The sequence below is a fragment of the Lepidochelys olivacea genome, assembly GCF_965140295.1.
Source record: "Lepidochelys olivacea isolate rLepOli2 genome assembly, chromosome: 6".
Lineage (NCBI taxonomy): Eukaryota > Metazoa > Chordata > Testudines > Cheloniidae > Lepidochelys > Lepidochelys olivacea.
Window position 1 is genome coordinate 110080846 of NC_140416.1, and position 288358 is coordinate 110369203.

At 43.0% G+C, this 288358-nt stretch overlaps 1 protein-coding gene across 3 annotated transcripts; it reads left to right on the forward strand.

Moving 5' to 3' along the window:
- Positions 1 to 34415: 34415 nt before the first annotated feature.
- Positions 34416 to 167475, forward strand: KIF26A (kinesin family member 26A). Of its 3 annotated transcripts, none has more exons than XM_084630183.1 (16): positions 34417 to 34667; positions 38445 to 38711; positions 80687 to 81187; positions 103096 to 103262; positions 132119 to 132302; positions 149587 to 149796; positions 151724 to 151817; positions 152295 to 152557; positions 152797 to 152980; positions 153297 to 153456; positions 155851 to 156013; positions 156633 to 160020; positions 164253 to 164443; positions 164920 to 164940; positions 165309 to 165459; positions 166083 to 167474. In XM_084630183.1, the coding sequence occupies exons 1-16, from the start codon at positions 34533 to 34535 to the stop codon at positions 166259 to 166261; spliced, it is 6258 nt and encodes a 2085-aa protein (XP_084486309.1). In that variant the 5' UTR covers positions 34417 to 34532; the 3' UTR covers positions 166262 to 167474. The 3 variants fall into 3 exon arrangements, with proteins under 3 accessions (XP_084486310.1, XP_084486309.1, XP_084486311.1); XM_084630185.1 differs by lacking the exon at positions 34417 to 34667 and adding an exon at positions 37688 to 38092; XM_084630184.1 differs by lacking the exon at positions 164920 to 164940 and having other exon boundaries at positions 34416 to 34667; positions 166083 to 167475.
- Positions 167476 to 288358: the final 120883 nt, after the last annotated feature.

The window sequence follows — 288358 nt, forward strand, 5'->3', positions numbered from 1 at the left end:
AGGTTGGTTATTTGCATAACTAGATTTCAAATCATTTAAATTATGTATATGTAAGCAAAATGATGATCCTGTGAGTTCAATAACCAAATAGCGTATCATGTACCTTACCAAAGCAGTCCAGGCTAAACTGAGAAGTAACAGCGATAATTACTTGCCTCTTGGTAAAAGACTATCAAAAGTGATTGTAATAAAGCCAGTCTAGGGAGAGCTTTAAATAGCAAGTCAGAGACTTGGACATGGAGTCTGTATTCACAGGGGAGCCAGTGCAGAGACTGGGTGCTGGGCTGATGTGTTACAGGGACTCACTGGGCACAGGCTGCTGTGCTTTGTACCAGTTGGAATATTTTTCAGGGTGTGTGACTTCATTCCTAGACATGAGTTGCAATAATCAAATCTAGAGGTCCCACATGGATCACTGGGGCCAGGTCTGTTTGATAAGATGTAATGCAATCTTCTGGCCAGATAGAAGTGGAGTCTGGACATGTGTCAGAGTGTTTGTGCAGCCTGTCTAAACTTTCAATTCCCATGTTGTAAATCTGTAAGATTAGCTTCTAACATAAAAGTTCCAGCCATTCATATAGTTGCTTTGGCGGCTTCCCATCTTTGCTGGCCACTGTGGGTATGGCTACACTGCAGTTAACAACCTGTGGCTGGCCTGTGCCAGCTGACGCAGCCTAAGGGGCTGTTTCATCACAGTGTAGATGTTCAGGCAGCCCAGGTTCTAGGACCCTGAGCATGGGCCAGCTGCAGGTGTCTAATTGCAGTGTAGACATACCCTGAGGGTGAGGTAAAATAGGTCAGTTTATTCATTAAGAGCATCCTGGACAAATTCTCCACCTGTAAGCTGGTCCCCAATTACACTCATGCGCTTTGACTTGAAAAATTCCACCACAAAAGCCATGAAACCTGAAGAATCTGATGTCACGACAGCAGAGGTGGTGAAAAATGGTTTGTCATGCAAACTCGCCCCCCTGCCATTGTATTCTCTATGGCTTGAGCTAACAATCAGATACCAAATCTAAGGAGATGATCAAATTGCTAAAGAATAATGGCTTTTTGTCTAGGGACATTACCCAATAACAAAACATGCTGACTCTTCAGAATCAGCTGTGTGGGTGAATGTGAACAATAAGATTGGAATAAGGTTGGTAATAATTGTTGCATTTCAGAGTGTAATTAAAAATGTATTTTGTGCTTGGCAGCTAACTTTTAAATGTACATTTCTTGGCTAAGATTTTTCAGACGTGACTAGTGATTTTGGGTGCCTCAGTTTCCAGTCCCAACTTGAGACACCTTAAAGGGAGCTGATTTGCAGTGGGCAGGTGATCACTAATACTGGAAAAATCTTGTCCCCTGGCTATTTCATTGGTATTTTCTATTTCAAAATATCACAAGTTTACAAAATAGCTGAGTGTGTGGGACATGGGGGAGTCTTGGGCCCAATTTCTCTGACATAGGATTGGGTGTCCAGGATGAACTTCAGAACTGACTCAACAGATTCCATTTCTTTTACAATTCTGCACCTCTCAGGCTGACATCCTAAATGTTTGCAGCTTGCTGAAGTTTGAAAGAACTACCCTGAATGCTGGGGATACAATGGAAAGGTCACAGATCACCAATGTACAATGGGACTACTGGAAGTGGAAAAATATCCACGGATGATTTGAAATGTGCTTTTTCTAACGTTAGTGTCTTTGCTGCTTTGAGATGCATGTAAATCTTCATCAGTGTCAAGATCTCAAAGAAAAGGATAATTACTCCCAGAGGATAGATCATGCAGATCAGTTTGACAGTTCTCAAGCTAACCCTGAATTGCAAGGATTGTCTTTAGCCCTGTTTTATAATTACTGATGCAAGAGCATAAGTAATTGTTGCAACTATTGATGAAACCTGTGTGCATGCAAAGTCTAGATGGCTCTTTCTTATTCTATACCAGATACCAAAAGAACGGACTTGTGTAACAATGAACTAGAAGGCATCCCTGTTTGTTTACTGCTAGCAGTCATGTTTCTGTACGTTTGATCCTGTGCTGTGTATTTTGTATTAGGTAATTCATACTATTTGGACTACTGGAATGAACAAGGCGTTAAACCAGAAACATACAGTATGTATCCTCTAGGGACTATATTCTGCATTGCCAGGGGATGAACTATACAACTAAGCAGGTCTTTTATATCACTATTGTCTATGTTTAACATACTAGATACAGATCCATCTTCCATTACACTAATTTCTGCGTCTGAGAAATGTCATACACACAGTGGCAATGTTTTCCAAACTAAACAGTGAATGTTTAACATCACATGAAGCTACTGGTTATTCATATTTTTATTTGTAGTTTGAGCTATAATTTATTTATATAAAAGTAGCAGCTGAAAATTCCATATAATCTTTACAAAAGTTCATAGTTCTCCAAAGTATGGCCACCCCTTATTTCTCTGTATGTCACTTCATTATAATAATTATTTAGGCAATCGTTTGCAGATGTTTCCTATCTGAAGTTATCAGTAAGTTTGGAACTGTAAATCCAGGTTTTTATTACCAGAAGATAGGTTACTACCATTGTATTGTTATACTGGCATGTGATACTCAACAGGTTGTTATACTGACAAATCAGATTACACTAACTAATGTAAACAAGAAGTGGTAGCATCAACATTTGTTATGATTATATGGAATGGTAAGTTCTAGGGGGAACAGCTAATCAATATGCAGCAATCTGCATATTATTTTATTATTTTTACAGCACTTAAGATTGTGCTCGTTGCTTTCCAAACAACTAGAACTCAAGATCCCAGCCCCAAGGAATTTACAATCTAATTTCAGGTGACAGTGAATGAGGATGGGCAAGCAAACAGAAGTGGGGAAATGATACGGAAAGTCAAAGGTTACAATAATAGGATCATGTGATTACATACTTAAGGCATGAACGCATCTTAATGGTTCAGACACACACACACACAGAACGTTGAACAAACTCACCCTTTGTATATGACTGAGCCTGCAAAAATGACGCTTTTAGGAAGGATCTGAATGGGGGACCGAGGTGGCTTGGTGAGCTCTGGAAGGGCGTTCTATCCATAGGAGTGGTGGTGAATGGACACAACTGGAAGTGGGAAAAGGAAACAAAGGGGATGTCAGTGCTGCCACATTTGACAGTGAGATTGGAAAACATTGAAAGAAAACCAAGCAAGAGATGTGGAATAAGGCTAAAGCTTGGCTACACTTGAAAGTTAACAGGGATTAAGGTAGGATATGAATTTAAAACATGATAGGTCAAGCTAAACAGGAACAAGGCACTTGTTTTCCAAAATAAGTGTGTTCATGCATGGAGTTAATCAGGAACTGCTGTATGTGTAGACAAGCCCTAAGCGTTGAAGGCCTTAAAAGAAAGGACAAGAGATTTGAATTGAATATGCAGTGCAATGGGAAGCCAATGGTGGAGTTCAAAGAGGCTTGATGTGGTCTGAACTATAAATATTGTATGGTTACTGAAAGCAACTGGGACCACCACACAAGTCAGGTATCCCCATCCTCTGGCTTGCTGAGAGCGTTTCATTTTGGCTTATAATTGATACTATGCGGTTTCATAATGTAAACCACGAAACTTTGATTACACAAGTACCCACTATAACTCCATTTTACTGCAGGAATAGAAAGTGGGTTCAGTTTGTTTTGACAGCAGAGCTCCCACTTGTGGATAACACACACAATAAATATGCAAATTTGGACAGTCAGGATGCCCGTGCCCTGAGTTGCTCCTGTTGCATCCCAATGTAGTAAAACTGCTCAGACTAAAAAAACAAACAAAAAAACCCAAACCCACTTTCAGTTTATAAGAAAACAAATTGAGGATTAACTGAGACTCCTCATGAATCTAATCAGAATCTTATCATTACAGTAAATACTATGCAAACAAAAATAATAGTATCAAACATACAGATTTCTTCAGTACAAAAGGTCACAGGCCACGAATCCTATGCATTTAAAACATGCACTGCTGATTTGCCATTTATGCCACCACTTTGTCCTAAACTGAACAAACAGCAAGTGCCCGGCTCTCTGACTAGGCTGTTAGCCTTCTCTTTGTGGTTATCTTCTTGCTGCAATTAGTAAAAGTAGGCCTGTGAGCATCAGCCTTCAGGACAGAGATCTTCACCTCCCAGCTGTTACTGCCATCTCCCTTGGAGTCCAACCCGCCCTTTTTTTTTAAACTTGGGAGTGGAATTGTCCCCCACCCTTGGAGATGCATGAGCATGCTCTATGGGTTTGTGAATGTTTTTCCCCCTGCTAGTCCCAGACTAGTTGGAGTCAGTGGACACCTGCTCCACTCTTCTGGCAAAAAAACGCGCCCAACCACTGCTGTTTAAAGGAAGTATGGGTTACAATAACACACTTGGAAAATGCTTGTCTGTGATCATTTATCACACCCTTCTCCTAACTCTGAACATATCTCCCACTTTTACTGAATCTCTCTCTCTCTTTCTCTATCTCTTAGTGGGCTTCTCCTTTTCCTTCTGCATTAGTGTGTGCTTATGGTAAGAAAAATGGCTATGCAAAATGGCACTTTCTTACTCAGCAGATCTGCTCCCTCTGTGTTCCTGAGGCCTACTTGCTTGCTTTGATGACAAAATAAGGCTTAACTGTGTTTGGTCCTGTTAGTACTACTAACCCTAACCCCCTAAGGCAGAGAGCTGGATTTTACTCCTTTTGCACATCATCGTCGGCAATCTATGGGATAAGAGAACAAACCACATGTGAGTCCTGTCTCTTAGCGCACTACTAGCGTGCAGATGCGATAGTGAGGAGCAAGGCATACGACCCTACATAAAATAGACTTAGAAGGTGTATATCTCCCTTACTCTTTAGTTACATTGAAAAACGGCCTCTGTATAAAGGAGGGCTACAAACTCTGCCTGCGTCTTTTCTATGCTTTTCTACCTTTAAAGCCTTCAGCCTCTTCTGTGAGACTGTTTCTTCTAACTAACAGAAATAAAAGGACATTAGGTAAGGTCACGGTTTTATAAAGGAAAAAAACCTGAGGCATTTCAATAAGAACAAGTAACTGAAGTTGTACTGTTTTGTTCAATGTAGCTGCAGACATTATTTATAAGGAGAACTGGGGTTTTCCTATAATTATAGAATTTGTATTAATTATCTAAAAGAGCATATTTGTCCAGGTATTGAAGGGAAGGTTTATGCACCTGCTGCATGGATTGGGCCCTAGTTGTTTGCCTGAAAGTAATTTTAAATAAACTATCACCTTAGAGTATAGCCAATAGCTCTTAGCTGTCTTTCATTATCCTCTTTCCTGAAAATAATTACCTTAAAATTAAGTCAGTAAAAGGCACCAGCACGCACTAAAAACTACACAGTGCATGAAGTTTATATGCCTATCTGACACGGTAGCAGCGGGGTCAGAGTTTATATACCTGACTAGTTATGGTAAGTATATGTGTGTTATGTACCTGACTTGTATGGTAGTGTGGCTTATACTTGACTAGTACAGTAGCAGTGGAGGAGAGGGGTAATATACCTCACTGGTATCAGTGGGATATTTATGTTAATACTCCATAAAAACCTGTGACAGGGATTAAGGCCTAATCCTTCAAAGAGATCAGTGTGGGAACAGCCTGGCTCCCACAGTGTCCCATTGGGTAAAGGGGGTGTGTCCTTTACTGACCTCTTTGTTTGCAACATATCAATAATGCACCTCCCACTGTTAGTTGGGGACTGTAGGAGGACTCACTCAGGGATCAGGTTTGCCAGGAGACATGGCATAGATCTCAGAGCAGTGTCTCTGCTCAGGCATGTTCAGATGACTGATGCACAGACACTGGATTGGGTCACGCCTCTCCTAGTCACATGATACCTACTCCAGTAGGGCATTTCTCCTGGTCTTGACCTTATTGTCTATATATATTTTAACATGACAGTCGTCATAGTATCTAGGTGCCAAAATAACAATATTTAGGTAGTGCTTTAAATGTTCAAAGCTTTCTACAAACATTAACAAAGACTCATAACATGCTGGGAGATAGGAATACATTTCCCCCATTTTATAGGTAGGAAAACTGTGGCAGAGAGGTGCGGTGAAATGACATGGCCAAGCCACGCGGTGAGTCATTGGCAGAGTAGGGTTTAGCATCCTTGCTCCCCACCTGTTGGTCCTTTCTCCACATCACAATCATACTGTGAGGTAGGAACAGAAGAGTCACCTCTGCACTGGCTAGAGGGACTGCTGTTGAGCACCACCAGGACCTCCCTGCCTGCCGGGGTTCAGCACTAATAACTGGGAGTGACAGACTCTAATGAGATTCCTGGGCAGCCCATTTGACACAAGTGCACTGGCTACTATGAATCCCATGCCAGATGCTGGTGGGTGTAGGTCTCTAAAGCATCCCCTTGGCTCTAATGTTGTGGACCCTGGGGATTTTCCCTGCTTTGCACAGACTGAGGCTCAGCAACAAGACATTAGCATATTGTGTATTTCTGATGAGTTGCCAAACCATTTAGAAACCCAAACTTTCTTAGGAAACATCAATGCCTTTTTGCATGAAAGGAAAGTAGAAGTCTTACAGGGATAAGACTTCCCTTTCTAATGGCACCTTCCATCCCAGCATAACAAAATACTTTGCAAATATTAATAAATATCTACAACAATTCTGTGAGAAGTATCCCCATTATTGTTCTTTTGCACATGAGAAAGCTGAGATTCAAAGAAGTTAAGGCCAACATTTTCAAATTTATTTGTTTCACGTTGGACTCCTAAATCCAAGGTTTGGGACCTAATTAAAAAGGCCCCCATTTGCTGAGGTACAGAGTGTCCTCCACTACTACTGAAGGCAATGCAAGCTGTTGAGTGCTCAGGACCTTTGCAAATAAGGCCAGTTACAGAGGTTTCTTGAGCCTAATTTAGGGGCCCAAGTGGCCTGATTTGTAGGCGGTTGAGCACCCACAACTCTTTTGAAAGTCAGTGGAATCTAATGGTGCTCAGCCCCTCTGAAAATCAAGCCACCAAGTTTCTGAAGCCTAGCCTAAGTGACTTACTCAAGGACTCACAGGAAATCAGCCCCAATGCTGGGTGTCGAACTCAACTCTCCTGACTCTCAGTAACTCTACCTTAGTCATAGGCCCCTGCCTTCAATACAGTCCAGCACAATGGATAGACTCTTTCATAAGTTGTCCAAAACCACTTTGTGGAGATAAACTATAGGGCCAACGGTTTCAGACTTTGGTATCATAACCTGAGCATCTAAACCCATAGTTAGGCACCTAAATATGCCACTTGATTTTTCAAAAGTGCTGAGCAACCCTTAGCTCCCATTGACTTAAATACGGAGGTAGGAGCCTAAACCACAGAGCCTCAGGTTTAGGCATGTGAGTTTGAAAATGCTGGTGAGGAATGTATGCAGAGGGGTAAAAAAATGATGAGACCAAGACCCAAATGTTCAGAGCTGAATGTTTACAGTTGGGCAGCCACATCTAAATGGCCTGACTTTCAAAGGTGCAGCTCCCATTCATTTCAGTGATGTTTGTGGGTGTCCAGCCATTCTGCAAAGCAGGGTCTTTTATACCTAGGGGCATTACTTTAGGTAGCCTAGTTACTCTAGTCCCTACAGTGAAAGAGGCGTTTTCAGCTGATGTTTGTAAATAGATGCCTAGACACAAGCAGGTGTTTATAGATGGCAGGAGTTTTACTGGGGCATCAGAAAACCCTCCAAGAACATTAAAGACTAGCCTGGTGTCAAGCCAGGAAAGCAAAGGAAGCTGCCGGGGGAGGCTGCCAGCCAGTGGGACTTTTTTGTGGCAGGAGGCTGCCGGGTGGAGTTTCTTACTCACCTTTCTGAGCTACCTCCAGCTTCGGTGAAACCTGCAGGGCGGGGTGGGGGGGAAACGCGCCTCTTGGAACAGGTTTGTCTTTTCCCTGCTGACGTGTTACTGCCCCAGATGAGCGTTTGAAACAAAACCACCCTGTCCGCGCAACGGCAGCCTGGAAAAACTGGTCACGTCAGGGGCGAGGGCTGCATTCCTGGCGGCGGCGGCTGCAGGGGACGGCAGGGAGTTGGGCAGGTATATAAGGGGCCAGCTCAGAGAGCCTGAGCAGAGAACGGAGCCTGGGGAGTGCGATGGGCGCCGGAGGAAGAGCCAAGCCAGCCCGAGGAGCAGGGGGGCTGCCCGGCTACCTGCCTTCCTCCCTCCGGGCGGCTTGGCGCGTGGGGAGAGCTGGGATCCCCGCGCTGCCTCCTGCACCCGCTCTAAGGGCCCAGCTGGCTGCAGCCAAGCTGGAAAACCCCAGTGCAAAGGGGGGTGGGAGGAGGGATCCTCCCTGGACCGTGGCACCAGTAAGTGGCCAGCTGCGTGGGGCAGGCCGGGGCGGCGCGGGTGTGTCTCTCTCTTGTTTGTTTTGTCTCGCACGTAGGTCTGTGCGGCGGAGCCAGTGCAAGCCCCGGCGGGCGGCGGGCGGCCTCCTTGGTGCAGTGGTTCTTAACAGTTCAACAGTTCTCTAGCATAATTGTGAAATGTTTAGGACCACTTGACCCGGGAGGCCCGGGCATCCGGCGAGGAGGAGAGAGAGAGCAGCGGACGGCGGAGCCCTCGGCGGCCCAGGTGGGAGGGCAGCCGCCCCCTGCCAGGGGGTAGTCTGCGCCTGGGACGGGCCAGGCTGGGGTGGGGGGCCCTGGTGCGCAGGGAAAGGGATCGCGGCTCGAACTGGATCGCTGAGAAAGGGCTGCCCATGCCCCGCTCTTAACCGAGCAAGTGACCTGCTGGGGGCTGCCTCGGAAAGGAGCTGGAGTCGGAGCCCGAGAAGCTGGGCTGGACGCTGACCCCCCAACCGGAGCCGGGGCACTGCAGGGTGGGAGTGGGAAAATCCGAGAGACTTTCTCCAGGATCCCAAGTGGGAGCCTCCCGAGGCCCCTCCGGCCTGTGGGTCACTCCAGCCCCAGAGCGGGGAGGGATGCAGCCAGCCGGCTGCCCAAGCGCGACTTTCCTTTGTTCTGCAGTTTATTCGAACGCCCTCCTTTAACCGAGTTCTCCGCAGGCGGGGGTGGGAGTCCGCCCGTTCCCCCCGCCGCGGCGCTGCGGCGGGCGGGGGCGGGGACTGGGCTGCACAGGGACCCTGGTTCACTTGGCAGTTCTTTCGCAGCTTGCCTGGGCTGCTTCCCAGCGGCGCTGTGCACAGTACTGACAGGTGCTGGGTGGCTGGGAGGGAGGGTACCTGGCGCATGCAGAGTGAAGCTATAGGCAAATGGACTAGCTTTAATTGCAGAAAGAAGAGCGCACACACAAAATAGGCTGCAAGACCAGCTTATATGCCTATATTTCCCCCTCTGTACATGCCAGATATTCATACATTCTAATATATAGTTATGGATAATGCCCAGTGAAAATGAGAGTGACAATACCAATGGAAATGTTTTTAAAACGTTATTGTACCGTGTGTTGTAAGAACTGAAATGTGGCTAATCGATAAGGAACAATTGGGGTACATGCAGAAACGAAAGGGTTTCTGTTGTCTTTCTGTTCTCTCTTAATTCATATCCATGTTCTGTTTCACAACCATTACGTGATTAAAAAAAAAATTAAATGAATGTACTGCCTATGGAGGGTCTGTCTTCAGAAGTCTGATCTTTACATGCATGTTGGTGTTGGAGATCTGCCAGTCCACCTGTTGGTTCTTTAGCAATCTTAATGTTGTTTTGGACTCTAGCGTCACCTTTCTACTGCTGTACTTCATGTGGTCTTATTTTCAATATATACTGTTGTTTTAGAAATTTAGGGCCCAATCCAACTTTAGTCACAACTCAGGCAAATGACTTCAGTGGGAGTTTTGCTTGAATTAAGACTGCGGCACTGGGAACCCGATCCAAAGCCCATTGAAGACAATGTGTTTCATTGACCTTGTCTGCCTTTGGATCAGGCCCTGTATTCTTAGAATTTAGCTGCAGATTTCTCGGAGTGGAAAATCTGGCAAAGTTTCAAGACAATTATTTCTGTCATAATTAAATTCTAAGGTTACTCCTCCATATCTCCCCCCACCCTCCTTTGTTCATATACATCTAAACAAAACAAAAAGAGGAGACTTTTATTTAAAATGCAATGTTACCATTTCTAAGTCTTTAATGGGAAGGGATATCTGCCTGTGGTTTTTAAAACCAAACCAAACACACACCTGCATCTGTGGCACTCTGCTTGCTTAAAAAGTTGCCACTGTTTTATAGCAAGCACGCTAGGTGCACATGTTCTATTGCTGGGGGTGAAACTCTGGCCCCATTGAAGTCAATGAGAGTTTTGACATTGATTTCAATGGGGCCAGGATTTCACCCCTGTGTTGTTTCGGTGGGACAACATCCAGGGGAAACAAGATATCTGAATGCGGATAGGCAAAAGTGCCACGAATGTGCTGCTCCGGGACAGTTTAGAGCAGTAGGTAAAAATCATACCATCTCTTACTCAGAACAGGTTGGGCAGGGTTAATTATGACATAATGGGGTTTAATATAGCTGGAAGTCAGGGAACGGTGGCCCTCTAGCAGTGTTTCTCAAACTGTGGGGCTGGCCTCCTTAGGCAGGCTTAAACAAGCCCAGGTAAAATGGAAAAACAAATTCTGTACAGGACTTGGCAAAGATTGAGCTCCATATTCATTAATCAGGATGATTCCTCGTTCACAGAGACAAAAATTGAAATGGTCTAGCAAGGAAAAGATTAGCAGCCTATCCCATTTAAAGGTCTGATGATTCAATGCTATTCTATCTAGGTTCTTTTATATGGCACCCATCATCACAGTCTCCAAGCACCTGCCAAATATTGAAAAAGAAACAATAGTATGATTCTGTGCACCCAGTTCTCTTTAACTTCAGTGGGTGTTGTGAATGTTTAAGTAGTGCAGGGCTGAGCCTTGAAGTGGTGAAATTATACTTGCAAAACATCGTGGGCCAGGTTCCCTGGTTGGTGGAAATCAGTGTAACTCTGTTCATTTCAGTGGAGCTACACTGATTTACATCAGCTGGGAAATCTGGCTCAATGTGTTTCCTCACCACCACAAACAATGGACCTGATTCTGTCATCCTTCCACATCCAGCCTGCCCGCTGAAGTCAATAGGAGTATTGAGTGCACAAAAATGTGGGATGAGACCTCTTGATATCAATGAAGATGCTTCCCTCTTGCTCCATTTAAAAAATATTACCATACAGGTCCAGATGAGTATATTTTTTCTCTGCCTGAGCGCAGAATGCTCTGAGACAGCTTGAAAAAAACCCCTGCTGCCTGGTAGAAAAGTGGGTGTTTTGTTTTAAAAGAAAATCTCTGTAACAATGGCAGAGTGAACCTGGGGGAGTTTGTACACACAGAAAGAAAGAGAAAACTTAATGTCCTGTTTTGCTTTGTCAAACTAATGTCAAGACAAAGCTTTCCTGATTACTCATGGGAACTGATGCTTTACTCTAACCCTTTCAGTGGAATCTGGGAGGGTCACTGCTTTATTGGAATGTCTTCTCCATGCATGTTTTACCGTGCATGACATTTTAAATGTTCTGAATTGGATTGATGCTAACCATTGTTCTTTTTCTGTCAGACTTGTTGAGCTCCTGATGACAGGCTTGTAGTTTTCATAAACTGGGCAACAAGCCATTTGGATAAACAAACAAACAAAGCTATGCAATGAAATATTAAAATATGCTGGCAACTAGCTCTTCCTTGTGATACATTGCCTGAGCTAAGTGAAAACTTGAGGGGCATAAGCGAGGGAAATCAGACAGCTACTGCTCTTTTCTGCCTAAACTAGTAAAATGTTGCCGCACAGCATGTCTTCAGCTCGAGCCATTAACATGTAATGTTTGAGACTTTAGGGCAAAACGTAAGCTCACCCTACTCTGTAGCCAACATTTTGGCTTCATTTAATGACATCTGATATTAAGCACCTGGCTGAAATGAATAGTGAAGATATTAAAAGGCTGGTTATGGCCAGGATAGAAGCAGTGGTAGAGTAAACCTTGGTGCTACCCTGGACTTGGACTAAAGATGCATTTCTCCTAGCCTGCTGTGCCAAAGAGCAGGAAGTAAAAAACATTCCTCCTTTCCTCCTCCCCCTTTGTGTGGGCTGCTTTTGCTATTGGTGCCTAATATTTTCAGTATGCACAATAATGCATTGGACATGATAGCTAAGTGGTCAGAGATCCAGCTGGCAGCCCATAGCAAAGCTCGCCAAGCCAAGCCAAATAAAAATAGAATGCCTGAATGAAGAAATCTATGTATTCTCTCTCTCTCTTTCAATTTCTGGATGCTACCCCATGTATGTGGATGACCTAGGCCTTGTCCCACTCTGCTCATTGATTAACATTTTGTTGAATGCAAGGCATCCTTGATAGCATCACACTTAAGTTCTTAACTAAGACATAGTCACACCTCTTCAAGCCCTTGAAGTAATCGCATAAAACCATTTTGTTGTTGTTAAAGCTAATAAAAATATTTTTACTTCAAAGCTTCTATGAGCAAAATTTTCAAAGGGGACTCAGCGTGGCTGCTAACTCACACCTGCGGTTTTGTGTATGCAATCATTTGCAGGAATAATGATAAAACTTTCATTGTTTTATTGCCTGTTAGTGGCATGAATTGTTAGGCCCAATCCAGTTCCTGTTTTCTCACTGGCTGCAAGAAGAGCAGGATTTGACCCATAGGTGCAAAGTCAGTAGGTAGTTATTGATGGCCAGATCCTCAGCTGGTATAACTTGGCCTGTCTCCTTTGACTTCAGTGTAGCTACATTGATGTACACCAGCTGAGGATCTTGCCCTGAAATTCTTTCTCTACACAAATTATTACAAACACAAAATTATAGATGCAAATGGTCCAAGTGTATTCCATTTAAAATACATGAGAGTGGATGCTGACAATTGAGAGCAATGGGGCGGCCAAGGCCTGTCAGCATGACGATAACGAGAGAATGCACAGTCAATCTGTGGAACTCTTTGCCAGGGGATGTTGTGAAGGTCAAAACTATAATGATGTTCAAAAAAGAACTAGATAAATTCATGGAGAATAGGTCCATCAGTGGCTATTAGCCAGGATGGGCCGGGACGCAACACCATGATCTGAGTGTTCCTAGCATCTGTTTGCCAAATGCTGGGAGTGGACGACAGGGGATGGATCGCTTGATGATTATCTGTTCTGTTCATTCCCTCTGAAGCATCTGGCATTGGCCATTGTTGGAAGACTGGATACTGGTCTGACACAGTATGGCCGTTCTTATGAATGATGTGCTGATGAAGTGGGCTGTAGCCCACGAAAGCTTATGCTCTAATAAATTTGTTCGTCTCTAAGGTGCCACAAGTACTCCTGTTCTTTTTGCGGATACAGACTAACACGGCTGCTACTCTGAAACCTGAGGGTTAATATGTTTAGTCAGGAATGTGGCAATTCCCTGCGTTGGCATCAAGTCATACAAAAATCCAGCCATTCAGAATTCATATGAGTCTCATTTCAAATGTGCTTATGATTTTTAGACACTATTAATGGCAGCCAATGTGGCAGTGCCCAGATTAAGCATGACCCCCAATGCTATCTGGCCTGCCTCCCTCCATCCCTGCCTGGCAGTTAGACACCCCTTAGTCACTTCTATCCTCCTGCCATTCTGGCTTCTCTTCATCTATATAGTCCCACAGGTTGCAGCTTGCTCCTTGATGGTGGGTATCAGAGTCTGTGTTGGACACCTGCGAGCGCCAATAGCTAGTATGTATGCAGCTAAATCCCAAATAATTTGATTCTTCCTTACTCCAGTTTTCAGTCTGATTTCTTTTCCCTGTTCTTTAATGTCAGACTAGTGACTCCATCTTTCCGCAAGGTACAGAAAGCTGGAATGGAAATGTTCTGCACACTGTATAGTATAATGTATTTTATAAGACAGTTGGTTAGAGTCCCCATGTGATGACTCTTAACCTGAGATGAGCATATCTGGCCAGAGCCGTAACTCTTTAGTCTCCTTTATGGTAAACATCACTTGTTCCTCATGTGCTGGAGTTACTTGAATTACCTTTGTCTTTCTTCCTGGAGTGCAACAGGAAGCAATTTTAAGAACATGAAGCACTAAAATTAGAAATACTTCAATGACATTTTTATGGTAGCCACATGCAGGGAATTCATTTTCCTACCTTGTTTAACCTTCACAATATCATAAAGTAGCTCTAAAGTCTTTTTGATGTCAAGATGAAATATGTTTAAAATAATGTTTAGTTCCTGCACTTCATTAATCATGCAGCAAGCTACATTTCCAGTATTTTTATTTCTGAATTCATAAGGAAGCTGGGGGAGGAAAAAATGAACCAATACATAGCCCATATACTGTGAGACTGTCAGGAAATGCTGCAGGTAAATGATCTAAGATATCTACTAATACACAGCACTCTACTGTCTCTTATTCCATTCTTTTCCTTTATGCTACTCTGGCAAATGTTTCAACTTTTCCCACTGTGATAGAACAGTAGTTAGAATTACTTCATCAAGCTGGTTAGTGTCCATGGTACATTGTGCTGCAAATTCTTGCAAGTTTATGGTGAGTCTTGTGATAGCAGGTGTTTTTCCTAAAGCCCTGGTTCTTGGATTCATGTGAATAGTGGAGAATTTCCGCTGTCTTTTGTCACAAGTGCACCCTAAAATCTCAGTGACCAGAAGGTAAATAGGAAGAATTCAAATTGCATTTTATTTTTTTAATCTAATGATTTTTAAGTCAATCTCATGATTTGGGGAGGGGTCCTGCCTCATGATTTTTGAATGTTTGGATTTGGCAATACCAAATTATAAAAAATCTGGCAAAATGTAGCTCATTAATGTTAGGAAATCAAGACATTAGGTCAGTTCTTTTTTCATTTACACAGGTGTAATTCCAGAATGACTCTAATGGCTTGTGTGCACTGGTGTGACAGAACCAGAATAGAAAGACATTGATTTTGTAGCAGTGATCCATGTCTTTGCCATCTAGACTATTGCAATGTGCTGTATGTGGGGATGTAGCTTAACTCTTTTTAGAAATCTCAAGCTAGTGGAAAATACGGCTGCCCATTTATTAGATGCTGTTTCATGCAGACAGCATGTCATGCTGGTACTTTGGGGTGTGCACTAGATTCCAGTTAGTTTCCAAACTGAGTTGATTCATAGATTTTAAGGTCAGATGGGGCCCTTATGATAATCTAGTCTGACCTCTTCCACAACATAGGCAGGCTATAGAATTTCACCCAGTGGTTCCTACACTGAACCTAATAACTTGTGTTTGAGCTGGAGCATCTGTTTTAGAAAGACCGGCAGTCTTGATTGAAAGACTCCAAGTGAGGGGGTTACAAACATTAGGTTTACCATGGAAATTCCAAATGGTTTGGGATCCAGTTGCCTTAGAGACTCTCTCTACCAGCCCCAAGTGAGATCAGCAGGAGTAGTGGAGCTAACAGAGCCCAGGTTTAAAAGAAAGGGAGCACTTGGTGGGGGTTTTCTCTAAAGAATCTTTCGTCTGGAATTCATGCCCTACGTGGTCCACCAGTGTCAGACTTTGTTGATCTTCAGGTCAAAGTGCCAGGCTTATCCATTTGCCCATGCTTTCTGAGTAGGCTTGGTAAGTAGGGGAGGCTACTCCTTTCTGTAGGTTGATTAGAGAGGCAATTTGTATTCTGGAAGATGAAATTAGTTTTGACAGGGATGGCTAGGTCTTCTGTGTTGGATATTTAACCTTTTGGTTCTATGTTTTGAATATGTACGAGTACCTACAACTCTGGCTAAACTTACATTGCCTCATCTCTGTAGTAACGGAGCATCTCCCACATATTGATGCATTTATTCACACAACAACCCTGTGAGGAAGGAAATTATTACCTCTCTTTCACAGATGGGGAATAAAGGTAGTGAGAAGATAATACCTAGCATTACACATAAAATCTGTGGCAGAGCTGGGAATTGAATCCAGGTGTTCTGAGATCCAGTCCAGTACATTAGCCATAAGAGCATTCTTCCTGACTTTTAAACATATATGAGAAATACTGAGAATAGTGGGTTTCTCTAAAATGCTTTAATGAGTTTAATCTTTCTACTTGCCAGAATAATATTAATTATAGATTAGGGATCTGAGCCCATGGTCCTTACCAGGCAAAACTCCCATTGATTTTAGTAATGTAACAAGCTAGAATAGAAAAACATTGACCATGAGCCAAATGTAAATGGTTAAATAATTATTGTAATTAAAACAATACAGGCTGTCTGATGTCTTTACTATCAGTATGCTCTTTCCAGTATCAATGTGACCCATCTGCGTACTCTGTGCTGACAATTCTAGGAGACAATTGGCCACATTCCCCTCTGTCACAGCTTTGCAACACACGTTGAGTTCAGTGGAATTGTGCAGATGTGACTGAGAGCAGATGTGACTGTGTGCACTGAAGATTCACATCCCAGCTTGCTGTGCACTAACTCACCATGTAGACAAGCCCTTAGGAACTCTCCAAAATCCCACCCATTGAAACCAAGCTTTTCAAATCTAAGTGCTTAAAATTAGGTTCCTAAACCCATATTTAGATGCCTAAATATAAGTGGCCTGATTTTTAGAATCACCGAGTACCAAAAATCCAACTGAAGTCAATGGGGTGTTCTTAGAAATATCGGATCATATGAGTGCTGAAATATGGATTTAGGAGCCTCACATTAGGGACACAGATTTGGAAAGTTTGGCTTGGTCCAGTAGAATCTTCAGGTAAAACGTCAAACTCTACTTTGCATCCTTCCAGACTTACAGGCCAAAACTCTTTCACACATTCTTTGGAATAACATATTCCTTATATGTTCTATCTAACCTTGTACACACTCCTGTGTCTCCAGTGTGTGACTGAACCCGTGAATTCTTAACAAATAAAGTCAACATATGAGACCATTAACAAACAAAAGAATTATATAAGTTCATGGAGGATAGGTCCAATCAATGACTATTAGCCAAGATGGTCAGGGATACAACCCCATGCTCTGAGTGTTCCTAAACCTCTGACTGCCAGAAGTTGGGACTGGGTGACAGGGGATGGCTCACTCAATCTTTGCCCTGTTCTATTCATGCCTTCTGAAGCATCTGGCACCCACCGCTTTTAGAAGACAGGATACTAGGCTAGATGGACCATTGGTCTGACCCAGAATGGCCATTCTTATGTTCTTACCATATTTTAAAGAGTGTCAGCATTCACTCATGTAGGCACCTATTATTCACCCCTTGTTCAATAACCAGCACACATCTGACCTGGTGTGAGCTTGAGCACTGACACATGACTGTAATTGTAGATGCTAAATATTATAGTGCTCAATACATTTTGTTTTCTATTATGCCAAGTTTATCCTATGAATTTCACTCCAAGGCGCTGTAAAGAATTATTCTTCACTACTTGTTGATCCATAAACGTACCACAGAAAGAGTTTGTATCACAGCATATATCTCTGGCAAGATATTTCACAGAGAAAATAAGTAATTTGATGGGTTGCTTAACACTTTGCAGTTGAGTAAATTGATAATCTATAGGAGTTCATTTACAGATTAATCCCAGAGATTATATGTAGTAATATGACAATTGCAGGGTCTAAATAGTGTCTTCTGAGATGCACTTTAAAGCTAAATTTAAAAAAAGTTGTAATCTACATTCCTGCATGAGGTGACTTTGCAGAAATTTTAGATGCTGCATAAAATATGTCCCCATCAGATTGGCTCTCACTGTGCTGTCTAACATCCCAAGGCAGAAAGGCCAACATTTTCAGGTATCTACATTTAGGCTTCTAAATCCACATTTAGGCTTTGTCTACCCTTGGGCCTTGTCTGGCTTTAAAAGATTTGCCACTTTATGCCAGCATAGTTAAAGTGGTAAAGCCACCTTAAGGTGGCTGTAGTTAAACCAATATACAAGTGCTTATGTCAGCATGACTTATTCTAGTTTGGTGAAGCAAAATAAACTATACTGACATAAATTGCCTTACTTGTATAACTATGTCTACACTAGGACTTTTACTGGTATAACACTGTTGTTAAAATAATTTTACCCCAAGAAACATAGTTATATTGGTAAAACTTAAGTGTAGACTAAGCAATAGGTACCTGAATGAATGCCTCTATTTTCACTCATGGGTATTTGGGTGATAAGTAAAAACCAGGCCATTTATTTAGGGCCTTTGGAACCCACCAGTAAAGTTCAGTAGGTAATTGTTACTCTCTGTGTCCAGGCCACAGAGGATGTGCGTCATTACACCCCAGATATGGAGGGTGGCTCTTGAGCTCGGTTTGTGCACACTCATGTCTTTGGTTCCCTGGTTCAATCCCTGGTGTTGGACAAGTCAGAGGCCATCACACCTATGTGTGGATATAAGTGCTTAACTTTAGAAACACAAATTTGAACAACTGGACTTAACCTTTTCTACAGTCACCAGCCCTGCCTGGGCCTTAAAGCCAGAGCTCCGTGGACCTTAACCTGGGTGTAAATTTGACCTCTGCACCCTCTGTGTTGCCTGACAACCCATGGCCCTGCAGGAGCTGATGTTGCCTCTCCCTTCCTTGGCTTGTGTAGTGGGACTAGGGAAAAAAATATCAAGGAGCACAAGTGGTGAAAGCAAAAAATACAACACTAGAGGGGGCAGGGAAAGCCCACCCACAGATCAGATCAACTCCCACTGTGCCATGGATTAGGGAAAGTGGTGGGTGGTTCCTTTTGCTCCCCTCAGCAGCCAGGGAAATTTCTGGAGCAGCTTGCTGCAGGATCAGCAGAGGATGGGGAGGTAGCTAACACCCTACCTGGGGATGTAGCATATGGTGACAGCAGACTGTTTGGCCCACAACCAGCAGAGGGGTAAATGGGAAGGACCACTGGATATGAGTCTGTAGCTCACGAAAGCTCATGCTCAAATAAATTGGTTAGTCTCTAAGGTGCCACAAGTACTCCTTTTCTTTTTGCGAATACAGACTAACACGGCTGTTACTCTGAAGTCTGAGGAGAGGGACTGAACCAAAATTAATGGGGAGTTTGGTTAAGAGGGACATGTTAGGGAATGGGAAGTGGCATAAAGCCCTTCTGTGGCGACAGTGTTAAGCTATCATTAATTTAGGGTACCATTCATGAAGGTACTTAAGTGCCTAAGGCCCATTCTTAGGCGCCATTGTGATCCACAAAACTCATGCTCAGCTGCCACCTAAACCTTGTAGGTGCCTATGTTTCTGCCTCTAGTGCCTAGCTCTGGCCTAAACCCCAGAGTGATTCACAAACTGGTGAAGTTAGGCCTAAGTCATGTGTTGGGGCCCATCCGTGGGTGGGCTCAGAGGGTGCCTACTGGATCAGGCCTCTCAGGCAAGTTCATGCAAAGCAGCTGGTGGGGTGAGGCAGGAATAGGGCATCCTTTATAAGCTTTAGCCTAATGGACAGGGTATTCATCCCAGAGGTAAAAGACCCTCAGTTCAACCCCCATCCTCCTCCTGAGAGGGAGAAGAGATTTGAAGGAGCACTGACCACCTCTCAGGTGAGTGCTCTAACCATTGGACCATGGGACAGCCTGATGTAGGGTTCCCTCAATCCCTTCTGTTGATATTGTTCCACTTTAATTAAATGATGGTGTAATTGAACATTAATCAGGCAACAGAGTGAACTCTATAGACCAATGCTACATCACTCACCTGAGAAGTACCCAAGTGCTGTTCAGATCACTTCTTCCTCTCAGGCAGTGTGAGTGTTGTGGGAATGGGGACCTGAATCTGGAGGATCTATGTGCTAGGTGAGTACCCTATGCACTAGGCTGAAGGTTACAAGGGAAGGCTTTTTTTCTCCCTCTGCCCAGCTACTTTGTTTTGGGAACCGCAAGTGACTTAGGTGGCTGAACACCTATCTTCCCTTGATTGGTGGAGCTCAGGTACAAATAGGCACCTCCCTGCAGCCTAGACTTAGGCATCTCTTATCAGTGGCTCCCATTGGCTAGCTAATGCGCTGGTTTTGTGGATTGCCATCTAAAGTGCCCAGCTCTCCCCATTCATTACCTAGGTACTTAACTGATACCATCCACTCAGAGTTTGTGGACTGTAGTGTTGTGCTGGTGATTGTCTAGGTGCCACAATGCCTTAGTGCCTTGTTGTCATATACTGAGGGGAACCCATTCCCTGCTAGGAACGCTGCTGTTTCTCTCCTTTGTTGTTATTTCCTTGTATCCCTTTCTCTGTTTCTCTCCCTCTTCCTGTCATTGTCTCTCTCCTTTCTTTCGTATGCATCTTCTTCCCACCTACAACTTGGAAATCTCACCTGTGAGCTTCACTCCGACCTCTTACTCAAGCCTATCTGGAGCATGAATGAAATAGTTAATGCTGACATTAAAAAAGTAATTGTGAGGCTTTAGAGTTAAAACCTCGCTAAAATGAATAGGGTAGAATTAGGGGGAGTTCACCTCTCTGAGACACTGTTTGAGTCTGTGAGCAGACTTAGGTAGCCATCATTGTATCAGTTCATGCTCATTTCCTGTTAAGAAGGCTTTTCTTCACAACCACTGGAGCTTACTTTTATTTTGAATAAAAATTGAAATTCTGATGAATGTGTCATGTGTGCCACAAAAATACACCACATGGGTTAGATCTGAAAAGCAAGTAGGTGTTTGACACATCTAACCTAAAATGTTTTAACTCTCTGCATTAGATGCTAGATTAGATTATGTAACTGTCCATAGGCAGAGGTGCAAGAACATAGGAAGCCATGCTGTTTCCAAGTGCACATGTCTGTAAACATTGACACAAATAAGCATTTGCAGCCTGAAAATATCTGGGCAAAAGTGGGTGCAGAGTGAGTGGATCTTCCAGTTTAATTGACCATTTGTATGTTTCAATGGTAATATTAAGCAAGAAACTCTAATTTATGCTTGTTCATGTCATAGATTCTCTTTCTGTGTTTTACCATGCTCCACTGATACCATCAGTCCATATTTCTCCTTTATGGGTTTCATGGAATATTATATTCATTATACTTTGTCTTTCTTTCAGACTGTCAAAGCATCATTCACTGATTCATCCTTTGTCTCATAGGGAAGAGTAGCAGGTATGAGGAAATGGAGTGAATAATGTACACCTGAACTTCAATGTAAAAAGTTAGTAACCCTGAAAAGAGAATTTATTGCTACTGATGCCGTTAGAATGAATTCTGTCTATTAGAGTTAAAAAACATACTTTGTAAAGCCTCTTGGCAGACTTCAATAAAAAGCCACTACATAAATACAAACTATTATTAATGTTACTGTTATTTCATTTGTTTATTTTATTTTGTATTTTATCTGGACTTTTTCTTTCAAATTCTGATATTTTGGTAGCAAAATATATGATTAAGCAGTATTATATATTCATACGAAGATCCTCTTGCCCATTAAATGATATGGCTTAGGGTGACCAGTCGGCAAGTGTGAAAAATCGGGACAAGGGGTGGGGAGTAATAGGGGCCTATATAAGACAAAGTCCCGAATATTACGACTGTCTCTATAACATGTATGGATGATTTAGTTGGTGTTGGTCCTGCTTTCAGCAGGGGGTTGGACGGGATGACCTCCTGAGGTCTCTTCCAACCCTAATCTTCTATGATTCTATGAAAATCCGGACATCTGCTCACCCTAAATTGGCTTAGAGGCAAATATCTTACTTTCCTTTTGTGTCTAACTATTCTCAGATAGAAAAGGAGGACTTGTGGCACCTTAGAGACTAACCAATTTATTTGAGCATGAGCTTTCCTGAGCTACAGCTCACTTCATCGGATGCATCCGAGTCTCTAAGGTGCCACAAGTCCTCCTTTTCTTTTTGCAGATACAGACTAACACGGCTGCTCCTCTGAAACCTATTCTCAGAAATTATTTTTAAAAGCTTTTTGCAGCCCTACAGTCTAAATCGTTAATAGTTTCCGTGACAGTAATTGATGGTGCAGCGCCACCTGCTGACAAATGCGAAGTGTAAATAGTAACTCAATACAATAGCACCTCAGATTAGCAACACATGGGGGAACTGAGATTGTTAGCAACTCTGAAATGTTTGTAACTCTGAACAAAACATTTTTGTTGTTCTTTTAAAAGTTTACAACTGAACATTGACTTAATACAGCTTTGAAACTTTACCATACAGAAGAAAAAAATGCTGTTTGTAACCATCTTATTTTAAATGAAACAAACACAGAAACAGTTTCCTTAACTTGTCAAATCCTTTTTTTAACTTTCCCTTTACTTTTTAGTAGTAGTACCTTTAACACAGCACTGTACTGTATTAGTTTCTCTCTCTCTCTCTCTCTGCTGCTGCTGCCTAACTGTGTGCTCCTAGCTCCAAATGAGGTGAGTGGTTGACCAGTCAGTTGGTAACTCTGGTGTTCCTTTCAGAGTAGCAGCCCTGTTAGTCTGTATTTGCAAAAAGAAAAGGAGGACTTGTGGCACCTTAGAGACTAACCAATTTATTTGAGCATGAGCTGCTGAGTTTCTACTGTATATACATTAAACAGAGAGCTGTCATAAAACTATGGTGATTGGATGTTGATCAATAACCTTAGTTCTAAATTGAGTAGCAAATTGAGATTCAAGTTTCTCTTTCAAAATTAACAACATTGCTGTGATAAAAAGACCAGTCAAAAATCCCTGTCCCTTGCTGGGAGTCAAAGCCACTTGTCTCATATAACTGGTTCTTTTCAGAGGGATAATTTGCTGTTAAAAAGTAAAAACCTGCTCTATTCTTTACCTCTTTATGACAAAGCAACATAATTTTAGTGGAATTGTACACTTTTCTCATTCCAATCAAGTATGTTTAAATATTGAATTAAGAAAATGGAATAGTTCTGTTTGTTCAAGGGATTAACAATGTACACTGATATGGACAGAACAGCAAATAATGCACGTTCATGTTCAGATGCAGTAAAAAGAATTGGCCAGTCCCTCAAGGGGGACAATGCATCGGATGAGCAAGACAGACATTTCTTGAGAGGACCGTCTGCGAGATCTTTCTGGGAGGTGTCTGATGACTTCGTCCCGTACAATACAATCTTGATTGTAAAAAGTATGTGGACAACGTAGTCTCTCTCGCTGAGCCTTCCCAGGATCTCACATTCTGTGTTACGAGGTCACGAAGAATAGGAAATGTTTCCTTTATGTGTGACTGGCAAATCTGCCTCCTTCTGTTATAACTTTTTAGAGCATCTCATTTGATAAAGACTCTTTTGTGAAATATCTGTAGTAATCGTTTAATAACAGACCTCAGGGAATGCCCTCCGGTCTGACCGGTGTTATAGGGAAAAGGGAACTATTTGATTAAGCCCGAGTAAAGAACATCATGTCTCATCCCTATGAATACAGTCTACGCTTACCCCATCTGCTACATATGCCTATGCTTTCCTAGTGAGAGGATCTCATTCAGCTCTCAGTTAAAAAACGGGATCATCCTAGGGCTGTGATTAGGAGTTACTCCTGATTTACACCTTTGTAACTGAAAGCAGAATTTGGCCCCGGTGACATCTGACATCACAGCCCCCCTTTTAGCTCTACCGCTTTAAACAGTGGGCTTCACAAGCATGTAGGGACCATTCAGAAAGGAAGTAGATTGCAAATCAATTTGCATTTGCCACATCCAGTTCCGAACCAGATTGTCCTCTAGTTTAAACTTGGACTCGTTGGCAGAGCAAGAACATCAACACCGCGATTGCCGCAGCCCACAGAGGAGAGTTGTGGTCTGGTTCTACGGGCAAAAGAGCTCTTTTAAAATACCGCATGACCTAAAGCCTCCTGCCAGGCTAGCTGGCACCATCTTAACATTCATTGTGTAATATAGAAGTGATTTTGACGTCAACCATTTTTTTCGTGGATACAGTTGTTAAAAAATAAAGGGGGAAGAGCAAAAGCTTCCCCCGAGCTCAGTAAGAAGCTGGCTTTATTACCACGTCAAATTAGGAGGTGGGCTCTCTTTGGCCGTTGCTGACTGGATGCATGGGGAACGGAAAGTCCCTCTTTCATAACTATTGTATTCTTGGGGCTACGTTGTGCCCTCGGTTACAGTCAGACGTGGGTACAGAGTAGGCACTGTTCATTTCTACCGGCTTGGTCACAACTACCCCTCAGAGAAAGTCACCTGGAGAATATTAGAACTGCCAAAATCTCCTCAGCTCCTGAAAGAGGCTGTTCACTGAATAAATCCCACTGAAGTAGGAGGGTGCATTGTACTGAGCTAATGTTTTTCTACAGGGCATGAAAAAGGGCTACGGAATATCCCAAGAGGATATCCCCACTTTGCCTAGAATGTATTACATGAACTCTCTCCCTAAGAGGCAGATAAGTACCTGCGATCAAATTTATACCGTGATTTCCTTTTCTGCCCAGAGGTTAGCTGCCCGTCTATAGCAATACGGAGATAAAGGCAGATGTTTCCTGCGCCAGGGGCCACCTGTTTCCATCCCAGCTACAAGAAAAGGCACCTTCCGGCGGGGCTGTAGGTGCTCTGATGAATTCTCGCCTGGCCAGTCATGTAAACGCCCACGAATGTGAGGTGGGAGGCAGTAATTGATTGTTCCCACCATTCTGATCTGGTCGGATCGTTCCGGGTTACAGGGCCGAGCGCGGTGTCATTAAATGCTCCAGCTGACTCTGGGCAGCGGGAATCCCCCCGGGTCCTACAACCAAGCGCGAAGCAGCAGCTGTGGCCGCAGCGCTGGGACCTGTGGCGCTGGCCCAGGTGCTGAAAGATCATCAGGGCTGCTCCCAGCTCCAATTAGAGTAACTCTCTGCCCCCCCCCCGCCCCCGCTCACACGTACACTCTGACGCTCTCTTCCACACCAGGCACACGCTCGCACTTCTTGACTCTCCCTTCCTCCCTGAGAAAATGAGATCAGATTAACAGGAACCCTTCCTGGAGATAAATATGAGAATCCTGTCCCATGCGCCTTAAATCCCGCAATGATCCCCTGAGCTGCGGATAATCTTTGCTGTCGGAATCTCTTGAGGCGTGCGGAACCCAGCCCCAGAGCAGGCAGCAAGGCAGAGGGTGTATCCAGGCACCGCAATACTTCTGACCAGTGCAGCGCTCAGGGAAACCTATAGAAGTAACACAATTGAAACAAAGGGACCTTCGGACAACACTGGAGAAACCCGTGGGATCTTTACCTCTTTTATTTCCCCCAGTTTCCTGATGCTCAAAAGCCATTTGGTCAGAGGTCATTTAACTGTTAATAAAACTCAGCCTCTTTAATGGTGGGCGCGGTGAGAGACAGAGACTAACACCGTTTGAGTAAGTAGCGTTTAGCTGCCCAAGCGTGAGAGGCATCCAGGCAAGCAAGTGAGGGTTAAACTGGCACGATTAGGGTGACAAGAAATTGACTGGAAGAGCGTGGATTACAAACTGTCTCTCTTTATGACTTGCAAATTAGAATGGAAATTAAAAAGCTCGAACACAGCGATCCCCACGCCTCTCTGACACGGCCAACTGAGCAAAGGATGGCCCACAACTGTCTTACATTAGGAGATGTCAGCCTTTCCTAACCCTGACCTTCACCAGTTGTTTACAGTAGGAATTTCAATCGCTTTCCTAGTAGATCAGGGCTGGCGACGACATGGACTGAAGCGAGGACTTGCTTAGGAATCTACTTTGGCAAAACAAGATGTGGTGAGATTGGAGTTAGGGATCAATGCTGGATGCCAATTTTAAAAAGAGCCCCTTGAAACTGATAATTGAAACAGACGCTCTTTGAAGTCATATGCACTGAAACCCTGAGAGGATTGATGGTCCAGGGGTTAGGGCACTAAAATGGGATTTGGGCAACCGGGCCACACACTCCCTGTGCGCCCTTGGGAAAATCACCTAGTCTCTCCGTTCCCCATCTGCAAAATGGGGATAATAGCACTGCCTTACCTCAAAGGAGGGATGTGAGGTGCTCGGAAGGGGTCATAAAGGTATCTAAGATATTCAGAGGGGCCCGCTTTCATGATGGGTGTAAACTCTAACACGAGGATTGAATCCCATTCACAGCCATGAACGACTGGCTTGCAAACAGTAAGCGCAGGAGAGGAGCGGGAAAGTGAGGTAACGGCCATATTTCCAAGTGGAAAGGGGAAGTGGGGAGGTTAACAGGCTAACCCCAGAATTAAATGAAAGGATAGAGCAGAATAACAGCACGCTTCTCTCCAGACTCGCTGACGGATAGTGGTGGTGGTGATGAGTAGTTTACTGTTAATATAATCCTTCACTTTTATTTTTATTTTTACATATTTTGTCAGTGCTAGAGATCCTTGGGTGACACCAGAAGAGATTTTTTTCCCTCCTGGGAGGCAGTTACAGAGAACTTCTTCAGGAGACCCCCCCAAGGAGCTCCTTCTGCCCCTACTGGAGTCAGGGAGAGCTTTGCCTCTGATTTCAGCTGGCGCAGAATCCTGAGCCATGAGATTAAACCACCTCTCAGCCATTTTTGCCCTCACAGATTGTCCTCTTACATACAGTCCAGCCATTATCCTTGAACGACTTACTGCCAAAAAAGTCTGCAGCTTGAAACTTCAGAGCGTGCGTTATTGAAAATTAAAGGCTAGCTAGTTCATCCTCTTACCGGCCTGTCTGCTACTATACGGTAGGCTATTTTCGGTACCTATGTGGAGTGGAGTTTTGGTGGGCTAGGTTCAAACATACCCGGAACAGTTAGGTTTTTGAAGCCCCCAGGAGGAGGAAGATGATATGGCAGGAAGGTTATAGTTGTGTACATACATCTTAATGCCTGATACTAACTACAGATCACACTGCTGCTCGCCAGTGATTTCTGGCATAAGGGGTGGTACAAAAGTGCCAAATACCTTCACAATCTGAGGGGGAGGGATAGCTCAGTGGTTTGAGCATTGGCCTGCTAAACCCAGGGCTGTGAGTTCAATCCTTGAGGGGGCCATTTAGGGATCTGGGGCAAAAATTGGGGGATCGGTCCTGCTTTGAGCAGGGGTTGGACTAGATGACCTCCTGAGGTCCTTTCCAACCTTGATATTCTATGATTCTATGACTTACTCTGAGAGGAATCCAAGCAACACGTGGTGTGGGAGTTTCTAGCTCTAAAAGTTGTGTATTGTCTCTCAGATGTGGTGAGCTTCCCTCCCACCCCCTTCAGTGTCCCTGCAGGAACTTTATTTCTCTCAGGGCCTAACAATCGCTGAAGGCTTACTTTTTTGTCTCAGCAGTTGTAGCATTACAGGTAAATGTTTTTTTTTTAAAAAATCGAGCATAGACTCGAGGACAAGCTAAAAAGCAGACAGATTGTGTGATTCAGACTTACTGGCTCTTTTCTTACACTCCAGGAAAGCTGCAGTCCCTCATTATTAAACAAAACATTTATAAACAGTGGAAACAAGCAATGAGAACTGACTGGTCTGTTCTAGATTCCAGTTTTTTTGGGGGGAAAAAACCAACAAACCAGTAGTTTATTGATGAGGAGCCATCTGAGACATTACATCCTGGATCAATAGCTCTTGCTCCATTACACCACGTCTGTGTATTATGTAGATGTTTGTGGTGGTGCGTGCATGTTTGGGCTATATTTGATTAGAGAGAGAGATTAAAATACTGGAGGATAATCTCCTCTAGGAATATATGTTAAATTTTCTGGTTCTGTTGTAGTCGTTAGTAATACTGCCATATGTCACCGATAAATTGAAGCCTATGGTGGCTATAGAATTCTATTCGACCATTGAATTTTGGGAACATTTTGGTATGCTTAGAAAGAAGAGTTGCCTGTATCCTAAGGCAGTGCTTCCAACCTGCTCCGCTTCCTGTAACTTCCATTTCAGTATCTATTTTTGTATTTTTCACTCCATGCATCTGATGAAGTGGGTTCTAGCCCAGGAAAGCTTATGCCCAAATAAATTTGTTAGTCTCTAAGGTGCCACAAGGACTCCTGGTTATTTTTAAGGGATTTGCTGAGTTATTTTCCTAATCTTGCTTTATTTAACTATGTATGAGTTATAAGTGTCTAGGACTAGTCTTGTTTTGCTTTCCTTTCTTTCCACTTGCTCTGATGTCCTTTTGAATAGCATGGGAACAAGATCAAAGGATACTTTTAGCACCTCCATCCGCCCCATGCAGCATTTGCTACAGGGAAAAAGGTGATTCATTTTAAAAACTCTAACAGAGAGAGAAAGACAGAACATTCCCTCTGATTGAAAACAAAACAAAACAAAAACAAAGACAAAAAAAACCCAACAAACCCCGCAAACACCCTACGTGAACTTTAAAGTGAGCCCTATTATCACGTTATTTAAAGGTCTGATAGTGTCAGGTATCATACCGGAGAAAAATATTATGTCTGACAAAATGCTTATATTTTCCTGTGGTATTAATGAGAAGCTTGCCCTGGGCTATTTCCCCATCTCAGAGGGCAGCAGATGCGGAAAGTCCTTAGGGATCAGATCTTTGAAATTTCATCAGCATTCATGGGTGACCTAGCCTTTTGAAGCACAATGATAGACATGATAAATCATCTTTACAACGAATTCTAATTATCCTTTATGCGGCCTGGGTGCCTCTTGAAAAGCAGAAATCTAACACTTTTCCTTCATTGCTTCCAGATTTCTATGTGGGTGTCAAACGTGGTTTGTTCTCCTCCTTCCCCTCTGTGGATTGCATGAGTCCCAAACCGGTAAGTGTGCAGGAGTCAAACTACTCTATTAAGTTACACGATTGCCTGTATTGAACTAAATTTAATTCTCTCCCCACTCCCAATGAAATTACGTGGCGCGGTGTAAAATAAGATTAGAAGTATACCATTATAGCAATTAATACTATAATGCCTCCATGATTAGTGTGCTACATTGAATTTCATGGATTTTTGCTCACTGTTGGCTAGATTTCCCTTGGGTCCTCTAGGCCAAACCATTGTATTCTTAGTAAATTAAATGTGAAATCACAGCGATATACTTTAAAAAATCCACTATAACCTGTATATCATATTAATAAATAAATCCAATATAATCTGTATGGCATAACATTATAGCCCTATATGATCGGGGGAGGGGGGTGCCTTTTCTATAAGGACCACTCTTAGGTTATGGAAGTCCTGAGTGTCATGTGCCATAAATGGCTTGCTGGGTTTATAAGGAAAGTGTGTGCTCAGTGAATGGACCTTACAGCCATTTAGCGAGAGACAGCACTTTGCAAGGCCAGCCTTTCAGAGTCCCCTGCGGTGCAGTGCTGGTGGGGGGTGGCAGGCGCTGCCCGGCTGGGATGGGGGCTGTCTGTGCCCCGAGATTCCAGCGCTGCCCACCCATATGTGCCGAGCAGAGGAGACCCCCAGGGGGCTGCCCTGAGAGGAGCGCGGCTGGAGAACAGGCTGATGGGGCCGCACAGTGCGGAGAACAGTCAAAGCGCTACGTGCCCAGCGCAGCATTTTGTACCCAAGGGCCGGTCCAGATTCTTTCTACCGACCGGCTCTGGCTCCAGCGGGCCTTGGATCGGGCCACGGCTGCCTTGCGTTTTGCCAGAGCTCTCTGGCACCCCAGTTCTTGTAGCAGGGACACGTTGCTGCAGGGTCATTCTGCACGCGCCCTTCCGGACGGCGCCTCACCCCTCCCAGCAGCGCAGCGCCCGCCTCCCGGGGATGGAGCTGGATTGCAGCCAAGCTACATAGCCTAGGGGGCGGGGCGGGGCGGCGGAGCAGAGCCCCAGCCCGCAGCCTTGCCCGCCGAAGCATAACGGGGGCACAAAGCGGAGGGAATGGCAAGCATGGGCCAGGCCTGTTCCTGCTACACACCGGAGTCACGGACTGGGGGTGGGGGGGTCCCGCACATAGGGCCCCCTGCTGCTCTCTCCTACTAACGCGGCCACCTCTTAGGTGTCACCTGTGTAACGCGGGCACCCGCCTCTGGCGTTGTGCAGGGGCTCTGGGGGCCTGCATCCGTGCGAAGGTGCCAGGGGATGTCACGCCCCCCGCCCCAGCTGGGCGAGTGCTGGGCTTTCTGCGCCATCCAGGCTCGCTCGCGCGTCCCCTCTCCGCGCGGCCTTTGATCCAGAACTATTCACGATGCGGGGCCCGCGCGCCTGTGGGAAAGGGGGGCTGGGCTCCTGGCCCTATAAACCACACCGTGGTAACGGGGGTCACGTGGGGGTGCTCCCACTCCTCCGTTCCACCGGGACCGGGCGCTTCCCGGGCTCCAATAGTCTTGCAGACGGAGCGGAGTTTACCCGAGGCTGCAAAACTTGAAAGGCGCCACCGCAGTGGCAAGGTGCTAATCGGTGGGAAGCAGCGTCTGCGGGGCTCTGCTTTGGCTACAGAGCTGAAGGGGAGAATTCCTCTGTTCTGTTCCCTCCTAACACTTGCCAGCCCGCAGATGCTCTCCCCCTCCGCCCCCCGGAGTGCCTTTAAAGAGGAGCATGTTTGAAGTGGCCCGGCCCCTGATGGAAATGCGGTTATTGCCGAGGTACGGTAATGGCTGTCTGGTTATCTGGAGCCAGGACTCTGTGGCGAGGAGATAAGATGGTTATTAAGAGACCCGTTTTAATGCTCGGGGATCGCTTTCAGAGCGCCCAAGAAAAATGGACTTTATCTAGTCTATTATTATATACAATCGCGCCGCTGATGTTTCTCTTCAGTTTAGAGCCCATGAATAAAAGCTAATAACTTTCCCTTCTGCCTGTTTATCGCCTGGACACCTGGGGGATTTTTCACTTTGTCAGAGCTTATTAAAGGGATACTTTTAGGGGTTAGAGCTGGGGGTATTGGGGCTCTCGCCTCCTCGGGGCTCACTTAATACCCGCCATTAATTACTGATGTCGCACACAGGACTTTTAGAGAGCGGCTGGCTAAGCCAAGCCTGGGAGAAGGGCTCGTGGTTACTGCGGGTGTAGGGATGGGGGTGGAATTAATTCCTGCTGGGGCTGAGGTTTTCGCTGGCAAAGGGGGTGAGGCTGAACTCCGGTAGGATTGAAGACATGGGGGATTGGGCGGTGGGAGGGAAGCGCATTGCCGGTGGGACTCAGGACATGGAGAAAAGGAGGACTTGTGGCACCTTAGAGACTAACCAATTTATTTGAGCATACGCTTTCGTGAGCTACAGCTCACTTCATCGGATGCATACTGCACTGTTAGCCCATAACTGGAACTCAGGTTCAAGCCTACCCCCCCCTTCTGTCTACACACAGAACCTCACAGGGTGGAGGGTCTGAGCCTAGGTCCCACGGCTCAAACCCTATCGCTTTGCACTATCTATACTTTGCAGCCCCGCTGGACTCATGCTCTGGGAGTCCCCCCAAAGCATTTCACAATCCCACAGGATGACTTTCTTTGTCCTATGGACAGTCAAGTTTCCCCACACTGCACCATGAACAAAGGGCTAGAAGGCCACATTTTGGAAGGCGCTGGGAAGTCTGGGGTATGGGTGGTTGGACTTGGGCCTGACGAATGTAGCATAGATGATGGAGCCACAGGTTGTGACCTAGGATTCAACAATGGATTGCAAGTGAGTGTAGCCTGCCTTAGCAAACCCAGGCTCTGCTAACTTTAGTTCTACCAGCTCCCGGCTTACATTGCAGTGTAGACATACCGGGAGAGGCCAATGGAAGGAGACCTAGGGTGAAATCCTGGCCCTTTTGAAGTCAACAGCATAACTCCTATAGACTTCAATAGGGCTAGGAATTCATCTCTGTTTCCCTGTGGCAGTGAGGACGTGGGGATTGTGGTTATGGCAGTAGGCAAGGGACAGGGGCATGACTCTGGATGGAGGGTGTGGGGCACTGGAGCAGTAGAACTTTGGAAAATTCACTACCCTGCCCCCTAATAAATGTCCAGCAACATTTGTTACCCTTTCAGGGGGTTTAAACTCCCTCCTTCTGCCCTCAATTTACTTAGATTGTAAGATCTTTGGGAGCAGGGACTGTCTCTTTATTTGAGTGTACAGTACCTAATACAGTTGGGGCTGGGACCTCTAGGTGCTAAGCAATACCAACAATTATAAGGTTTATTTATTTATTTCACCCTTCTCATGAAATTGCTTCTCTCTCTTCCCCCATGGAAAACTAGCAATATTGCCCATGCTCATGTTCCCAACAGGAACTTCATCTTCCTTGGGGAATGGGCCCATGTGTTCCTTCCAGACATTTCCCACCAAAACGGGTCCCTAAAAGCATTTGTAAGGAGAGCCAAGGAACCTTGACTGGTGAGAAGTTTGGAATTTCAGGAGGAGTATTTCACAGGGAGAAGGGACCTGAGCCTGGTAGGTCTGAGGACCTGGGGGGATAGGATGGGCTTGGCAGGGGGCTGATTCTGGGTGAGATTGTGGAGGTTGAGAGAGAGGCTAGACTTGGCCTAAGGGCAAGGGATTGATTCTGGGTGGGAGGACTGAGGACGTGTTCTGGGCTGGAGGGGGGGCTTAAGGCTCTGACTCCGGGAGGACTGGCTTGGAATTAATAGTTTCGGAGCCCATTGAACCACCTCAGTGCAACTCTGGAGTCAAACGCCTCCCTGAGGAGGAGAGGCGGTAGGAAACCCCACATGGTGGGTTTTTCCTTTCCCCAGACACGTTTGACTATTTTGTCCTCATTCAAATTTCCATCCCGCGCCTGCCTCTGGATCCCAGATTCCATAGCCATTATACAAGCCGCTGCATTCATTGGCTGCTGCTGCTGTCTAAAACAGTGATTTTCAAGCTATGGTCTGGGGGGGTCCGCAGACTATGTCTAAGATTCCCAAAGGCGCCCCCCATTCGAAATATTTTAGGGTTCCACAAATGGAAAAAAAATTGAAAACCATTGGTCTAAAATATATGCTTTTTAATCAGCTGGAAGCCTGAAATGGGAGACCCTGTATATTTTGGGGGTAACCAAGAGCCAGGATGCTTTTTAGTGCCATTTCCTTTGGCAAAACTTTTGTTTATACTAGCAATTGATTAAACCCGGCAGGACCCAGGGTAGATCCGGTGTCCTATGGCTTGGCAGATGTGTGAGCTCTTACACAAGGAATCACTTTAGGCAGGCGCAGCTCAGTGTAAACAGGGCATCACTGGACTGGAGACTGGTTCTAGCATTCATAGGAAGGTGTCAAGAGTGTAATTTTTTTTCGGGGGGGGGGGAGAGAAAAGCAGAGGGGTGGCAGTTTGGATCCCTTACGGAATCCCGCCTCTGCGAAGGCGTGAATCTCAGGACTGCGCTGCTGCTCCTAAATACTAGAAATTAAAGGCGCGTAGACAAGGCTGAGCTCGGCGACTGTGGTCCCCCTGCATAGTTTATTCTGCTCACTCGCGCTGGAGACACGCCGAAGCGGGGACAACGCTTTGGGAGTTGTTTGCTTAGGAGAAGTACAGGGAAGGGGATTAATGCGCTGCCTAGCGCCCCTGCCCCCTTGGCCGCTCGCTCTCGCCGCCGCGCGCCGCGGCGCTGCCTGTCCGCCCGGCACCGCAGGCTGATGTCACCGTGGCTGCGAGCCCCGGCGGGATTGGCTCGGGCAAGGCGTGGAGGGGGCGCGGGGCTCCTGCAGCGCCAGGCAGCGGCGGCAGCAGCCCGCGCAGCTCCGGCAGGCAGGGGAGCTAGGCTGGCTCTCGGTGAGACCCACCCCGCCGGCAATTAGCCTCACTTTTTATACGGCTCCCATGTAGGCAGGGCACCCAGGCAGCCGTGCCAAGGCAGCTCTAGGCCGGCCTCCCGCCCTCCTCCCTTCCCTCCCTGCAGGCGACGTTTCAGGAGGAAGCCACCAAATGCAAAAGCTCTGCCTCCAACTTTCCTCGTTAGCAGCAAAGCCGGGGGGTGGCGGTGCGGGGAGCTGCGGGGAGTACCCTGGCTGCACCCCCGGAGTCAGATTTAGGGGCGGGCGGGGGGAGCCTGCAGGGTTTCCACGTGTCCTCTGGGTCTGCTGGACAGGGCTTCGGAGAGCCAGAGAGGCCGAGGGGGGATGCATCTGCCACCGCTTGCCACTGAAGTCGCTCTGAAGGCAGCAGGCACGCGTCTGTGGCGGAGGAGAGGCGCTCGCCCCTTCAGCCCAGCCATTAGAGACCCGTTCCTCGCCCCCGATGAGGAGCGGAGCCAGCTGCTTGTGTGTCTCGGGCTCTCTGGTTAATAACAAGCTTTTAGGGGAGCGGTAGCCCCGGCTGGAAAAGTATTTCCTCGGGCGTTTCCCTTCATCCCTTGCTAACTGTCATCACAGACTTCACAGGCAGCCCTGCCTTCCTGGCACTCCCCCGGTGAAATCACCAGTGCATGGGGGAGGCAGGAGAGAGGCGCTCCGGGTCAACGGCAAGGGCATCCTCAGACGAGCCCGATGCGGGCTGGGCGCTGATGGCCGGCAGGAGCGAAGCAGGGGACAGAGGGGAAGAGGCTGCGGCTCTGATGGGACGCTGAGCGGAGCTGCTGCTGCTCGCCCGCGGGAGGAGCCCAGCAGACCAGGTGCGCTAGAGGGGGAAATAAAAAGGAGCGAGAGATATTGGTGGGTTTGCTGCCTGGCTACTGGCTCCCTAACCCCCAGCCCTGCGCAGCGTGCCAGTATGAAGGAGTAACTCGCACTCAGCGTGGTTCTTGGCCATCGCTCAGGGAGCCGGATATTTCAAACCAAACGATGGCTTTTCAAAAATCACCCGATCCCTCCAGCGCCACCAGGAAAAACCCCAGCCTGCTGGAGATAGGCGCTCTCTGCCTGGACTCGGACATCATCTTCGGCTTCACCAGCCACCTGCTGCGGAGGAAAGGCAAGGTAAGAGAGACCACCGCGGCTGGGGGTTGTTGGGACAGGAAAGCGCTCGGGGCCAGGGGCAGCAGTGGGCGAGTTGGGTTTGGCTGCAAGCACCGATTTCCGCCCCGTTGTAGACCGAAGCTAAAAGAAAACTTGGTAGGGTTTAAGTGTCTCCTAGTTCCTACGTATAAAGTAAATTCCGAAACGTGCAACGAGCCCACGTGCAGTTTCAGCACCACGAACAGTCCAGGCTGCACAATAAAAGTCCAGCAATTAAATCCGGGAAAGACACCGCTGCTTAGAAACACCCTTCCCAGGGCTCCTCTATGACCGTCTCAATGGCAAACGCGCGGAATACAGCAAAGCCACTGAATGATCCTTTCTGAAAGGGATCCGGGCGGCTCCCTCGGATCACCTTGCTTAAAGCGTGGAGCGGTTGGCTTCAATCTACAGGAAACCTTCGAAATGGGGGTGTCTTAGAAATACCTGTGTCTATCCAAAGTGTTTTTAAAAAAGCACCTGATTAGTTCTAGCAGCATGACTCGAAGCGCAGAACCGGAGCTGGAACCAGGGCCCACTCCCCCTTTCCAGCTGCAATCCAGCCCGACACTGTGAGTCGAAGGAGGCTTTTGCAGCCATTACTCAGACGCATGAAATATTTAAGCAAGTTTCTGAAGACCTGCAGAGCGCATTGAGTAGACACGGTAAGGAGACCGGGCACAGCACTCAGAATCATGCGTGTGTCTTTGTCTCCTCTGCCCCCAGGTTAATGCCAGGGACAAGGTACTAATGAAGCGTTCCCAGCTGTGCACAGTGCAGCGCCCCGGCAGCAGGGCAGCTAAAGGTTCGCAAGGGCGGGCTGCTTGGGGGCCAAAGGCATTGAAGTTTGCCATGGGCATCCCTGAGGCTGTGAGTGGCCAGATGGGCTAGTTACAGTGGAGGGTCTCCGGCCAGGATCTTTAACGGCTGCTGTAAATTAGGCCTGGAGAGTCACATTTTCCGATTTCACCAGCCTCCCCTGATGGATGCATTGTTTGGCTTGTGCGCGTTTGCGATTTGCGCGCATAAACTCCGCGGGGGACCTCGCCTGCAGCAGGAGATGATGGGGAATGGCGGTCATCAGAGGCACATGGAGAGATGCTGGGCTCCCACCGGGAACAAGAGCTTTGCAGAGCTGCCTAGTGCACGCGTGAGCCAGCTGGGGCGCCGGAGCTCGCAGGGGAACCGCTGCCGCCCAAGAGAGTCTGGGGAGGTGGCGCATCAAGCGGAGCGTAAGGGAGCTAGCGCGCAGTCGACAGAGTTCAGAGCCATTAAGCGTGCATTTAATAGCTTTCATTACGGATTAAGCGTCTGGGATAAGTCTGCCTGGTAAAGGCAGTCTCCCTGATGAGGCGACACGCATTATAGCGCACCCTGATCATTGCTTGAGCGCCTGAAAATCCAGGTGCAAATCTCCGGGAGCTAAAGAGCGATTAAAGTCACGCGGCCAAAGAGACTTTCCATTTAAAGACCTTTTATCGGCAGCCCGCATTTCGGGCTGTGGCTCTTCACTCACCTGTGTCCAAAAGTGAGCTGCAAGAGGCGCAGCGCGTTATTATTATAACCATACTGAGTCAAACACAAATCGCGCGAGTGTAATGCTGGTACATATCGTTGTCCTGTATTTAATGGGGATTATGTGTGCGCAGAGGGGAACCGAAGGTTTCCAACCTGCCTGCCCAAAGTCAAATGCACGCATGCGAGGCAGTCTAGCGGCTCTGCAATGAGGCACACTAAAGAAACCACTTGTGGCTGTGTGTTTCCGGAGTGAACCCCCTCCGCCCCTTCTAAGTGGGTCTGGGGAGCGCAGAGTGAGAGCGTGTAGACTGAATTCGCGGGGGACCTGTGCAAGCACATGGCCAAGTCTCTGCCACCAAAGTGCGGAGTAGCACGGGGCCAGCAGATGGCGCTCCAATCACAGGGACCGCTCTGAGCCTGCAACCAGAGACCAGAGTATATTGCCCCAGCCCTCGCGGTTGCTTCATTCAGGTACTTATGCACTGGAAGGGCTCAGACTATCCGGTGCGAGAGCAGTAGCTGGACAGGGCAAGCAGGTCTCAGACACATAAATAGCAAAGACCCAAGCCACGCAACTACCCTGCCTGCGAGAGTGAAGTCACTGCCCGTCACACTCTTGCAGGTGTAAAACGCATCCAGATCCTCTCCGCGGGTCAGAACAGAACCGGCGGGATCTTTGTTGTCGGGGGGGGGGGGAGCGTAGCAATCAGGGGCAAGGAAGGGTTCCACCCGTCTGCCTGCAACACAAGTGCTAAGGCCAGGAGGCGGAACGGCAGCCAGGGAGACAATTAGCTGAGGAACGGGGATTTCTCCACCTGTCGGGTCAGCTGTCACATGCACATTCCTAAAGAGCTGATGGGAGCGGGCGGAGCGGTACACAGACTCCAGCGTGTGTGTGTGAGGGGCGAGAGCGCGGAGAGTCACCTGTGCAAGGTGCGCGAGGCTCTCAAACGCCACCCGAGCACACGTGGCTGGGGCCAGGCACCGAGCTGCATCGGGAGAGATTCCTCGAGCGAGCGAGCTCTCCAGGCACGTGGCATAAAACAAACGGCGAGAGTAACTCAAAGGACGAGCGGTGCCTCCTTTCTTGCTAGTTTGAAGTGCAGAGCCCAGGGTTCAACCCCATTTCCTTCGCAGGCACCCTTCCCCCCTCCCATGATGTAGCAGTTTAAAAACCTGATCCTGAGAGCTGTTTGGAAAGTTTGGCTCGGGCTGCCCCATGCACACTCCCAACAAGCAACCCCCTTGTCACTGTTGGGGAAATTTTTATTTGAAGGGGCTCGCGCGGCAGGCACCCCACGAACGCTCCGGAGAGTTTGGAGCCGAACGGAGCCTGCAGGGTCAATGTGGCAAAGAAACGCTCAGACTCTAGCGGCTCCCACCTCGTTCACCCCACCCCACGCGGAGCCCCTCCTCCTCTCGGAGCAGTTTTTCCTAACGCGCTCCAGTGCGCTCGGTCCCTTTCTGCCCCGAGGTGGGGAGCTCACTCCTCCTCCGCCTTCTCCTCCCGCCTGCTCCGCCCGCTGGCTCAGTCCGGGGCTTCTCTCGCGAACTTGCAACCCAAACTTTACTCCTTTGAGTTCCAACAACATGGGAGGAAATATTACGTAGCTCCAGGCCGCCGCCCGCCGCCGCAGCCGCCCTTGCAAGTGGAAACCAAGGAGCCGGACTTTGCAGCCCCCGGTCCCTGGACTTGGCAATGGGCAGGAAGGTCTTTCAGGACAGCTCGGGACTGCGCAGCCCAGTGTAGCTGCAAAGAGCTGGGATCTGGGCGCGCGGGTGGGTCAGGGTCCAGGTGACAAAAACCTGCCTGGTCCGGAACCATGATCCGGGCTGCAGAGAACCCAGGTGGGAGAAGGTGTCTGGGCTCTGAACACCGGGCTGCGGGGGTAAGTTGGGGCGGAACTTTTCAGGGAAGGCCAATGGAGCCTGGTGCAGCGCGCGAGAGGTTTCACCCCTGCCCTGCGCGCGCGGATCCCCCAGGTGCTCGGAGTTTGTTGCTCCTGTGCGCTTGGGAGGCGCGAGGGGACTTTGCACGGGAGGCTGTGCGAGCAGCGTGCGCGGGAGCCGGTCGGTGCACCCGGCCGTGGGTGACAGAGTTGACTTTTTGCACCGGTCCGGCCCGGAGGCTGCTCTTTGCAGGGTTCCCCTCCCAGGCGCAGGGGCCCCTCTTTGCAGGCTGCCCCAGATAACGGGAGCTGCTGGCTCCTTGCACCGTCCTGAGTCCTTCTCTCTTTGCAGATCGCGGAGGGAAGCTCTGGGCGAGAGCCGGCCCCGCTGTCTCTGGAGCTCGCCCCTAGGAAGAGGCTGCCCCCTGCCGCCGATGAGGACCGTTGCGGCAGCCGCCCCGCTCCGGAGGGAGCTGGGGCCGTCTCGCTGGCCGAGCTGGGGCACTTCGAGAGAACCGGGAAAGGAGGATGGTGCAAGAACTGCCAGGTCAAACTGGCCGAACTCAAGAAGCAAGCCGTGAAACTGGCCGCCAGCAGCAGCCCAGCTAACTCCCTGCCGGTAAGCCGGGCCCTTGCCCCCTGCCCGGGCACAGGCTCACGCGGAATGGGGTTGCGCAATCGCATCTGGAGCGCACACAGCTGGAGAGCTGTGGGGCCCTTACCTAGAGCTCTACACTGTGGCCACCCAGTACCTGGCTACAGCTAGATCTTTGTATACTACACAAATCTGCGTGAGGAGGGCTGTCTAACACATAGCATGTGTAGAGCTGTGCAGCCAAGGTTCCTGGTACCTGTCTAGAGCTCAGCATCTGCAACTCAGTGCTACTGCTATCTAGCTTTCTGCATAGTACTTTTCTGGGTCTCTGCGCTGTTTTAGAGTAATAGATCTAGCTGCTAGGCTGCAGAGCTAGATCTCTGCATAGTAAATACCTGTGTCTATACATAGTGCAAGTCTAGATCTTTGCATAGTGCTGATCCAGAGCTGCAAGGGGAGTAGAGGGGGCAAAAAACCCTAACTAGTTTTAAGACTGAGTTTGATAAGTATATGGAAGGGATGGTATGGTAGGATTGCTTTACAGCAGCACGTGGCCCATCTGAGACTGCTAGTGGCAAATATCCCTAACAGCTGGAGATGAGACTCTAGATGGAGAAGGCTCTGAGTTACTACAATGAATTCTTTCCCAGCTGTCAGGCTGGTGGGTCTAATATATTTGGGGTCAGGAAGGAATTTCCCCTCAGGTCAGATTGGCAGAGACCCTGCAGGTTTTCACCTTCCTCTGCTGTGTGGGGCACTGGTTGCTTGCTGATTTAAACTAGAGTAAATGGTGGATTCTCTGTAACTTGAAGTCTGTAAATCATGATTTGAGGACTTCAATAACTCAGCTGGAGGTTATGGGTCTATTACAGGAGTGTGTGTGGGGGGGAGGAGGTTCTGTGGTCTGCAATGTGCAGGAGGTCAGACTAGATGATCACAATGTTTCCTACTGGCCTCAAAGTCTACAAGTCTATGAGTACAGATCTAGGGCTCTATATAGTATACATCTAGATCACTCTATGTCTGTACTATTTTGCATGTGATTTGATTATAACATGAGTGATTTCAGTACTAAAAATGGTTAAAAACATTTCAAAGACTTCAGATTTCAAACTCTTCTTTAGCACAATGAAATTGCAGCCATTGTAAACTCACCCAGTACATACAAATAGCTGATTGCCAACATTACTTTTTGCTGACAGTGTGAGCTGGAAAGTAGATTAAACATTGTGTGGCATGCAGTCAGGAACACACACTGTATCAGAGATCAAAGTCAGTCCAGACTGTGCAGTCTTTCCTCACACTAAGAACATGAAGTGCCAAAAGTGCCCTTTGTCAAACTTGGTAGAAGTTGGTGTAAGTGGCCTGTGTCTCAGAGCCCCAGTCACATAGTTCTGGAGATAGTCTGAGCTGAAACGGCAACTGTGCTTTACAGGACATTAATTTGTTCTATTGCAAGATCACTAACAATTGGCAGTAGCACTAAAGTGGCACTAACAATTGCTCATTTCATGGAGGCCATAAAATGCTACCGAATGTTAAACTGTGATGTTCCCGATGTGCCTACATATTTCATTCACATAATTTGGAAAGAAAGTTTATGAAGGATGGTTTTGCTGGGCCCTAAATGTCTGGATGCTTGAATACACATCTCTGCTTGGTGGGTTGACTCCTGTTCTTAATCTCACCAGGGCAAATCTTGGTCACATCATATTCTCATGCATTTATGCCTTCTACTAGACATTGATGAATATCTGATAATGAATGAGTGTATAATGCATGAGTTTCTGGGGCTTTCATTTGCCATATGCATTGCTTTACCTATGGGTAGTGTGTTTATCTGCACAGTCGTCGTCTTCCTCTGTGTATATGATATGCATATGTTAGTTGCATTATATTATTAATATGTTCTTCTAGCAAAAGTATGTGAAACATCACTCTTAAAAGCCATTATAAGTAAAAAGCATATACAATCATGACTAGACACATTAACAGATCACAAAGATTAGGTAGTGGGACAACATAGAACAGAAAACCCTAGTAGTTCATTTACAAGGCAGACAAAATGTGTATTACATTTTTGATAGCATTGGAAGTAACATTGTTTTCCAAACAATGCTTATCTGGATGTTTGCAAGAAGGAGGGGAGAGGTCTGCAGAGGAAGCCAAACCCTCTTGACCTTCATTTTCATTCAAAGAGTTCCTGTATGATCTGCAGAATTCCCATTGAATCTAAATATAGTTTTGTTTGGAGGTGCATTGTACTGCAGTGTCAGTATGCAAAGTTCAGATTATAGTACCTTAGGGCTTGATCTAAAGTCCTGTGAAATCAATAGGAGTCTTTCCATTGACTTCAGTGGGCTTTGGATCAAGTCCTTATTTCTTTAGTGTAAAATGTCATGTGCTTTATCTCAACTGAAGGCAGCACTATTGGACCTCCTGTTGTCTGGATCCCCATGAATGGTGAATAGAAGTTTAATTTCCTATTGTTAAGTGTATGTGATATACTGGCTTTAAACGAAGCATACAATGCCTGAATCCTTATTATTCTTATAGGAGTTTCTGCCTTTATTGGAAAGTAATGGGGTCCTATATTTAGATAGAAAAGTGAATGGATCTTTGTCATGGGAAAAAATACATATGCTGGAAAGTCAATGGGTCTTGCCCAGGTGTTCAGGTGAAGAGACCTGTCTCCAAAGGCCTGTTTGTGTGGTCTCATTTGTGTAAGTCTCCGGGGAACCTCCCTGATAAGTACTTGATGATGGGTAAATTAATCCCCCTTTTCTTCAGGGTTCAAAGCATGCACAGGAAAGTAATAATTTAATAGCTGTCGCAGTGTTAAAACCTTGACAAACTTGTTCTTAGAGTAATAGATACAAAGAGTGGTTAGTTTATTGAGTAGAGTATGATAATCTCAAAGAGCTGAAGCTGTAGAGTTACAGGATATTTAATGGTTGAAATTGTATTTTCAAATGCCCACAATACATTTAGTTCAGCAAATAAACTACTTAGTACAGAGGAAGACAACACAATCAACAGCAAGAGTCCCTATTAATTTACTGTACACCAGTGCACTTTGAAGGCAACAGGAGATAATGGTCAATGGTCCCGATCCTCAGCTGGTGTAATCTGGCATTACTCTGAAGTCGGTGGAGCTATGTTGATTTACAACAGTTGAGGATCTGAACCAGTGTGTTGGCAGGTTGAGCATTTTATAATGTTTCATAATGTGCTAGCAAGGCAGCTTTTATTTTGCTTTCTTGTTTAATTACATAACAATATTTGAAAAAGCAGCTTCTCTTTCAGACAGTGGCAAGTCCATACATTGAAAATAAAGATAGAACTAATGACAAGGAATTAACATACTATGGGATGAGTAAACACAAGAAGGCTACTTCTTTGAACTTGCTATGTGCTCAAAGGATTTGTGGCCTTTGCCATGATAATTAAGGAATCTTTCAGCACAGATTCAGAAAGGTCTCTATACCTGGTACAGAGGCTCTTTGGGAAGGTGGGTGGGTGGTTTATAGATGAAAGAAGGACATAATTATTGATGAAAGAGGGAAGTTGCATTCTCATACATGGTGCAGCTGATAAGGGTTTGAATTCAAATTAGAGTAAAAAGTCAAAATATTGTTTGCTGTCCAAAGGATGAGTTTCTGTAACCTGCCTTAAAGGATAATAATTGCTTGAGAATACTATGATTAATTTAACTTTGTGCTGCTGCCCTTTGAGTAAAAGGTAACTTAAAATGAGGTTTCAGTGCTAGAGAGATATTCAGTGTCTACTGGTACACATTTGTTGTGTTATCTTTTTAAAGTCCTGAAAGTCCATATATGGACAACTGATAAGAAAAATATTAATCTTAGCCTCAGTTAAAACTCCAGAACCAAGTTCTTAAACAAGAAATTTACTACACTCTACACTATCAATTCCCTTCTTTCTGTGTTTTCTTTACTATTTGATGTCACAATGATACCTGAAAGTGAACTAAGATGTAGTTTTAATCAAGCATGTGTAGAAGCAAGCAAAGTTTAATGTGGAAGTAACACAGATTAGCATTAAATATTGCAGTATCAGTGTCCGTTTACTGGGCCATGTACTTATTCTGTGTAAAAAAAATAAAAAAGAATGAGTCTTGGTTTATCTCTAATAAAAAGTTTTGTATTTGTCTGGCAGACTGGATGCCTCAGGGAATTGGTAATGGGATACAGAGTCTTTTACTAATGGCGTTCTGGTTTGAATTGAGACCCGGTTGGTAATGACTGAAAGTTGTTATAATTTGACAGCTGTTTGGTGACCTATAGGAAAATACTTGGTGGTCACAGTCTCATTCCCATTTGGCAGATATCCTCATCACAAACCACAGCACAACAATTAGCACTAATTGGCATAGTTGTTGGCAGTCACACAAGAGAGGCCAAGGATTGAATGGGCATGTAGATTTAAATAATAATAATAATAATAATAATGCTTAGTGTTTAAAATCTTCACAGCACTTGACAAATGTTAATTAATTAATCCATTCAATGCCCCTGTGAGGTAAGTAAGTCTCATTTCTAAAGAGATGTCAAAGCAGCATATGGACCTCAGAAAGGAGGGAAACAGGCAGAGAGGTTAGTGTTGGCCTACACACAACAGTTATACCTCCTTACTTATACTGGTATAGTTAGAGCAGTACAGTCCCCAAATGTGGATGCAGCTATATAGATGTAAAGGTGCTTTATTCTGTCTGTCTGTCTGTCCATCCATCCATCTCCATTCCTGTATGGGAAGAGGGATAAGCTATACTGGGTTAAGACACCATTATGCCAGTATAACTATGTTCACAATAGGCCCGTAGTTATACTGGTATAGTTAACTCTTTCAGTAAAAAATCACTTCCCTAGCCCAAATAGTTATATTGGTACAAACTATGTGTTTAGACCAAGCTTAAGTGAGGCCAAGAGCACAGGAAGTGCCAGTTTCAGAGCTGGGATTGAAACTGAGGCATCCTTAGCTCCTTTAATGGTAAGAGTGAGTCACTGGAGAGAGCTGAGTACCAGCTTCTTGTATTCAGCCTCTTGTATTCTCAAGAGGTGGGCTAGCTATATGTTGCACAAGTTACAGTCTGAGTGGCCATGACTGCTCTCTCTAGAGGCGGGAAATATAGTAGTCCAGTATTGAGTTGATGAACATTTGTATCGTGGTTGGTAGGTCCTTGTCTGAAAAGAAAGGCTATAGTCTCCTGACAAGCAGGAGGTGAAGCACATTATCCTGATTACTGTTGATATCTAGTTATCAAGGAACGGTGATGAAACTAAAAATACTCCAAGGCCTCACACTAATTCAGCAAACAGAAGGAGATCCCTTCCACAGAGAGTGTTGTCAGGGTCTTGGCTAGTTCCTCAAAGTTTGTTTTCCCCTTCCTGCTAGTAACTCTTTGGATCTTGCCTGGACTGAGCTCCAGCCAGCTTGGTTTTCATCCAAGTGATTATTTCATGCAGGTATTGTGACACCTTTGTGATAGCATTAGTCATAGAGATGCTGATGACACTCTATTCTTCATATTGGTGACACTAGAACCTGGGGCATCACATGACCTTTCCCAGGGGTTTCACATGTATGCTAAAAAAATAGAGAGGGTACAGGTTTGAAGCTTGGGGGGCTCAGTATGTGAGGGCGCTTGATGACCAGTTGCCCATCATCACTTTGGGTGCTATCAGAGTATGGTCACAACCACTTAATTCAGTCAGTTTGCCAGGGACAGGAAGCTTGGAGATGGGGTAGTCGTTTGTGAGATCTCTGGCTTCTAGTGTTAGTTTCTGAAATATTGGTTGGACTATTGCATGCTTCAGGGATGTAGGTTAATAGTCTTCTCTGAAGAAGGTTTAAAGGAGGTCATCAGTAGTGGATCCAGGTGAGCTTCCTTGGATTTCACTCATACAATTGAGCTTACCTGGATAAGCAAGGATCCAATTCACATGTGAATGACCCTCACAACTTCTAGTGCCTCTGAGTATGTAAGAGATCTGAACTTCTTAAGGAGGGTGAGGTAGCCCTTGTTCTCTGTTGTGAGTTGGCTTTCTTTCCCTCCATATTCAGTTTATCTTTTGAGCTCTTTAGAATGTGGGGCAGTTGGGTCTGGAATTTGGTGAAGTCAGCTGATCGTTTGGAATGACTTACCAGGCCTTGACTAACCTGTGATTCATCTTTATTTTGCTGTGGGACTATTTTAACCCCGCAAACTGTCCCCGCTGTAATAGTGTTACCACACATTGGGGGAATGGTATGGGGGAAGCTTGTGCTAACACTCTGTACTTACCCGGTGGAGAATAGGGAACTCCAGTTTTGATGTTCCAGTTTTCAGTGCCTTTTATGAGCACTAAATTCCCTTTAAAATGTTTCATATTTAACATTTCAAAAGATGCCTCAGTGTAGAAGGTGCATCTTTGTTAGTAAATATGAGCTACAGGGCATTTTTTGGATGCATCTTTAATATTTAATTCTGCAACACGGAATCTTGCATAGACTTGGCTGTCGAGTGCTTCAGGCTATGAGATCAGATGCGGTTTTCAGGTACATGTGGAGCCTAATAAAGGGGATAGTGACAATGTCAGATCAAACGTACTGAAATGAGCTACCAGGTAAGCTAGTGTGTCCTCAGCCCTGCAGTAGTCCCCATGCTGTGTAAAAGGCTATGAAAGCTCATGGGACTGAAGCAGGGTTGTAATCAGCTTGCCTAAAACATTTTGGATTGTCAGGCATGCCCTTCTAAAACACAGGTGAGCAGGATTATCATGCAGCGCTGATGCCTGAGGCAATTGGTCGTCTCACAGGGGGATCTGAAATGGGGGAAGTTATGATTCCACAATTAGCTCCTGAGATTGCAGCCTCCTGGGCTGGTGGAGGGTCATTAGTATTGCTCTTGCTCTTTCTTGAGCTAATTTCTTCAACACCCTGGCCTATTAGACAGAAAGGGAGGAAACACATAAACCAGTTAAAAATTGCAGGGGTGTGAAAGAGCATCTGCTCCTAACATCTGAGGTTACTTTGAACCTGTTGAAATATGTAGTATTGTTTTATTGTTTTTGCCAAGAGTTCCACCTACGTGATCCCAACCAACTTCTGACATGTTAATAGCAAGACTGTGGGAGGCAGTGCTCATCTCTCCTGCTGCTGCAGATTGTGACTGATTCTCTTGACTTGACAGTTCAAGACTCTTGGAATGTGGGCTGACAAAATCACCAAGAGATTTTTCTCTACCCAGAGTAGGATCCTCCTCACTTCTTTCTCCATACCCTTGATACACGGACCTCCAACCCCATGGAAATGGCATTATCTGAGTCCAAATCACTCTACCTACTGAGAACACACTGAAACAGGGGAGGGCAAGCTTAAACTGGCCTGCTCTTGAACAGATTTTTCCTATGAAGAGACCACTATTTTACACCATCCTTTCTAGAAGGAAGAAACTTTCTACCTGGATTTGTATACATTTCCTGCATGGAATAATATTTTAGAAAGGCTCTGTTTTCCTTCTTTGAACTGAATTACCTTCATGAGCTAGATCTGGTTGGATGTTACTCAGGTTAAGAGTGAGGGAGGTCTGTGTAATTAAGGTTACCAGGCTCTCTTTTTTTAGTATAGGTGAAAATCTGTGGAACCCAACTTATCATACATACTATCCCCATCCTCTGACCTGGAACCCCTAGTCCTAGAAGGAGTATTCCCTACTTACATTGCCAATGTAGTCGAGAAAAGAATGTACTGATCAAGAAACTTGAGTTCTGTTCCTGCCTCTGCCACACTCTGTCATCTTTGGGAAGTCACTTAAGTCAGAGTTTTCATATGTGTCTGCTAATTTTATGTGTCTGTTTTTGTGTGCCCAACGTGAGAAAACTAGGACTTTATTTTCAGAGCTTCTAAGCATCCACAGCTCCCACTGAGTTCAAATGAAGGAAGAATGGTCTATGGTTAAGGCACTGGACTGTGACTCAAGAGATCTGGCCTTAATTCTCAGATCTGCCACAGACTTCCTGTGTGAACTTGGGCAAGTCATTTAATCTCTCTGTGCTTCCATTTTCCATCTGTAAAATGGGGGCAATAGTCTCTTTTCCTTCCCTTTGTCTGTATTGTCTTTGGGGCAGAAACTGTCTCTTACTATTTTTTGTTTTCAGTGCTTAGCACAAAGGGATCTGATATTAGTTGGGGTATCTAGGTGTATCATAATAAAAATAGTAATTAATAATAAAAACTGGCACCGACAGTGACAATTGGATGCTGCAATAGGGAATTTCTCACTTGCAACTGGGTTGCCAAGTCTGGTAGTTTTAAACTGGGGGTGAGGGTGGGGGCTGTCTAGCTGGGGTCACTGGTTGCAAGTGGGTCACTATCATTTGAAGAGAAAAAATGCTTTAGGAACCGGAAACAAAGCCAGGAACCTTAGGAAATAATCCATTAGAATTGTAAAAATGAGTCTGACTTAAAATAGCTCTGAAACTTGACAGCTAACTAGCAGGGACCCGGCGAATCTGTGGAACAGGAAGTATGGGGTGGTGCAGAGTGTGTCAGGGCCAAGTGGAGCGTGTTTAGGGAACAGATAAGAGCTCAGAAGCATGAGAATGGATTAGAGGTTTAATGATGACATGGTAGTACCTAGAAGATGCTTATCTGCATATTGCAATGGGCTCTTACTCTTGTATCGTTAGATTACTGTATTGATGAACTATGGTGGATCCTTGCCAGATTGCAGAAACTATTGTACTGTTGTATTCATCCAGTAGCAAAGTGATGCTGTTATGGAAATGTACTAAAAACGGGTTATCTTGTTTTTTCTTAATAAAAATGTATTATTAAAAACATGAAAAGAAGAAAATGTTTGTAGAGATGCACAAAATATTGTTTTCAAATGAATATTACCAGCAAGGGGTGTATGTAACTTTGCATAATAACTGATTTTTCTTCTAAGTAAATTAAAATGAATATAAACCGTTGGTGTAAATGTTATTTTAAAAGATGCTCTGGGTGATGCAGTAGCATAAGTGGAATAGTCTGTATTGCAGGGGCTTGTGTTTGAAGGTATAATGCATGCTTTTATTGAACAGCACACACATCAAACTTGTTTAACTTTATGGTTCATACTTAATTATTGTTGACCCAAGACTATAAAACCTTGGACACCATCCTTTCTTTAAAACACATCTGTATCTACACACACACAGACAAGTAGTCCATTTTGACTGACTTTTCTCTAATGTTGAAGTTGCACAAGCTTTAAGGCAGGGGTAGTCAATTATTTTTTGTCAAGATCCAAATTTCTTGGTCAAGGTATACTCAAGGTCCAGACTCTAGAGAAAATAATTAAAACATTACAATAATGATAACAAGTAAATAAAAAGATTTCAGGGTCCGTTCAAAAGCATCTAGCGGTCTGGATTTGTCCCGCAGTCTGCTTATTGACTACCCCTGCTTTAATGTAATAATTAAGAGATGTTCATTTGCATGTAGGAAAAAATGTTTAAATGATATAAACAAAACCATTCATTTTAAACAGCCACATGTTCATGTTCATTTTTGCGTGTTTACTTTTAGCACTTAGAATCAGGCTTTGTTGCTTACATATTGTGCTAATGCAAATTGCATTAATGCTTATGGCAGGATCTGAAGATGTGCCAACACTAAAGGTTAAATATACAGAACTATTCCTCTCCCCATGAATCATGCCTTAAATTCAGGCTTTATTCAGTATTCTTGGAATTTAGTAAACTGATCTGAATTTCTCATTGAGATGGAGGCCAGTATTACCATATGTCGTCAGTACTTGTACAGAATTGATTAGAACACGAGATGGGAGTGGGAAAATGATCAATTTTCATTTAGCTCTTAGCAAATCTTCTGCTAACGTTGTTGGGGGATTTTACACTACTCAGTGACTATGACATGAAAGCATTCTGAACAAAACTGAAACTTGATACCTGTATTTAGGGTGAACATTGAAAGGCTCTCAGCATTAACTGTGGAAGCAAAGCATTAGTTCTAGTTTTCACAGCATTCAAAGGATTATGTTTAAAGTGTATCCGATTTTACCACAACATACAAATGTTGAAATGTATTTTGTGCTACCATTAAGGCCAGGTAGAAGACTTGTAGAGTTAATATATTGATCAATACTGATCTCACTGAGAATGGACTGATTTTGCTGGAGTGTTTTAATAGGCATATTCAGTTCATTTTACCCTCTCTTTTTAAGCGTAGAATCATAGAATTATAGCAATAGAAGAGATCTTGAGAAGTCATCTAGTCCAGACCCTTGTGCTGAGGCAGGACTATGTAAACCTAGACCATCCATTGCAGGTGTTTGTCCAACCTAATTCTTAAAAACCTCCAGTGAGGGGGATTCCACAACCTCTCTTGGAAGCCCATTTCAGAGCTTATCTATGCTTATAGTTAGAAAGTTTTTATTAATATCTAACCTAAATTTCCATTGCTGCAGTTTAACCTGATTACGCCCTTATGCTACTTTCAGTGGACTTGGAGAACAATTGGTCACCATCCTCTTTATAACAGCCCTTTACATATTTGAAGACTGTTATCAGGTTCCCCCCTCAGTCTTCTTTTCTGAAGACTAAACATGCCCAGTTTTTTAAACTTTTCCTCATAGGTCAGATTTTCTATATATTTTATCATTTTTATTGCTGTCCTCTGGACTCTCTTCAATTTGTCTGCATCTTCCTTAAAGTGTGGTGCCTAGAACCGGACGCAGTATACCAGGTGAGACCTTGCTAGTGCAGAGTAGAGTGGGACAATTGCCTCTCATTTCTTACATACAATGCTCTTGTTAATACCCCCCAGAATCGTATTAGCAATTTTCTGCAACTATATCACATTATTGATTCATACTCAGTTTGTGATCCACTATAACCCCCAGATCCTCTTCTGCAGTACTACAGTCTAACCAGCTATTCCCCATTTTGTAGCTGCACATTTGATTTTTTCTTCCTAAGTGTGGCACTTTGTACTTCTCTTTATTGAATTTCATCTTGTTGATTTCAGACCAATTCTCCAATTTCTCAAGGATACAGTTTGTCTGATGATGCCCTAGCTTGTGATATTTTATTTACTTGTTATTGATTTTGGGTCTGGATTACACTCCCAATGAGAATTGGAGGGCAATCAGCGTTTCTCATTGTAGGAAACAAGGGTGATGTCATGGTAGGGGGTCTACTACAGACTATCTATCCATGAAGAAGAGGTGGAAGAGTCTTTTTTTTAAACAACTAACAAAATCATCCAAAGCATAGGACTTGGTGGCGGTGGGGGACCTCAACTACTCAGACATCTGTTGGGAAAATAACACAGCAGGGCACAGATTATCCAACAAGTTCTTGGAATGCATTGGAGACAATTTTTTATTTCAGAAGGTGGAGAAAGCTAATAGGGGAGAGGCTGTTCTAGATTTGATTTTGACAAATAGGGAGGAACTGGTCGAGAATTTGAAAGTGGAAGGCAGCTTGAGTGAAAGTGATCATGAAATGGTAGGAGGAAAAACAGCACAATAAAGATAATGGATTTCAAGAAGTCAGACTAGCGTATTCAGGAAGTTGGCTGGTAAGATCCCATAAGAAGCAAGTCTAAAGGAAAAAGCAGTTCAAGAGCGCTGGCAGTTTTTTATTAAGACATTATTAAGGGCACAAGAGCAAACTATCCCACTGCATAGGAAAGATAGGAAGTATGGCAAGAGACCACTTTGGCTTAACCCGAAGATCTTCAATGATCTGAAACTCAAAAAAGAGTCCTACAAAAAGTGGAAACTAGGTTAAATTACAAAGGATGAATATAAACAAATAACACAAGTATGTAGGGACAAAATTAGAAAGGCCAAGGCACAAAATGAGATTAAACTAGCTAGAGGCTTAGGGTTAGTGCGTCTGGTGAAGACATGCTATACCAACGGGAGAGCATCTCCTGTTGACATAGTGCAGTGTAGACACTGCTTTAAGTCGATGTAACTTATGTTGCTCAGGTGGGATGACTTTTACACACCCCTGAGCAACGTAAGTTACATCGACGTAAGTGGTACTGGAGACAAGCCCATAAAGGGTAACAAGAAAATATTCTACAAATACATTAGAAGCAAGAGGAAGACCAAGGACAGGGCCCACTATTCAATGGGGTGGGGGTGACAATAATAAAAAATGTGGAAATGGCAGAAGTGCCAAATGACTCTCTTGTTTCAGTTTTCACCAAAAAGATAAGTAGCGACTGGACGTCCAACATAGTGAATGCCACTGAAAATGAGGTAGGATCAGAGGCTAAAATAGGGAAGGAACAAGTTCAAAATTACTTAGACAAGTTAGATGTCTTCAAGTCACCAGGGTCTGATGAAGTACCTCCTAGAATATTCAAGGAGCTGACTGAGGAGCCATTAGCGATAATCATTGAGAAGTCTTAGAAAACAGGAGAGATTCCAGAGGACTGGAAAAGGGTAAATACAGTGCCAATCTATAAAAAGGGAAATAAGGACAACCCAGGGAATTACAGACAATCATCTTAACTTCAGTACCCAGAAAGATAATGGAACAAATAATTAAGTAATCAATTTGCAAACATCCAGAAGATAATAAGGTGATAAGTAACAGTCAGCTTGGGTTTGTCAAGATCAACCTAATAGCTTTCTTTGACAGGGTAACAAGCCTTGTGGATGGGGGGAAGCAGTAGATGTGGTATAGCTTGGCTTTAGTAAGTCTTTTGGTACTGTCTTGCATGACCTTCTCATAAACAAACTGGGAAAATACAGCCTAGATGGAGCTAGTATAAGGTGGGTGCATAACTGTTTAGAAAACCATTCCCAGAGAGTAGGTGTCAGTGGTTCACAGTGAAGCTGGAAGAGCATATCAAGTGGGGTCCCACAGGGATCAGTTATGGGTCTGGTTCTGTTCAACATTTTCATCAGTGGTTTAGATAATGGCATAGAGAGTACACTTATAAAGTTTGCAGACGATACCAAGCTGGGAGGAGTTGCAAATGCTTTGGAGGATCGGATTATAATTCAAAATGATCTAGACAAACTGGAGAAATGATCTGAAGTAAATAGGATGAAATTCAGTAAGAACAAATGCAAAGTACTCCACTTAGGAAGGAACAATCAGTTGCATACATACAATATGGGAAATGACTGCCCAGGAAGGAGTACTGGGGAAGGGGATCTGGGGGTCATAGTGGATCACAAGCTAAATAGGAGTCAACAGTGTAACACTGTTGCAAAAAAAGAGAACATCATTCTGGGATGTAATAACAGGAGTGTTGTAAGCAAGACATGAGAAGTAATTCTTCCGCTCTACTCTGCGCTTATACGACCTCAACTGGAGTATTGTATCCAGATCCGGGCACCACATTTCAGGAAAGATGTGGACAAGTTGGAGAAAGTCCAGAGAAGAGCAACAAAAATGATTAAAGGTCTAGAAAACACGACCTATGAGAGAATATTGAAAAAATTGGGTTTGTTTTGAGAAGACTGAGTTTTCAAGTATATAAAAGGTTGTTACAAGGAGGAAGGAGAAAAATTGTTCTTCTTAACGTCTGAGGATAGGACAATAAGCAATGGGCTTAAATTGCAGCAAAAACTTCCTCACTGTTAGTGTGGTTAAGCACTAGGATAAGTTGCCTAGAGAGGTTGTGGAATCTCCATCATTGCAGATTTTTAAGAGCAGGTTAGACAAAACATCTGTCAGGGATGGTCTAGATAATACTAAGTCCTGCCATGATTGCAGGGCACTGGACTAGATGACCTCTCAAGGTCCTTTCCAGTCCTATGATTCTGTGATTAGGCCCTTTCTGAGTACCTGCTACCAGAGCTTTTAGGTACTATGACAGAACATATCAATGAAAAGCATAAAAACTACTACCCATGCTGCAGCTACTGCATAACAGAAGCCAAACTACTATGAACATCAAGCACAACAGCCAGAAAAAAAATAGCCAGGCTAAACCAAATACACGTGCCTGTCGTGATGTTCACATGGGCTTTGGTAGACTTCCAGAGCTAGTTCCAAAGGTGAAGACCTTCTACTGTGAAAGTGCTATTGCTTGTGCTGGGGAATTCACTTACAAATGGAAACCAGAGCATCCCAGATGACCTTAACTGTTATGACGAGGTATAGGCTGAGAGGCAGTCACTTGTAGCTGGATTCCCAAATTGGCCTATTAAATACCTTCCAGCGTCTGTCTAAAAAACTCTCCTTTATAAGGCTTAATGATGTGGGGTCAGATCCTCAGCTGGTATAAATGGCCATTGAAGTCAACTGAACTTATCTCATTTATTTGGGAATAATGTGTTACTGCCCTTTGTATCCTAACTATAAGAAATTGTTGTATGGAAGCCAGTAAGTGAGCTATTTCCATGTGGTTCATGGTAATGGCTATCTAGTATCTCACACATACTACATTCAAAATTATTTTAAGAAACATACTGACTTCTTCCTGTATTATGCTGTCTTCTATTACTGTTTTTAGAGCATCAGAGCTGAGTTTAGTTTCTAGGCTGAAATTGGGAAGAAGAAATGCTGAGCAATAGAAATATAGGATGCTCCTCAGGATGACTTTATTTTAAAAGTACTAGCAATGCCACCCATTTTGTGAGCCTTGTGTTAAACGCATACACCGGTTGCAGCAGGGTGTTGACTGCTTGGAGTATAAAAACTATGATTCCAATAAAAGAGAAGGGGCTGAAGACAATTTAGCTTCTGATGAGAAAGACAAGTAATCCAAATTGAAGGCCAAATTCTGCATGCACCGGTAAGAGGAGCAAAAGTCCCATACTGTCTTGTAAGCCTGTTCTGCACTGAGCCAACTGGTCCTGAGACTGGTAGGAGCTAGTCAGTAGAGTGGAGAGAGGGATTTGCTCCTGATCCATGTTAGGGAACCACAGCGTGGTTTGAAGGATTGGGAGAGAAGATGTTATACAAATGTGCTTCCTGCCTCTCTCTGCAGGCCCCCACAGATCCTGACCCTATGCCTTCGTTGCTGGGGCCATAGAGTTTACTACTAGGCCTGTATTAACCCATGTGGATCTTGTGCTGGGGGAGAAGGTAAGGAAGTGTCTGGATTAGGATCCCGGCAATCTCCTTGCACAAGGGCTGGGGGTTCACTGGAGGACTCAATGCTACCCTCCCATCCCATCACCATGGACTGGGAATTTTCAGATCAAAAGATCCATCTTCTGGCTGAAAATCCAGGTTTAGAATGATCACCTAGGAGTTTGCTGTCTGGGCCAGTAGACGCATTTGGTGTCCAAGATGTATTACTCACTCATGGAGCAATCCACCTTCATTGGGACATCAGGTAAGCACTGCTTTTCCTGATATGACTTCCAGTGCCCCAACTACCATATATGATTGTTGGCGACAGGGAGTAGACTCCATTTCTTGAGACATGGAGGAGTTGTCTGGCTCCAGATGTGCTATACGCCCATCCACCTCCAAGGGGAGACCTCTCTCAAGATCCACATTAATCTCTGGTGAAGTGGCACATCCATTGGCTGTGAAGATCTGGAAAACTCCATGCTGCAGATGGACCATGGGCTAGGATCTTGCCCATAACTTGCGGTTAAAGGTTGGCTCACAACCTCCAGTTAAAATGTTGAGAATGGTGGTGCAGTTTGCATGATTGTGATCAGAGCAAGCAGTTTTTCTGTTTTGTTGTAATAAAGGTTTTGTTGCAAAGAAAGAAGAGTGTATTTGACATTCCTCAAACAAGCTTTCAGAAGGGGAATTTTGTTTGTATGACTGAGTAGCACTGAAATGCTGTAAGATATTGTCCTTTTGTGGGTTTTGTAAAGAGGAGACATAGTTGGAGTAATTGATAATATGCCCAAGGTCTCTCAGTCTGTAGAGAGAGCTTCCTCCAGCAATTATCTCTAAAAATAAAATAAAACCCATTTATTATTGATAACCCATGTTCCACATAAAGAAATACTTCTTTTGATAATGTTAATTTTTTATTTGTAGGCTCAAAAAGAGTCTAGAGTAAGCCAAATGTGGAGGATGAAAAGAATATATATGAGTTAATGTATTAAGTTTACATATTTTTGGTTTGATGGATTTATGGCTTTTAATTACATCTTTATGCCTAGTCACTTGAATTGGGATCCCTTGGGGGTCTTTCTGTAGAATTTCATGCTTATATTCTTACATCTACAAGATTCTTTAACCTATAACCTTGTGTATTCTGAAAGCCACTTGACCAGCCTTTGCTGAAGTTGCCTTTTAGTCACTAGTTTTAGGTTTCAAAACGTTAACCAAGAGTAAAATAGGTGGAAAATGCTTTTGTGATTGAAAGGTTGCTCAATATGCATGACGCTGAAGCAGTTTGATGTACTATAGCTATGAAATATAGGCGGTAAGTTGCAGCTCTTCCATCGGGGGGAAGGGAGGGGTTTGTGTTTCCCATATTCTCAGGCTATTCAGGGGGTCTTTGTAAATCGGAGCAGCCCCAGGCTGCTCTTAGCTTATGCACTGGTTACAATAGCTCCCATTGGCCTTCTGCTTGCAGAGAATAGCCAGAACACGATGTACCCACCACTTCTCTGACATGCCCTTCCTGGGCTGTGAGTGGGACTGGGTAAGAGCCTCTAAGTTTCACAGGTCTATAGTTCTGAATCTTGCAGTGTACATGCTATTACTTCCAGCTGCTGTCAGATATAGGGCCAGGCCTCATCTCTTGAAAAAGTAAATCAGGAGTGATTCCACTGAAATTGGAGTATAAAACCAAAGTAAAATGAAGAGAAAATCAGGCCCATTGACTTCAGTAGAGTTACTATTGATTTACACCAGTGTAACTGTGACATGGCGGCCCATTGGTAGGTCACTATTCTGTGTCAGCAATTCCTGTGAGGTTTGACATACTGGTTTCAAGTTAGGTATTTAAAAAGTGGCATGTAATATATCATTTGATATCTGATAACACACTGGTCATTAATGTCACTGTGAAATGTTTGTAACAGGATGGTAGGTGAAGTTATGGATACTCTCTGATATTATGTTTTGGAGACTGAACAGATAAAGGAGGCAAAACAGGGTTTTTCCATATAAAGGGGAAATAATACGGTGGCAGATGCTCTGCCCAGGAAAGAGGGTTCTGACCTGCTGCCCCCAGGTCAGTCAGTGACTAACCCTCCTGCAGTTTTGTAATGAGGGCAGTGTGATCCTAAGAGCACCCCATGCCATCTGGCAAGGGATTCCCATATGTAGCAGAGTTTCAGTGGGCTGACCAGCTCAGTGTAACCCAACTCACTGTTGTCTTAATCTGTATCTAAAATGTGTTCATGTAAGGTATCATACACAAACTGGTGACACACAGGTGAATAGTATCATTGTGAAATATATGTATTAACACTATGTGAGGCATTAAAGGTACTCACTAATATTATGCTTTAAAGTCTGTGACCAAACAAAGGGAGCGAAAAAGGTTTTATCCCAGACAGGAGGGAAGGCAGCTGTCTACTTGTCTTCTCTGTAAATTAAGCAATGGGGAATCAAAACAATGGGAGCCCCATTGACATAGAAATCAGTAGGGGGATGGAAAGTCCACAGGAACAGAAGAACAGCAGAGGTCACCCTGCCTCTAGAAACGGGGGTCAATGAACTTTGGGAGATATAAACAGAGATAGAAAGCCATTTTGGCATCTTTCACCTAGGAAGAAAGGGAACCAACACCTTGTACTTCTGTGGAAAGTCCTGACTGAGAGAAAGTCAGCCATGGCTATAAAGAAGAATGATTGATAAGAAATCGACCTTGAACAAAGACTGTAGCTTGCTAAGTTAAGTCTTACCCAATAGAAAGCGCATTTGTACTTTTTATTTGCTTGTAACCATTTTTGTCTTTATCCCTTTTACTTGCGCTCACTTAAAACCTCTCTTTTTAATTTTGTTTGATTAAATAAACTTGTTTTATTTTTAACCCAAACCAACCCAGGGCTATGTTTGAATTGAAGTGATGGTTAACTCCAGTTAAAGTAGTAAGCTGTGCTTTTGTCTCTTTAAAGGAGCAATGACCCTTTTGAACAAAGTTCTCTGAGTGTTCCTGAAGAGGGCTGGACACTTGAGGGGCAGACAGCTTTGTAGAAATTTGGGCCTGGGATCATGTTGGGGTCACTCTTCAAGTAGTAACCAAGGCTGGTGGAGACCAGGGGCTGTTGTGTGGTAGGCAGGCTGCTGGGGTCAGAGTGCTGATCCTGGGTGGCACAGCACACAGACCCTCAGGAAACTGCAGGCTTGTTTGCTGGCTGTTGGTGTCCGGGCTGGGAGCCCTAGCAGGAGAGCATTTGAGGCACCTATAGGGCAGGTGGTGACACAACCTCTTACTGGACTGGGTTGAGCCCCAAAATGTTACCGTAACTGATGGGGAAATCAGACCCATAGAACTGAATCTGTACCTATATTCCATATTGGTCTCTCCTTATGTGGGGGGTTTGTGTGATCTATATGCCTCATTTTGGCTAATCCAGAATGATTTTCATATTATTTTTTTCACTGGATGAGGAGCATGGTAAGTATGATTAGTTGTATGCAAAGAATAAAAAATGGAGGGTCTATTAGATGTATAGCTGTGAAACAGCTGATCCAACAGGTGTACAACCCAGAAATGTAAAGTACAAACCTTCTGAAAAAAGTTAACCTTTGGACTGACACTAGGCATGTGAAGTTTCAGCCCCCATGAGGCATTTTAAAAGAAGCTGGAATGAATGAATATGGGTTCCTAATGAAAGTGGAATGTCTCTCTTAACCATAGAATCTGTAACTGTGAATGTTATAAAAATTCTCTCTGTCTGTCAACTAGACTGAGTGAATAAGTGATATTTTTGGTTCAGTGGCTGAATGAAAATATCTGATATCTCTGTGGGAAGACATGGCTTTTCTGACTTGAAAAGTCTTTAGTGAGCAACATATTACTACAAAAAGGCTTGATATCAGTGGAGAGTCTGCCTTGGCAATAAATGCAGAATATGTAGAAGAGACCCTTAATGTAGAGCCGAGATTAGTATTTGGTCCTTAAAAATGAATACAAATCAAAATATCAAAGAGTTGTTTGCAGAGTGTGGGCTTTCAGATATCTATCATTTCCAGTGTTTTTCTGTTATACTGTGATTTCCATTTTAATTCTTTTGTTGGTCCAAGTTTCATCTGACTTACTTTCTTCTTCACTACTGCAGTGGTACTCCTATTTGCCAGTGTGGGAAACTAGCCCAGCGCATCTCCTCTACTTATAAAGGCTGTACTCCTGCTTTCTTTGATTCTGAGTAGTGAGAGGTGTGGAATAGATCATTATCTCATTAAGTGTAATGGTACAGAAGCCACTAATCCACATCGAAGTGAAGTGAGCTGAAAAATGACTATGACTGTGCAGAAAAAAAAAATGCAAACCGGCTAACTGGACAGTCAGCTTTTTTCATCCTGGTTAACAAGACCCTTTAAGCCTATGCTGGAACAAGGAAAAGAGGCGGAGTCTGATCTTGGACTGGTGTAAGCCAAGAGTGCAGTAGCTCATCTGAAGGCAATGGAGTTACAGAGGAGTGAAATCAGTGTGTGATCAGAATCAGCGTCAACATAGTCAAAGCATGATGAAAGTCTTTAGAAGGTCGTGAGGGTTGCCTAATGGGTCAGGAGTTGCTGTGTTTGCAGCCAGGTCTAGAGAATGATCTCAGGCAAGCAGAAGTGGTTAGCATTAAGGAGATCATCCGTGTTTCAGGTGGAGTATTGTATACATTTTCAATGTGATTCTCTGTCAGTTACGCTCTTTGGCCAGATCAACCCCCTTGCTTTTATGTATATAGGGTATAGAAACAGCAGAGGATATGCAGAAATTGTCTATATGATTTTGGAGGGAAAGGACTGACCTTAAGCAGCATCGTTCTCTTCTCTTGCCAACTTTGAAGAAGCCATTGCATCTCCTTCATGCTTCTGTTCAGTATTATCTTGTGTCCTGCCTGGCACTTTCAGCCCCTGAGGGTGAGAAGGAAGTACTTGCCAGGTGAACAGGCAGGCGTCCAAAGGAAGCATGACTTCTGAGGGAGACATATTGCCATGGGGGATGGGCACCTCAGGAAGTAGCATGAAGGTGAATACCCTGATATCACAAAATTTTCCTCTTGCTCTTGGGATATTCATTCCGTGCATTAGCAATGCCACTCCCTGACAGAATGAAGCCTACCACCTATGAAGTTTTCTGTCTCCATTTTGTGCTTCCATGTTTTTTACCTCAGGAGGACATAATTTAGCCCTAAATTCCTGATAATTTTCAGGGAGCTATGAAGGGTAGCTCATGAAGGGTAGCTCATGCTACTGAAAATATACCCCTAAAGCTTAATGTCCTCTAGTGGGTGATTCAACACAATGACATAGATATAAAGGGAGAATGAAACTGGGCATCCTACTTTTCTGGCTATCTGGTTAGTACTGCAGGGCTGGGCAGAGTATAAAGTATGGTCCTCAGATGTGTGACAGGAGAAGAGAGACTTTGTCACCATATGCTCCATCTCCACTATGAGGTAGATCCTTGAGGGGGAAGAGTCAATGCTCATGTCTGAAATTTAATGGGCGATGGAGAACCCGAGGAATCCAGGTTCTTGAAGTCCACTCCTACTTACAGATCTTGGGACAGTATCATTTATATTTTTCCTACCTTTTAAGAACTTGGTTTGATAAACTTCAAATGTGCTCAATCGCAGACAAGTTAGGTAGGTTTAAAATCACAGGGATAAGTGAATACTATCCATACCAAAATGTTGTAGCTATCACCCTCTGTTGGAAGACCCTATAACATTGATTTGGACTGTCAAGAGCTCCTCATATAGGGCTTGATTCTTCTGTCACTTTTTACATTTATATAATTCTGTTTGACTGCAGTGGAGTTACTCCTGATTTACACCAGTGTAAATGAGAGGAGAATCAGTGTATAAAATGCTGTGTAAAAGACTCAGTTAATTTAAATGTAAATCTGTCACAGTCTAAAAACACATTCTACAAGAAAATGTATAGCTCTTCGGTTTTCCTTGCTTCTATAAAAAATACTCTTGAAAGCAAATTTATGTCTCCTCAGCACTTTTGTTTAAAGACAGGGAATAGAGATATGGAGTCCCAGACAGACATATTTTTGTTATGGGTTGTTTTTGAGCACTCATTTGATGGTAAGTCTTTGTTCAGTCCAGTGCTTTGTCATTAATGACTGTAGAGTAACTAGATATGCAGAGCTAGAGGAAATCCTGTCTTATATGTTCCTATTCTAAGGGAGCCTTAGAAAGGATAACAATAATGCCACTTAGGTTTACTTAGTGAGGTAATGTGTAAACATAGTTACAAATAAAAACTTGCATGATCTCTACAGAAATAGAAAAATAGCTTATGAAGCATAATGTTGCCCCTGCTACATGTAGCTAATCAGGCCTGTTAGTGCATGTGGAATAAAATACAAGCTAAAGGAGCTGAAACAATTTATTGCAAGTTACCTGTCTCTGTGGGTGTAGGATTTAGGAAGTTGGCAGCAAATGTTAATGTCAACTGAAAAGGTGCAGGGGCCTGACCTAAAGCCCATTGAAGTCAATGGACAGACTCACAGTGACTTCAGCGGGCAGCTCATTGCTGTTTGGATTGTCTAGGTTCCTGTAGCATGCTATCAGGATTCAGCCAGCTCACCAGATCCTGTGAAAGGGATAGCACATTGGAAAATGTTGTTGGGGCACTCTAGATTCAGGCCCATCCTCAGTCAGAATCTCATTGAGTCCCTCCCAAGATTCTCTGGGAAAGGGAAAATAGAACTGTCTCCGGCTTATTTTCACTTGCTGAAAGAATGGAATTTAGTAATAACTTTTAATGAGAGGAAGAACCTAATGATTTTTAAAGGACTGTGGGGTGTTTCGAAAGGGTCAAACCTGAAGTTCTTACTCAGCTCTTACTGCAGTCAATGAGATTTTTGACTGAATAGTGGGCTTTAGGTCTTGGCCAATAGGTGGGGAACTGACAGGTGGAAAAATAGGATGAATTTTTGCAACAAATTTGTCCCTGTTATTCGTTAAACATTTTTGAAATTTGAATTGTTTTGACCAGCTCAATCAGCAGCATGGTCGAGAGGAATGAGTGGGGCGTGAGAGTTAAAACTCCAGTGTATTAGTACCAGTTCTGCCACAGATTTCTTGGGGGGCCTTGGGCAGGTAAAATAGACTGACATTTTTAAAAGCATCCACTTACTTTTGCATGTGCACACTACTCAGTGTGCACATGCAAGTCAGTGAATTGCATGTGCATATACCTTAGCTCACATATAGCCCCTACATACATGTGCTCATTGGCTTTTTGTGTGCTCAACTTGGATGTGTGCTCTTAAAAGCTGGGGCATTTATCTCTCTGTGCTTCAGTATCCTTGATGGTAAAATGGGAATGATAAACTACTGTACGGAGATGTTGTGAAGATCATGTGTTAAAAGTATTCGAAGATATAACGCTCTATATAATGCTTATTATTTATCTTGTTTTATTTTACTCGCATCTCTAAATGGCACTTTAAACTATCTCCCTAAGGATTGTACCTTTTCTTTGGGAGTGAGACCGATGGAGAGAAGTCTCTGTGATTTTCTTTCCTGGGTCCAGGATTTGTAAAGAGATAATCCATCAAAATAGATCACTTAACTCAGTACATTAAAAAAAGAATATAAAGGAAATTATTAACTTGCTCTTGCTATATGCAAACTTTGGATCTGTTTGCCCTGTGCTGAAAGCATCACTCACTTAAGAATTTTGTTTGTAGCAATTTTGACTGGGAAACGAGTGTGTGGCAAGAGTTGCGCTTGGTTTTCTTTTTGCAACATTAGCTTGTCGCCAGGCTCTGTCAGTTAGAGGAATGAAGAATGCTCTTATATGCTTTTCAGAGAGAAATAGTAGCAATTCTGAGGAGGGTGGAGAAGTGTCATTTGTGCAGGGTAGACCGCCCAGGAATGAGGGAGATTCCATGTGCATGATGGGCTAGTGATGCGTCAGTAGAACAGTTGTTAGACCTGTGTACTATCTTGATCCAATTGATATTTTTCCATCTGTGTGTGCCCAGTATTATCAATCAGTCACTGAAGAGAGGGCTGGGCTGGGAGAGGCTTTTGAAAGAAGATCTGGGGTAGAAGACTGTACTCCCTGTTGTCTCCCTTCTGTGTTTGTGTGTGTATGTGTGAAAGGTCAGGCTCTGATAAGCCCCACTTCTCATTTTCTCTTGTGAGGATGGGGTTACACCCATTTCTTTCCTTCATTGTGTTGTGGGAAGGGGGTCTGCCTGGGGAAGGTTATCCCACAAGGGGCAGGAAGAGTGATGGGTGTGAGGTTGTCTGGGATGGGGTTAACATGGGGAATTGGGTGTAACATGGATGGGAGGCAGCCTAGGGAAAGAGGTTGTATGGGTTTTTTTGGAGTGTGGGGGAGTGCTCATGCTGGGATATGTCTAGAGAGAGCAGGCATATGAGGGATGAGCATGTGTCCGTATGCCAAGCACATGATTGCATGGGGTTGATTGCAAAGGGAAGATATAATTTTGCGTTAGTGTAGCATATCAGCTTCTTCTCCTCCGACCTGCTAATAGTTATGCTGTTTCCAGTCATATGGAGGAGAGGGAAGCTGTCCATCAACAGCCACCCTTCAAAAAGCCCTCAGATAGGCCCTATTTGTGTGTAGCACCTTTTGTATATCTTGTTCATTTCATGTTATGTTATGATGGAAATCCTGATTATTTATCTTTAATATTTTCAAGAGCATGATGTCTGTAGGTGCACCTACTGCACTCTGAGATTTGTCATCAAGATAAGAGATGTGTTTAGGAAATTTGTAATGAGAGAAAAATGCTTAATTAAAAATTTCACTTTGGAAGGTAATCCATCTTCAGTTAGTTTGCTGCAAATTGAAAGGAGTCTTACACAATGGCAAGTGGTGGGAAAATATACTTGGCTTTCTACTTTTTAAACAGGAAGGAACTTTTTAAATGCTAGACTCACAATAGTAATCAGGGCAGTTATTTGGGAACATTATATTGCATATTGTGGCTGCAGAGTGTTGGGGGTGTATGCTTAGTCTATATAAGATGGTATTCTGCATTCTGTAATGAATATTTTTAAAACAAAAGAAAAGAGGCTTAGTTGTGACTTTTTGGATCTACAGCAAAAAAATTGATTTCTTTTACACTGAACAAGACTTCCAAATGTAACAGCTAATATATTCTGAGGTCATGGCAGTCACACAGTTAACAAATTCTTCGTTTCCTGAGAGGCACAGCTTTATATGAAAAGTCTTAAATTCAGAGTCTGCAATAGAATTTTAGCTCTTCATCCCCAATGACCATTATAAAATTGCCATATGCCTAAAAATATGCTCAGCACAACTGTGATTGTTCAAACTCTGAATTCACTCTCATTTTATGACATGATCCTTAGTTTAAAATAAAATTATTCTTCTTCAATAGAGGATGAAAGCCATTTGGTTATATATGGTTCATTATAAAATGCAGTAACTGTAAGTATTTTGAACAGTACACATGCTTTATTTGAGTTTTTATACCACTTTTGGTGAACAGTAAACTATAACATGTTGTCATTTTTGTCATGATCAGTCCATAAAATCAGTTATCTTTCTCTTTGGTCCAACTTATAAACACATATAAAACTGAAGCAGATGTCAGAGCGATAACCAGGTGTACATTGTAGTGCTTTGCAAAGTTTTAATTGCAGCATGCACTCGTTAACATGTTTAATGGTTTTGGTTAGTAAGTGTTTCTGTCAGTTGTGTCTTTACAGGTTGTTTAATTATACTCAATATTTTTCAGACTGAATCTTACTATTTCATTCAGACAGTTTCTGAATAAGCTTTCTCTCTGTGAAGTATTTTTTTTGTCATCATGCGTACAGCACTGTGGACTTCAGAGTTGCCATAGCTCTATATGGTACATTGGGGTGAAATCAAAATGTTTTAGATTGTAAATCCCCTGGGACAGATATTTTCTCTTTTCTAGGTTTGTATAGTTCCCAGCACAATGAAGCTCCACTCCCAGTTGGGCCTATGGACAGTACCATAGTATAAATATTTACTACTACTGCCAGGTTAGTATAAGCCCCAGCACAGACAGTGTGCTGCTCCCCTATGTGGTAGGGGAGCAGAGCCAAATTGCTGGTGGAGCCGTGGAGGAAACAGAAGCTCATGCCCCTCCATTGGGCCTCTGGTGATCCTGGCCCTTGTCTCTCCCCTTGTAGGGACATGGAGGCAACTGTTGCATGGGAGAAAGGAGGCTCTGCGGGGAATGTGTGTCTGGAGAGGGGTCTGGGATTTGAGAGGGGCTCAGTCACAGAGCTCAAAAACATTACCGTTGGGTGGGGTGGGGAGCTCTTTGGGATAATGAAGGTGCTGACAGTATGAGACCTCCATGTCAGAGCTGTCAGTCAGCTGCAGCTTAAACTGCACTGAGTGGGGGCACCCACAGCTTCCATGTTGTCTCTTCGGTTTTCACTTTTTGCTGGAGACCCCACCTCCAATGCTTAATTTGTAAGGGAAGCGGTGCCAGGGCTCAAGAAATTAGGTGCCAGGGCTCAAGCCATTTTTTAACATTTGTAACTGATGTAGCAAGCCCAGAGGTGCTGGGGCTATGAACTGCTAAGCCCAGAGGTGCTGGGGCTCAGCCCTGGCAAGGTCTGGCACAAAATAAGCCTCTGTGGCCACTCCCTGGAGACCCCACTGCCACACACGGCATTGGAGAGACAGATTCATGGACTCTGCCTCTAAAGGCAGGTGACCTGGCTGGGAGGTCTCCAAGTGGCTCTGTGGCCACTGCCCAGAATAGTGACATGGCAAGGAGCGGGGTGCCCATACCTCAGGATCTCATGACTGTGCCAAGGGCATGGTGCCTTGCTTTTCTACCAAACACACCATGTGTTGTAGAAATGCCTGTTTGCCTCTGTTCCCTGCACTTACAGTAACTACATTAATTTTTAAGGTTTTTGTAAGTCAGTGGAAAACTGCATATCAATCTGTCTGTATGTGCTCAATTGTATTTAACTCTTTATAAGCCCAGTACCCAGTAATGGTGTTTTGGTGCTTTCAGCGAAGCCATTCCAACAGCAGTTAGTATACAGCACAGATTTGGATTTTGTATAGTGGGGCCTTTGTTAGTTAAATAAAATAAAATAAATAATGGATAAACATCCAGCCTGTCTTTTCTATCAGTACATTTTCTCACCATACAGGTGCCCAAATATACTGCTCAGCTGCTTTCTGGAGCTCTGAGATGTGAGTGCCTGCGACTGATTGGGTTGTGATTAAAAAGCAGTGACTTTTAATATGCGATGCTTCAGGGTGAAAAGGAGTCACTTTCATTAATGGTTTCTGGTGTGGGAGAGCAGAAAAGCATTAAAGCAGGGTTTTCAAGGACAGTGAATTGGCTGAGGTGTTAGTGCATAAAGATGTTTTGATCCAGTTGTAACTAGTAGCTGCTAGTTCCTGTTGTTGTTTCTGTTTTGATCAAGAGCCACTTTGTGTGTGGCAGGGGTAGGAGGTGAAGGCAAGGAAAGGAAGTAACTGTTCAAAGTGCATCTCCTGTGGGAAGACAAAAACATGAGTAGCGTGGTGGAATCAAGGTTAAAAAAATTACTTACTTTCCTTTGGTCTGCATAGTGCATCCATCATGTACAGTTTTCCACATGTTGGGTAATGGAAAGTTGAGCCCCAAAGGAAGTTCTCTTTGTAAGTCAAGATGGGATCATAAAATTAATCATTGTTGGGTCACTAATTGGTGTGCAAGATAGGAATTTCCTAAACTGTATGATAAGTTCATTGGCTTTTTGGCAGGGAGCTCTTTAGCGAATGATATTCTTTCCTGGTTCTGTTGTTAACGCAGGAAAAGCATCAGGTCATTTATAGTTACACCCAGATCACCGCTTGTTTTTAAATAGAAGGGAGAAAAAAAGAAGTTGGCTGTCAAAGAGAATCAAAATGTTTCTGACGAAGTTTGTTTTCATGTCTCTGTGGCATAGTAGTAAAGCTTGGCAGCCACATGATAATCGTGAAGATTGATTGCTCTCTCTCTCTGTTAAGCATCTCACATCTCTGAATTTATGTTAACACAAGCATTATTCCAGCGGCAGCATCTGGCTCATTGGCAGGTTCCACAGACAGTTGTTCTGATGGCTCTGGAGATGCCTTTGGGCTGTCATGTAGTTAGGTGGCTGAGTGGGCTGGCTGTGCTGCTTTGTCATTCCCTTTTTTATTTGTTTGACTTGCCTTTGTTTGTGCTGAATGGCTCTTCAGAATATGGGCTTTCGCCACTCTTGCCTAACTTGTACATGCAGGAGCTTTTATGAAATACCCAGGTTAATTTATATACCCGTGCTTCTTTGCTGATCAGAGCTGGAGTTACAACGTCCCAGTCCATAGCTTCCATGCAAGTTTTCCCCGTGAATCATGGCCTCAGTCTTGTGCAATAAAATGCACATTTTTGAGCATAGTGCTGCATAATGAGTTTCTCTGAGAACAGAACTACAAGGATAAATCAAATATTACCATTATACAGTCAGTGTCCTGAGGGGGCTATGTTGGGAGCTGGGAATTCAGGAAGTCGTTCAGATTTCTCAAGATGACAATATTTGTGTCTTAGGTAGTAAAGTTTTGGGGTCAGAGCCACAGCTCATGTAAATTGGCATGGGACCATTGACTCCAGTGGAGCTATGACAGTTTACACCAGTCGCGGATCTACCCAGACATGTTTTTATTGTACAGCGTTCACATTCGCTGTAAAAACACCACTCCTTTAAATGCACTTTGTTTTTTGAGGGTATGCAGGTGTGAATACAAGTGCAATTTTAAGAGATAGTGAAGTGTCCTTTTTATTAAGTAGGATCATTGGGGTCACTGGTTCTTCTGGATGAAGTTCTTTGGCCAGACTAGATGATCATAATGGTTCCTTCTGGCCTTAAACTCTGTGGATCCATGGAACAGCTACACCAAAGTCACAACTGGAGCTGTCTTAGCGATGTCTACATAGCAGCTGAATGGCGTAATTCCCATTGTGGGTAGACATACACTCACTAGCTCTGCTTGAGCTAGCATGCTAAAAATAGAAGTGTGAATGCAGTGGCATGGGTGGTGGCTTGAGCTGGCTGCCTGAGTACAGATGCTCCCCAGGTTACGCAAACCTGACTTACGCAAATCTGAGCGTACGGAAAAACTTCTGTAAGATAGAAATAGGAGGGTTTTTTTTTTTTTTTGGCGTAATGGCTGGAGATACGTTTCTGACTTACACAAATTTCAACTTACGCAAGGTGTTCTGAAACGGAACGCTTGCATAAGTCAGGGACTGTCTGTATATACCCAGGAGTTGGGTAGGATTGTACTTGGGCAGGTAGTAGGGTTGCCACCTTTCTAATTGCTGATAACCAGGCCCCCACGGTGATGCTCCTGCTCCGCCTTTTCCGCCCCGGGCCCCTGTTACTCGCTCCTCTCCTTCTCCCCTCCCGTCGCTTGCTGGATAGTCTCAAGGAGCCTGCCTGCAGGTAAGAGGTGGCCCCGCCTGAGCAGGGGCTGTCGCGAGTTAATGACCTGGCGCCTCCCTCCACCCTGTGGGACCTGGACTTTTAGTTTGGGTGCCATTTAGAGTTGCCAGGTTCCCTTTTTGACTGGACTTTCCAGTCGAAAACTGGGCACCTAGCAACCCTAAATGGCAGCTGGACACAGACACCAAAAACTGACTTTCGGGGTAAAACCTGGATGGGTAGCAACCCTTGCTGGTAGCTTGAGCTGCTGCATTTGCTGCTGTGGCCATACTGCTATTTTTAGCACGCTAGCTTGAGGAGAGCAAGCATATGTAAGTCGATCTGCGTGGGGAAGCCCACCTCCTAGCTCCTGTGTAGACACACCCTGGCTTTCAAGTTTTATCATAACCATATTAGCAAGACATATATATACACAGATTTTCTTTTTTCAATGTATATTTCCTTTTTATAATAGCAATAAAACATAGATCATTGAGTTTTTTATTGAAAAATTGAGACAATAAAATCTAGTGCCACAGTATTTCAGTTTTAAAGTGGGAGGAATTTTCCATATTAATTCAACTCATCATCCAAAAACTCTGCATACATTTGTTGCATGAACCTCCACCGAAATAAATAGACAGCTCAATGAAATAAAAATGTTCATAGCTGATTTTGGGTTAGGCTAGGGATGCTTGTCTCCTTTGTAGTCGAAGGAGTTTTGCCTTTGTCTTTAGTGGGACCAGGATTTCACTCTGAGGCTGTAATTTCTCTTCTTAAAGAAACCCTCCATTCAGTAATACCGACTATTTCTTCCTAACATGTGTTGAGTTAGGTTTCTTTCTTCCAGAAGGGCCTAGAAAACAAATGACAATAAAAACATTCCACTGTAATTCAGGGGTTCCCAAACTTGGTTCGTGGCTTGTTCAGGGGAAGCTACTGGCGGGCAGCGCCACTTCCCACAGCTCCCATTGGCCGGGAACGGCAAACCACGGCCACTGAGAGCTGTGAGCGGCCGTACCTGTGGACGCTCAGGTAAACAAAGCATCTTGTGGCCCGTCAGGGGATTACCCTGGACAAGCCGCAAACCAAGTTTGGGAACTCCTAAACTATATGATAAATTCAGGCTTTGAGTAACACAATTCTGCACTATGGTATCAGGCTATAAGGTCTCCATGCCCCATCCTATGTATTTATTTTGTGTAACGTCTATAAAAGCTACATTCGATAACAGAATTGTTTAAAAATCCTGTAAGGGTGACTAGATGGCTCAGGAGAATGGTAATTCTCATTCTCTGGTTTTAATATGACCCGGGTCAGTTTGGATTGAAAGTAGTTACCAGTTGTTTGGTTGCCTATGTGAAATGTTGGAAGTCTTCGTGGGATTCTTTGTAGTCAAATGTCCATGTCACAATAACAGGTTTCAGAGTAACAGCTGTGTTAGTCTGTCTTCGCAAAAAGAAAAGGAGTACTTGTGGCACCTTAGAGACTAACCAATTTATTTGAGCATGAGCTTTCGTGAGCTACAGCATCCGATGAAGTGAGCTGTAGCTCACGAAAGCTCATGCTCAAATAAATTGGTTAGTCTCTAAGGTGCCACAAGTACTCCTTTTCTTCATGTCACAATAGGCACACCCATTTCAACAATACACATCCTGAAGTGGCCTATATTACTTTATTCTTTTCCCTCTCTAGCTTACTTTATTGTTGGTTTAAGCAGTCACTGTCACATTTGGTTGTGGCCGTCTTTTCTTTTTCAGGAAGGCTCTCAACAGTGGGTTAAATGTTAGTTCCCATAAAGATTGGGTAGCAGCCCTCAGTAGTGTACACTTTGTCTCAGTTCCTTTTTGGAGTTGTTTATCCCTAGATGGTGTGGGGTATTTTAGAGCAGCTAACAACGAAATCACAGAAATGTAGGGCTGGAAGGGATCTCAAGTGGTCAACTAGTTCACCCCCTACGCTGGGATAGGATTAAGTATCCCTAAAACAATCCCTGATATGTTGCTTCCATTGGAAGAACTCCTGTGCCTGGTAACTCTTTCTGGTTCTGCAAGACTTGATGGATCAGCTTTTGAGCCTTAGAGAGGTTCTTATTTTAAAGCCAATGGGTGAGAGCCTCAGCTGGTGTAAACTGCATAGCTCCTTTACTCCAGCAGAGGATCTGGCTCTGTGTTGTGAATGGGTTCTTCCTTTGGGAGAAGTGTAGAGGAGTTGTATGGGATCCTTATTTCACTTTTCATGAAGACCAAGTCTTATCTAGGGCACTTCGTTTTTTCTCCCTAGAACGCCCAAAGATGCTGTGTGCCCACAACTGCTCCCATTAAACTCAGTGGGAGTTGTGGGTGCTCAGTTCCTCTCAGGACTACACCCTCTGTATGGCAGTCCTGAAAAGATCCTGGTGGAGTTCTAAAGGATGCTCTACTGTTGGCTCATGTGTGGCATCAGGGAGACTTTGCAAAGGGGAGTCACTCTGCTTTGTGTGGGACTAGATTCCGTTCCACATAGACTGTGCAGGGTAAGAACTTGAGCTTCTCTACAAACTTTGAATCAGCATTAGTGATAGCTGTTATCCACAAAGGTATTGCAGGTTGCCACTCCATGATAATCCCACCTATATATTTTTGATTTACTTCGGCTGGCATAGGAGAACAGCCAATAAGATAGTTTTTTGTCTCTTAGGTAGGTAGGTTCCTCAAAATAGTCCAGACAGACCAGACACCTCAGTCAGTAATTTGAAGGGGTTAAAGCTGAAGTTTGGTTTATTGCCCATAGTTATTGTAGTTAGTATAATTGCGCCTAGACTATTCAGCTGGAGATTAGCAGCCAATAAGCTTCTTATGTAAGGACAGTGTTTTCTTTTTTCTCCTGCCTTCACCTGCTGGAAGGGAGAAGCAAACAGCCTGTCTGACCTGGCATAGGATAGAAGTACTAGAAACAACTTTATTTAATAGGTAAGAAATTATCCTGTGCTGTTCAGTTAAGTGCGGATATGTAAATAAACAATGATAATAATTCTTTATTATTTTATTACCATAGCACCTGGGATCCCTAGTCATGGGTCAGGACTCCGTTGTGCTAGGAGCTGTACAAACACAGAAAAAAAAAGAAGAGTTAACAATCTAAGTAAATAGTAATATAACAATCTGGGATTTTTTTATTTTTTGGGGGGCAATCCTAAAATGATAATCTCATTATCCCTTGTTTTCATCTTAAATGAGAGATCTTCTGATACCTCTGTCTACCCATCCTATATGTATGATGGAAAACTTACTTTTGTTACATGGTATCTGTTCCTCCTGAAAACATGGAAGAAATGTCTCTGGGTCTGCTGAGCAATGTGTTTACCTAGTAAACTTTTCATGAAGATGTGATAAAATCCACAGTAGGGAGAGACAGATGGGTGTCATGCCACCCTGTTGTCACCATAACTGGTGCTTCATCAGCTCTCTTGTGGATGTCTTTCCATTTATAATCAAATACTGCTGGTTTACTTTCTCTCACAGAGCATCTACTTGGCTTTTGAATGAGCCCCCTACAATTAGCTATTCTAGCTGAAGGTACTGAAGTTGGCGCACTTTTATCAATTCTGGTGCCTGGTTATTTGTAACTTGGAATATTGTGTTCAGTTCCAGCTAGTTCCAGACAAACTGGAGAGAATGAAGAGAAGAGCAACAGATTTGAATAGGTGGCTGGAAGGATTCATTTGTCTACATGTGTACATCTTGGCTAGGCAACTGCTAAGGAGTGTGGGGGATTGTGATAATAGACTATGTAAATATGTAGGAGATGAGGAATTATTTAGGGTGTACAACTAGGAGTAAAAGCAGAAACTTAAGGCAAGAAAAATGCAGGCTGAAAAACTTGCTGACATTGAATTGCATGGGTTGTGAATAGCCTCCAAAGGGAAGTAGGGCATTTAAAATCTATCCTGTTGGCGCCTCTGTCTTCCCACCCATGGCACCTGAGCACAAATAGCAGGTCAGTCTGCAAGACTGTAGTCTTCCCCTGGCATGGTGCTGTGCATAGAAAGTATGTGTGGTCAAAAGAAAAGGAGTACTTGTGGCACCTTAGAGACTAACAAATTTATTTGAGCATAAGCTTTCGTGAGCTACAGCTCACTTCATCAGATGCATCCGATGAAGTGAGCTGTAATTCACGAAAGCTTATGCTCAAATAAATTGGTTAGTCTCTAAGGTGCCACAAGTACTCCTTTTCTTTTTGCAAATACAGACTAACACGGCTGTTACTCTGAAACCTGTCATTATGTGTGGTCAGTATCCTGCTTAATGAAACTGTAGAGAACAGTCCTGCTCTGAGAGGGGAGAAACTGGGTTGTTTAATAAGTCTTTTTCAGCTCCCATTTGTGTGACTGAGATCATTATCTCCTGGCCAAGGGATTTTCTTAGAAAGGTTCTTTGATTCTTTGGGGGATGATCCCGCATGATCTATTTGCATATTTTCCCTTTGCCACACGGGAGGGGGAGTCAGCTACCTGTATGGCGCCAGAGGCATCTGGAGAAGGATTTGGCCCTGGCAGTGTGACTGTAATGCCTCTCCACATCACTTAAGACCCGCTGTGGGGCTGTGATGGAAAGGGGTAAGTGGAGTGGCTGCAAAAGGGGTGTCTGAACCACCTCTGAAAAGTGCAGAGCTGTCTTCAGGGGGCGGGCAGGTGGAAAGGTCATGGAATCTATGCTTATGCAGTGGCTCAAAGGAGGAGTGGAGAGGTAGGGTATGTCTACACTGGAAACTTCAAAGCACTGCCACAGGAACTCTGTGCCAGTCAAGGGACTGGGAGAGATGGTCTTGAAGCCACACATGGGTTGTCTGTAGGTTTGGGGAGTTAGGATTCCATCTCCTCCTCTTTCGCCCCCTCCCCTCCTGCTTAGTTTTCTGAACAAAGTCCAAGTGGGAGGGAGGGGGAAAAGTCTCACCCCACAGAGAGGATGTGATCCCCACCACTGTAAATTTAAAGTCAAGTCAAGCCAGCAAGTCAGTTTTTGCTGAAGCAGTGACACTTTAATTATCGTGTGAGATAGATAGACCTCCTGCTGTGCTAACTAGCCATCTGCATATGGCAATTTGTAGCTTCTAGGAGGAATACACAATAGGCAGCCCTGGCTATTCTGAAAGCTTGAACCATTCCCTTATATTCCTCAAGTGTTCATTCACTAAAAAAGTAATTCATAAAATGAGCAAGTGAAAGATACATTAAATGGGTATGATGTTATGCCATGTGCTGGCCTTTTAAGGTGAAATTAAATGTATGAGGAATTGTTTTATGAAAAAATTAGGAAAAATGTCAACTTCCTAACTTTTGGTGTTAAGCATCCGTTTAGTTGGATTGAGATGGCTTGACTGGAACAACACGAGAGTCTGTATACTGCTGTCCTGTGTACTCCAAGCATTTTTTCCAGAGAGTCATGTCCAGGTTTTCCAAGTTGACATTTTCACTGAGGTAGGAATCCAGAAGCTTTGAGCTGTACAAATAGAAAAGTCCAGATGTCAAGCCGATATAAATGAACATAGCTCTGTTGAAATATGCATCCTTTATACCAGCTGAAGATCTGTCCCAAATTGTTGTTCATCTCCTACCTCTCCAGTGCCTGTATGAAATGGGATGTTGGTCTCAATCCTGTTTCTTGTCAGAGATGACAAGAAAAACTTCTCAAAACTGACCATCACAATCATCGCTTTCAGCAGAGTCCAAGGACTGAATGGGTAGAGACTAAAATATCCTTTTCTCCCTGACAAGGTGGTTCCTCTGAAGCACATTTTGACAGAGCAGTGTGAATTGTGTACACTGTACAGATTCTAGATCCCTTACTTGCATTCAGTAGTACCTTACTACTCAAACAGTCCCATTGAAATCATTGAGACTACTCATGGATTAAGGCACTACTTTGCCATGTGTAAGGGCATCAGACTCTGGACTTCTGTGGTTCATAGAGGACAGTCTTTAGAGATGTCAATCTAGCACGTTTCACAAGTACTACATTTTCTTTAAGCAAAAAGAAAAGTTTTGTTCTTCCATGCAGTTCAATAGATTATCAAAGTTAAAGCACTAATACACCAGTGAGAATTCACTCCCCAGCCTCAAAGAGGAAAATAATTAAAAATAGAAAACCGATCAAGCTTCATTTAAGATATCCAATTTCCCTTAAAGGTTTTTGTCTAAACATTTTTTTTAAAATTAAGATTCAAAGGAGAGCTTTTGAAACACAGCGGATTAGCTATAAGTGCAGTGATGGCTTTATAACTATTTTCCAAAACGTTTATATTGTAAAAGATGTTACTATGATAGAGAAAAAGTAGCGAATGGATGTTGCAAGAGCACATTTTCATCTGAACAAAATCAGTGCTGAATTTGCATTGTGAAGTTACAGTAAGTCACAGAATAGAGAGAGAGAAAAAAAATTAAAGGTTTACTTAAAACCAACAATAAATGTACAAATTAAAAGTCATCATTTTAAACTGAAGTTGTACTCTATTAAAATAAGCATAAAATTGCATACTTGTTTGGATGTGTAGTTTATAGAATACACAGAATACTAAAATTGACTCAAATGCAAGTAAAATATCTGTTTAATTAGATCGTAAAGAAAGGAGATTAAAAGTAATATTTTGTAAGATAGTAATTACTGTTTCCAAAGTAGTCTGGTTCCTGTGTATTGACTTAAATTTAATTGTGATAGGGGATCTCTTTGGGGTTCTACATTTTGTTTGTGTCTTTTAATTACTTTAAATCACAACCATTACCTTTATTTTGTTTTCTTTCAACTAAATACACTGCAGGGCTTTTTGCTTCAATAGCCTGCCTGTTCACAAACACAGATCTCTGAGCCATCAGCCTCTACCTTTTCATTGTGAGAGGTTACAAGTCAAATCCTTGCAGGGACCTATGCAACAAGATAACAGGAAAGGACCTTGTAACCAATGGGGAGTAGGCTGAGGTGCTGATGGGCGTCTGAGATGTAAATAAACCAGATTGCTCTCATTTCCTGTTTCCACTGTATTATGCATTCCAATAGCACAATTCATCTTTATGACACACACCTATGGCTTTAACTTTACTGCAGGCCACTAAAGTACATTAAAGTGGGCAGGAAATGGAATTAAAAAGAGCTCAGTTGAGTGTTTAGAATAACTAAACACATTGCAATCGTTTTTAGTGTAAGATGACAACTCTTTTCAAGAAGATTTAACATAGCGCTTCACTTTGCTTATACAAATGAATGTCAGTGTAAAGGAATGCAATATATTTATAAATTAGGTATTCAAATATGCTCAAATCAATTTTCAAAATTCTCTGGGTTAGCTACAGTTAAAACACAAGATCGAGGGCCAGGCCTTCAGCTGGCTGAAGTCAGCGGAGCTATGCTGAGGTACATCAGCTGAGGATTTGGCCCCCACACGGAATATGAAATGAATGTTTAAATAAAATTTGCAGACTTTTACTACTGACAGCTGCACAGGGAGGACCAAATTCTCCTGCCTTAAATGAATAGTCCCATTAAAGGTAGTGTGGTACTCATGTGGGGAGAGCAGGCAAGATTTGGCCTTAAAAAGGCATGTAGTTGTTTTCAAACTTAGGCACATTTTAGTAGCTCTGAAGATGTGGTGCACAAGCCTCCCTATTCAGAGAGATATTTTCAAGTACATTTACAATTTTCAGATACATTTAGCTTTTTTAAAAAATGGTGACATCTAGTCAATACTTTTCTTGTGAGGGTTTTTGCAAGTTTTTTTCTTTACTGCATATATACTACGAAGATATATGGCAGGAGGATTGTCAGTTTACAGCATGGGTTACTTGAACAAACATAACTCATATTCTCCCTTCCATAGGATAATTAGTGCCTGCCCTATGATGTCACTTACATGATACTTGTGGTTGAGGTTTTTCAAAATGAATCATTCATCCTGCTCTTTCTCTGATTACACTGAATGGCCTCTGGTTTTGCTGAGCACTGTGTTCTTTTTTTCTATCAGTGAATAGATAATTGAACACAATCCTCAACCTTCAAACTGTTTATCAATATAGAAGATATTAGTGGATATTGCACAATGTCATGTAAGGTAAAAACTAATTTGTAAGCAACACAGCAGAAAGCTGGAAAGGCAATTAAGTTAAAAAGTCATTAACATTGATCCTTTTGCACTGAGAAAGTACATTCACATTCCTTTCTCAGAAAGCATCTTTGAAAAATGTCTTGCACCTCGGTCTATCTTTAAGGTAATAATGACATTTAGTTTTCTTCAAATATTTTGCTTTTAAAACAAAGAATTTAGTTTAATGCAGCATATTGTTCAAGATTCACTTGAATTATATGAACAAGGAGAAACCTGTAGGTAATTAGTAAGGATGGTTGCTGGCTGTTTCTCTCATCATTTGTTCACACTACAGGTATAAATGCTCACTGAAAGGATAAGGTTACAAGATGGGTGGGTATTACTTCAACGATTGCAGCTTCTTAAGTGAAAATCCAGATGCTTTTCTTCTTTCTCTCCTGTTGGTTAGCGTGGGCATATGAAGTAAATAGCTGAAGGTAAGATTTAAAGATTAAACTTTTTCTGTTTTGCAGTGGCAGAATAGCCAGTACTGCTTCTTGGGGTTGCCTAGACAAAAGTACCCATCTGCAGACTTTAAGTAAGTAAATGCACATATGGGGCCAAAATTTCAAAAGAATTCAGAGCCAGATTGTCAAGGGCTCAGCACCCACAAGTGGGGTCAGATTTTCAAAAGAGCTCTGCTCCTATCAAGGCATATAGGGTACTGACCTTTTTTACAATTGGCCGCTTATTTTGATGCCTAGATGGAAGTTTAGGTTCTTCTGAAAATTCTGGACTTGGGGCCTGATCCAATTACCATTACAGTGGATAGGACTATTCCTATCAGCTTCAATGGGAATTGAGTCAGCCCCTTGTATTTTACAGTTGTGAGGTATGCTTTGAAACCTTTATTTAAAAAATATTAACTAAAGAAAACACATGCTTTCTTTTTTGTAGCAAATGGAATATATTGCAGCCTTATAGTCTGCAAATTCATTGGTCCTTGTCAAATTTGATTAGGCAGAAATGCAATAGCTGAGACAGAAATCAGAGAAGTGTGAATTTAAAATTACCGATCTCTCCTCTCTTTCTCTCTCTCTCTCTCTCTTTTTAAGCTACCTTTTCATTACTTGTGCTTGTTGTGAAATTATTTTTATTACTGTCATCAAAGATAAAACCTTAAGGGAAACTTTGGGTCCAGTCCTGCTCATGTTGAAGTAGATGAGAGATTTACCCATAGATTTACTGGGAACAGAATCAGGGTATTTAAAATCTACCTCCTTACTCTTCAATCCTGCAGCTGTTGCTTGTGTGAGTAATCCTCACTCAGGTGAGTAGTCTCACTGAAGTGAGCGAGATTACTCATGTGAGCAGGGACATCTCACTTAAAGGTTGGCAGGACCAAGCCATGGATCTTATTCATGTGAATAGTGCTTACTTCCTGGGACTTTATGGAGCGTTGGATTGGGCTCTCTCTCAGTGCAATTGGCTCTAATAGGACCACCTGTGTTTGCTGGATTGTGCCTTTACTACAGGTTGATTATGCCCTTCCAGATTTCACATACAGTAGCAAACAAGCTTAAAAGTGAAATTAGGTTTTCAGAAACAGGGGAAACTATCAGTGTAAACTGCACTGTACCATTCAACTCATTCAAGCATTCTGCAGATAATTACTAATGGTGTACACAAAGTAGCTATAGAGAGGTAGCATGATAGGTGTGACAAGTACTGTGTGGTTTGTTAATGTGCTTTGAGTGAAAGATCAACATATCAGTCTACAGCGTAAAAGACAACTGCTCCATCCTTTGTAGTGTAACAGATTAAAATGTTGTTGGAGCACTGCTTCGTCTTAAATGTTGAGGTCCTTATCATACCACATAACCTTCCTTGTCTGGCTCTTTTCCTTCTGTCTGTGAGGCAGTAATTGTGGTTGGAATTCTCATTCCCCTTCCCCCCCTCTTGCTTGCAGTGCACAGAGCACATTTGGTCACTTTAATTTCTTCCCTCTGTAAAACATGTGAGTGTAACTTCCCCATAAGGCTTATTAGAGCTGAGGCTATTGAAGTGGAGATTCACTAGGACTCAGGATTGTCACAGGGTAGTGAAATCCCTTTCATTGGGCTGGCTTAATTTTTAAGTTACGTTTAATGTTTTTAACAGTAACTTGTGTTTCCTTTACCCTTCACACCCATCCGTGAGCCAGGTGTTCTTGTCACACTGAGTGGAAAAATAAAAGTAATCCAACTGTGCACAGCTGGTACCTCAGTGAGAAGCTGGAGGAGGATGGGCTGAGCTTCAAGAAGTGATTAGAGAAACTGCTTGAGTAGTTTAAACGGCCTCCTGCAACTGCTTGATAAAATCCAACCACTGGAAAGGGGAGACTGTTTTTATAGTGAATTAAGATATTTAAATCTACACTACAATACACTTACATGAGCGGTGTAGTGTAATTTCCTAAAGAAGTTGTTTTCTCAAAACATTTTTGTATCACCTTGATTTTGTAACTTTGCACATTTGATTGAACGGGTGTTATTCACTTCACATATCCATGTGTGATGGGCTTCATTCTGTTCTCTCTTACACTGGTTTAAATCAGGAGTAAGTCTATTGAGGTCAATAGTTACCCTGCTGGAAACTAGGCGTAAGGAGGAACAGAATTAGGCTTACTGATTTCTTTACATCAGAAGCACATTTTTGATCAGAAAACATTTTCATGTAGTAATTTGCTTATTTTAAATATTTAATAGCATTTTAGCATTGCCCTATTAGTCACATAATGCCAGAGCTTGGAAACACTGATGCTTGGGCTTAACTTTAGTCACATGATTAGTCCCACTGACGTAAGAGAACTAAATAGCACTATACCTTGAAAGTATGTGTTTCTTGTGGGACGACTCAAGTGAGTAAAGCTAATCAGGTGTGTCATTGTTCACGGGGTTTGGCCCAGAGAGTTCTATCCTGGAAACACTTGCTACTGAGCTTAGTGCCATTTAGTTTTCTTAGTAGACAGTGAGAGTATGTTCAGTATTTATTTACAGTGCTCAGTAGTGTGTGCAGGATTGTCCCGAGAAAAACTAGACTTTTCTTTTTCTATTTGTCAAGGTTCATTTCTGCTTAGGGGTGGGTTAGAAGATCCTAAAATATTAGGTTTCAGAGTAACAGCCGTGTTAGTCTGTATTCGCAAAAAGAAAAGGAGTACTTGTGGCATCTTAGAGACTAACCAGTTTATTTGAGCATAAGCTTTCGTGAGCTACATCTGATGAAGTGAGCTGTAGCTCACGAAAGCTTATGCTCAAATAAATTGGTTAGTCTCTAAGGTGCCACAAGTCCTCCTTTTCTTTTTCCTAAAATATTAATTGCTCCTTCCTGCCTGATCGGGGGTTCTTTATTTATGTGTTATCTCTCAGTAGATTGGGGAGGGGAAGGGCTTCCTCTGTCATGACTGTGAGCAACTCCTGTAACTTCAAAGATCATTTTACTAGGGTCAAGCTTCATAAAAGGAGCAAAGCCAAAGTAAAACCAGCACCTTTATTTGAGTCCATAAATCAGTTTAGTCATACAATGTGCTGGGGACATAATTGTCCAAGCATAGCAACAGAGCTTCTTTTCATTCTAATGGTGTAGTGCTGTCGGCACGAATACTTTATAATTCCCAAGGCTTAGACATATCCGTGTTTAGATATTCATTTAAGGGGCAATAATTTAGGAACATAATGAAAAGAAGTACAATAGTTAATGATATTAGCTAATGAATGGTGTGATGCTAAATACTCTCTTAACAGCTTCTATCAACAGCAGTGTTGTATTTTGTGAGATACGTTTAAGAAAACATTGCAAGAGTACTCCAGCAGCTGATGATGAAATCAAGTCCAAGATTCTGCCTGAGTTGTTAAATAGTGTTTTTGGACTTTTTACATTCAAACTGCAGGGAAATAGCTCCCTTGGAAGAGAATAATAAGCAAAGCAAAAATATCAATGTCAGGATTTTTAAAAACAATTTTTACTGATGTATATTATAATTAAAAATCAGATATGTTGGTCTTCCAGTAAGCTGCTCATTTCCTTGAGAGCAATCACAGCTTAGCATAAAGTAGCACATTTTTTTAAAAAAAGGGTACTAATCTGGTTACACTCTAAGCGCACACACGATAGGACTATGTTACTAGCTTTGTCTGCCCTCATCATTAACAATCAAATTAAACATTTTTTCACTTTTTTTTTAATTAAACAAATAAACCTTGGGCTGCTCTGTGATCTTTCATTAAACCCTTAATTGTCTGGAGAACTCAACATGAGTGCTTGGAGTTGGTCAGTTTTGTTGCACAGCATTAGGTATTCGGTAGCGGATTAACAGAGCTGGATTTACTCTCTTCACTAATCCTTAGAATAGTCTGTTGGGGAGGAGAGGCAGTTGCGTGTTTTAGGAGATAGGTTACTGTATCTCTGAACTGGAAGCACAGCGATGGGTTTTAAAGTGTCTGGACAGGCATGAAATGACTTTGAAAGAGAGAAGCTTATTTAGTGGAAACAAAATAGGTGTTGCTTTCAAATCAGCTTCTTGGCATGCCCACCTCTGAAGGTTGCGGTAGGCTCCAAATGTATTTTTCATCAAAGCAGTTGTAGCGTAAGGAAATATTGCCATCGCCTAGATCACAATTTTGAGAAATGACAGGTTTCAGAGTAACAGCTGTGTTAGTCTGTATTCGCAAAAAGAAAAGGAGGACTTGTGGCACCTTAGAGACTAACCAATTTATTTGAGCATGAGCTTTCGTGAGCTACAGTTGCATCCGATGAAGTGAGCTGTAGCTCACGAAAGCTCATGCTCAAATAAATTGGTTAGTCTCTAAGGTGCCACAAGTCCTCCTTTTAATTTTCAGAAATGTAGTTCCCAACTAACGGAGGAGCCAACTGCGGTCAGTATCTGGTAAACTAATTCTGATGCTGCTTGATTATTCAACACTGAGGGCAAGGACCACAAAATATTTACCAGGTCACGCTTTAATCTGTTTAGTGCTCTGCGGTCTAATTTTCATGGGTTTAAGATGATTGCATGCCTTTGAAGTGCATTACGATATTAGTAGGGTCTGCACCATAAACATTGTTGCAGAGCGTGAAAAACATGGGCACATTTCAAAAGGAGAGTTAATTAGAAGGGTAAGTAAATGAGTAGTTATCAAGTGCACCACGAGTTCCACTGTTAAACTCTGATAATAATTTTCATGCTGGGCATTATACAAATGAAGCTCCTTAACACTGATTAATCAGTTATGGGCTGCGAGTCTGCCAGGATACTCAGCTGAAGCCTAAGAGTTAGCAAGATACCTTCACTACAAGTACCACTAAGGATGAAGAGTGAGTTGTAGACTGTATTTCCTTTTTTCTGTACTTGTCTTGGACTGATTTTCTTTTTTCTACTTTTTTTTCCCTTTAGGACCCAAGATTATCAGCTTTAATTTTTGACAAGCTTCAAGTGCCTGACTATTTACAGAAAAACAGGAATGAAGGAGAGAGCAGATGTGAAATTTGCGCCACCCACCTGAATCAGCTGAAGCAGGAAGCCATTCAAATGATCCACACCCTTAATCAAGCCAGCTATCAAGAAGTACCTGGCCTCCCTCAAAGTTCTGGAGCATTGACAGGTGTTTTACCAAGGATGGTGACTGTGTCATCCCAAAGGGATTTGCCGCTTGTTTCTGGGCAGGTGGGTAGACAGTCCGGAAAATCAACAAATCTTTTCTCTGGGACAGAGAGAAAGAAGGGACTTGGATGGCCTCAAGGCACAAGCAGTTTTCCAAACTCCAGTGTTCAAGTAACTGTGGCTCCCAGCGGCCTCAGTGGTGCTTTGAGCTCCGTGACTATCCAGGCTCAGCAATACCTTGAGGGGATGTGGAGTATCTCCAGGGTGAACAGCTTTCTTCCGCAAGCTTGTCTAGTAAGTACTGGCAACTCTGATAAAAAGATTATTAGTTTTTTGGGGAATCAGCTCAAATTGCTTTGAACCATGTCTTGAGAAATTAAGAGTTGAAAGGAGCTTTAAAATGATGATTTTTTCCAGCATATAACACTGTTAATTTGCTTCTGATCTCAGGTGATAGAACAACCTTTTTACAAATCTCTTTGCACACTTTTCAGCTTTGCCTATAACAGATGGTGATCTTAACTTTCACACACGAGGTGTCTGGGTTTAAAATCACCAGTGGCTAAATTCATCCATGGCGTAACTCCATAAACATCAGGGGAGTTATACCAAGGATGAATTTGACTCATGATTCTGAGTATGATGCTGAACTTCTGGAGCCCTGTTGACTGCAGTGGAAGTTATTCATATACGGTAGGGGAGAAATAGGAACTCTGAAGTTTAATTTAATGTAGGACAGTTACTACTACAGAAGAAGGCTGTTCAGAATGTTCATATATTGCTCTGTGCCCATTAAGGTCGTATTTTTGACTCTGAATTCCAGTGATGTCTGTTTTTAAACAACTCCTGTATTATATGCATCTCTCTATAACATGGAAAATCTGTCTTTGGAAAAAAGCCATATAGAGAAGTTTGTTACCTTGAAAAGCGTGTCCATTACTGTCAAGGTTCCTTCCCCACTCTGAACTCTAGGGTACAGATGTGGGGACCTGCATGAAAACCTCCTAAGCTTACTTTTACCAGCTTAGGTTAAAACTTCCCCAAGGTACAAACTATTTTACCCTTTGCCCTTGGACTTCCACTGCCACCACCAAACGTTTATATGGGTTTATTTTTATTAGGAAAGCATTGTTTGGAAACGTCTTTCCCCCCAAAATCCTCCCAACCCTTGCACCCCATTTCCTGGGGAAGTTTTGATTAAAAATCCTCACCAATTTGCATAGGTGACCACAGACCCAAACCCTTGGATCTTAAGAACAATGAAAAAACATTGTTTCTTAAAAGAAGAATTTTAATAGAAGTAAAAAGAATCACCTCTGTAAAATCAGGATGGTAAATACCTTACAGGGTAATTAGATTCAAAACCTAGAGACAGGTTTCAGAGTAGCAGCCGTGTTAGTCTGTATTTGCAAAAAGAAAAGGAGTACTAGTGGCACCTTAGAGACTAACCAATTTATTTGAGCATAAGCTTTCGTGAGCTATAGCTCACTTCATTGGATGCATAGAGAATCTCTCTAGGCAAAACCGTAAGTTACAAAAAGATACAAAGACAAGAATATCCATTCTATTCAGCACAGCTTATTTTCTCAGCCATTTAAACAAACAGAATCTAATGCATATCTAGCTAGATTACTTACTAAGTTCTAAGACTCCATTCCTGTTCTGTCCCCAGCAAAAGCATCACACAGACAGACCCTTTGCTTTTCCCTCCCCCCAGCTTTTGAAATTATCTTGTCTCCTCATTGGTCATTTTGGTCAGGTGCCAGCGAGGTTATCCTAGCTTCTTAACCCTTTACAGATGAGAGGATTTTTCCTCTGGCCAGGAGGGATTTTAAAGGGGTTTACCCTTCCCCTTATATTTATGACAGTTACTAATTTTGTATGATCTGTATTGGTCATTAAAAGACCTTCAAGAGAACAGACCAAAAGTTGTTTGCTATGTAGGAGACACGCTTCTTTAAAAAAAAAAAAAAAAAAAAAAAAAAAAAGTAAAATTTCATACTGACCGAATACCCCATCATTGTGCTGCTGGAGGTGCCCCCATTCAGATGAGATCTAGACAAATTGAAGTCTACTGGTGGCCATTTTAATATCCTGAAGCAGATTTTGCAAGACTGGAGCTGTTGGCTCTGGACAGATTTCAGATTGGCATACTACTGTATATCAGTCTACATCCTTGTACATAATCACTGCCTAAGGTTGTTTGGTAGTTTCAGCTGATTGAGCTCCAAGTTCAGCAGAACACTGCCTTCTAAAAACACTGCTGTGTAATATTGCAGTTACAGAAAGAGTACTGTGTTTGCATCCTAGAGGGGGTGACTTTCAGTGGTGGGTGAAACAATCGAACACACACCTGTTACCCTGATGTAAATCTGCAGTATCGCCATGGAAGTCAGATGGATTTACCCACTGATGAGCTGCCAAAATCTTAACAAGCAGTTCCCTCCTCACCCCATGAGGGGGTTGTGGCCTGCCCCGCCCCCCTGGACCCCTGCCCCGTCCACCCCCCTCTCCTGTCCCCTGACTGCCCCCGGAACCAGGCAGGAGGGTCTCGTGGGCCACCGTAGTGGGTACCCACCCTACCCCGCCCTGTCCCTAAGAGCCACAGGGACCTGCCGGGGGGCAAGGTGGGGAGTCCCAGCGGTGTTTACCTGGGGCGGCTCCCGGGAAGCATCCGGTAGGTCCCTCTGGCTCCTAGGGGCGGGGTAGCAAAGCTAGGGGGCAGCAGGGGGAATGGTCGCTCCCCCACTGATCACATCAAAAGTGGCGCCTTAGGCGCCGATTCCGTGGGTACTCTGGGGCTGGAGCACCCACGGGGAAAATTTGGTGGGTGCAGAGCACCCACCGGCAGCTCCCTGCCCCGTGCCTGGCCCCAGCCCCAGCTCACCTCCCCGCCGCCTCCTCCCCTGAACGCGCTGCCCCGCTCTGCTTCTCTGCCCTCCCCCCCGGCTTCCCGCGAATCAGGTGTTCGCGCGGGAAGCCTGGGAGGGTTGAGAAGCAGGCGCGGCTTCGCGCTCAGTCCCAGGGAGGCAGAGGTGAGCTGGGGCGGGCAGCGGTTCCCCTGAGTGCTCCCCCCCCACCCGGGTTACCTGCTGCAGCGCGGGTGGCCCTCCTTGCGCCCCCCGCCCCAGCTCACCTCCACTTCCCTGGGCCTGAGCGCGAAGCCGCCGCTTGCTTCTCAGCCCCCCAGCTTCCCGCGCAAACAGCTGATTCGTGGGAAGGCGGGGATGTGGAGAAGCAGAGCAGGGTGGAGCGTAACTTGGGGGCGGAGCCGGAGCGGAGGCGAGCTGGGGCCAGGGGCGGAATTTTCCCCGTGGGTGCTCCAGCTCCGGAGCACCCACGGGGTCGGAGCCTAAGGCGCTGCTTTTGGCCAGTTGATAATTTAGAAACCCTTTTAGAACCTGTTGTCCTGTGGGACAACCGGTTGGCCTACCCATGTGCAAAGTACAGAGCTGCGTAGGGCACCAGGAAATTGGGGCACCAAATTTCCTGGTGCCCAACGCAGCTGCGTGCTGCTCCAGCCCCCGCTCCGCCTCTTCTCCATGGCCTCCGCCCCATCCCCTGCCCCCACTCTACCGCTTCCACAGAGCCCCCTCCCCTGCTCTGCCCCAGCCCTGCCCCCACTCTCCTGAGGACTGCAGCAGGGGTCGGGCCTCCTGCACTCACCGGCAGCGGTAAGTGGAGCGACCTGGCCCCAGCCTGCTCCGCGTTGCTGGTGAGTGTTGGGGGGTGGTTCCCCCCTGCCCCCCAAGGCTGGGAGCCAGGGAAGCGGAGCGGAGCAGGCTGGGCCTGGATAGGGCACCAAAATGGGTAGGGACGGCCCTGCACACTTTGTTTGAAAGCACCATGTATTGGTGTTTTGGAAATGAAACTTCTGCAAGATTTACGGTTTGTGAGAAGTTTTGAAAAATGTGGATTCATAGAGTTTAAGACCAGAAAGGACCATTAGATGTTTTGGAGTGAAACCAAATTTTGAAACGCTAAAATTCTGGAAATTCTGACTTTTGGCCAGCTCTAGTTCATATACAGGATGTGTAAGAGAGGATCCTTCTTGAAATAATGTGTTTACTACACTAAGTGGTAGCTTTCTATCCAAGGAGCTCAATGTGCTTTACATGTATTAATGAATTAACACTCACTACAGCATGTGAATTAGGTATTATCCCCATTTTAAAGACTGGGCAATGGAAAGACTAAGTGACTAGCTCAGCAAGTCTGTGGCAGAGGTGTAACCCTTCAAGGTTACAGATAAAAGAGCCTCAGAGTGTATGTTCATAGAGTTCCATTATGTTCATGAGTTCATGAGATCCATTATGTACGAACATATTTTCTGTATGTTAATAATTTTCACGCATGACCAATTTCAAGGACAATATAGTAAAAATATTATCTGGGAGACAGAACAACTATGAATATTTTACAATAATCTTCAAATCAAAGTGTTCCCTCCTAAATACCCCTCTCAAACAATAATGCCCACCTGTGAGCTGCAGTGTTTAGTGAATTGCTGCAGTTCTTATATGGGTTTGGAACTCAGATTGTAAACTTTTGGGACAGGGATGCATCTTTAAAGCATCTAGTAGACTTTGGGTGCTGTATAAATTATAGTGTTATGTGTTGCAGGATCAACTATTGGGGAAAAACGGTTTGGGAACCAGGACAGAATAAAATGTAGGGGGAAAAACATAGGGAATAAGGTTCAAAAGAGAGTCTTGTGATCAGTTGCTTCAATTGATTGCTCTCTGGTCAACAGTTTAAAAAAAACTACTGACCAGCTAGAGATGTTCCTTTTGGGGTGATATAACTCTGTCTAAGACAATTGATTTGTGTCTGGCTGTTGAAGAGTGTGAATATTATTTTTAATAGCCCTTTTTGTCTCAAAGCTAACAAATTGAATACAATTTCACCTCTGGGGTGAAACGTGACAAAGGTCCAACAATGCATAGCATCACTACACAAAAGTTTAGAATAGGAATGAAGAACTGCACGGGGAAGCTCAGGCATGCCAAATGTGATTTACCTATGCTGGAATTTGGTCAGGATGCTAATAAATCAATGTAAATATATATAAACCTTTTAGAAACGTGCAAATATATGGACTCAGGAAAAGTTATGTCTTTCTGTACATTTTCAGGTAAATATATTTATATACTACATTAACCAGTTTAATGTAGCTATCCCCAGTGCAGTAAAAACATTACAGCAAATTGTTTTCCCTTGCATTTTATGCCAAAACATAAACAATGTGACATGGGATTTGAATAGAAACAAATGGTACCGGTTATATTGCAAAAATATTGCAGCTTCTTAAATCTTCTAGTTCAGGGGTTCTCAACCTTTTTCTTTCTGAGGTCCCACTCGATATGCTATAAAACTCCAGGCCTAGTGGGGGTGGGGAGGCCTCGGGGCAGGGAGGGGGTAGCTGGGGCTGTGTGCAGATGGGGGTAGCTCAGGGCTCAGGGAGGAGGGGTAGCTGGGTGGTGTGCTGGCAGAGGATAGCTCAGGGTGCAGGGAGGGGGGTACTAGGGGCTGTGCGCTGGGAGGATTCCCCTGCGGTCCCTGTTCCCGAAGGGGTCTGCCAGCCACAGAGCTGGGCCTCCCCACTCGGGGGGGGCTCTTACAGGCTGCCGCTGCAGGAACAAAAGGGGCTGGGAGCTGAGGAGCAGCTTCAGCCTGGGGTATGAGCAGGCAACAAGGGAATGCTGCCGCTGCCTGCTCCATGGCACCAGCCAAAGCAGCAGCTGCCCTGCACTGCCCAGCTCTGGCTTCTTGCCTCCAACCTGGCCAGGGGGTGAGAAGGGGGGCGGGGAGGAGAGGTATGGAGCTGCCACCGGGACTGCCAAGCTCTTGTGCTGCAGTTTGGAAGGTGGGGGATTGCCCTCCATGTTGCCAACTCTACCCATCATGAGCTCAGGGTTTCTGCTCCACAGGGAGCACCAGGGCTCGGGGCTCTGGCTTCAACCCTGCTGGGGTGCGGTGCCAGGGATCGGGGCTTGAGTCACAGGGTCTTGCGGCCCCCTTGAAACGGCTTGCAGATCCCCCGGTTGAGAACTGCTGTTCTTGTTTGCTTTAAAAAATTCAGTGGGAGAACTGGAAAATTGGATTATTAGAAAAATAGAAGTAACATGCAGAATAAGATGACCAAATATATGCCCCTGTTCAGCAAGGTGCTTAAGCACACAACTGCCAGTAAACACATGATTAGTCCAGTTGAAGTCTGTGGAATTATTCATATGTCTTAAGTTATGCATGTGTTTAAGTACCTTGCTAGATCAGCCAGATACGGCCAGATCCTCAGCTCGTGTAAATCAGTATAGGTCTACTGAAGTCAAAGAAACTATGCTGATTTACCCCATCTGAGAATCTGGCCCGGTTATTTTAATCACAATTCAAAGTCTGTCCTTGAATTCTCAGGCAAGAGTCTCCTATTTACTTGAATGGGATTTAGGTGAATACATATGAAGGCAGAATTTCCCACTCAACAAGTGTATCCTAAAATGTACATCCCGATGGAGAATCTTCCTCTTCTCACCCAAGAGGTTTTAACCATGTACTTCCTTTGCTGAACTGATTTTGACAGGGACCTTCCCTGTTCCTATTCATCCAGCCAGTTTCCATTTCTTCTGCTTTGTCATAAGTCACTTGCACTATTTATGTGCTCCTTTATGATCCCCGGATCAACTAATCATTGCATTTGATCAGAACATCCCACTCCCTTTTTTACAATCTTCCCCATGAGAAAGAAATCCAGCTTCAGTCTGGACCTCAGAAAGGTCATCAAATATCACATTTTTTAGATCAGAATCTGTCTAAAACCCAAAACTTTTTTCATCCCATAAGGTGTGAAGGTCACTGTTTTACATGACTTAATTTGGATATGAAGGAGTTTTACATTGGCTCTAACAGAGTGACGCCTCAAAGCATTTAAGCCCATTCCACTAAGATCGTAGTGGTATTTCCAGTAGGACTATAGTAACAGTATTGTCAGAAATAGAATTTCTTATTGAAATTTGCAAAGCTGTTACTTTGTTCATATTTTGGTTATTCAGCAAGCATTACAACAACATTTCATTGTCTGAATATTCTACTTTTGGATACTGTGAACTGCAGGCTACCAGTGTTAGCTTTTTGTTCTCTTAATTTTGGTTTACTTACCTATTTTTGTTCCTACCACTCATGTCCCAGTGGTAGTAAGGCTTTTGATAGGTGGATATGTGGACCTTACAAATAGGACAGTTTTATCTTGGCTGTTTATTGGTCTTATGTCTAGGTCATCCACCAGTTAGAGGCCCCTTCACCTCTCTTCTCCTTTGTCCTCTCCCTCTAATTGGTGCACTTGTAACTATTTATATACTTACTATTTATATGCTTTGTGGATATTTGGAAGTTGTCTCCTAGGGTCAGTCTCCAATAGGCACCCTTCTTCAGAGGTGGGTGCAGTATAATAAGCTACCTGGCTTGACAGGGTCATCTGGAACTCATCGGCTTCTACCTGAGCGCTTGGTGCAAATATAACTCACACACCTGAGTCTGGTGTTCTGTCCCATTTAGTGGCACTGAGACCACTTAGAGAGAGAGATTAATGAGTTTGCTCTACAACCTTAGGTAAGAGCTGTATGGCTTTTAGCTCATGCAGTAGAGCAGAGGTGGGCAAACGTTTTGGCCTGAGGGCCACATGGAAGTTCCAAAACTGTATGGAGGGCTGGGTAGGGAAGGCTGTGCCTCTCCAAACAGCCTGGCCTCTGCCCCCATCCGCCCCCTCCCACTTCCCGCCCCCATCCTGGGACCCGACCCCTATCCAACCCCCCTTGCTCCCTTTCCCTTGACTGCCCCCCGCATCCACATCCCGGCCCCCTGACAGGCCCCCCAGGACTCCCACGCTTATCTAACCGCTCCCTGTCCCGTGACTGTCCCCTTGCCCCTTATCCAACCCCCCCTGCTCCCTTCCCATGCCACTCAGAGCACCAGGACTGGCATGTGCTGCCTGGCTGGAGCCAGCCATGCCTCCACACAGTCTAGAGCACCGGGGCAGGCCGGCGGCTCTCGCAGCTGCGCTGCTCAGTAGGAGCTCACAGCCCCACTGCCCAGAGTGCTGGCGGCATGGCGAGCGAAGGCTGCGGGGGATGGGAGACAGCAGGCGAGGGGCCGGGGGGCTAGCCTCCCCGGCCGGGAGCTCAAGGGCCGGGCAGGACAGTCCTGTAGGCTATAGCGGGGAGGGATAGCTCAGTGGTTTGAGCATTGGCCTGCTAAACCCAGGGTTGTGAGTTCAGTCCTTGAGGGGACCACTTAGAGATCTAGGGCAACAATAAGGGATGGTACTTGGTCCTGCTGTGAAGGCAGGGGACTGGACTCAATGACCTTTCAAGGTCCCTTCCAGTTCTGTGAGATAGGTATATCTCCATATTAAAAGTTTGCCCACCTCTGCAGTAGATGCTCATGCACCAAGTTCCAAAGGTCCCAGTTCAGTATCCCCCTCTGACAACTGGGGTCTGTCGGTGTTACACAAGAGAGAATCTTTCAGACCTGTGAGGACTTGACACAAGTAGTCTTGGGCCTGGACTGGTGGATGCACTTGATGGGAGAAAAATAATTTTATAGATGGGACAAAATTTTCTCATTTGTCTAATCATAGAACTGGAAGAGACCTCGAGAGGTCATCTAGTTCAGTCCCCTGCACTCAAGGCAGGACTAAGTATTATCTAGACTATCCCTGACAGGCGTTTGTCCAACCTGCTCTTAAAAATCCCCAATGATGGAGATTCCACAACCTCCCTAGGCAATTTATTCCAGTGCTCAACCACCCTGACAGTTAGGAAATTTTTCCTAATGTCCAACCTAAACCACTGTTGTTGCAATTTAAGCCCGTTGCTTCTTCTCCTATCTTCAGAGATTAAGAAGAACAATTTTTCTCCCTCCTCCTTGTAACAACCTTTTATGTACTTGAAAACTGTTATCATGTCTCCTCTCTCTTCTCTTCTCCAGACTAAACAAATCCAGTTTTTTCAGTCTTTCCTCATAGGTCGTGTTTTCTAGACCTTAAATCATTTTTGTTGCTCTTCTTTGGACTTTCTCCGATTTGTCCACATCTTTCCTGAAATGTGGCGTCCAGAACTGGACACACTACTCCAGTTGAGGGGCTTGAATCCTCGACATACTCTTTAAAAGGCCGGTGAAATACACCATTGCCCCAGCACCTAAGCACCAGAATCATGACATTCCTGAGTGGTGGAATGCTATGATACATATGAGGGTCATGTAACATGGACAAAAACACCGTGGTAGTAGATGCTTTTCCCTTTTTTTGGTTTAGTTATTGAAACTCAGACATAAAAAGCCATTACAAAACAACTGTTCCATTAAATTAAAAAAAATAGAGAGAGAATTTATAGTATGTAGCTAGAATGCCTAGACTTCTCATGCATTTCATATATGTATATTTAATGGAATTTATTGCCGGTCTACAGAACATGGTGTCAAACCAACTATGTTAATTGAAAAAGATTTATTGTATTGTTAATGTTGTAGCATGGTTCTAGATGGTGTATAAAATAATGCTCGTTGAAATGGCATTAATGTATGCATTTAAGTTCCTTTTTCATTTATGTGCATTATTGATCTTACTTCATTGTTGGGGAGGTAATGGATATATAATTAGAATACACTCACAGTAATCAATGATGAGATTATTAGGCTTATAAATAGAATTTTAAGACTAAGATGAGGTAATTTCCCAGTGTAACTAAGAATCAATAATTAGAGGCTTGCCTTGAATCTTAAAGTAGTACTTGTAAGATTAAAAATATAACACTTTTAGAGAAGTAAATCTATGTATATTTCTTAACTGTGTTACACAAAGATATGGTTTATACAGAGTTTATATTTAGTTCTTCTGCAAAGTTAGCCCTTCTTTTAAGTTTGACTCTCTAACGCTCTCCCCAGCTGTGCAGTCATGAAGGTTGGCTGCCCAAATTTGACCTTGTTCTAGGGGCTGGAGTCATCCTGCCTTGCCCAGTTGCCATATGTTTGCAATCAGGCTTGAGGGAGTGACATCAGAAGATTCACTGAGCAAATCCCTTGTCCTAACACAGGGTAGTAGGTTCTTTCCTGTCTGACTTCATGCTCTTATTTCAGGGCAGAATTTGAAAGAGGCCACATGATGACTGGGAAGGCTACTGACTGACAGCTCAGTGCTGTTGGACAAAGAGAGAGGCTCAGCACCCATTCTGTCACGTCTCTCAAACTAAAAGTGATGTATCAGGGTAGGAACTCAGATGGGATGGTGGTGAGGGCCATGTAAATAGCTGGATGGATAGATAGGGGAAGGGACTCTTCCTCTGATGACTGGGTGGGGAAGGGGCAGTTTGTCCATCCATGCATTGGCGATGATCCCTTGCATCACTTTTGATACCCTCCCCTTCTGATCCTCTCCAGTGATCGGAGGTGGCATGTGTGAGTTCCCGCACCTCCTGCTAACATACCAAGGTTAGAAAGACTCTGGTCTGGTTTCAAAAAGAACCAACACAACCCCGATCAAGAACTGTTAAGTCGCTGTGCATCTGTGTTAATCGAGCTCTCGGGCTGTAATAAATTCCACAAGCTGCTTGACTCTAGAGGAGTAAATAAAGAGGGCACTGACGATAAAGGAGTTGCACTGCACGCATATGAACTGTCCATCCCCTGCCTTGGAACTCCAGTGTTCTTTCTCTTTGATGGCTTTGCCTACTGACCAAACTCTCTTGGGGTGGGCTGACTTAGTGAGGAGTCAGCATGCATGTAGCCCAGAGGGCAGCATAAATTTTAGGCCTGTCACAGAGCCTTGTTTAGTAGCTTTGTGTGTGCTAAGGGCCCAATTCTCCCCTCAGATGGCCAGAGCTTGTACATTTTTAAGCAAGATACTAGCTGCACAGTGACATGTACTCTGGTACCTGACAGGAAGGTTGGTCCCTAAAATTGTTTTCTTTAAAGTAGTTTAAATTTAACACACAGGCCCAAGCATGATCAAAATAGAAATTAGGAATGAGTGTCTCCCATTTTTGCCTTTTATTTTCTTTATTGGGATTTCTCTGCTGCTCATGATCAGAATATCTGAGCACCTCACAATATTAATGAGGATGTTCTCGGGTAGGAAAGTATTGTAGTCTCCATTTTACAGATGGAGTGAGGCACTATGAGATTAAGTGACTTGCCTAGAATCCCATGGGAAGTCTGTGGCAGAGCCAGGGGCAGGCCACCCCAGGTCTCGTGATTCAAAGTCCTGTGCCTTGCATACATGACCATCTTTCTTCTCTTCCCTTAAAGAAATATCGGGCTATTGGAAGTTTGCACTAATGGAAAGGCCTTTGCTCTGATTTGTCTTATGTGAGGAAAACAAATCCTAAGCTGATGTAAATGTATATTATTTCAAGCTTGGAAGTGCCTCCCTTTGCTTTCAACTACCGACTTCTGTCAGTGTAGTCAGGGGAGTCAACCAAGAAACCATGGGCTGCAGATTTGGGCAAACAGTCCATTTTTAATTGTGACCAAAGTGGTAGTTTAAAACATTTTGGCTTTGGGAAGCTGCATTCATTTCTAATGTGTGTTGATAAAACATGTCAGGTGAGGTTTTCTTGTGGCAGACAGATCCCAGTTATTCAAGCATAGGCTTTGTTTACTCCACTGAGACTGTTTGGAATCCATCCCCCACAAAGTAGTGATTTGAAAATGAGGAATATCCAGCAGGAGACTCCTTTCATTTGGGGCTGCCTTTTCCTCTGTGATCCTAAATCTGAGGGTGCCAGGTTTATACAGGGCATCTAGGAGGGCACACAGGTTTCTCAGAGTTTATTTGACAATGTGTTAATCAGCTGGTAGAGGTAAGAAAGAGATTCCGCTGGATACTGAGTGGCACAGAGCTGATTTTGCACTGCCTGGGACTGGGTGTGGCCATTTACCCCGGTGTGAAGTGGCTGTAGAATGCTGCTAAATGAGAATGGTCGCATTTTACACCCACTTTGTATGAGTGCAAATGACCACACAAATGGCTAGATTTCTCAATGCCTGACGGTCTGTTTGCACTAGCTTCAGTGCTGTAGAACAGGCATAGCCATTCCTCCCCAAGGAATGCCCTGGAGGGGAGCCTCTGCAGCAGCTCTGGCCTCAGCGGCATTCCAAAGCAGGGACCTGGGCAGCCTAGAGGAGAAGCTGGCATTTCAGGGGGTGGACGAGAAGTAGTGACTGTGGTGGCCCCACACTCCTGCCATAGGCATAGTTTGACCTCTATATTGGTGGGGATGGGGGGAAGTGGGCATACACATACGGACACACCCATGTGCATGCTGATACTCCTGGGGGAATTCTGCACTATCGCTCCATGCAGAATTTTGCAGAAATTAATGGTTTTTGCATATAATTTCCTTTCCCGCACAGAAACGAGCTGCAGTGCTGCTGGCTGCCACTACAGGCTGCTGAACCTGGCAGAGACTAGCTTGCAGATAGAATACACTGCAGGGGGTTGGGGCGGGGGGGGGGGGAGTAGAGAGTTCCTAGCAGCTGCAGCTTCCAGCATGCCCTGAGGGAAGGAGACGATGGTGCGAAGGAAACTCCACACAAGCCTGGGGCCCCGTAACAGGCTGTTTCTCCCTTTGGATCCCTGGGTGGCAGGGAGAGGGTGTCTGGGCTGGGGGCGGGGGGGGGCACGGTTGGGCTCTGGGCAATAGGGGGAGGGTGTCTGGGCTGGAGAGGGGGGCACAGCTGGGCTCTGGGCAATAGGGGGAGGGGCATGGCTGGACTCTGGGCAGTAGCGGGAGGGTGACTGAGCTGGGGGGCATGGCTGGGCTCTGGGAGGGAGGGGGTGCAGGTAGGTGGGCTGGGCATCCCCCATGGCTGGGCTCAGGAGGGAGGGAGTTCAGGCGTATTGAGTGGGGGTGTGGCGCCATGGCTGCTCTCTGGGGGAGGGGTTGTGCATGTCTGGCCCCCTGGCTGGGCTCTGGGGGGAGGGAGGGGGGCAGAGAAACAGGAACTGGGTTGTCATAGGGCTTTCTTTAACGCTCTATTCCTGGGGGAATTTTTGTGTTTGTTTGTATTGTTACAGACATACTTGCTGACAGGTATTTTGAAAGAAGGCATGATTATATAGTATTATTTTGACAAATAAAATTTGCAGAACTTAAAAATATTGTGTGCAGAATTTTTAATTTTTTGGCACAGAATTCCTCCAGGAGTAATACTGAAGCCAGTTTCCTTGGCTCACGGGCTCTTTCCCCTGCCTAGAGTGGTATCTGGGCTGCTAGTGCTCGGAGGGGGAGGGAATTTTCCGACTTAACAGGGGAGCCCCAGCTGCTGCTGGCGGCCACCCCAGCACCGGCTGCTGCAGCCATGTCACTGCTGTGGTACAGCTGTGACCACTTCCCTGCTGGGGTGGCTGCTGCTGCTAAGGGGACTTCACATGCCTGCTCCTGCTCCCCCCCACATTCCTGTATCCCCTTCTCTTCCCCATCCTCTCCCCACGTTCCCCTGCCCCATACCATCTCCTATCCCACCTGCTTCCCCACTCTCGCTTCTCCCTGTCCCCCTGTAGGCATTCACCTTTGTACAGTAGAGCGGCGGGCACTAGGACCCAGGAGGTGGCATCCAGCTGCCAAGACAGGGACCCAGAGCACAGGAGAACAGATGCTCTGCCCCGCCCCCTCTGCTCCCTGCCAGCCGAAACATGCTGGGGCAGGAGGAGGGGGCAGTATGGGAAGCACAGAGCCCCTCTCCCTCACCTATCTCACTCAGGTAGAGCAGAGCAGGCCCTCCAGGGCAGGTCGGCTAGGGTTGCCAGGCACTGGTTTTCGACCGGAATGCCCAGTTGGAAAGGGACCCTGCTGGCTGTGGTCAGCAATGCTGGCCAGGCTGCTAAAAGTCTGGTTAGTGGCGCAGGGCTGCCAGAAGTGGCTGTCATGTCCAGCTCCTAGGGATAGAGGTGGCCACAGGGGCTCTATACAGTGCCGCCACCCTGAGCACTGACTCTGCATCACTCATTGGCTGGGAACTGCGGCTGATGGGAGCTGCGGGGGCGGCACCTGCGAGCGCAGGCAGCGTGCAGAGCCCCCCGGCCCCTCTGCCTAGGAGCTGGACATGCTGGCCGCTTCTGGGAGCTGCGCTTCTGGGAGCTGCAGGGTAGGCAGGGAGCCTGCCTTAGCCCCACTGCGCTGCTGACTGGGAGCTGCCCGAAGTAAGCGCCACCTGGCTGGAGCCTGTGCCACGACCCCCCTCCCATAGCCCAACTCCCTCCCACATGTCTGAACCCCCTCCCAGACCCTAACTCCCTCCTGGAGCCTGCAGCCTTCACCCCTGCCCCAGCCCTGAGCTTGTTCCTGCACTCTGAACCTCTCATTTCTGGCCCCACCCCAGAGCCTGCAGCTCCAGCCGGAGCTCTCACCCCAACCTCCTGCCCCAGCCCAATGAAAGTGAGTGAGGATGGGGGAGAGTGAGCGATGGTGGGAGTGGGGATGGAGTGCGTGGGAGGTGGGGCAGGGATGGGGCTTTGGGGAAGGGGCAGGGCAAGGGTGTTCAATTTTGTGCAATTAGAAAGTTGGCAACCCTAAGCTCTGCACTCACAGAAATGGGGGGGAGGGAATGGCACATGACCCCCCCCCCCCACACCTTTCCTCTCTTTGGGGGAGCAATGTCTCCCTGCACCCCCCAAAAACTACACCTATGACCTCATTGGGATCTCTGAAGCAGAGGCACAAGCCCTAATAGCTGCCCTTAGCCTGTGCCAGGGGCAGGAATAGCCCCCATAGACCCTAAGCAAAGGCAGACACAAGCTGTGTCCTCTCCATCCTTGCACCGGCACAGGCATGAATCTGGCCCAAAGTGCATGACCGTGAAGAATCAGGCCCCACTTCTGTGCTCTCAGCATCTGATTCTGGACATATGGAATTCAGTTACAACATTCCCAGTGACTTCAGTGGGTGCAAGGACTGAGCCCTCAATCTCAAACATTAATCCAAATTCTGAGGGCCCTGAGTTTGCTCATTATTTTGAATCTCCTATGAGGTAGCTTGCTGCACTGCTGTGTGAGATGGTGGACAGACCCTCCTATTTCTACTAAATTCTACCTCTGCTTTTTTTTTCTGATGTAATTTTCAGGATGAAACAATAGTGAGGTGTTATAAACTCCCATTTGTAGCTGGCAGTGGTGCCTTTTTTGGGATAACTCTGTATTTGATTCACAGAGAGAGTGTGATGCACATAAAAGGCCGACACTGCAGGTTTAGGTACAAATTACGGGAGACGGTATTCTTGTTAGCACAGCACAGCTGCAGGTTGTAAAACAGCTACAGTAGTGTATTTTAGTTATAAACTGCCCTACTAGTTTATAACAAGTCCCAGTGGAAACACACTCGTAAAAAGTTTATCCCAAACATGTTTCAGTTCAAATGGGCATTTACTTCATGATACCTTTACATGAGTCTGAAAGGGAGAAATTTCACTTCCAAGATATGTGCACCCTGTCATCCATGCTTGGGGGAAAGGAGGGTTTACAGTCTGAGAATTACCCAGATAGTGATTTACATCAGATTTGTTCCAGTTAATGGTAGTAGGTCATAGAGTTTTAGCATGAATTGCTTTTGGGTAAAATTATTTATCATTATTTCATGTACAAACAGTAGCTTATATAAGATGCAAACTTGTTAGGCCAAGCAATTTCGACAATTTAATTAGCTGTTACCACTGTAGTTTTAAAGTGGAACTTATTGGATTAAAGGGAACCCCCCTGAACCTCCCCCCCGCAAACTCCAGTGCAAAACCACAGGCCCAATCCTGCAAGAGCACCACATACAAAATCCGCATTGTCTTCTGTTGGAATTCTGCATGCAGAATTCTTGCAAGATTGGCCCAGTGTTTGGAAAGGAAACTGTGTCCAATTCTGATCTCACTTATGCTGGTGTAAATCAGGAATAACTCCATTAATATGAGTAGAGTTACATATATGTAAAACTGCATTAAGTGAGAGGACAATTGGACCCGTCCACTTTAATTTGTGTCCTTTTTATACTTCTCTCCTAAATGAAGCTACCTTTGGTTTTTATGTTTAGAAATCCTATCTGTTTCCTTTCTCTTACACCTCCACCCATTTTTCTTGGGATTTTCCTTTCTGGTTTTCTTCTACCTTCATTTTATTGTCCACAAATTTATTTGTCCTTCTCTCTGCATCTGTGTAAGCTTTTATATCTCAACGTTTGTTTCTTCTCTGTCCCCAGTGCCAGTTTATGCACATGATTTTACAGTTACTATTCCACTGGAGCACAGCAACAGCGGGCTGGCTTTTTGGGTATTTCTGGGAAATTCTGTGGCCTGTGTTATCCTGGAGGTCAGACTGAATGATCTCAATGGTCCCTTCTGGCCTTGGCATCTGTGAAACAATGGACAAAGGCCAGTGTCCAGAGACTGGAAACATTCTGGATGAATTTTTGGCTTTGGACCTCAAACTTTTATTAATAAGTTAAGAGCTTGTTAGTTACTTTGTTACTTACTTTGGTTATAGGTAGACAAAATCTTATGAACCTGGATATCTGATATATTGTATTGTGAAATTATCTACAATATAATTTTGGAAAAGTCTGATGTATTTGAAACTAGGCAGATGTTTCCTGAGCTCCTGCCATACGGTCGCAATAGAGAGCACTGATCCATGTATGAGTATACAGAGAAAGGCCTCCGTTCCCTGGTGCTCCTGAACCCTAGTGAATGTACCTGCAGAGTGAGGGAACATGTGACACCATCTTTGGCTTGTTCTGCCCCTTGAAGCAAATTGGATCAGCCGCTCCCTCCCTACCCCCTCACTTGCTAATCCCTCCCCACTTGATTCTGGTTGACTCCCTGCCTGCCCATTTAGACATCTCCTTGCTAGTTCTTTCCCCATCTATGTTGGATGGACTCATGCTCCTGCCTGCCCCATCTTCCATCTGCTTCAACAGACCTGCTGCAATACCTTTACCTCTGCCTCAGTGGAACTGCCTGTTATGCCCTTAAACCAGCCTGCTCCCTGGTGTCGTGTAAAGAATTACAAGGACTTTTTTCAAACATATTAAAGAAGACAAGTAGCTGGAGTTTGAGCCACCAATTCTGAATTCGTCTTTTTAAACCTCCTTATGGTAGTGATTGATATCTGGCTATTACTATGATTGGCACCCTATGAATACCTAAGATATAAACCCGCACAGCAGCTCCATCCCAACTCTCCTCTGCTGCTAACTGGGGTGAGAGATGGGGTGGGATGTGTAGGATTGTACCAGCCCAACACTGAGAGGCTATGCAAGAATTGCTAGGGTGCTCAGTTTCTTCACCTTTCCAGGCCCCCAGGTTCCTGGTGCTCACCCTATGCTCTCTTTAAGACTCCCATCCCTGTCGTATTTCAATCTTCTAATTTAAAAAACAAAATGTATGGCCACTATTCGCAGCTCAGATAATTTGACTTCCAACAGGAGCACCATGGCCAAAGAGCAGTGCTTGTGACTCTGGTGTGTGCATGTCCTCATGACTGGCCCTGGGACCTAGCAGGTCTTGCACAGGCCAAGAGAGGTTCCCCACAGTGAGAGGGCAGATTAGGTCAGGAGTCCCGACCTGGTTGCTCCAGCCACTGGCCAGCTTTCTCCCCTGCCACAGCACCTTCTAGAGACGCCTACAAAATCCCAGGCAGCCAGTCCTGAAATGTAAAACACATGGGGTAAGATTTTCAGAAGTGTCGGCCTACTTCTGCTTTCATTGAAGTCAATGGGTGTGTGACTTATAGAGGGAGTGGAGTTAAATCCAATGCTGAGCAGTTGTGGAAATCTCTCCCTTGAGGATTATTCAGTTTCCAAAGGGTTAAGGTTTTTATTTTATTTTTATAAGGAACCATTAATCTTGTGGAGCAGAAGCCTATGGCAGTTAAAATATTCAGTGCAGTCAGTAACACATTATAATGACAAGGTTGTGATTTCTGCACTTGATCATGAATGATTTATGAAAATTTAGTAAACAGCGAAGGCACAGTTCCCTTTCAGCAGCCTATTGAAGTCATCTCCTTGTGCAGACTTGTGTAGTTTAAAAAAATGCCCCAACAATCAACAAACCTGCTCCCATTCCCCTGGAAAATGATTTTTTCAAAATACATCCTTCAGAAGAGCACTATGGATGAGGTAATTCTCACGATTTAAAAGCAACACCTCCTTTCATTATCTTGCTTTAATCCTTCAGGGCCCATAGTTGAAATTATCCTGAAATGGTTATTTGTGACAAATTGCAGTGAATGGGAGGTTCTCCAAGTTTTTTGTTTTTAGTTTTCATACCTCACGGCAAGTGACTCGGACCTGCTCGATTTTCTAATGCCTGAACTGGCATTTCTTGAATCAGCAACACTTCTTTTCTCTGATGGCTGGCACTGGCAGAACTTACTTGTGCATTAGTCCACCTTCCCTCGTACTTTGTTTCTTTTCTGCTTTTCTCTCCTTCCTCTTTCATCTCTGGCTTCTCTCTCCTCCCACGCTCCATTTTTGCCTCTCTACTTGCTTATCAGAGAATGCTCTAGAGAATTTCTTTGCTAACAGGACCGGTAGACACCATACACACTCTTGTTCTCTGCCTTCCCTAACCCCTCCTCCCCCTTACCTCTCTCTCCATCTTTCTCCCAATCATATCCCCACCATCCCTTTCTGTATCTTCCCTCCCCTCCCTCTTTGCTTCACACTTAGTTAGAAAACATTCTCTCTAAAAAAAAAAAAAAAGGAGGACTTGTGGCACCTTAGAGACTAACCAATTTATTAGAGCATAAGCTTTCGTGAGCTACAGCTCACTTCCTCAGATGCATATCGTGGCAGTTTCCACGATATGCATCTGAGGAAGTGAGCTGTAGCTCACGAAAGCTTATGCTCTAATAAATTGGTTAGTCTCTAAGGTGCCACAAGTCCTCCTTTTCTTTTTGCGAATACAGACTAACACGGCTGCTACTCTGAATTCTCTCTAAAAGGCTCCCTGGGCTGGTTGTGAGTGTCCATCTTTGGGAGCATTCCCTGCTGTGTGGATGCTGAGCCTGCCCCTGTGTGAAGCACTTATTACAATCAGTTCTGGTCTCCTGTGACCCATCAGCAGAGCCAAGGAATGGGAAGTCAGTCCCTGATTAGAATCAACACTTCAGGAGCAGACCACTTCTCGTGCCAAACACTAGTAGTGCTTACTGTTCTCTAACACTAATGCACTTTTAGGGCCTGATCCAATGCCTGTTAATTTAGGTGGGAGTCTTTTCACAGATATCAATGAACAGTGAATCTGGCTCTTAAGGCAACATTTTGAAAGAGCCTAAGGCCCAAATTTCTAAAGGTATTTAGGCATTGTTGTGCTCAGCGTCACAGTGTCTATCATTTTTCAAAAGGGGTTTAGGCACTTAGGCTGGGATTTAGTCTCAAACTGACTTAGGGACTTAGGCTCCTAAGTCTAACTGAAAGTCAATGGCATTTAGGCTCCTAAGCCACTTGGGTATGTCTATACTGCAGTTAAACATCTGTAGCTGGTCTGTCTCAGCTGGCTTGGGCTTGGGCTACAGGGCTGTAAAACTGCAGTATAGACATTCTGACTTGGGCTGGAGCCCGAGTTCTGGGACCCCACAAGGGGGCATGCTGGCTCAGGATGGTGCAAACACTATTTGAAATGAATCCTAAGCTTTGAAGAACCTTTTTGTTTTTCTCTGTCAATATATGGCAAAACTGATGTTACCTCTGAGTTTAAGAATACTAATTGAGTAATTAAAGACTTAATGGAAAGGTATGGATTCTCTTTAAATACATTATTTCACTGATTAATTTATCGTGCATGCCTCGTTCTCATTTTTTTTTCCTTTCCAAGAATCATTGCACTCTCCTTTGGGTCCCACCTGTCGTTCGTTGATATAAATCTCTCTCTAAGAGGCAAAGAGTAAAATCATTTCACTTACTAGGCAACTGCAGGCTAAATTTTCAAAGCGACCTTTTGGGCACTGCAACTTTTGTGTGCTGAACTGGAGACCCCTTGCAGGGGACTGATGTTCAGCAAGTATAGAGCATTTGCCTTCTGAAAATCAGGCCCCATTAAGGCCTCTCAAGTTAAGGACTCAAAAAATTGAAGTGTCCAGAATCACTAGGCAGTTTTGGAAGTTTAGGCCTGTGGATTTTGAAAGGGGTAAGAGCTGGTGGGTATATATCTACATTGTTATCCATTATCTGTATAGGGCCACATGCTATAATAGCTTCAAAAAAGGTGTGATAAATCCACTTTCATTATATGCATACTAGACATAAAAATATCTCATTCAGCAATAGAGCTGTATTAAATGAATAGCTGTTAAGAGATGTAACCTACTGTAAGACTAGAAGTGTGGTGCAAAAAACGGTTATCCACTCAACAGGTTCTACTGAGTCATCATAAATCTCTGATATCTGTCGCCTTGAAATTCCATGAAGTATCATGTTAGCTGTGCACATTTTACTTTTAGCTTTAGATTAAGAAGCGTCTGCCCAGAAAAACCAGTAGTTCATAAATCTTTGCTTCTTCTGTAATACTTTGTAACTTAAATGTATGATTCTCCTGCTAGCCACAAAACACTGTTGCGTAAATTCCAGTGCTATAGAACTCCATGAAGAAATTTTTGTGAAATTCAATGGGGACCAGACTTTGGCCCTATAGTTTTAATTTGTAGTAACAAAAGGTGTACATGGAATTTATGGATTGCCTTCTGGAAGATTCTTTCTTGGAGTCAAGTTTCCTAAATCAGTCTGTAAAAATGTTTTTAGTGAATTGCTATGGGGAAAAGCACCAACCACTTAACAAACCCCACCACCCAAACTCTGTAAGCATCCGATCCTTAGACTTCAATGGGAATAGCGGGTGCCCAGAACCTGTCAAGATGCACTTAGCACTTTTTGAAAATTGGGCCCGCAATGAAACTCCATGCAGCACTTCAGGTGTGAAGTGACTGACTAGAAAGGAGTTGCTTGACATCTGAAGAATTTTGCCACTCCCACTCTGATGAGAGAAGCTCAGTTTGGATTTTTCAGAGTGTGACAAAGCTGAGGTATTGACTGTAAGTGTGGATGCACTATGATGTCTGTGTAGCAGATAGTTCTTTAAAACTTGATCTGTGGTGGCCTAGAATTTAACATTTGGTGGCATCCCAGGGAGTATTTAACTGCATTTGTGCTGCATTACAAGGCTGTCTCCTTTTCCTGAATTTGTTTTAGTTAATTAGTTGTAAATGTCAGAGGAGTATTTCAAATGACAGAAAGATCCTATATTATCATACATGAAGCAATTAACTCTTCTGACAAATATTTATTGTGGTGTCGTCTTTAATTAAGCTTTTTGTACTCTTGGAAATACAGCGTGTTCTCCCCAAAAGGACACTTTTCCAGCTCTGTGGTTGTGTATTTTTGCAGACTGCCATGGACATCACAACTAGCTTAATGAAACTTGGCAATGGAAGAGTTAATAGGCCTACACCTCAGATACTTACATGACACTGTCTGTTTCAGAATACTGATTTCCGTGCTATTTTGGCCAAAAACCAACCAAACAAAACCCCAAACAAACCAAAACCTCCCCCAAACACCACTGATTTGGGTCTTTACACTGAAAATGATTAATCCCCAGGCACTCTTGTTCTTTGCACAGATACCATTTGCAGGAGAAATGTAACATACTTGTGCCGTTGAGACCGATGATGTTGGAAAAACAGCAGAGCAGAGGCTTATAGGTTTTTTGTTTAAAAAATTGATGTTTTTACTTGTTTCTCGTTGCTGCTCATATGAATACAAGTTACAAATATGACTGTTTGTTTGTTTAGCTCCTTTTAAACAGATAGGTCTCGTAGTTGATGTGCCACTGAGAAATAATTCCTGACAGTTATAACTGAACCAGATAAACAGTTCTGCCATCCGCAAAATAACACGGTAAAACAAAAGGGTTCTGCTTATCGTTTTCCATTTCTTCATGCTTGTCAAACTGTTTAACTGTGCATTACCCAGAACAAAGGGTCTCCGTATTACTCTGCTTGTCTGCTGTGGTCATGGTTTTAACCTTCTCCACTGCAGGGTCCTTTATGGCATGCTTGTCCACATTCATTACTTTTTCCTTGCTGTGGCTATGTTTTAAGCACAGGCTGTCATACATTTAATCTATGTTCATATGTATACATCCGCATATGTATCTTTAAAATTTTTCTTCAGGCAGAAACGGCAACAGAGGGTGGACGGGAAGGTCCTAACGTTCACGTCGCCTCAGGGCTGAACAACTGTGACCAAACTGGAACAGGCGGCTCACTGACCTCGCAGAGTTTGGTTGCTCCTGCTGGGGCCTCTGCTGGTACTTCAGCTGCGGCTTCATTCTTCATAAGGTAGTGTTCATCTTTACAATTTACATAATTGCTAATGGATATTACGTGGTTATATATTGAAGGTTCCACTGTGAATAACAGTTCATGTTAGTGTATGGTGGCAATTGCTGAGAAGGGAGGTAACCATCCTCTCCGGACACTGGCCTTGCACTATTGCTGAGGTCATGTTTTTATTTCTGGAGACCTAATGGGTATAGTTACATATAACAAATCCACCACATGATAGGCTTCCTCTGAGCAGGGGTTTTGCTGCTTTGTACTGGCAGAACTGAGAAGAGATGCTTGAACATCATCTACATCTATTATAATTTGTACAGTCATCAATGTTATGCACACAATTGACATACATTTTCAGAAACTCCTCAAAAGAAGTACTAAAACTTTGTGGATTATTAATGAGACTGAAGCCAAGGCTGTCCCTCTTTATGCCAATCCAGCTTTTGTACGAGTGCATGAAGAACTCAGTTGTGTTATCCGAAATGCTGACATGTACCATAGTATAACTTGTAAAATCAGATGTTGTTCTTGTTCATGCACGTCCAGCTGCTGATCTAAGAATTATTTTGGGGTAGTTCTCTGGCCTGTGCCATACAGGGAGTCAAACTAAATGATCATATTGGTCCCTTATGGCCTTATAAGCTACATATCTACAAGATGGTATGTGTGTGTATAACCAAAGGAGCAAACCCTTCATTCCACATGCTAATATTGCTTATCAAAAATTTGCTCATAGTGGTACCATATTGACATGCATCCATGTTTGAGCTATTTTTTCTTCCCATCTACCCCAAAGGGTAAGTCTATATTTTGACATTTGAGATTATTTGAGAAAAATGAAAAACACTTTTTATTTAGGTTGTTGTACAGTAACACAGGGTTTCTCAAACTTCATTGCACCACGACCCCCTTCTGACAACGAAAATTACCACACGACCCCGGAAAGGGGGATTGAAGCATGGCAGCGGGGCCGAAGCCCGAGCCCTGACTCCCAGAACAGAGGCCAAACCTGAAGCTTGAGGGCTTCAGCCCTGGGATTGGGGGGCTTTAACCTGAGCCTTGCTGCCCATGGCTGAAGCCAAAGTCTGAGCCCTGCCACCTAGGGTTGAAGCCCTCGGGCTTCAGCTTCATCCCTGGAGGGCAGGGCTTGGACTTTGGCTTCAGCCCCGGGCCCCAGCATGTCTAATGCCAGTCCTGGCGACCCCATTAAAACAGGGTCGTGACCCACTTTAGGGTCCCGACCCACAGTTTGAGAACTGCTGCAGTAACATAACATACGCCTGTAAATAGCATTTCCCCCCCTGTAAATGGTAACAAAAAATAGGCTCTCTGGCTAAAAGCTTGAATTTCAAGGTATAGCCTGTAATAAATTGTTAGGACCAACTGGCAGAGTTTTCACAGTAGGGGTTCATTGTGAAAATGGTTACTGAACTATATTGGTGAAAATGCTGGTGCTCTAATTGCTAATGTTGCTTAAATGGAAAACTGTTGAGCAGATAGTAAGTAAGTTCTAAAAAAAACCCCAGAACAAACTTTCAGGGTCTCCTTCGTGCTTTTCAGTTTCTTTTCTATACAAAACTCAATTTGTAACATTCTGTTGGGAAAGTTCAGTGTGTTCAAATGTTCAAGTTTTCAAATAGTATTAAGAAATTTTCATGCTGGGAAAACTCGCTAATATAATGCACACAGAACATCCTTTCTTTTCTCCTTTCAATATCTTTTTGCCAGATTTTCTGATGTATTTGAGTTTAAATTAAGCCTTTGCTTCTTCCCAGGCCAACTTCTCGTGACATTATGCCTCATATTCTTCATAGAAATATCGCTATGATAGGAAAAAGGTATAACTAAGATATGTTTTATGGAAGATGGGTCATGTGAGATATCATTGGAAAGGTTATGATTTTCTGAATGTGATGATCCTATTTGTATGCATGTACCATTTCTGTATCTGAAGTTAGGAATATTGACTATGTAACAATTACAACTGTGTTTTCATCTGGGGAATGCCCACCCGACAGTATGCAGTCAGCCTGGAATGGGCCATTAGGGAGATTAGTATCTTCAAAGTCCTATTGATGTCCCTCCTTCCTGGGATGCTGCTTTGACACTGCAGGGTCATGTGATCATGTCACCTGGTACTGGACACCATCTTGGACTTCTAATGTTTTCCCTTAAGAGGGGGCGGTGGTCAAACTGAGTAACAAAGGATTCCCGCTATATGCAAATCTTATTTAAGGCTGGGGAGTGAGTTAATCTAGGTTCTTCTCCGCTGCCTCCCCGCCCAAGCAGGAAGACTGCTGAAAACACCTAAAGAAACAAAGGAGCTAAACTGGGGGAGGCCAGGGGTTGAGCCCTGGTGATCAAGGTCTAGCCTGTGAAAGGAATACCTGGAGATTTAAGCTGCAAGCAGTGCAGTTTACCTTCAAGAAACTCTGCAACCTGCATAAAACAAAATTTAGGTGAGAATTTGCTACTATTAATCAGTTAATTTAATGTATTAAGTTTAGGTTTCATGTTTTGTTTTATTTGCTCAGTAATCTGCTTTGTTCTGCTTGCTGTCCCTTATAATCACTTAAAATCGACCTTTTGTAGTTAATAAACTTGTTTTTTGTTTATTCCAAAACCAGTTTGTGCAATTCATAACTGGAGGGGCCGGGACGACAGGAAAAGCTGTGCATATCTTCCTCCACATTGAGAAAGGGAGTGGATTTCATGAGCCTACGCTGTATAGATCTGTATCCAGTGCAAGACAATATATTTTTGGGTTTGCACCCCGAAGGAGGTGTGCACTTCAGTGCTAGGCAATCCCTTATTTGAGTCTTCCCACACAGAGCTGATCTCAGTGTCTGTATGCCTTTGCAGCTGGGTGTGTCCCTACCTGTGTGTGTGCTAGAGGAGGCTTGAGGGCCTGGCACAACAGGACAGGGTGAGAGAGCCCAGGGTGGTGGAATGGGCGGGCTCAGTGGGACTCCAGTACATCAGGTATGGGCGAGCAACTCCTCACACTTCTCTTCTTCCATGATCCTATTTAAAGACAAATACTAGTCTGAATTTGTGTCCTGCTATGACTGCTGCTCTACACACAAAATAACTATATTAGAGGGTAATTCACACCCTTCGTTGTGCAAATTCTGTGTGTGGGCACTCTTACTTTGATTTAGTTCAAGTTGTTTTGGATTTATTTCAGTGCAAGTTTGTATGTACACAATCTTATGCAAGTACAATGTGATAACTTCACTGCAAACTCCAGAAGACAGAGAAGTAGGACTTAAGGGAGGAAAAAATTCTTACTCAATCTCAGATATCTGAAATCATGGGGCGCAACTGTCCAGATAAATTGCCTTCTCTTTAAGAGTGTAGTTTTGGGTTTTTTTTAACCCTGGTTTCTTCTTTAATGATTTTTATTGGCATGATGCAAAATAAATTGAAGTCAATGGAAAAACTCCCATTGACCTCACTGGGTTTTGGATCAAGCTCTAAATGCTTTCTATAAATCCATCTTTGTTTCCACTGAATCAAAATTTTACCGATTTAGCGCTTAAATTCTGGCTAAAACATTTAAAATCCATTAGTTATGCTGCTTGTTACCTATCATTATTCCTTAGGAGAATGTCTTTTGTTCAACTGTTAACTAAATAACAGAGTGAGTTGAAATTTTTTTGCAGAATTTTCTTTTTTAATGACTTTTATCAAAAATGAAACTTCTTGAAAAATGATCAGTTATCAAAATTTGCTATGATGTTTTATTGAAATTATTTTAGGATTTTTTCATATACAAAAACTTTCATTCTCTTACTGAAAACCAGGTTTTCAGCAAACAAAAATGTTTAAAAACAACTTGAAATATGATTTTTATAAAAATTTAGGCTAAAATATTGTAGAAAATTTCCCCCAAAATGGAAAATAGGTTAATTTCAAACCCTGTGAATCAGAAACAACTTCAGAAGCAGTTAAAGCAGATACTGCTGCCCAGGGCCGCACCTTCCTTCCAGCACTCCTTGGTCCCAGAACTGGGCAAGGAGATCCCCCATTTGGGGGCTAGGACTCATGCAGCACCAGCCTCAAATCCCCCAGCCACGTAATATTTAGGAAAAAAAGCCAGGCAGAGATTGAAGCTGACCTGAGCACCTGCAGAAACAGCTTAATCAGGGACTACTGGCTATTGATGTCATTGGAGTATTTTTTTATACTTTTGGTCGGACACCTGGTGCTGATTGGCTGTTTGCTCTAACCGCCACCCACCTCCTCCCTCAATCTTTTTGCCTCATTCTATTCTTGCCTTTCATACCCTCCAGCTTCCTCCCCTTCCTCTTCTTCCCTGCCCTATTCCCTTCACTCCCTTCCTTTTATGTCCCCCCTCCCTTCTGTTGTCTTTGTGTTTAGCTAATCTGCCTCTCAACTAAACACCATTCTCCCCTCAATAAAACAGAGAGGAATAATGGCATCAACATGTTGTTTGCTGCCATCGCATTGTTCACTCTGCTTGTATGTTCTACTTCTTTCGCCTATCTTGTCTGTCTTGCCTATTTAGATTGTAAGCATTTTAGGGCAGGGACTGTCTACTACCCTGTGTTTGAATAGTGCCTCATGCAATTGAGCCCTGTTCATGGTTGGTTCCTAGAAATGACTGTAATAAATATGATTATTAATAATAATTTGTCGGTTTGTGCAAAATCATTTTCCTTCTTTTTGACCAGCTCTCCTGACAGTTGGAATTTTTCACTCACGTCCTTTTTGTTTAGTTTTGGGAAAAGACCTATTCTATTAGTCATAGAAATAAAGTAGATCAATAAAAGTATGCCTGTAAGCTAAATTTTAGCATATTGCAGATGTAGTTTAAATTACTTTGAAATACAATAAAGCCCAAATAATGAGTCTACCTTTACCGAGGTGAGTAGTACCATTCACTTTAATGGGATTTCTCACATGAACAAATATTTCCAGGCTCAGGCTCAGTATTATTGTTCTTAGGGAAACAACATTTATATCAGTCAGGAAGGCCAACTAGAGGTATGCAGGCATGTTTGGGCAGCCTCTGGTTGGTTCATGGCTTTACAGCCCGCTCCAACCTTCTGGCATCTCTGCTGACATTAAAATCTGCATCTTTACTGAGTGTTGCTCTCTCCCCTTTTCATTATTGTATGCTTAGCCATGCCTGGGGGGAGGGGAGAGTTATCTGTACTGTGTTTATTTGCTTATGTTTGTTTCTTACCCCAAATTATAACCCTATATTTGTAAGTTCACAATTAGTTGCTCTGAAGATAGTAAACAGGAGAACATGGCTTCAGGTGGGTAAATATAATTTAAGTTCTGCAGCAAAATATTTTTCTGGGTCTATAATATATGCATGATTCCAAATGAAGATAATTTAAGTAGCCCTTGTACAGAATGCATTTCTTTGGTTAATAAATATGCAATCTGAATCTGCATATTGAGTAAAGAGCTCTTTTTCATTTTACCTGCTTGCTCAACTTCTTCAAGCTTAATTATGTGTTTTGCTTTTTTATTTATTTTGTTATTTTATTCATCAGCTTGAAATGCAAAAATCTCTGAAGTGGAGGTGCTGAGCATCCAAAATCAAAACCAAATAATTAAAACCATGGATGCAAGTGTGTCAGCAGAATAAAATCAGTTTTAATCTTCCCTCATCCCTTGCTGTATTACAAGAAAAACGTTTTGACCAATATTGGACTCTGTCACATTCAGACCTGAAGAGCTCTCTGTAAGCTCGAAAGCTTGTCTCTCGAAGCTGGTCCAAAAAAAGATATTACCTCCCCCACCTTGTCTTTCTAATATAAACAAACTGTCAGAACCTGCAGTCTGTAATCAGTGCGAGTGTTACCTCAGTAAGGACTACAAGGTTTGGCAGAAATAACAGATTTCCAGCAAGAAACTGGCAGAGTAAGAAGGCTTTCCTCTAATAAAACAAAATAAAAAGGACAGATACAGAGCCAACTTCTGTTCTCACTTCAGAGAAGAGGCTCCTTGTATAAGAGGAGTAGAACTGTGTCCCATACTGATCAGATTTAAGAAAAGTACAGTGGAACAGATCTGAAGTCTAGTATTTGTAGAACTGTCAGGGAATGAACTCTGCCTAGCTTTAGCAATCTGAATTTTATAACCATTGTTTTTTTTCCTAAAGAAAGTGGTATGAAAAGCTTTGTTCTTACTAAATGAAACTCTTTATAGTTACAGTACTACTAAGTGGGCCCAGTCCTGTTGTCACTGTTTCTTATGGGGGTACCATATAAGGCTGTTATAAGATGTAAAACTTTTGTTGACTGAACACCTCAGAGAGAGGGAGCACTGTAATTTCCAAGAGCAGGAAGGAGAAAGGGAGAGAGGAAGAGGTTAGGAATGAGAGTGCACTGGGGGAGAGGTTAATTGCCTAGTTACCAAAAGGGAAAACACCACTCCCCTGAGAGAGAAAAATCAAGCCCCCTAAAAACTGAAGCAATCACCATTAGTCTGTGACTTCGGCCTGTTTGTGACTTGTGACAGTTGTGGTGATTTCTGTGTTCCTCGATAGGAGTTCTACTTCAATGAAGCCATCTGTGGCTGGCCCTGACACAGAAAGACAAGACTGAAGTAAGATTTGAGCAGTGGCAGGATGTTTATTGAAGAATCAGAGGGATTTAAACCCCTATTGTAAAAGGCTGGATCACATGATGGGAGGAGGAACAACAATATATAAAGGTTTCAGAGTAACAGCCGTGTTAGTCTGTATTCGCAAAAAGAAAAGGAGTACTTGTGGCACCTTAGAGACTAACCAATTTATTTGAGCATGAGCTTTCGTGAGCTACAGCTCACTTCATCGGATGCATGCCGTCACGGCATGCATCCGATGAAGTGAGCTGTAGCTCACGAAAGCTCATGCTCAAATAAATTGGTTAGTCTCTAAGGTGCCACAAGTACTCCTTTTCTTTTAACAATATATAAAGTAATTCTTCCTAAATCTTTATCTTGGTAGATTTTTGGAATAGCCCATCTTCTTTTCTTCCTCCCAAATTAGCTTATGAGGGATGTTATTTCTTGCATACTATATGTCTCTTACACTGCTAAGAGCTTTTGCAAGGTATTTGTGTATGTGCCAATTAATCACGTTTGCGTTTGCAAAATGACTTCCATCGAAAGTAGGATAATTAACTGTAGTTGCAGTGTCTTAATACCCGTGCTACCATTTTTGTTTTATCAAATATCTTTTTAATTACTGTGTTTACTTGGGTTACTGAATCACTCCATTGTGATATAGGGTAAAATTCTAGGCTCCTAAATAATTTATGCACTTTTTGAGAGTTTTGCCTATAGGGCCCAATTCACCAATATATTCTAATTTTATTCTGGGGTAACTCCATTTAAGTTAATAAAAATGGAGTAAGCCAGCATTGAATCAGACTCATTATTTTTCTGTTGCCTGCCTACTCTTGAGTGTGCAAGAAAACTCTCCATTTATATGCATAGTGTTTTTTGCTGTTCACCAGGAAAAATTCTATTCATCAGTCCATTTGCTTATCAAGGTCATAAAATATCCAGACAGTGAATAGTATGCATTATATTTAGAAACTTAGTAGGCTTTTTGTAGATTCAGGATAGTCAATCATATTTTAATTCATGTGAGTCGTGGATTAAAGAATCTAATTATTCACTAATGAGCAATAATGGTACATATAAACTAAGGGTCACTATCCTATTACAGGCACCTGATGGTTCACTGATAACCATTTGGTCGTTAGATTGACCATAAAATACAGTCAATAATTGAGGTTACTCACAGAGCAGACACCTTATCAGCTTTAGGCATGGTGGGACAGCTTGTCGTACTCAGTATACTGATTGTGCTGTGACTGAGCATATGATTAGGGTATTGAAGCAGTGTGTATCTAATGAAACTTCAGGAAAGGCATAGCAATATTACCACAACCATTAAATGACTAATGTGTTATTGTTCCAAGCCTCAGATGCTTCAATTAGTTCCAATAAACTGTATCTTGAATATTTATTTTAATGTGATCTAGTGTAGCGGTAGGCTCAGGACTTCAAAAATTGTGTTTACAGGCTTTACACTAGTCAAATTTGGAATGTTTGGGGGATAGATAACAATGGTTATGAAATCTGTATGGCTTTGAATGAAAACCTAATGGAAGGAATAAAGGCTATCATGCCGGTTCCACATTTTGCTGTTTATTTTTGCATTTTTATATTTAAAATACTTTCTGAAAAAGTCAGGCATCACCTATTGCATAAGATTAAAGCTATCTGTGGCAAAATTTTATAGCCCTATATTCTGCTCTTAGATTCATCCATGCAGCTCCCATAGACTTGCATGTGTGGATCTGAATTCAGAATTTTTTCCTTAGTATATTTTGCCATATGAACAGTCAAAATGTTCTAATTCATGAAGCCTTCTAGGGAGACTTCATACTGTATCACAATGCTTTATACTATCTATGAGAAATCAGACCTAAGATCCATTTTTTTTTTACTATTATATTTTTTCCATGACAATACCTTAACTTTCATAAATTATTTAATACAGCAAAGGATGCAAACTGCCTTTTGTCTTTCTGAACTGCTATTCAAACTTCTGTGATGTGACCTTGGAAAGTAACCATAGAAACGTGTTAAAAGCGTTAACCTAAAATCTGTAGTTCACTATGACAGTGATGCAAATTCCGTGAAAGAAGATTATGATGTATTAAGAATACTAGTGGCATATTACCTGTAACCTATTAATATTACCTGTAACCTATTAAACCTGATTATACCATGACTATCAGTACTTTCAGAATTTAATGGAGGGGGAAAAAAGCACAAAACTCTAACATTTTTAAAGTTGCTATATTAAAAAACTGTAGCTAAATCAATCTAATATGTCAGTCTAACTTGCAATCCTATTAAATACAGGCATTATTTTTCTACTGAGTTCATAATACAGTTCACCAGTTCTCTATATTTAATAGCTGTAAACTTTTACTCTCTACCTGGCTGGGGTTGACTGGCATCATAGCTTTGTGCAGAGTTGGTATAATTTAAATCTTCTTGACAGATAAAGTGGATAACTGGGTTAAAAGTTATGTAGTTCACTAGAAGGTAAAGGGAATTTTTGACTCATCAGATACTGAATTAGACCTTTTAGTGCTGGCTTGCTGTGGTGAAGACTAATTTGTAAGTCTGAAACAGAAGTCAAAAGTAGTCCTTGATATTGCTAAGAATAACAGCAATGGAAGTCCAGCTGAATGAGGGGGAGAATGAAGCTAAGTCACTTATTATTAATTTCCTCATTAAGCACAATCCACACCCAAGAAATCCTGAGCTTTCTCTTGGTATGATAGAAAAAAATAAAATTTGAATTAATTAGCTAGAAAAGCCCAGTACCAGCACATCCCAATTAAAGCTACCCTACTGATAAATATATCCCTATCCCCATGTATATTTCATCTTCAGATTGCCATTTAATAGCAATAATGAGCTAGGTACAGGGCCATTCCTGGGGAGCAGTGACTGACTAGTATTAATGGTCCTTGATTACTACTTGGAACATTAACCCTTTCTCTTTAATCCCCCTGCAATGCCCCGGTCTCTATTGTTGCTGTTTAATTTTTGTTTGGAAGGACATCTTCTTCCTTAAGTTTAATAAACCACAACATTTACACCTGCACTGGAAACTGTAGCACATGCACCAATTTGGCTGTGTGTGTGTATTTTAAGCCACATCCCTGTGGTGTTTAGCACAGTGTTATGCCATCATGGAGAAGTGACAATAGGAAGAGCAGGGACTATAGAATTGTACGATATCTTGTAACATTTTAGGGCAATTTATGAGTTCCTATTTGCGGTGGCAGCATAATACTGTCTATAAATAAGAGCAACAATGGATGTGTAGGTTGCATCCTGTTTCATGTTAACACAGGAGGGGGATTCTGTGATGAATCCGAACTAGACAGTCATGTTTGAATCAAGCAGGCTTTGCTCTTTAAGGCAGAAATGACTCTCAGAACACCAGACCAAAGAGGGAGGGAAGATCAGAAGCACATTACTGATAATATCACTAATATAGCACCATACATTTACACAGTAAGCCAGGTTTCCTGCCGTGAAGAGCTTGCAGTCTGAGTTTAACAAGGCAAACAAAGAAAATACACAGAACAATAGTTCAGGAAAGGGAGAGTGTAGAGGAGTTGCAGCAGTCAGGAGAAGAGGTAAGGTAGATTCCAAGGCATCAACAGACTGAAGCTGAGACAAAGAGAGCAGTAGAAAAGTCAGAGAGGTTAATGGACTAGAGATCAGAAAAGGACAGTGATTAGACAGGGGTGGGGGAGACTATGCAATGCTGGCAGAGAGCAAATGGTGATCAGAGAGGGGGGCTTTAGAGAGATGAGAAAGAGAACAATCAAGAGAGTGACTGTCATGGAGAATGGGGGAATCAGTCCTCAGCTGCAGATCAGGGTTAACAAGAGGCATATAGAGCCAGGGGATTAGAAGGGTCATCAGCATAGAAAATGAAGTCAGTGAGGATGAGGGAAGGGGATCATAGCAAGAGCCAGGGAGAGAGCGTGCCAGGCATCCAAATCAGGGAAATAGGAAGGAAGAGCAGTTAGGATGGAGATAGGAGAGAGGGGTAGCTAGCCAGAAGGCATGGACCGCAAACAAGAAGAAGTGGGATGGGAAGGAGGGTCAGGCTGGAAATGGGAAAATGGAGAGAAAGAGGAGGCCAGTGCAGCAAGAGAAGGAGGGGGCACTCAAAGAAATGGAAACAGCAGAGACTACGTTGGAGTGAAAGAGCCAGGTTTTGGTGAGGTGAAGTAGGTGGAGGTCAAGAAACCATGGAGGAGGTGACCAGATTCTCAAAACAAAAAAAAAAAAATGGGGCACTTTTCACACTGGGGCTGTGTGAGAGAAGGAGGGCATATGGATGGGAACAGGCCCCGCTTCTGGTGGTGGTGCAGGTGCCATCTATCTGTCCCTCATTTTTTGGTGAGTGTGGGGGGTGGCCCCTCGGTGTCTCTGGCCTGGAAACGTTGCGATGTCTGTGCCCCTGGGTGATATGACTGGGTGGGCGGGGGGAACGGTTTCCCAGACTGTCCACCATGCCCCCAACTGGGACGGAAGAGTCAGAGGGAGTTGCTGATTATAAAATGAGACACTTAGATGACCTGTTGTAAGGCTCCTGGGACTTCTGGGACTGACTGTTGACTAGTCCTGTCCTGGGTTGGGGGTGGGGGGGAAGAAATGAGACATTGGGTCACTTTAATCATTCATAGGGATGGAATAGGGACTCCAAAGGGAGCAGGAGGCTGAAAGGGAAAGGGCAGAGGAAGAAGAAGAACCAGGCTGGTAAATATTAGAGTCATTATACCTGGTAGAATGCTTTAAAAATCATTTGCAAAGTGTACAGCTCACCCATCCAGGCTGGATAAATACCTTGGAATGTGTTCGCTGCACACTTGCTAGTAGCTTCCTAGTAACAATAAATGTCCTGTGTCTTTTTATTCAGTTTTGTGACACAATAAATACAGAATTAGTACTCAACAAAACACATCCAGTCTCTACAGCTATCCATCCAGTTACCTTATAGATCCTTGTACCTTGAGGCTAATCCCTCAGGAGATGAGGGCTGACTTTCATCAGCACTAAACACAGAGCAGCCTAGCTAAACAAAAATGAGATTCTGGAGCACAGGATGCAGCCTCCGGGGCTTGCTGAGCTGGTTCAGCCTAACGCCTATTATCTATAGGAGCTGATGCCGGCATTGCTGCTGGGAATACATTTTAAACCACTTGTGACATGTGGGAGAGCTAGATAAAATCAGTTGAAACCAAATGTCTCATAAATATGTGGAAGGGGAAAATCTAGTATCAGAACTCCACGAATTTGAACTTCTAGAGAATGACAGAACGGGCCAGAACAGGGTGGGTGTAGTGGAGTCAATGGAAGGGATTAGCAGTGTTGCAGAGAGGGTGGCGCTTATGGCTTTTTAATTGGGCAGAGCCTGATATATTCAGGAGGAACCTTGAGTCCTATCCTGTGGATATTTGCATTTATTCGCTTTCTGTTCCCTTAACACTAGATTTATTTATCTAAGTATATTTCCCTTTCCCTCTGTTCCCATATTTCTCCCCTTCCTAACTTCTTTCTTTCTTCCCTTTTTTTTTCTGCATTTTTGGTCTTTCCAATCTGCCTTTGCTTTTTTTTATTGTGTTGCCTTTTTAACTCCCAAACTTCAGCCCTCGTTTTGTTTCCTATATTTAGGTTTTTCCACCCTTGGCTCAGCAGCAGTGGCAGCTGCACTGATGATTTTGCTTCAGTAGGGATGCAGCGTTCCATAGGTAAAATGATAACCGTGACTTTCCAGCAGGGCTGTAATTTGACAGTTTGCACCTGTTTCTTTTAACTTTATTGGTGACTTTTACATTCTTATATGCAATATATATTTTAACTAATGTAATGCTTCGTTATAACTGACAGACTCGACAGTCGTAATGATAAAAGCTGCCTGCTGCTTACTTGAATATTTTATTCTCATTGTTGAGTTGCAGCATGCATTACTGGATAGCTTATCATGTACACTATGCAATCTTCAAGGCAGACTTTTAAGTAACGTGGATTGTATTCTAGATTGCTTTGCCCCTGTTAATGTTTTCAAAAAGGATGCAGTGTATGTTTTCAAATATCTTTAATCACAACATAGTTGATAGACATCACATATAAGTGGCAATGTAACCTTACCCAAAAGGAATACTCCAGCGGTATCATTTCAGTGCTGTTCACTTCATATGCGAGCTGTTCGTCCTACAGAATTCTCTTAATTTCAGTGGGAATTCTGTACCGGGAACATCCCTGAATTTTTGGGCCCTACAGCTCTTGCCTGTGTTTATCTAAAGCTGTGAGGAAGTCTAAGACAAACTCATTGGAGGGAAACAACAAAATGAAAGTTCTTGTGAAAACAACTTGAGTAGCATGAAATCAACCCAGTTTCAATACTATTAATGAATCTAGCTACAAGGAGATTGTCCAGCTACAAGTCCCAAAATGTTCTTTCATAGTGTAGAACATGCAGTATCTCTTTTTAGAAGAAAAAGAAAAGGAGGACTTGTGCTACCTTAGAGACTAACCAATTTATTTGAGCATGAGCTTCTGTGAGCTACAGCTCACTTCATCGGATGCAGATGAAGTGATGCATCCGATGAAGTGAGCTGTAGCTCACGAAAGCTTATGCTCAAATAAATTGGTTAGACTCTAAGGTGCCACAAGTCCTCCTTTTCTTTTTGCGAATACAGACTAACACGGCTGCTACTCTGAAACCTGTCTTTTTAGAAGATTTTCCTTGTGAAAGGAATTGGTGAGTTCTTTTGCAGTTCAGTAGTGGTCCATACTGCAGAAGCAACTACATCTCTTCAATTGGTTAAGTGCTTTTTCAGTGGGAAAGTTGTCTGTCTTTGCTGGAATTTGAACCTAGGATCCTTGGATCCAAAAAGCTTCAGTGCCTCTCAGCCATAATAATAAAGATACACACTTCACAGGCCTATATATAATCACAAGAGGGGAAGGCTATTTCATTTCTCTGCTAGGTAATATTTTAAATTTGAGCAATACAATTTCAATCCATTATATGTCCGAGAAGATCCGTTTTAGAACTACTTTGAATTAAGTAAATCACAGCAACTTCATATCCTAAGAAGCATCCAAGTCCCTCGTCCATTTAAAAATAGTTCATTGTGTGGGCCTGGAGCTCCTGCCTTTCTATGATTTCCACTGAATCATTTAATACTGTCGGTGCCTATTAAACCTGATCAAACTAGGGATAACAAATGTCCCCCTAAGTAAGTTATTTTGCTTGGCAGTATAGATAGTGTCAATGCCCTGACTAGAACTTCGCTGATGCTAGGAAGGGCCCATCACTGTATTCTCAGATGTGAAGTAATCATGGATCTGGTACAACTTACGGAGAAGAGAAATACAAAGGGTTTAAGGATAAATATCACTGGGTTTTGTATGCTAAAATAGGCTCTGCATTAATACACGTTGACTCGTATCCATACTATGGGTGGCTTAGGATCATGGAAACACTGGATCAGACTGGTCCATCAAGTCCATTTTCCTAACTGACAGTGGCCAGTAGCAGATGCTTCAGATGCACCCATCTTAGCCGTATCTTACTCTTCACCTCCTATCACTTCCCCCGCAACAAATGCCTCTGCTCCTCCCCCTGGTCCGGGTGAGTCAACATCAGCCAGTCAGAATGCCTTTGCCCTATACACCTGATGTGTGTTTGATAAATATCATAGAACATAATACACTATAACAAGTAATTTATTGCCTGAAAAGTCATTTTAGTATTGGCTCTTTTTTTTTGTTTTGTTTACTACGACTGGTATTGCAGGGCAAAATGCTAAGTGCTCTGTGTATATAATTACTTTAATAATGAATGGTTAGTTAATACAGTTGTTTCTGTTTCATTACTTTTGAGCTTTAAAATGGCTTTATTGCTTTTCCTGATTGAATAAAAATGAAGCTAAAGTTCTATTTTCTGAACCATACCATCTGTGCAGGAGGCGCCGTTTAAAGGCTGGGAAATAAAGTCCAACTTTTTGTCTAGGAAGAATGCTGGGATTGGATTGATGTAATTCTGCCTGCGTTAGCTTGGTTTGTTTATGAAATAGGGGGATATGAAAACATGGTTGGCTTTGAGGTAGCTAAATTTTCTATATGTAGTTATGTGCTCTACACAAGTTAGGAATTGACATATATTTTTATATTCAATATTGACAGTTTTGCTTACATAAAGATTAACCTACACAGGTTTCAACAGTTTGTCGTATGGAGCAGCAATAAATAGTGAGTATAGAAGTACAGCCATGTGTACATCTGTGCTTATTTCATTTTACAGCATTTGTGAGCAGAGCTAGACTGGTAGAAGCAGGGCATAGTTACTGGCTGCTACCATGGAGTATAAATTAGCCAGTTTCTCAGTCTTAGCTCTGGCTGTGGAGGTCCAGAAAGCTTGGACCCTACGCTCACTGCAGTTGAGTATCTGGCCCATAATTCTTGGTGTGGAAAAAGTATAGATCCTAAGAATAATACTGTGATGATTCCTTAGATCACAATAATCAATGAGAATTTTTCCGTTCACTTCACTGTGAGCAGAATTGGGCCTTTACTGTGTTAACTTAGTTGATTTCTCTGCCATTCTGATTTAGTAGCTGATAGCCCCAGCTCCAAGTGAGAGAGCTAAATTTAAACCTGGAAGGCAGGGTTATCCTACCTCATGGAGCAATTGTAAGAGGCAAGGCAGGAACTTAACCTTAAACTGACATCTTATAAATCTCTATCAAACTGCATTAAAGGCAGCCCTTCTAAAAAAGCCACCCTTTGATGCCTTACATTGTGATCCAAATACAGAATTGTCCCCTGAGCAAGGTGACCGATGGAAATAGCTGGCACTAACGGCTTGTTCATTGCTTGACTAACTGGCTAAATAAACGTTTGGTAGCCATGCCTGCCTGAAGATTCTAATATGAGAAAAGTCTTATTGCCAGTGATTGACTGTGTAAACAAGCAGTCATATTAAGCATGTTTTAGTGGGAAGAGCATAAAACCATAATCCAGGAACTCTGTATCCCTCTGTACCAGTGACTCACTGTTCATCTGTAGACCAGATTGCTCTTAGATTAAGCCTTCTATATGAACACTAGTTCACAGCAAGCTAGGGTGTAAATCTATCTCTCACAATCTTGCCACACACTAAGGGTATGTTTACAATGCAACTATAACCCCTCTGCTGGCCCGTGCAAGCTGACTTGGGCTGGCTATGTAACTGCAGTGTAGACATTCAGGCTTGGCTGGAGCCCAGGCTCTAGGCCCTGTGAGGTGGGAGGGTCTCAGAGTTCAGGCTGCAGCCTGGGTCTGAACATCTACTCTTCAATTAAACAGCCACTTAGCTTGAGTGCGAGTCAGTTGGCATGGGCCAGTCGTGGGTTTTTAATTGCAGCGTAGACATACTATAAATAGGGTTGCCAGGCATCTAGTTTTCAACCGGAATGCGCAGTCGAAAAGGGACTTTGGTGGCTCTGGTCAGCACTGCTGACTGGGCAGTTAAAAGTCTGGTTGGCTGCCTGTATTGGGGCAGGCAGGGTGCCTGCCTGGCTCCGCGCGATTCCAGGGAAGCTGCCAGCATCTCCCTCTGGCCCTTAGGCATAGGGGCGGCCATGGGGGCTCCACGCGCTGCCCCGTCCCGAGTGCCGGCTCCGCAGCTTCCAGTGTCTGGGAGCTGCGGGGGTGGTGCCTGCAGGCTGGGGCAGTGCATGGAGCCACCTGGCCACACCTCCACCGCGCCAGAGAGACATGCCACCACTTCCCGGGAGCTGCCTGAGGTAAGTGCTGGCTGTAGCCTGCACCCCCAACTCCCGCTCGTGCCCCAACTGCTTGCCCCAATGCTGAGCCCCCTCCCGCACCCAAACTCCCTCCCAGGGCCCGTACCCCCTCCAACCCTCTGTCCCACCCCAGAGGCCCCTCCCTGCACCTTGAACCCCTCATTTCTGGCCCCACTTCAGAGCCCGCCCCCCAGCCCAGAGCCCATACTCCCTCCACACCCCAACCTCCTGTCCCAGCCTGGAGCTCCCTCCCACACTCTGAAGCTCTCGATCCCAACCCCCAGCCCGGAACCTCCTCCTGCACCCCAAATCCCTCATCTCCGGCCCACCCCAGAGCCCGCACCTCCAGCCCCGTGAAAGTGAGCGAGGGCGGGGGAGAGCTAGCGATGGAGGGAAAGGGGATGGAGTGAGCGGGGGCAGGGCCTCAGAGAAGTGGTGGGGCAGGGCAAGGGTGTTCGGTTTTCTGCAGATAGAGAGTTGGCAGCCCTAACGGTAAGTGTCCATGTGACCTTGCTGTCATACGCTAAAAGTTCCATGGTGTACTTTAATGTGCCTTGCTTTGGGCGAGGAGTAGATCAAAGTGCACTAAGGAACTCTTACTACATGGCAACAGGGTTCACTTTGTGCACGGCAGCCTAGTGCAGGTATATTTACACCCCAGCTTGCTGTGAACTAAGGGTTTGTACAGACAAACCTACCGAATACTTATCAGGATTAACTCATGAATGTTCATACAGTACTTCGAATATGTAAAATGCTGTATAAGTGCTAAGTAGTGAGCATTATCATTATTATTAAGCAAGGATCATTTGGATTCAGGCCCCCCAGCTAGAGGGAATTGGGATGGACTAGCGAGTACAAGCCCTAATGTCTGTATGATTGCTAATGGCCAGCTGGCTGGAATGCGCTGTCTCATTAGGGAGCAATATCCTAGGGGTAAAGCTCAGAGGTCCACTGAAATAAATACAGCTCTGCTGATTTTTTTTCCTCCATCTGTGAATTTGGCCCAGAGATTGTGGAAGAAATCAATTGTTCATGGAAAGGATGAGAAAAGAGGTTGGGAGGACAGGAAGAGCAAGATCCTGAAGTTTTTTTGGAGGATCCAAGTCTTACTGAGCTCTAACATGCAGTATCCCTTAATCTTAATATATCTCATTTATCCTTAATCTAGTCTTGTGTAGACACAGCCTGCTGTCAGCCAAGAAATGAACTGAATATAGAAATCTATGCCACTCAAGGGGTCATTGTGGACAGTTCTCTGAAAACGTTCACTCAATGTCAAAAAAAAGTTAGGAACCATTAGGAAAGGGATAGATAGTATGACAATAAATATCATAAGGCCACTATATAAATCCATGGTGTAACAATCTTTGGGTTCATTAAATAACAAACCAGTGAATGAGAGAGGAATAAATCTTTAATAAAACAAATTGGAGAGTGTTTCTGGTGAACTGCTGCACAAACCAAGTGGAGTTTCCAACCCCAGGGCACATCTCCAAATTGCCACACTCACAACACAGTTCCTTATGAGGGAATGTCTCCATATCACAATCTTTCATAAACATGTCTCTACATCTTAAAGAAAAATTAATTCACTCTTATCTACATATATAAAAGCAGTTAACTATCTAATAACACATACATTAAATTCTCAACCCATCTAGTACATTTCTATAAACCCAATGTGTCAGCTACCTATAGAGGAGAGGTTACCAGCATATCTTTCTGGAGTGAGTATTTACCACTCACTTTCCCCAAATACCCCTTCTCCAGGCAGGCTAGCAAATCATTTTCCCGCTCTGATCCTCTCAGTATACACCTTTCATTAGAGTCTGAGTTGTTCTCTTGTTCCTTGACCGTTTCTCCTTCGTGTGTTGATGATAAAGGATCAGTCAGATGGGAAATGCCAGAATCCACATCAGCTGTCAATGTGTTGGATCTTTCTGGGATTACTCGTAGATCCCTTCGATTACGTCGAAATGTGCCCCCTCTTCCCAGCCCCCCCGGTCTATATAAGACCTTGGATGCAGCTGTTCTTTAATGGTACTCTTTGGCCCCAAGTATTAGAGGTGTGAGTCCTCAGGCCCACTCTGTCACCTGCGTTCAGAGATGGGAGCTCACACGCCCTTTTGCCAAAATAATATTTCTGCTTCCACTTCTGATTTTCTTTTCATCTTCTGTATGGCTTCATTGTGATGAGATTTCAGCAAGTTCTCAGTAATTGGTAAATTAGATCTGATCCTTCTTCCCATTAACAGCTGAGGTGGGGAAAAGCCATTCTCCAGAGGTGTACTTCCGTAAATTAATAAAGCTTTATACAAACCATCCCCACTGTCAAAAGTTTTTTGCATAAGATTCTTTACTATCTGTAGACCTTTCCACAAGCCCATTTGATTGGGGGTAATTTGGACTTGATGTTTTGTGATGAAAATCCCAATCTATGGCAAATTGCCTAAAATCTGCACTGGAAAATTGTGGCCCATTATCACTAAAGACTTTATCTGGAATTCCCTGTCTGGAGAAGATTCCCTTCATGCCGACTATCACTGACTTACTGTTAGTACTGTGCAGTGTGCATGATTCTTCCTCTTCTGCACCCCAATACCATTCATTTTTATTCCCTAGGAGTTTTCTCAAAGCTGCTGCTTTGTGGATAGATTAGGTATGAATTTCCTGAGGTAATTAACCATTCCCAGGAACCGTTGGACAACTTTCTTTGACTGGGGATGTGGCATCATTTCAATGGCTGAAATCTTCATCTTATCAGTTTTTACATCTTTGCTGGAAATAGTATCCGCAACAAAAGTCAGTGCTGTAACCCCTAAAACACACTTCTCCCTATTTAGTTTGAGGTTTGCAGCTCTAGTTGCATCCAGGACTTTCCAAATTCTACGATCATGCTCCTCTTTCGTTGAGCCCCAGACGATGATGTCATTAATATATCCATAAATCTTCTGTCTGGTTTTGTGGTACATTTCTGGTGCTGAAGCTATGCCGAAGGGGAAGTGAGAGGAGCTGTATCTTACAAATGTGCATAGTTTTGAACTTTCTTCAGTTAATTGTCAAAAGTGCCAAAAGTGTGGGGACGCATCCAATGTATTGAAATACTGAGCATTTGAAAATTGAGCCATAATCTCTTCTCTGCTTGGTAGTTTGAAATGTTCCCTTTTTATAGCCCTGTTGAAGTCTTGGGGATCTAAGCGTATGTGTAGCAGCTGGCCATTACCTTTCTCCACAGTGACGAGGGAGCTCACCCATTCAGTTGGCTCCTCAATTTTTTGTATTACTTGCATTGCTTCCATGCTTGCAAGCTCAGCCTTGAATTTATCATGGAGTGCAAATGGCACCTTTCTAAATGGATAGATAACTGAAGGCACCTGCCAGATTGTATGTTCACCTTGCAAGCAACCCAAATCTTGAAACAGATAATGATATTCCTGAAAAGAGTGCCTCATAGCAAAGTTCAGTGTGATCTTGTAGTGAGAGCACGCATTTTACCAGATTGAGTATCTCACATGCGTCCGGGCCTAAATTTGGTGTCACCCCTTGGCACTACAATGAAAGGGAGCCTATACATGGTGTCTTTATGGTTGATGCTAACGACACACCTTCCCTTCATTGGCATATTTGTTCCAGAATAACCAGTTACTTCTATTTCTTTTGGTCCCATTTTTGGTGTTATTTTCAGTCTCTCATAATCTTGTTCAGACAGAATATTAACCTGAGCTCCTGTGTCCAATTTCAGTAGAATGATTGTTCCATTCACTGTTACAGGCATATCCAGTTCCTCTCGTCAGGCTTGCTAGAGCCCAGTAAGTCTATGAAAAACTCCTCAACCAGATTGTCTTTACTGAATATACTTGATTTTTCTGCATTTGGCATCTGCAGCCTTTTGCATAATGATTATTTTTCCCACATTTATGACAGTTTCCCAAAGCCAACACACTGTTTGGGGCCAGGCTATGATCATACCTTCCACATGACTGTCTGTACCCAGTCTTCCCCCAGCAGTGGTTTTCATAGCGAGTGGTTCTACTCTTTGGTTGGACCTATTCTGGCTATATTCTTTTGTAGTTAGTACACTGATAACCCCTTCTGGTGAATTCAGCTCTTTGGCTTGTGCTTTCACAGTTGCTGCTGCCCTGCATATTTGAGGAGCTTTTTCTAAAGTTAAGTCTTCTTCACTGAGCAGTCTCTCTCTTAACATGTTGTCTTTAATGCCACAAATGATTCTATCTCTGACCAGAGACTCTGCCAGCTCATCAAAATCACAGGTTTTACAGAGTTTCCTTAATTCTGTGACACACTGCTCTGTGGTGTCATAAGTTTTTTGCATGCATGTAAAAAATGTATGTCTCAAAGGTTTCATTTCTTTTTGGCAGTCTCAAATTTAGTCAGCATTTTACTTCATGCTTTCACCTTCTTCAAACTGAAAGCTGTAAATATCCAATGCTTCCTCCCTAACAACATGCAAAGAGATTGATGTTTTCACTTTATCATTTTTCTCCTCTGCCTCATGACTGCTAAATACAATTCAAATCTCTGAATTTTTTCCAGTTCTCTGCAATGTTGCTTGACAGTTGCAGACTGGAAGGAGGTTGCAACACATCCACTTTTGGCTTTTCCCCCTTCGTAAACTAGTCAAGCTACTATTGTGCTCCCCAATACATGCAAAAATCTCTGTGCCTGCTGCTCCATGTGCTTCTCTGGTACCTCCCTTTGTCTCTGCTTTCAGTTGCAAACACAGGAATTAACTTCAAAATGACTGCAGTTTCCTTCTCATTCAGCACTTCTGATGCCATGTAACGATCTTAGGGTTCATTAAATAACAAACCAGTGAATGAGAAAGGAATAAAATGTTAATAAAACAAACTGGAGAGCATCTCTGGTGAACTGCTACACACAGCCATGTGGTGTTCCCAACCCTCGCCTCCAGGGCACATCTCCAAATTCCCAAACTCAGAACACAGTCCCTTATGAGGGAGCGTCTCCAAATCAATCTTTCATAAATAATCTCTACACATAGTACGCCCATACCTTGAATACTGCATGCAATTCTGGTCACCCCTTCTCAAAAAAGATATTTTAAAACTAGAAGAGGTACACAGAAGGGCAACAAAAATGATTAGAGTATGGAACGGCTTTTATATGAGGAGAGATTAAAAAAAGACTGAGACCGTTCATCTTAGAAAAGAGCCAATAAAGGGGGATATGAGAGAGGTCTATACAATCATAAAGGGTGAGAAGAAAGTGAATAAGGAAGTGTTTTTTAACCCCTTCACGTAAGACAAGAACAAGGAGTTACCCAATGAAATTGATAGGCAGCGGGTTTAAAACAAACAAAAGGAGGTACTTTTCACATAACTCACAGTCAATCTTTGGAACTAATTGCCAGAGAATGTTGTGAAGGCCAAAAGTATAATTGGGTTCAGAAAAAGAATTTAGATAAATTAATGGAATTTGATAAATTCATCAATGGCTATTAGCCAAAATGGCCAGGGCTGCAACCCCATACTATGGGTGTCCCTAAGCCTCTGACTGCCAGATGCTGGGACTGGGTGACAGGGGGTGGATCACTTGACGATTGCCTTGCTCTGTTGATTTCCTCTGAAGCGTCTGGCATTGGCCACTGTCAGAAGGCAGGATACTGGTCTAGATGGACCATTGGTCTGACCCAGTATGGCCACTCTTATGTTCTTATGGATGTCTGGGATTGCAAATCTTTCATTTAACTTGTAGACATTCTCCGAGTTTTGTTAAAGTTATTCTAGGAAGACCAGGCCAATGTTGTTTGGGATTTTTTTTTTTAGCAAGTTTTCTGTGCTACATTTCCAATTTTAGAAGCACAGATCAAATATGAATAGCAATAATATTAGTAATAATGCCAACAAAGTTTATCTGTTTGCTGCGGAAGGCTCAGGATAGACTGCTAGAGGGTGTATTGTAAGGACATCCGTCTATTTATTGTCAGTATTGACGAGTAATTAAGGAAACAATAACTGGAACTGCAGATACAAAGACGGGCTCTGTTACTTTTCCTGGTGCTTCCTTTCAAGTTGCTTTGCAGTGGAAAGCAGGTAAAAGAATAGCTGTTAAACAACACAGTAGTAATTGCTAAATTTGTTCTGGCATTGTTAGATGGGAATTGGGGAAGAACAAATGAGTATGGTTTTTGAATAGAGAGTAGAAATGGTAAAGAGTAACCCAGATCCAAAACTCCAAAACCTTTTTTTTATGGGGGGGATTAAGGGGGTTTCAGAATCCAGATTAAAAATTTCTCTATAAATATCTGTAATGTGCCAAACTGAAACACTGCATGTGAACACTTCAAAATGAAGGATGTTTAGTATATGGACTGAAATTGTATGGCTCCAGCTGCTCCCTACCCTTGATCCACATTGAAGCCTCCAGGAACCACTGCTATGCAAATAATAAAAATTATCTCTGAGAGATATGGATAAATAATATAGATTTGAAAACAGAGTGCTAAAGCTCTGTTAAAAATCTAAGTAATTACTGGTACTGAATTGTATCTTCTGTAGTTTATTTTTGGCAGTGTGGCTTAAGAGCTAGAATCAGGACTCATGGGTTCTATTCCTGACTGCCAGCGGTTTGCTCTGTTTCCATGGGCATGTCACTTAAACTGTCTATACCTCAATTAACCCATCTACATAATGTATAAAATGGTAAGTTTAAGAATACTGCTGTGAGGAAATGTTTGTAAAATGCTTTGGAATCTTCTGATGAAAGGCATTACATATGCACATAGTTTTAATAAAGCCTCTATTCTAGCTTTTTTTTTTTTATGGTATAGATATACATCACAAGGGAGTGCAATTACGGCACTTACTCTCACAGCTATAATGTCCATAGCTTGTCTAGTGAACTTAAGCTTTAAGAATCAGTACAGAGCAGGGTTCGGCAACCTTTGGCACGCGGTCCGTCAGGGAAATCTGTGGGCCGGCTGGGATGATTTGTTTTCCTGCAGCGTCTGCGGGTTCAGTCGATCGCAGCTCCCATTGGCCGCGGTTCGCCATTCCAGGCCAATGGGGGCTGTGGGAAGTGGCGCGGGCCGAGGGATGTGCTGTCTGCTGCTTCCCGCAGCCCCCATTGGCCTAGAACGGTGAACCGCGGCCAGTGGGATCTGTGATCTGCAGAAGCTGCAGCTAAACAAACTGTCCTGGCCTGCCAGCGGATTTCCCTGACGGGCCACATGCCAAAGGTTGCTGATTCCTGGTATAGAGCCTTTACTGTACAATTAAATGTCTGAAATGTCACATTAACTTTTAAAAATGTGTATTTCTTTAGTGGGTAGGGTTTGTAGCTGCGTTTATTCTACAGCCTTGCTCCCTTTGTGCTAAACATTACCTAATTGATCTTCTCATCCTTTGCCTTGTTGCCTCATCCATGCACAGCGGAAAACCTTATATTCTGTAAATTGTGTGGAGGAAGGAGTAGGTTAGAGACTGTCCCTTGTCACTGATATTTGAGTGCTCCTTCATGTGCCATATATTAGTTTTATTTTCTTCCATGACACATAGCTATGAGGAAAGAACTCTCCAGAGTGTCTTAAAAGACAACTTCTATTAAAGATGAAAAGAGTTAAGCAAAATGCAGCCAGTAGATCTCACAGCTAGAAGGAAAAATAATATACACCAGTGTCTCAGTAGCTTTAATTGGAAAGGGAGAGAGGCATGAGCGTGCGGAGTCCAAGGCTTAGTTCCATTGCAAGGATTTTTGATAGAGGATTAGATAAACAACATAAGTTAGATGGGGAAAAGGAAAAGGAAAAGGCTGGGGTGGGAGAGGGAAGCGTGAGAGTATGTGTTTGTAGTAAAGCTGCTCAATGCTTGGAAAACCATCATAGATAGATGATCATAATACTTAACTTTTACGTAACGATTTTCTCCATAGATCTCAAAGTACTTTATAAAGAAGGGTAAGTATTGTTAGCCCCATTTTGTAGGTTGGTAAATTGAGGTTCAGAGAGGCTCAGGGGGTCACCAAAGGTCACCCAACAATGTGGTGGTAGAACTGAGAACAGAATTCAACTCTCCTAATGCCTGCCCCTCTGCTTTAACCAGTCGACTGTGCTGCCTTCCAAGCTACAAAAGGACAGAATTTTCAAAAGCTAAATTTTCCCTTTTGCAGTAGCAATTTTGTGGGCACAAATTAGACCTGGAAAAAGGAATGCTGGGCTAGGGTTTGGCTGAAACTTTAAGCCAGATGTTCTGTACTGGTTAGTTGGGTACAAGTTATGGAATATCCAGCATTTTTAAACATTTCAAAAGTAGTTTCTTATGAATATATACGCTGTTATGAATTTTCCTCAAGAAGAAGTGTTGGTGAAGTCTGATGGGGTTTTGCTATTTATCCAGGCCTACAGCCATACCATTTGTGGGCTGTGTTTTGGACTAGTTGGGATTTGGATGGGGGACCACTAAGCAGAATGCTGGTGCTGCAAGAAGTGATGTTGGGGACTCAGTATGTGGCACTGCTCCCCTCAGGTTTGTTGTTGAAGTCCAAGTATGGTATTAAGTGTACTGCACTGCTGGCTTTGGACTGAGATATAAATTACTAAGATTCTGACCACTTGTGCTCTTTAATGGACGGATGGCACTCATTGCAAGAGCTAAGGACAAGGAAAAGCTCACTCTCTTATCCAAATTCCAAACGCCGATAATTACATTTCACTTATCTAAATCCCTCATGCCTTTTCAGCTGGATCCATTCCTTTCATCTTCTGAAAACACTGATGTGACTGCTGCAGAATGTCTGTGGTGGTTCCATCCCATAAGTGGCTGCATTTCAGCATTGGGCATAAATGTGTGTGCAGGTGTAGCCCACTAAACTTTGTTTATAGTACACAAGCACTTCAGGGTGCTTTTTGGGTAGAAAAGATGCTCTATAAACGTAAGCCTCATAAAAATATCTAGTACTGCAAGTGCCCTGGTCCTTGTTATAATGCTGATTATTCTCTAGGACAGCTATTCCACTTCCTCTCCTTTTCTTGTTTTCTGACTCCCTATGTGGACATGCAGTCCCTGGGCCAAATAAGTATTATATGCCAAATTCTTAGGAAGAGAATATATCAGTACTAAAACACTTAATTGCTTGATCTAACGTATGGCACTGTGCCTGTTTAGATTACACAAAGGGTGGAGATGCACAGTGTGTGTACTATACAAGGGAACAGTCTGAAATTTGTTCTTTCTCCATATGATAACTTAAAAGGTTAGGCCCAGTGGTGTTGTTTTTCACTTGCCTTTTTAAATGGACAGCCTTCTATAAGCTGGCTCTTTTGGGAGATATCACACCTCAGTACAGCTGACCTGTTTTTTTCTAACTTGGCCTTTTTTGTGCACCTTAAGTTATCTATTGGCACTTGATCTGGGTGCCTGAATAAACATGGGATGTGTAAATCCATTCTTTATATCCCGTTCTCTTTCACATATGATTCTCAAGGGGATTGCTGCAGCAGACTTTATGGAAACAATAATTATTTCATCAGGACTTCATGTATATCTTGATTGTACTTTGAAGACATTCTCGAGAGCTGTTTTTATAATTTCTGCAGTGGATCATAGTGTGAAAACAAGGAAATAAACATTATCTTTCATATCAATCAGCAATATGATTAAATAACTACAAGAGCTGATTGCTGCTTGGCTATCGAAAGTAATGCCAAGTGTGGTACCACAGTGGACGTACCCAACAGATTGAGTGTCTTTGCTATACAGTAAAACCGTATATTTATGACACATTTAAGTTTTAAATTTACAGTTGCAACTATTGTGCTCCTGAGCAATTGGTTTGTCTCAAATCCTGCTTCAGAATTTAGATATGCATTTTCAGAGTTGACTGGGATTTTAGCGTCATAACTCCCATGATGGGATTTGTGCAACTAACTCAGGCTGCACTGCTACTGAAAACTTAAGGGTTCATTATCACTGCTTAGAAAGTCCAGTGGGTATAGAGATTGTTCATTGGCATTTATGATTCCCTGGAGTTTGCTGCTTTTATGTTATGAAGAAATGCAACTGGTCATTGTGCTGATCTCTGTACAGAGAACACAATCTATTGTTTAGAGCTAGGAGATCTGCATGCCAATTCCTGGCTCTGCTACTGACTATCTATATAACTTTGTGCAAGTTTGTGCCATATTCCAGAGATAATCCTGGGACAGGGCAGTTATGTGCCACCCCCTTTGACACAATCTGTCTCATAACCTCTCTCTGCTTCAGTTTCTCCATTTGTACAAGTATAATAATTATTGCTTAATAGGTGTGTTGCCAGACCTAATGTTTGTAAAGTACTTTGAGATCCTTGGATGAAAGGTATGATACAAGTGTAAATTATGTGACAGGGTTGGGCCAGATGGCTACAGGAGAGTGATAGAAGGCAGATATATTAGCTCCACGTTAAGTAGGTCCCTTTTCCCTGGGTAAGGTAACAGGGAAGGTTCCAGAACAATCAGGAACTTTCTGGAAACAATTAAGGCAGACAGGCTGATTAGAACACCTGCAGCCAATCAAGAAGCTGCTAGAATTAAGACAGGCAGGCTAATCGGGGCACCTGGGTTTAAAAAGGAGCTCACTTCAGTTTGTGGTGTGCGTGCAAGGAGCTGGGAGCAAGAGGCGCAAGAAGCGGAGAGTGAGAAGGTGTACTACTGGAGGACTCAGAAGTACAAGCATTATCAGACATCAGGAGGAAGGTCCTGTGGTGAGAATAAAGAAGGTGTTTGGGAGGAGGCCATGGGGAAGTAGCCCAGGGAGTTGTAGCTGTCACGCAGCTGTTACAGGAGCCACTGTAGACAGCTGCAATCTACAGGGCCCTGGGCTGGAACCCAGAGTAGAGGGTGGGCCCGGGTTCCCCCCATCCCTCCATCCCCCCAACTCCCTACTTGATACTGGAGGAGTTGACCTGGACTGTGGGTTCCACCAGAGGGGAAGGTCTCTGGCCTGTTCCCCGATCCATTAGGTGGATCAGCAGAGACTGCGGGGATCGTTCTTCTTCCTTTCCCCATGCTGGCTAGTGATGAGGCTAACTGAGTGAACTGCAGATTTGAACCACGAAAGTGGCCAAACTGAGGGCTGCCATGAACCTCTGAGGCGAGCAAATCCGCCAATAAGCGCAGGACCCACCAAGGCAGAGGAGGAACTTTGTCACAACTATTAACAATAAAATGATTAATACTAGCCTCATACTCATGAAATAATGAATTTAGAGTGACAGGCTTTTGTATAATGGGCCCAATCCAGTGAATGATCCATCTTCAGAACTGGAATGTTGGCATATTTATAAGGTTGGGCCCAAAGGTGTCAGAACTATAACTTATTGCATCTTTACTTATTTTAATCTTAATAGGGGTACAGACATTAAATTGAGCATCTCTTGGCACTGTTGCAGAATGTGTCTCTGTGTGCTCTCCACTGATGGTCTCTGGGTCAGATCCCACACTCCTTATTCAGGAAATCTGGCCCGTGAAGTTGGGAGATTTACTCGTATAAAAGTGTTCAGATCTGCAGCCCGTGGATACACTGGAAAACTGGTGAGCAGAATGGGTAAAATCCTAGTGCCACTGAAGTCAGTGGCAAAACTCCCAGTGACTTCAGTGGAACCAGGATTTCACTCCCTAGGCATGTGGAACATGCACATGAATGTATCTCTCGTGTTAAGTTCACCGGTTGATTTTTAGAACATATGGGTTTTGCTCCAGAGCCTAAGTTTTATTTTGGTTCCTTGATATCCTGCTTGGTGCCATCATTAAGGATTAGCAGAAACCTTGATTCTAATCCCATTCTTACTCACAAAGAACAGAGTTACAATTTTAATTGTACGTTTTAAATGTTTTCCTTCTTCATCTTTTGTGTTTTGAAATTCTGCATTTCAAAAGCAGGATCATTGTTTGGCACGTTAAAGCATGTCTCTTTAACGGATTTTCCTTTTAATGAGGAAGAATGGAATTAAGGGGGGGGAAAAATCTGTCTTGAAGGGATTCTCTTTTATCTAATAGTTTTCAATGCAGCCAATGGTAGAGAGACTTGCACTCATCTGATTTGCAGTCTATTGGAATGTCATTTTTCTGTATCGGGTAACTTGTTAGCACACAAAACATCACTTTCATAAATGTTATCACCAGCAAAGGCCATCTGGTCCTGCTAGTGACAGGGGGATGATTTTAGGTTTTTATGATGTCAGTGAGATTTCAGCAGTCTTGGACTCATCTGCCAAGCTGTTAGGGAAAAAAAGTTAAGACTATAATTGGAACTCTGTTGGGGGAGAAATTAAATGAATATCTTGCCAACCATATTTCTGCCCATATTTCCTTCGATTAGTCTCCTGATGGTGTGTCCTTATGAAATCTGATTAGAATGAAATGACTTGATTTGTTAAACAGGCAGTGATGACAATGAACATCTGTTTTACTGCTCTAAATTGCATTGAGCTCAGAGTAACATTGTCCTTTCTTGATATTACTTTATACAGAGCAGCACAGAAGCTTAACCTGTCCTCGAAGAGAAAGAAGTACCATCCGCCCCTGCCACGCTCTCACGACTTCTCTGTCTATGCCACCAACTTTAGTGGCATACTGCAGTTATGCTCTCCCCCAGCACCGCCATGCCTTTTGAGAGCAGTGTCAAAAATCAAGGACAACCCTGGCATTGGAAAGGTAATTCGAGATCTCAGTCTCTTTACAATTTCCTACCTAATTTTAAGGAGCCATACATTTTAAAGCATAGAGGCAGGGATTAGGTGGCTCAGGGGAGTGCTGGGATACAGAGTCTTGCACATCTGTTTAGATGTGACTGTGAGTAGACTCTTGGGTGGCCTATAAAAATGAGTTGGTGGTCTCTGTCCAGATTCCAGTGGACAAGTGTCAACTTCATAAAAGTGAAACGAAAGGAATAAGTGAGAGGAGAAACAGGCCTTCCGCCTCCAGCCATGGAAATCTGGCATCTTTTAAAAGTGCTAAATTGTCAATTTTGCACTAATTTTACTTAAATAAAATCAGGTAAAACGTAAGACAATTATTTAGAGTTTTATGTATATTTCTGACATGTTAAAAGCACAAGCTACAGTGTCTGAATACTTATTTACATAGGTTACAAGAGATTAATATTTCAAGGTGGACCTAAAGTACCTAACGTGCAGAGGAGAGTTAAAAATGCACCTCAAGTAACTATACAACTCAACATTAACATAAATAAATTGTCTGCCTAAGTACTTTTAAATGACACTCTGTTGTATTGTATTCTGTTAAATCAGTGAGTTGAAGGAGATAAAGGTTTTTGCCAGTGTATTTTTGCTAAATGGAAGTGAAATGTCTGTAGCTTTACCATTCTATGAGACACGTTTTTTAAGAGGACATTTACAAATGAGAATGTGATTTCTGCCCCGATTTTTTTTCATATATTTGATAAGAAGCAGGCAGATGAATTTTTGAATGAAATAAATTAGCAAGTAGTTTAGTACCTCTTACCTGGGAGTCAGTGATGAGGGAAGGGAGAATTTAAGAGACTGTTTCTACATTTGCAGCATATGCCATTTACCCTGTCTGCCTCTTCTCCTGCAGACTTAGGGCTAAGTTGTGGCATTAAGCCACATCCTTGTGTTAGGGATAGCGCAGAGTTATGTTGCCTTTGGGGGAGCTCTGCAAGATATTGTGTTTTATAAAAATACGGTGTCCGTAGAGCTCGCAGATGCTTGCAGGAGCCGTTTCTGTGCACCTTAAAGGGCTTCAGACTGTGCACCCTTCCATAGGTGGCCACCTCTGACAATGGCCCTGCCTTCTTCCCATCCCTTTTGGTGGAGCTGGTAGTATTAACTAGGACCACTCATTTTGCTGAGGGGAGTTCTGTTTTGTCCAGTATCCTCAAATAGATAATCCAAATATAACTCATGATCACATACAGGATTCCAGATCAGTAAAATGTCAGGGGAATCCTGCAAATAAGATAATCTTGTACAGATCACTTTTCTGTCCATAAGCAGAATGGAGCAGAGCAGGGGGCAACTAAACAAAGAGAAAAACCCTGATAGAAAACAGCAGATCCTGCTAGAAAGCTGGACCATTCTGCACAGAACTAGACTGAGCTCTAATATTTAGGATCTTGGGCTTCTTCTAACAAGGGAAGTATGTAACACACTGACGAAGTGTGTCATATTCCCCTGTAGTCACTGGTACTGTAGACTGTAAAAGATAACATTCTGCTCTAGCCACCTACTCATGGAGTTGCACCTTTAGCTGAATGGAAGGGTACCGTGGTGTGGCGTTGAAGGCCTGGGTTTAGCAACCTTGGTCATGCAGAAGGCAATTATACCAGTCTCTCTGGCCCTTGATTTTTAATATGGCTGTATCCCTTTAAGCCAGTGGTCTCCAACCTTTTTACGCGCAAGATCACTTTTTTAATTTAAGTGCAACCCAGGATCTATGCCTCCCCTTCCATGAGGCCCTGCCCCACTCACACCATCCCCCCTCCATTGCTTGCTCTCCCCCACTCTCACTCACTTGCAGGGGGTTGGGCTGCGGGACGGGGTGGGTAGGGCCGAGGGGTTCGGAGTGTGGGAGGGGGCTTTGGGCTCAGCCTGGGGCAGGGGTTGGGGTGCAGGAGGGGGTGAGGGGTGCAAGCTCTGGGAGGGAGTTTGGGTGCAGGATGGGGCAGAGTTTTCGGGGGGCAGGAGGGGGTCTGGGCTCTGGGAGGGAGTTTGGGTGCAGGAGGGGGCTCCAGGCTGGGGCAGAGTGTTGGGGTACAGGGTGCTGGTCCTGGGAGGGGGCTCAGAGATGGGGCAGGAAGTTTGGGGTACAGGAGGGGGTTGGGGTGCAAGAGGGGATATGGGGTGCTGGCTCCAGGAGGGCGTTGGGGTGAGGGAGGGGTGTAGACTCCTGCTGGGTGGCACTTATCTCGGGCAGCTCCTCGTCAGCGCTCCCTGCCTGCCATGGCCCCATGCTGTTCCCGGAAGCAGCCAGCATGCCCCTGTGGCCCCTGGGAGAGCACGTGGCTCTGCGTGCTGCCCCTCTCTGCAGGCACCACCCCCGCAGCTCCCATTGGCTGTGGTTCCCCATTCCTGGCCAATGGGAACTGCAGCAGTGCTGCTTGCAGGCAGGAGCAACGCGCAAAGACCCTAGCCTCCCCTCACCACCACAGGGGCCTCAGAGGGGTGCTGGCCAGGGCAGGCAGGGAGCCTGCCTTAGCCCCGCTGCGCGCTGGACTTTTAGCTTCCGGAGATTGCGATGGACTCTCAGAGGCTCCAGGATCAACCAGTCGATTGTGATCGACCAGTTGGTGACCACTGCTTTAAGCGTTGCTGTAAAGCAGTCCTTCACTGGGAAAACTACTTTCTAAAAAACATCTTCAAAACAAAAATACCGTAGCTGCTTGTAAAAATCATGATTCTGCATAAAGGATTCCTCATTTAACTTAATGATAATAGTCATTGGGCAGAGGAAAAGAATCAGCCCATGTATGTGCTATAACACTTGACGTTTATATCTCCACCCTTCCGTATCAAAATGATAATGAGCAAGTAGTCTTTGGTGGCATTTATCCCATTGCGCTGTAATACTCTTCCTTTATATTTTCCCCTTTCACCTGCTAGCTCTTTGTGGGCAGATACAGCCTCAGGCTGATAGAGTTTTCTGGTGATGGTGACAGCAATGGGAATAAATAACCATTTGCTTCTCCCTCATTTTACTTTAAATATCAATGCAGTTAACAAACAACGAAAGTTGGCAGATGCCTCTAACTTCATTGGTAACTGAAGAATCCTGTCTCCTCTTGCCATCATTGTACTTAATACTCTTCCTGCTCAACACTGATTTCTGCTTTTTCTTGCGGTCTGGAGAATAATACCAGATGGCTCACTCACACAGGGGATATGCTTTGCAGAAGCTGGACTCTGGCATGTATTTTTCTTACTGGAACATCCAACATCTGTCTTTGTGGCAGGCTCCCTACTTTCTTTGATGGTTCCAGAGTCAGCTGTGTGCCTGGCCTCATTGCTGGCTGTGGTTCTGTGTATGTGGCTACCTTGGGTTAGGCATCTGCTAGAGCAGCACTTTCCTTCCTCACTCCTAATTTGGTGCTATTTTGTTTCATATGCTTAGTCTTGACTGAGTTGCCTTTAACTCCTTTAACTTCAGTGGTTGTTGAGGGTGCTGAGTACCTTCCAGGAGGTGCTCCATACATTGCAAGATCCCACCCACGGTGGATAAGATGCATCTGTAAGTTGAAAACCAAATGTTTGCATTTGAGCCTGGATAATTTAAACACAAGCCAGACATGTACAGAAAAGGCCAACTCTCTGCCCTGGGGAGTGTCATATAACAGACCAATGTGAATTTTCACTGGGGAAAGTAATGTACAAAACCTGTGTTTCCCTTACAAACAAAAAAAAGCACTATTAGAAGCCCTATAATACTATGATCAGAATGTTAGCAACGTAATATTAAATTGTAATATCTGTATTGTGGTCTTTGATGGAAAGCTAATAGGAGTTCTATGTGGAAGGGGCTTTCAAGATTGGACCCTTTATTTACAAGATTCAATTAAAACAGCATGGCTAAAACTTTTGATTTTATATCGATTCACAAAAATTAGAGATGGAAAACAGACCTACGAGCTCATCTAGTTCCCTGACTGCCCGCAGGTTCCAGTGCAATATTCTGCCATACAGCACGTTTTCCAATGCTTTGATATTAAGTCGTGTAATGGTATAGACAAATCATATTCAGCACTGACCTCAGTGGGAGTTCTGTGTTCAGAATGTGCAGTAGGAATCTGCATATGTGGGTCAAAGGGGAGAGGCAAATGTTGCTGTGAATATAGAACGCTAATTCAACTAGCATAAAAATTACAGCTACTTGTAGGGCAGAACATGGCTGCCATTTGGCACTTCTGATATTACCCAGTGATTTTTAGGAGGCAAAGTGATTCTTAGCTTCTCCAGTTGAAACCACAGGAGGACGTTTTAAGGTAGGGAAAATGGGGCAGATCATCCATGGCTAAACCAGGGACGAATTTGACCCATTGTAATGACCTAATTTGTCCAGGTCAAACCATCCCTGCCCTTCAGTGACCTCAAGTAGCCAGGGCTTTGGTTTTATGTCTCATCCAAAACACATCAACATAGGTTCCTCTAGCACCATTCCAGAATATTTTTAATTCTGATTTGCCCATATCAGTTGTGCAGCACCTGTGTTTTTCTTTATAGGTATGTCATCCCACTGTGGACCATGCCTGACCTTGCTATAGCTAATGAGTTCAGGAGTGACCACAGTTCAAGGTGGTGGTACTGTGATGCCCTGTTAGCAGTCACCACGAGAGCTGCAGTGTAAGAAATAGTGTTGACTATAATTTATGAAGAAACACTTTAATAATTACAAAACATATCTGCTTCTTTGCTGCAGACACTCAGAAGAATCAGCTGGTTTGGTCTTATGAACAGCATGGAATCTAAACATATGTTCTTTAGTGAATCAAGCACATAATAATTAAATGACAGTCATTCATTGTATTTTTTGCTTAGTATTCTTTTTCTTGTGAGATACTTCTGATAAAGGACAGAAAGAACTAAAGAAACATATTACAAGTTGCAAAAATTTCTGCCCCCCAAGTGTATGTATCTCTAAATGATCTTGTCAGATGAAATTTAGCTCTGTGACTGAGCTAGGAGAAAGGTTAGCTTTTTAGACTTCAGAACTGTAGAGGGTTGCAGGAGTCCTGGAAAGGTAGTTGTGGTTCATAGTATTATCAACATATTTACCACTGTTACAGCAAAATGTACTGTATCCCAATATGGCTAAATATTTTTTAAAATAGATAATTTAATTTCAACATCTGGACTCTAAAACCCTTGTTTGATTGTGTATTTCCAAAACTGACCCATATTTTATGTCATGCCTAGTATGGAAAATCCCTGGTGGCTGAGGCCTCAATTCAGCAAAGTGCTTAAGCATGTACTTATCTTTAAGTAGGTGCTTAAGTCCCATTCATTGGCTTCACGGTTAAGCTTGTGTTTATGTGTAACCCTGAATAGGGGTGCTTCCTGAATTGGGGCTTCAGTCAGTGGGACTTAAGCAGCAACTTAAATTAAGCACATGCTTAAGTGATTTGCTTAATGAAAGCTTGAATGTCTGCCTTAGGTTTTTCTCTAGTGACTGTCCTTATATTGTAGAATCTAACTGCTTGGTCCTATCATTCATGGCCCAGCTGGGTCCTTTTGCTGGCTGGCTTGATGGAGTTTCAGGAGAGGGGGAGAGGTTCCCCAAACCCTGGGAGCTCAGCAAAAACCATTGATCTTATGTGAGCATGTGTGTGTGGAGAATTAGGGGAGAAGCCCAGAGTGCTGAGTAAGCTGTGTTAGCTCAGTTTAGGTGCAGAATGAGAGGCTGCTGTTGAGAATTTGGTCTAAAGGTTGAAATTTGCTTTCAGCCCAACTGTATTGCTCCTCGTCACATGAGTGGGAGTTCTGCTATGGGCTGATGGCAACATGTGGGCTATATGTGGATTGAATATAGTACTTCTTGTAAATATATTTATTAAAGCAAATTTCAAATACTTTAAAAAGCATTTTAATTTCTATTTTGTCGTCTTCATTGTTTCCAGTGTTCTCTAAAGGGAAACCAGCCCAGATACACAGACATGTGCTAGCTCTGGTCAACCTAGCCCCCTATTAATAGCCATGTGGACGTTGTGGCACGGGCAGTGACGTGGGCCAGCTGCCTGAGTACAAGCCCAAAAACCCACTGGCAGCGAGCCTGTGCTGCTGTCCATGCCGCAACATCCACCCTGCTATTTTTAAAGCGCTTATGTCGAGCAGAGAGTGCGTGTGTCTGTCTGCCCAGTCTGGGGGGCATGCCCCCAGCTGCAGCATAGACATTGCCTTCGGAGTATCTTTTGTTCCATTCCAAAAACCACCTATTTTCCCTGTTCATCGGAGTTTCATCTGGAGCATGTAAATCTGCCCCAGAATGCAAATCCCTGATTTTACATCTAAGCCTTTGTTTAGAGATAGATGGCCCAATTTGTTTCTGTACCTATAGTGTAAAATTTTATACAATGCCATAGGTGCTAACAAGTGGCTTGAATTTTTAATAATGTCAGGTGGAGGAAAAGTTTAAACTTTCTTAAGTTATAATGGAAAGGTTTCCTTGGGACCTGTGTTTAGTATAATAAGCAATACCTACCCCCCCAGGCACAAAAAATCCCATTACAAATGGCATACTGTATTCTGAACAGAACTTCACTCACTACTGAAAAATGTTATGTCGCAAATTATATCTCTTACCCATGAATCTGCCGAAAACACCAGAGTCCAAATCATTTAGTTGAATCCTGCTTAAAAGGCAATGATCCTATGCAGTATGATTCTTTTAACGGAATCATTTTTCTGGTCTCACTGGGTGTTGTTAAATTTAATGTCAGAATAGTGGGAAAGATGTCTGAAAGCCATTTAATATTGTCACTGGAAAGAAGTTAGATTATGCTCAATTTCTGACATTAATGTGCTACTTAAGATAATTTATCATATTGTGGTATTAAAAAGACATCCTTTTTACAGTGGCTGCTGCATAGCATTCTAATTTGCTATTTTTCTTTAGTGTGGTAGGAAGCCTTTTTCATGCAAAATGTTTTTTCCAGGGTTCTGTTCAACACACTCTTTATAATACTGCATCACTTACAAGAGCAACTTTAAGTGCTTGTCTCTTCCAAAGATCTTGTCAATTTTTTTATGTTAGAATGTCAGAATCCTTCTACATGAGAAAATTGATATGGAGCATTAAGAGGGAGAATTTGAGTTCCCAAACTGGTGTCTTGGAAAGGCATATTCATATTTTCCTTCATTTTTTATTTGCTTTAGACATTTACTTTCATTTATATTTTTTTCCCAGCCTATAGTCAAGGTACCTCTAACATGATTTACTGATGATGTAGACTTTTCTTAAGTGTACTGTCTACAGCACTCACTTGTTCTTACAATAGTTTGATGATGAATAACAAATAGGTACTTAATTTTGCCATCTTTATTGCTGCTTGTTCCTAATGACTAAAGTATTATTTCCAATATACATCATATGTCTTACTAAAAGGTCTTCAGTCTATGTATGCAATTTTGTAGAACCCATGACATACAGATTCCTGCTGAAGGAACATATTAAACACAATGCAGAAAATTATATAAAAATACACTTCTTTCTTTTTTCCCATGTTTAAAAAGGAGTAGTTTTGTGTGGTATCATCTGGGAATATAGAATCAATTCTTGCTTAATAGAGGCCATTTTCTAAAGAGTACAATATAGAAGTGCTTTTTTAGGTTCTCCCAAGGGAGCTAAATAGTTTATGCTAGCATAGCAGTTTTGCATATAAATTTGCTATATAATGGTAGTGGCAGAATGTGAAAGGCTTGTAAGAACTATCCACAGTAAACCAATTTTGTAAGGGTTGTATATCTGTCAGTTACAATTAAATCCATGAAAAATATTGGCTCTGAACTAAGACTTTTGTAATTTGATTTACACAGTAGTTGAGAAATAAGCAATTTCATTGGAAAATGGCCAGTAATGAAAATGAATTCTGTGTAATTTCTTGGTGAGAAATCTTAATTCAGAATGGTGTATATATAAATAACTTTATTCTATTAATTTGCTATAACTCACCATTCTGAAAACATTGAACAAAATTAACTTCCCTGTCTGGGCAGTGCCTGTTATGAATGCAAGTTCCCAGGGAATTTATATTGACTGTTCAAATATGCTATAATGATGTTTATTGCTAAAGACCAAATTGCTTGTTCATTTTAAGGATTATGATACTGTGATCATGCTGCGCATCACCAAAATGTCTAGAATAGATTCCAGTATAATGCCAATATAATTCCTGAAATATAGACTAATAAAATGTTCAAAGCTCATTTTAATAGCAAGGTCTGGACCTGCAAACTCATACACCAAAATATTATAATTCTTCTTTAGCATATACTTTCTTGTTTTTCCTTCTTGTTCTTTTAATTTTAACCTCAACATCTCTGTAGGCTCCAGTCCAATAAAGCACTGAAGCACATGCATAACTTTAAACATGTGAATATGGTAGATCTATTGACTTCAAAGGGATTATGCGCATGTGTAAAGTTATGCATGTGTTTAAATATTTTGCTGAATCAGAGTCTTAATTCCCTTAGTATTCACATTACTAATGAGCAAACTGGTTATTCAGAGAATTAACGTTGTCTTTCCTTGTACATCTCCCTAAGGTTAAACACGTAAAATATTTGGTACATCTTATTGGTCATCTAGAAAAATAATGGCGTCATTCTCTCCTGACTTGTATATTTTGTAGTCATTGCCTAAGGACACACTTGAAGTCTGTGGCAGACTTGGAAATGGAGTCCAGCATTCCTAGTTCTGTGTCTTAGCCACAAGGCCATCTTTCCTACCTCTTTGATTTCAATCAGCCTTCCTATCTTGCTTGATCATATGGCACAATTCAGTGGAGTCATGGATATCTTCCTCCTCTGCGCTTTCCTATCTGTCCAAAGATCCATTTTCATGACTGGCAGTCGGTAATTCTCTTCTATTAGATCTATCTGTTATAATGCTCCTTAGGAGAGTGTGTTATTGGCTTTGTCATCTCTTCCCCAAATGGCACCTTTCTTCCTGAATTCACCTTTGGAAATCACTTCTATTGGGATGAAAATTCCTGCACTGATGCATCTTCATCCTTGATTTCTACCAGCTTCATATCTCATCAGCTTGTGGCTTTGAACTATCTTCCTTCAACTTAGAACATCCAAAATATATACCCTACTGATTGCTAAGATGAGCAGCCTGAGACAAAACTCCATCTCCATCTTGACCCAGGGCACCAATCGCATATTCACTCGTACTTTCGGAAACCCTAGAGATTTGACTTGACTTTTTCTTTTTTCATGCCTGTTAACCTGTAGAAATATTTCCCATGTTCAACACCGTCTTGACCACTCTTACCCACCATTCTTTTGTCTCAGTTGCTATAATTCCTTTCTTTGTATCCTGCCTAATCTCCAGCTCCAGTCTGTTTTAAACACAAAGGAAAGCCTTGAAGTCAAAACAGTGCCTTAGAGTTCTTTCTTGGATCTCTGTGCATTCTGGAATCAAGGATAGACTCTCCCTGATAGGCTTCAGGACACTTCATTGAATTGTCCCACTGTTCAACCTCATTGCTTCTATTTTCCAGCCTACTCTTTGGGTTTACTGAATGTGGGGCTTCTTTCTGTTCCTCTTCCCTGTCTCTCCTCAAGCAGGTGGCAGACTCCTTTTCCTTTACACCTGAAACAACCAACCTGACTTTCTCTGGAAACTGCTTCAAGACTCTGTTTTGCAATTTGGTCTAAGACTCAATACTCTCCTACCTGCCATAAAACAAACACGTCACACTCCCAAAGCCTCACTAATTCCTCATGTGTAACTCTACATAATGTGATCTTGGTATCCTGTTTCACACTGCGGGCTCAGTCATGCCATTGAGGCACTGACCTGCACTGAGAGTTATGCGTAGCTACACAAAGTTCCCCTAGGCACTCCTCAGCACAGAGTGGTAACAGAGGAGTAGATGGGATCCTACCTGGCCCTGTATCTGTGGATCTGATTAACATGTGGATATGACCTACTCTTTAGAAATTGGCCCATAATGCAAAATTCAGATCCAGTTCCAGACTTCCCCCCAAAACCCAGGGATGTTTTGGTTCAGAACTGTAAAATATGAGTCCGGTTCTGATCCACCCAAAGTTCAAGAATGTTCAAATCTAGAATTTTGGTTCAGGCCTATCTCTCCCAAAAGCATGAACAACATTTGGGTGTACTGTCTATAACCATTCAAATGTTCTGTAATATGTTTTCATATGAAAGGCTGTATATCGGGCTTTATGGGAGCTAGCATTGTCATCAACACAGGTGGGTTGTTTCTCTCTGACTCTGTGGAGCCTGAATTTTGAGCAGCCATCAGCCTATGTCTGCTTACAAGTCTCCCTTAAATCTGTTCTGCACATGCATAAAATAGCCTTTTAAACATTTTTTTTGCACTCTTCAGCATCCTTCCACTTCATTTGCCATTAGATGGTAGAAGTGAGTGAATTTCAGCTTGCAGATGTTTGCTTTGATAACCTTTCTTTTCCCTGACTCCTACTGTAGGCTGACAAATAGATAAATGTTAAAGGAAAAAAACAAATTCCTGATTACTGTGAATCTTTCTCCCATCCTAACCACTGACATTTACAGTCCCACCCATTGTTGTACATGGGGCAGGCACACCCTGACCTCATGCCACCCATTTCCAGGGCTTTCCAAATTATTTATTTATTTATTTGTTAAATTCTTCATCTCCTGTGGCATATTCAGGATATGTTTATCATCTTCTTTTCCCAAACACTTTTGATTTTAATAGGATTTCCTTCAGCAATTCTGCTGACCTCCTGATTCCTGCAGAAACATGAATTTGGAAAGTTCAGCAGTTTACTATTAACCCATGGTGTTCAAAACCCACGAGATCACAGAGCCAGTTAATTAACAAGATACTAGATTTGCATGATACAGAAGGCTTCATGATTAAAGAAAAATATGAGTTATACGGATGTGTAGTGGTGTTTTATGTGTGTATTTTATTTTAGTTTTGTTTGTAGAAATCAAATGGAGGTACAACCTGTCCCCTCCCCCCATTCTTATTCCTCCTCCTAATCTTTGCAACTGGCCACATAGCCAATACTGACACCATCTCTCTCTAGATGTATATTTATATCCAACTTACAACGTTTTTTCCTACTCAGTGACTTATAGTGACACTGAAGAGAACAGTTAAATGTGATATGCCTTACTTTCTATAAAGAGAAAGAAAGGACAAGAGAAAGAAAGGAATCCACTAGAAACATTCAAACCTCAGCAGCATTACCATATGAGTGAAAATGTCAACCATATGCTTCATTTAAAGGAATATAAAGTTGGCAAAATCACAGATTGTTCTATGTGTTCCTATAGGGTTGGCTCTGAAATTCTGCAGCAATCTTTGTCTGCTGTTTGTGTGGTCATTGTGAGTACTGCGAGGGAGTGGGGTGTAAAATAGTTTTTTATGGGAATAAATTAGCATCCCTCCATTATTTTTATTGTCCTCATCTTTGCCAAGGGCTTGACTCTCTCTTCTTGTTTAATCCACTTTCTGAGGCCTGAAATGAGTATTCTGGAGCCAATATATCTTGTCTTTCTTGTCTTGTGTTTGTCTCTTCTGCTTTTTTCTCTGTCTGCTGTTATCTCTCCTTTTGTCTCCCCTTTTCTTTTTCAGGCCAACTTTCTTCCCTTCCTACTTGTTCCCTCTATCCCACTTCTAGACTCACTGACTCTCTCATATTTTTACTACTCCATCCAGTGTAGTAGTTAATATCCTTTAATAGCCATTGGTAGTTAATATCCTTAACTACCCCATTATAGCCTCTATGGTGTACATCTGGGGTGTAATTCCAGAGCCTGAAATGGACGCTGGTGCACTTGACTCTAGTTAGTTTTAAATTAACCTACCTACTTTTAAATTAACCCAGTTGTTATTTGTTTGGTATGCAAGTCACTGCTGCACCAAGGTTGCGTTAAATCACTGCTCTTGTGAAAATATTTAATTTTGTAAGTGAATAAATGCATTTGACTGTATTGCAGGTATAATTGCTCCAATTCTACATTTGCTCAGCCATCAGTGTACATAACCAGGATTGGACTAAGGGATTAATGAATTATGAAATATGTATCTTGTGCTGAAAGATGCATTTGCTTTACTTTTCTGGGTGGTGATGGCCTCAGGTACTGAAACGTGGGTTTCTCCTTCACTCCAATTGAGTGGGCAGGCTATATCCTCATGATGTCTTGTTTAGCTCTGAGGCAATGAACTTGGGTTGTTGGGGTATCAACCACTCTCCTAGTTATGGGTCAAAATGTTTTTTGTGACCTCCAAGCTCCTTCTTCCTGTGTTATTTTCTTTAATCCTCTCCACCCCATGTCCTCACATCTAGATGACTCTCTTTCCACTGGGAGTGGCTCTCTCCAGAGCACAGCATGCTGTTCCCAGGAGAGTCAGATGGGGTCACACATGAGAGATTCAATGGACTTAATTCTTACAGCAAGGAGTATGCTGCCTTTCTAGTGCTCCTAGATCTTGCCTGTCATAAACTCATATTCCTACATAATAAAGAATTGTACTTTTGGTAGACCAGTAATTGTGAACCTCACAGGTCTCTAGGTGGGTTGACATAAACCTGCTCCTGACCTTCAGTCCCTTGAATCTGGGCCTCAGATGTAATGTGAAACCATGTAACATTGTGCTGATTCTCATTGTGCTTCCTGTTATTCTACATGCCCTTATCACTGCAGTATCTGAGCTCCAGGAAGATGGGCACAAAGAATACTGGAGCGGCATCTCAGGAGGAACAGTCTGTGAAGAAGTTGAATGTGGGGTTGCCAGAGGACTCCTATGCTAGGCAGTCAGGATAGCATTATTTTCCTTTGTTTCTAATATCATATTCCTCTTCCTTCTTAAGCTGCATCTGTATCATAGCACAACCCTTGCAGCTGAGAATATGGACCTTGTCAAACAAGGCGGGTTCTAAACTAGAGGACATGGAGAAAGATACATGAAGCAACAAAGTGTTCTGTCATGCTCCCAGAAACACATGCCTGAATCCAAGATTAGCCACGAACCCCTTCCTCCAATGTGGCTGGTCCGTTACTATTACAGTCCTTGCTTATGCTGGCAAGTGTTTACATAAGCAATTTTCCTCTATTCCCCAGTGAAGTTAATGGGCCCACCCATATAAGTAAGAGTTACACAGTCTAGCCCTACATTTTCAGGTGTATGGCCTTTCAACAGTGATGGGTAAGGCATAACTGGAGTAAGGCACAGCTGAAGTAGACAATCACATTAGCTATCATTTAGATTCAGATGTACCTGGGAATGGGAAAATGTGGTTAATCTGAAGTCAGTAGTTTTCTGCACATACACAAAACCAGTTGTTACAGACAAAACACTAAAAAAGAAGGCACCTTCCTCCTCCGTTTCTCTTGAAAGCTTACTTTCACTTTAAAAATGAACATGACCCCGGAGGCCAGATAGATGTAGAATCTGATCCATTATGGTGAGAGATTTCAGTATCCTCTGGCTCCAGAGAGATGGACTTGAAAGGCTGACTTGATGCATGTTGCTTTTTCTGAGGGTGAAACCCTGTTTGCTTAGGGACTAGCATGCTGCTACTGGAGGTAACTTGCTGCTGAGGTCATGAGCAAACCAATTTTCCTTTTATACCAGTGCCTCCTGCAATAATAATAAGTGTAAGAGAGAAAGGAAAGTACAGTTTATAGATGCATTTTGAAAACAGCATACATTTTAAAGTTCATTTTAATCAAGTAATTTTGAAGTGTGGTGGTTTTGGTTTTGTTTTTTTTCATCAAGAAGGTTATTTACTGAACATCCTGGTGATATGTCAAGGTTGAGGGAAGCACTCTAGCACACAAAGCTAGCTTCATGCAGCTTTTATGGGGAATTAGCCTTGAAGCTGTCACCTGTAATGCACTTTCCCTTTTGAAGCAGCTGTTTCATTTATTTTAAGGTTCGCTTATTTTCTAGGACTGTCTTTTCATATTCAGATCAGTACCAAAGAGAGAAGAAAGCAAAGCGTTGAGATCAGGAGCCAACTTACCAGGGCTAACCTGTTCGGAGGATGCAATATTCCCCTCCATGAAGCCTTGTGTAAGGTTTACTTGAAGGGCCTATAAATAGGGTGTTGGGGGTTTTTTGGTTTTTGTTTTAACCTCTTCGTTCCTTTGGAGAAATAGAGGAAAGTTTTCAGGGCTAACTTTTGAAAAATAACTCCTGTGATGCCAAAAATGGGTATTAACACCCCCTGTTTGAATATACGGGGGTGCCACATGCGGTTTAGCGTTCTGAACTGAGTGTGCTATGCAAAATAGAACTGCAGGGCATCTAAACACAACCTCCAAAATACCTTAGCCAACAGTTAATAAGGACGCAGGCCCCAATTCAGCAGGGTACTTTGGGATGAGTCCAACCAAGTCTGTCATTAATCCCATGGGCTTGGATGACCCGTCTACACCTCATAGGGGACAAGGCTCTATCCCTCCTGTCCTTGCACTGCAATCCTAAATAATGGCACAACCTGCTCAATTCTCCTGCATATTGGACTGCTTGGGTGCCATTCTGAGCTGCAATGCATACTGAAGCTCTGCACTGCCCTCAGCACAAATGAGTGTCTTAGCCCTGGTCTACACTGGGGTGCGGGGCGGAGGATTGATCTAAGTTACACAACTTCAGCTACGTGAATAATGTAGCTGAAGTCGACATACTTAGATTGACTTACAGTGGTGTCTTCACCTCAGTGAGTCGACTGCTGCTGCTCCCCCGTCGACTCCACTTGCGCCTCTCGCGATGGTGGAGTACAGGTGTCGATGGGAGAGTGCTCGGGGGTCGATTTATCGCGTCTAAAGTAGACGCGATAAATCGATACCTGCTGGATCGATCGCTGCCTGCCGATCCGGTGGGTAGTGTAGACATACCCTTAAAGGCATAATCTGGCGCTTTACGTTTTGTTTCAGCATCAATTTAAATAAGCTTGGAATGGCAGTTCATTTTCTTTTTGGCTGTTCTTTCTTTTGAATGAAAGGGGAAATGGCTGGGGTTAACTGCTGTTTACACAGAACAAATGTAATAAAAAGAGCCGAAATCTTTAAAAAAAAAAAAAAAGACAAAAAGAACCTATGCTAATGTTGTAAATAGACATAATTTGTTAACAACATTATTAGAACACTGTGGTTGTAATAAACTAGTGTTGGAAAGCCTGGAAATGCAAAGCTAAGGTCAAAGTCAATAAATAATTGTCGAACATTAGAAATATCCCCAGTCAGAGTTCTACAAGTTTGACTTTCTTTTCCCACCCACCATTCAAAGCTGTCCTGGCGTTATAGCTGAGTCAAATCTGCAGGTTACAAGTGTGTGCTATATTTGGCTTGGTATGTATTTTGGATGGTTGATCAGGTAGATATTTAGGCTCTTTTGGATTCATAGTGGAAAGGTTGCTAGCAGACAGTTACACCTGGACTGTGAAAGAATAATTAAAAGGAGGAGTATTTGGTTTTTATTTACTGTCAATAGGTGTTTTGAAGTGGAGAAGGCTCAGGATTGACGCCCATTGTACAACTGGGCACCTGGGGACAGATGGGGGCTCAGATGGTGTAAATTGTCCCAGCTCCATTGGCTTCAATGGCATTATGACAATTTACACCAGTTCAGGATCTGTTCCATAATGTAAAATTAAACGCTGACCAGCAGTGGTATCTCATACACAGCAGGATTTTCCTGTACTTGGATTAGGACATAACTCTACCATTCTGCTTATAATTTAAACATGTCACACAATGTACATAGAGTCCCACTGGTGGAACACGTCACTTCTCTTAGTTTTGAATCTGCTAGACAGTGGTGCACTGAGGATCTAGGGCCTGCTGCCCTGCATCTTGTGTAGTCATTTGTACCTGTGCAAAGAGCATGTAAAAGACAATAACGCTTCCGGTCTCCAGGGAAGATCCTAGCAATAAGTTATAGCTGCAAAAGGCTTCTGACCATGTGGGTTACAGCAACAGCACTTTTGTATTGGCGGAATTGGACTTAAGATATGTCAGTGGTTAGGAGGAGAGAAAGTGAGAACTCCGAGGACTTGTTGCTTACAACATCTTGTTTCATTCTTGGTTTATTCAAACAGCTGTTCAGGAAGGATTTGTCAGTACATTAGGTCACAAAGTCTGTGAACATTAAGGTCCTGATTTACAAAAAGATCTTGCCACATTCTCCTTTTCTGTGGACACAATTTTTCACTGAGCGTTGATTGTGCCTGCAAATCAGGGGTGTGTGTGTGCGTGTAGTCCGTTGGTTCGACGGTGACGTTTTCATGCTCTCTCTTTTTGTGGATTCTGGAGTGACTCTGAAGTCCAAAGCATGACACGCATGCTCATGAGCGGATCAGGCAGACAAAGTAATTGGTGAGCGTCTTGGTCACTATAGCAGTAGTATGATGCTTTCCCCTTGCAGCTAACAATCGATTATTTCTGTCTTCTTCAAAGGCTTGAAAAGCTCTGAGTGCTGTGTGTTGCCATGCTGATCTATTTAACTCAGCCTTCTTAAGATAATCTGGTTTTATTGCACCATAGTGTGTGGTTTTTTTGATGCTGTCCTTGTAGTGCTTGCTGTCCTTGTAGTGTTTTTCCTTGTAGACACTTGATTCTGGTGTCCTTGTGCCAATTCTCCATAGGATTTTTCTCTGGGGAGTTAATATTCAGGCATCCTAATGATGTGTCCAACCCAGTGTAGTTGGGCTTTTATCAGCATGGCCTTGATGCTTATGGCATTTGACTTTTGGAGAACCTCCAGGTTGATAATTTTGTCCTGCCAGCGGATCCCCATAGTGGCGTGCAGAGACCACATATGGAAGGCCTCTAGCTGTTTGATATGCCATTTGTATGGTGTCCAGGTCTCACAGCCATAGAGGAGAGATGTGAGCACAAAAGCATTGTAAAGTTTTATTTTTGTTGAGAGGGTTATGTTGTGGGATTTCAGGACTTTGTTATGTAGCTTTCCTAATGACTGAGAAGCTTTCAGTATCCTGTTCATGATCTCTTTGTCAAAGGAATCCATCATTAGACATCTAAATGGTAAAGTGAAAGTGAACCCTTTTAAAATTAATTCATTGCAGGCACAAGAGTGGAAGCCAGTGCTGAAAATCTGGCTGTAAGTATATGGAGAAGTCATTCTGAGTCACAGAACTGTTAAAAATGTACAAGTTTTGGGAGCAGGGAATAGTTTGGGGGGTGGGATACTATGCAATTATTTACATTAGCTGTAAGTAGGAACTAAAGCTGTCACTTTCCTTGTAACTACTTGCAGGTGAAGGTGATGGTGAGAATTTGTCCCTCTCAAGGACCACATGACACGTCCGAATCCATGTCTTTTCTAAAGGTAGATCCACGAAAAAAGCAAATCACTCTTTATGATCCATCTGCAAGTGGACCATCCAACTTAGGTCACAGGAGAGGAACTGTTGCTGTCCCAAAGATGTTTGCCTTTGATGCAGTATTCCCTCAGGATGCTTCTCAGGTACTGGAGATAAGCATTTAACTCTAACAACTCTTCCCGTGGGCACATCATTTTAATTCATATAAGAGTTCCTTATTGCTTCTGGGAAATTTTGTTTGAATGAGTTAGTATAATTCCTGGGAAAACATGGTAATTTAATAGACAGTAGATAAACTCTCACATGGTTTCAATTTAGCCCAGAAGTGAAGCTACATCCATGGAGATAAATTTGCTGAATGAATACTTTCCCTGTATTTTTAGTGCTGCTTAAAGGCACAGTCAACTTGAAATTTACATTTTTAACTGAATATGTTGTAACCCTTTTTAAATCAATAGGATTAGGAGTACAACCCATTGACTTCAGTGCTTTGCTACCTAGGGACAGATTTAAGCATGTGCCTAAAGTTTAGTGCTTTGCTGAGTCGGGACAATGGTTACAACTAACCCCATAAGATTACTATAATTGAAAGAGGGCAGGGAAGATTTTTATTTTTCTCTTCTTTTTCAGGTTTACATTTCACATCACTTCCTGAATAGTCAGTTTCACTGTTTTGTTGACCATGCATGCCCTTCTCCAGGCCCTGCAAGGCCTGTCTTATGCACAATAACAGCAGTAGAGCTGAAACTGGACGGGCAGCAGGCAGACATGTGCACAGAAGGAAAGGGGATATGTTTGGTGACGTTGTAGTCAAGACCACCCAATGGGAGCAGAAAAAAAACTTATAGTAGCTTTAAAACAAAGGATTTTTAAAATAAATCTGGACATAGACCAACCTTTACATAGTTCTCTATCAGAACATTCAATTTTATGAAACTCCAAATAATTCATGTTGAGAATGTTACTTTACAGCTTGAATGAACAAGACAAATTTTGGCTAAAAAACATTTTTCATCCTTTTTATCTCAGGTACTGGATCAGTGAATAAGCATATTGCGGTCTGAATGTCTGGCAAGTGCATAGGAAAAGGCATAACTACGCACTCAGACGCACAGCGCAATTGCAAATGCCCCAGTAGTGCAGCCCTAGGGACCAGTATAGTCTATTTGTACTGAAAGTTGCAATAATCTATGTGGGTGGTTGTGCACAGCAGCTGCTGATGATTTGGGTGCTGCACATGCAGTACAAAAAGGAGATGAGGTAATATTTTGTCCTGATCGAAGTCAATGGCAAAACTCCCATTGTCTTCAGTCGGGACAGGATTTCACTCTGATCTCTGGGCCACACTCTTCAACACTCTCTTGGAGGGCCTTTGAGGTAGCATTTCTCCGCTGTTTCAAGGTGACTAGAATCAGAGTGGCCAACTTCCACCTGCATCATCATTGCTATGGGCAGGCTTGCTGGCATGTATCTATGCTCATTGTTCACTGGTGTATGGCCTTATATGTGTATGCCATCAATTGCTATATTTAATAAATCATGGTATATATTTCAACCCCTTACATACACTGATAAATTGTTTTTAGTGCACTTAGGGAATTTAGCGAATTCCCTTTACCAATTATATTATTGTTTTCATAGTAAATGGAAATCAGATACTTAGAAATTCTTATTCAGGGATCTTCAATGCATTTTCTCCAGTATGAATGGCTTTTTAATTTCTACAAGCACTCTTTGGCTGGCTTCATTTCACTGAAGCTGTTACTCTTACTGAAAACCCTTGGCTAAGCTATTATACCAGCAGCAAGCTTGGTTGGATAGTGTTCAATTGCTACATTAGTCATAGAATCGATATTCCAAGGGAATTGGTATAAAGAATTGAAAACTATTTTAGGCTGCTATAGCAGCTTTTATTTTTTAAAAATGGAACATAGTTGCTAAAATAGTAGAAATAATGCCACAAAAATGGGCAAAAGTGTTACGCTTCAGAAATATTGAATCATTCTTTTCATGTAGGAGAGAAGTAAAGAGTGAATTGTGTAACTTATTTGTCTCCAATTGTTCTTTCAGGCTGAGGTATGCTCTGGAACAGTAGCAGAAGTAATCCAGTCTGTTGTGAATGGTGCAGATGGTTGCATATTTTGCTTTGGTCATGTCAAGCTTGGTGAGCTCCCAAATTCGTTACAGTTAATTACTATGTCAGTCTGGTAATTACATACTGTCAGCTTCTGGAACAATAAATCTGGAGTATACGAATAGATTAGAATTTCTTTTTAATTAGCTTTGCCAACTTATCATGGTTTATTTCTACACTGGGATCTTAAATTCTAATTTGAAAAGGTAAACTGTAACATCAGATTAGTTTATGTAGGAACAAGCTTTTCGAGGCATGTTATGATGAAAATCAAAAGATCAGAGATACTTTAAAAATTAATTTGCTTTGGGTTTGAGTTACAAAAATGGCAAAATTAATTGAATAAATACTAACTGATTAATAATTAAATACATACAAATCATTTTTGCATTTGTTAGCCCAAGCTATCTGTACAGCACATGGCATATAATGTAAATTGGGAGCTGCATAAGAAGAAACTGTTTTATTCTTGAAAGATAAGTTTTTATATTTTCCTTTCCTTTCCAGGTAAATCTTATACCATGATTGGCAAAGATAACTCCACACAAAGCCTTGGTATTATCCCCTGTGCAATTTCTTGGCTCTTCAAGTTAATCAATGAACGCAAAGAAAAAACTGGGACTCGTTTCTCTATTAGAGTATCTGCTGTGGAGATCAGTGGCAAAGATGAAAACCTTAAGGATTTGTTAGCTGAAGTAGCCACTGGCAGCCTTCAGGATGGTCAGTCTCCAGGGGTTTATTTGAGAGAGGATCCGATATGTGGAACCCAGGTATAATGGCTATCGCAACATAGGCTTTTCAGCCTGACTTTCCTCTGTTTTTTATTTCCTTTTATCTGACAATGATGATGACAATTTTTAAGATGGTAAATTTTTTTATTGTCTTTAATATATAATCCCCACTCCCATGGTGTACATATTTGTTTCTCTTATCGCCCTAGAGACTTAGTATGATCAGCAAAAAACATTCCCCCCTGCCTTAATTAGCCATTTTCTTGTTTATATTCAAGCTTCAAAACCAAAGTGAGCTTAGGGCCCCGACAGCAGAGAAAGCTGCCTTTTTCCTTGATGCTGCAATTGCTGCCAGAAGTACCAGTAAAACTGAGTGTGATGAAGAAGACAGGAGGAATTCACATATGCTCTTCACTCTTCACATTTACCAGTATCGCATGGAGAAGAGTGGCAAAGGAGGAAGTAAGATCAGTCACTCCAAATTTGATGTATTTATTTAGTTTGAAATAAATATTTTTACATTTAGATTAAAAATAATATGCAGTATACTAAAAAAGAACCCAACCAAGCCCCCCAAGCAGTCGAGAATGGACAAACCTTGGTAGATGTGGCTAATATCTTCTTTGTTCAATTCACATGTTGCCCCATTAATATTTAATTCAGGCATTACCCCACACTGCATTCATTATTTCTGTCATTTGAATAAATTCTGCATAGCTAATCTGCTGTGAGTCCTTTTGCTCAGGTGAATGTGTGTATAAACGTTGTTTTGTTTTAGTGTCCGGAGGACGGAGCCGTTTGCATCTGATTGATCTAGGAAGCTGTGAAAAAGTGCTGAGCAAGAGCCGAGATGGGGGAGGTTCCCTGTGCCTGTCTCTGTCTGCCCTGGGCAATGTAATTTTGGCCTTAATTAATGGTGCTAAACATGTACCATACAAGTAAGTAAATTACTGTGTACATTGCCTTAAATATAGCTTGCAAAAAAATTATATCAAGGGCCTGCTAATCTATTGCACTATGTCAATGGAAGTTTTGCCAGTCACATATATGACAACATATATCTGGCCTCCAGTACAGTTTTTATGACATTTATGTTCATGTAATGTATGATAAACCCTGGGTGGGATGATTAGTTGGTGATTAGGTCCTGCTTTGTGCAGGGGGTTGGACTAGATGACCTCCTGAGATCTTGCAACCCTGATATTCTATGATTCTATGATTTTAGAGTCCCATAATGTGGTGGTGGTATGCACAGCGGTCTGAAAAATCATATGCATTGTGGCATATACCTAAGTTGGATGAAGGGAGCTTGTCCACTTTGAAAAAATTGCAGAAATGTTTTTCTTTTTTTGTGAAATGTTGAAACTTTGAAAAATTTTGGCCAGCTTGTTGAAAACCAGGGGACATTTTATTTCCCTGTTGTTGTTTTTTTTTCAAATTTAGAGGTGGTCTTGAAATATCGAGAAACATCAACCAGCTTTACTGTGCATGTAACAGAGTGGTGAGGATCGTATCAGTAGTGCTATAAATAATATGCCCTGTTCAGCAGGTTGCACATATGTATGTTTCCAATAAAAACTGTGCATTTAAATACATTCAGGACCATATTCTGTTCCTGTGTGGAAAAGGGAATGGTAACTTGACAAAAGTGAGCATCGATGTGTGCTTTATAGAGTGTGCTTGGCGGTACTGTCATGGTGAGGGAATACATTCACATCTGCAGGGGGCCCAGTCTAAAGAGGACATCCCTGCCACAGACATCACTGGTAGAATTTGGCCTTTCGTACCAGAGTTTAATTGTTGCTTGCTATGATGAGTTGTAAGTTAGTGCCTCATTTATTTCTCATGTCATTTCACATATTTATCCAGTGTGGAATATGGAGCAGGTGCTCTTTCATTTTGTATTAGGTGAAAGCAGGTGTTTTCCTTAGGCCAGTTGCCAGCTGAGCGAATGGACTAGAATAGTGAATGGCCAGAGCCTCAGGACCAAGCCCTTTGCCACCAAGCCCAGCTCAGTGAGCAAAGGCATAAAGATGACTTCCTGACACAGGCCACTGGGTGCTGTGCCAGTTCTGAGGAGCAACTTGTAGCAGCCTCAGGAGTGTTCTAAGTTGTGCCAGTTGCATACAGCCCCTAAGTAGCTTTTCTGGCAGCTGTGGCATTCCAGAGCATGATGACTCCTCAGCTGCACTGGCTATGGCTGAAGACCACGTTGGCCGTACACCATCTAATGATTCCCCAAGGGAAATCCTCGGACAGCCAGTTAAGCTAATTTCCCACCGGATTTGTGCTGCCAGAGCAGAGTGGGCAGAATGGAAGCCAGGATCTGGCCCTAAATCTGCACCTAAGCCACATAGAAGAACTATAGCAAATGTCATAAGTACTTCAGTGTATGAGCATTGTGATATAGCTGTATCCACCCAAAAAGACGTGCACGTTATGGTATATGCGAGCTTATAGCCACATCCATAGCCACAGATCGGGCTATAAAGCATGGATGAGTGTTTGAGTAATCAGACTTTTCAAATAGGTGGGCATTTAAGGCATCTCTTTTCTCCCTTTGAATAGTGGAACATTCAGTGCACTGCTGCATCAGGCAGTGCAACGTCCAATGGATGGCTGTATTGTCACTTACTAAGGGGAAGCTTTGTGGAATTCTTTCTTCTCAATGCTACAAGGTGTGGATCTGGTGTATGGGCTCCCTCCTCTGTGAAGACAAGGAGGACAGGGAGATTTCTTTGCACCATGCTCCTGGTCAGAATGTCCAGGTCATGGTCTCTCTTTTAAAATGGCAGAGGAAAAATTAGGTGGGGCAGGGCTTAAACGTATCTTTGATGCCTAATAATATATTTGTTAGGGTATTCTTGGCTGTGTCTGTTCAGCCATATAAAGTTATTTTATTCCTTGTTACACGAACTGTTCATCTGTAGGTCATGTAGGTTAGGTAACATGGTGATGGTGCATTCAAAGTACCAGAGATTAGCTCTAACGAGATAAAAGATAGTACTTGTAAGCTGTTTGGGTAATACTAAGTATCATGATGAACTGCCAGTAAAGTGAATAGTTCTTGGATTTGCCCAAATTAACAAAGAATTTACACCTCTAAAAATATGCAGGTAGAGGAATAAATTTGTTATCTCTGTGTGTGTGTGTGTGTATATATGCTTAGACATGTTTTAAATATGTACAGATCATGTATATTTCAGATCTACCTATACCATACATACATGTACACTATAAAAATGAAACCATAATACTTGGTATTTTAGAAGAGTCTGCAAAAGGAACTAGAATTCTTTTAAACCATCTTAGTATTATTATTTATTACATAGGGACAACAAGTTGACTATGTTGCTGAGAGAATCATTTGGGAACATCAACTGTAGAACAACCATGATTGCTCATATTTCTGACTCCCCAGCAAATTATGCAGAAACTCTCATGACAATTCAGCTTGCATCACGAATCCACCGAATGAGAAAGAAGAAATCCAAGGTTGGTGTACAAGCAAGCTGCAATTAATTTAATTGAAAATTTATTCTCTGAACCCCTTGGTGGGGGAATATGGGACTTCTAAACAATGAGAACTAATACAAAATGCATCAAAGCTTGGTAGAGAAATTGACAAACGTGTTGGCCCAAAGCTGTTGTTATTCCACTTGATTATTAGTCCTGAAACATTTGTGTTTTAATTTTATGCAAGGCACGTTTTCACACACACACACACACACACACACACACACACATTCCTTTGATTTTATGTGGGATTATTGCAAAAATTCCTTTTATTATATGGGGCTATTGCTAAAGGTTCAATTTGTTTTAATCAAAAAACAATAAGGAAAGAATGTAAGATGCTAAGATTGAAAGACAACATAATATTTTGATGTTATGAAACTTATCTGTGGTAAACCTATTAATATAATAATCATATCATGTTTAAAATGTATATAGATAAGTTTTGTTATTTAACTTCATATTGTAAAGGTTTCCACTAGACACAATTGTGGTTGATGGTGAAAGCAAAGCAGAGTACATAATGAGCCCAAGATTTCCTCTCTTATTATAAATACATTTAATATTAATAAAGATTTTCTTTTTTTATAATTAACAGTATGCATCCAGCTCATCTGGAGGAGAAAGTTCATGTGAAGAAGGCCATGTACGAAGACCACCTCACTTGAGACCCTTTCACCCAAGAACTGTAGCACTTGACCCTGATCTTCCTGCACTGAGTATTTCTAGTGATCCTGATTATTCCTCCAGCAGTGAACAATCTTGTGACACCGTCATCTATGTTGGTCCAAACGGTGCAGCTTTGTCTGACAGGGAACTAACAGATAATGAAGGGCCTCCAGAGTTTGTTCCCATAATTCCTTCCCTTAACAAAAAGAGAAGCAAGGACAACTTTGCTATTGCTAGAAGTTCTGACAAGGACCATTTTAAGTGCAACACTTTTGCTGAATTGCAAGAAAGGTTAGAATTCATTGATGGAAGTGAGGAACCTATAAAGTTTGCTTGTGGAGAAACACCTGTTGCATCAAATTGTAGTCCTGTGACAGTGATAGAAAATGTGCAGTCTAAACTGATAAATGAAAAACCATCTTCTCCATCTGGAGCGTATAAAAAATCTGTTCCACAGGAAACAATGTCTCCAAAAAAAGGACATAATCTTCATTTCCAGGCTGCTGTTCAAAGGGGTGGCAGCTGTCATGAAAAGAACGCCCCTCACATCAAAGCGGAACATTCCAAACTGCAAACCAAAGCTGAAGGCAAAAAACTGGGCTCAGCCTCGGATGGCGAGAGAGAGAAAGAGACAATCACAGATTCGCTGAAATCATCGAAATATAACCCTACTAGGAGTCAAGAGCAGAGTAAGGCCACAGCTGAACCTGTAGTGAAAGAAAAGTTCTCATATGTGAAGCGACCTTTACCAAGCCCTGCGCCCCCACCTCCACAACAGAGAGATCAGACCCTCAAGTCCAAAGAAGCATGTTCAGAGTTGGACAATAGCAGTGCAATCCGGACTCCTCCTGTGGGAATGAGTAAGCAAATGACTAGCAAACCTGAGCACAACTTGGTAGGAAGCACATTTCTAGTTGGCAGTAACACCCAGAATCAATCTGGAGCTATCGAGGTACATAGTTTCCACTCAGCGTTCAAAGGTAAATGTTTTGACCGGGATATACTGACCACCACAGTGACTTTGCAGCAGCCTGTGGAGCTGAATGGAGAGGACGAGCTTGTTTTTACAGTGGTAGAGGAACTATCCATCAGTGGAATTTTAGATAATGGAAGGCCTGCCAGTATCATTAGCTTTAACAGCGACTGCTCCCTTCAGGCTCTTGCATCAGGTTCCAGGCCCGTTAGTATTATTAGCAGTATAAATGATGAGTTTGATGCTTATACCTCACAGGCAAGCTCTACTGGTGTAAATATTGATATTGTTTTGCCCTTTGCTGAGGATCCGTTTTCCAGCAGCAGACGTTCCTCCATCAGTTCTTGGCTTAGTGAAGTTAGCATTTGTACAATTGAAAGTGACGGAGCCCAGTCCAGTGACAGTTTTGTTGCCCAGTCCTCTTACAGCTGTAATAAGTCCAAGGAACCTCTTAATCTGGATTTGCCCAATGTAGCCACCCCATTGAAAAGCTCCCTGAATGACAGTGGATTTTGTTTCTCAGAGCTGGAAACTGAGAGTATAAGTTCTAGCAAAATGTCTTCAGGCATCAACAAAATCCCCCAAAACTCTGAATTAACCAAAGCATCTCAGATGAAAAGTGCTTTTTGTGTAGCTGATCAGCCCCTAAAAGTTAAATCTAGCAATTCTCGAGGTACACCGGTGATAGAAACAATACATTCTAGTCTTCCTAGGAAAACAAAAACTACCTCATCTCCAACTCACAATGATGCCACTGTAAGCTACAGGGAACAGCAGAATCCACACACTATTTTTGAAGATCCCTGGCTGGTGCGCATGGATAGTCACTTGGAAGCAAAAGCTGCAGAATCTCTGCTGTCTCCAAAATCTCACACATTTGGTACTGATAAGCAGCCAACAAAAGCTGCCCAATACTTCAGCAGTGCAGCCAAGCCAACTAAGTCTCAGACTATGCTTGCATGCTCCCAGAGGGTTGTAGATGGTTGTGAAATGGCTTGCAAATCTTCCAGTGAAGCCACTAAAAAATCTGAAGCAGCAATGAAAATGCCACAGCTTAAGAGAGGAGCCACTACGCTGGGTGTGATGCCAGTAGCACACAGTAATAGTGCTCCATCAGAAGGTGTGAGCAGGGGAAGTTCTGAAGCTGCCTTTGCTGTTGGCAGCCTGAAAACATCCTTGGGAAAGAAGACTCTGCCACAAAAGTCAAGCATGCTACCTAGGCCAAATGGGACCATACCTCCAACACCACCTGTACGTAAATCAAGCCTAGAGCAGAAAAATGTGGTGGTCGCAAATAGTGGAGGCAAAGCTGCAGGCCTAGACTGTCCTAGAGTTGTAACAGCAAAAGCTGAGGAAGAGGCAGAATTGCGATCAAAAGCTGGATCTTGGGTTAGTGAAAGTACTAGCAGTAAAACAAGCCTCAAGGGAGACCATTCTTTGCCTAAAATGACTTCAAGTTTAAAGACTAAGGCATCTAAAAGTGAAGGTGTTCATCGATATGAGAGTCACATGTCTCTGGAAAGGTGTGATAGTCTGACATCGGTTGGATCCAAAGCAAACACAACTAGGGAAAATGGCAACGCTAGCATCAACAATGGTAGAACGGGACGATCGGTCCCACGGCTGGGAGTTCCCCCTGTAGCTTCTACTGTGACTTCACCACCATCACATACTGCACCTTTACCCTGTAAAAACAGCCAGGCAAAAAGTACCACTAACCAGAAGGCTCAAGCAGGTGGAAACAAAAACCGCAGCCTTTCTACCAATGGGTCAAAGTCGCTTAGCTCCTCTGTAAAATCACTGACTCAGTCTATTGGAAAAAGCTCTAGCATTCCTCCAAGTGGGAAAACAATCCCTCGATCTGTGCAGGGCGTCAACAACAAACCTGGCAGAGGAACTATTATGGGGACAAAGCAAGCAATTAGGGCAGCCAACAGTCGGGTTAATGAGCTGGTATCTGGCAGTTCTGTTAAAATGGGGCATTTCAGAGGCTCCACAGACTCTGATAGCGGGAATGACAGTGGTATTAATCTCAGCGATGAAAAATCACAAATTCCAGTGTTGCCATCTCCTTACAGCAAGATAACTGCGCCCCGGAGGCCTCAGCGGTATAGCAGTGGGCACGGCAGTGATAATAGCAGTGTTTTAAGTGGAGAACTGCCACCAGCAATGGGAAGGACAGCTCTTTTTTACCACAGTGGTGGCAGCAGTGGCTATGAAAGCATGATTCGTGATAGCGAAGCAACAGGCAGTGCCTCTTCCGCACATGACTCAATGAGTGAAAGCGGAATGTCATCACCAGGACGCATGAGGAGTTTGAAGTCCCCTAAGAAAAGATCGACAGGTAAAAAATTAACACGACTCAGGCTTGCGTTTTCAGCCATCTTAGAAATTCATTGATATTCTTCTCATATTTTAGGATGTTGAGTTTTTATTGTGCTTCTTAAGTAAACTGGTAGGTCACTTAGTTTGAATTTAGATGCCTAGCCACGTTAAAGATATACATATGGATAAAAGATGCACTAAATTGTAGATGAATGCTGTTAATTCGTTACAAAATTATAGGCTCTGTAGTTTTTAAAGCAAGTTTTAAAGCTAAATTATGAAAGAGATAGAAGCCTGAGGCCTGGTCTACACTGCAGGGGGTGGGTGGGGGAGGGATCAATCTAAGCGATGCAACTTCAACTACGTGAATAACATAGCTGAAGTCGATGTACTTAGATTGACTTACCATGGTGTCTTCACTGTGGTAGGTAGACTGTTGCCACTCCCGTCGACTCTGTCTGCGCCTCCCGCGGCAGTGGAGTACAAGAGTCGATGGGAGAGTGCTCGGGGGTTGATTTATCGCGTCTAGTCTAGACTTGATAAATTGAACCCCACTGGATCAATCGCTGCCCGCCGATCTGGTGGGTAGGATAGATAGACCCTAAGTAGTGTAACTGTTTTTGTTCAGAGAGGTGTGACTTCCATTCACTTACGTTTGTCCTAAATCTTCTAAGTCCACCACAAAACCAGAGTGATTGGCTGCTTAACAAGGGCTAAATTCCGCCACCTTTATTGACCTTCAGTGGCATTTACTTGTTGGCTTCATTGATGCTGCTTGTGTGGGTAAGTGGTACTGAATGAGAGTAACGGCTTCAGAATCAGGGTTCTAATGTCCAAGTTTTGGAAATAGTTTTTACTATTCCAGCCAGAAATACCATGTTCGTTATTGGGGATTCACTGCAATTCATGCAATGATAGCTCCTGACTGAAAGGCTGCTCCTGCAACCTTTAACTTCTAGTAGCACTATGTGTGGGAGTAGGGTAAGAACTACTCCTCTGAGCATGGGCTTGCTGAATCTGACACGTCAATTGGAAAGGTGTAATTATTGCAGTCTCTGTAGGTGCACATGATGCTTGTGCCAGCACAACTAAACGAGTTAAACTGAGGTATATGTTATTGTGCTTTCTGGTCAAAGCAACTGAGTTGCTTTGATAGGCAATAAATCAGTTCAGAGACCTTGTGCAACACTTGCAGCAGTTCTTTTTTCATAGCACATGAAGCTCTCCTACAAATCAATATTAACAGCTGTGTAAAGTTGCACACGTATTGAGAAGGCATTACTCACTGATGGATTTGTATTTGTTTTTGCCCCAGGAAATGCTTAGAAGGTCTTTAAAAATGACAAATTATTTCTTTTTCAGCTGAAATTGTCTTCGTTGGTAAATTATACCTTACTTTTTGAATGCTTCATACTCTGACACACTAATATATTTTATACATGAAGTGGAACTTCATAGGACTTTTATTCAATATTGGACAAACAGGAAATGTTTGATAGACCCATTATTGGCCTAAGTATTCAATAGGAAATGTTAGCCATGTTCCTGGGGTAACTTAATACTAACCTGTCAAAGTGGATTTGAGACTTGCTTCTGCTGGATTTTAGCTCTTAGGAAAGCAGTGCTAGAGAAACTCATCCTGGGAACTGATCCTAGTCCCATCAAAGCCAATGGAAGCCTAATCCTTAATCCTGCAAACCCTTCTGTGTAAGTAGTCCCCTATGTCCATATGGAGCTCCAATGACTTCACATTGGGACCACTAGGTACCATGAAGTTCATCTGCTTGTATGCGATTGACTGCATCTGTTTATTGACTTCAGAGGGCTTCCAGCTGCCAGAAGGCAGTTGCAGGATTGGGATTTTAGTTCATGGGGAGGATCAGGCCTGACACAGTCAGATTGAATAACTTGAAGTTGTGGAAAGGATACCCTGTTGATTACATACCCAAAATAGACTAAATTGATGTGGCCCAGCTGCCTGGAGGTCCCATATTTGCCAGGATTCATTTATTAAGAATATTTATACCAGGTAACTCCTTAAGCACATACAGCAAATATCTCACTTTCAATGAGGCCTGGTGAGCTTTCACCTCTTTATTGACCATTCGTAAAGTTTATAAAGTAACTGACCTGATCTCATGGCACTTGACTCCCATGTAGGAGACCCAGGTTTGGAGATGGCCTCAGTCATACTCTTCTAAGCAGCAGTGAAATGTTGCCCTCTTGATGCACTCAGCTGCAGTCAGAAGAAGAGAGGCAATAATTATAAGATGCCATACCTCTGGTTTTCTCCCATGAGACTCCAGACACTGAGGATAATTTTACTTCACTTCTCCCTCAAAGATTCCGTCCTGCGATGGGAAAATTTTGGAAGCAACTCCTTTCAAGGAGTGCAGTGTTCCTCTGAATCTCCATTAAAAGGGAGTCACTAGAGGGAATGTACATTTCTCCCACTGAGCTCTGAATCAGCAAGCATGAAGCTGCTCACACTCCCCATCACAAAGCGACAAAGAGCACAAGCAGTAATATCACTCTTACACTTCAACTTGTTTTTGTGTCATTGGCTCCAGTGATCTGGGGATCAGTGCCACTGGCTTCGGTTTTGCCTGAACATGGCTTGTACACTTGTTGGTTAATGACAGATGCATCACTAAGAACTAGTCTCTCAAAAAGTAGAGGGTGACACATGACTGAAAAAAATGTCTGCATCAATGCGCTCAGCTTTGTATGGGCAAATACCAGCACATGTCTGGATGCCCATTTTTTTATGGGTACAAGATAGTCTCTGCCTTGTGAAATTTTTGCCCTGATGCATCTTGGTAACAGTAAAAAGAACAGGAGGACTTGTGGCACCTTAGACCATAAGCTTTCGTGGGCTACAGCCCACTTTATCGGATGCATAGAATGGAACATATAGTAAGAAGATATACAGATAAGTTGGAAGTTGCCATATAAACTGTGAGAGGCTAATTAGTTAAGATGAGCTATTATCAGCAGGAGAAAAAAACTTTTGTAGTGATAATCAAGATGATCCATTTAGACAGCTGACAAGAAGGTGGGAGGATTCTTAGATTGGGGGGAATCTTAGATTCCCTAATGACAGGTTTCAGAGTAGCAGCCGTGTTAGTCTGTATTTGCAAAAAGAAAAGGAGTACTAGTGGCACCTTAGAGACTAACCAATTAAGTATCCTCACACCTTCTTGTCAACTGTCTAAATGGGCCATCTTGATTATCACTACAAAAGTTTTTTTCTCCTGCGGATAATAGCTCATCTTAACTAATTAGCCTCTCATAGTTTGCATGGCAACTTCCAACTTATCTGTATGCATATATATATCTTCTTACTGGGTAACAGTGTTGTTCTTAAATCTGGGAGACCCTTGTTAAGTAGCAAGTGAATTTCCTGGTTCCCTGGCCTTTGCAGCTCTGTTGCATTGTGGAAGTGATGTGCTTGGACACGAAAGAGGAGAATTACGGTTGTAGCATAGCTAGTTGCTGCCCTAAGTGCCAGAAGCCTTCAACTTCCACTGAAATAATCCCACATCATTTTGCAGCTTGGATGCTGAGTTTAGAGGAGGCCATGTGCCAGTCCAGTTGGCCAACAGGCTGTTGTTACGGTAGAAGAAAAAGGGGGGTTGGTTATGCAATGGGGTGGAGTGAGGGTGGTTCTGTAGAATGAAGTGGAAACCTCATCTGAACAAGTCTTGCTTAGAATTAACCTAGGCATAGAACAAATAGCCTGTCAGAATCATCAAACGTTATCAGCCTCGTCACATTACCTAGTTGACTACTTTTGCCAGAGTGAAGAAATGAATGAGATCATACTTACTCACAAAAAAGAAAGGTACTCACTCATGAAAGTGGGCAGACAAAATTTAGGAAGGCTGGCATAAGGAACTGATGCTTAGATGGCCCTTGGGAGAACTACTACTGCTGTTTACCACCACTAAACAAACAAGGACCGTGCCAAAGCCCATCAAAACAGTAAGGCCCAGATCCTTAAAGCTATTTAGATGCCTAACTCCCATTGATTTCAGATTGCAGTTAGGTCCCTAATAACTTCAAAGATCTGGCCTAACTGCCTTACATTATTAAAAGAAAAGGATTAAAAAAAAGCATTTCCCCCAAAGTATCCTGAAAACCTATATATTTTCTTTGTTTTGTCATATTTTGCAATACACTAGTACTCCTAGGTTTTGGATGCATAATGTCCCATGTGATGCAAAATACTTTAAAAAAAATTTATTTAAGGTCTCCAGCGTCGTAGACTGATTCCTGCTCCATTGCCTGATGCTACATCCTTAGGAAGAAAGCCCAGTGTCACTGGCCAGTGGGTTGATCTACCACCTTTGCCAGGCACTTTAAAAGAGCCATTTGAAATTAAAGTTTATGAGATTGATGATGTGGAACGATTACAGCGACACAGACAAGAGGAAACTGAGGTCAGTACATATTTTACAACAACTCCAGACAACTTAAATTACAATATACAGGCAGAATCACTGCTTGAATGCTAGTTTGGCATGCAGGAAATTGATTGCAATTAAAGCACTATAATTATTAATTTTACAATTCATATGTTGGGGTGCCCTTAACGTAGAAAATGAAAATAATTACTGTCTACAATTAATTGTGTTCAACATGACTGATGGCATGAACGGAGAACACCAATGAATACATTATGAGAAGACTTTATAATCTTAGCCTGCCTGATGAAACTTTACAGCCTCTCTCTACTACAGGGTCATTAACTCTTTATGTAAATGACATAAAGTATCCTGGTTAGAATTCTATTAAATCAGGGATATTGAGAGTTTAATTTACTTGTAATTGGAAAACAATTCAGTTAATTCTATTTTGGAGACCAGAGTTCTGTATTCTTCTGATGCCTTTTTTCCCCCCATTTTTTCCAAAATAGCCTTTCCAGGATGTTGAAAAGGTAAGAATGCTTTTATATAACTACAAATTCCTATGTCTTAATGTTCTTAAAGAGTTCAGAGTTTCATTTAACATGATTAGACTGTGTTTATTATTTGCAGTAGTAGAGAAAATAATTTCTCTACAAACAGTAGCAATTTCAGAGTATATTAGAGATGTATGTTAATTTAGAAAAGTGCAATAAATGCTTAACTGATTGTGGCATGCTGTTCCTGTAGATTAGAATCCATTCATGCACATTTCAAGTGAAGAGAAAAAAAACGCTGTTAAATGTTACAATGTAATGAGGTGGGTAGGATTTGGGTGGTGCTGACAAAGGCCAGGCCAGGCCAGACAGATTCATGAAGTGGTCTTTCTGTGCCTTTAAAGGGTCTGATGTATTTCAATACCAAGCTGAAGATTTTAGAAAGGCGCCATCAGCAGATTAGAGAAGTGAAGGCAAAACATGAATGTCTGAAGGAAGAGTTGGAAGAGACAAAGTGCAGATTGATGATGGATCCAAATAAGTGGAAAGAAGAGTGTAAGTATTTCGCCAAAGTCACTGTGAAGTCCAGATTCAGCAAGAAACTTTTGCACATGCTTAACTTTAAGTAACGAGTAACTTTAACTTATTTAACTTTAAGCATGTGCTTAAATTGCTAGCTGAATTGGGGCCTTAAAGAACTTTGCACAGCAATGAAGTTTGGTGTGGTATGGGATTGCTTTGCAATACTGGGGTACTGTAAGTAGAATTCAGAAACTAGCAAAACTATAAGAAGACTGAAATAATAATAATAATTAATAATAAATACTTTATATAGTGCTTTATAGCCACAGAGGTATTTTACACCAGGAATAAGTATTATTGCCCTCATTTTGCAGATGGGAAACTGAGGTGTTGAAATCAGAGCCTTATTCCAGCAAAGCACTTAAACAGATGCTTACATTTTTTGCTAGATTGGAGCCTAGGGCTGGAATTCTGACTCAAGTGAAGCTAATGGCAAAACTCACTTGAGCTGAATGGGGACAGGATTTTACCCTAGGACTTTGTTTCTTATGTGGTGATACCAGTAACTGTTGACGGAAGATGGTAAATTCTGCATCTGAAATCATTTTTTATTGTAGACGGTTTCTCATATAAACATTTTGGTTTTTCGCAAACAGTTGAGGTGGACCCTCACCTTGATCAGGAGTCTCAGGAGTATCTGGAGGCACTGGAACAAGTGACAGAGGAACTAGAGCAGTGTGTTAATCTGTGCAAGTCACATGTCATGATAGTGACCTGTTTTGATATTGGGATGATATCCGATCTGCAAGATGGAGTTCGAGAAGTGGAAGTTTGAAGGTGGTTTTTCAAGGGACTTTAGGAAGTGGAGCCAAACTGTCCAAAACGAAGAAGAAAAAGGATTAGGAAGTGAAAGCGGAAATGTGAAGACTTAAAGCCACGATGAATGTTGTAGAGACTGATACAGATGAGGAATTGGAATGTTTATAAATCATTATGGTGCCTCTACGTGACCTGAACTGTACAAGGATAAAAATAGAAATAAACATTGTTTCTAACAGAGAAAAGCAGAAAAATCTAGTACAAACCAAGACTTTAAAAAACAAACAGAAAACAATGAAAGTGCCTTTAAAATTCATTTGATTTTCATTTTGTATTTGGTGCTAGAATTAAAGCCAGCAAACCTAAGCAGACCACAAAATGTATTCCTATGAAATATTTTATACTGTATAGTGTATTTATGACTATATGTAAAAAAAAACAACATTGTAGCACAAGCAATAAGTAAATTATGTTTTCATACCTGAACTTGCCTTCTTGTTTAATAGAAAAGCTGTTTTATGTAGCAGAACTAAAATTGTATTATAATTGTTTTCTTGGTTAGGATTCAAGATATTTTTATGAACAGTTATCTATTGAAGAAGTGTATTATGGAATTTCAAGATGATTGTTTTATGTTCTGTTTTTGTATTATTCCTTTTTCAGGTCAAAATAAATGTTTGTGTTCCATTTATATATAAATATATATATAACTGCTTAACTACTTCCTTGGTTACTAACCTCTGTTTTCATGGATCCGATCTTTTTAGAGTTGTTAACCGAACTCGAGGAAGTCTAGAAGGGCATTGTGGTTTGTTTTTCTCTGACTACAGGAACTGAGAATTATGTTTATTACCAAAACCATAAAACAAACAAGCAAAAAAAAAAAAGTTAGTTTTTGTAAATTTTAAGTTAGGTCCATATTTTTATATAGTTTTGACTATAAATAAAGGTTTTTGCATTATGAACTTTAAGACAAATAGTATATCTTTTTACAGTTTTTCTAAGGAAGGCAAACCCTCAGGATCAAGTTTATACATGCTGCATGAGATTTGTGCTTTTTTGAAGGAGACCACCTAAGCGTGGAAACTATTGATAAATTTGTTGCCAAGCGAATACTTTTGAAAAAGTTTAATAGTGTATGTAATATCACATTTCATAATGAATCATATTTTCTGATCATCTTGCTTTTTATGGGTTTTTTCAAATCCTTTGTACAAATGTGTATTATAACAGCTTGCTTCAGCTTTTATCTGTGAATAAAAGATACATCTATTGTTATCGATTGCTTCTTATTATTTCCATGATTTTCTCTATGCTGCAATACAATGTAAGGAGTGCAAGGCACAATTATATAGCATTAGGTACTTAAATACATCTTAAAAATCTAATCATGCATGTCTTTCCCCTGGTCATACAGGAAATGTGTGGCTATGCTGGGAATTGAACTCAGTTCTCCTGAATCCAAGTTTAGTTTTGTTAAATATTATTTAAAACACACTGACTTCAGTGGAGCCAGGATTTCACCCAATGGGAAGACTCCTACCCAAGGTGATTTACGGTTTATTGGGCCAGATCCATCTCCACATGGGAGGTGGGTTCAGTTGTCTCTATGGCACCTGAGTCTCCATGTCTCCTGAGTCTGTGCATTGTCTTACTGCTCCCTCCCTCCAACTAATTAGCAGGGAATTTGCAAGAAAGTTAACATACACTCCTCCTCCTCATTAAATGCAGAGTTTCTTCAGGGGTAGGAAGCTCTGGCAATGTGACTTGGAGAAAAGTCACAAGTAGTCCAGAGCCTCCAGCAAATTGCAGGGGATCTGGGAGGTTTGGATATCTGGGTGGGATTCTTTATTCTGCAGATAGCAGAGTTTGCAAGAAATTCTACAAAGGGGAACCAGGGTGTTCCTTCCCTCTTTCCCCTTGATTTTCCCAAGGAAATGGTACAGTCCAGCTCATTTTTATGTATTGCACATTGAATCATATTTGGTGGTGCACAAACTATAGATGGAATGTGGGGGCCCAGTTTCTGTGTTCCTCTATTGCTGTGTTAGCTCTTTTTCCAGGTCGTGGAGCAGGTCAGCTTGGATTCTGGTGTAAAGCTCTGGCAAAATGGGACTGTATCCCATGCCTCATGCAGACAATATTCTAAATAGCCAATGCAAGTTAGCTCTATAGAGCCCTGGACTGTGAGAAGAGAGATTGATCTAGAAGTGGCAGAGTTGTTACAAAGTGTTCCACCCGATCCAGCACCTGCTGATTTCAGTGGATGCAGGATGGGGCTATACATTCAAATTATTTTTACAATTCTTTTGAAACAATTATAGGAGTAGCAATTATTCCAAAGATGAATAGCTTGGATTACAGAATCATTACACACAAGCCTATTTATCAATTAAATAAATCTATCCCTGCTATGAAAAACCCTCAAAAAAGACAGCATAGAGTCAGCAAGGTCAAATACCTTTTAGCAAAAATGGAAAAACACATAATTGCATAGGTGCTGGAACTAGGGGTGCTGGGGGGGGGGGGCGGTGGTGCAGCTGCAGCCCCTTGCTTGAAGTGGTTTCCATTATATACAGGGTTTACAGTTTGGTTCAATGACTCTCAGCATCTCCACTATGAAAATTGTTCCAGCACTCCTGTATACTTGGCCAGACAGCAGTACAACCTGGGATTCTTGCTATATGAAGTGAAAAGGCCAAGGAAAGATGGGCTCATATTTTGAAAAGGAAACAATGTTGTTTTTGGTGGATTAATGTTGATAGGCTCCATGGTGCTGACTTTGCCAGTATGACTATCCAATGAAGATACATGGCCATATCCCACCACTGATGACAAACTCCTGCTGAAGTGAGTTTTATGCAGAAACCGATCACAGGATATGACCCATACACACAACTGGGCCAGGTTCCAATCTCCATTACACGAGTAATGTAAATCCAAAGTAATTCCTAGAACTGCAATCACTTATTCATGAAACAGAATGAAACCCAAGAATCTAACTAGTACATAAACTATCACAATCTCGACTGGGTACGAACCTCTTTGTTACGCACTCCACGCTCATCCTCAAAAGGTTTATTTTTTCAACTATTAAAAATCTTTAAAGAACAAAAGCTCCCCCAAATTATATAAACATAATGGAAAAACTACAGCAAAATAATTTGGTTAAATACACAACTGTACATTGTTTGTAGATCACCCCAGCGTCCTTTTATAATTACCTCCATTGCATCTAACTATGCTTATGTTTACCACATAGTAACTACAGAAGGAGCATTTCAGGGTTCCTTCGTTCTGTGTCCACATGCCAATAGTGCCTTTCTGCTCCAGCAACAGCTAAGATCCAGCCTCAGTTTCATTTAGCCTCTGGCTCAGTGACACAAACAATACACGGATGCAAAATGAGGTGAGGCACCATGAATGAAAGTGCAAGCTTGTCTTCATGCAAATCCTGCCCTTTGTAATTGTGGACAGTAAATTATCTCCCAATTTTTTTTCAATTATCCTTTAGTTTATCACACTCCTTCCTTTCTAGTTTGCAGTTCTGGCCAGTTAAAATTGATACAAATATATTCTATGGGTATGATTCAAGACTTTTTTTTGTGGAAGACTTCATTATATAAGGTCACAAGTAGTAATTGCAAAATGAAGCTGGATGGTTTATTTCAGTAATTTTCCATGGAGATTTAATGATCTAAGAGGGCCATTAAATTGCATACTTAAGGAAGTGATCTTGTTGAATTTGTTATGGTATAAAATGAAACCTTGGTAACCTACGATGCAAGAAAAATCATGCAAGTTACTTCTGGCAGGGCTAATTCTTTCTAGACTGACTCTTCTCTGTGCCCAACAGGGCTGCTTTGTTCTGTGGACTGCAATTTTGAATTCCTAACCTCTTCCACATGCTTAATTTCTATCTAAAAGGATTGCCTGAGACTCTGAAGCTGATGATAATGATACTATGTAGCTAAGAGGAGGTTCCATGGTACTGGAAAAGCTCTCTCTTCTAGTGGTGTCCCTAAGGGTGTTCCATGTCAGATATGCATGCTCCTCTTAAGCCCTTGAGTGGAGATTTTAATTAGTGTCTGTTTGGCCCACGCATGAACGCTATGCCTCATTGTGCTGGATACTGAGGCTGAATAGGTGTGTGCAGGTAAACCACCCTGAGCTCCTTCTCAATTGCCTCGACCTGAGATGGTGCCGTAGCAAGTCTATTTTTCTAAGACAGTTGTTGTTATAGTTATAGTTAAATACTGAGAGGTTTATTTTCTTTCGCTTCCCTCTGGTGGAACTTGTTTTCTGGGCAGGGCATATCTGGTTCTCTAGGCTTGAAACGCCGCCTCTCGCACTGAGATGCTATACCTGTGAACAATGGCCACTCTAAGTGTGTCTGTTGCTTGAGGGAGTTCCATGTCTCCCAGCAGTGCAGGTTCTGCCTGGCCCTCAAGTCCAGGGCAAGGAAGAACAGGGAGATTAAATTCAGACTGTTAATGATGAAACACTCCCTTAAATCAGCTTCTGAGTCAGACAGGAGCCCCCCCATTCCCCCCACCAGCATACATCTGTCTCCAGAGAGATTTAGCACCCCATCAGCCTTAGTGCATATGTCCCCTAAGAAAGGGAAGACTTTGGAAACATCAGGGAAAGCTTCCAAAATTCCATTTGAAGGGGTCAATTCATAGTACAGACTGTTGGATATCTTGCAGTCAGCAACACCCTCCAGGGTGGTCTTACCTCTGTCAGTGAGGCGCTCCTAGATCCAGCTAAGACAGTGTGGGAGACTCCTTCCACTATCCTGCCCACAGATAAACAGTCAGATAAGAATTATTATCTCCCACCTAAAGAGTCTGACTTTTTGTTCTCCCACCCTTTGCTTAACTCCCCAATGGTGGATGTGGTAAATGAGCAGGGTAGACAGCACTTCTCTAAGTCTACCCTGTATGACAAAGACCAGAAAAGATTTTGATGAAAGGCTGATTCATCAGCAACCCTGCAATTAGGATAGTGAACTATCAGATGGTCATGGCCAAATATAATTTTACAAATTATAACCAGTTCAGAGCTTTTATTGAACACCCAGCACAGGAATATAGGGAGCAACTCCACTCCATCATCTCTGAGGCCAATTATTGGCCAGAATGGCTCTTCAAGCATCCTGAGATGCTGCAGACACTGTTGCCAGGTCCATCTCCACATTGGTAGCAATGCACAGGGCATCATGGCGCCAACTCTAGGAGTTTCTGAGAGAAGTACAGAACACAGTGGAGGATCTACCCTTTGATGGCCAAAAACGTTTCCTGGAAATCACATGTGGGTCCTAGCACGCTCTAAAGGACTCTGGGGCTACGTTATGGTCCCTGGGCATATATACACCTACACATAAGAAAAGGTTTAGTAGGTCACAGATAGCCCAGAGATTGTATCCTGCTCAGTTTCCACTGAACCCTGCTAAATAGAGACATAGATTTCAAAGAAAGAGGGCCGCCCAACTGCTCTCCACATCCACTCAGTCATCTTCAAGGCAACAGTTGATGGGTTCGTCGAGGATTCAAATCCTCCATTGGTCCTCTCCTCCCCTCACTTTGGAGTCTGCTTTGCCTAGTTCCAGCATGTGTGGAGGAGGATCACTGCCTGTCATCATGGGCAAATCAGTAAGGGTCATGACGGAAAATGTATCCTGAATATTCTATATCAACAAGCAGGGAGGAGCAAGATCCCCCCACCCTCTTTGTGCTGAAGCCACGAAATTATGAAACTGGTGAATAGCTCATCAGATCCAAATTTCAGTAGCCTACCTCCCTGGTATTCAGAATACTAGAGCCAAGGTCCTCAGCAGGCACTGCTCACAGGACTATGAATGGGAGCTAGACATCCAAGTTCTCCACAGTATATTCCCAAGAAGGGAACTGCCCGAGGTGGATCTGTGCCCTCTTTTCTGCTCACAAGAGGGCCTGAACCACCAATCCTTGGGAGACACCTTTCTTCTATTCTGGAAGAAGGACCTGTTGTGTGCATTTCCTCAGTGCTCCTCATACTAAGGGTGTTGAACAGGACCAGATGGGACGAGGCCAAAATTATTCTTATAGTGTTAACCTGGCAAAGTCAAGCTTGGTACCCTTAACTGCGTCACCTATGTGTCCAACCATTGCTCAAGCTCCTGACTATTTCCCATCTCCTGTCACAGGATGTTGGTCATGTGCTTCATCCCAAAGTAGTGGTTCTCCACCTCAGGGCATGGCTCCTCAATGGTTCATGAGGTTAGAAGCCTCCTGCTGTAGAGAAGTACAACAGGTGTTACTGAATTATCGAAAAAGGCCAACCTGCGCAACTTACCAGCAGAAATGGAAGAGATTCTTCCAGTGGTGGTGTTGTCACTGCTTCCTGCCTGATTTGGTGCCGCTTTCAGTTATCCTGGATTATCTGTTGGATCTGAAGAAATTGGGGTTAGCAATTAGATTGATTAAGGTCCATTTGGACACAAGATCATGCTCTTGTAGGAGGATTCTCTATATTTGCTTACCCAGTGTCATCTAAATTCATTAAGGGGTTGAGGCATTTCTACCTGCAGATTAGAGACCCCACCCCAACCTGGGACCTCAACCTGGTACTCAATTACCTTATAAGACCTCCATTTGACTGAATGGCAATTTGCTTTCTGCTCCATTTGTCTATGAAGATGGCCACCACTTTGTCTTATAGGCTTGGGGAGATTGGAGCACGAATGGCAGATCCCCCTTTACAGTATTCTTCGAGGACAAGGTCTCTTTACACCCCCCACCCTAAATTCTTATCAAAGGTTCTATCAGAATTCCACTTTAACCAATCCATTCATCTACCAGTGTTTTTTCTGAAGCTGCATACTTCTCTACTTGGAATCCTGTTTCCATACCCTGGATCTTAGAAGGCTTCAAAGCATATATTTTTGAAACATTACACCCTGATCCATGCCAACAGAGCCAATGCGGCACTTGGTTTTGCAATACTGTCTTCAATGCTGGACTCTATTCTGAAGCTTCCTCCTCCATCTGGGGATACTAGTTGAAAGACACCTGAAGTGGAGCCAGCCAAAGGGACACCACTCAAAGGTGAAGAAGAAGTTTCTCACTTTGTGCAGTAACTATGGTTTTTCAAGATGTGTGTATTACACCTGCAGACCTCATCGGCAGCAGGCAAGACTGAACCTAGGACTTCTGGAGCTAAATGCACGAGCCTCTACTGCATGAGCCAAAAACCACATGGCCCTTAGCGAAGGCTGTAGAGCAGAGTCATTAATATCTAACTGGTGTCAGTGCCATTGGAGGGGACATGTGCTCCACTACCTGTCCTCCTTCCCCTCTGCTTCAAACTGTTCTCTTGGAGATGTTTGGGTCAAGAAGGAACCGAGGGCAGTTTGCCCGTGAACCCCTATATAGCCTCAGTGTCTGGCACAAGGAGAGCTAGGGCACATGCGCAGGCCTAATGGACACGCTACCTGAAGATCTCTGATCAAGGGCTCGAGAGGTGCATGTACACCCGAAGTGGCGCAGCCATAGGGGGACACACATCTCGAAGAACTGTACAAATTGAGTAACCCCTTCTTTATCCCCTCTTCTTCCTAGATCCTTCCACCAAGTTTAGGAATAAGAGACCCCAGATTACTCCAAAACACGTAACTTCTGCAGCACAGCTCTGCTGCAATGCTAGGGATTGCTGTACTAGATCTTCATCTCCTCACTGTCAGAAGGTGAAATTCAGCTCTCCACAATGGGCCAGGCGCAAAATGCCAATGCACTACTCCAGCCCTATTGTGAGGCCTCATGTGGAACTTGAGTGGTGCATAGTTCTTGGCTGGCCATCTGCACAGGCATAAATTTCACCCAGCGTGAGGGGACTGGGTGATAGTTTGGATCCATGGCCAGACAGTGCGCTTCAAGCAGAGATGGCACATTCAGCAAGGGAAACATTGCACCAGCCCATGTTTTGCAAGCCTGGATGACCAACCAAGTAGTCAGTGAAATTAGTTGTGCTGAAGTCTGGTTTAAGCAGCACCCATCTATGGAACTACTGATAGGTGAGCTTTGGAGATAGAGATTAAAATGCACTTCTCAATTGATGGATTTTCTTCCATCTCTTTGCACCGTGCAGGTAAAACATATTTTACATATTTGTGAAATCTTTCTATTTACAGTACTGCCCAGCTAATCTTATCCATCTAACGGCATTTCTAGGCCACTCATCACTGTCGTATCTAAGCACCAATACTAATGCAGAATGGAATATAAATATGAAATTATCTGTTCTTTTCTCAGCATGAGAAAGACTTTTCAATTATCTCTATCTCAAGGCTCTAGGTATTTTGATTCTAGTTTATAAACCCTTGTTTTCCAGACACTTCTATTTTATTTTTAACATGATGTGTGAAACATAATTCCACAGACAACTGTTCTGTGTTGTGGCTATATGCAGCGTATTTAGGCAAAAATGCCAGTCACAGGGTGGGCTCCAGATCAGATGTGAAAGCTCACATAACTGGATACAAATTAAAAATGCCGATGCATTGGGGCCCTCATTCAGCAAAGCACTCAAATTAATGCTTAAAGTTAAGCATGTGAGTAATCCTATCCATATTCACTAACGCACCTAAACATGTGCTTAAATCTCCTTGACTTTGTTGAATTGAGACCTAAGTTATGCATGAATAAAATAATAATAAAATAATAAATAATATGCTTTATAGAGATTATTCTACTTTTAATACAATCAAATAAACATTTTATTATCCCCCTCTTGAATGCATAATATGTGTGTGTGTGTGTATTGGGCCACATCCTCAGCTGGTGCAATTCAATTTAGCAGCATTGATTCCAATGGAGCTACGTTGATTTACACCAACTGAGGAACTGGCCCATGATTTTCTTGTTAACAATAGCCTATGAGACAACAGAAACATTTCTTTTTCTGTTGCTGTGTACATTAACAGACAGAAACTTACGCCAAGACTTTTCCTGATACATCTAATCTAATCCTATCTATCTAGCTAATGTATGAAAGAAGCTGCTTTATGCAGAATATGACTTGTAGGATCTGTTGTTTGTGAAATGCGTAGAGTAAGACATCACTCTTGACAAGGTATGTGTTTGTACAGATTTATGACTATACTTTAGGGGGAACTGCCTGATAGAAGTGTGTGTATTGCACCATATGTCTTTAAGACAGCTCACTTTAGACTACATCAGTTCACTTATTATTTCCCTTCCTCTGATCATTCCAACAGGTCAGAGAGATGTTGGGGGAACTTTTAGAAGCACAGGGTGAGCCATATACAGGCTCTGTATAAAGTGCCCCTCATATCCTTCCCTTCCAGATTCTTGACTTCCACCGCCCACTGCTTCATTTAACTTTAGAAAGGATTTACCAGTGGTTACTAAGCATGGTGCATGTGCCCCTGGCTGAGGTTCTAGCCCAATGTTTTTTCACTTATTGTAAATGTGTCCAGAAATATGATAGGTGCATATTTGATATAAAAAATGAATGTAGCCCCTTGCAACACACTGCCCACATTAACTGGCATGTTGTAGACACTCTTGGCAGGTCAACATAGCCTGGGAAAAGCCAGGCTTTCCCCCAAAGGTTAAATTATATACCCAGTTACACTGGTGTAAGTCCAGAGCAACTCTGTTGAGGATCACTAGACTTACCCTGGGTTTACATCAGAGTAAATGAGAGCAGAATTTAACCTTAAAAGTTTACGATTGGTGTCCCTAATTATCAAAGAACTAACTGTGCAACTCAGTCCCATTGAAATCAATGGGAGTTTTGCCATTGACTTCAATGGGAAAGGGACCAGGTTATTACCTAGCTTTTGACACCATATGTAGTGTATCACCAGCAAGAACAGAGCTTTCAGTCCCGGGGACATACAGGAGTGTGTGATGGGGTATCCACCTCACACATTGTTTGAAATGGTTAAGGTGGCCAGGTAGACCAATTAACTCCCTAGGCTGCACCTGGAGGAGAAGCCAGGGAGCAGGGAATTGACTGGAAGCAGGCTCAGCTGGACGGGTCTATATAAGTCAGGAAGCTGGCAAAACAGAGGCTGTAGTCACTCCCTGGGAGATGTGTTAGGGGCTAAAGGTTAGTCCACAGCCCTTCCCTAAGAGGAGGGAGTTGGGAGGCTGGTGAAACTAGAGAGGGGGAAAGCCAGGAAGGTAGGAGAAGGCTCAGGGGAATAGCAGGGTAGGCCTTGGCTGCTGACCAGAGAGCCCCTGAGTTGGAATTTGGAGTAGAAGGCGGGCCCAGGTTTCCCTACTAGTCATGGGGACATGGCAGCGGACAGATGCAAAGGACAGTAGACAGCTTGAGATGCTTTGTTGGGGAAAGACTTAGTTACATCGTCCCTGGAAGGGGACACGTATGGTGATCTTGCCAGATGGCTGAGTCACGAAAAGGAGGCTGTAGGTCCTGGAGTGAGAAGGGTCTGCAGGGTGAGAAGATGGCCAGGAGGTGGCCCCACTAGTGGTGAGTACACCCCATCATAAAGCAGAATGGATGACTTATTGTAATTTGGCTTCTACCACCCTATGTTGTTGGATTGCCCAGCCTTCTGCCCTTCAGAATGGCATGGGCTTAATCCCTTTTGCAGCGCTCTTGGCACGACTCCTGTGATTTGATCTGAAATGCATTTTAATTGATCTGACCTTGTATTGGTAATTCTTTTAGAATTGCAATGTGGCTGTGAGGTGCTCTCGACACTCTAGTGAATAGGCATCATATAAACAAGAAGATATTTTAGAGCTTGGAAAAACTGGCTTTAATTTACAATGCTGGCTTTTCTAGATTTTTCATTTATTGCTATGGCAACATCAGTCCATTTGCCAGCACATGCAGCACAGACAGGCCTTACAACGATACCTCACCTTGAGGGGTGTCACTCATTTTATTATTTATTGTTTACGAAGGTTCAGGTCATTCTCTTCCTTGGTGCAAACATCAGGCACTATACTTCCAGAAGGATTTGGTACCGCATCATTGTAACAGCAAGTGGTACTCTTGGGTATGTCTGCCCTGCAGCACTGTGTCTCAGAGCCCGGGTTAGCTGACTCTGGCTCATGGGGCTCAGCCTGTGGGGCTAAAAATAGCTGTGTAGACATTTGAGCTTCCACTGGAGCCTTGACCCTGAGACCTCATGCTGTGGGTCTTTTATTGCACTATAGATATATATATTAATGATCAGAACTTCACCCCCATATAATTTGTTGCACCTTCTGGCTTGGTGTCTCACTGTCCAGAGTCACACTCGAATCGCCTTGCCTTTGTTCTGCCATAATAGCTCTCATGGGGGGGAGGGAATAGAGGGTTGTTTCCCATTGCATTCCCTCTGAGAGAGCACCCGCAGCCTGTGTCCACACCCCCTGGGTTCCCCACCCTGCTGAGGGGAGGTAGAGGGTATGTGATTCCGCTTTGAGGAGGTGGGGACGCAGGCCAGGAGGTGCTCAGGCCCCCTCACCACAGGCAGATGGCGGGTTCTCTTATCATGGCCGGGCTGCAGTTCCAAGGCCACCCCTTCTTTCCCCCCCACCGGCCTGAGCTGTGTTGGGGAGAGCCGCGTGGGGAGCCTGGGTCTCTACACCCACCCTAGTGGGGAGCCTGGGACATGGACAGGGGGCTGCTTTCAGCCCTGGCTTCTGGCTTGGCCGGGGACATGGCCTTGGGGAGTGGGGGCCCTTGGCATCGCTCACTTTGGGGAGGGCTCTGGTACCCTTGGCTCTGGGCTGTAGCTGCCATTGATTAAACTTTGGCTTAACTCTTCTCCATTTTGATGGCATTTCCTCCATCAGGGGTCGAGCTACCCTCCCAAGCCACTCACCCATCCAAAGCCATTAACACTTCCTGAGGCATCAGCCAGTCACCAGGGGGTAAAGTTGACTGCCATTATGGTAACAGGCTACAATACAGCCGGACTCGACCTTACATTATGTTAGTACCTACAGGGTTCAACTGAGATTGACATCCCACTGTGCTAGGTGCAGTACAAACAGGTAGTAAAAGACAGTCCCTGCCCTAAAGAGCTTACAGGCTAAACAGATAAGGCAGAAAAAGGATGGGGAGGGAAATAGAGGCACAGAGAGGGAAAGTGACTTGTCCGAAGTCACATAGCATGTCGGCAGCTGAGCTAAAAATTAGAACCCTGACTTCCAGTCCAATGCCCTGCCCAGTAAATCCACTCTAGACTGAAACATAATGATGATCCGCACAAATCTGGTGAACCTTTTTTTACATTCAAAAGACAGTTTTGTGACACTGAGGATACAGAAATGATTAGTTACACAAAAGGAATGACTCTCACAGCATATTAAGTTTCCTGCATGAATCATTTTTTCTCTCTCTCATTTTGGGTCTTTGTCACCTATTGAGTCCCACCTTTGGATTTTGGCAGGTAAGTGCAGAGCTTAAGTCAGGAAAGGATATATCTTGAGCCCGGATCAGAATTAACATTCGGAAGCCTGTGCATTTAGATTCACACAGTGCAGAAAGAGGAAACCAAACTCCTCACACATTTTTTACCAGTGCCAAAAAGCTTACACAGCTGCAGCTGAATTAGGAAAGGGAAGAAGATCTGAGCTGGGATCACCAAGAACATGTAAGCACATAGGAGCCACGGTGGGAAGCAATTTCTTGCATTATGCTAAGTATCTTTTTTTAAGGGTGGAGGTTGTGCAGGATCACAGTAAGGCAGGGTTATCTTTTGGCATCTCAAGTAAGTTATTGTTGCTACTGCTGTTCCAAAATTAGGGTGGAAGGAATTACTTATTGTAGGTAACCATTTTTTTTAAACATACTTTAGTCACATACTTCAGTGTTTGCGGAGCAAAACCTCTACATATGGGATGCTGTAAAGTTCAAAGAAGGCTTTGAATTGTGAGTCCCTCTTTGAAATAATTAATTTTCAAAGAGCAAGACATTGTCTTCATTTAAGACAGGAAATGAGGGGAAAAGCAGAATTTTCCCTGCAGCTTTTTGGGACAGAAACAAAGGGGAGGGGGGAAACGGCAATAACATAGAAAAATAAACATATAAAAAGAAGAAGCCAAAGCCTGGTGCATGCAGATTTCCTTGCAGAAGCTGTGTGCAGTGATTCCTATAAAGTGCTGTTGACAGCTCCAGGCCTCCCTGATCCTTCCCTCTTCTGATTCCTCCTGCTCAGCTGGGCCTCTTCAGTTCTTGCTGCTGTGGCCTCTTAGGCTGTGTTGCTAGGTCTCTGCCCTGCACCTTGGTGTCTAAAGCATCTGCTGCATTCTTGCCAATTGTTCCTTATTTGTATTATGGTAGTGACCAGATGATCCCATTGGGCTAGGAGCTATACAGATCCATAGTAAGAGACAGCCCCTACCCTGCCAAGATAGACAAAGGATGGGAGGGGAAAGTTAAATAGCAGGTGAGTGGCAAAACTGGGGATGGAATCCAGGTGTCCTGATTCTTAGGCCCACACCCTGTTCCCTCGACCATACTGCCTTAGTAGTTATGTTTAAAATGATGCTGCCAGTGTTGATATGCCTAACAGACATATTTAATGGTGATGATTGTGTATCACAGGTCAGAACCTCAGCTGAGTGAAGTCAACAGAGCTATGTGATTTACACCCGCTGGGGATTTAGCCCCATATTTTCATATTAACTTGTAAGGCCAGTGCATTAGCTTGTTAAATCCAAGTGAATTGATGTTTAAACTTGTTTCGTGTTTTTTTTTCCTAAAAAAAAAAAAAAATATTGAAAAGGTGCATTCCCTTTCACATACCATATCCTCTGGAAAGATACAGCCAGACAGCAACTTATTTGTATATGGTTTATCTATCTGGTAAATATTTAATGGCTGTAAGTAATGGGTTTTGATCCTGGAAACCAAATGCTTTTCCTGGCTTACTAATTCAAGACCTGATAAAGTTACTTTATTAATGCACTGTTTCCAAGAAAACACAAGGTAAAACACAATGAATCAGCAAACTTCATTCAGTTATATTCAGGAACACCCAGGGCTCCCTTCAGAATTCATGGAAAAAACTCCTCTTTCTAATATGTGTGCTGAATCTACTAGTGGAATTAACACGAACAAGTAACTGGTTATGTAGCAATATCCCAGGGAGCATGAGTCTTCCACTAGAAGTTTTATTTTTGAAAAAGCCCCTATGGTTTTTCCTTTTTTTTGTAAAGAATTTTCTACTCTAAATAAAATCTGTAGAAACTGTTCTGATTAATCCTACTGAAATGGGCTTCAAAACCATACCATGTGATGTGTCATTGGAAAAGTTATGGTTTGCTGCATGTGATTTTTCCTATTTGTATGCATGTATCATTTCTGTATCTAAAGTTAGTCAATATTCCTATGTATCTGTATTTCAATTGTGCTTACTCTGGGTGACACTCACAACTAGCCTTTTTGTACAACAATGAAGAAACCAGACAGTGCCCATCAGCAAAGACAATGGACCCTAGAAGGAAGAACATAACCTTCCTGCGAATGTTCCAGACAGCCTGTAAGTAATGGCTGCTATGACTCAGCAAGGTATGCAAAGGCCTGTAACCAGGCCACATGACTCTGGACTCCCTCTTGGGATGTCAGTGTTTTTCTGCAAACTGAGGTATGGGACAAAGGGTTCCTGCCATATGCTAAAGCTGTACAAGGCAGGGAGTGACATCATCTCTTCTTCACTCCCACACAAGAAGACTCCTGGAAACACATGAGGAACAAAGACTGAACTGGGGGAAGTGCTGATCCCAGGCCAAAGAGATTTCCAGCCTGTGTATGAAAACCTGGGGATTCCAAGCTGCAAAGCAAGTGTAGCTTGTGTTTTAAGAATCTTCAGCCTGCTTGTATATTCAGACAGGGTGAGAATTTGCTAATTCATATCCTGTCTTTCTAGTATCTTAGGCTTAGTTTGCATTTTTGTTTATTTGCAAGGTAATCTGATTGGATCTGTTTGTTATTACTTATAATCACTTAAAATCTATCTTTTGTAGTTAATAAACTTTTGTTTTTTGCTTTATCTAAACCAGTTAGTTTGAATGAAATGCATGAGAAATTGTAAGTGCAAGGGGCCAAGGCTGTTGCATATTCCTCTCCACATGGGGGAGGGGAACTCTCTGATCTTACACTGTACAAATCCCTGTGCAGTGCAAGATGGTATAATTTGGGGTTTATTCTCTAGAGGGGGGGTGTGCTCAGGGAGCTGAGAGTTACGTTGGCTGAAGCCTTTCTACTGTTGCTTCATGCAGTGGCTGGTCAGAGAACTTGCATGTAACTGCAGCTGGATATGTCCCTACCTGTGTGTATGTTGTTAGAAGTGTAAGACTGGGAGTGGGTCTGCAGCTTGTCACAGCAGCACAGTGAGAGAGGGAGCCCAGCCTGATGGGTCAGAAGACTCAGTGGTACCCCAGTTCCAGGTGGCACCCTGGGTGGAACCCTTCCTTCCTCTCTTTCTATAAACCTTTAGGTATTAGATACTAAAGGATTGGCAACAGCGTGATTATTGGGTAAGATCTAAGTTAGCTATTATCCTGGGTATGTGGCTGGTCCTTTGGGACCACAAGAACCCTTTGATACAATTAGTTTTAAATAACCACTCATCACTAAGTCTAGTGGTGATACAAGGACTGGAATATCTAAGGAGATGACTTTTCTGACTTCTTGTTAGCCAGTGTGGTGAGACAGAAGTTTCCTTTTGTTGCTGGTCTGGTACATCTTATGGAAGAATAACCACCAGTTTTGGGGTGTCTGCCTATTTCTCAGCAGTTTGTGCTGAATTTGGTATCCTCCAGTTGTGACCCACTGAGGCACGGTGACAGCTCCATCCTGCTTTCACTGATGTTATCAGCCATTGACTTCAACAGCCACATGATAGGGCACTGTAGATGACATGGTGCTTCAGGAACTAGGTGGATTTTTGTTGTTAATTTCAGATGGTTTATTTGTAACTGTTAATTGTATGGCATAATGGGTATTAATTTATTATTAATATGGATCAGATTGCAGCCATGAAGGTATGGTCTAGGAACACAAATTCCAGCATGCACTTGTTCAAACAGTGGGAAATCTGTAATCTTTGTGTGCAGTGTTTCTCTACTAAAGACAAGACTAGTCACAGAGCACCCTTTCTCTGTGCTCATTAGGTTAGGGCCTGTCTTCCTCTGTGTTCATGCAGTGCCCGGCACAATGGGGCCTTCATTTCTACTGGGACCTCCAATTGCTACCATATTAAAAGGGGAGGTTCAAGCTGGTCCTGAAATGTCTGGGCTAGCAAAGGCTGGGAACACCTGTTTCTATCTTGAGTGACTCTTCCTAGCTGAAGCCCGAAGGCACTGGTAGGTTTGGATAAGGACAAAGGCATGATCCCTGTGACACTAGGCCTTGAAAAGAGAGGGGAAAGAACATGAGGCTTGCCAGAAAACCTCCTCCCAAATACACAAAGGCCATCTTGTAAAGCTTTTATGGCCAGTCTTTCAAGTGATGTAAATCAGCAAAACTCCACTGGCTTCAGTGAAGCAAGACTGATTTTTTTGCATCAGCTGAGGCTATGGCCTGCTATGCGACCAGCGTAGTTTTAATAGTTTAAAAAAAACTTTGTTTTCTCCTTGTCGATACTCCATAAAGAATGGATAGGTTGTTAATTAGTAATAATAAAATTTGATACTGTATTTCATCCATGTTTCTCAAAGTGCTTTACAAATATTAATGAAGCATCAATAAACCAGTGTTTGGGGGGGCTTGGGGATTTGGGGAGGAGATTTGAAGGTGATGGGAATAAGGGAATATAAAGGGAACACTTCACTCCCCACTGAAATACAACCATGTATGAGGTAAACCATGGCAGTTACTTAACGATTCACATAAACACTTTATGACCTATTAGAACAGGATGTGCTGGAGAATATGGCAACCAGTTGACAAATCAGAGGGGAATTTAGGTCAACTCAAAAAAACAAACAAAAAACCAAGGAGTACTTGTGGCACCTTAGCAAGTACTCCTCGGTTTTTTGCTGATACAGACTAACACGGCTACCACGTTGAAATAGGTCAACTCAGATTCCCTGAGTCTGGAATGCAGTTAGGACAACGGGGCTACATTAACTCTTGTAAAACGTGCAATGGGGTGCTAATTAGAGCTGGCCAAAACTTGGAATTTCCAATTCACAGCAAATTTCAACGTTCTGAAATTTAGCTTTGTTCTAATTCAGAACAAAACCATTTTTTCCCCCAAGATTTCTCTGAAACCAGAAATTCTGTTAAGTTTTTGTTTTGGAAAGCCTGACACAGGGTCAAAAGTTCATTGTGTTTCCAGGAAACATTTTGGGTTTGACAAATTGGCATTTTCCCATGAAACCGTATTTAAATGGAAAACTCCCAACCCGTTCTAATCTTAATGACTATCAGCAACCAGGGTGCTGATTATAGATACCATGTATAGTACAGCACCTCTAGCCTAACACCAAAAGAGAGAATGAGGTCAGAACAAAATATGATTAATTTCAACAGCAGCAAGATGTACCTTGGGTGTCTCCCATCCAAGTACTGAGCACACATAACCCTGCTTAGTTTATAAACTCAGACATCACTTCACAAGAATATTTGGCCACAGATAATTGCTAGGAAATGTTGTGTGATGTTGGGGAATTTGCCTATGTGCACTTTATGAATTCTGGTTGATGTTATGAAACTGCTGTATTTCTGAATACCACTCTATGTGGTATTTGCTGATAGGGGCTGTATCGAGTACCTACCAGACTAGATACAATCATTGGTCATTAGACCTAAAATGGTCACCTATTCCGGTGGAAACACCTTGGGATAATGGATTGGCTGAAACTTGTGGAAACCAGTTCAACCAAGTTTCTCTGCAGGGAGCTGGAGAAGTGTAGAACCAGGTGTTGGCGGCAGAACATATAAAGTTTAGGGACTCACTGGAATTTGGACAGGTAAAAAGGGCATGCTTTTGTAGCGGGGGGGCCTGTTTAACTGCAGGACCAGCCAAGGTGAAAGGAAGCTGCCTGGGAGGAGGGAGAGAGAGACTCCATGATTTGGAAGAGAAGCCACATGCAAGATAGGAAACCTGGATGGCCCTAGAGGATACTGCCCTAAGCCCAAGAACCCTCCAGCATGGTAAGGAAACTGAGGCAGGGAAATACATAGAAGTGTGTTTATTATTTTGTCTAGCTCTATGTATTGCTTATGCTACACAGTAAAGTAAAGAGTGAGGGCTTTTAGAATCCTATGCCATCTGTGTATTGGTTTTCTTCACTTATTGTGTTCCCCTGGTGGGGATTCTGAGAGAGGGTGGGATTCTGAGAGAGGGTGTATTTAAACTATGGGAAGCCTGAGGGGTCAGCACAGCCTAGGCAGTTGGACTGTGGAGTCTCAGAAAAGGTTGCTAGACAGAGGATCTGCACCCCAGAGTGTGACTAGAGACCCCAGCTGGGGCAATGCCTTGACTCCATTCAGACACCAGAGGCTTAAATAGCACAGCGGGCCCAGTGAGGTGGGTGCCAAACACAACAGCCTAGTGAGAGGCCAGCCAGTGGGAGCTCTAGCAGGGATGTGTATATATAACAGATACAGCAATATCCTGGCCTGATTCTCTTCTCACTTATGCCAATTTTATACCCGTGCAAGTCTGTTTACCTCAGTGGAGTTACCTGTGATTTACACCAGTGCCTGGTTCATAGTAGCTATATTTTCTCTCTCATGTTATCTCCCTCTGTCAATGTCTTATAGAATCCTATTTTGAAATCTGCAGTGTTTTTATACAAATGAGGCCCAGAGTATGGAAACTGATGCAGCAGACAGTGAAAGGTATATGGAGAAGTATGAATATGGTGAAGCATTAATTTTAATCCTTCACTTTCAATACTCAGTGCTTAGGATGTTAATAAATCAGAGAAATATTTAATAAAACAGACTTTATTTCTGAGAATGATTCAGGGAACTTCTGATTTAAAATGTGAGACTGTTTTGCTTCTCTCGAGGAAAGTTGGTAAATAACTTTCTCTCAAGCTGGTATGAATAATCAGTAATGGAGAAAGTAGGATGTTACTGTAGCTGATAAATCCATGTTTGTTGGAGGTTACAATCACGCAAAGTAGCCTGGTCATGGTATTTTCTTATCATGACCCCATTTATTCCAGATTCTGACCTTCGTTACAACAGTGTACATGTGAAACAATTACACTGAAGTTAATGCAGTTAGTCCAAACTGAAACTGGTACTGGTGAGAACAGACTTTGGCCCTTAGACCCCAGTTCAGGAAAACATACCTATTTAAGAAGGGTACTTAAACACCTGCTAAATTTATTTAAACATGAGAGTCAGTGCTTTGCTGAATCAGGGCCTTAGTATGGACTTGTAGAATGGCAGAGAAACAGCCAGCGGTGAATAAGGCCACTCAACATTTCAGGCCAAATCCTCAGCTGGTTTAAATTAATGTAGTTTCATTGACTTTAAAAGGGTTAAGCTAATTTACACCAGTTAAGGATCTGAGTAAGGGCCGGTTGTGTTGCTTTAGGAATAGACAAAGGGCCATATTGTGTCTGAGTCACAGTGTGGTCCCTGGTTCCTCCCTGGCTCCAGGGGCAGTAATGTGCTCCAGTTCCACACTTGGCACAGATTATTCCTCCTCTGTACTGACCAGAGCGTTAGAAGGGCAGATCCAAGGCTCCCCTCCCTCCCTCCCTGCTTCTGCCCACTTGCGCAGGGGAGGGAGTAGCACCTCTGTGGATGATGATCTTCTACCAGTGCTTAATTTGTAGTGAAAGAGGTGCCGGGGCTCAAACAATTATTTTACTTTCATAATTGACACGCCAAGCCTAGAGGTGCTGGGGCTCAGCCCTGGCAAGCCCCGGCACAAATTAAGCACTGTTTTCTGCATCTCCCATGCTGTTGCTCGCCATATGGGTAGGCCACACGGGGAGATAAGTGGGTGCCTTATTTCCTGTTACTCCCCTGAACAGATGTGTAGGACAAATGACAGTTTTGCTCTTTATGACCAGTCCTAAAGTGAGTGGAAAATTACAGTGGTCTAAGGTTCATTAATGTTTTCCATACTGGTTTGAGTGTTCATGGTAACTGTGACCAACCACATCCTAGCTTCAGATGAGTTGTAGTTACAATTTTTTTTTTTTAAAAGTCACTAATTGTGCAGGCCATCTGCTGTGTGTGTGGGGGGGGGGCGGGAAATCCTAGGTATTGTCTTTAGTGTGCATAATCCAATTTTTTGTGTGAAGGCAGACTTTAATCACTAGACTAGCAAAACGAGGCATCTGTTTCTAAATTTAAGTAGCTGAGACTAATCAGAGTAATTCAAGTTTTTCTGCAATAGACTTAATTGATCACCTAATTTCTCTGCAGAAAGGGGCTAATTGTTTATTTACCTATTTAGTTATTATTTACAGAAAGAAGAGTCTTAGTCATTTTGCAGAGTAATCTTTATTTGAAAGTTATGTACAAGACTTGTATAGAAACCTACAAAATGCAACTAAGTTTTGATTGACAAACCCAAAGTCTGAAGTCATGCTAAATGTAGGAAAAATAGTGCTGATGATAATACCACCAGAGGGTCTGAGCATCCATCAGAGTGTACTTTTGTATAAAGTTGTGTTCAAATACAATTTAGTTTGAAGTGGCTATTAATTCTTCCAATATAAATTAGATTAAGAGTTTTACAGTAAACTGTTTCTCAAGTTTGGTTGGCACTCTTGAGCAGCTTTCAGTTCTCAGAAATGAAAATCAGAGTCATAGAAATGCAGGGCTGGAAGTCATCAAGTCCAGATCCCTGCACCAAGGCAGAGCCAAGTAAATCTAGACCATGTGTGACTGGTGTCTGTCCAACCTTCTCCTTAAAAACCTCCACTGAGGGGGATTCCACAACCTCCTTTGAAAGTGTATTCCAGAGGTTACCTATCCTCATAGTTAGAAAGTTTTTACTAATTTCTAAAATAAATCTTCCTTGCTGCAGATGAACCCAATTATATCTTGTGCTACTTTCAGTGGACCTGGAGAACAATTGGCCATTGTCCTCTTTAACAACCCATAACATGTTTGCAGGCTGTTATCAGGTCCCCTTTCAGTCTTCTTTTCTCAAGACTAAACATGCCCCATTTTTTTTTAAACTTTCCTCATAGGTCAGGTTTTTCTAAACCTTTTATCATTCTTGTTGCTCTCCTTTGGCTTCTCACCAGTTTGTCCACATCTTTCTTAAAATGGGGCACCCAGAACTGGATACAGTACTCCAGCTGAGACCTCACCAGGTCTGAGTAGAGGGGGACAATTCTCTCATGTCTTACATACAACACTCCTGTTAATACCCCCCCGAATATTAGCCTTCTTTTGAAATTGCATCACATTGTTGATTCATATTCAATTGGTCATCCACTGTAACTCCTAGATTGCTTTCAGCAGTACTACTGACTAGCCCGTTATTCTCCATTTTGTAGTTGTGCACTTGATTTTTTTTCCTTCCTCAGTGAAGTACTTTGTACTTGTCTTTACTGAATTTCATCTTGTCAAGGTCATTTTGAATTCTAATCCTGTCCTCCAAAGTGCTCGCAACCTCTCTTAGCTTGGTGTCATCTGCAAATTTTATAAGCATTCTCTCCACTCCAAAGTCATTAATGAAAATATTGACCAGTACTGGACCCAAGACTGACCCCTGTGGCACCTCACTAGATACATCATCCCAGTTTGACAGTGAACCCATTACAGAATGATAATTACGGTGATGCTTTGCTCATATACTATGTAGCGCCTTTCATCTCAGATTATTTTACAAAGATCAGTTCACCAAGGGTACACCTTCACTACCCGCTGGATTGGCGCGTAGTGATCGATCTATCGGGGATCGATTTATTATGTCTCGTCTAGATGCCATAAATCGATCCCCGAATCGACACCTGTACTCCACCTCAGCACCTATCAAATAGCGTAGCTGAAGTTGTGTATCTTAGTTCGGACCCCCCCCACACCCAGTGTAGCCCAGGCCTTCATCTCACAAAACCCTGTGAGCTAGGAAAGTACTATTAAATCCGTTTTATGGATGAATAAACTGAGGCAAATGATTTGCCAGTGAGTCAGTGGTACGATGGAATAGAAGTCAGAAGTCCTGGCTCCCCCTTCATTGCTCTAGCTACTGGAGAACATTCCACAGTCTAAAGGCAAACTGCCGATTTGGCATTGGAAAGTTGCAAAAAACCCTACAAACCTTTTGTAAATACTAGTCGTGCGTTTGATACCAGGCAAAATATTGATATTTCTCTAATTAGCAAGCCAAGCATTTCATTATAAAACTCGTGAAGTCCACTGAATCCATCAGTTTCACAGTTGAATGTTGCCACTTTCACAGCAAAATCTGATTTCAGTTTTCAGCCTGCCAAAACTGCTTGTTTTCACACACAAAAATCAAGGAAAGAACATGGGTTCGAAAATCAAGTCCCTCACAAAAATTGGCATTTCTGAATTGCCTGCTAGTAAGCAGCCACTTGCTGAAAAGTAACAGTGTTTGTGACATTGGAAATATGGGAATTCAGTGTGCTAAGAGACCATAATAAAGTCTCCATCATATTTAAGTACTGGCTTAATAATCTTTCAAGGCACAGTTCTGATCTCTGACTTGGAAAAGCATTGCTCCAAAGATTGAAATAGTCAAGGTGTTTGAGAGACTAGAAGCAGCTTTCTACTTAAAATGATTGCTTTTTCAAGATTTGACACCCTTTTGCAAAGCAAGTTCAGTCTGCTATGTGTGTCTAACACACCTGTGCTCAAACAGAATGAAAATGAGGCATGGTATGAGCAAACGTGGAAAGTTGTAGCCTTACTGTTCTAGCCTGATTCACCTATACTTGCCTGAAACTGCTTAATTGATCAGTTTATAAAGTGAGCCTGTTATGAAACTGTAAGAATGTCAACCACCGGAATTTAAGAACAAATGATTACTGTTAGGGCTGTAAAGCAATTAAAAAAATTAATCATGATTAATTGTGTGATTAAAAATATTAATCGTGATTAATTGCACTGTTTAATAAGAGAATACCATTTATTTAAATATTTTTGGATGCTTTCTAGATTTTGAAATATATTGATTTCATTTATAATACAGAACACAAAGTGTACAGTGCTCACTTTATGTTTTTTATTCCAAATATTTGCACTGTAAAAACCAAAAGAAATAGTATTTTTCAATTCACCTAATACAAGTACTGTAGTGCGATCTCTTTATCATGAAAGTTGAACTTACACATGTAGAATTATGTACAAAAAAACTGCATTCAAAAATAAAACGTAAAACTTTAGAGCCTTCAAGTCCATTCAGTCCTATCTTTTGTTCAGCCAATTGCTCTGTGTAGCAGGGTGGTCACCCAGCTCTGGCCCTGAAGGGGTTAGAACAGCCTTGGGAGAGGGCTGCCCTGGGGAACCAATAGTAAAAGCAGCCCTGGAGAGGGCTGTGGCTGGGAAAAGGAGTGAAAACACTGGAGTAGCTGACCCCAGGTGTCGCCAGCTCAGTTAGGACTCAGCTGGCCCTGATAAGAGGGCTGGGGGCCAGGAGCTGAAAGGAGTCTCACTCTAGCCCTGGAGCTGAAGGGCTAGCTGTCTGGGAGCAAGGTACCTGAAGTGGAGCAGTGCTGGGGAAGGGCAAAGGGAGCTGGGGAGCTTCAGCCTGGTAAAACCCCAGGCTGCAGGCCTTGTTGAAGACTTGTGAAAGGTACTGGGGCTGCAGAGGGGTAGCCTGGGGATAAGCAAAGGCAGCAGGTCCTACCCCCTTGCCAATGATGAGTGGCCTTTACAGACCACAGTCTGCCCCAGTGAGCGGGGGCTAGATGATGACTGGCAGTAGCCACTGAGGCAAGGTGGGTTTAGAGGGTTGGGGAGGGGAGACCCAGAGCGAGGGGGTACTTTTGGGGCAGAACCCAAGGTAGAGAGGCACTGGGGTCCGGGAGGGACATGGGGCCAGTGGCAGGTGAGACACCGGCCTGCAGAGGGCGCTCTGTATGCTGGAAAAGAGCTAATTCCCAGACGACCAGCAGGAGGTGCTGCACCAGTGAGTCTCACTTCGCTACAGTCTGACAAATGAGTTTGTTTACATTTGCAGGAGATAATGGTGCCCGCTTCTTGTTCACAATATCACCTGAAAGTGAGAACAGGCGTTCTCATGGCACTGTTGTAGCTGGCATCGCAAGATATTTACATGCTAGATGTGCTAAAGATTCATATGTCCCTTCATGATTCAACCACCATTCCAAAGGGCATGCATCCATGCTGATGACAGGTTCTGCTGGATAACTATCCAAAGCAGTGTGGACCGACGCACATTCATTTTCATCATCTGAGTCAGATGCCACCAGCAGAAAGTCGATTTTCCTTTTTGGTAGTTTGGGTTCTGTAGTTTCCACATTGGAGTGTTACTCTTTTTAAGACTTCTGAAAGCAAGCTCCACACCTCATCCCTCTCAGATGTTGGAAGGCACTTCAGATTCTTAAATCTTGTGTGGAGTGCTCTAACTATTTTTAGAAATCTCACACTGGTACCTTCTTAGTCAAATCCGCTGTAAAAGTAGTCTTAAAATGAACATGTGCCAAGTCATCATCCGAGACTACTATAACATGAAATATGTGGCAGAATGCAGGTAAAATAGAACAGGAGACATACAATTCTCCCCCAAGGAGTTCAGTCAAATTTAATTAACACATTATTTTTTTAATGAGCATCAGCAGCATGGAAACATACACTCTGGAACGGTGGCCGAAGCATGAAGGGACATACAAATGTTTAGCATATCTGGCACATAAACACCTTGCAAAAGTGGCATGCGAACACCTGTTCTCACTTTCTGGCATCATTGTAAATAAGAAGTGGGCAGCATTATCTCCCTTAAATGTAAACAACAAACTTGTTTCAGCGATTGGCTGAATGAGAAGTAGGACTGAGTGGATTTGTAGGCTCAAAAGTTTTGCATTGTTTTTGTTTTTGAGTGAAGTTATGTAACTAACAAACGTAGATTTTTTTTAAGTTGCACTTTCATGAGAAAGATTGCACTACAGTACTTGTATGAGGTGAATTAAAAAATACTCATGTTTATAACTTTCACAGTGGAAATATTTGTAATAAAAATGTGAGCAGTGTACACTTTGTATTCTGTGTTGTAATTGAAAAACAATATTTGAAAATGTAGAAAAACATCCAAAAATAAATTTAATTGGTAGTTTATTGTTTAACAATGTGATTAAACTTCAGTTAATTGTGATTGATTTTTTTGAGTTAACTGCAATTAATCAACAGCCCTAATGACTATTATTTGTATTATTAGACTAGAACCAAAGGGACTCACCTGAGAGTGGGGTACCATTGTGCGAGGTCCTTGCAAACATGTAGCAAGAGGCAGCTAAAGTTAACAAGCTAAATAGGCAAAGAGTGGTGGTGGGGAATAGAGGTGAATTGACTTGCCTAAGGGCCACTGCAGCGCTGGGAATACAAACCAGATCTCCAGACTTCCTGCCAAGGGTCCTCTCCACTAGACTATACTGCCTCTGCCTACAGAAGCTACTGCTAAAATAAGACTAAAATACTTAATGCTAAAAAACTACCGAATTGGTGGTATTGTAATTAGCATCAGCTATTACTGAGTCACTTATTATGAGGTTAACTATGTAACCCAACCACAAAAGAATTCCTAGATTTAAACCATCACTTTGAATTATAGCTGGAAATGAGCTGAGCCTATGATCCACAACTTGGCAGCTAGCTGGAGTTTCCAAGTTGCCTTCAAATTTAGCTCCACGAAGAGCATGTTGCAGCCTGGAGGCAGGACCGGCTCTAGGCACCAGCAAAGCGAGCAAGTGCTTGGGGTGGCACAATTCCAGGGGTGGCATTCTGGCCACCTTTGTTTTTTGTTTGGGCAGTTGTGCTCTTGGAGCTTGGGGTGGCAAATTCTTTGCTTGGGGTGGCAAAAAACCTAGAGCCGGCCCTGCCTGGTGGTCACCATGGGTTAGATTGCTGTGGGAAGGCCCAAAAGGAGTGGTTTCAGTCTTCTCCTAGCCTGTCATCGATGGAAAATAGCACCACTCTTGCTCAGTGCTGGTGCCTTGACATCTGGAAGCAGCTGAGAGTCTGACAGGACCCCTCGATTGTGAACTTTAATAACACAAGGCACAACTGAAGGAGCAGATGTTTCTGATCCCTCCTCTTGTTACTTCCCTCAGCTAGCTAGCATCCCCTCTTCTCTGGACTGAATTGGAACTAGCTCTCATCTAAATACCAGTCTGAATCAGATGCTGCTGTATTAGCCAAATACTGTATCAGCAAATCATTTAACAAACACAGGTTGTTACATGTGTTTGAAATAAACAAGAATCCTGAGCCGCCTCCTCCCTATGTAATCCCCAAAAGCTGTCTTACAACATGTCATTGTGTGCATCTTTCAGATCCAAACATGAAATCTAGCCTGTAGAGATGTTGTTGTGCCTAGAATAGGGTGCACTAGAAATGCAGATAGGAATACGTGCATTTATGACATTCTCTGGGAGAGTTGGGATCTATAAATCAATGACTGTTTTATGTTAATCTATACTGCATGTAGTTATTTTTACCAGGAACAGAATCAAGCATGGAATAGACTTTTCAATATTAAATGGAACTATTGGACCAAGTCTTTAAAAAGTCAGTGGTACACATGGTGGGAAAAGTGAGAGCTCACTCATGCATCCACATTTACAGGTAGACACCCACACAAAACTTGTCATCAACAGGGGTTGAGCAAAATGGGACACAGTTCTTGTTTGATATTTGTTCAAATTAATAAAAATTAAGTTTGATTAGACTGTTCAAAACCCTATTGTGTTCACTTGCACACAGATCTGTGTGGTTTAACTTTATTAGTGAAAATTTAACTTTAAATTCAAATGCTCAAATATCTGATTTATGGGTAGAGGGAATGCAAAGGTGGCTTTAAGTCAACATGCCAGTCCCCTAGGGTGACCAGATGTCCCGATTTTATAGGGACAGTCCCAATATTTGGGGATTTTTCCTATATAAGCTCCTATTACCCTCACACCCGCTATTCCAATTTTTCACACTTGCTATCTGGTCACCCTACAGTCTCCTGGCATAAATTAGAGCAGTCTAACTTGCATCAGCTGTGGATGGCTCCAAAGAACAGCTGTCAGGGATTGTTGAGATGCAGGGACACCCCAAACCTGCCCCCTCCACTGGGACACTGGCTCAGCACCAAAGGATCTCCTTGTGGTTGGAATACTCTGGGCTATCTCCTCAGCTGGTATAAACCACCATAGCTCTATTGAAGTCAGCGGAGTTACAATGATTTACCCCCACTGAGAATTTGCTCCTTGAACTTTAAGGCTGCTTTTTTTTGCCAGTTGGGAAGCCCAAAGCAGCCTCAACACAGCTATGCACTGGGGTCAGCACTTGCATACACTGATTCTTACCTCATCAATTATCAGGTCATATAGGTGAGCAAAATAGGTGCAGTTTTCCTTTAAAGGAATTATTTTCCCATGAGATGCCAATGCTGAGCACAGAAAAATCCATCCTTCTCCAACTTAAATAAATATGATTTCTATGGAGGACATTAATAATTTAGCTTCCACAGACACTTCCATTTCTTGAAAAGATCTTAATACATCCCTGATGGAATCAGAACACCTTTTCCCAGAGAGTGTAGTGGATGGATGTAGATGTCATGGGGTCTTTAATTTTCACTCCTTAGATTTATGGAAATGGAGAACCAGGGCTACTCTTTTTTTCCTTCTGATTGACTTCTCTACAGGGGTCTGCCTTTTACATCATGCCAAATGGAGTGCTTGGGGAGACAGACATAATGTTCTATTAGAAGCCTCTGTTCAGTGCAACTTTGCTGGTCCTGTGGACTAAATATATTAAGAAATGTAATTCCCTTATGATGAACTGACGACTAGTGCTTGCTTGCTTGGAGAGATGTAGTGGAACATGCAGACTATGGGAAGAGGCTGGAAAAGCCAAACACTCCCAGTTTTCTTTCTCTGTCTAATGCTTGACCCAAGGATCTTTCCTATTAGTTCCAGGATTTTGCTCTCAAAATAGGGAGGGAAACGGAACTTCCAGCACACATGGAGAGCCTCTGATAACTGACTGTATGAAAAGGTTTAATATAACTCTCTCTGTACGATTTGTACTTTAATAGTCCTGAGAATTTCAGAGCAAGACTGAGATCAACAGGCTGTACTATGAGGAATGAGGTAAGATACAGAGAATCAAGTCATGCTGAGCAAGATAATGCAATAGAATTCGAATGGAGCATTACATGATGGAGTTACAGGGAGTGTGACAAAATGGCCAGTGTTTGTACGGTGGGTCCCACGCTTTTCTTGGCAGAGGGGCTATAATGCTACCCCTGCTCGTGAGGCACCAAGTGCCCCGCTAGTGGCCCAGGAAGGTGGTAGAGGAGGGAAGTGGGGAAGGGGTCTGGGTTTGCTCCTCACTCTGAGCCCCAGCCCCACCTAACCCCTGCGGGTTTCTTCCGCTTTTCTCCGTGGGTAGGGTTACCCTCGGTCCTTGATGCTGTGGGAAGGAATCTTCCTACTCTGCTGGGGGAGGGTCTCCCTTCCTCCAGTTCTCTGGTCTTTCAATTCTCAGCCACACACCTCCCAACTCCAGTCCTCTCTCACTCCACCCTGTCTGCCTGAAGCAAGCTTTGTTTTTTTTTTTTAAAAGTTCCTGACAGGGCCTTAATTGGCTACAGGTGCTCCAATTAACCTGTAGTAACCTTCCCTCCTCTACAGGGAACCACACCTTAATTAGCCTCGGGCTTATATATGTCCCCTCGACCACTCTCCCACTGCTTCCTGGCATATCACAGGACTATGAGACTAAAAGCAATTTCAGTCCATTCCAGGCTATCCTTAAGGTGTCAGATTATCTTATCTAAAATCCAAGTGCAAAATGCTCATTGTAGAACCATGGAGGGATGCATCTTCCCCCACTGAATCTAAGAGATGAGATAGAGTAAAGAATTGTGAAAATGCGCCTTACTTCGTTCCTTTCTCCCCTCACCCCCTTATTCTGTGTTTGTGTGTCTCGTGTCTTGGTGTCCTCTCATATGAACACTACCCTACAGAACTGCACAATGGGCATTTGTGATGGTGCGATCGATCTGTTGCAGATTGCGATGGTGCAGGGTGTCCACACTAGCTATCCTGTTCCAGTTGCACACAATACAACATGTCCATACCCCAAACTCATTTGCTGATGATGCTGTGTTTGGCTGAACAGAATATCTTCCTCAAAGGACATTGCTTGAAACATGAATCCCACACAGTTTACCTCAACAACCATAGGTTGTTCTCTCACATATCTTAACCACCTGAAGAAAACTGCAGCAAGGTGAGCATGCATAACAGCGGTCTAAGCAAATTGGCTGGCACTTTGTGGGGAACAAACACTCCAACTTTCTGATCGTCCCGTTTAGCCCTCTGTTACTGTGCAGCAGAATCCTGTGCTCTGGTCTGGCTCCATTCATCTCACGCCACGTTGGCTGACACACAATGACACTCAACCATGCACATAGTAACTGGGATGATTTGATCCACACCGGTGCCGTGGCTTCCTGTGTGAAGCATCACCGCTTCCTCACAGGTCTGTCGTGAGGAGGCTACAGCAAGACTGATGGAGAAGATCAGGGCAAACCTGAGCCTACCACTATACACAAACCTTTTTGTACACCCGAGAGAACGCTTGTTGTCGAGCAGCCCATTGTGACCTCATCTGCCCTCCCCAGGTTTCTCTGCAATGTTGATGTGGCATGAAGAAAGGTCTGCAGCTGACATCAGAAACCAGCCTCTTATAACTGACTGGACCATGCGTGTACCTGGCTTTGATTTGCATTGCTGCTAATGGGCCCTTTTGAACCAGTTTTGAATGGGCCAGGGTCAATATGCAGCCAACCTTCCTACCTGGGCCAATGAGAGAATCCCACATTAGGCTCTGGCCAAAGATAACAATGTCCCACATCACTGACGACTGCCTTTTCATCCAATTTGATGGTGGTCTGAGGGTTCTGCATTTCACTTATGAGGATGCTGCAAATTGGCCTGGCAAGTTCTGCATCCAGTAAGGAGCAAGAAGACTGCACTCATTGTAATTAATGCAGTAGCAATGCAGTTCCCATCCACAGGAATTAATGGAGATACACCAGTGTGAGAAGGGAATTGGGCCCTATATGCATAAAATATATGTGCTTGTATTTGACAAGTGAAGTATCCTGTCTGCTATGGAGTACAGAGCTTTAATCAGAGTGGTCACTAGAAGCATATCAGGGGCATTGGGGGACTATGCTTTGAGGAACAATTGCAGCTGTGAAGGTGAAACACCAATCTGTTCTATCCATCTAGGTATTGTAACAGTACAGTCACCTGACCCAGGATGCAGCAGGAGCGAACCTTGCTGACAGCAAGCACAAGTTCACCTGTTCTGGCAATACTTGTGCGTAAAGCTGGTTAGGAATTTTATGACTTTGCTGGAAAGTGCTGATTCATAGCACCTGAAAGATTTTGTGGCAGCATCTCGGGGTTGATGAACTTCCAGCAAATCAAAGGCAGGGTTACTCAGTGAGAGTAAGGGGATCAGAATCTCTGGCCCTCAATAGGAAGTACAATAACGTCTTCTGAAGTTAAACTCATCTCCTAGACTTTTGGAAGTTTACGGCTTGCTCTTGCAGGCCGTAAAGAGATAAAGAACTAATTTCCCAGATTTTCCTTCAGGCTTTTGAAATTCCCCAGGACTGACTAAGGTGTGGTGGTGCTACAGAGATGCCAGGCTGTAAATGCTGATGCTGCAGAGTTTTTCTGGGCCAGGAGGCCACCCTGGAAAATTGGCCTATTTTTTTTTTTTATTGTTGCCCAAAAATCCCTTGAAGGGTTTCAACTGGTTTAAATCTCAAAGCATTAACTTTCCTCACCACACAAAATTCTCAGCAGTCAGCCCAGCATTTCTCACTCACCAATATTTAGTGAGACTGTGGGAAAGAGCGTTATCATACGGTCAGAGTCAGGGGGACAAAGGGTGGTACAAACTGGCTCATCTCTGTTTACTTCCTATGGAGTTTTGCCCACTTACACAAGCAGAGAATTTGTCCTGTTCAGATCAATTATATTCTGTCAGTGCTTAGAGATCCCAGGGCCTTCTTGTGCTAGGTGCTGTACATACACATAGTAATAGACAGACAGTCCCTGCTCTGATGATAGTAGTCTAAAATAGACAAGGCAGATGAAGACTTAGAGAGAGAGAGAAGGTATTATTTAGTCCCTCTCTACATATGAGGAACTGACAGACTGAGATTAAGTGACTTGCCCGTGTTCCCAAAGGACTCTATGACTGAGCCAGGAAATGAATTGAGATCACCCGAATAACTAGTCTGGTGCTTTAACTGCAAACCATCCTTTCTCTTCATTATTACTTCCGAAATCTGCTACCGTCTTTGTATGGAACCTTGGGGGAGCTTAACTTGTCAGCTTCAGTCTATCCACCTGGGAAACAGTGTAGTAATACTTACCGTACAGGAATGTCCTGAGGCTTTGTTAATATTTGTGAACATTGTTGACATCACTGAGTGAAGGGTGGTATATAAAATGTAATGCAATAATGGTGTTGTAATATCAAAACCAGAGGTCAATATCTAAGGACAGAGGTTAATAGTAACATTCCTATTGATCAAAAATGATCATTGAGATGCTATATCTTTTCCCCCTTAAGGCTGAATAACAGTAATAACCCACCAATCATAGTCCATTCAACTGCCAGTTGCTTATGGGCCTTAAAAGATTTTCAGTTAGATATGTCAAACCATGGTATTGTATTTAGGAATTTTCTACCCAGTACAGAATAGACAGGCTGTTGCATAATTCCACTTTTATGAAGTCACATTGGCAAATGTAGGCCAAGATTATTATTATTATTTTTTTTAAAAAAAGGTGTTGAAAGTTAGGCCTAAATCCAAGTTTAGGCACCTATATAATGTGGCCTGATTTCTTTTAAAAGCACTTTTGTGAATCTGGCCACTCATTTTTTGAAAATCTTCACCTTGGCCTATGCAGGAACCGGGTAGCGGCAGGAACAACAACAAAGCGTATGTGTTTAAAATTAGAATTTCAATCAGAAATTTGGGTTCTGAAGTAGAAATGTGTATGTGCTCTCTGAGCTGATCCTGTAAGCTCTCCATGCAGAACTCCCCTTCATGTAACATGCATTATTGTCCTTTTGTGAATCTCAAGTGTTACCTTAAAAGTTTTGCAAGGGCCAAATGTTAAGGCTCGGTTCCTAATTCTTGATCCACTATCAGCATGTCTCCCATTAGCTGTTGCAGTTCCTGATCACTCAGCCAGGGTATCATCCATCACCTGTGATGAAGACTGTACCTTCCTTAGGAAATGTTCCTTAGGAACAGATTTGTACTGGAGATAGTAAAGGTGCTTGATTCTTTGGACAGCTTTTGAGGGACATTAGGAATAACAGTCTACTTTTACAGATGATCTGTCAATGCAGAGGATATTGTAACACTGAGTTATTTATATTGATTAGTTTTCAGAGTAGCAGCCGTGTTAGTCTGTATCCGCAAAAAGAAAAGGAGGACTTGTGGCACCTTAGAGACTAACAAATTTATTTGAGCATAAGCTTTTGTGAGCTACAGCTGGCTTCATCGGATCGTATTGGTTAGGCACTCAAGCTCAAAGACAATATAAACCTACAGTCATTGCTTCTAACCATTCCCCCTATTGTAGTTTGTCCAGATTTTCTTTATTGGAATTATTTCCTATATATTTCACATTTTCCGGTCTTTAAAAGTAAAATCTATGGGAAAACTTTCCAGGTTTCACCATTCTGATTTCTAAAATGCCAGAATGGCTTAAGCCAGTGGTTCTCAACCTTTTCCACCCCTCACCCCTCTATTTAGCCAAGAATTAGCAATATGATTGGTCCAGGATCCTGACACCTGTTTGCAACCTCCATGTGGAGAACCTGTAGCTTAAATAATAACTCCCAAATACTCACATTCTTCCAATCCGATTACTATGGCACAGCATCATAGAGGGACTGATTCTCTGTCACTTCCATCTTTAAAGGTGCCTGCATAGCAGATAAAATTCATTTCTGCTGTAAACTCCCATTGCTATCAATGGAAGTTGCTTCTCTCAGTCTGAATTGGTGCCTGGAGTTCTCCCACATCAGTCCCCAAAGTCATGTAAACCAAACACCCAGTTTAACTCTCCTGATGCACCAAGGGAACAAATCGGTTAAACTTTTATTTAAACGACACACTCCCAGATCAGAGGCTGCTGTAAAATAGGTGAGCGCTATGTGTGTCTATAACTAAGGGTGGTTTTATGAGCATACTTCTGTTAACTAACTGCTCTGATCTTGCCTATTTAGTCTTGAAATTAATGTGTAAAAGATGCCCATGAGCAACACGCAACTGAACTGACTATGATTAGGTAGATTATTACTATTACTCACCTCAACAAGTTGCTATTTGTTTCATATGCTCCAGAAAATGTTGTAATGCATGCAAGTGGAATAATATCCATGTGGGTTGATATTAAAAATCCCCGTACAAATATACTGGGACTAGAGAGTGAATATGGACTCATGCGTACAAGCGAATTGCCTGTGATAGGAAATCAGGTGCTCACTGGCAATCGGATATAAACTCAGACCCTCTCACTGTGACTTTTAAGTTTCAAACACTTACTTGTTGTTTACTTCCAGTGTTAGGAAACAGGAACTGATTTATCAGAGCACCATGCTGATTAAGAAGAGCTTATCTGTTGTAGGAGTTTGTTAGAAGTGTTCCAGGAATTTGTCTGAATTACTGTGTGCTGTGCCAAATCCTTTCTAGTAATTAAATATTCAATGTGTATGGTTTTAAAACCTTTAAATTTTTTTCTCTTAACTTCTCCTTGGGATTTGAACTTATGTAGCCCTTTGTGCATGTACATCCCAGAAAGCCAGATAAACCTCCCTGGAGTTAAAGTAACCATCTTGTGTATCCAGCCAGGCAGGGTAGAGAACTGAGAGAGACCAAAAACAAGTTTGAAAACCACAATTTTCTCTTGTGAATAAGAGGGGGAATTGATTGGGAACTATCTTGTCCACCTCTATCTACTTCCATCTGCCACAGTGCTCCTGGAGATCCTATAAACCTCTGGGCCCAGGACTGGGCTCCAGTGGTCTCATGCAGTATGGTACATGTTTTGATAACTGACTTAAGTTTCAGGACACAATTTATCGCTGACTGTCTGGGAGAAAATGGATCCATTTATAAATGTTCAGACTGTAAAGACTGTGTTTAGCTAATAAGACAAATCCTTTTTAATCCACTATTTCCGCTGTTTTTAGGAGCTGTTCTAAACTGCAAGACCCAGTTTGTTATCAGAGTGTAAATGAGCCAAACTTGCAGCTGCATAGACCATTAGGTATGGAGAAAAACAGAAAACCAGCCTTCTCTGATTTTACAACAGAGAGGAGAGCTGGAAGGCAGCTGCATTCAAAGCTGTGGGAAAGGCTAGGGGACTATATATTTGCTGATGGGAATGGCAAACCCTTTGGCATGTGATGGCTGGGGAGCCAGCCATTGGTGTTGGAAGCAGGCATAAATTAAGACAAGATAATGAGAGAAATGCTAAAATGCAGCAGCCTCATGCAGCTCCTACCTTCTGGGTAATTTGGCTGGATGGTACCCCATATGAACCAGCTTCCATGATTTAGTCATGGATGTCACTGTATAATGCTGCCCTCACCCAGTTACACCTTTTGTGGTCTCCGTGTTGCCCAATTTATGTCTATGTGCAGTGTTGTCTGTTTGTGTGGTGAAGCTCACAGCTAATTGCATGAAAAGGACTGATATGCTGCATGGCCACGGAATGGTTCTGGAGACTCTGCCATCACATGGGCACTATGATCCTCTGGTTACAGAGGGTGTTTTGACCTGTATCTGATTGTACTGATCCATTTTGACCTGATACGTGGGTACTGATCTGTGCAGTACCTTATATCTCAGATGATTGCTTGGATCTTTTTGCTTAGGTCAGGGCAGCTGGGTAGTTTCTGAGTTGCACATGCCCATATCTCCTGGGAGAGCTATGGAGGGTTCCTGTGTGCTTCCTGTGCTTGGATCTGGGTTGGTGTATCTTCTGGCTCCTGCTGCTCCTTCTCTGCTGGACTTTGGTGGGTACGATGTATAGAGCAGCAGATTAAGGGATATGATAGGCAATCCCTTCCTGCCCACTGTGTTGGTTGTGTGGGGATGAACACATGTCAACATGGGGGGCGGGGTGCAGTGGCTGATTCCTGGTCTTGCTGTGAATGTGACGTTGACTTTCTGTGCTGCCATCATTTAGCAGAGTAACCAGAAACACTCCAACGGTGACCATAATTGCCGTGCATCTCAGTACTGAATTAAGTTGCTGAGTCTCTTTGTTGAGCAAATACATAAAATAAATAAATGAGACTGAATTACTGTGGGGACTTTGCTTATTGACATAAGCTAGTGAGTAAAGCATTTTGGACGAGAGCCATTTGAACTCTAGCTTGCAGCGAACACTGGAGGTTTGTATGAATCCCAGTTACAGGCCTTGTAATTAACTTTTGTGCATTTTCTGGGCATGCCACACCTAACGTAATTTCTCCAATAATTATATTAATACACAAAACAATGTAACTCACATCAAGGTTGGGACTGAAGAAAACAAAAGGCTTTACACATGTTGACAATTTTAATACTGACAATGCTGAGATTGGCACTGAAGCACAAAGTGTGTAACGTGGTCAGAGCACCTAATGAGAAGATTTCAAGATGGAGTGGAGTACCAAAGCTTTTTGGTGCTGACCCTGAATCTGGATCTGCTACTCAGCCCCCTCTGGCCATGTGCAGTCCCAGCTGTAAATTAAATACCCAGAGAAACAGGGTTTCTTCTGGAGATGCTGACAGTCTTAATGATATAGTGCAACTATAACAGAATATCTTCTTGTCGAGTCAGTGTGGTGTGGTGTTGTGTGTGGTTTTTTTTTAACAGTAGTGCCTAGAGGCCCCATCAAAGATCAGACCCCATTGTATTATGCCCTGTATCAATGCGTAGCGAGAGATGGTCCCTGTAGCAAAGAGTTCACAATCTAAGTAGACAAGCCTGAAAAAAGGCATGCGAGGAAACAAGTTGCGAGCAAATGCGAGCGGCGGCGAACCAGCTGAGCAGCGGGGGACAGCAGAGCAGCTCACAGCAGGAGTTTGCCTGGGACTGGTAAGTATCCGAGTGTGTGTTTGTTTGCTTGCTGAGGAAGTATCCGAGCGTGTGTTTGCTGGGAGGGCAGTGTGAGAGCCTGAGTGAGTGTCTGATTAGCTGCTAGCCTGCAGGGGGCGGGCATTAGGGTGTCTGTTTGTTTGCGTCAGGGAAGCCTGGCTGTTTAAAAATAGCCAGAGCTTCGCGAACCAGCTGAGCGGCGGCGAACCAGCTGCGCAGCGGGGGACAGCAGAGCAGCTCACAGCAGGAGTTTGCCTGGGAGTTCGCCTGGAGTGAGCCCAGTGAGGCTTACGTCTTGCAAACTGCTCTGAGGAAGCTCATAGTAGGAAGGTGATATGGAAGGGGGGGGGGTTCAGCTGTTGTGACCTGCACTGGATGTGCCATGTTTGTCTTTCTTCCACAGGACAGAAGCGACTTTGTCTGTACAAAGTGCAAGCTGGTCTCCATATTGGAAGAGAAGATTGAAGGTCTGGAGCAACAGATAACGACCCTGCGTTGCATACGAGAAACTGAGGATTTTCTGGACAAAACTCAGGATAGGCTTCTAGGGGCACAAAGCTCTAAAGATATAGAGCAGGTTGCACAGAGGAGCCAAGAGGCCAGTGAAGAAGCTTGGCAACATGTGACCTCCAGAAGAGGTAAGCGGAATGTCCGGGTTCCAGTAACACAGACACAGGTAACTAACCGCTTTCATGTTCTCTCCACAGGTACCGTTGCGGAGAGTGGACCAGATGATATGTCTGGGGCGAGAAAGCAGAAGGAGACTCTGCTAGCTGGAAGGCATGAGATGCGGTGTCCTGAGGTTGGGGGTTCCACGACCACCACTCCCAAGAGGAGAAGGCGGGTGGTTGTGGTCGGGGACTCTCTCCTCCGGGGGACTGAGTCATCTATCTGCTGCCCTGACCGGGAAAACCGAGAAGTCTGTTGCTTGCCAGGGGCTAAGATTCGCGATGTGACGGAGAGACTGCCGAGACTCATCAAGCCCTTGGATCGCTACCCCTTCCTGCTTCTCCACGTGGGCACCAATGATACTGCCAAGAATGACCTTGAGCGGATCACTGCGGACTACGTGGCTCTGGGAAGAAGGATAAAGGAGTTGGAGGCGCAAGTGGTGTTCTCGTCCATCCTCCCCGTGGAAGGAAAAGGCCTGGGTAGGGACCGTCGAATCGTGGAAGTCAACGAATGGCTACGCAGGTGGTGTCAGAGAGAAGGCTTTGGATTCTTTGACCATGGGATGGTGTTCCATGAAGGAGGAGTGCTGGGCAGAGACGGGCTCCATCTTACGAAGAGAGGGAAGAGCATCTTTGCCAGCAGGCTGGCTAACCTAGTGAGGAGGGCTTTAAACTAGGTTCACCAGGGGAAGGAGACCAAAGCCCTGAGGTAAGTGGGAAAGCGGGATACCGGGAGGAAGCACAGGCAGGAATGTCTGTGAGGGGAGGGCTCCTGCCTTATATTGGGAATGAAGGGCGATCAACAGGTTATCTCAAGTGCTTATATACAAATGCACAAAGCCTTGGAAACAAGCAGGGAGAACTGGAGGTCCTGGTGATGTCAAGGAACTATGACGTGATCGGAATAACAGAGACTTGGTGGGATAACTCACATGACTGGAGTACTGTCATGGATGGTTATAAACTGTTCAGGAAGGACAGGCAGGGCAGAAAAGGTGGGGCAGTAGCACTGTATGTAAGGGAGCAGTATGACTGCTCAGAGCTCCGGTACGAAACTGCAGAAAAACCTGAGTGTCTCTGGATTAAGTTTAGAAGTGTGTGCAACAAGAGTAATGTAGTGGTGGGAGTCTGCTATAGACCACTGGACCAGAGGCATGAGGTAGATGAGGCTTTCTTCCGGCAGCTCACGGAAGCTACTAGATCGCATGCCCTGATTCTCATGGGTGACTTTAATTTTCCTGATATCTGCTGGGAGAGCAATACAGCGGTGCATAGACAATCCAGGAAGTTTTTGGAAAGCGTAGGGGACAATTTCCTGGCGCAAGTGCTAGAGGAGCCAACTAGGGGGGGCGCTTTTCTTGACCTGGTGCTCACAAACCTGGTAGAATTAGTGGGGGAAGCAAAAGTGGATGGGAATCTGGGAGGCAGTGACCATGAGTTGGTTGAGTTCAGGATCCTGACGCAGGGAAGAAAGGTAAGCAGCAGGATACGGACCCTGGACTTCAGGAAAGCAGACTTCGACTCCCTCAGGGAACGGATGGCCAGGATCCCCTGGGGGACTAACATGAAGGGGAAAGGAGTCCAGGAGAGCTGGCTGTATTTCAAGGAATCCCTGTTGAGGTTACAGGGACAAACCATCCCAATGAGTCGAAAGAATAGTAAATATGGCAGGCGACCAGCTTGGCTTAATGGTGAAATCCTAGCGGATATTAAACATAAAAAAGAAGCTTACAAGAAGTGGAAGGTTGGACATATGACCAGGGAAGAGTATAAAAATATTGCTCGGGCATGTAGGAATGATATCAGGAGGGCCAAATCGCACCTGGAGGTGCAGCTAGCAAGAGATGTCAAGAGTAACAAGAAGTGTTTCTTCAGGTATGTTGGCAACAAGAAGAAAGCCAAGGAAAGTGTGGGCCCCTTACTGAATGAGGGAGGCAACCTAGTGACAGAGGATGTGGAAAAAGCTAATGTACTCAGTGCTTTTTTTGCCTCTGTTTTCACTAACAAGGTCAGCTCCCAGACTGCTGCGCTGGGCATCACAACATGGGGAAGAGATGGCCAGCCCTCTGTGGAGATAGAGGTGGTTAGGGACTATTTAGAAAAGCTGGACGTGCACAAGTCCATGGGGCCGGACGAGTTGCATCCAAGAGTGCTGAAGGAATTGGCGGCTGTGATTGCAGAGCCATTGGCCATTATCTTTGAAAACTCGTGGCAAACCGGGGAAGTCCCGGATGACTGGAAAAAGGCTAATGTAGTGCCAATCTTTAAAAAAGGGAAGAAGGAGGATCCTGGGAACTACAGGCCAGTCAGCCTCACCTCAGTCCCTGGAAAAATCATGGAGCAGGTCCTCAAAGAATCAATCCTGAAGCACTTGCATGAGAGGAAAGTGATCAGGAACAGCCAGCATGGATTCACCAAGGGAAGGTCATGCCTGACTAATCTAATCGCCTTTTATGATGAGATTACTGGTTCTGCGGATGAAGGGAAAGCAGTGGATGTATTGTTTCTTTACTTTAGCAAAGCTTTTGACACGGTCTCCCACAGTATTCTTGTCAGCAAGTTAAGGAAGTATGGGCTGGATGAATGCACTACAAGGTGGGTAGAAAGCTGGCTAGATTGTCGGGCTCAACGGGTAGTGATCAATGGCTCCATGTCTAGTTGGCAGCCGGTGTCAAGTGGAGTGCCCCAGGGGTCGGTCCTGGGGCCGGTTTTGTTCAATATCTTCATAAATGATCTGGAGGATGGTGTGGATTGCACTCTCCGCAAATTTGCGGATGATACTAAACTGGGAGGAGTGGTAGATACGCTGGAGGGGAGGGATAGGATACAGAAGGACCTAGACAAATTGGAGGATTGGGCCAAAAGAAATCTGATGAGGTTCAATAAGGATAAGTGCAGTGTCCTGCACTTAGGATGGAAGAATCCAATGCACCGCTACAGACTAGGGACCGAATGGCTAGGCAGCAGTTCTGCGGAAAAGGACCTAGGGGTGACAGTGGACGAGAAGCTGGATATGAGTCAGCAGTGTGCCCTTGTTGCCAAGAAGGCCAATGGCATTTTGGGATGTATAAGTAGGGGCATAGCGAGCAGATCGAGGGACGTGATCGTTCCCCTCTATTCGACATTGGTGAGGCCTCATCTGGAGTACTGTGTCCAGTTTTGGGCCCCACACTACAAGAAGGATGTGGATAAATTGGAGAGAGTCCAGCGAAGGGCAACAAAAATGATTAGGGGTCTAGAACACATGAGTTATGAGGAGAGGCTGAGGGAGCTGGGATTGTTTAGCCTGCAGAAGAGAAGAATGAGGGGGGATTTGATAGCTGCTTTCAACTACCTGAAAGGGGGTTCCAAAGAGGATCGCTCTAGACTGTTCTTAATGGTAGCAGATGACAGAACGAGGACTAATGGTCTCAAGTTGCAGTGGGGGAGGTTTAGATTGGATATTAGGAAAAACTTTTTCACTAAGAGGGTGGTGAAACACTGGAATGCGTTACCTAGGGAGGTGGTAGAATCTCCTTCCTTAGAGGTTTTTAAGGTCAGGCTTGACAAAGCCCTGGCTGGGATGATTTAACTGGGAATTGGTCCTGCTTTGAACAGGGGGTTGGACTAGATGACCTTCTGGGGTCCCTTCCAACCCTGATATTCTATGATTCTATGATTCTAAGTTAGAAATGGCATACCCAAAGTCCCCCCCACACGTCAGCAATAGAACCCATGTCTCCTGCCTCCTGGTCCCCACTGTCTTATCCACTCGATTACACCATCTTCCAGGGTTCTGGGCTACCCAGTTGCCAAGTTCTTTCACATTTGAATCTGAATCTTGCAATAGGAACTATAATTGTTATGACATTCCAACCATACATTCCACTGAATGTTGCATAGTTGTGAAATAAAAATTGAAGGCCAAAGATTGGGATTTAGAGGCATTGAAGATACTCTGGCTGACTGAAAGAGGGTTCCTTCATGCTTGGATTTTTGTCCTCTTTGAACACATTACAAAACATGGCTTGACATGATGATAAAGCTGTTGAGCTGAAACAAAGACGACAACAAAATGGCACTTAAACAGCCTGAAGAATAACCATTCAGTACATAAAACCCAACTAATGAAGTGTGTGAATCTAATGTCTGAGTTAATTTTCAATCATATTTGTTTTAAACCAGCTGGTCAATATATTTTAATCATGTTGTAAACTATCAAACAGTCAAAAATCAAAATAAACTGCCTTTTTAAAAGATGGATTCACTTCATTTGCAAAAATGTACTTAGTGTGCAGGAATTTTGATTTTTGTGAGAACTCTGAACTTTCATTTAAATAAGATTTCCATTTGTATTACATTAGAGTTGACAGAGGGGAAAAATGAATAGCCATCTGCTAATCAGTTTATTTCTTATAATGAGAACAAATCTACAATTTCACTAATCTAAAGGGCACAGAGAACGAACTATGTGGGGAGCGAGTTTCTTGCACTTCAGAGAGCTCAAGACCAATTTGCAGGAAATAACAGTTTCCTGTTTAACAGTTTGCAAAGGTCCTAAACTGTGAGGCGATGATGCTGGTTGAGTGGACTAACCCTGCTCTCATTGAAGTCAATGGCAGTATTCTCCTTGATTTCAGTGTGTCAGGATCGAGCCTGATATGTGAGCAAGAGCTTCTCATATTCTAGTTTTAGCTTGGGCTAAATGTTACAGGCCAGATTCTTGTTTACACTAGGCTATCACTACACTGCTCTGGCCTTAAAATGGGAGTAAATTATATTGACGCTACCTGAGTAGTGTAGACGAATCTTAGTGTAAAGCAAGATCCCTGCCCTACTACTCCAGGTAATACTCATCTGAGGCTCTTAAAGAGTTTTACAAAAGTTAAAACTTGCATTGCCCCTGTAATGTTGTTATATCAATTTACAGATGGGTAAGGGTGATGTAGGGGTCGTTTTGTTTTATCCAGCGTCCCACAGGAATTGGAGAGAATGTCATCTCTGCCTAGTTAAGATTACAATAAATTGTAACAGAGAGCTGGCCTATAAACATAGGCATGGCCAGTGCTCTGCTACAGGTATATAGCCTCGTAAGCTTGAGGATTGCTGGGGGTTGTAGTCTTCAGACATGCCGGAGAGGGGTCAGCTGACTAAGTGTTATGGGACCACAGATTGGTGACTATATAAAGGAAAGCACTGGCCAAATCTTGAGAAGGTGAGGGCAGAGGCAAGACTTTGGGGGCAGGGGAGAAAGAGTCTTAAGAGACTGTCGGGAAAGGCTACCTCTGGGGAAAGTTGTGTCCTCTGCGCTCCTGGCTGCTGAAAGCTGGAAAGGCCTCTGGTGGCGGGGATGAAGTGCTTTGTGTTGCTCTGCATCTCTTTGTAATAACAAAGCTGGCCCTGAGGAAACAGCCGAAATGTTGTGTGAACTTAAGTCTACCTTTCCTGGCTGGTGTACCTGCCCAGTGGCTTACAGGAGCCCTCAGCGATAGTCACTTGTGTCTGGTGTTGTGGGTAAAATAGTGCATCTTGGTTCTATTATAGGTTTTATTGTTCTCTAAATTAGAACAAGAAAAGGTATTTGAGAGACAGAATAGTCCAGTGGCTGGGGCACTTGACCGGCACATAGGATATCTGGCTTCTATTCATGGCTCTGCCACTGACCGATGCTTCACCCCATTTCCCCTCCCACCCTCTCTCTGTCTTGCCTATTAGGATTGTAAACTCTTCTGGACAAGGAATGTCACAGTATGTTTATACAGTGCCCTCCCCAATAGGGTAGTGATCTTCTTGGCTGCTACAGTAATATAAATAAGTTTTTGATTGCTGTCTGGCTGGAGTAGACGTTTTCCTTGTAAACTTCAAGTACCCGATTAAACGGATTTGAAGTTTCCATTTGTTAGAAATTAGTCCATTGGCACATCTGAAAAACACACTTTTTCAGTCATCTCATTTACATTGGAATGCTTCACGCACTTAAAGACTTTCCAAATGTAGCAATAAGCACACAGTCATAAGTAAGGCAATGGGGGAGAAGAACAATTAAACATACTTTGCTCAGCTCTAATGTCTCTATCCCAATCTGCAAAGCTGGTGTTCAGAGTAACAGCCGTGTTAGTCTGTATTCGCAAAAAGAAAAGGAGTACTTGTGGCACATTAGAGACTAACCAATTTATTTGAGCATAAGCTTTCGTGAGCTACAGCTCACTTCATCGGATGCATACTGTGGAAAGCGTAGAAGATCTTTTTATACACACAAAGCATGAAAAAATAATAAAGTTTGCACTGGCACTGAAAAATTTCAACTTTCAAATGCTGCAAAGCACCTGCCAACATGCTGGTGCAAGGAACCTTCCAGCTTAAAAGCTCTAGTGGGCAAAGTTTTCCTGCCAGCAAGTTGGTAGAGGCCACCACTTTCCTTGCCAGCACACTGTGCAGGGAATTGCTTTCTAGCTCAACTCCTACAAACATTACACTTTAGCAGCGAAAAATGTATGTGCTGAACAGTTACCATAGTGACCTTGCACAGGGCTGCTGCCGTTACCATCCCCAGGCAGAATCAAATGTGGGTTACTGGACAGGTCCCTTCTCAGATGAACCAGTCCATGTGATATGCTTCAGATTCTGAAGGACAACTGCAAAACGCAGAAGCTCATAGAAACCAATGCTTGCAAGATCAGCATCAGTCCTGGATCATTTCCAAGCATCACATGGCCTAGAGCAGATGGGAAGAAGTGTGGGCCCAGGATTTAACACTTGCTGTTGGATGGAGGGAGGATGGTGGCATCTAGGACCACACACAACTCAGTCCACGAAGTCTTGGGTGCAGATGTCATTATGACCTGCTGTTTAATTGCATGTAATGCCATTTCATATGGATATTTCTGCACAAAAAAGAAATCAACCCATAGTTTTCTGCCTATGACGTTTTGCATGATGATTGTGATGTATACCCTAGCACATGAATACTTTGGGGGAAAGATGAAACCTCATGATCTGAACAGTGCCCGTTTTTTTCTTACACTCGGCTGCCACTGATCTCTGTGCTAGAAGTAAAGTCTGGGGTGCTGGTGCTGTAACTCTTACCAAAGACAGAAGCTGATGAGCCTTCAAGTCCAATTGTTGTCTATCTGCATCTTATCAGCACCAGCTGGACAGGGTCTGCTGTCAGACACTGTGGACAAGAGAAGCCTTCCTTATTTTCATCTGGAATGGGGAGATGACCAGAGAAATAATCAAGATTCATAGAGTCCAGGGCGAGGAGGGACCACTGTGATTGTCTAGTCTGATCTCCTATATTACATAGGTCATAGAACTTCCCCAGAATAACATCTACATCCAGATTTGGTGCCTCAAGCACATCTCTGCAAACAATGCTTTTGAAGATCTGCAGCTTTGCAACACAGGGCCAGATTTTCAAAGAAGCTCAGGGCCAGGTTTTCAAGTGCCCAGCACCCAGCCACTGCCATGTGAACTGAACAGATTTTCAGCACCCTACCACTGAGCACTCGGAAAATCTGGTCCCAAATGAGCACTACTGAAAATCTGGAGAGAGAGAGAACAAGCTGCCCATGTCAGCTAGCTGCTCTCCATCACACTGTGCTGTGGAACTGGAGAACTCACTGGAAGAACTGACAAAGGTTTCTTGGACAGTTATATTGTCTGCCCTTAAGGCTAGGGAGGAGCATTTAAAGAGTTAAAAACTGTACCCCACAAATTGTCAAGCTAGAAGTCTCCTGTGGGTATTTAAATAAGAATCTGCTGTGAGTGGGCAAGGAGACTTGTTTTTTTCCTGAAACTGAGAGCATGGAGGTGTTCTCACAGGCACTTGTTAAGGAAAATTCACTGCTAAGCAAAAAGCTGAAGACTTTGGAGAATAATTTTACAAGCAACAGCTTTTGGGTATTGAGAATCAAAGAAACTGCTGAGTTCATGTAAGATGTGTGGAATGTATTAGTCGCCTTGCTAGAAAGGCTATATTCTGCCACCTAGTTTTATTCAGGACTTTTCCATTGGTTTCGATGAAGATTTACATACACAGATCAGTGACACGACGTGACCTTAAAATCATGGAGGATTTAACTGTGGATATTGCAAAAGAAGAGTCTCTTCAGATGTTTGTTGCTGCCTTTTGATCATCAGTAGGTAATTTTCCCTCTGATTCTGTAATTCCAACAGGACACTTTTTTTCCCCAGCAAATGTCAGTCTGAGTAGATTAGGGGAGGCAAAGATGGTTATCAGTAAGAGAGGATGAGCCATATAATCTATTTAAAATATTCTAGTTCGTGTAAGCAAAAGCATATTTACTTTGGTTTTGGTACAAAATGTCCCAGCCAATTCTGTAACTGTAAGTTGACGTAATGCAATGTGACACAATTTCCTGCTTTGCCCTGTCTGGACAGGAACACTTTCTTTTCCCTCTCCTTTGCTACCCAATTTTAACTGTTCATGGATATTGTTCATGCAACTTGAATGAAGCCATTTTTATGATCCCTGTAAGAGAACCTAGCGGCAATCCATTTAAAAAAGAAGGAAACTTACCCATTTAATTATCAATTAAGGTTTGGATTTTCTAGTGTGTACTGACCTCTTCATTGCAGAAGTCTTTCTGTTTCACCTCCACACTTTTATTAGCTGCATATTTTTACTATGTTATTAGAAAATGAATTGGTCGAATGAATTCTAAGGAAAAGAGATGTTCACTTAAATAGTCGCTAGAGATGGATCCAAATCAATCCTCCTTGACCCAGTTCTGAACAGTCCTTGAACTTTAGGAAAGATCCAGTCATGATTATGTGTGGCTTGACCCTTTCTCGGTAATGGAATAAACCAAAGTACCAATACAAACAGCCATGAACTCGGAAAGTTAGGATCTAGTTCTTGAACTGAACTCGGTCACTGAGACCCATACTGAGGCTAGTATTTATTCCATTCACATGCATTCTTACCCTGCAAGGTAAATATGTGATCTTGTCTGGAATCACTCTAGTGTCCCACCACTGGGCTGTCAACAGGTAAGGAGATGGGACTCAGGGACTACATTCAATGGAACTGATCAACCTGCAAGTCACACAGCAGTTCTGCCAAGTCCTCCACATAGAATCTATACTCAAATATGCATCAAACCATGAGGTTTGGCAGGACTTCTACCTCTAACTGCTCAAGTGTATTTTCTGCATATTTGAGTAGACATTGGATTTTTGCACTGTTCTTTTGGCATATTCTTGTCATCCATGTTTAGCATAATCTACTTGGTGAAATTTGGAAGTCTTTGAATTGAAGCTCTGAGAGGATTCATTGCCACGCCAATTAAGATTCAGTAATATATTAGATAGTCCTCTCCTTACAAGCTTCCATTTTACTATCAGTTTAATGTGCATGTGGTAATTATCTATTTTGGGGTGACATTTAATAGACTGCAGTTCATTGCTGCTCATTTCATCCTTTTGTATACGGACTGCTGGGAAAGAACCTGCATTTAACATTTTGGGATTGACAAAAGAGGAGAAAATTATACCCCTTGGCTATACCCTTTTGATCTTGTATATTTACCAAAGTGAAAACAAGTGTATGTTAGACATAGGATACAGAGTGTATTTGGGATCATTGCCTCGTTTGTTTTACATTGTGTTCATTTTGTGTTTAGACTATGTTAAAAGAAATGATCCTAATCCTTAAAATTCTGATCAGAGAAGCATTTCTTTCATGCAGGAGGAATTTTGTGTGTGTGTGGGGGTACCTAGCCAAATTCTTTTCTGGACCATTTTGCTTAGACTCTTCCGCAGTTAGAGTTTCGCGGCAGCTGGCAATGCAGTTCAGTGTTTGGGGCTTATTGGACGTAGATCTGAAAGGCTCTGTGTACATTAAATCCACTTATATATCTGGATTTAAAATCTGTACCCAAATTAAAGGATTTGGGGGTTTTCCATTTCACATAAAGAGTATATTAACACAATGGTACTAGTGATTTTTAAATGAGTGTAATTAGTAAATATCTAAAAAGTTATAAGAAAATTAGGGGCCTGACTGTCCTCTAATTTACTCTGGTATAACTTGGGAGTAGTTGAGTCTGGTCTACTTTTGTGGCCGTCCTCAACTATCACATATGAAGAGCATGTTACAGGAATGAGCTTAGCCGTATAACACCTGTGGAAGGTGGAGGTGTATTACTATAGACAGGGCAGTGAGGAGCAAAGAGATAAAGTAACTTGCTCAAGATCACAGAAAAAGCCCATGACAGAGCCAGGAATTGAACCAAGGTCTCTTAAGTCGCAGCCTAATAGCTGAGCCACAAGGTCAGCCCCTTTCAGCCTTTTGGAATTGTGTTGGTGTCAATGAGAGGAGAAGCAGGCCTATTGTATCTAAAAATGGTGTCAAATACCTTTTCTGGTCTTACAGATTGCATTGTGTCTCAGAGGCAGCACACCTGCCTGCAGGTAGCTTACACAGTCCTGTGGAGCAAGAAAGCCCTTCCTGATGCAATATACATAATAAAAAGGTGAGCGTAAAAGAGGAATGTGCAGCTCCCACATTTGCAATAAGAAGGCTTGAAAGGGACAAATTACAGCAAGCCTTTTCTCTGTCTGGGAACAAGCTATGCAGCAACAGGAAGCTCTTGCAAGGGATTTTCTTTTGCCTGGTGTTTGCTGAGAGGAGAGTGGAACTGGATTTCCACACACAGAATCAGACAAGTGGCTTGGAGAGCACAGGCGAGAAATATAGCTTTAATATTTTTTAGTCTTGCACAACATCATTAAAAAGATGTGGTTGCCTAATATGCTCAAACTATCCAAAAATGCATATTACAAAACATTGGCCTCTGAGAATGAATCCTAGGTCCAGATTTATGTGGAAGAAAACCTCAGGCCAGATCCTCAGCTGGTTTGCATCAGCGCCACTGGTGTTGGTAGGGCTATGATGATTTACCTTAGCTGAGGATCTGGCCCCCTGATGTTTCACTGGCATTGTCTGAAGCCTTAAGATATATTTTATGGGCCAGATTCAAAGCTAATGTGACTTGATTTAGCTTGGTTGACGTCAATGGAGCTACAGCCGTTTCAACCATTTGAGGTTCTGGCCCTATTTTCTTAAACTAATACTGTGTTCTCTTCTCCAGGATTGTTTTGAATGGTGCACAGCCAGTGAACCCCACTGTTGAAATAAGGGTAGAGGCTCATCTGGTGTAGATCAGCATAGGTCGACTGATGCCAGTGGAGCTATGTGGATTTACATCATTGTAGAATCTGTCTCTAAGTTTTCATCTGCTGATCGTCTATTTTAATAACCTAGTAGGTGAATAAAACATGAAACTATTAAAACCGTCGACTGCAGTAGACGTCGCACATAGGAGCTTTACTTCCACTAGGGTGACCAGACAGCAAGTGTGACAAATCAGGATGGGGGTGGGGGGGTAATAGAAGCCTATATAAGAAAAAGACCCAAAAATCGGGACTTTCCCTATAAAATCGGGACATCTGGTCACCCTAGCACAAATATATCTGCCCTGAATACTGTCCAGAAAGAATTGTACCCAATTCTGTTGACTTTGAGAAGGCAAACTGTAGATGACAATAATCCATGCTGATTTAAAAAACAAGACTGGGTAGATCTAGTGCAGAGTGCCCTGCACCCGGTTCAGCTGAAATAGACATAAAGAAAAGTAATTAATTTTTATAGCCTACCCTAGATTTGCTTTAGTGACGGAGGTTTTTGGTAAGTAAGCAGTGTCCTCTCTACTGTAGATGGAAGATCAAACACTTTCCTCTTCAAGTAAGAAACTTGGTTATTAATACGTTTCTTCAGAGTAACTTGTCCCTGTCAGAAATCGAAGGTCATAAAGGAAGAAGTCGGAGTTTATTTACTTCCACCCTACTGCTCTAATTAAAGGGCTGAAGCTTGGTATCTCCATTTGATTCTCTCAATAAGCCCCTACAATTTATCCTGAAGAAGGAAGGAGGAGGGGAAGTAGCCATGTCCTCCTGATAGTGATCAAAGACTTTAAAGATTTCAGCAATCTGCTTAGTTTTTATCTGCTTCACTGAGGAAAGAGCAGTTCACAATTAAACAGATGCATTTAAACAGTAACCCCACGTCTGACTCAAACAGAAGGAAAGGTAGGAAGAAATAATGGTGATGACATGAGTTACAGAAAGAACTGACATTAAGTGTGTGTTTTTTGGTACTGAATGTCCCTGTGTCTCTTTTTAACAGGAAAAAAAATCAATCCGGGAATTTTTGGAAATGTGTATTGTCCACAGCAGCCGCAGTACATGATAGCTGCTCGATGCATTTTTAAAAAAAGAAAAGGAGTACTTGTGGCACCTTAGAGACTAACCAATTTATTGGAGCATAAGCTTTCGTGAGCTTATGCTCTAATAAATTGGTTAGTCTCTAAGGTGCCACAAATACTCCTTTTCTTTTTGCGAATACAGACTAACACGGCTGTTACTCTGAAACGATGCATTTTTAGTTGACTAAAATGGTGCTTTGGAGGGGAAAGGGATACAGTGTACAAGTATAGGGTCCAGGCTGCAACATTCTGTTGATCTAGGGCCGGATCTTGCAATATATTAAGGTTTCTTTGTGCTGCCGGATTGGCACAAAGGTTCTATGCCACCATGCTGCTGGGGTCCCACAAGAGCAGGAGGTGGTGATTACAGGCTAGACTGGGCAAGGAGAGAGTGCATGATCTTCACCAGTGCAATGGTGCTAGGGGGTGATTGCAGGCTGGCAGAAGTTAGATCAGCTCTAAGGCTGTTCTAACATGTACTAGGACCCCCTCTCCTCAGCTGCGCTGGGCTCTTCTCCAAAGTAGTTTAGGACTGAGTCCTTTACTTCCTAACAGCACAATTGTATAGCCAGGAAAGACTGAATGCATGTGATAGGAAGTGAATTAAAGTGATACTTTTTTTTTCCCACAGTACACCGTTCACCTGTGGCACTCATTGCCACAAGATACCACTGAGGCTAAGTTCTTTGTAGGCTTCATAAAAGGATTAGACATTTATGTGGACAATGAGAACAACCTCAGTTACATTCAATAGCATCAAAATGTTGTATTGCCTGAAAAATGAAGTGCTAAGGCAACCTTTAATAGGTGGAGGTTAGAAAGAAACTTCTCCTTTGGGCATGTTATTCCATAACACTCCATTATTAGGTGCCAGCATTGGAAATTTCAGCTGTCCCTGTGCAGAGGGCCAGCACAAAACAGGGTGAAATTCTCTTGATCAGAGTCAGACTAGGAATTAAAACTCAGATCTCTGGCTCCTACTCATGTGCTCAGGCCATTAGACCACAACCATAGCTAGAAACTTGAAGAAAAGGATCTTAAGAGTCTAGATTGAAAGTCCGACAACATGGGCCAAGTCCTCAACTTGTGCAGCTCCATTAACTTCAGTGGAGCTATCAGCATTCCCAGCTACTGTGATTTTTAGCACAGATCTTGCGATGTTTAATGTTTTCTTAAGACCACCGCTCCTGAAGTCAAGAGAATCTCCGCTTGCTTTTTTTTTTTAAATGAGAGTTTCTAACCCTCATGGTTGTGAAGAAAAGGTTAGAAATGTGACTGCGTACCCTAGAGACATTATTATTTACTTCACTTATTTTCACAAATTCAGAAGATTTTTAAACCATTTTAAACTCCTAATTTTTGGAAAGCTGACTCATGGTTTTTGAATGCTTGGAGTAGACAGCACTCAGCTATGCCAATTTATACCAATTGAGGGTCTGGCTGTTCTGGTTTCCTCATTTGTGAAGCTCAAATCTTGCCCTGTTTCAACCTTTTATTCCCCATTCACAGGCCTGGCTCCAGGCACCAGCGTTCCAAGCAGGTCCTAGGGATGGCAGTTCCTCCTGCTGCGGCGGCAATTCGGTGGCAGCTTCTCTGTTCCACCAGCCGCGGTGACAAATCATCATCAACTTCTTCCTTTTGCCGTCCGTGGTGACAGTTTTTTTCCCCACTGCCTGGGGCGGCGCAAACTGTAGAGCCAGCCCTGCCCATTCAAAATATCAAAAATTAGCTATGTCGTGCACTGTTTGCATGCCAGCTTCCATTATTTAAATGAAAGCCAGGTTTGAGAAGATCAAAATTGCACCACAGAATTAAACTTGCTACATTTCTTACAACTGCCAAACGTCCAAATCCATTATTATTTTTTAAATTGGTAAGAAAAACATTGTGTGTCAAATCTGAGCTCAGGGAATTTTACTGGATGACTTAAAACCCTGAAAACAGGGGTGTATAACAAAGACCATTTAACTATGGAGTCATGATCCATGATGCTATATAATACCTTAAAAATACTTAGAGCCAGGCTGTTGGATAGCAACAGACTTTTTAAGACATTCAAAGATTTGCCTTTTATTCTGCTTTGGTGGAATCTTTTAAGTCAAAATTGCTCAGAGGGAACGTGGAAGAAAGCACGGTGGAAGTAAGTAGAGCCCAATCAGTACATATCTAACTACGATGGGCATTGCAGCATCTCACCTATTATTTTAATTTGGGTGGAAAGTACAAAGCATGCCAAGCAATGTACTTCTCACATGTGGAGTGGAGAAAGGAACACTCCTACAATAAGCAAGCATATTGCAGCAAGGTAAAGGCAAGTTGTCTTCTAGGCGGTGCCTATCAACCTTGTTAAATGCTGATGTTCTGTCCTTTTAATTAAAATAAGCTGGCATTTATCGTCTCATGTAATCAAGAAATGGAAGATTTTATAACCTCTTTTTATCTTCTGACATGTGGTGAAAGAAAATATTACTCTGCTTTTACCCAAGCACGTCATCTGGAGGAAGGAAAAGTTTGTCCAGTTTTTACATGCATGTGGCTTTTCATTGTTTGCCTTGTTTGCCGGAACTCCAGCATTACCTGACTGTATCCACTTTTGAAGTGAGCCTAATCATATGCTGTTAGGCGATGAGTACCAGTCTTCCACTGCTCTGTGTGTAATAAACCAACTGTGCATGCATTGTAATGGCATGTTTAGCTGAGTGGTCTTACTCATTTTGCTGTGCTTCCTTCGCTGCTGGTAGTTTCAGGCTGCTATTACAGGATGCATTAGCTAGCACATGAATCATTCCCTTTCCCATGCCCCCGTCCATAATCCAGGCTTTGCACTGGGGTGAAATGACAGTCTGCAATGCTTTCATGTGCATGATTTCTTACTATAAACAATATTTTCCATTCCAGGGTAACCTCTATTTTAAATGGTTTTTCTTTCGAACATTCAGTGCAGTATTATATTCATACATCTTATTCATGTTCTTTTTTAGCTTTTATGCCCACAGTTATGTTCTTTTCAAGAGATCCACAGTCATTACTCGAACAATGCTTCAGGCTCAGCATTGCTCATTGGACTAAAGAGTTGCAAGTTCAAAAATGGATTCTTGATCTTTGGGCTGGCAGAGATTGCAGATGTCACACAGGTGGCATGTTCTGTCTCAAGGGAAGCAGTTGTCCTGTATTGTATGGGGATTCCCAGTGATGGTTATGAATGAAGGGAGAGTAACAGGTCTACTCTTCAGCGAAAATCACAAAGAAATGTATACGGGAGGGGAAAAAACAGTTATTAAAAGCACACAGCAGGTAAGTGTGATCCTTGTGACTGGTGTTTTTAATGTATATGGTAGCCATTCAGTCCAGGGGAATTTGTGTTCCTTGTGACATAAGGATAAAGCAGAACTAAGTGAAGTGATGTTGTGATTCAAAATATAGGGCCTCATTTTCCCTGTACTCACAGCAATTTTATGCTGGTACAACTCCACTGATTTCAGTGCAGATACTCCTGATTTATATCCCTGTAAATTAAAGGAGAATTGGGTCCATAGATCTTTATTTGATCCTGAAGTTAGATTTTTTTAAAACCATTCCTTAGAGATATGCTAAAAGGTAAATACTCCAAACCTCCAATGTCAGCAGTGTTTTATTTTTACTATCTTGAGCAAACTGCTGTCTACGTTCTTTATGGCCTGGGATTGAAGAATGCAGTGAGCTGCATGGAATTACTAGTTGCTGCTATCAAAGTAGAAGAAGCTTTTCATTAAGTCCTGAAGGTTGTTTAAAAGTACATCTTTCTGTAAGACAGGAAACTGGAAAGGCTTTTTTAAAACAAGTAACAAAGCAAGTAAGCAAACCAACCAACCCCCCCTCTCCTCCACCAACCTCTTCAGTGGTTCTGTTGACAACTGTCTCTCTTCTCAAGGTTTCTTTGATCTAAAAGTGACACAGCCTATAGCTATTGTGAGGGTTTATCTTTACACTGTTAGTCCTCTTAAGAGCTGGGGTTGGGGATGATGGGGCTTTTCCCTGAGCTAGGGTGAAGAGTTCTCTTCCCGGCCCCTGATTACGAGTGTGGAAAGGCCAACTCTGTGGTCTCTCCATCACCTTGGCTGAGTTCTAAGATGGAGTTAGGGAGACACTGTGTCAGGCTGTGGGTCCACATGAAAAGTGACCTGCAAAGAATTAAAAACACCATCACCCTGGCCTAGTGCTCTTTGTTGCTTCTTTATAGTGGATGAAGAAGGCTGGAAGGAGGGTGGGGTAGCCTGAGTAACATGAGTAATATCATGTCTAGACTTGCTGGTTTTGGTGAAGGAGCTCTACAAGGTCTCGGGGATGTTTATTGTGAGCTCTTAACACCACACAACTCTCTTGGGTGACTGCGAGAGAAACAGGGAGACCCTTCCCTTCTGTTCCTCTAGGGTGTTGGGAGTAGGCCCCGGTCATGGAATCCTAAGTGACAGGTATGATCTAGTGGATTGAAAACAAAGCTGGGCGTCGGGAGACTTGGGTTCTGTTACCAACCCTGACACTGTGTGATCTTGGGCAACTCATTTAATCTTAGCTTCCTCATTTGAAAAATGAGGAAAATAATGTTCCCACTTCTGTAAAGTGCCTACTTTTCTGCACAGCCATGTTAGGCAAATCACAGTCTCCTCCCAGTCCCCTCCCCATCCCTTCCTCAAGCCCTGTGCTATTCTCACGCAGGGTTTTAATCTGTGTTTTAGGTTGAAATGAACTGTGTACATTTACTTTGCTACAGAGTTGGAGCCTTAAACATAAGAACAGTTTATAGTATCCCACACATCAAGTCTGTACATAGAAACTTTCTGCAGTGCTTGCCAGAAAAGAACCCCTTTAAAAGTAACATACTGGATACAAACTTAAAGGATCATAATGATTTGTAGACTAGTGGAACTGGTCTAAACTGGAGGAAAGAGGAATTTCCCATCAAGGGGAGATTGAAATATTGACCACCTCTAGTTGCTGTTCCTTTCCCATATCCAGAATAACATATCATTCATTCTAGGTGCACTCCACAGTTTGTGGCTATAATGAAATGCTGTTAAACTGACTGATGTATCATTCATTGGAGCATCTTACTTAGTGGCTAACATACATCTGAACTTCCCCAAAGTTTACAGAAATGGTACTTCATATTCTCCCAGACACAAGTCTGAAACCAAATTTCTTATTGTTCCTATGGATTTTGATCCTGTGAATGTTTGTTTGGTATTGAGGGAATAGCTATTCTTTGTGGGTGAAATTTACTTTTGGGCAAGAGGGCCAACAAAGACCTGGACACAATTTAAATCCTCAAATTGTTATTCTCCTGTTTTTTAAAAAGCTTCAGTCATCCCAGTGATTTAGGTGACCAATCACACACTACAAAGAGTCAAAATGAGTGGTAACAACCCATAGGTTGGGACTGATTTACCCAAACTATTCAGCTGCCATAACTGACTGAGTCACAGAAATCAGGACTGATTTGCAATTGGAAAAATGGGATGAAGTCACTGAATAACTTCTTCACAACAAATAATTTGACTAGCTTCACATATCAGGAAAGATCTCTCTCTCTCAATGTGCCTTGGAGGTCTGTATCAACTAAAATCAAGAGATTTACTTGCTTTGTAGAGGTGTATTGTTTAAATGAGATGGTCTAGTTGTTGGAGGACTTTGCTTCTCTTTGCTTGGAGGTTGCATGATATGTTTTGTTTTGTTCAAGTTTAAATGGCTCTTTTATCCTCTGATACAGAAATAAGAAAGGAAACTATTTAAAAAGCCAGAGCCTCAGAGCGTGCAAATTGGTGTAGCTCCTTTTACTGTGCTGATTTACATCAGCTCATCTGGCTCAAAAATTTCAGAGCTAGTCCAAAAATGAACAAAAGTCAATAGAGAGAATCCTCATGTTCCTCAACCTCAAACCTCATTTTCTAAAAGAAGGAAATCAGCTGCTGTCCTGTGCATTCACAGCTCATATTGGCTGATTATGGCTCAGTAACTGACATTGGCTGTGAAGGCAGCCACTTGGCTGGTCCCTTGGCTAGTGGAGAGGAAATATTGGCTGCCAGCTTGCCTGAAAGAGAAGAGCCATAAAATGAGGAAATAATTAAAAAAGGATAATGCTGCAAGGGTCACAAAATATTGCAAATAGGAACATATTGAGCTTTTTGGTATGTTTAAAGTGCCTGGTGAGTTGGTTGGCTAGCCAGCTCCCTGTGTGTGTGTGTAACTGGGTTTGCATGTTCGAGGTGACAGGTAAAGGAAAATGGAAATTATTTGTGCCCTTTTAATGTATATAAGGACATGAAACATGTTTTTTCTTTAAAATGTTTTTTTTCCAGCAATTTTTACAAAAGAAATTAGTTTTGTCCCTCTCATTTTTCCTGGAAGACTCTGTAGATGGCTGGAGAACTAGCAGGATTATGACTTAGAACGTAAACTCTTTGGGGGTAGGGGCGGGGATCAGGACCATTGGTTTTTATGTTTGTATAGTACTTTGAACAGTGGGGCCCTGGTCTGTGACTGGGGCTCTCAAGTGCTACCGCAATGCAAGTGATGATCCTGCCTGAGTAATTTAAATCTTGTTCAAGGGGAAAACTGATTATTTCCTTTTCTTGGGCAGATGCAAATTTAAGGATTTGCACTACGTCTTTAGTCTGGCTCTGGAACACAATAGTTTTATGAGCCTTGTGATACTTCGTTGTGTTTAATCCCATGTAGTATTTCCCCCAGGTCTGTGGCCTAACACATGGTCCTAACAATGCAAATGATTTATAATAATACTATGACATATTAGAAGTTGCTGTGCCATGAAAGTGAAACCTGAGCAAGTGACCATGGAAGATTGTCTAAAACTTTTGGCCAAGATTTTCAAGAATGGGCGCGTAAAGCCAGGCTTGTCAGTTCATATGTGTAGGCACTTCCGTAACTAGCTTCGTGTTAACATTGCTGAGCATTCAGCAGATCCCACTAGCTTTAGATCCCATCTGAACATCAGGCTACTTGGTTAGGTGCCTAAACATAGACTGAAGAGCTATTAGGCTCCATTTTTTGAAATCTTGGCCTTTGTTTTGGTTAGCACCTATTTAACTAAGTTACTGACAAATGGATTAAAAAAAAATCTTTTTGGGAGAGAGTCAACCCACTCATGCTTTTAGTTGGAGACTTGTGCTCCATTTCTCTGATGCTCAAAGGACTCTTATAGGAAAAGTTGGGAAGACAAAACTTGATATTCCTGCTATTTTCAAGGTAAGAAACGCCACACAAAAAGTGGGCACGGAGCTGTTTTGTTCAGACCACCTGCCATTGCACTAGCAAGTGGATGAGTAACAGGCACAGATTGAATCCAAGACCCATGGAGTGAAATGCATGAGCCATGATTGCTTTTGTGAATGGCCCAGCTCCATATATAGTTTGCAGTGGTGTTGTCGCTGTGTTGGTCCCAGGATATATGAGAGAAACGAGGTGGGTGAGGTAACATTTTTTTACGGGACCAACTTCTGGGGAGAGACACAAACTTTCACTGATAGAAGTTGGTCCAATAGAAGATATTACTTCAGCCAACTTTGTCACTCTTAAATCCATAGATAGTCTTCAGTAAATGTGATTGAGCCATGGTCTCAAAACGAAAACATATGCTCTATTCATCACATTGGATATGTACAGCTGGTTGGCTACCATGAAGTCTGTGTAACTGCCATAAATTGTTACATGTAGATAATCTGATTATTCAATGTAACCTCAAAGGCAGTGGAGCTAGTAGCAGACACATAAACCGCTTATGTGAACTACACACTAAAAGGGACCAAAAATCCACAGAAGATTGCACTCATTATTATTTATATTATTGTAGCATCTTGGAGCTTCAGCCATTGACTAGAACCCCACTGTGCTAGGCACTGTACAAACACAAACGAAAAAGACAGGTAGTTGGGCACCAGCCTGCCACAATTGTATGAGCTAATGGCTGCTGGCAGCCACAAAACAGGTGGGCACCCACTTTTGCCATCTGTTAAGCACCCAAAAGTGGGCCCCCAAAACTGGAATCTGGCATGAGCTGAATGTTCAGTCCTTAACTTAAAAACACAGTTAACAAACACAAACAATTCTGTAGATGAAAAGAGTTGTCGGTAGCAAAATCGGCATCCAGGAATGGAAGTTAAGTTGAAAATTTGACACCTCATGCCGTAATTTCCCAAAAAAATACCGAAGTTTCTCGCATAGGCAAAACAATTAGACTGTACAATGCTTAATTCCGTTCAATGGAGTTTATAGGAATTGCCTTGGAATATGAATGGGAACTTGACAGGGGTCCCCTCCCACAAGGCCTCAGGATCAGTATCTCAGCTTTCAAATGCTTTTTTAGAGCTTGGTGTAGTTTTCTCTTTCTGATCTTTTAGAGACTGATCTTTGTCATTCTTGGGTAATGGAAAAAATTGGTTGTATTATTTTTCTCTCCTCCTTTTTGCTCCTTGCTGCAGCGAATTGCTGGAGAAGGCTTTTAAAATATAGACGTGCAAGGAAACAACTGGAGGGCACAGCAGTTTGAGACAAATCCAGAAACGTTTGGTATTTCTGCCTGCAGCAAAGATTGGCTTGAGGATGAGCCCAGGGGCTCCTGTGGTATCTGTCTAAATAAGTAATTTGTCTTGTTTGGGGAGGGAAAACGGATTGTTTCCTTTTCTTGGGCAGTTGAAAATGTAAGGAGCTCTTCACAGAAAACCTCATTAATCTTGCTCTGGAACGCAATAGTTTTATAGGCCTTGAGATACTTTTTTGTATTTACTCCCACTTAGTCACCTCCACTAGTATGCAATTCCACCAGGTCTGTGGCCTAGCAGATGGTCCTAACTAATGAAAAGAGCCCTTTTAATTAATCCGTCTGAAGACATTTATTCACATTGGTGGGCGCTCCCAATAAAGTTTCAATGACAAAGATCAGTGTAGCTGGCTTCCAACAGTTGCCATCTGCTTGGTGGCAGAAACTGGCTATGGGATCACTGTTTGTATTTCCCACTTCACTGAGCTGGAAACAGGTTTAAGGCTTGGGGAAGAGAGGAAAAAAAGTCTCCCGGTTACTGCCTACAGCAGTTTGAAAGCTGTGGTATCCCTGCTTCCAGAACTAGGATTACAACAGTTTATCCTGCTATCTCCAACAACAGTTTCAGAAAGCGGATTTAGAAACCATGCTCATTTCCTCTGGCAGCAGATTTTCAATATTTGAGAATATCTTCAGTTTATTTGCTAAAGCTGTTACGTAGACTGTTGGCCTGCTTCTTAATCTGAGCATTTTTTAAAAAAAATCTCTACTTTACTTTTAATGACCACTACAAAATAATCTAAAAGGATTTAAAAATGCAGCACAGCGTCTCGGTAAGGCCTGTCCTAGGAGCCTAGGAGTTTGCATACTAAAGGAGACTGACTGCATATTAAAATGGCACCACTTAATAGCGACCTTGAATAGAACTGGGAAGGAGCATGGAATAATAGATGATTTGCAGGACTTTCTGCTCTAAAATTATCCCTCATTTTATTTGCTATGAACTGAGGAAGATGTCCATTGCATATTGGCAAATTAATTTAGGAAAACAATGCTGCCCATGACAAAATGGAGACATTTTATAGATTGCAAGGCGAGAAGGGACCATTGTGCTCATATAGTCTGACCACCTATATAACACAGGTCATAGAACTTTTCCCCAGATAATTCCTTTTGAAATAGAGCATATTTTTAAAAATGTTGTCTAGTGGTAGGAGCACGGAACTGGGAATCAGGGACCCTAAAAAATTCTTTCTGGCTCTTTAAATGACATTGTGTAGATTTGGACAAAAATACTTAATCTTTAGGAAACTAAAAACTTTTATTGACTACAATGGGCTTTAGATCTGGCTTTTAATGAATGTTTGTAGCATTCTTTGAGATCAAAGAAAAGTGCTATAGAAGTGTAATGCCTTATTAATACATATTATATTAATATATTAAATAGACATAGTGTATATTAATATAATATACAAAATAGATGTTAATATATTATATGAATATTAATTATATTATATTATACTATTATTAATAATGTGAATCAATAAAACATTCTTAATACATAGTTGGATCTGGCTAGCTCAGATGCAGTCTGAACTTTGAAGCTCGTTAGTTCTAAGCCATATATTACTAGGCAAAAAAAATCTTTTGAATTACTTTGTAAATTCTGTTGAGGAACATCTGTGTAAAGTGTGGGTGAAAGCTTGCTTCCCTTTTTATGCCTGGAACTTTCAGTCAGAAGTGTTTTTAGGGGAAGTTTTGCACTGCCAGTTATCAGTGGTCAGGTAGTACAATTTCAGATCTAATGCACTTAAAATGGTTTCTCCTTTAACAGACAGCATTAGTTAGGTTGAAGTAAATATTGTTTTCTGAAAGTCGCTCAATATTTGAGCTATTTCCATAAATAAAACTCTCCAAATCACAGAGTTTTTATTATACACGTGAAAATATTTTTCATAAAGTTTTCTGTGTTAACTCAGCCATGTGATCTTATTTCAGTATTGCCAACTCCAAATATTCAAAAATCATGAGATTAGCTTAAAAATCTTGAGATTTTAAAATATAATACGTTAAATTATTTTTATTTGCCTTCTGGTTTCTGAGCCTTTAGGGTTCACTTGTTTAATGTTTTGGGGCTTTTTTTGGGTAACCATGAGGGCTACATACTTATTTTTTTGAAGTGAAAGATGATGCAACATTGATTTCAGCAGATGGGGCTTTAAAAGAAACCCTAAAACTCATGAGATTCATGATAAAATCACAAGAGTTGGCAACGCTTATCTCAGCGAGGTGCAAAGTACTAGTAACAGCAGCAGCCATCTTGAATCATTCCACTAGTGTGCATTTTTATTGCTAAATTATACTTAACATTCCCAAACATGCTGCATTTGATGAAAAGATTAACAGCTGTGTGTATTGAGCATTTTGCTTAAGGACTTCATTGTTATTATAACCCCTGTCACTGATAGTGCCCCCAATTAATACTTTTATTATTTATGATTATGAACAAGTCGTGTTATAGTGCTTAGGAGCTCTATTCATGGACCAAGAACAGGGTCCTGGTCCATGAACAAGCCTTTTAAGCATTATAATGGCACAAAAAATAAATAAGTGTTAATTGTGGTTGTCACCTGGGGTTATCAGAACCCCAATACGGGCAATTTAACTATTTTATTTTAGGCGGTGTAAGGAATAAATTAACAGGAACTTAGCAATTCTGTCCGATCAAGGAGTATTGCAAGTAAGCGTGCTTTTGTCTAACACTGCAGTTCATTAGATTTAAGCACACACAAACATAAGCAATAGGTTTAGAACATTTTACTATTTACCTCTATTTTGAGATAGTATTGAGGAATTAACGACAGGTCAGTGCTGGCCAAACGCCTCCCTGCCGGGGAGTAAAGCTGTCAGGAGAACGTTTTTTTTAGGATGGCTCCCGAAGACTGCTTTTAAATATACTTTATTATTTAAACTTTTTATATTTTTTTATAAAACATATAAGCTATAATGATTGTATTAAATGATTATTTAAATTTTAATACATTTTTATTAGAGATGTTTAGACTTAAGGCTGTTTATATATAAAATTTATTTTTAGAGTTTTTTTTTTTAAATACTGATTAGCAAAACTGTCAGTTATGATCTTGCTTCTGAAAGCCTGCTTTTAAATTAATCCTCTAACTATGTGGTGGTCTATTTTATAGTGGCTGAGTGCACCTAATATGGTTGCAATTAGCTTGATCACATTCTGGGGTATATACATATACACCCCTTAAAGCCAGGGCAACAGTGGGCACTACCAGCAATAGGGAATATAATAACAATGCTAGGCACCGTACAAACACAGAACAAAAAGAACGTCCCTGCCCCAAAGAACTTACAATCTAAGTAGAAGACGAGGCATTAGATGGGTACAGACTTAATGGGGGAGTACAAGCAAACAGTGAGATCTTATTGGTCCGCATGATAGGTCTTGGTACACTAGCAGCCCAACCATTGTCAAGGGTGGTGTTTTTTGGGTAAGACTCCAGAAGGGTTTTTAAAGGAGGGTTTTGAAGGTGGACAATGAAGTAATTTTGTGGATGTTTATGGGGAGCACCTCCCAAGCATGAGGGTAGTGTGGGAGAAAACCCATGAGGGCTTGAAAACAGAAGTGCTTGTTTGAAAACTTAACAAGTGGGCCATTGAGGTTGGTGTGATGGGCTGTTTGGAGGCAGGAGTCTACCTGTTGATACTGAATAAGAAATGACAGGTAGGGTGGGGATCAATCATGAAGGGCCTTGAAAGTAAAGATAAATAAGTTTGATATGATAGAAGAGGGAGCCAATGGAGGGATGCAAAGAGAGGGATGACATGATTAAAGTGATGGGAGAAGAATGTGATCTTTGGAGCTGCAGTACATCAGCAGGGCAAGGTTGCATTTCTCAAGGCCAGAGAAAAGGATGTTGCAGTATTTGAGACATGAGATGATGAGACATGGATGAAAGTTTTTATTATGTAGATGGAGAAGGCTGTATCTTAGAGATGTTATGCAGAAAGAATCTGCAAGACTTAGACATTGCCTGGATGTGAGGACCTAGAGAGAAATCCAAGTCAAAGACGACACCCAGGTTACGGGTCTGACAGGCAGAATGGTGGTGGTATCCACAGTGATTGGAAAAAAAAGATAGCTTGGAATGTTTGGGGGTGAGTTGGATGGGGGGAGATTTGGAGCTCTGTTTTAGATACATTTAGCTTGAGCTGATGGATAGACATTCATGAGCAGATGTACGAGAAGCAGGCCGAGATACTAGTTTGGACTGGAGACACGTATGGAGTACAGAGTTAGATCTGTGAATCATCCACGTTAAGATGGTAGCTGAATTTTTTTTCCTGATATTGCTCAGAGTTAAGATGTAGCAGGATAACAGAAGAGGACCAAAGAGGGAGCACTGTGGAACCCAGTTATGGGGTATATAAACTCCACATGAGGAAAGAATGGGTTAAGGAGCAGTTCTGGACTCCGAGGCTCCACCTCACTACACCTGCAGAGCCGGTTCCAGCTGGAGGAGGAGCTTAAAAACAGAGCTGGGCAGCACAAAAGGGCAGCAGACAGGACAGGAGGACAAACCTATTCTGATAGCTCCCAAGCAAGGGCAGAGCAGAAGCCCTTAATGTAAGGGAGGAGCCTGCAAGCAGCAGCTACCACAGGCCTTAGAGTATAGGTTCTCAAACTGGGGGGGTGCACCCCACCTGGGGAGCACGGAATGTATTCTGGAGTGGGGCCTGAGAAGCTTTAGGAAAAAAAAATACTGCACGTATTCAGAGCTGGGCATCCAGAGAGCAGGGCGGCTGGCCAGGCCCCCAGCTCTGAAGGCAGTGCTGCCGGCAGCGGCAGTGGAGAAGTCAGGGGGCATGATATGGTAATGAGATCCTTACTTCTGTGCTGCTGCTGGCGGTGCCAGTCCCTTCAGAGCTAGGCCCCGGCCAGCTGCTGCTGCACTCTGCTCTGCCTTCAGAGCTGAGTGGCCAGAGAGCATTGGCTGCTGGCCGGTTGCCTGAGGTGTGGGACCGTAAACTACTACAGACAAAAAGAAGCAGGACATGATCAAATACATTTGAGACCCTAGAGGAGGGTCCAGGAAGGAAACCCAGGTGAGAGATAGCCGAGAGCTTTTTCTCTTGGGCTGAGAGCAGACTGGGAGGCTGAGTCCTGAACTGGGAGCCTGACTAGAGATAGGGGCTGATCAGGGATTGTAGCCTGCCTGAAACCACAGGTTGATGGAGACTGTGAGAGCCCCTGCACAGTGGGAATTAAACCAAGGAACTTGGGTCAGTTTGAAGGTGGGGTTAGCATGCAAAGAAGGCTACCAGCTGAGCCTAGCTCGGCTGAAGATTCGGTTGTTTTTGCTATTTTCTGTTGGACTTTAAGTGAAGGACTTCAAGGTCTCGTGGGCAAGTGAGTGGTGGGAGGTGGCCCAGGGAGGCAGGCTTGAAGCAAAGCCTTGATATCTCTGTCTCTCACAGAACCCTGGGTTGGAGCCTAGGCGAGAGGGAGGGCCTGGTCTCCCCTACCAACCCTGTCTCACGAAGGGGACACAAACCTCTTCCCCCTGGCAATAAGGGAGATAGACATTGTAAGGTCAGGCTTGACAAAGCCCTGGCTGGGATGATTTAGTTGGGGATTGGTCCTGCTTTGAGCAGGGGGTTGGACTAGATGACCTCCTGAGGTCCCTTCCAACCCTGATATTCTATGATTCTATAAGTCCTGAGGTAAGGGCATGCAGCCCACAGAAGCCTGGACTTGGCTGAAGACTCTCTTTTGTGAGACATTGGACTTATGTTACTCCCCGCATCCTCTGCCTTGGAAGGGGGTGGGCTAAGTGGTAACATGACTAGGGGGCCAAGTCACCCTCTACTGGAAAGGAGAACACCACTGTGCCAAAGTGACCCAGCAACAGGGGATGCTATAGACAGGGGCAGAATTATGACCAAAGTACCTAACTTCTATGCAGTACCACAGGTAAGTGTTGCCCATCATAAACCCCCACAGAAAGTTGATGGGGGGGGAGGGAGCATGAGGAGGATCTTCTAAAGGACATGCTAAAGGTGATTAGAGAGGTAGGAGAAGAACCAGCAGAAAATAGAGCGATGGAAGCCAAAGCAGAACAAGATTTCAAGATGGAGCATGGCTGACCGTGTCAAAGACAACTAACAGGTCAAGGAGGATGGGAATGGAGATATGGCTGGGAAGAGATCATTATTGACTTAGGCGAGAGTGATGTCAGTGGAGTGCAAGGGGTGGAAGCTGATTGGAGAGGGTCTAGGCTGGAACTGGAGGAGAGGAACTCCAAATTGTGAATGGTGCATTCAATGAAGTTAGAAATGAAAAGAAGAGGTGGCAGTAGCTGGAGAGGCAAAGTCAGGATATTTTTAAGAGGAGAGAGACTAAAACATGTCTGTATTGTGAGGGGAAAGAGCCAGAGGAGAGGCAGAGGTTAAAGAGATGAGTAAGGGAGGGGATGAGATCAGGAGATGATTTAGGATGAGGTCACTGGGGCAAGTGGAGGGGTTAGAGGAGGAGAACAGATGAGAAACTCCTACGTCTGTGACTGGAGAGTAGGAGGGGAAGAGAGAAGGGAAAGCAAGCTGAGGGGAGGGAGAAGATTGTTTTGTATTTTGTCAATTTTCTCTTGCCAGAAATTGTTGAGATCCTGTGCAGAGACAAATGGAGGCAGGCGAAAGGGAGGGTGTAGCAGGGTGATTACTGGCTCCGGGCCTGATAGGGCTGGGGCTGTGGGGAAAAGCCCTGTCTGATTAAGGGAGCAGCCACAGCTGTGGCCAGTTCAATCAGGCACAGCTGGCCCCTATAAGAGGCAGTGAGCCAGGAGCCCTGTCAGTCTTCCTCTGCCTGTAGAGGGAGAAGGGCTTGGCTACAAGGTGCTAGGCAGGACACCCACATTGCAGCAGGGCTGGGGAAGGGCTAGAGGAGTTGGGAGCTCTAGCCTGGAAAGCCTCAGGCTGCAGGCCTGACTACAGGCCAAATAGGTGCAGGGTTGCAGAGGGGCAGCCCATGGGTAGGTGGTGGCAGCAGGTCCAAAACCCCCTTGCTTGTGATGAGTGGTGTATACACTGCAGTCTGCCCCTGATACAAGGGGCTAAGTGGGGACTGGCAGTAGTCCAGACTGAGGTGAGTTGGGATTAGAGGGTGGGGTCTCCCCTGGGTGGGGAGACGCAGAACCTGAGAGTGTAGGGGTACTGCCAGGGGGCAGCATTCCAGAGAAAGGGGCACTGGGTCCTGGGAGGGACATGGGGGCCAGCGGTAAGGTGGATCACCGACTTCCAGAGAGTGCTCTGGTGGCTGGATGTGCTAATTCCTGACTACTACCAGCAGGAGGCGCTGCCGGGTGAGTCCAACCGCTTAGAAGTGGTGGAGAATGTGGGCACATGCGGTCTGCCCCTCTACTAGGGGCCAGGGCAAGGACACTAGGATTGTTGCCCAGAGACAGAGAAGGTAGAGAAGCAGGGGAGGATGGATCCCAACTACACTGGGGTCCTCTTTGCCGAGACTCCGGGTGTCATCCCAGCATGGGCCCTGGTATCAGCGTCCCAGAGGAAGGGAGCTGACATCCTGCAGGGAACCCGGGAGGCCCAGGAAGAATTGTGGAAGGCGCAGGAAGCCCACCATGGACAGATGGCTCAGCTAGCGAGGGAGTAGCGGGCCCTAGTGCAACTCCTTTGGCGGGAGTTCGGGAGGAACTGCAACAAGCCAGAAGAGGAGACAAGTGCCAGGGCCAGGAGGCCTGATGTGGAACAAAGGATGTGTTACGCCTGTGGCAGGTGGGGACACTTAAGATTGGACTGTCCCTACGGGGCTGAGCTCACCCCAAAACAGGACAGCGCCCAAGCAGTCTGCTGGGTGAAGGAACCTAGGTAGCTGCGGGCGTGTTGGGCCTGTGGGCAAAGGGGACACCTAGAGCGGGAGTACTCTGCCTGGAGGAATATGGCCGAGGGCAACCCAGGGAGGGTTGGCCTGGTGAGGGGGAAAAAAGAAAGATGCCGAGACCCGGGGCAGCATGGAGGCGGGATGCCTGCTGGGGCTGCCAGGCACCTGGGCATATAAAGAGGCACTGCCCCCTCAGAGGAGCTGAGGAGAAGCCAGAAGAGGTGCCTGTGCAGCCAGAAGGGCCCAAACTGATAGAGGCGGCAATTGGGATGGAGAGATCCCTGCGGGAGGCAGGAACCCAGGCTGTCCCAGGGTTAGTCGCTGAGGGTGAGACCCAGACCACATGGGCCCAACAGGAGGCTGGGACCCAGGTGGGGGTCGAGCAGGTAGCAGCAGGGACCCAGACCCAGAAGGAAGAGGGCCTGGGGGACTCGGACCTGCCTGCGTAGCTGGAGACGGCGGAACAGGCCCATGTTGAGGTGGGGCTCCAAAAAGCCCACCAGTAGAAGGAAGATCTGTCCTGCAAATTGAAAGATGGTGAGGAGAAGCGAGCGTGGCTGGCAGGACATCTCCGGGTTGCACAGGCTTGAGGACCCCCCTTCCCCAGGGTGTGGGATTTTGAGGGAGGGTGTGTGTTGCAGGGTGGTTACCTGCTCCAGCCCTAACAAGGCTGGAGCCAGCCCTGGGAGAGGGCTGGGGTTGTGGGGAAAAGCCCTGTCTGATTAAGGGAACAGCCACAGCTGTGGCCAGTTCAATCAGGCCCAGCTGGCCCCTATAAGAGGCAGTGAGCTAGGAGCCCTGTCAGTCTCCCTCTGCCTGTAGAGGGAGAAGGGCCTGGCTGCAAGGTGCCAGGCAGGACACCTAGATTGCAGCAGGGCTGGGGAAGGGCTAGAGGAGCTGGGAGCTCTGGCCTGGAAAGCCTCAGGCTGCAGGCTTGACTACAGGCTGAATAGGTGCAGGGTTGCAGAGGGGCAGCCCATGGGTAGGCGGTGGCAGCAGGTCCAAAACCCCCTTGCCCGTGATGAGTGGCATATATACTGCAGTCTGCCCCGATACAAGGGGCTAAGTGGGGACTGGCAGTAGCCCAGACTGAGGCAAGGTGGGATTAGAGGGTGGGGGTTCCCCTGGGTGGGGAGACCCAGAACCTGAGAGTGTGGTGGTACTGCCAGGGGGGCAGCACCCCAGAGAAAGGGGCACTGGGTCATGAGCGGGGACACGGGGGGGGGGGGGGGCTGGTGGTAAGGCGGATCACTGGCCTGCAGAGGGCGCTCTGGTGGCTGGATGCACTTATTCCCGATGACTACCAGCAGGAGGCACCTCCGGGTGAGTCCGAACACTTACAGAGGGTTTGTGCCAGGTGCTGCAGAAATGCAAAGGAAGACTTTATAGTTTAAAGGCTTGATCCACAGCCCATGGCAGTCACTAAGCATTTTTCAGTAGGCTTTGAAACAGGACCTACTGCTGTTATGCTGTCATCTGAAATGGCAATTCTATGGAAAATTAATAGAATTTAGAGACCCAGCAGTTACTTTTCATGATACTGAAATGGTTAACATTTTCCTAATGTCATATGTTTTTATTACATTTAGGGGGCCATCTGGGCTCACTGTGGTGCCTAATTTATTGAGAAAAGCCAGTCATGTTCTTGTAATCATCGCCTACAGCACTTTGACTCAGAAGCCCATGAGTTCAGGTTAGGCTGGGTGTGTGTGTTTCATGATCAGATTTACTAATATAATTTTTTCTCTTTGCATGAGATGTAGAATGGCCATATTAAACAATGCAAACCAGCTTGTCTCCCTCCCTAGAGTATGTAAAAGCACACACAGGAATCCCTTTTGAGGGGAGAATGTATTCCTCACTTTTTGCATACCCAACACGTTTAAATACTGATCCCTTGTCTTTTACAGCATTGTGTGTAATTTAAGTGGTGGTGGCAGCCAACAACCCCAGAAGCTGAAGCATTCTGTTTCATCAAAGAACAAGATGTGACAGGTTAATCCTTCCCACATGACTCCACCAATATCCTGTGTGTGAAGGGACCATTTAGAAGTCTCTGTCCTAGAGTAAGCCACTGTTTTTATTGTTTGTGTAGCTACCAGCACCATGTCTACACTAAGTGAGTCGGGATGACACATTTTAATATTCCGGTGGATGCATGTGTTGGCTGTACTAGAATTCTCGCTACTACCAGTAGAGTTGGACAAATGGTAGCAATGTTGGGAAACTTTAAGGAAAAGTATCTAGTGCCATAAAAACCTAAAGATAAAAGGGTAATTCATTTAGTCAGATCCTCAGCTGGTGTGTGTTTGAAATCATGGAGGTACACCAGCTGAGGATCTGACCCTTCATATCCATGAAGTCCTTAAACTCCTTACTGAGACTGCTTACTACCATATGATGCAATCTGTGAAGTTAGCTGTCAAGGTTCCTTCCCCACTCTGAACTCTAGGGTACAGATGTGAGGACCTGCATGAAAGACCCTGTAAGCTTATTTTTACTAACTTCCCAAGGTACGAACTTTGCCTTGTCCTTGAACCGTATGCTGCCACCACCAAGCGTTTTAAACAAAACAGGGAAAGAGCCCACTTGGAGACGTCTTCCCCCAAAATATCCTCCCAAGCCCTACACCCTCTTTCCTGGGGAAGGCTTGATAAGAATCCTCACCAGTTTGTACAGGGGAACACAGACCCAAACCCTTGGATCTTAAGAACAATGAAAAATCAATCAGGTTCTTAAAAAGAATTTTAATGAAAGAAAAAATAAAAGAATCACCTCTGTAAAATCAGGATGGTAAATACCTTACAGGGTAATTGGATTCAAAACATAGAGAATCCCTCTAGGCAAAACCTTAAGTTACAAAAAGACACACAGGAATATACGCTCCATTCAGCACACTTACTTTACCAGCCATTAAACAAAAGGAAATCTAACGCATTTCTAGCTAGATTACTTACTAACTTTACAGAAGTTGTAAGGCTGCATTCCTGATCTGTTCCCAGCAGAAGCATCACACAGACAGACACTTTGTTCCCCATTTCCCCCCCTCCAGATTTGAAAATATCTTGTCTCCTCATTGGTCATTTTGGGTCAGGTGCCAGTGAGGTTACCTTAGCTTCTTAACCCTTTACAGGTGAAAGGGTTTTGCCTCTGGCCAGGAAGGATTTTATAGCACTGTATACAGAAAGATGGTTACCCTTTCCTTTATGACATTAGCTAATGTAACACACCTGCACCCTGAGTAACTCATGTCAGGCTGCTGAGCAAACCATCAGAAGATGACAACTTTTGGCCACTACTAGAGCTGGCCAGAGAACAACAGTTCTGTTTTGTGACAACTTTTGAGGTTTTGAAATTTGTTTTCTTTCTGCATTGGAACAAAACCAAAAGCTTTCAAATGTTTTTGTGAAACTGAATTGTGTCAAACAGCTATTTTGGATCAGAAAGGTCAGGTTTGTGATTTGGGTCTGTCTCTCTCTCTCTGGAAGTGAGCAGAGTCCATCCCATGAAATGTTTCGGCTTTGACGAAACAACATTTTTTGATGGAAGAACATTTAGTTGAAAACATTTTAACCAGCTCTAGTCACTACAACCTGGCTTGGACTGGAACTGCCAACCTCAGGGCAAACGGCTCTAGAGTCTATTATGAGTTGCCTAAGCCATCTACTCCCACAATCATTTATTAGTTACTTTTTAATAATTTTTCAGATGAAAAAACTGCAACCGTAGCACAAAAGAAATCTTGGCAACATACAAAACGCCAAAAGGAAAAGGGAGATCAAGAAGGTGGTGGTGCTAAGAACAGTACAAAAGAATCCAGGGTTACGTCTACATTTGGAGAAGGGGGTGTGATTCCCAGCTTGCATAGACATACTTGCTCTACTTCTCCTCTAGCTAGCACATTAAAAATAGTAGTGGAGCTGTGGTAGCCCAGGCAGTGCTGGCATGGGCTAGCTGCCCCCAGTAAAAAGCCTGGGAGAACCTGTGTGTGTGTGTGTGTGTGCTTGGGGTGGCTAGCCCATGCCACTGCTCATGCTTTTACAGCTACACTACTATTTTTAGGTCATGTCGAGGCTTACCAGGGATTGATGCTGAGGCGATCAATTTACTGGGGGTCGATTTAGAGGGTCTAGTGAAGATTGCTCTCCTGTTCGGTACTCTACAGGAACAAGATGTGTAAGGTAAGTCGATGGGAAAGTGTCTCCCATCGACCCAGCACGGTGTAGACGCTGCTGTAAGTCAGGCTAAGCTACATTGACTCCAGCTATACTGTTCATGTAGCTGGAGTTGCGTAACTTAAGTCGACCTACCCCCGAAGTGTAGACAAGGCCTTAGTCTGCTATCTAGATGAGATTTATCGTGCGTATGTCTACGTGAGCTGGGAATCCTGCCACTAGCTCCAAGCCAATGCTAGGAAATCTTTTCTCTTTCTATAGGTATCTCTGTCTGGGTTATCTTTTTCCTTTTCTCTCTCATCTATTTTGTACATTAAGTATTTTTTAATGTGATGCACATGCAGAAACTGGCTAAGAATGTAATTTTGGCTTTTGTGACTTATGTTCACATTTCATTTTCCTTCAGATGTTCCGCACAGCAGGACAGGCAAGTTGGAGCCATGGGGTTCTGCCCACAGAACATTACTAATATGCAGCTGGGCACTAGCATCTGGATAGTTTGGCTGAAAGCAGTTTGAATACGAGCATGTTAATTCCTTTTTTTAACCATGCATGGGGTGGAAAATAGCATGCAATGTGTTCCATGGGCCACTGGCTATATCCTGTGCATGCAAAGAATGGACTCAATGCTCTAGTGGGTCTTTTATATCTGTATGATCATTTAATAGCCTCTTCCAGTGTGGGTAGTGCACATGGACAGCTTGGATTCATGGGGGGTGGGGTGGGGGGGTGGAGTATAGCTAGAGCAAGGCTGACCAATAGTATACTACTGCTCAATAACCGGATTATGATGTGCTAAAATTATGACTGAAATATTAAATTGGAATCTGTGAAGTTATTAAAGAAATTCAATTTCTCTCAGTACAGTGATGCTAGTGGCACATACAGTAGTTTTTAGAGGGTGAGTGTTTATCATTATACGTCTTCTGGCTTGTGACCACCCTGCCTTCTCCTTGTCTTACACTGTTTCCTTTTCTCCTCCACCACCACCACCTTTTCCCTTCTCTATTATTAGTAGGCAGGCGAAGCTACTAGGTTTTCGGCAGCTCTCATAAATTCAACACTTGTGGCTCCTATGGTTGATCTTTGTGAGGCTGAACACTCGAGCCAGGCTTTCTGGGACATTCTCTGATATAGAGCTCTTGGCTGGTGGCCTGGAGCACTAGTGGAGACACTCTAATGCGAGGTGCTCTCAAGCTAGGGAAGGTGGTGGGTTTTTTCCCCCCAAGAGCTGTTTAGGAGGAAGATATGCCAGCAACTCTTTGTAGGCAGGTGATAATCATTCTAAACCCTCAGGCCTAGATCCTAATTGGACATCTTCCCTTGCAGATTGTGATGGCTTTCTTTCTCTTATATGGCTTGAACCAACTCCTGCTGACCGCAGTAAGAGCAGGATGGAGCCTTTATGCACAAGACTATGTCACAGATAATAGTTATTCATACAGTGGCCTGTGGAAACATGGTTTAATGCCACCCCATTGGATAACTACTCATTTCCATGTTTGGTTTGAGATTGTTGTGGCTACAGGAATCCCATGGTTAGACCTGTGGCCACATCATCATCTTAGCATATGTGCAACATGCCTCAGGCGGCACATGACCAGGATTCATCACCAAATGTCCGCTGGTTGGATCATTCGCTTCCTTGGCCCACGCTTGGCACAGACGGGAGTGTGACATGAACGCTGATCCATGCCCCCTGGTCCCATAGTGATACTGTGGTATGGCATCCTTTATCTCTTTTTCTTCTCTCTCCTCAGCTGTTTTCAGTTGAACCTAAATCTTTAATCTACTCTTATTTACACAGTTCATGCTTGGCTGGTGGGTAAGTGTGTTTTTTTTTTTTTTTTTTTACAACATATTATAGCACAGTGTATTTCAGTCTGCTAAAATTGTTACCTCACAGTATCTGAATGGACTCCATGGGGAAATGCTCTGTGTCTATAAACTAGAACTATCTAGGGTCACTGAAAGGGGAACCAGTTCATCCCCTTGCACCAGCATTTTCATTGCAGGTTGCTTTGTCTAGAGAGAACTGCACTAAGAGCTGTGGAGAAGAGGTTTGTGACTGATTAGATTGCTGTTTTGATCTTCCTTGGAAACTTTAGTTGAGGAAATCTGAGTTGGTGACGTTTGTCAATTTCATAAAAATATTTTCCTGGAAATTATTAGTAATTACAGACTAATTTTTAATAAAGCTCTAAATGTTTTATAACTATGCGTCTAGGTAGTGTGAATGCAACTTCTCATGAAATCAACTCCAATAAGACTACAAGTGAAGAAATCTCAATCCATCTACAGCTGGATCATAGTACAGTAATTGTTTACTTATGACTAATAAGACTGCAGTTCCAGAGTTAGTTTTGTTGAATCTCTGGATAGTGTTTACTACTGTTGTCTATAGGAGCTTGTTTAATCACCTTGGATGTTACTGTGGCCATTTGGGACATTCATACTTTGGTTGTTTTAGTGCTTGGTTACTTTGGGTCTACATTGAGTCATATAAATGATCCTTCAGGTTTGGGCCTTGTCCCTTTGTTTACCCTTTCAAACACATACAGTACTTTTTTCCTGAGACTGTAGAAATGCACCAAAGAGGGCTGTTCAGATCCAGATCCTGTTAGGTTTAGGTTAGTGTTTTGAGCTTGACTTCAAAGCCAGTGCTAGGCTTAGTGTTTGGTCTTGAGTGCACCAAAATTTTGGTGCACTCATCTTATGAGATTCCTGCCTCAAATGATGAAAATCCCAGGAGGTCATCTGAGATTTCTACTTCATTTGACTGTTGGAAAGTTCAGCTCTTCTGGGAGGATTCCCATAGTTTTGGTCAGTATCAGAACAATTTTTTCTCTTTTCCATCAGTCAGGGCTGATTGTTGCCACGCATTCTTGTCCAAGTGCATCTTCCAAGATGACACCAATTTGTCCTCCTTCAGCATCTCAAACCACCTTTTTTAGGTCTTCCTCATGGCCTTTGTCCCATGACTATTTCCTGTACAGTCTGGCCAACATATCTGACATCTTGTTGTCTCACATGACCCAGCCATCCCATATTCCTTACATCTTACTGTGATGGGGGCTACCTGCATCGTGGCTCATATCGTTTCACTACCTGCATTATGGATCATACCATGTGTGACAGGTTGGATCACAGAAACCCCCTTGGGACTGCCACCTGCCTGCCACAAGACGACTTCTGCTCCTGCTTTCCTGCCCTGTCCGCTTAGGACTTCAGTGCCCTGCCTGGAATAAATCCATTATACCCTGTATAAAGCTTATACAGGGTAAACTCCTAAATTGTTCGCCTTTTATAACACTGATAGAGATGCACAGCTGTTTGCCCTGCCCCCAATTATTAATACATACTCTGGGTTAATAAGTAAAAAGTGATTTTATTAAATACAGAAAGTAGGATTTAAGTGGTTCCAAGTAATAACAGACAGAACAAAGTGAATTACCAAACAAAATAAAATAAAACACACAAGTCTCAGTCTAGTACAGTAATAAAAACTGAATACAGATAAAATCTCGCCCTTAGAGATGTCTTCAGTAAGTTTCTTTCACAGACCGGACACCTTTCTAGTCTGGGCACAATTCTTTCCCTGGTACAGCCCTTGTTCCAGCTCAGGTAGTAGCTAGGGGATTTTTCATGATGGCTGCCTCTTTGTTCTGTTTCACCCACTTATATATATTTGCATAAGGCAGGAATCCTTTGTCCCCCTCTTGGTTCTCACCCCCTCCTTCTCAATGGAAAGCACCAGGTTAAAGATGGGTTCCAGTTCAGGTGACATGATCACATTTCACCGTAAGACTTCATTACCCACTTGCCAGCACACAGGAAGACTTACAAGTGAAACAGAGCCATCTACAGACAATTGTCCTGGTTAATGGGAGCCATCAAGATTCCAAACCACCATTAATAGTCTACATTTTGCCTAATTACAATAGGCCCTCAGTTTTATTTTATATTTTTAGTTTTAGATACAAGAGTGATACATTTATAGAAATAAGATGACCACACTCTGTAGATTATAAGATTTGTAATGATACCTTACAAGAGACCTTTTGTATGAAGCATATTCCAGTTACATTATATTCACACTCATTAGCATATTTTTATAAAATCATATAGAGTGCGTCACACCATGTCATTACTATCAGAATAACTAGATATGAAGAATTGCTCTCCCCTCAGGTTTTGGGTCTGAGCTAGAACGAAAACCAAAGGTTAGGTAAGGTTCAGATCCAGGGATTAGAATCCAAATTTGGGGGGCAAGGGTTGGAAGAGATTAATCTGAATATAACCCAGTATTTTGACTTTATCTCCAGTTATGGCAAAGATTTTCTGCTGTTTTTCAGGTGGCTGTTAGTTACAGTATATATTTTGTAACAGTCCCTAGTGAGGCAGGCTTGCATTTGCAGGATTATAAGTGAGCTGTAGCTCACGAAAGTTTATGCTCAAATAAATTGGTTAGTCTCTAATGTGCCACAAGTACTCGTTTTAAATTTGCAAAGGTTCATGGCTAGATGAGCTTTATTTGGATAAAGGGATTTGATTCTTGGCAGTAAAAATCGCACAACCAAAAATCAACTCCATGAACTCTTTGGGACAAAGTACTGTAGCCCATATCTGTCAATTTGGGAGTTACTCTGGACTCAACTGGCCACTTTAGATGTAAATACTTAAAGGCTGTTACTCTTTTTTTTTTTTTTCTATTTTATTAATGTAGCAAGGATTTAATCCTGCTTGACCCTTGGAAGCTTGAAAATAGTTTTACATGCGTTAGTGACATCCAGATTGGATTAGTGTAATTCCTTGTTTGTAGCTCTGCCAGCATCATTGTTTTAGAAGCTGCAGCTTCAAAATGCAGCAGCAAGAATGATCTCTGGCACCACAGAAAGGAGCATATTAAACAATCCAGACATCTCTTGTGTGACTTCCAGATTTAACAAAATTGGCTTGAACATTTGTCTTCTGTTTTACAAAGTCTAATGATTTGGTCCTTAATTGTTTGGCTGGGTTTGTGTGTGCACAAGCATTCAGTCATTTATGAGTTAATGCTGGGCTTCTGGCAGTTTAAAGACAGTATCGAATGTTTATAATATAATGAATTTGCACAAAGTGCTTTTTTTCAATAAAATTCCTTTGAGGAATTTTCTGGCAGAGTTTGTTAAATTGACTGCTTCTTTGTTCTAGTTCAGAACATCTTTTCTTTTAAGTCTATCATGGAATCTAGAATTTGATATTCTAGCTATATTTGGGAACTCTTTTTAAGATGTAATACTGCTTTTGTGAAACTTTTGGAGCTATTTGAGAAGCAAGGGCCCTATACGCAAAGGACATGCACAGGCATGCCTTACTCAAGCAGGACTTCCACTGAATTTAAGGACTAAATATATATGCTTCTATTATATTTGCTAATATATTGTCCTTAGGCCCCAATTCAGAAAAGCACTTAAGTGTATTCTCATGTCCCAGTGAAGCATGAACTTAAAGTTAAGTATATGCTTATGTACTTTCCTGTATAAGGATGCTTTTCTGAATTGGGATCTTAGCTTCTAACCTTTTTTGGACAAGGATCCTTATCCCACAATTGAGGAAGAAGACCGTGCTGGTTAAAAAACCAACCTAGGTTAGAGGGGGAAAATGAAGGCAACTGTGTTTAATATAAAAAAAAAAAGGGGGGGGGTGGAGTAATAACAATGAGAATATAAATCTGAAGTTAGGAATTATAGAAAATTTGATAAGGGAAGCAAAGGGACACATGGAGAGTTAAAGACAATAAGAAGGAGATTTTTAAAAAAAATATTAGGAACAAAAAGAATCCTGACAATGGTATTGCTCTATTACTGGATGGAAAGGGTAGAATTATCAATAATTTCAATAAACATTTCTGTTCTGTATCTGGGGGAAAATAGATGATGCAGTCTCCTGCTAGAATGCTAATACTCTTTCCATTCCACTAGTGTCTCTGGAGGATGCTAAACAGAAGCTACTGAAATTAGAATAATTTTAAATCAGCAGGTCCAGATAACTTACATCCAAGAATTTTAAAAGATCTTGCTGAAGAGCTTGCTCGTCCATTAGTGTTGATTTTAAATAAGTCTTTGAGCACTGGGGAAGTTCCAGAAGACTGGAAGAAAGCAAATGTTGTGCCAATTTTAAAAAAGAGTTAATGGGCTGACCTCGGTAGTTAGAGGCCTCTCAGCCTGACCTCAATCCTGGGCAAGATAATGGCGTGTCTGTTATGGGACTCTTTTAATAAAGAACAAAAGGAGGGAAATATAATTAATGCAAATAAATCTTGTCAAACTAACTTGATCTCTTTTTTGATAAGATTACAAGTTTGGTTAATGTAATATATTTACACTTCTGTAAGGTGTTTGACTTGGTACTACACAACATTTTGATTAAAAAACTGGAATGATATAAAATTAACATGGCCCACATTAAATGGAGTACACCTGGCTAACTGATAGGTCTCAAAATTTAACTGTAAATGAGGAATCCTCATTGAGGAGTCTGTTTCTAGTGGAGGCCTGCAGGGATTGTTCTTGGCTCTATGCCATATAACATCTTTATCAATGACCTGGAAGAAAACATAAAATCATCACTGGTCAAGTTTGGAGATGATACAAAAATTGGGAGAATCATAAATAATAAAGAGGACAGGTCCCTGATTTAGAGCAATCTAGATCACATGGTAAACTGGGCACAAGAAAATGTTTTAATATGGCTAAATAGCCACAAAGAATGTAGGACATCCTTACTGGGTGGGGGATTCTATCCTGGAAAGCAGTGACTCTGAAAAAGATTGGGGGCCATGCTGGCTAATCAGCTGAACATGAACTTCCAGTGTGATACTGTGGTCAAAAGACCTAATGCAGGGGTCTCAAACATGCAGGCCGCATGCAGTCTGTGGAGTTATTTTATGTGGCCTGCCAGCTCCCCGTGCACGCCCCCCCCCCCCATTTACCTAGAGCGGCTCTGGCCCAGCATGCACCGGGGGACAAGGCAGCCTGCCCTGCCCCCAGTGCACGCTGGGCCGGACCCGCCCCCTGAACCCCTCCTCTAGCCAAACCACCTGCCTTGAGTCCCCTGCCACAGCCCTCCTGCACCCCTGGGGCCAGGGAGGGGGCAGAGTTGGGGTGGGGTTTTCAGGGAAGGGTTTGGAATGAGGACAGGGAAGGGGTGGGAAGCGGCGGGGCATGAGTAGGGCCTCACCAAAGGGGTGCAGTGGGGTTGGGACAGCAGGAGGTGGTGGTCAGTGGTGCGGCCCTCGGGCCAATGCACTAGTCCTCATGTGGCCCTCGTGGTCATTTGAGTTTGAGACCCCTAATGTAATGTGATCCTGGGGTGAATAAACAGGAGAATTTTGGTTAGGAGTAGAGAGGTTATTTCCCCTCTATATTTGACACTGGTGTGACTGCTGCTGGAATACTGGTGTTCACAATGCAATAAAGATGTTGATAAATTGGAGGGGGTTCAGAGAAGAGCCATAAGATTAATTAAAGGATGTGAAATCAGTGACGGACTCACGATGCTCAATCTCTTTAGCTTAAAGAGAATGTTAAGAGGGAACTTGATTACAGTCTATAAGTACCTTCATGGGGACAAGTGTTATAGCTGAGTTGGTCCCAGGATATCAGAGACAAGATGGGTGAGGTAATATCTTTTACGGGACCAACTTCTGTTGGTGAGAGACAAGCTTTTGAGCTTACACAGAGCTCTTATTTAGGTCTGAAGAAGTCTCAAGAGGAGCTCTGTGTAAGCTCAAAATCTTCTCTTACCAACAGAAATTAGTCCAATAAAAGATATTACCTCACCCACCTTGTCTTTCGACATAGGGAATTAGTACTTAGTAATGGGCTCTTCCATTTAGCAGAGAAAGGCATAATAAGATCCAATGGCTGTAAATTGAAGCTACTCAAATTCAGACTGGAAATAAAGTATAAATTTTTAATAGTGAGAGTAATTAACCATTGGAACAATTTACCAAGGGTTGTGGTGGATTTCCCATCACAGACAATTTTAAATCAAAATTGGATGTTTTTCTAAAAAATATTCTAGGAATTATTTTGCAGAAGTTCTATGGCCTGTGCTATGCAAGAGGTCAGATGGGATGATCACAGTGATCCCTTCTGGCCTTAGAATCTATGTATTTGAGAAAGATGGGCTATCAGAACAGAGGAACATGCCACAATATGTCTCTTGACTACCATATTGCTATCAATGTCATGTTAGATGTGAATGTACTTCTATTCTACCGAGACTGACTGTTCTGTCCCTGACTGTTCTATTAAATTATTGACCCCAGAATGTGAGATCATGAAAGTGTGGTTCTAGAAAACTTGATCCATCTGTATCATTTCCGATTTCCTCCACTCATATATTTGTACTGTATATCTTATTCTGAATCTGTCATACAATATGAAGACCAGTGGATCACAGGGATTTGATTTTTGTGAGCCATGGGTCACTGTTATTTTAAGCCCATTTAATGTGCCTAGTTTGGTATTTGACAAGGAGGCAGGTAACAAATATACAACCCAAGCCTTTCCAACAAACAGACCTTAAGTCCAGCTTACTCAGGATGAACTATGTCTACCTGTGGTTGCATTTCCTGGAGTGTGTCACTACAGGGTTTCTTAAAGGCACAGTCTACACCATATTTCCTAAAATGCTGTTCAACTGCGTGGCTAAGTTTTGTCCATATAAATGAAGGTAGTTAAACCTATTCCATTGCTTTTCTGTGTGTGGACAGTGTATGTTGACATTTGTTTGGTGTCAAGTTTTTTTACATGGTGACTATTTTCTCATAATGCAACAGCAATTTTCCCAGAAGTGGAAGTTACAGATGCTTTGAAATGTGTGTGTAGAAAATGCAAGGACATGCTTATTTCAACCACTAACAAACCAAGAGTTGCCTAATGCTGTGGGTATCACGTTGCTCTTAATCCTCCATGATAGATTTGTAGTTTTAAAAAAAAGACTTAAATATTTCTGAAAAATGGGTGGGTATTATACCTAGCCGCAGATGGAGTTTTGCTCAAGTTTTAGGTACTTTGTCATTTTTTTCTCAGCATATTTATGGAAGGAGGCCCATTATGTCGATGAAGACATTAATTTGAATTCACTTCTTGGGGGAGAGTGTACATTGACTGGACTGTCAGTTGACCTCCTTTTTTAAAACAGGCATATAAGCAGAAGATTAGTCAGCTTACTCCTGATCATTTACAGAGGAAACTCCACTTTGGACAAAATTCCCCCCCAGTAATGAAAGACAAGGAATTATAGTAACAGTGATGGAGAACAGCCACACAAATGTACCACAGGATGCCAAAGCTGCTACAAATGGGAGAGGCAAAAAAGCAGAGGCCGCTATTGTCGAATTCTGTTGTTAATTAAAGTGCTAGTGGGCCAAATTCTACCCTTTGTAACAGGCACACACGAATCACTGGCTTCAATGGGAGTTGTGTAAATCTGAGTAAGCACACGGTTTTGTCTTGTACCCTGTACTCGGAAATGATGGTGAAAGGCTCCCTAGAAGTACTAAGATTGATGGATAGGTAGCATGATGTGCATGCATCAGTGAAAATGACATAAGAATATGTGGGTGACTTATCAACTCCCACAGGGGAGCCAGATTGCCCCTTGCACCAGCTTGGGTGCATAGTAGCGGGTGAGGGAGGTGCAAGGAGTCAAGTGATGACATAGCCTGAAAAGGTCTCCTGTGTACTGGGGTGGAAAGGTGCTTCCTGAAACACAGTCCCTCTCTGATTTTCCTGTGGGGTGGTCCAGTTGCATGCTATCCCGATGTAGAGTAGTGCCTAAATGACACCATTTAGTTCAATGTGTATAAAATGAAGGTTAAGAAAAAATTGTGTACATCATACCCCCCCTGACTTCAATGTATAGATTTTATAGCATATTTTTAAACACATGATCTATATTGCAGCCCTTCACTTAAAATTCCATTCCCCAAAATGACTTTAAAATGTTGCAATAATTCAGTTGGGAAATGTACAGTAAAATTTCTTTCCTTTTAAGGGTTGAAAGGTCCTTATCTAATGTTTCTAACAGTTCATCTGTTAGGTTCTTACCAGCTCAGATTGTGCCTTTTATTTCAAGAGAAATTGCTACAGATTTAATGAAGGGAACATTTTGAAACCAATTTTCAGTATTCTTTTCCTAAAGGGATTAAACTGCTAATGTAAATGTTCACAATAAAAGCAATACTCACACATATGATGAAATTCGAGATCCAATCACTCTGGCATTCACACACTTGGAAAGAGTTGATTGAAATTAGTGCACCCTTCATGTGCCCCTGCCTTCTATCTCAATTTGTCACACCATTGTGAGCATCATATAGAAATTTCATTGGATTTTAACTGACAACCCCTTTAGCAGCCATTGACTAGTTCACAGAAATTGTAATGAACCTCCAATTCATGGGGGTAAAATGAAGCTTTGTAAATTGTAGCAGATTTAAAAAGAGACACAAATTTTGGGGACAAGAGATTTTTCATGGTCTTTATCAGTAGAAACAAAAAGAAACATTTTTTTAATGAAAATGGGGGGAGAGGGAATCCCATCTTCGGTCAGGGGTCCAGTGTAGTTTGTACATGTTCATAATAGATTTCATTTTGATGTTTTGTTAATTTTAAATCAGCCGACAAATTCCACACTGTTGGCTGGAGTCAGATCACGATCATAGATTTTTTTTTTTCAGGGAAATTTATTTTTCAATTTATTCTGAAAACTAAACTTTTCTCCTTCAGCTACTGTAAATGTTAGAGAAAGAGCATCAAGAACACTGCTGACTTTTATAAAGTTACTTGTACTTCACATATGCAGGTTCTCCACAAGTGGAATTTGCCTGGGTATTGGTAAAAAGCATCACTATTCTGTAATGGGATATCACTCATTTCTAAGTGAGTAAATGTTACCTGGGATTAGGAAGATATTTTGTACAACCAACCAGGAAAATATCTGGGATTTTAAAACGTCAGGACACAAAGCTGACTAGGATAGCAGGCAATATTGCTGAGGGATGATATTGGGTCTCCCAAGAGAAATGTATTGTGGCTTACACAGCAGGGACACTATGGAGAGAAGCTGATGATGAAAAAGGAGGTGGTTGTTGCTACAGACCTTCAGGACCGTTAGAAAAAATAGTTTCTGAAATGTTTGTATAGATAAGAGGCACCTGAAAGGAGGCCTGGAGATTGATTGTAGGGGATTTAAATCACTCAGATGTTGACTGGAATAATAACCATACAAAAGCTAAGGAAGGCTGTTAAAGGTACACTAGGATAGAATTGTTTTATAATGCAGTTTGTTGAATGGTCAGTATAGCCTGAGGACAGTTTGGATCTATTCCTTGGAAATGAACCAAGTACTTTGATTTAATAAGGTTGGAAAATGGGACCATCTCGGATCTAGTAAACCCTCAGGTGCTATCATCCAATTTGAAACACTTGTTTAGGTGGGAGTGCTAGATGAAGCAACATAAAAGTGACTTTGAGAGATTGTGAAACTCCCTGAGGTGTTTTGATTAGAATTCATTAATTTGTAGCACAGGTGCAGGCCAGCAGTTGGAGGGATTGCCACTGACATTCTGCCCGGGGGTACAGAAAAAACTACATGGGCAAAAGAGCCGCAGATACCACTGTGGAAACTGGGAAAACCATCTGAAGGCAGGATGGAAGCAACAAGTAAAAGGCTTTAAAAATAAACCTACAATTTACTGTGTAAACAAATCAACTGTATCAATAATTAAGAGCAAAAATAAATTCTGAACATGGGGAACTGTGCAGCATATTTCAGTCTAGGATCAAGGGATTTTCAAATACATTTACAGAACCCAGAAGACATATGAGAGAATTAATTCACTGGGGGAATGTAGACAGAGAATGAGGAAACAGTGGATTTTTTCTTAACCACTTACTTTGTTTCCGTCCTTAGAGAGAAGGGAAATCAGGAGTTGTGCAGGAGAGGAGTATCTTAATCTCCTCCGATGAGCGAGGGCAAGTTAAGACAAGTGTGGACTGAATAGAGTGGCAATGGTTATCAAAAGACTGGATCCTCTTCATCAGTAGAAGAGGAACAAAAGCAGAAAATAAAACCCCTCAATTGATCCGGTACAAAAACAATAGCTAATTGGACCCCACGGAAAGGATTACTGATGAAGTTTAAAAAAAAAAAAAAAGGCCTGTGAAAATGGACTTTGGATTTGAAACACTTGTTTACAATACAGATCAATGTTTGGGGTAACAGTATCAAGAGTCTGATTTTAAAGCTTTAATTTTACCACAATTGGAACTATGTGCAGTAGTGAAAACCAGCACAACTGGATTCTGAAGGATTTAGATGGCTGCTTAAGTTCCTAGAAAATACAGTTTAACTTTGATAAATGTAAAGTAACACAAAGCAGGATTAGACTCCTGTAAACAACAGGACACTCCAAACCCTAAAGGCCTTTTTGATCATGATTTTCATAGAAATTATATGAAAGCAAGAACATAGATGTCATAAATATAAAGGGAAGGGTAAACCCCTTTGAAATCCCTCCTGGCCAGGGGAAAGCTCCTCTCACCCGTAAAGGGTTAAGAAGCTAAAGGTAACCTCGCTGGCACCTGACCAAAATGACCAATGAGGAGACAAGATACTTTCAAAAGCTGGGAGGAAGGAAGGAAACAAAGGGTCTGTGGGTCTGTCTATATGCTGGTTTCTGCCGGGGATAGACCAGGAATGGAGTCTTAGAACTTTTAGTAAGTAATCTAGCTAGGTATGTGTTAGATTATGATTTCTTTAAATGGCTGAGAAAAGAATTGTGCTGAATAGAATAACTATTTCTGTCTGTGTATCTTTTTTGTAACTTAAGGTTTTGCCTAGAGGGGTTCTCTATGTTTTTGAATCTAATTACCCTGTAAGATATCTACCATCCTGATTTTACAGGGGGGATTTCTTCATTTCTATTTACTTCTATTTTTATTAAAAGTCTTCTTGTAAGAAAACTGAATGCTTTTTCATTGTTCTCAGATCCAAGGGTTTGGGTCTGTGGTCACTTATGCAAATTGGCTAGGCTTTTTACCCAACATTTCCCAGGAAAGGGGGGGTGCAAGTGTTGGGAGGATTGTTCATTGTTCTTAAGATCCAAGGGTCTGGGTCTGTAGTCACCTAGGCAAACTGGTGAGGCTTTTTACCAAACCTTGTCCAGGAAGTGGGGTGCAAGGTTTTGGGAAGTATTTTGGGGGGAAAGACGCATCCAAACAGCTCTTCCCCAGTAACCAGTATTAGTTTGGTGGTGGTAGCGGCCAATCCAAGGACAAAGGGTGGAATATTTTGTACCTTGGGGAAGTTTTGACCTAAGCTGGTAAAGATAAGCTTAGGAGGTTTTTCATGCAGGTCCCCACATCTGTACCCTAGAGTTCAGAGTGGGGGAGGAACCTTGACAATAGATAAAAGAGAGGATACCTCCCTGTACCGAAGGCAAAATTCTCTCCTATTTCAGTCAGTTTGTGCCACTCAAATGGCTGAACTCTGCTCCTAAGTGGCCAGCTAAAAATTCCCTTGGTGTGGGGGAGCTCTCAGCTGGTATAAAGCTGGCAGAAGTGGCACCAATGCCAGCTGCCTCCTGCACCTGACTCTAATGTAAAGATTGCATCGGGCATGTCAGGGGTGGGGCGGAGCCTGCTGGCACTCTGTTATGTCTCAACTGGCGTAATGTGCCACGACTGGGGCAGCTCCCTGACTCTGCCCTCCCGCCTCTCCCTACTGCTGCACTGAATAGATGTCAGCACAGAAAATAATCATATCCAAAGATTTTAAATTCAGACACCCTCTGGTTTCAGTCTGGAAGATAATGCTGCTTGTTCACAGCCTGCAGCTTCTGGAATTCTTATTAGGAATTTTTCCAGCCCACTGTTCCCTGGACCATCTTCAATTTGCTCACACTAACCCCTTTACATTTTATGTGTACATTACAGAAGCTATATCTTTTATTTGTTGAACATAAAAGGCTGGTTATGTAGAAGCTTTATTTTTCTAGTAAATGTCATGCCTCCCACCTGATTTTTATCTCAGGCAGGTGGAAAATTGTGGTTTATTGGGGTAATGGACCAAATTAAGGAGTATGTATTGAATGGAATAGTCATGCTGGTGTGACCAGGAAAAGTATTTGGGGAGGAGTTGTAGAAAACCTGAAGCCATCAGCCTGGTTTATGACTGCAGTTAAAATAAGAAAAGGCAAACAGAATATTGGCATGAATCTAGAGGGCCAGAACATGAATAAAAATGCAGTACTGTTGCTGTACAAAGTGCCGCTTACACTCCATTTAGAATACCATGTTTAAGCTTGGTCACATTTTTCTGTGGAGAACTATGATTGCTTTTGAGAGGGGATAACAAAGGGCAGCCAGGATGATTTCAGGTCTTAAGAGTCTCTCCTGTGAGGAAAGGCTATCATGGAGACTCGATTTATTCTTATTGGTGAAGAGGATTTGAGTCATTAACTGTGTATGGCACAATAGCCCTCATGTAATTTGTTATTTAAATAACTGTAAACAATGATAAACATTTCATTTCTTTAAGCGGCCTTTTCATCCCCTGCACAACTGTTTACCTATACTTATTTGGGGAACATTTATTTAAGGCTCTGTGCAGCAGTCTACTCGTGTGAAATTAAGGGTGTGATCATGGCACTGATAAACAATGCCTTGCTTTGCCAACATGTCTGTTGCTTTGTCAGCAGCTTACCTAAAATGATGAGCCTTGCTGTGTGCCCTGAAAATCAATTGGGTGATTTCAAATATTGAACAGCGTGGTTGGTGCTGTACGGATGAATTCAAAGTGTAGAACCACCTGGAGGTGTTTACAGTCTAAACAAACAATGAAAACAATAGATAAAGATAACACAATGTCTTTAGAGTAACAGCCGTGTTAGTCTGTATTCGCAAAAAGAAAAGGAGTACTTGTGGCACCTTAGAGACTAACCAATTTATTAGAGCATAAGCTTTCGTGAGCTACAGCTCACTTCCTCAGATGCATGTCGTGGAAACTGCAGCAGGCTTTATATATACACAGAGAATATGAAACAATACCTACTCCCACCCCACTGTCCTGCTGGTAATAGCTTATCTAAAGTGATCATCAGGTGGGCCATTTCCAGCACAAATCCAGGTTTTCTCACCCTCCACCCCCCCACACAAATTCACTCTCCTGCTGGTGATAGCCCATCCAAAGTGACAACTCTTTACACAATGTGCATGACAATCAAGTTGGGCTATTTCCTGCACAAATCCAGGTTCTCTCACATCCCCCCCACCCCCATACACACACAAATTCACTCTCCTGCTGGTAATAGCTCATCCAAACTGACCACTCTTCAAGTTTAAATCCAAGTTAAACCAGAACATCTGGGCGGGGGGGGGGGGGTAGGAAAAAACAAGAGGAAACAGGCTACCTTGCATAATGACTTAGCCACTCCCAGTCTCTATTTAAGCCTAAATTAATAGTATCCAATTTGCAAATGAATTCCAATTCAGCAGTTTCTCGCTGGAGTCTGGATTTGAAGATTTTTTGTTTTAAGATAGCGACCTTCATGTCTGTGATTGCGTGACCAGAGAGATTGAAGTGTTCTCCGACTGGTTTATGAATGTTATAATTCTTGACATCTGATTTGTGTCCATTTATTCTTTTACGTAGAGACTGTCCAGTTTGACCAATGTACATGGCAGAGGGGCATTGCTGGCACATGATGGCATATATCACATTGGTGGATGTGCAGGTGAACGAGCCTCTGATAGTGTGGCTGATGTTATTAGGCCCTGTGATGGTGTCCCCTGAATAGATATGTGGGCACAATTGGCAACGGGCTCTGTTGCAAGGATAAGTTCCTGGGTTAGTGGTTCTGTTGTGTGGTATGTGGTTGTTGGTGAGTATTTGCTTCAGGTTGCGGGGCTGTCTGTAGGCAAGGACTGGCCTGTCTCCCAAGATTTGTGAGAGTGTTGGGTCATCCTTTAGGATAGGTTGTAGATCCTTAATAATGCGTTGGAGGGGTTTTAGTTGGGGGCTGAAGGTGACGGCTAGCGGCGTTCTGTTATTTTCTTTGTTAGGCCTGTCCTGTAGTAGGTAACTTCTGGGAACTCTTCTGGCTCTATCAATCTGTTTCTTTACTTCTGCAGGTGGGTATTGTAGTTGTAAGAAAGCTTGACAGAGATCTTGTAGGTGTTTGTCTCTGTCTGAGGGGTTGGAGCAAATGCGGTTGTATCACAGAGCTTGGCTGTAGACGATGGATCGTGTGGTGTGGTCAGGGTGAAAGCTGGAGGCATGCAGGTAGGAATAACGGTCAGTAGGTTCCCGGTATAGGGTATAGTACTATACTATAGTATTATAGTATAATACTCTTCTATTTAAAATCTTTCAGTCATCTAGTCGGGGAGCAGAAAGAACACCATGTGACTTTAGTGATCAATCACATAGTCAAAGTTATTGTGATCCATAACCTAACCGCTATTTGCCTAACAATTCACTGAATACTTACTCATATCAGGATCAGTTTATGAACGATTTGCAAACAGAAGAAAAAGCTAAATTTGCAATTTTATTTGTTACAAATAATTTGACTATCTCTAATCTTGAGCAAGCAGATAATTCAGACAGCATTATTTCACACTAAGAAGACTGAATGTTATACATATTGTTACCAAGCTGTTTCTTTCAATGCCTTGCATGAATGCACTTGGCTCAACATTCTTTTGGAAAGAGCACAATAAGAAATCAAACAGGTTGGTATAGTATTAACATAGATGTGACAGTCTTTTTGAGACAAGTGGCCTTTTACTGTCCTACAATTATTTGTACTCTTATTACCACTCCTGTAAATGAGAGTTCTAGCAAAAGTGTCCTTGAATGCAGTGCAAAAAGGCCTCCTCTAATTAAAAGTTTCCGTACACACACACCGTGTATTGAGGTGTGTGTGTGTGTGTGAGAGAGAGAGAGACATATCAACTTTCAAGGAAAGCCATTGTCATTGCTTCTCACCAGGTGAAACATAAATTAGAGATGCAACTGTGACATTGGCAGACTGGGTGCCAGTTCATACCAAGGCTCAGGGCCTCACTGAATACTGACAAAGGCATAGTTGGAAACCAGCCTGGTTTACTTAGATTAGTACAGTTAAACTAGCTATTAAGAATGTGTTTAGTGTGTAGACTTTATGGAATGCTTGTAGGATGCTGCATGTATTTAGCCTACTTATCATATCTGTGTATTCCATGGTATAAAGTTATACTGAGTGTTTGTATTGTAAACCTCTGTAATTGTGTAAGTCACTAATCAGGGAAAAAGCATTCATTATCATAAAGTGCTTGTCCTGCACACAAGATGGCCCATTGCTACACAGTGCCTCATTTGCCTTCATCAAAGGACTGAGACCTTGTTGACTGCATTCCTAATTCCCTCCAGGAAGGGGAGGCCTGCATAGGAATCCTCATCCCATCAATGTGGAATCTGGAGTGAAGGGTATAAAAAATCCCTGACAAGGAGAAACTGGATCTCTCTTTGCTGTCTGGACTCTGACATAAGCAAGAGATCTCCATGCTGCGTCTCATGGGTCTGTCCTAAAGGACATGTAGAGCTGCTTATTATAGAATATTTTATATTACCTTTTAAAATCTAAGACTGTAACTCATTTGTGTGTGTATGTTTCCTGTTTTAGTCTTATAATTCTCAGTCCTTTTCTTAGTTAATAAATCTTTAGCTAGTTCGTTACAGGATTGGCTACAGGCATTGTCTTTGGTTTGAGATCTGAGTACAAATGACCTGCGGTGATTGGTCCTCTGGGACTGGGAGTAACCTGAACATTATTGTGATTTTGGGTGTAAAGTGACCATCTATCATATAATCCATCTTGCCAGGTGTCGTGCTGTCTGGAGTGGCTCACAACCAACTGTGAGTGCCAAACTCAGGTCAGACTGTCAAGAAGCAGGGAAGAGATCCCAAACTGGTTGTATGTTCTATAATAAGATTTCACCAATCCAGTAACATACTCTTCACTTTATCGCACTATATCAAATTCAAAACATCTTTTCCTAGAGTTTCCAGGCCTTGTCCTACATTGAGGAACAAAGAAACACAGTGAAGATAGGAACTGCCATATTGGATAAGATCAGTGCCCATGTATTCCAGGATCCTGTTTCTGACAGTGGCCAGTACAGATGCTTCAGAGGAAAGCATGATAAACCCCATCATGTAGCCTGCCCATAGAGGAATTCTCGGAATAATCCTTGTCAGTTAGCAATTGGTTTATGCTTTGGAGCAGGAGGCATTCTATCCATTATCAGTTATTTTTATGCTTTCTAATGTAATTGTAGATATATCCATTAGCCATATATATGTGTGTGTGTGTGTATGTGTGTGTATGTATATATACATATAAATAAATGTCTAAGCCTTTAAAAATCCCACTACGTTTTGGGGGTTTGTGATATCTTGCTTCAGTGAGTTCCACAGGCTGATTATGCATTGTGTTGACAAGCATCTCCTAGTGTCTCCTCTCATATTCCCTCTCTAAACATTCCACCCTGTTTAACAGCACCCTTTGCCCATGCCTATGTCCATATTACTTTTGATGTTACCCTTTATGAGTGGAGTAACCTCCCCAATAAGATATGCCAAGCTCCCTCAGCCCTGGTCTACACTAGGAGTTGAGGTCGAATTTAGCAGCGTTAAATTGATTTAACCCTGCACCTGTCCACACAACGAAGCCCTTTTTTTCGACTTAGAGGGCTCTTAAAATCGATTTCCTTACTCCACCCCCGACAAGGGGATTAGCGCTTAAATTGGCCTTGCCGGGTCGAATTTGGGGTACTGTGGACGCAATTAGACGGTATTGGCCTCCGGGAGCTATCCCAGAGTACTCTATTGTAACCGCTCTGGACAGCACTCTCAACTCAGATGCACTGGGTTTAGCAGGCTGTTGATTTCACAGAGGGAGGGAGGGAGGAGAAAATGAATACAAAACAAATCTGGTCTATTTCTTGTTTTCAGCCACTTCATCTATCTTTATACATCTTGCTGGCAGCATACAGTGCAGTACGACCACTAGCCATCGTCATCTCCTGGGTGCTCGGCGGAAGACGGTGCAGTATGATGACTAGCCATCATCTTCTGCTAGCTGGAGGTTAAAAGACAGTGCACTGCCGGTAGGACTCAATCGCCAAGAGACAAAACAAGGGAAATGACCTGGCTGAGTCACTCCCATGTTTGCCCAGGCGGCCGGTTAAAAGAGCAACCAGGACTATGTCGATGACGGCTACCAGTCATACTGCACTGTCTGCTACCAAAAGGCAATAAACTGCTGCTGTGTAGCAATGCAGTACCACGTCTGCCAGCACCCAGGAGACATATGGTGACGGTTAGCTGAGCGGGCTCCATGCTTGCCGTGGTATGGCGTCTGCACAGGTAACTCAAGAATAAAGGCTCAAAACGATTGTCTGCCCTTGCTTTCACAGAGGGAGGGAGGGAATGGGGGCCTGACGATATGTACCCGGAACCACCCACGACAACGTTTTAGCCCCATCAGGCGCTGGGATTTCTACCCAGAATTCAAATGGTCGACGGAGACTGTGGGAACTGTGGGATAGCTACCCACAGTGTAACGCTCCGGAAGTCGACGGTTGCCTCAGTACTGTTGACACACTCCGCCGACTACATGCACTTAAAGCATTTGTGTGGGGACACACACAATCAACTGTATAAAAACGTTTTCTACAAAACCGACTTCTATAAATTTGACCTAATTTTGTAGTGTAGACATACCCTTTGTCTCCACCTTCAAGGAGCTATTCAAAATCAGCCTTTCCCATGAAGTGTTTGACTCTAATGGCTGCTCTCCACTCTGTGTGCTCTAGTTTTATTACCCTTCTCTCTCTGTCTGAAGAGTATAGGGACCTATTTTATGTTTGGCATTGGTTCTCCACGGTACAGCCCCATCAGCATTTATTGCAGCCTTAGATGATGATGATAATAAATGCCGACTTGTTCCTTTTATCATTTGGATTGTTTTTTTTTTTTTTTTAAACAGGGGAATGGTTTGTATCCACTTTAAAACTCAGTTACTGTACTGGTCTTCCACAAACCTTGCGCACTTAATGGCCAGGTCTGCCTTCCTTTTACCTGAATACACAATGGCAGCGGGGTACAGATGCAAGGAGCTTTCTTGCTCCCTATTCTGTAGCCCAAGTAAAGGCGAGGTGGAACCGCAGGTTCTGTGCTCAGGGGTACATGGGCTGATCTCTCTACTCCCTCAGAAGTATGCTGAGGAGTTCAGGGATGTTTTCTGTGAGGCAGCACACCTCTCCATGCTCCCTCTGGGGGCATGTAACTCCACACTGCCCTTTACTCTGGGTAGTGCCTCGGTGGAGTTGTCGAATACATACGCATTTGTTGATGAACATTAAGTTTTAAAGCTAATATTTAGCTCAGACATCATCGTGATCTAGATAAGCAACTAGGGATAGACAAATCACTCACTAGTTTGGTCAGTATCTGTACTCATCTGTGGATACCTGGAATTTTTAAGGGGTAAGCCACATAACTGATGACAGGCAGTATAGAAGTGTCAGCTCTTCAAAAGTAAAATATCTGGGAAAAATTGAAGCAATGATGTGTGTTTAGTGATTTACTTAATGGTGAGGTGGGCAGTTGGAGTCTGATCTTGCAAGATGCTGAGTGCCCTCTACTAGAAGTTGTGCATGCAGAGGGCACTGAGAACCTTGTATGACTGGGCTTCTAGTTATTTTTATTTCTGGGTTTTCCATCTTTACTGGAAAGATGATTGGTGCCATTTGGCACCTACAACTATATTGTATGTATAAACTACTCATTCAATTTGGCCTTGGTTTGTAAAAGTCATCTCAGCACCTCCTGTACATCAGGAAGGTTTGTGAGGAGCATTTGAGAACTGTAAGAAGAAAAATTCAGAAAAGTTATTTTGCAGCTGTGAAAATAATCATTGCATTAATTAGCCTTCTTATCCATTTTTCTCTTTCCAAGGTCTCAAAGTGCTTAATGTCAACTAGGACATAAAATTACATGTTGCTAGAATAAAACAAATACACCAGTCTTAACAAAAACAATTTAAATTGTCACTCAGCAGATCTAGAACCTGATTGTGCCACCTTATTCCAGGTGAGTAGTACTTACTGTGGGCAAGATCAAGCTTTCAGACTCAGCCCTGAATGTACAATCGCATGTAGAAGGAAGAGCACTCGGCAGGAATTGTGAATCAGAGTTACAAGTCCTTCCTTGCTCTGGTGAGGGAATATATTATTTCACCACTTTTTGGAATGCAATTTAGTCCCTTCCTTGCACCTGGTCACACCTGCTTGCTGGTGCTTTGGAGGAGCAGGGCAGTGGCCCCACCCACTTCCTATCCACTTCATTGGAGGAGTATCCAGCTCTCCTTCCATTCTCTGTCCTTCATCTGCAGCCTGAATGTGGCTGCACAGGTGGGTTGGGTGGTTTTACTTCCTCCGTATTCTTGCCATGTTAGTAAAAATCTAGCACTCTGTGAATAGGAAATGTGACTGGTCATGGAGTAAGGCACTACTCAACATGAGTAGAAATGGCAAGTCATGGAGTAAGGTATTATTTAACATGAGTAGAGGCGGAAAGACCGGGCCCATAGACGGGTGTTCAATAATCAAATAAGAGAGGTTATCAGCCAAATTTATATTTCCAAATTCAAATGAATTAATATTAATGACAAAGATAAAATACAATAAATGTTAACTATTAATGAGGCACTAGTCAGCAACCAAGTGCAGAATTGGTGAATAACAGAGAAGCACAGAGGCTATAAGGAACTAAAAATAATGCAGATGAATTGAAAGAGTAGCAATTTAAATAATCAAATTACTCCTCAGGATTAACTGTATGTAACTGATAAAGTGAGATTTAAATGGCACAACAGAATTTGTGTTATGAACCAACAAGAATAATCTACATTATAGGGTCAGAAAACTCTATCACAAAGGCCCTGTGCAATGATATAGTTGAAGGGATTTATTAATTATTATTATTTTAATATTATAGGAGCGATGGTAATGATCCCTATAGTATCCCTTTTCATTATAAATTTTTTTGCAGGACTCCTCCCGCCCCTTTTTTGTTGTTGTTGTTGTTGCTGATGAAGCTCCAACACTTCCTTTGAAATCTGGCAGTGGGAAAGCCCTTGGCCTAGAGAAGTGCCTTTTCTTTGACATAGGCATTTTCATTCAGGTTTGACTGAATTAAAACCAGTTAAAAATCACCATTTCTCATTTGAGTACTTCAGGAAAATTTTGATAGAGAGAGCGAGAGCGCGCGCCAGGGTGGGCTCCCACTGACCACTCATGAACCAAGCACATGGCACCAGTAGCCCATCCCCTCTTTGTAGTAACAAACTTTTCATGCTGAAAGCTAATGCAGTTTGTCCCCCAGACCCCAGATCAAGTGGGAGAAGTCATTGATAGAGGGTAAGCGTCCAAATCCTGATGATGAGGGGGTTGTTATAATTGTACATAATGGAATTTGTTTTAACCTGTTTTCTTAAAACAAAACACCCCTCCCTCCTAAGAAATATAACTATTAAAAACAATATTTAGGTGGCAAAGTCCAGTATTTGAACGGTAGGAAACGTGAGATTTACAGTTGCCTGTTCAATGTGACTTCTGTCGCTTGTGCATATATCCTATGACACAATCTTTAATTACATGATTGCATGCTATTTTTTCCATAGTACCCTGCCTCAGTCAGTGCACAGATGGACTCTCACTGGGGCAGACTTAAGGTTGAAAGTTAAGGATTTCCTAACTTGTAAATGCTTGACTTTGCAACTTAAATTATTTTTTAACATAGTTTTTTTTTTTAAATGTAGCATTTTATATTGTGCTAGCACTCAGGGGCATTAACCATATTGGGGACCCATTGTGCCAGATACTGTAGAAATATATAGGACTTAATTTGGCAGGTGCTGAATATTCTAGCAGTGATCCAGCAAATCACTTAAGCACGTTCTTATCTTTAAGCTTGCAAGTAGTCCCAATAACTTAAGCATCTGTTTAAGTGCTTTGCTGAATTGGGGCCAGAGAACTCAGTACTTTGCAGGATTGAGGCCAGAGTGAATGACATTCCCTGCACCAAAGATCTTACAGCCTAAAAAGGAGGGGAGTTAGAAACACATTTCTCCACCGTCCACCATGTGTGGCTGAGCAGGGACCACTTACGATAGCAATTTCTGTGCTCCTTGTGCCTGGCACAATAGCAAGACTGCTTGTTCCTGTTCCCCTGGGAAAGCAAGGCCAAAAGAAAGGGGAAGGGATAAGGCAGAGTTGTCAGCCCGCCCCTCATTCAGGGCTGTGGCTTATTAGCCACAACTGAGCTCACAAGGTTTTGTTTCTAGAACTGATACCAACGAGCAATTTGCAATGGATTGCAGTATTCAGTTGTGGGATACCTGGCTATCAACCTGATTAAAATAAACCTGGGTCTGACAGTGACACTGTTGCTGATATTTTAGAGGTGTTCTCTTGCCATATTCAGTTGAGGGGGCCTGTAACAGGGTGCTCTGCTCCTTCAAGGCCTGGCACTGGCAAGTCAGCTCACCCTGTGTGATTATTAGACCCTGCTGGGAGGGGTCAAGTGTTGCCTATAAAGGGCTGAGAGAGGAGGAGGAGAGTTGCAGGAAGGAGGTTGGCTTCTGTGACTGGCTCTGGAGCAGAGAGTGGGGCACAGTGAAAGTTCTCTAGGCCCCTATAGCCTGTGTTGGTTAAGGGGGATAGTTTTGTTATTTCAAAAAAAAAACTCCAACTAACACCCTGTTCCCTGAGGGAAGGGCCTAGAAGAGACTTGGGTGGTATGTTAGTCTTTTCTGGACGGGTGGAGGCAGGCCAGGAGTCCTACATGGTCATATCCTGCCATGAAGTTTTATATGAGTCCCTCCCTTGACTTCAATGGGAGTTCCATGCAGGGGGGAGAAGGCCAGCATAGCTGGTCTGATTAGTAGCTGGTTAGTCAGGAAAGAGAAAATGGTGGCAGCCACTGAAGGTTAAAGTTAGAAGATTTTTTTTTTTGTTTTTGTAAATCCTGCTTTGTGGCAAGCCTAAACTGGGAGCGGAGTGCTCCTGTGGCTTTGCTTGTGTAAGGGGACTGTTCAGTGGGGGTGTTTTAGTGGCTATCTCCCAGTACTAAAAGGGGGAAGGGTCGATGGGGAATCAGGACCCTGAGACTGACAGCCCCCGGGTACAATGGGGAGAGGCCAATGCTCCAGGTCAACTTGAATGACAGGGCAGGCAGGCTATCAGAGAGTCAGGAGGCCAGGGAGGTCCCGTCCTCCGTGTGAGCTGGATTTGCCTGGGTCAGACAGAGTGGGGCCAAGCTAAGGAGAAAGCTGAGCTGGGGAGCAGAGCTGTGCCAGATCCAGAGGGGCCAGAAAAGCAGCCCAGGAAGAGGTCAGTGCTGGGAGCAGAGTCACCGAAGCAGCCTGCAGAGCGGACCTGTCCTGGGAGCAGAGCTGTAGCAATCAGAGGGGCCAAAGAAGCAGCCCAGGGAGCTGGAGGCAGAGCAGCAGCAGCAGTGCAGAGACAGAGCGGTGGAGCTGGGGCTGGACCAGTCCGCAGCTGGGTGCGGTGAGCAGCTGGAGAGAATGAGGGGGACCCTGGGCAGCGGGCCCACCACAGGGAGACGCCTAAGCCAAGAGGCTCTGCAGGCCAGGCTTGGATCATAACCCTGACAGGGCAGGGGCGACACTGGGAAGAAGGATCCTACCACTTAGAGCCTGAGAGCGTGTGGCCACCACCAGAGCAAGTGTCCAACCCACAGCATCCCTACAGCACAGCCAGGGCCTGAGAAGAAGGCCTGGGACTTACAAGGAACAGACTGTGAACTGCCCTGACATTCCAGAGACATCGTTTGTGATGTTCCCTGCCATAGAGCGGGTGTTGTGTTCCCTTTAACCTTTCCCATTTTTCCTTATTCTTTTTAAAATTAATTGTTGATTAAATAACTTGCATTTGCTTTAACTTGTATGTAATGGTCAGTGGGTCAGAGAAGTGCCCAGTGCAGAGAGAGTACCCCGGAGTGGGGACACCGAAGCCCCTGTCCTAGATGACCACAGCAGGGTTGTGGGTCGAGCCCCCCAGGAATCCTGGGCCCAGCCTTGTTGGGGTTACGAGGACTCTGCCAGACAGGAGAGTGGAAGGGGAGCCCTCAAGGGCAGGGAGGTCACTGAGTAAAGGAAGTGGGAGCGAGGACTCAGATCCTTTCGCTAGCCCGGGGTAATGCAGAAGCCAGGAAAGTTCCCCACAATAGTGGGACTATTCCCCCGCTTACACTTGTAAGATTTATGAGCTGAGTTTTGGTCTGCTAGACCCTGTAGTACTTAGTCTGATCTGGAAGGCCTGCCAAGAAAGAATTACACTGATACAATGACAGTACAACATAAGCATATATGTAACAACACCTCTGAATCATTGTCCAGAGTGACTTGCTGTTTCCCTGCTGTTAGGTGAACAATTTTAAGTTGTTCCCATATGTTGTTCTGAAGTTGAGTTCAGATCCAAATGCACCTAAATGGCCAACTTTTCTCACAAACCCTGGTCTACACTAGGACTTTAGGTCGAATTTAGCAGCGTTAAATCGATGTAAACCTGCACCCGTCCACACGATGAAGCCCTTTATTTCGACTTAAAGGGCTCTTAAAATTGATTTCCTTACTCCACCCCTGACAAGTGGATTAGCACTTAAATCGGCCTTGCCGGCTCGAATTTGGGGTACTGTGGACACAATTCGATGGTATTGGCCTCCGGGAGCTATCCCAGAGTGCTCCATTGTGACCACTCTGGACAGCACTCTCAACTCAGATGCACTGGCCAGGTAGACAGGAAAAGAACCGCGAACTTTTGAATCTCATTTCCTGTTTGGCCAGCGTGGCAAGCTGCAGGTGACCATGATGGAGTCCCAGAATCGCAAAAGAGCTCCAGCATGGACCGAACGGGAGGTACGGGATCTGATCGCTGTTTGGGGAGAGGAATCCGTGCTATCAGAACTCCGTTCCAGTTTTCGAAATGCCAAAACCTTTGTCAAAATCTCCCAGGGAATGAAGGACAGTGGCCATAACAGGGACCCGAAGCAGTGCCACGTGAAATTTAAGGAGCTGCGGCAAGCCTACCAGAAAATCGGAGAGGCGAACGGCCGCTCCGGGTCCGATCCCCAAACATGCCACTTCTATGATGAGCTGCATGCCATTTTAGGGGGTTCAGCCACCACTACCCCAGCCGTGTTGTTTGACTCCTTCAATGGAGATGGAGGCAACACGGAAGCAGGTTTTGGGGATGAAGAAGATGATGATGATGATGATGATGATGAGGTTGTAGATAGCTCACAGCAAGCAAGCGGAGAAACCTGTTTTCCCGACAGCCAGGAACTGTTTCTCACCCTGGATCTGGAGCCAGTACCCCCTGAACCCACCCAAGGCTGCTTCCTGGACCCGGCAGGCGGAGAAGGGACCTCCGGTGAGTGTATCTTTTAAAATACTGTACATGGTTTAAAAGCAAGCATGTGAAAGGATTACTTTGCCCTGGCATTTGCGGCTCTCCTGGATGTACTCCCAAAACCTTTGTAAAAGGTTTCTGGGGAGGGCAGCCTTATTGCGTCCTTCATGGTAGGACACTTTACCACTCCAGGCCAGTAACACGTACTTGGGAATCATTGTACAACAAAGCATTGCAGTGTATGTTTGCTGGCGTTCAAACAACATCCGTTCTTTATCTCTCTGTGTTATCCTCAGGAGAGTGAGATATAATTCATGGTCGCCTGGTTGAAATAGAGTGCTTTTCTTCAGGAGACACTCAGAGGAGCCCGTTCCTGCTGGGCTGTTTGCCTGTGGCTAAACAGAAATGTTCCCCGCTGTTAGCCACAGGGAGGGGGGAGGGTTGAGGGGGTAGCCACGCGGTGGGGGGAGGCAAAATGCGACCTTGTAATGAAAGCACATGTGCTATGTATGTAATGTTAACAGCAAGGTTTACCCTGAAAGAGTGTAGCCACTGTTTTATAAAATGTGTCTCTTTAAATATCGCTGTCCCCTTTTTTTTTCTCCACCAGCTGCATGTGTTTCAATGATCACAGGGTCTTCTCCTTCCCAGAGGCTAGTGAAGCTTAGAAAGAAAAAAAAACGCACTCGAGATGAAATGTTCTCCGAGCTCATGCTGTCCTCCCACACTGACAGAGCACAGACGAATGCGTGGAGGCAAATAATGTCAGAGTGCAGGAAAGCACAAAATGACCGGAGGAGAGGTGGCGGGCTGAAGACAGGGCTGAAGCACAAATGTGGCGGCAGCGTGATGAGAGGAGGCAGGATTCAATGCTGAGGCTGCTGGAGGACCAAACCAGTATGCTTCAGTGTATGGTTGAGCTGCAGGAAAGGCAGCTGGAGCACAGACTGCCACTACAGCCCCTGTGTAACCAACCGCCCTCCTCCCCAAGTTCCATAGCCTCCACTCCCAGACGCCCAAGAACACGGTGGGGGGGGCTACTGGCCAACCAGCCCCTCCGCCACAGAGGATTGCCCAAAAAAAAAGAAGGCTGGCATTCAATAAATTTTAAAGTTGTAAACTTTTAAAGTGCTGTGTGGCATTTTCCTTCCCTCCTCCACCACCCCTCCTGGGCTACCTTGGTAGTCATCCCCTTATTTGTGTGATGAATGAATAAAGAATGCATGAATGTGAAGCAAGAATGACTTTATTGCCTCTGCAAGCGGTGATTGAAGGGAGGAAGGGAGGGTGGTTAGCTTACAGGGAAGTAGAGTGAACCAAGGGGCGGGGGGTTTCATCAAGGAGAAACAAACAGAACTTTCACACCGTAGCCTGGCCAGTCATGAAACTGGTTTTCAAAGCTTCTCTGATGTGTACCGCGCCCTCCTGTGCTCTTCTAAGCACCCTGGTGTCTGGCTGCGCGTAACCAGCAGCCAGGCGATTTGCCTCAACCTCCCACCCCACCATAAATGTCTCCCCCTTACTCTCACAGATATTGTGGAGCACATAGCAAGCAGTAATAACAGTTGGAATATTGGTTTCGCTGAGGTCTAAGCGAGTCAGTAAACTGCGCCAGTGTGCCTTTAAACGTCCAAATGCACATTCTACCACCATTCTGCACTTGCTCAGCCTGTAGTTGAACAGCTCCTGCCTACTGTCCAGGCTGCCTGTGTACGACTTCATGAGCCATGGCATTAAGGGGTAGGCTGGGTCCCCAAGGATACATATAGGCGTTTCAACATCCCCAACAGTTATTTTCTGGTCTGGGAATAAAGTCCCTTCCTGCAGCTTTTGAAACAGACCAGAGTTCCAGAAGATGCGAGCGTCATGTACCTTTCCCGGCCATCCCACGTTGATGTTGGTGAAATGTCCCTTGTTATCCACCAGAGCTTGCAGCACTATTGAAAAGTACCCCTTGCGGTTTATGTACTCGGCAGCGTGGTGCTCCGGTGCCAAGATAGGGATATGGGTTCTGTCTATGGCCCCACCACAGTTAGGGAATCCCGTTGCAGCAATGGGACCTGCAATGACCTGCACATTTCCCAGGGTCACTACCCTTGATATCAGCAGATCTTTGATTGCGTGGGCTACTTGCATCACAGCAGCCCCCACAGTAGATTTGCCCACTCCAAATTGCCCACTCCAGATTCCCAACTGACCGGTAGCTGTCTGGCGTTGCAAGCTTCCACAGGGCTATCACCACTTGCTTCTCAACTGTGAGGGCTGCTCTCATCTTGGTATTCATGTGCTTCAGGGCAGGGGAAAGCAAGTCACAAAGTTCCATGAAAGTGCCCTTACGCATGCGAAAGTTTCGCAGCCACTGGGAATCATCCCAGACCCGCAACACTATGCGGTCCCACCAGTCTGTGCTTGTTTCCAAGCCCAGAATCGGTGTTCCACAGCATGAACCTGCCCCATTAGCACCATGATGCATGCATTGGCAGGGCTCATGCTTTCAGAGAAATCTGTGTCCATGTCCTGATCACTCATGTGACCGCGCTGACGTTGCCTCCTCGCCCGGTATCGCTTTGCCAGGTTCTGGTGCTGCATATACTGCTGGATATTGCGTATGGTGTTTAATGTGCTCCTAATTGCCAAAGTGAGCTGAGCGGCCTCCATGCTTGCCTTGGTATGGCGTCCGCACAGAAAAAAGGCACGGAACGATTGTCTGCTGTTGCTCTGACGGAGGGAGGGGCGACTGATGACATGGCTTACAGGGTTGGCTTCAGGGAGCTAAAATCAACAAAGGGGGTGGCTTTACATCAAGGAGTATTTCAGGCAGGACTCCACGGAGGGTTCCAATAAGAAATGGTACACCTAAGTTATTGTTCTTATTGGAACAAGGAGGTTAGCCTGGCCTCTGATTGATACATGGCTAGATTTACCTCGCTGCACCTTCTGTGTGAGTGACTACACTGTGACCTAGAGGAATGAGTCCCCTAGACAGGGGAGGGGGGAAGCAAATGAGTACAAAACAAATCTGGTCTATTTCTTGTTTTGATCCACTCCATCTATCTTTTACATCTTTGGCTGGCAGCAGACAGTGCAGAAGGACTGCATGCCATCCACATCTCATGGCTGCTTGGCAGAAGATGGTACAGTACGACTGCTAGCCATCCTGATCTCTTGCCTGCCCAGCAGAAGATGGTACAGTATGACTGCTAGCAATCTGTATCGCCTGCCTGCTCACCATAAGACGGTTCAATAGGACTGACTGCAGGACTAAAGAGAATGACCTGGTCAAATCACTCCAAATTTAGTCCCTGCGCCCATGTCTGCCCAGGCGCTCCCAGCCAACGTGGCCAGGAGCACCTTGGACATGACGATGATGGCTACCAGTCGTATTGCACCATCTGCTGCCAGAAGGCAATGGGTTGCTGCTACTGTGTAGCAATGCCGTACTGCATCTGCCAGCATGCAGGAGACATATGGTGACGGGTACCTGAGCGGGTTCCATGCTTGCCGTGGTATGGCGCCTGTACAGGTAACTCAGGAAAAAAGGCGCGAAACGATTGTCTGCCCTTGCTTTCACGGAGGGAGGGAGGGAAGGGGGGCCTGACGTTATGTACCCAGAACCACTCGCGACAATGTTTTAGCCCCATCAGGCATTGGGATCTCATCCCAGAATTCCAATGGGCAGCGGAGACTGCGGGAACTGTGGGATAGCTACCCACAGTGCAACGCTCCGGAAGTCGACTCTAGCCTCGGTACTGTGGAAGCACTCCGCCGAGTTAATGCACTTAGAGCATTTTCTGTGGGGACACACACACTCGAATATATAAAACCGATTTCTAAAAAAACAACTTCTATAAATTCGACCTTATTCTGTAGTGTAGACATACCCAAAGAAAAGCACCAGCTGGTGGAAATTCTTACTGTGATGAAATAAGGGGGTTGATAGCAGTCAGCACCTCCCAGGATTAGGCCTAAAAGCAGCTGGGCTTGCTCTAAAATTCCTTTTAGCTCACTTTTGTGGCTGAGTTTAACTAAAGGAAGCTTTTATTCCTCCATGCCTTGATAAATGAGTCTTTTTAGCATGATGAGTGGAACTGGAGAAAGAGGTTCAGGTTTCAGGAGTGATCTGGTTCAGTGTAGCACCTCAGGGCTCAGCAATTCAATCTGAATCCACGCTGCCACCCCTTAAACTCCAGAATCCCAGCATGTTACACCGGGCACTCAGCATTGTTAATAAATATCTTTCCTACTACAATTTTGCCTCCCTGCCATGTCTCTTGTTGTTAATGGAACAGTCTTGAGCAGAAACAGGTGAATCATCAAAATAACCAACAGGTAAATGTAGTTATCCCCGCATAAGCAAAATGTAGCTCTGTGGAGGCACATACACACGGAAAAACGAGGAGCCCAGGTACATGTCCCTGTGGAGCATCATGATTTTTATCTATAGTGACAACTGGCTAAATTAACAAAGTGCCACCTGCCAGAAAAAACTGAAAGCACAGAAGTACTGTACAGTGTTTGGCAATTTCATTTCTCCTATCATGTATAGTGAGACTGAACCATCCTTTGGGCCAGATGCAAAAATACAGAATGAAGGTCCAACATAAGGTGAACCTGGGAGCACAATCTGCAATGAATAATTTATTAATTGAATATAGCCCTACTTCCTGTTCACTAACATTTTTCATAAAAGTAAGTGTGTGTGTTTGTTCATAATCAAATCTGTTTTATGCAGACACTTTGCAGACTGTCGGTTATTTGCAGCAAGAACTGCTTTGAGTCTTCAATATTTGTAATTCAGAATGTACAGTGTTGCCAATGCTCACAGCTTCATAGATTCATAGCTTCCAAGGCCAGAAGAAGAATCTAGTCTGACCTCCTGTATAATATGGGCCATAGTACCAATTGTTTTGTGAGTCTCACAATAATTGGTATTTTTCTAAAAGTCACGTGAACACTGAAAAATCTAGACTTTTCAAATTTTTTTTAAAAAGTAAGTTTCTAGCCCTCATGATTGCAAACAAAAGCATGAAAATGTGACCCCTAGCACATTCCAGAAGCTCAAAAACAGAAGGCAGGTTTATTAACACACTGGTCCCTCCCCATAAAAAAGTCTTTAAAACAAACTTCTGGCTTTAAAAGAAATCTTAGATGTTTTGAAGCCTGATTGATTTTTTAATATCTCTTTTTGGTTTGGCAATATAGTTCTTTTGATTACCCCCCCCCCAGATTATAGTATGGCTTTCTCCCTGATTGGGAGAACATAACACGATCAGGTGTTCAGGGTGAATATGTGCATTCAAAATTTTTGTTCCGTGAATATTTTGCAATATTTAGTGCTTTGAACATTCCTGCCCGTGAAGCTTTTTGGCAGGCAGTAGATTACTTGTAGAAGGTAAACAAAATAGTCAGAGAAAGATTAGATAAAAAAAAATTAATCAAATAATATTTTTGGAACAATTGCTAAATAAAACCAAGATGAAAGGCAGAATGGAGTGGGCTGTAGGAAGAAAGTCTTTGAGTGCTCTGTTAAGTGTTACTTCAGTGGTGACACAGGTTGATTTCATATCTACTAAAACAGCAGTGGGCATAGTGTGTGTCACTACAACCATAAGAAATTATTTCTACTGGGGAAGGAATAATGGCCCACAGTAAATCAGCTTGGTTACAAGATCTCACAGGATAGAATTTACGTGAGTTCTTATGACAGACAGAAAAGGAACCCCAGTTGTCACTGTACTTGTGGAAGCTGAGATCTGATTGGAGTTTTTTGTAGCGTGTGACCATTCAGATGATATGGAAGGCAGATTTTCCAGTGTAGTATGTCTGCTCTGTATTGCACTGCTGGCACAATCTGGTCCCTACTGGCATTTTATAAGTAGCCTGTCTGATCATCCCTATGTAAGAATGATCCTTCAATGGCATAGAGCCAAAGTAGGGATTCGTATGTTATTTCCCCACAATGACTGCCAACATACCAGTGAAAAAGAGGGTTTGTCTGGGACACTGCTGTGACCTGCTGTTCATTGACTATGTCCTCCAGGATCCATGCAATACACAGTGAGTTAGAACAGCCCTGAGGCTGCTCTAAAATGGTGCAGCAGAGCCAGCCTTGCACAGAGATGCAACAGGATCAGAAGAGTGTGAATGTGGGAATTGACTTGTATTCTGCACACTTCAGCTACAGCCACAGGTCTGTATAGCCTTTCACTACCAGGCTGCTAGTGAAAATCTGTCCCAAGGCTAGTAGTGACTGAAAGTTGATGATCTGACTGCTTAGCTACCCATGGTGTAATGAAAGTGGTGGTCAGTTTTTTCCCCTTTCATTCCTAATGTTTTAAAAAATACTAAAAGAGACGTAGAGGTGAAAGAAGAGGACAGCGAATTATGTATGAGTTAGTTGTGCAATATGACAGCAAGAAAGGCCATTCAAAAGTACTATGCCACAGAGCAAAAAAGGCATTAAGGGCTGGTCTAGACTACCACTTAAGTCGATGTGTCTTACATTGCTCAGGGGTGTGAAAAAGTCACCCCCCTAAGCGACATAAGTTACATTGATCTAAGCACTGTACATGCTGGTGCTACGCTGAGGGGAGATGCTCTCTAAGAGTTAGACTCTAGACACCTGATCCAATGCCCATTGAAGGCAATGGGTGTATTTCCACTGAATTCAGTTTGGATCAGGATCTCTGTGAGTGAAGAATCATAACTGCATTCCGTTCTGGGCATTTCATTACCAGAATGGTGTAGACAAACAGCAGTCAGAGATGAGCAACCAACATTATTAAAAGGTTGGAAGGAGTGACTTATTTGGAAAGATTTAAAGAGCAAAGTCTTTGTCTTAGCAGAGGATGGAAAAAGGGGCGAGGGTGAAATGGTGGGAAGTAGGATAATTGGCTATAGAGATTTAATTGTTGAAAATACCAAGAAGGGAGATTATTCATCTTGGCACAGAGGAGTATATGGTAACAATGAATAATTAAGAACAGGAAAACTTAGGCTAAATATTGGAGGGAAATATCCTGACAGTGAGACATTAGAGCCCAGATATTACATGGATGAGCATGGTATAGTAATAGATTTATACAGCTGTGGAACAGTCTTCCATGAGAAGTGGTGGAAGACTAATCACTGGAAATATTTAGAACTAAAGTGGAAAGAGCAGTAGAAATATATTGAAGAGAACATGCCTGCACTGACAGGCCTGGCCTTAATGGCTAACGAGGTCTTTTCCATTTTCCTGAAAGAACTGCCCCAAGCACTGAAAGAACCCTGCTTGATTTCTAGGTCCCAAGCTGAGTTTGCAGGACCAGCAGTTGCAGAGATAATTGAATCTGGAGTCTTTGTGGGACAATAAACATGGAATCCCATGATACCGTATTTAAAGTGGTCTCTTTATAGTGGGACTAGTCCCACTGAGGAAAAAATGGTTGAAGTACTGAGAGACCTATGACAGGTCTGAAGGATGTGCCTCAGACTGAAACCCCAGAGAAAGATTCTAGCTCTATAGTTGGAATTTTTATCTGGGGTTGGGGTACCACGGTGTTGGATGTGAGCATATAGCAAAATCAATTTCACTTTTGGTTGTTGTAATTACAGCAAACCTCAGTGCCAGAAGCTCAGATTCCAATGTGATTCCAGTATATCCACAGTTATGTTATCTAATAGTTTATTATTCAAAGACTATTTGATGCTTAATGGCAACAGAAATGTGAAAAATGCAGCATTTGAAAACCCCCTGGGGAATCAGATTTTAATAGTCATGTCACAAGTTTCTGGCAAGAAGTGTGTTTGTTATTTTTGTAATAGGGGAACTGTTTTTAATCCCCTCACACACAATTCAGAGGAAAAAATGAGGAGCTGACAATCCACAGTATATAATTAAACTAGCAAATGCAGAATTTAATTAAATTCTGCTTCAGTTATAAAATGCTGGACTTCCTAAAACCTCAGAAATCATTATTGATCAAATACTCCACCACTTCTGGGTTTGTCATCAGCCTAAAGTAGTGAATTATTCATAAATTCGAGCTTAATAGAGTAATTGTTCTTTCTGATGACCAGTGTCTGTGTGAAATGTCTAGACATGAGTTGCTTTTATTTTTTGGTGACTGCACACCAGCACTATCTTGCTAATGCTATCTGCTTGTCACTCTAACAGGCCAAGTTCTGCAGTCCTTGCTCAGGCAAAACTCCCAATTACTTTTATGGAAATGGTGCCTGAGGAAAAAGGAGCGTGGATTGCAGGGTTAGGCCCAATGTGGAATCTATGGTAGCCACTCTCCATGTTATACATTTCAAATTAAGAAGCAAACCACTCACAATTAGGCTTCATCTAAAACAGCGGTCGACAACCTTTCAGAAGTGGTGTGCCGAATCCTCATTTATTCACTCTAATTTAAAGATTCGTGTGCCAGTAATACATTTTAACGTTTTTAGAAGGTCTCTTTCTATAAGTCTAGCATATATAACTAAATTATTGCTGTATGTAAAGTAAATAAGGTTTTTAAAATGTTTAAGAAGCTTCATTTAAAATTAAATGAAAATGCAGAGCCCCTTGGACCGGTGTCCAGGACCCGGGCAGCGTGAGTGCCACTGAAAATCAGCTCACATGCCGCCTTTGGAACGTGTGCCATAGGTTGCCTACCCCTGATCTAAGAAAAACCCCAAGCCCCTCCAAAACGCAATAAAAACCATTTTCATTTACCACAATATTTACATATTTTGCATTATGCTAATGCAAACTGAAGAGATTTAGTCCTGCCTGTGGCATATTTTAAAAAATGCAATTTGTTAATCGCCTTCGAGCAAAAATAAAAATCAACAAAAAAATATAGCCCTTGGTAGGCACATACAATTTATCACCTCTGCTCCACTCATATAGTTTATGAATCAATACACCCTGAGATTATTTGGTAGCAGATCTAGTCATTTCAAAATAGTCTAAATTTAAAGTTCTCCCTTTTATTTTATTCTCTGTTTTATTTGGCAGTTTGTTTGCTGTCCGAGCCAGTGGGCATAAATGATTTGTGTGTGTGGGAGATGAACTGCCAGTTGGAGCATGACCAAAACAACAGCAGCTGCCAGTCTCCCAGGAGTCACAGTGGGTAATTCAAGATTAACTACAAAAACTATTTGTCAAGTTTACTTCGAAAAGTTTCACCTCAGAGTATGAGATCTCCCTGCAAAGGACAGGTCCTGATGTGTCCCTCTAATACTATGATTTTTGCAACAATGGCTGTTGCAAAACAGTAAAGCATTTATTCGGGGATATGATAATAGCTCTGCTGCTTGTTTAGAGTTGGCCGAAGAACCATGGTGCTGCTACAGAATAAGGATCTTCATGCTCTCTGATTGCATTCCTAATTGCTATGGTACCTCCTTAATAGTGATGTAACTTTTCTACACTAAGCACCAGTGATAATACTGTTGGTCTTGTCAAGCAAACCCTTTGCTTTCTTTGTAACCTTGTGCAGCCTGCTGATGCTCTATGCAGATGTTAAATAAACGCAATACTGCTAGAGGGCTCTATGTATCTTTGTATTGGAATTTTGTATCCCTCTCCTTCAATCTTTCCTGGTTTTCCAATCTCTCTCTTAAGGATGCTGCACTCCCAGTAATGATGGAGTTTCGATTAAACTTTTAATTTAACCCATTAGGTTCAGAATTAGGCAGGACATGTGAGACTGTTTCCCATTCATTGTTGACTTTGACGCCTGAGCATAAGAAAAATTGTGGTAGCTTCTCCCTCCTTTTCTGTGGTATAATTCTACATTGTTTGCCTGTCCAAAACGCCAGCTCCAAGTAATTAGGGAAGGAATATAGAACTGGGTCTCTAAGCTAGAGGTCCAGATGAAGCAGTGGGCAGGATGCTTATTATATTCACAAGGAAACTATGTGAGGAGACATCCTCCTCCTTGGGCTGCAGAGCTGCTCCACAGAGATCACGTCGGCTTTGTGACCTTGGTGTATCCAACAGGAGGTGGTGGCAGAGGATCTGTGCAGCAAAGCCTGGAGGATCTGTGCAGCAAGCAAATGCTTTGGCCCCCCCGTTCCCCCAGCCCTCCTCTGCCTAGGTTCCTGAATGGCATCATCGCAGCTGGCGCTCTCTATGCACAATGGAATCAGATAGATAGATCCCTCTGCCATGGGTTACTCTGCAGCTGTGATGGAAGGAGCTAGATTTCTCCTTCACTAAAAATTACGTATAGATTTTGTTTGCTCTATCAATGACACACACTGATATATGGAGAATATAGGTCGCTATAAGTTGTGTGGGCTGGGAAGGATGAAAGATTGCAGCCCTGGTGTGTGAGGAGGCCTGCAGCAGCAAGAAGCTCAACCAGCAGTTGGTGTAATACAGAGGATAAAATACAGCCTTGGGCTATCATAAGTCTGTCACGCTGTCCCAGGATTTCTATGGTATATTGTCAGAGCAGGTTTTTCATGGACAAATCCTTCTCACCACTCCCACTTCAGAGACCCGGGTTACAACAAAGCTCCTTGCAAGATTTTGCAAATTGAGTAGTACTATCATTTAGTCATTTTCAAAATAAATTCTCCACACAGATGTCTTTTTTAAGATAACTTTTGGTATGTTTCTTGAACAGTGTTGTTATCCAGAGAAACTTGCTACAATTTGACATCTAGTTGTGGCATTGCACTTCAAAGTAGATCTCCCCAAAATGGGTAACCTTCTAGCGTCTCTTGCTGTAAAAACACAGACAGGAAAATAAGATTTTAAAATACAGAATGGAGGAGAAATGCTTTAAACATAGCAGTAGCTCAAAGTGGCTTGTTGGTTCTTCTTGGGGAGAACTTTGTAGCTTGTTTACTATGCAGAAATCTGTCTCTCTCTTCACCAACTGCTTTGCAAGATGTCTGCTTTGCCTAAGCATTTCCTCTTGGTTCTTTAATAAGATTTTGCTTCCCTTCCAAGATCGGGGAGTTTTGTTTCCGTGTTTGTGATAAGCCACCTGCTTCATTTTTTACAGCACTGTTTTTACTCCTACCTTTTATGTCATGTAGTAACCTTTCAGAGGAAGCAGGCCTTGCATTGACTTCTGCATCCCTTCTGCAATATGTAGACTGAAATTCTTCAGCATAGGTTGGGTAAGAGGAAAACACGGGTGGGAAAATTCACAGAACCCTTCTGTGCTGTAACACTTCACAGTTCAAAATATTAGTTATAAATCTTGATTGGTGCCTTAGAGCTGAAGTACCCACAGCTGGGATGAATACTTTGTTGATCCAGATGCAGTGGAGTCATGCAATAAACAGGTAAAGCATTGTACCTATAAAGCACCAGAACAATTTACACCTCTTGACAACAGCAAGCCTTTGTCAGGATCAAAAAGTTTCTGTTGCTTTCTAGTCATTATTTCCCACATGTTTGTGAAGTGTTATGAGCTGGGTGTTCAGAACCAGTAATGACTGAAAAAATGGGTTTGTTTAGTCTGGAGAAAAGAAGACTGAGAGGGGACACAATCACTGTTTTCAAGTACATAAAAGGTTGTTACAAGGAGGGTGAAAAATTGTTCTCGTTAACTTCTGAGGATAGGACAAGAAGCAATGGGTTTAAATTGTACCAGAGGAGGTTTAGGTTGGAATTTAGGAAAAACTTGCAGTCAAGGTGGTTAAGCACTGGAACAAATTGCCTAGGGAGGTTGTAGAATCTTCTTCACTGGAGGTTTTTAAGAACAAGTTAGACAAACGCCTGCCAGGAATGGTCTAATTATTACTTAGTCCTGCCTTGAGTGCAGGGGACTGGATAACCTATTGAGGTCCCTTCATGTCCTACACGTCTGAGTCTATGTCATTCTTACACTAAATATAAAGCCAGCAATCAGGTTTGCAACAAAGTAGGAATCAAATTAATTCTGTTTACTTTGGTGTTTTGTTTTTTCTCCAAACCCATCTATCCTGGGTGTGATATTTATAGAATCACAGGATTAGAAGGGACCGCAAGGGTCATCTAGTCTAACCCCTGCCAAAATGCAGGATTTGTTTTGTCTAAACCATCCAAGACAGATGGCTATCCAGACTCCTTTTGAAAACCTCCAGCAAAGGAGCTTGCATGACCTCCCTAGGCAGTCTGTCCCATTGTCCTGTTGTTCTTACAGTTAGGAAGTTTTTCCTGAGGTTTAATCTAAATCTGCTATGCTGTAGTTTGAACCTATTGCCTCTTGTCCTGCCCTCTGTGGCGAGAGAGAACAACTTTTCTCCATCTTTTTTATGTTAGCCTTTCAAGTATTTGAAAACTGCTATCATGTCCTCCCTCAGTCTCCTCTTTTCCAAAACATACCCAAATTCTCAGCCTTTGCTTGTATGGCTTGCATTCCATCCCTTTGATCATCTTTGTCACGGTCCTCTGGATCCTTTCCAGTTTCTCCACATCCTTTCTATACATTGGTGACCAAAATTAGACACAGTACTCCAGCTGAGGCCTAACTAGCACCAAGTAGAGTGGTACTATCACCTCCCATGACTTGCATGCTATGCCTCAGTTTATGCAACCTAACATTGCATTTGCTTTTTTTGCAATAGCATCAGATTGTTGACTCATGCTGAGGTTGTGACCCACCACAACTCCAACATCCTTCTCAGCAGTGCTGCTGTCAAGCTAGTTATCTCCCATTCTGAATTTGTGCATTTGTTTTTTCTTCCCTAAGTATCAGTATAGTGATGATGATCTTACATGAGCTTCCAGATGGGCCCCAAAGCAATTTCTAACTGATTGTGCAAACTTAATATACACTAGTAATTGAAGTGCAGCCACTGCTCGGCTGAATTGCAGCAATGATTACAGCATAAGAAATGTTAGATGACAGGACATGACGTGGCATGAGGACTACCATATCCAGTTGAAATTACAAAGGGAAGTTAGATAGAATGTAAATTGCCCATATTTGCATGTTTTCTGCAAAATCAAAATTTTTGATGGGAAAATTTTGTTTGCAGAATTATATTTATTTTTCAGTCAGGAAAATGAAAACAAAATATTTTATGCCGGGTCAACTAGAATAAAACAAAATGTTTTTATCAGATAATATTGGGATGTATCACCTCAGTTCAGTGTGAATCTATCCCCCTGACTGGCCATGGTGCCTCATGGGAATTGAAGTCTGGATGCCTCGTGACTCTGTTATCTCCTATGGGCTTCACTCCCTAGCTGGGCTACACCTCCCATAATACACCAGGGTCTCCCTCTGGCTCAGCTGCCATGGTGCTTCACTGGAGGGATAGTCCAACCAGGAAGCGTGGCCAAAAGAGGAGAATGAGGGCATGAGGCATCCAAATTACAACTCTGATAAAGAATCAAGGTGCTCAATATGGACACAGGTTTCAGAGTAGCAGCCATGTTAGTCTGTATCTGCAAAAAGAAAAGGAGTACTTGTGGCACCTTAGAGACTAACCAATTTATTTGAGCATAAGCTTTCATGAGCTACAGCTCACTTCATCAGATGCATTCATTCCGATAAAATGAGCTGTAGCTCATGAAAGCTTATACTCAGATAAATTTGTTAATCCCTTAGGTGCCACAAGTACTCCTTTTCTTTTTGCGGTTTCAGAATGGTAGCCGTTCAATGTTGAACTGAACTGAAATGTTTAAAGAGAGAAGGTGAGTGAGTTGGATCAACTTCTGTTGATAAGAGGGACAAGCTTTCAAGCTTCACAGTGCTTTTCCTTAGGACTGGGGAAGGTACCCAGAGTGAATCTGTTATGCTTATCGATCTGTCCCACTTTGTATTTACCTTCCCCAGACCTGAGGAAGAGCTCTGTGACGCTTGAAAGATTGTTCCTTCCACCAGCAGAAGTTGGCCCAATAAAAGATATTACCTCACCCACCTTGTCTCTCTCCTATCTCTCTTCAGCACAGCTACAACAATACTGCAAACATGAAATGTTTAGAAGTTTATGAATCAAAATTTTTCAAAAACTCTAATTTTGTGAAAAAATTGATATTTTGGCTTCTCACCCTGATCTGGGACCTAAACAAGTGCCGAAACATTGGAATTTTCCAAGGAACAGAAATCTTGATTTTTTTTGGATCAGTGCTACTGCTTCACTCTGCTTAGCCTGTAAAATCTAGCGAGCTCATTGTTCCAGGTATCATGGCTTACTTTTATTAGCATCCTATTTATTAAAAATTCAACCTTGAAATACATCTTCCCTCTTGGATATGAAGAGATATATAGGAGAGGCAAGTGATTCTCATTGCACTTTTTAATTGGTGAATACAATTCATGATTCTAGGCTCACTCACTGATTTGATAGTTAGAAGTCTGTCTGGGCTTTATTTATAAGATTTTCTTTTTAAAGGATTTAAATTATGATTATACAAATTTGCCGGAGGCGAAAACTTGGTATATGTAGGCTCAGCCTGGGAGCAGTGATTTGCCACATATGGTTTAAATTGCTTTAGATGTTTCAAATGTTTAGGCTTTCATTATGCAGTTAATTCTTTTGTGTGATTTCAGTGCTTTTCTGCACCTCCATTTTTGGACAAGTAAAATTTGCTGGACTTTAATTCATAGCGTGCTTTAATGCCTTAGATCTTTTTTTATAAAGACAAAATGTTGCCAAAATACTAGTGTGTATACATGATAGCAATGTGTTGTGAGGAAGTTTACCACAGTTAATTACCACAGTTGAGCGTATGGACTATGCATGTTACACAGATGGACTGTATGATATCCAGATACTTTAAGTATGCAAATTCCCATTGAAGTGACAGAGCTTAGTGACTCTCTTGGATTGAAGCAGCTACTGTCTATTGTATCAATAATCCAGGGATTAAGGAAGCTCTAATTGTAAATATGATGCACAGAAGAGCGATTTATATTTGGGACAAGTTTAGCACAGTTCTTTGCAGTCTAACTTTCTGCTCTCCCCAGGATCCAAATTTGAATCTCAGCTGTGATTATGTTCATGTCACACATGGGGGTCTGATTTCCCCACCACCCTCCTTACTCACACTAGAATAAACTAGGAATAATTCCATCAGTGAAAAGTGAGCAGAGAACCAGTTCCAGTCTTTTCAGCAATGAAAAGTAGTAACTGCTCATCAGCCTACCTTGCTCAGTGTCTTGTATTGTATGTTGCTACACTCATCAGCATTACATGCTTCTTTACTCTGACCTACAATGATTAGGGACTATATGAAAATCACATCTAGGGCTCTTTGTTTTCCTCTTTAAACCCTGCATGTAAACATGCCCAGAAAAAATCTGGGTTTGAAACTCAAATGGGGTTAGAGTTAAGGCCTCCGTTTTTATCCTTAACCAGCCCTGTCGTGTTAAGGTATTGCAGCATGTGCTGTATCTGATGTGTAACCTCACCTGCCAATTGCTCTTCCAGACCTAGACATATGGTAATAGGGTGAATGAATGGCATGTTAACCTTCACTGGAAATTTGCTTAGGTTGGTTAAGTCAGAGCATTAGCACACTTGCAATAATTAGTTTGTACTCTATTTGGAAGAGCTGGATTCTGCAGGACCTGCAGTGCATGTATTGTAGAGGGAGGTACTGGGGAAGGGGGATATCAGGAGTTTTCCTTCACTTGTTGGCCCATATAAGGGCCAGGCAGAATTGCAGTCTGTGCACGTAGGTGAGCACAGGGACTGCTTCACGATTTAAAGGGCCCCGGGCTCTGGCCGCCGCCACCGCAGCAGAGCTCCGGGCCCTTTAAATCACCGCCGGAGCCCTGCCACCGCTACCCCGGGGCTCTGGCAGCGGGGCTCGGGGGGCGCTTTAAAGGGTCCGGGGCTCCCCGCCGCGGCCGGAGCCCCTGGCTGTTTAAAGTGGTGCCGGAGCTCTGCCGCCGCTGCCCCAGGGGAGCCCTGGGCCCTTTAAAGCACCAGCCTCGGGAAGCCGGTCTGGCACGGCATACTGGCTCTTGTTGGTACGCTGTACTGGACAGTACCGGTTTACTTTCACCTCTGAATGGGCATAATCTAAAGAAACAATGCCTGCTGCTGTGTCTACTGCAGTCAGACTTTGGTATCAGATTAGCATTCCCAGTAAGTATTTTGTAATACTTGGGAGACACTGAACTCAGCCCTGTGTGAGTGACTACACATGGGTATTACCTAATTCTTAAAGTATTAAGATAATTAGGAAATGTGATACTCCACAAAAAGAGACAGCTAGTTGTGTTAAAGGTATCAAAGATGTTCTGTCTCCCATGTCAATTTGAACAGTGCTCTTGGCTACTACATTACAGTAATCAGCTTAGCTAAATTTGTTTTGCATGTCTGATGTTAATGAGCGATTGGTTGTTATTCTTTTAGGGTGAAATCCACTGAATCTGCATAAAACAGGAGCCCTTGAGCTCTAGGCAGGTGGAAGGCAGAGGGCCCAGTGTCAGGCAGCAGGGCTGCTTTGCAGCACCCCTAGAGAACAGAGTGTTAAGCTGGAACAGTAAGCATATACCCTCTGTGGCAGTTGCATGGGGTGGATTTGCATAAACATGGATTCTCTGACCTTCCAGTAGGCCCATCGTAGACTTCCTCTCTTGACTAAGCAGGGTGCGTAGGTGACTGCTCCACTCCTGGTCCCTGTACGCAGGTGTTAATGGTGTGCAGGGTCTCAGCTCTTGTCAGCTCTGGTGCTTTCTATGAATGATGAAGAAACAATACATAAAATGATGAAGAAACAAAATCTCCACATTTAAACACATTTCAGCCAGATTTATGCAACACCATGCAAGACGGAATTTCAGAAAAGCTTCTTTCGGATGCTTTAATAGATGATTCAGATTATAACCCATCCTTGCAAACATGCCATTTCTAATTGATTCCATATGCTCCCCGTCCCTTTCCCTCCCCCTCTCTACTCTTGGGATCGTTCTGTTCAGTCTGGAATATGCCATTCAGCAGCTTATCTAGGCCTGGCTAATGTTACATTGCATAAACAGGAAAGGGTCTAGGACTGTATGCCATGTTTAAAATGTGGTGTGAATAATCTGTGGCTTTGCAGCTCTTCATTCAAAGTAAAGCCCTGCTTCAGTCTGACACTGTTGTGGCTGCCAGAAACCTGTTGGAGTGGCTCTGATCATGCAACACAGTTAATTCCTCATGGAGAGATCAAGGTTACAGCTCTTGTACAGCAGCAGAAAGCCTGAGAGCTAATAGGATAGCACCAGAGAGGCTGCTTGAGAAGCAGCAAAGGTGCCCACCCATCAGGGCTACTCTAGCGCTTGATAAACCGTAACTCATTGCTTTCCTCATTCATCATTAAAATGAGATTTTTATGCTAGGTCTGTAAAATGCCATCATGGTGAGTTATTTCAGCGAGGTTACTGAGAACAACGGCCACCTTTTATGGCATGGGAGTCCGGGAAAGACTTCTAAAGATTATTGCTAGTTTACGGCCCACACATTTTCTCTGCCCCACCCTCTCTTTCTGTCCCTCCTCCCACATATTAATCCTCATTTAACATCATGAGGAGCTGATGAAGGATGCCAAGGTCATTTCTGTGCCAGCAAGATTGCTCATATATGGCCAGTCACCTCTCCATGCTGAGCGTTCCAATATTGTATTGTGTAACCCACCAGGAGGTTCACAGACATGATACAACTTTCCCATAATGGTTCTACTGAAGCAACTGCAGTCTGCAAGGTCAGGTGCAGTGGCCAAGGCAAAATACTCCTCTCTTCTCATTTTCAAGGTGTGTAATTGAAGATTTCCTAGTGAACTGTCCTTTCAGTTCCAGATTAACACAATTAGAATGTAAGGCAACATGGTGCCAAGAAATGAGCACAAAGATTGGAGTCAGGAACTACCTTTGCCACAACCCTCGTGTATGATCTGGGGCAAGTCACTTCACCTTTCTGCCTCTCTTTCCTCTTCTAAAAGCGCAGAAAAATAATACTTAGTTGTGGCCCAGTAAGGTTAATATTCATATGACACTTAAAATAATAGTTAATATGTTCTTTATTTGTATTCACATTAGCTGCTCTGGGCCCCAAATATGATCAAGATCCTAGTGTGCTAGGCACTTCACACACACAGAGTCAATGACAGTCCCGGCCAACAAAGAGTTTGCAATCTAAATAGACAAGGCAGAATTCCTCCATTTTGCATTGGGGAGCTAAGGCACTGAGAGATTTAATCACTTAACCAGCCTCACCCAGGAAATCCATGTAAGTGAACCCCTATCTAAGTAGTGAACCCCTGTCTCCTGCGTCCCTGTTCAGTGTCTTAATCACAAGACCAACCTTCCTCTATAAAGTGCTGCATAAGCACTAAAGTACAGTAGGCCTGTTTTAAGGAACCACTGAGGGAATCAACCATTTGGTTGCTCAGTGGAGGCAATTCTTTTAATAAAGATGGAGCAGCGTTGTACTCAATTGGTCAGATACTCCACCACATTACTCCAGCTTTATACTGGTGTCACTCTGTTCAAACAGATGGGACACACCAGTATAAACCAGTTGTAACACCAGGGTGCATCAGGCTCAATATATAGAGAGACTTAAGGGGCTTTCTCTCTTAAGAAAGAAGGCTGTCTAATAAGTGTGGTTTCTTGTATATTTGTTTGTTATTGAGAAGTGAAAACAGACCATTTAAAACACTCCTACCCACCCATATCCACACCAAAATTCGAATGAGGTCTGATTTGGTTTGGGTGAGATACTACCCATGATCATTTAGGGTCAAATGAGCCATCCACAAAAGTGTTCTACCTACAGGTATGGAGGTCACGCCTCTTGCTCTTCTTAAATCCTGATTTCAATCAATCAGGAATTTATTGGACTGCTTTGCCAGATTACAGAAACTAGTTTGTTAATGGACCAAGGAGAGCAGATGGGTAAAGACATAGGAGATTGAAACCATGTCATGTGTAGCATGGCTCACTTATGAATGGGGGAAAGTGATTTCTGGGGTAAGAAAAGAAAAGTATCATGTGCATTGATGAAAATGTGTTTTTTGTCATTCTGCTGGAGTGATTTGAGGTGTTAGTAAAAATCCTGCTTAGTGAGGAGATCCATGTTTATAAACTCCCACATATATAATGTCCATTTAGTATCGAAGTGGACATGGGTGGGCACTGGAATAGAAACCATTAAAACTTGCCTGACCATCACTAATGAGGACTGACCTTTGCAGCAATATATAAGGGCAGTTTATTAAAGCAGGGGCAGAACAATCTCCAGGCCCTTGGTCAATGTAGGTTGCTCGGGGCTGAGGAATTTCTATTTAAAATCTCTCTTCAGGTGATAAAGACTGATTCAGTAGAGATCAGCTAATAAAGAAAGTGCTGGAAGCTACTATTAAATTCTAGCTTCTGTCAGCTTAACAGCAAAAACTTTTAATGAGGAAACCATTAAAGTTGACCTAATGAATCAGAAATGCTTTTCCTTGCTGGCTAATTATAGAGTGCCTGGAATATCTTCCGACATGTGTAATTTAGAAAATACTGATCTATTGAGTCTCCTTGCTCTCAGAGGAAACCTGTTGCATGGCAGTAGGTGAAAAATGCACTTTATAGCTTTCCTGAGAGGATGTGGGGCTTGACCCAGATTCACAAAGGAACCTCTGTGGAACAGGTGGGATGAATACAGGGGAGGCGGGAATTCCTAATGCTGGTGGCTGTCTATCAATAGTGTTTCACATAAAGCATTCCAGTTACAGAGAAACACTGCTGCTTGCAGCAGAAGGATTCAGTTGCCTGGCAGGGAATGATTTGTGCATGCGTTTGGTCTAAAATAGAGGCCTGTATATAAATGGCTCAGTCAGTGTGCTGGAAAACATAAGAAAATAGCCTTTTGGCAATGGGAAGATGAGATAGCTAAAAGGAAATTCAGAGGCACAAGATGTCATTGAGGGAAGCTGATCACTGCTTGCTTGAACTTTTCTGACACTGGCAGCAATATTTTCTCTCCCCATCTCCCCCACAGTGTAATATTACCCTTTTGAAAATACAGCGGTATGCAGAGTGGGCCCATCGCACTAGGCACTGTACAAACCCATCAAAGAGACAGTCTTGTCCCCAGAAGCTTACAAGGCTGACAACAGAAGGGGTTGTTATCCTCATTTAACCAATGGGAAACTGAGGCACAGAGCGATTAAAGTAGTTTATCCAAGTTTACACAGGAACTCTGTGGCAGAACCAAGAAGTGAACCAAGTTCTCCTAAATCATAGTTCTGTAGCTTGACAACACGAGCATCTTCCCCTTGTGTTACTCTGGGTGTTGCACAGAGAGAGAGAGGATTTTTTTTTGAATACCCTCTTTATAATTTGTTTCCTGTTTCATTTGGCGCTCTTTGCACCCCAAGCTGAGTCTAAAATTTTTCCCTTCAACTCTTTTTCCATGAAACGTTGAAGCATGGCGACTAACATATGGCTAGGGGAGCCTGCATAGAACTCCCTTTGGGGAATCATCAATGCCAGCCCTAAATCAGGCAGTTTCCTCTTCAGAAAAATTAGCCTTACCCTCTGCTTGCAGCCGATGTGGTGCCCTGGGTCCTAGACCATGTTTTCCTGTGCTACTTCTAGCTTATTAGTAAAATGGTATTATTATGTCAGCTAGTACCTTCTTTTCTCTGTAGCCATGTGTTCTGCAGAAAGGGTCTCCACACCAGCCCTTCATGGGCCACTGGGGACAGATGCAGTTAAAGAGAGGTGGTATGTGGCATGAGAGGATCAAGGTGACCAAATTTACACAAATCCAGTGACCAACACCGCACAACTGGTGTGTCGTCACTGTGATGGCTATTGAAGGGATTTGGCTGGAATAGTGGTGATGGTGGGGCTGCATTGTAGTTCTCAATATTGCCAACCTGAAGTATTCAAAAATCATGAATCAGGCCCCCTAAATCATGAGATTTAAAATAAATAAAATGTTGGGTTCTTTTTCTTTGATGTATGGTTTTTGAGCCATTGGGATAGACATAGGTCATGTTTTCAAGCTTGTCTCTGCAACTATTGTGTGTAGAAATTTACTTTTTTAAAAATGAAAACTGAGAATCTCACATAATAATGTAAAAAGAAAAGGAGGACTTGTGGCACCTTAGAGACTAACCAATTTATTAGAGCATAAGCTTTCGTGAGCTACAGCTCACTTCCTCAGATGCATATCGTGGAAGTTTCCACGATATGCATCTGAGGAAGTGAGCTGTAGCTCACGAAAGCTTATGCTCTAATAAATTGGTTAGTCTCTAAGGTGCCACAAGTCCTCCTTTTCTTTTTGCGAATACAGACTAACACGGCTGCTACTCTGAAACATAATAATGTGACTCTGGGAGCTTGGACTTTAATAAAAACACTAAATGTTGAGAGACTCGTAATAAAATCCCAAGAGGTGGCAACACTGAGTTCTACATGCAGCATTCCCCACCAATCCTGCACTCTAGTCATTTAGAGGCCTGTTCCTCAGGTTTAGGCAAGTGTAGTGATTTATCAAGTCCATTCTTAATCTTCTAAGGAGATTTATTTGCCCTGTGTAGTTCATGTGTATATAACTTCCCAGAATTTCTTGCTAAGCCTTCTGGTATTGTTTATTTATTTAGGACTGGTTTCAGGCTATGGGCATTAATAATTTGATGACTGAGCTTTCCTAACAGATGGCTTTATGGTCTGTATCAGTCACAAACAGTTGTATGCAGGTCATAGAAATCTCTCATTTTATTGAATGTTCATCCACATAAGGGAGTAGAAAGCCCATCTGAGAGGGGAACCAAAGGAAAGCCTCTGAACAACATCTACTGTGCCTTCAATCTATGCTATAGTGCCTTATATAATTAGTACCATCCAAAGGAACCACCCAGTTGTGTGGCTCACTAAAAAGGTTGATAATCAATGGCTTATGTGATACCAGTGTGTGTGTTTTCAGACAGTACATGCTCTACTCCTCAAGAAAACATCAGCCCACTAATATTGCAGATTTAGTGGACTTGTGCAAAGAAGTAATGAAGAACACCTAATTAAAGAAGTGGTCTGATCCAGTGGCCATTGAAGTCAGTGAAAAGACTCTCATTGACTTTGGTGGGCATTGGATTGGGCACTATGGAGCCCCCTTTTGTTTCATTACTGGAGAAAAACAGGGATTGCTGTAAATGATATAAGGGATCCTGTTATGTGGGGTCCACCTCGCACAAGCCCTGAGTGGGTTTATATGGATTAGAAGGGGCCAGTTAATCATATATACTGCACCTGGAGGGAAACCAACGATTAATAAAACATAATGGCAGATGAAGCCCAGCTGAGGGAGGAGCTGGGCTAGGATTATAAAACAGGAAGTGAGAGCAGGGAGGGGAGCTACAGTCTCTCCCTAGAGGAAAAGGGAGTTGGTCAGGGATAAGGAGGAGATTCAAGGAGAAGCTAAACCCTGGGGGCCTACCTTGGACTATGGAGCCTGGCAAGAGGCTGAGAATGGGAGCAGAAGAATCACCAGTCGTAAACCCAGATATAGCCAAGAAGATAGAGAGGTGGGGTAGGAAGGGGTCCAGGAAACAGCAACGGGGTCTGAGACTGAGCAGACCTGGATTGCTAGTCATAGGGTCCCTGGGCTAGAGCAGTGAGAAGGCCCATGTTCCTCTCCTAACCATGGTGAAAATGGCTGGAAACTTGGAAGGGAAGACACTCTGAGATTGTTCACACAGCTTATCTGGTGGGACTCCGTTTCCCTGAAAGAGGGGGTATGATATAATGAGCTGGCTGGAGGGCCGAGTCATGAAAAGGGAGTACCCTGAGTCACCGAGAGCAAGACTGGCCATAGTGCAAGCAGCAGACGGAAGGGGGCCCCAGATGGGGTGATAGCTAATTACCAGCCACAAGGAGGCGCACCTGGGGTGAATGGACCCGATCTCAGAGCTGCTTTTAATTTCATTATCTTCTAGCACAAGAGAGAATCCAGCTCTTTAGACAGTAGAAGGTATTCAGGACAGAAGTACTAATGGCATCAAAGCAGTGTAGATTAAATTAATTTTGTCTAATAATCATGTATGAAAGAAAAACAGATGCAATAGTGCTATGTAGGATCCCTCAAGTCTAAACTTGGTGAGCTGGTTTATAAACCATGTACTGATGATAATGTAATGGTTATAAAAATGCTATGCAGTGTGATTATAAACAAAATAAATGCATATTATAAAATCTGTTGTTCTATTAAGAATAAAGGATTTCCATGGTAAAATCAAGTTGCATATATGGTCTTTTCTCCTAGTTAATAATTTGGAAATACCCAGGGTCTGATCCTCCTCACTTATACTTGACTGGCATAATCAGTTGCTTGAGTAACTCCTGTTAACGCAGTACACTTTTATTTGGTGTAGCAGAGAGGAGACTTTGCTTCCTATTGTCCAGTACATATTATCTGAGAAGAATGATGCAGTACTTGAGCTGCTTATGATGTAAGAAAAGATATTTGAAGAAAAAACAGAAATCTCTCAATTTTTTCCCTTTAAGTTGCATATAAAGTTATGCACCCATTAGTAGATTGCAATGAGTGTGGGAATGTGCAGCAAGGTGTGTGGATATATGCTTTCTCTGCACCTGCTACATTTAGCTTTTCATGTGTCACTACTACTGTCACCAGATCATGGTGAGTTCTCCATTATCTGATGGCTTGCCTTATTCAGAACCATTTAAAAAAAAACAACCAAAACCCTCTTCCATAAAATGGACCAGTTCTAAAATGACAGTCATTAGGAAAATCCACTCAAATAAGGTGCTTGAATGGTAGTGACACTATAGTCTGCAGTATTGCTCTGAAAAATTCAAGTGCTGATTAAATCAGAGTGCTAGAACCTGATTTCTCTCCCAATCAATAGAAGCCAAAAAACATGTATGGTTTCAGTCAAAAGTGTTTTCAGTGGCTCAGAACTGGAGGAAGTACTAGAAAGAAGTCTGACTGTGTCCAAATGCTGACTCCAAGGAGAAAAATACTTGCCTAGTAAACATAAATTCAGATAAAGAGGTTGGTGAAAATGAAGACCTGTTGTTGTGCTCAGAGGCTTGCAGATGTGTAAAATACAAAGTCTGTGCTGAGGAAGAGCTGGAGATGTAAGTGGGGTGGGATAGCTCAGTGGTTTGAGCATTGGCCTGCTGAAGCCAGGGTTGTGAGTTCAGTCCTTGAGGGGGGCATTTGGGATCTGGGGCAAAGATTGGGGATTGGTCCTGCTTTGAGCATGGGGTTGGACTAGATGACTTCCTGAGGTCTCTTCCAACCCTGATATTCTCTGATTCTATGAAGTGTTACACTAGAGCTTAGATTGTGATCAGTTGGAAGCCAATACAGAGCATGGAAATTAATAGCAATACCAAGATGGTCTCGGCAACTTGTTTGTATTTGTAAACATGAGACAACCTTTGTACCAGGGTGAGCAGTTATATGACACCTTAAGCTCTGGCTGACTGAATAAACCAGAATCCTCCCCTATAACACTTAATAAGGTCGGGGGAGGACTGAAGTCTAAAGTTTTTGGTTTGTAGAGGAATATAACAGAACAATTGGGATGTCATCTACTCAATCCCTCTCAATGCTTCAGGATGTCTGGAAATCTGGCTGACCACTTAATGAGAGGTTTCAGCTTGCCACATGATCCAGTGTTTGAAAGAAAGCCATGCAAGTATTAAACTTTTAATTGATTTCATTAGAAGGCTTCAGTGCCCTTCAGGGAAAATGTACAGCTTGTACAAATTAGTGCCCAACACTGCATGCTGTCGAATCTTCACTTCCATTTCTCTTGGAAGGAAGTGATTAGTGAGCTGTCAAAGAACCGTTTTTTTAAAAAAAATCCTGATGTGTCCGGTCTTGCTGATATTTCTATCAAGTGGTTCCATGATCATTACAGAAATACTGCTTCATGTGAAGGTACTCATCAGTACCAAACACACACACTGAGTGTGATGTCTCTCTTTGATATCTGCTCCTACAGGTGTAGATGCTCTTCCACCACTAGAAGTGTGATGCGTAGGTGATTCTGATGACTCCCTCAAGAACAGCTGGATTGGTTGAGCCTCCTTTCTATATATGGATTCGTATAGCCTCCTTTCTAGGCTATTCATATAGCCTCCTTTCTTTTCTTCTTTTTAATCCGTGGATAGATTCCAGGTTGCACAAACCCAGAGCCTGATCCTGAAAGGGGCCGAGCACTTGCAACCCCACTGGGAGATGTGGATGCTCAGTTGGGGCCTGATCCAATGTCTGTTGCAGTCCATGGAAGGATTCCCATTGACTTCAATGGATGTTGGATTAAGACCCAGTGGTTCAGCTCCTCTCATGATCAGACACACAGATGCCATTTCCAACAGCTTTCAACTGGCTGCCATGTGCTCTCTTTGAATAATTCTTATGTCTGAATGGGGCCAATGCGTACAACAAGCAAACGTTTTGCTGACTTTGCAAGTAGATATAAAAGGGGAATAGTTGCATTGCACCTACCCCTTTCTAGTATAAACAGCTCAACTTGCAATATGACAGCATGAATATAAAATATTTATACCCTGCTCAACTATGCAATGATGACTGCAAAGAACATCACTCCTTCACAAGCTTGTCAATGTACTGCTCATGCTTTGTACTGTTGATGTCTGCATACAGTATATTAAAGTGTATGCTGTGTATTCTAATAAGGGCCCTTTTCACGTTCAAAATTATGTCTCATTGATGCTCAGTTTTTGTTGAAGTTACATGGGAAAATTGTGTTGATCTTCACCATGTAAAATGTACATGACAACTAAATAGGCCAACCCTATTCATACAG

Excerpts from the sequence above, each read along its gene's own strand:
- KIF26A (XM_084630183.1), top strand. The coding sequence starts at position 34,533 with ATGGCTTTTCAAAAATCACCCGATCCCTCCAGCGCCACCAGGAAAAAC. Across the intron at positions 152,981-153,296 it reads GAAGAGTGGCAAAGGAGGAA|TGTCCGGAGGACGGAGCCGT; the intron begins GTAAGATCAGTC and ends GTTTTGTTTTAG. Across the intron at positions 164,941-165,308 it reads CTTTCCAGGATGTTGAAAAG|GGTCTGATGTATTTCAATAC; the intron begins GTAAGAATGCTT and ends GTGCCTTTAAAG.